Raw genomic sequence first — 221,076 nt, forward strand, 5'->3', positions numbered from 1 at the left:
TAGCCATTTAAGTGCACACTTTACTCTGGAAAAGAATGGGTTTAAACAGCGCAAGTCTTTCTTTGGTACACGTCGGAACTGGAATACAAAACTTGATTGCAGAATATACTGTGTCTTCGTGTAAAAAAACCCTTAGCATTGTATTTGTCCTGTTCCAGCAAGGAAAGTGCCCTTTCCTTGCAGTTGATGCTCATGGACGCATCTCTCATGTCAACCTGCACGTTTACTGAGATCCACAGATGAGGGCCTCCTAATTGTCCAGTCACCTGCTGCATGGGTACATCAGCATCTGAGGGTGGCTGGACCTTGTCTGGGTGACTGGACCCTGTCTGTGTGCGGGGGCCCTCTCTGTATTGGCACCTTGCCTTTGGAATTCTCTTCCCCCTGCAGTGCATTGTTGTTTATTCATTCAGTCGCTTCCAACTCTTCGTGACTTCATGGACCAGCCCACGACAGGCACCATATTTGATAATGTTTAAGCGCCTATTGAAAACTTAGCTGTATGCCCAGGCATTTGCTGGTTATAATCACTAGTTTGGTAGATTTCCTTTGTTGTTGTAGCTTTATATTTTATTTTGTTTGTTTAATGTATTTTAAACACCGCCCTGTGATTTGATAATGAAGGACGGCATGTCTTTAAAATAAATAAATAACACCTATGTCTTTGCACATCCATATCATACTGCACTTCCAGACCTTATTGGACTGGCTGAATGCACTAGTGTAGCTTTCCCCAGCCAACACATCTGGAGGGCAGCGGGCTGGAGCAGGCTGCCTGCAGTGGCTGAGACTGGTAGGTTTATCAGACGAGTGTTTTATCGCACACTCTCTACTGCCCACTTACAGATGTGCACACATCCTTTAGACAATGATGTCCTCCTCCCACTCATTTTTCAATTGCAAAATAGACCCCTTTTAATGCAACTTTTTTTAAAAGAATGGAATGTGCCGCGATCTCTGGCTCTGTGCAGAAAAAGCGGCATGATACAAACGGCCCCTGAATGAGCCACGTGGTCTTTGTTTACTTTCTTTTTCCCCTCCGGGAGGAAAGAGGCAGTAATGAGGGTCAAAAGCAGGGGCGGAGAAGCGCCGGTAAGGAAACACGATTCCCCCCGCCCCACGTGATGATGCTCTATAACTAGACGAGGGCCAGTGTGTACTGGTTTAAGTAATATTTTGTAATATGAAAATAGCAATGCAAATGGCTTGTCTTGAGCACAGACAATAACTTAGCGTACCACAGCAGGCTCATTGTTGTTGTCTGGACTGAAATCAAGCAAGCTGTCACAAGTGCAAGAGTCTGAATTGGCCAGGCTGTATTTTTTTTCAGGAGCAGCGATCCTTTACAACTGTGAAATATTTCTGTAACCTGATATTTGGGGAGAATCAGGGTGTTGTTCCCATGCTGGTCTCATAGAGCTAATGTAAGAGAGGTACGAAATAAACTCCCACCCTCCTACGCTGGATGAATTAACTTGGAATAATGAATCCCTCTAGATTTGCCATCAGCAATCACTAGTATAGATTAGAATGTCTTCTAGGCCTATAAACATGTATTAAGAGTGTGGGTGGGGACCCATTTCTTTAATAATGACGAAATAGGCTTGTTAACAATTATGCAACAATACATTTGTTAGAAGTGCTGGGGCTTTTCATTGATTTTGCTGCAACAGATTAATACACAGACTCTGATTATACAAGGGCATCTAGTGCAGTTTTAAACATATCAAACATTTGTATTTCAAGTGGGGTGTGCCAGCCATCTAACAACACAGGAGTGAAGTTCTTCACCCACATTCTGTCTTAAAATCTCATGGCTTTGGCCCTGCCTACAATGGAAAAGCTGGTGTAGCCCAGTTTAAAGGTGCGATCTTATGCTGGCTGGGGCATGCTGCGAGTAATATGATTTTTTTCCTACCTAAACATGCATGAGATTGTGCTTTAAAAAAAAAAAACAAGGTATCAAAATGACTGTTTTGAACCTTGCCTCTGCCATGAACTCATTCACTAGTCAGCCTTAGGCAACGAAGCCACTCTCTCAGCCTCAGGCCCTTTCTACACCTAAGGATTATCCCAGGAAAATGGAGGGATTGTCCCTGCCTGCTCCCCGGATCACGTGTGTGTCATTAGGATGTACAGGGATGATCCCGGGATGATCCTGGGGGGAAAGGCAGGTGTAGAAATGGCCTTAGTCTTCCCCTCCATCTGCAATATGGGGCTCATCTACACCAAGCAGGGTATTCCACTATGAAAGCAGTATGAAAGCGTTATATAAAAGACAGGAGCCACACTACTGGTTTATAGTGGTATTGAAGTGCACTGACAACTGCTGGGGCCCAGGACACATCTACACCAAGCAGTGTATGAAAGCAGTATATGGTATGTGTCATGGGCCCCAACAGTTGTCAGTGCACTTCCGTACCACTATAAAGCAGTAGTGTAGATCCTGCAGTGCACTTCAATACCGCTATAAAGCAGTAGTGTGGCTCCTGCCTTTTACATACCGCTTTCATAATGGAATATCCTGCTTGGTGTAGATGAGCCCATAGAGGCATAATAATAATACCAACTTGTCTTTCAGGCTTGCCCTTAGCCTTACAGCTGGGTAATAAATAAATAATCCGTGTGAAGCACTTTGAGCGTCAGAACCTAAGCAGAGCCCCGCTGGATCAGACCAAGGGTTCATCTCATCCAGCACTCTGTACACAGTGGCCAAATAGCTGTTGACCAGGGACCCACAAACAGGGCATGAGCACCACAGCATCCTCCGGCTTTGAAAGCAGGGATATACAGACCTTACCAGCAGGACTCTGACAAGCGCGTTCGCTTATTTATTTATGCCTTAACACATATATGGGGGGTGGTGTTAGAATATGCGCGTTTCCAACGATGTAGAGGCTTTGGAACCAGTAAGCGCGTCATTGTCCAACAGCCACTCGAGCCGCCCTCCAGCCGCGCCAGGGGCAGCTTGGCCGAGGGCGGCCGTGTGGAAAGCAGTGGGGGGAGAAGCGAAGGGGCGGAGAAGGAGGAGAGACCGAGGCGGACTAGAGAGGCGCTGCGGCGGCGGCGGCTGCTTCTGGTGGGCTGTAACTGGAGAGCGGGAAGTGAGCTCAGGCGCAGAGGAAATCCCGCCCGCGCCCGGCCTGTGTGTTGTGCTCTCCGTCTTCGGCTCCGTGTTGGCGAGGGCGAGCTTGGGAAGGGGCTCCTTGGCGCTTCACCGGGGCGGCGGCGGCGGAGGGGGCCAGCTGAGCCTGTGAGGGGGAGACATGTCGGACCAGGTAAGAGGCCTTCGCTCGCCTGGCCCGGGGCCTCCTCCCCGACTTCGCAGGAGGCAGCCCCGCGGCCGGCCAAACCAGCCATCCCGCTCCGCCGGCCGAACTGAAAGAGCTTGGAGCGGATAATCCCCTTCGGGCTGGGGGGAGAATTTAAAGAGGGCAGCGCCGTTTGACCGACGGGCAAGCCGCCTCTTTCCCCGGCTTCCCCCTCCTCCCAGGCAGGCAGGAGGGGCCCGAGAGGGGCGCGAAGACAAGCGCCCCCCCGGCCCGAAGAGACCCTTGCGTTTCTTAGGCTGGTGTGTTGGCTTGGCGTCCGGCCTTCGATCTCGCCTCGCCTCTCTCTCCATTCCTTGCTTTTGCCCCCCGTTTTATGTAATGGAGGCAGTTCATTCGCCTTGCTTCTCTCTTTCCCTCTGAAATCCCTGGGTGGGATGAAAAGGAGAAAGAGAGAGAGGGGTAGGCTGGAGTGTTGTGCATTTGCAAGCAACTGTTGTAGGAAGCCCGCCTGGATAAATAAGAAAGACCAAAGTTTCTGGCTTCTGTTTGGTCCCTTTCCTCTCTGGAGGCTGCTTTCGCTTTTATTTCCTGCTCGGCCCTTTTCTAAACCTAAGGATGATCCCAGGAAAATAGAGGGATCGTCCCTGCCTGCTCCCGGGATCCCCTGTGTGTCATTTGGATGCACAGCCATGATGCCGGACGATCCCTGGAAAAAAAAGGCAGGTGTAGAAACGGCCCTCGTGGTCAGGAAGCGAATCGGTTTGTTTTTTAAAACCCAAACATGCTCCTGCTATGTGCAAATAGCTGCTCTTACCCATAAATTCCCAGAATAAACTGGTGTTTTCAGTTATTTCTGGTGGGCTGGAGTGGGAACTCGAAGACAAGATGTTTCCTATTTGTCTTGTGTGAAAGGTTTTTGTGTAGATCTCATTTTCTGTCTTGTGAATATCTGACTGTATGAGGAACATGCCATATAAGGGGGGAGATCCATGCATTAGCAGGATATAATAATAATGCTGAATTTCATTGGTTTGGACCATTAAACCCCAAAAAAATTGTTCAGCAAACCCAGCTATAACGGCACAGAATTTTCATAGTGGTTTGGTTTGGTCTGGTCATAATGCTAAACTGTGGTTTAGCATTACGCATAGAAACATGAGGTTCACACACTGCTCCCTCTTCTCTGATGTAGCTCTGAGAAGTAGATTCTAAGCTTTTGCTTCAGTTTTCAATTATTTGCAGTTTAGTATAATGTTTGACCCCTAAACTGTGGTTGATCTTAACTGTGGTTTGAAACAAGTGGAACTCATACCACAGTTTGAAAGCCATTTGTTTCAGTAACCATAGTTAAGACTAACGACAGTTTATCTAGATTTGTCAGAACAGTGAACTGTGATTAGTGAAAAACTCGCAAAACCTTCCAATCTTTTCACAGTTGCACTGGAGGAGGGGAGCAGGGCAGCACATGAGCCAGAGACTAGTTCATGTAAATACTAAATGATACCATTTTGTCCAGTAGCTCATCTGCCTATATCACATTGCAATGGTTGATTAGTTGGTTTTTTTTAATATATTACTGCAGCTGTTTTATATACATTGAGGATTAAAATTTAATGACTGTATTGTAGTATTGCACAGTATAGCTTTTGCAATTAGAACTTATACGCCACAAAATATGCATTAAATATAGTTAATACTATGGAAACAAGCCATGATGTTTGTTTCAGAGTAGCAGTTCCATTAACTTCCCTTTAGAAATAGCTCCTTTAGAAGTAGCATCAGTATATTGGAGTGAGCTGTAGGCTAATGTGTACGTCTGCAAGTTCTTATTTTGTGTTTGATATCTTCATTTTGGCTCATTTCCTATGGATGAAATGCTAAGGTTCGGTATTAGGTAGGAACATAAATCGAAGTAGGACATTCAGATAAGCAGGTTTTCTGATAGGTAAATAACCAAAGTAATGCCACTTAACTAGTTTAGTTGATTTGCTACATTTCAAGCAATTGAAAATTCTACTTTCTCTACTTCTGTTTTTGGCAATAGTTAACAGATGTTTTAACTTTTTTAAAAAGCCCATTTTATTGTTTCTGTTTTCACTGATCTTACATTTCCTTGACACATTTTCAGTTTCTCTTAAAAAATAGAAACTCTACCTATTAACATTGCTATTTGTGAGCAAAGCAAGCTATAATTTAATCATGCCTATGTTCTTTCATGATTATATTCACTGCTAATACCAACTGCTTTACGGTAAGTCTCTGTGGAGTGCGTTAAATAAGAAGTGTATATAAACATGTTATAACTTTGCCCAAGGTATGAAGAAATATTGATGAATTTTAGGGGTAAGCAAAATTGGTTTTCCTTTTTAATGATGGTTATTGGTTTTCTCAGCTTGCAGATTGTTTACCTCATCAGGGATAAAGATTCCTAAAATGATGAACTTGTTAGAGCTTATTTGAAACTGTCTAAATATCAACTTGGTCAAACTGTTCATTTCTCTTCAAACAGAAATGAATAAAAGTTTTGGAATTTATTTGCAGATTTGGTTTTCTTCCAATATTTTGTGGCATAGCCAATTGGTAGTAAATTGTGATTTGATCTGGGTAACAGATTTGCTTTTATTTTTAATCTTAACACTTAGTAATGGATACAAAGAGATCTGTGATTTCCATACATACAATATAATGTTTAATCTTCTCTTCCAATCTTTCATGACATTCTGTGTGGTGAATTCTACATGTAGAGGAAAGACCACATAGAATACTGTGGTGCTAATTTACTGTAAATATGCAAAAAGGCCCTGTAGAACTGTCCAATGAAATCAGTTTCTCAGAATTTAACACTTCGTTTGTTTGTTTACTACAGGAAGCCAAACCTTCAGCAGAGGACTTGGGAGATAAGAAAGAAGGAGAATACATCAAACTCAAGGTCATTGGGCAGGTGAGCTCTTCTCTATTCCATTGAATATGAGTACTTCATAATTTCCCAGGTAGAAGCCTCCAATTGGATGAACATTAAAATTCACACATGTACAAGTGATGCACGCTAGTTGCAAGCATTAATAGATATTCCTGGCTGCTACTGGAAGTGCCTCTCCCCAATCAAAGGCAGAATTAAGTATGTAAATCTGTTACAGCTCAATATGCCATCCCACATGTAACCTACCTTGGTCTATAATGGAGTGATAGCCTTTATTATGAGGTAAAAGCAATACCTTAAGTCTTGAGCATTCAATATAAAAAGGCCCAATTTTCAAACTTTACTGATAATCAGCACTTCTTAGTTCACATGTCCCTAATTTCCCAATATTTTAGAGCATCTTAACCATGTGGGGTATGTGGCCTTGGGACTGGAGAGCAGAAGGGAAGCACACGCTGGCTTCTGCCAATGCCAGGGGACCAAGAGCCAGTGGGAGGAGGCTGCACCCGCTGCTTCCCAGGAATATCATCAAGCCTAGGGGCAGGGCGGGGGGTGGGGGGAGGCAAAGCTGGACCCATTGATCAGCCAGAGGAGGAGCAGTTGCAGGCGCTCTCTTCCCCCACCCTGCCAGAAAGAACACTCCGCTCCAACTGACAGTTGCCTCCCAGAGCTGAAGAAGGAAGGGGAAAGAACCCCCTGGCCCCATCCATTACCCCCAAAGAATAACATCAGCAAGGGAAGAACAGTGCAACTTATCAAAGTGCATTTAAATACCTGCTTATAGCTCACCACCTGGTTCTACCCTTGATCTCCTTCCTCTTCCCTTCTCGCGATTAGCCTATCGCAAGGCCCCTCTCCTCCCCTGGTGTCGACATGCACTTAGCCTGTACAAATTTCAGCGTTCCAGGTGGTATAGAAGTGGTATATTTTTTTTATTTTTACAGCACCAGCTTACAATGTAAAATAGATGTGGGAGTGGGTGGGCAGAGAGAAGGAAGGGATGAGTGTAAGCAAATGCAATTACATATGGTTACAGCTGATGATGAGTGTTAAGGAGTTAAGTTCATGAGGGGAAAAGGGGTAATAGTTTGAACGATGAGAGCAGAGAAGTAGGAATAAGAAATAAAACAAAGGGCAAGGAATTTATATACCCTATTTGATTAGTGAGGCTCAGGTGTCTTTAGGGAGAGTATGCATATTATGAATATAATTGCACTGGAATTTCTTGTGCCAAAATTACTCTTCCCCATACCAGTTGGCAAGATAATGATGGATGTCTGTGCATATTTAAAATTCTCGTTGGATAACTTCCCAACACTGATGAGATTTAGTTCTTTAGCTCCGTCTTTGTACATGGCACTTTACAGGAACAGGTTTCATGGGTCCCTGCCCCAAGGGTCTTACAATTTAAAAACAGATGGATAGCAGAGAGAAGTGGAATGGAGGCAGGATTAAACAGTGGAAGAGAATATACACTTATTTCAGTTGGTTTTATTACAATAGCATATTTGGGACTAGAGGATTGTTTTAGAGATTTTCCAGAGAAGATTAGTTTCTAGAAGGGTTTAATCTCACGTGAGCTATCCCCTGCTTTGATGGGTAACCGGTTAGTAAAATAGAGGCTCTTTTAACGCTGATTTAAATCAAAGCACCATGTCTGTAACTTCCCAGTCAACTGAAAGAACAAAACTATAATAAAATGCAATGGGTTGGAACTGCAAATGGAAGGGATTGAGATCCAGTGGTGGCTCCCAGTGGAGGAGAAGGGGAGGAGGTTTTTTTTTGGGGGGGGGGCTTTTCTATTTTCCCCTGCAGCCTCTCACACCAGATCCTACATTGTTCCAGAGAGTTCCCGGGGCTTCCAGAACAGCTTTTCAGGGAGAAGCAGGGGGTATTAGGGATTGGCAGAAATCGCCTCTTCTGCCTTGCTCTTGCAGGTGCTTCCCATGAGGAGAGTTCTGCTCATGAGAACTCTGGATCCAGACCATAGTGAGTTGTCCAGCTGCATTCAAGAGGCAGCTGGACAACCCTCTGTCAGGGATGCTTTAGGGTGGATTCCTGCACTGAGTGGGGGGTTGGACTTGATGGTCTTATAGGCCCCTTCCAACTCTACTATTCTATGATTCTATGAGTTTAGAGGTAAGTTAGATTGTGAAGCATCTTTTTTCTCTTAGTTGACAACCCACATATTGCTGGGATGGAATGAATGAGAATCATAAAAGTGCTCCAGAACTGAGTTTTTTTGTATTGAGCTGAAAGGCGGTTCATATGTTACAGAGAAGCAGGGAAAGCAGAAACATGGCTTTGTTTCCCCCCTCTGATTCTGCTCTAATGTGTGAAGTGGGTACTTTTGCATTTCATCTGTGATGGGATGAATCCTGGAGCTCCCGGATCTTGCTTTGGGTGACATGCAGAAGTCTGCGCTCTGTGTTACGTAGGTCATTCCTACGATTGGTTTCGTATACATGTCTACTCAGAAGTAAGATCCATTGAGTTCAGCAGGGCTTGCTTCCTCATAAGTGGCTATAGAATTGCAGTCAGAGTCTTGTAATTTTGGTTAATTTCAAAATGAGCAGGAGCTCAGTGATGGAAACACATGACTTGCATGTGGAAGATCCCAGGTTCAGTCCCTGACCTCTGCAGTTAATATTATCCCTGAGATGTTGTATTATTTTTGCTGTTAGGTGAAGACCTTTTTATTTTCCCAGGCTTTTTAGTTTTTGTACTTTTTAAGTTTCTTTGCACTATTTTTATTTTCTATTGCTGTTTTTTCCCCCTGAGGCTGTTTTAACTGTCCAAGGTTTTATGTCTATGACCCTATTCAGACTATACGCTAAGCCACAATGGTTAAGCATTTTTAGCTAAGCATTATGGCGGGAATCATGACTTAGCATGTCGTATGAACTGTTGTTGTATGAACCATTCCTGGTTTCAACACGCTCACTAACCATTTGCTGCAAACCATGGCTTAGTGAACAGGCCCTTGGTTTTTATTTTGCTTGGTTTTCATTCTTCATGGATTACTTGTGAACTGCGCAGAGAACTTTTTATTGATGGGCAGTATAGGAATGTTGTACTCTCAAAATACTAGAACCCGGGGTCATCTCATGAAGCTGGTGGGAGATTCAGGACAAATAAACAGAAGTACTTCTTCACACAGCACATATTTAAATTATGGAACTCACTACCACAAGATGTAATGATGGCCACCAATTTGGATGGCTTTAAAAGGAGGTTGGATAAATTCCTGGAGGCAAAGGCTATCAATGGCTACTAGCCCTGATGGTTGTGTGCACTATCTCCAGTAATCGAGGCAGTAAGCCTGTGTGCACCAGCTGCTGGGGAACATGGGTGGGAGGGTGCTGTTGCACCATGTCCTGCTTGTTCATCCCTGGCCGATGGCTGATTGGCCACTGTGCGGACAGAGTGCTGGACTAGATGGACCCTTGGTCTGAACCAGCAAGGCACTTCATATGTTCTTAATAGCCATTGCCATTCTGAGTAGACAGCTGGATTAGATGGTCTGACAATATAAGGTTGCTTAATATATTAATACGTAAAATCTGTAAAATTGGAATTCAGAGGTCATATTTGTGTCTGGCATAAGTTGGTGGTGTTAGTACTTTTTTTTACATTATCCAAAGTTGGTGAACATAGGACAATTTCAATAAAGATGTACATACAGATTTAACAATGCAAACCATTTATTCTAAACGGAACTAAATTAAATAGAATTTCTGTGTCAAATTAGGCACTAGCCCCTGGTGTATGCACATTGAAGGAACATGTAGCCAGGCAAATGTAAGACAGACTTGTGAGGATAATTTTCCATTGTGAAATAACTGTTTTGAAGAAAACGGGTTATATGTAATAATATGTAATAGGGACTAATATATTTTGTATTCTGTTTGTAGGACAGCAGCGAAATCCATTTCAAGGTGAAAATGACAACGCATCTAAAAAAACTTAAAGAATCATACTGTCAGAGACAGGTTTGTGAAATTGTGGGATCTTACTATTTCGTAAAAGATTCTAATTGTTCTTAGTTTTAGTTATTTGGATGAAATGAACTCAAGAACCAAAGTACTTTTTCTAGGTGTACAAACACATTTTCAGTAAATGGAGGTAATAACAGTATCCTAAAAAAAAAGTGGCATCCTAAAAAAAAAGATGTTTGTGCTTTGTAAGAGTTGTGTTGCTGTTTTTTAAATTATACCAGGCCCTTCAGAAAAATGCTCTTGCGGTGGCTGATGAGAAACAATTAAAACAGTAAAAATAGTAACGTAATTAAAACTGCAGAAGTAAAAGTTGCCCTTAGAGTGCAGAAGAAATTGGGACAGAGATCCCAAGGGAAAGTATGGGTGCATGGAGCCTAACTTGTAAGCAAGCAGAGTATATTGGACTGTAGAGTGTGTTCAGTGCTTACGTGGCTAAAAAATTAAGTTTGGGTGCCTTAACTTGCAATTTCCATGCTTTTTTGGCCCGTGAATGGATTTGTAAGTGTGTTAACTTTTTCTTAATTCAAATGGTTTTTGTGTGTGTGTGCCTGTAACGACAGTCTTTCAGTTTAAAAACCAGTGATGTTGTGCACAAGTGAATACACCGCCTGCAGCGGCACCTAGACACTTTAACTCTAGACACTTTAACTCTAAAACCCACAATCTGCTCCTTCATAGGTTGTGGAGAATGATGTGCGAACCTGGATTGCTGGGTTGTTTAGGAGCTAAACAACCCAGCGGTTTACCTGTTATGTACAAGCTAGGTATATGTGTGTATAATTGGATACTAGACAGTAATTCGCATCTGCATTTTTTTGTTCAGTATTGTGTTTTTTGTTTTCTTTTTAGCCTTATAAGTTAAAAAAATTGATTTCTCCCCTCTTCTTCCCCCTTTTAGGGAGTTCCAATGAATTCACTCAGGTTCCTCTTTGAGGGTCAGAGAATTACTGATAATCATACTCCAAAGGAGGTAAGTTTCTCGTACTAAGAAATTCCAAATTCTGCTCTCAAACTATTTGGAAGCACAATGTGGAGACTTCTGGGTTGGTTGGATTCTGAAATGAAGATTGGGGGCAGCTTCGGTAACTATCCAAGGGCTTATTCTTGCCAGCAAGACTCAAAACAAGTTTTCTTGAACAGGAGTCCTCTCCCTCTCTCATGCCAAGTTGGGTCCCACAGGGATAAGTATTGGGACCAGTTCTTTTAAATTTGTTCATAAATGATCTGGAATTAGGAGTGAGCAGTGAAGTGGCTAAGTTTTCCGATGACACCAAATTATTTAAGATTGTTAAAACACAAAGGGATTGTGAAGAGCTCCAAAGGGATCTCTCCAAGCTGGGAGAGTGGGCATCGAAATGGCAGATGTATTTCAATGTAAGCAAGTGTAAGGTGATGCACAATGGGGCAAAAAACACCAACTTCAAGTATAACTTGATGGGATCTGAGCTGACGGTGACCGAACAAGAAAGAGATCTTGGGGATGTGGTGGGGATGAAAATGTCCACCCAGTGTGCGGCTGCTGTAAGGAAGGCAAACTCCATGTTAGGCATTATTAGAAAAGGAATTGAGAATAAAACTGCCAGTATCATACTGCCTATATACAAATCTATGGTGCGACCACACTTAGAATGCGGTGTACAGTTCTGGTCACCACACCTAAAAAAGATGTTATAGGGCTGGGAAAAGTGCAGAAAAGTGCAATTAAAATGATCAAGGGGCTGGAGCATCTCCCCTTTGAGGGAAGGTTACAACAGCTGGGATTGTTTAGCTTGGAAAAAGGAGGCTAAGGGGAGACATGATGGATGTCTATAAAATTATGCATGGTGTGGAGAATGTGGATAGGGAGACATATTTCTCCTTCTCCCATAATACTAGAGCCCAGGGGGGGTGGTCATGCCACGAAGCTGATTGGTGGGAGATTCAGGACAAATAAAAGGAAGTACTTCACACAGCGCATAGCTGTGGAATTCACTACCACAAGATGTGGTGAAGGCCACCAATTTGGATGGCTTTGAGAGGGGGTTGGATAAATTCCTGGAGGAGAAGGCTATCAGTGGCTATCAGTTCTGATGCTATGTGCCACCTCCAGTATCTTAAGCCAGCAAGCTTATATGCACCAGTCGCTGGGGACCGTGGGTGTGAGGGTCCTGTTGCACCGTGACCCACTTTGTGGGTTCCTGTTGACAGCTGGTTCGCTACTGTGCAAACAGAGTGCTGGACTAAATGGACCCTTGGTCTGATCCAGCAGGGCAGTTCTTGTGTTCTTATGCCTTTTAAACTCCCCCAAGTTTCAGATATGGGCTTGCCATGTAATGGGGGGGATGCTGTTCAGGGATAAATTTGAAAGCCCTACTGGTACGTGGAATGAGTTGTGCAGTTCTCTGGATTGTGGTATATGATCACAGACAGCAGGCTCAGGGTACAGAGCTATATTTTTCATACATACACTCATCCCCCCCCCCCCCCCGGCCCATCCCTGTCCCTCAACTCATATCTAACTGAAGAATTAGATTTAAAACTTGCATTGTTGTCCTCTGGGAGAAGATATTTACTAGAAGTGCTTGCAACCTTTAACCGTTGCTTTTGAGTATTACTCAAATGTCTGTTGTCATGCACCTGTTTTTTCCCCTCTGGCATATATTATTTATTATTTTATTTATTAAGCAATTGTATTTATTTCATTAATTTGATTGGTACTCCACCTTTCTGCTTAAAAATGGCACTCAAGGCAGCTTACATAGACAATTAAAATTGGTTAAAACAGTACATTAAAATACAATAAAAGCATAACAATGACAGAATAAAAACAGCACCCAACCCAACAGACCCACTTACAGGCTAAATTCTTTCTTGAATAAAGCCATCTTTGTCTGCCGGCAGAAGGATAGCAGAGAGGGAGTGAACCGAGCCTCCCTTGGGAGGGGGGTCCACAGCCTGGGGGCATCCACCGTCACCACCTAATGTGCCTCTGGAGGCGGTGGTCTCAGAAGAAGGGCCTCTCCAGAAGTTCTGAAGGACAGGGCAGGCTCATATGGGAGAAGGCAATCTTGTAAGGAAGCCTGGTCATAACTAGCACTTTGAATTCTGCCTGGAAACAGACCGGTAGCCAGTGAAACTGCTGTAGCAAGGGAGTCACACGCTCCCTGTAACCGACCCCGGTCAATAGTCTGGCCACAGCATTCTGGACCAGCTGAAGTTTCTGAACAGTTTTCAAAGGCAGCTCCACATTGTCCAAACAGGATGTAACTAAGGAGTGAGTGACTGGAGCCAGGTGCAGTTAGCACACTGTCCTCGGCTGTGCAAACTCACTCCTGGCCACCACCAAAACCTGGGCATTCAGTTCAGGGCCAAGTCTAGAAGTACACCCAAACTGCGGGCCTGAACCTTCAGGGGAAATGCAACCCCATCCAGCACAGGTTGAATCGCTATTCCCTGAGCTGCCTTTTGATTGACAAGAAGCACCTCTGTCTTGTCTGGATTAAGCTCCAATTTACTTCTCGTCTAGTCCGTTACCGAGAGCAGATACCAATTTAGAACCGGAAAGGCTTCCTTGGATTTAGAGGGAAAGGAGAGATAGCGTTGAGTGTCATCAGTGTACTAGTGGAACTGAACCAAACACCAGACAATCTCTCCCAGTGGTTTCATCTTAATCTAAATCAGTCCATCCTGACACCTGCTGAGATGGATTATTGCATAACCAGCATTTTCTTATTGGTAAACCTTTCTGCTAGCTGTTGTTGTCGTCCGAATCAGCTTCCTGTGAGTAGGCACGCATCATCGACAAAAGTGGTTTGAAAGAACCTTTACTTTAGGAATAAGCAACTTTCCATCCTAGGGTAGGATGGCTCAGTTCAGCCATGTGGTCAGCAAGCCATGAGGCCGGGAACAACACAACAAGAAGGAGGAAGTAGAGGGAGGAGACAGGAAAGGGAAGAACAAACACCCCAGCAATCCCCTCCCACCTTGTTCAGGTGCACATTAACTCTTTCGCTCCAGGTTCAGTGACCTGTAGCCCGAGTTCTGCTAATAGAAGATCAGATGTACTTCTGTGAATGTGGAGCTTCTAACGATGTGCATATGCGTTTACAAAGTTGCATGTCCTGTTTTACAGCTCGGGATGGAAGAGGAAGATGTGATTGAAGTTTATCAGGAACAGACAGGAGGCCATTCAACAATTTAGATCGTTTGCTCCCCCTTTCCCTTTTATCCTTTTTTATTTTTAAATAATAGTTCTTTTGTAATGTGGTATATAACACTGAATCGAAACCGGCGCCCCACTCCCATATCTGGAGTATTATTTCCAAATGTCTGTTCTGAATTCTTGTGCTCATTATACACTATCTTTTGTTTTCATTGTGCCCTTGTGATCCCACTGCAGTTGTATTTCCCTATTCTTCCTGTTTCCTCTTTAGAAATACACCCCACCCACACATGTGCTGACAAGGCTCATGTATTCAAGCACGTTAACAGGTCTGCCAGGTGGGCAAAGTTTCCCTGTAACTTCCATATTCACCTCCGTGTTATAATGTGTGACTTTTACTTGTGGATTTTAAAATACAAAGGAGATGGAGCTTTTCTGAAATCTAAACAGCAGAAGAATTGTGTCCTCAAATTAAGAACGGTCTTCTGTAGCTTTTGCTGATGGCCCAGGACAGAAATTTCCAGAACTTGATGGCAAATAGTTATCTTTTTCAGGTAATATATTTGAAATGGCTTCACTGGAGGTAGTGGGAAATTCTGATTTTTCAGCAACCCTAGGAAAGTTCCTGTTTTTAATACTTAATACACACCTTCATGTACCAAGAGTTGGTAATGATTTTTACATTGTTGTACCTTTTGGCCGAGGATGTGGTTTTTGAATGGACATAGACTGTACTGACTTCCCTTTAAATAAATTAGGTGAAAGTAATGTTTTAAACCTCTGCATTTTCTTTTGATATATTTGAAACTGGGAGACTATTGGGCAAAAGCAGTGAAGAATATTTTTTTAAAAAGCATTGATTTCACACATCGATACATACTTGAGAATATTATGTTAAAATTGGCTTTTAAAAAGTTTGATACATCTTGCACCCTCTTTGTTGCTTGCTATCAAATTTTAAGTAGCAGTCAGAGTTTATTTTCAAGCAATTAACAGTTGTATGTTGTACATGCAATGTGTGCCTCCTGAATTCTGAATATGCATGATAGCATAATGATGAAAAATAAAGTTTGTAAAAATTGGGTACAAAAACACCCAAAGAATTTGTTAACCTCTTGTGAATAACACTTAAGCACACTTTCTTTAGGTGTAAAAGCTGTCACAGCACACTAGGGTCTCAAATTCAGTGGAAGTTAGTCATAGAAAAAGTTCATTAATGGGACTCAGGTTAGTCTTAACTAACTTTTCCCGTTGATTTAGATGCAACTTCTGCATAACTAAGTTTCTCTCTATTGGGGCCCAAGTGCCTAGTGTTGCTTTGGAAGTCCTAGGTAATCTTGGGGCTCAGTTCATCAGATGCTATGTTCCATGAAAACAAAAACAAGTTGTATGCATGAGCTGTGCTTGATGCTTACTGGAAGTTAGTGTGACTAGGGCCAGAGACACTTGAAAAAGCACAGACCTAAGATCAAGTTCTTCATCCTTCGAAGTCTAAAGGGTTTTGCCATTCGACTTTGGGAGAATCAAGATTGGAGACCTTGCACCAAACCCTGTTTCTATGTATGTAGAAGAAAGCCTAATTGATTTCCAGAGAGCTCATGTGTATGTAAGTGTTCATAGGTTGTAGGTACTTCTGAAAATATTTACCAATCTGATGCTGTTCCAAAGTTAATAGCAAATGGTTAGAGCAACTTTCTGAAATAAAGGCTATTCATTGGTTTTTGTGGAGTTTGTTTTGTGAAGTAGTATTCTGAAATGAGGGCTGTTCCCTTTTAAAAGAAAACCTTGTTTCCTAATTGGTTATCTTAACTCAACACTTACAACCTTCGTACCTATTTCCCCCCCGTAAATTGCAGAACTGTGTCATAGAAACCTGTCATGCTAGAAGGAGTCTTTAGCTCAGGTTTACAGTATGATGATGGCAGGATTAGAAACACATTGCTCTACCTCTGCTTTTTTTTTTCCTTGCAAGGGGAGTGGGAAAAGAACAGAAATTGAGACTGCAATGTTCTTACGCATGTTTTAACAAACCATTTAATTGTGAGTTTAACTTTTTTTTTGAAGCTGGCACTTATTGTAAAGTGTTAAATGGATCTTCTCCAATGCTTGTAGTTTCCATGTCCCACTTCTGATGCCTTTTTGTACACATGCTAAACTTTTTTTAAAAATTAAAATTTGTTTTCAAAAATCAGCATATGGGGTTAAGTCTTATCTATGCCTACAAGAATAAGCAACCTGAGTGAAAAGTGAGTGGAGCCTGGCCTTTGCTTTTCACATCACTGCTGCTACTCCAGTCCACAATGAAACATCCACAGCCATGGATTCATAGCTCTTTGAACTGGTGTGGATCAGGGTATTCCCATGTTCCGTAGGGATGAGGTAGCCAGCTTTTTATATCCTGTTACTATTCAGCTTCCATCGCTTGGTGAATAATAAAAGAGTTTGGAATTAAGTTGGGAATTCTTGCAACACAACCTTCACTCAAGTGTCTAAACTACCACCTTGCCGTTGCTTCTGTGCTGTACGTACCTAAACCAACTAGAGAGCCAGCGTGGTGTAGTGGCTAGAGTGTCGGACTAGGAGTCGGCAGATCTGGGTTCTAATCCCCACTCAGCCATGGAAACCCACTGGGTGACTTTGGGCCAGTCACAGACTCTCAGCCCAACCCACCTCACAGGGTTGTTGTGAAGATAAAGTGGACAGGAGGAGGATTATGTACACCGCCTTGGGTTCCTTGCAGGAAAAAGGTGGGATATAAATGCAATAATAATAATGTGCCTGAAAAGCACCCCTAATGACTAACACCTATTCGAGCAAAAGTTTTTTAAAAAAAATACTGCAGAAATAGAGGTCTTTCAAACGTGATTCCTACTCTTATTCTCTTAAATTTTAAAAAAGCTGCATACCTGTTCCAGGAAAAGCTGAAGCAGGGCACCATTTAGGGAATGAAGGGTAATTCCCTCCTCCTCCACCCTCCCGGTTTCAAACCACATGTGATTATTTCTCAACAGCACCTCTATTTGGAGGGTTATGAAATATTAAAAAGTAGTCCTAACACTTAAAATGCCTTTCTTACAATGATATCCAAGAGTAGATATTTGAAGTGTGCTGTTGATCTTTTATTGTCTACCTCACTCGTGTAAGTCATCTGGAAGAGACACAGCAGGCTCAAAGCTGGAATGTCATTTTTTTAAAAAAGTGAAGGTGGGTGGGTGGGAATCACTTGTAGGCGGAGTTCATTCATGCACTCCAAAAGGAGTGCAGTCATTGTTCTCAGGAGGCTTAAATTTATTTCCCTTTAAAAGCCTACGACTTGATCGCAGAGGATACCTGCCTGCACTCAAAGGAATTATCTATAAGAAAATGACTTTATTAACATGGGAGTAAGACTGCACAGACTCGCATGCCAAAAACCTGCTTTCCTTTATGGAGAATCCCCAAGCTTGTGAAAGTTTCAGTTCTTCTTTCTGACCATTAAACCTGAATGTCTAAAACAATCCAAGGCCCCTAGATGAGGCCATTTCTTCTATTGCTTGTTGCTATAACAGGGCTTGGAAGTTCTCTTACGTTGACAAGAGGATAACAGCTGTTCTCTACTGATACATGGATATAAACAGCAGCTTCTATCAAATTAAGTAAACAAGAATCGGGCAATCATAAGGCACTGACTTGTTGGGGTAGGATTGGAAGCCCACAGCCTCCTGGTTGCACGTTCTTGGGAAAAGTACCCATTGCCGGGTTCTTCAATCATCATCTCCCACCTTTAAAAATGGATGCTGGAAATACGAATATACCCAAGGACGTGAGATTTCCTGCCCTCGTTCCAGTCCACTGGCTTCTGCAAGCAGCTTATATTGGAATTGATGCTGCTTCTCCAACTCTGCCCTTTGTCTGAAAACAGAGAGCGTGATTAATATCAGCAAATAAGTATTCCTGCCTGTGGAATTGGAAGTTTGGCCTTTACTTTGTATAGTAAAACAGTTCGTATTATTTATATAAAGGTCTGCTGTATTTTGCCCTGTGCGTGGGATATTGTATGCCCTGGTTCAGGGGTGTTAAAGCTCAAGCCTGTCAATCAAATCTGGAATTTAAAACATGCCCACCCCACTTTCCCCTGGCCCTACCCCCTTTCCCCTAGCTGCCAATCATGCTCTCCTAAGGCTTCGTTACCGGCAGTAACAGCTTGAAGCTAAAATAGGCTGGTATTTTCGTCTATGGCCCCACCCACCATGGGAACAAAGCCCACCCCCCAAAGACTTCTCCAAATTGAATTAGGCCTTGAGGCTGAAATAGACTCAACTCCCCATCCCCCAACATCCCCAGCCTTATTTGAATGGACTCTTCTTTAGCATGGCCTATTATATATAAGGAAATGTATAACCCAGCCTTCCATGGTAGACACAGTGCTTAAAGCGGCTTACAACCATTTGAAAACTACAAAACAAATCACTAAAATTATCAATAAAATAAAACAGCAGACAATAAAACAGAGACGGGTTAAGAACAGCTTAAAAACAAGGACTTGGTCCATTAAAGTCCAGCAGATCAGATTCCCTGCTAGGGGGAAAAAAGTCTTTGTCGAATGACGGAAAGTAACACGCGCAAGAGAGGAGCTAAACAGACCTCACAGCAAGGCAGGAGCCCCATAATCGAGGCACAGTCACAGTGAAGGCCCTCTCCCATGTGCCTGCCAATTACGCTTTAGGCACCTTTGGTACACAGAGCCTAAAAGATCTTAAGGAACAGGTAGGCTAATATGGGAGGACTAGTCCTTTAGGGATCTTGGGCCCAAGCCATTTAGAGCTTTAAAGGCCATCCACCGGCATCTTGAATTGTGCCCGGAAATGGATCAGAAGCCGGTATAGCTATTGTAAAATGGGCAATACTGGCTCCCAAGGGCAAGCAGCCACCAGCTGTATTCTGGGCAAACTGGCGTCTTGGGAGGCTCTTCAAAGGTAGCCCCACGTAGGGTGCATTGCAGCAATCCAATCTGGATGTAACGAAGGCATTTGGTGCCATGCCTAAAGTGTGTCTGTATCCTGCCATCTTGTGCTGAAGTGCCTCAAGATGGCTCACAGTCGGGTGGCAAAAACATTTAACACACAACATGGCAAACCAGTGCGGCTGGTAAAAACTCACTCTTGCCTGCCACAAGCGCCATGATGGCACAGCCATTGGTGGGGGGCAGGGAGCAGTGGTGGAGCACATGGCTAACTGGGTGGTTCCTGCCTATGATATCAGCGTGTAGCAAATCAAAGGTCCCTCCTGTCTCGCTGTTTGAAATGGCCTTTTCTCCATTTCTTCCCCTTCATTTCCTTTGGAAGTGGTGCGTTCTCCCTCTGCAGGGCTTGAAGGCTTCTTCCCTCCCTCCCAAAAATCTATCCGCCAGCAGGAGGACTTAACATCATCTCCTAGCATTGAGTGGGCACCTTGGGGACATCAGCACAGGTGCCTCTACCGCCATCGGAAGGGACTTCCAACAGGAAGGTGGCACTAGGTGGGACTCCAAAAATGGTTCGTATATTTTCCCAAAAATAGATCTTTACAATTGTTACATTGTAAAGTGGAAACTGGGCCAAGGAGTATAAGTTCTGCTGTATGCAACAAGTGTTTCATTGCTAGAAATGTGGCCTGTTCAGGCTGCATAGGAATCTGCCTTTGGCTGAGTTCACACCACTGGTCCATCTAGCTCAGTATGACCTACACTGACTGGCAGCAGCTGTCCAGGGTTTCAGCCAAGCATTGAGCAGGGGGTTGGACTTGATGGCCTTGTAGGCCCCTTCCAACTCTGTGATTCTATGATTCTATGATTCCCAGTCCTATCAGCTGCAGCAATTCTCTATCAGACTAGCATCCGACACCAAATATCCACTAACGTGCCATAATTCAGTATTAACAATTCATTTCTCTCCTGAAGCTGCGTACCTTGCCAATAACAATGCTTGCTTCCTTGCTTCCTCTAAAGCAATCCTGGCTTCTTCCTCGTCCCTCCTCCTCCTTTCCTCAGCCTCACGCTTCGCTTTCTCCTCTTCTTCCCGTTTCCTTTTCTCGTACTCCAACCGCTGCTCTTCTGCCATCTCGGCTAAGCGCTGCCGTTCTTCCTCTAGCCAGATCTCCCTTTCTTTCTGTTTGCGTTTTTCCGCTTCTAAGGAACAGAGGGTTATTAGCCACTGTGGCAGGAACACAGGAAGCTGCCTTAGACTGAGTCAGGCCAGGGGTCCATCTAGCCCACTGTTGTCGACACTGGCTGGCAGCAATGGCCCTCCAGAATTTCAGGTGGGATTCCTTTTCTTGCCCTACCAGAAGATGTCATGGATTGAACCTGGGACCTTCTACATGGAAAACGGGTGCGCTAACACTGAGCCAAAGTGTGTGACAGAAATTCCATCTGTGAAGGTCTTTTAAAGACAACCATGGAGAGCAAAATAAAACATCCTGGTTGTTCAAAATGCAATCTAGATCTCTGAGAGAATATACAAGCTGTTACTCAAAAATCACTTTCTTCCCCCTTATTCCTTCAGCTCTTCTTCACTCCCTGTTCTGTTCTGTTCTGTTCTCACATTCCCCAATCTCTTGTGTCTTTGCTTGTTTTTGAGCAGGGCTGGTGGGTGGGGAATAGGGGGTGGAAAGCCTGTATATGTAATAACTATATGTCATGGATGTTGATAAACCAATAGGGTTATTTGTTGAGGGTGGAAAAGAGCCTAAGGTGGTTTGAGGACCTTGTTCGGTGTTACGCCTCTATATTAATTAAACAATAAACTTTAAGTTTAAAAAATGGCATCCCAGAGCAATGTGGGACCTTTAAAATGGCAGCCCCACCCCCACCCCAGAGGTGGCTGCCATTTTAATTCACCAACATGACACTATATTGGGCTCTTGATGGCATTGTGGGAAATTTAAAATGGCAGCCCCACCCCAGAGGTGGCTGCCATTTTAATTCACCAACGTGACACTATATTGGGCTCTTGATGGCATTGTGGGAAATTTAAAATGGCAGCCCCACCCCAGAGGAGGCTGCCATTTTAATTCACCAACGTGACACTATATCGGGCTCTTGATGGCATTGTGGGAAATTTAAAATGGCAGCCCCACCCCAGAGGAGGCTGCCATTTTAATTCACCAACGTGACACTATATTGGGCTCTTGATGGCATTGTGGGAAATTTAAAATGGCAGCCCCACCCCAGAGGTGGCTGCCATTTTAATTCACCAACGTGACACTATATTGGGCTCTTGATGGCATTGTGGGAAATTTAAAATGGCAGCCCCACCCCAGAGGTGGCTGCCATTTTAATTCACCAACGTGACACTATATTGGGCTCTTGATGGCATTGTGGGAAATTTAAAATGGCAGCCCCACCCCAGAGGTGGCTGCCATTTTAATTCACCAACGTGACACTATATTGGGCTCTTGATGGCATTGTGGGAAATTTAAAATGGCAGCCCCACCCAGAGGAGGCTGCCATTTTAATTCACCAACGTGACACTATATTGGGCTCTTGATGGCATTGTGGGAAATTTAAAATGGCAGCCCCACCCCAGAGGTGGCTGCCATTTTAATTCACCAACGTGACACTATATTGGGCTCTTGATGGCATTGTGGGAAATTTAAAATGGCAGCCCCACCCCAGAGGTGGCTGCCATTTTAATTCACCAACGTGACACTATATTGGGCTCTTGATGGCATTGTGGGAAATTTAAAATGGCAGCCCCACCCAGAGGAGGCTGCCATTTTAATTCACCAACGTGACACTATATTGGGCTCTTGATGGCATTGTGGGAAATTTAAAATGGCAGCCCCACCCCAGAGGAGGCTGCCATTTTAATTCACCAACGTGACACTATATTGGGCTCTTGATGGCATTGTGGGAAATTTAAAATGGCAGCCCCACCCCAGAGGAGGCTGCCATTTTAATTCACCAACGTGACACTATATTGGGCTCTTGATGGCATTGTGGGAAATTTAAAATGGCAGCCCCACCCCAGAGGAGGCTGCCATTTTAATTCACCAACGTGACACTATATTGGGCTCTTGATGGCATTGTGGGAAATTTAAAATGGCAGCCCCACCCCAGAGGAGGCTGCCATTTTAATTCACCAACGTGACACTATATTGGGCTCTTGATGGCACTGTGGGAAATTTAAAATGGCAGCCCCACCCCAAAGGAGGCTGCCATTTTAATTCACCAACGTGACACTATATTGGGCTCTTGATGGCATTGTGGGAAATTTAAAATGGCAGCCCCACCCCAGAGGAGGCTGCCATTTTAATTCACCAACGTGACACTATATTGGGCTCTTGATGGCATTGTGGGAAATTTAAAATTGCAGCCCAACCCCAGAGGAGGCTGCCATTTTAATTCACCAACGTGACACTATATTGGGCTCTTGATGGCATTGTGGGAAATTTAAAATGGCTGCCCGATAAGCCCATGGCAGGGCACTTTGTCAAGGGCCTGCTCAGATCTGCCCTTGGCCCGATCACCAAGGCCTGCCTCAGAGCACCTGCGCGTTCTCGTTCCTCCTCCTGCTTTTTTTTCTGCATTTCTAGTAGCTTCCTGCGATGTTCCTCCTGCTGCTGCCGTGCACGTTCTTGGGCTGCCTTTTCCGCTTGATGCTTCCTTGCTGCCTCCTCCTCCTGGCGCTGACGCTCTTCTTCTTGCTGCTGTCTTCTTAAACTAAAAGATCGAGGCGTTTGTCAGAAAGGTCCAAGCACATGATTCACAAGTGAAGAAGCAGCAGTGGGGCCCAGAACACGTTTTTTTTCATATAAAAGAGCAAGACAAAAGAGCAGATTTAATCATATTTAGAAGAGGCCCATTAAAATTGGACTACTTTTGTCACTTTTTTTTTAAGGTATAAATTCTGGTGCCTGCTAACCCCACAGTCCTGCAATTTATCCTAGCGGGAGTGGTTTCAAGCTACAGAATTTGTTCAGCAACGTTTCTTCCCACCTTCGCGTTTCACCTTGGTGGTGCGTGGAGGGAGTGGCTCTATAGGGGTCTGTCTTCCGTCTGATGACCACCACCACCACCATCATCATCATCATCAGGGGAACATCGTCGGCCATTTTTTTAAAGCATTATTTGCCAATGTGCACTTACAGAGGTCTGCATCCGCAAACAACACCCTTTTCCTATTAAATTGTCTCTGCGCAGGTACAGAGCTTTGAAAATATTGTTTGAAAAAGTTAAAAGATACACCTTTGCAGTCCGCAAAGCAGCTTTGAAGAGGAGAAAGGCAGCGATCAGCCTTTCTTGACAGCTTTCCCCTGAAGGGCTTCTCACCTTCCACCTTCTCTCTCTCTCTCTGTCTTTGCCTTGCCCAGTGAAACAGATCAATGCTGCTTCCCCTTTCTCCCTGGGCATCTTTACATTAAGGGGAAATTGCATTGCTTACTTGGGCCGTTTGTGCTTCCAGTTTTTTGGCATGATTGTTAAGGGCTTAATCGCATGGTTAAGGGGCAACTACATGGTTTGAATTGAATACTTCCCCTCTGTTCACTTCAATTGAGACAACACCATCTATTAGTGAAAGATCTCTCTCTTTTTAGGATTTTGCCACTTTAAAAGTGGTTCTTTTCATGGAGAAATTTGCAACGGTTGCTGCGGCAGACGTCCTGGTTGTTCACAACATCATTTAAAAGACCCTCAAACTTCCACGAGTGGCCATTCAAATGCATGCTATAAATCACCCATTTAGAGAAGCTCCCTGCCTCCTCTGAAAAAAATATATTGGAAAATCTTTTCAAGCTTTCAGAATTATTCTCCTTTTTTTGTTTCATTTCCTTGCCTCAAAAATTGACAACATGATTATTATGCATGTCTCCTCAGAATTAAATCCCATTGTCTTTAGTGGTGTTGATAATGCAGGCTACAAGCAGGGCAAAAGGAAACTGTACTTGAGGCATCACAATGGGGAAAAGGACATATAGGCTTTTGTGATGGTTTACAGAGGGGTTGGTGGAGGGGAGCATAAGGTGGGCTTTATCCTGCTGTTCTGTTAAAAATCTTTTCTCTGATTAAAGAAATGCAGACCTTTGTGGCTGTGCTTGCATGAAACAATTGTTTTTAAAAAGACCTAAGCCAGCAGGGCTCACCTGACAACTTCTAACGCAATACAAGCGTCATGAAGTGACGAGGCACAAAGTGATACAACTTGGGGAAAAGTCCAGCACAAAAAGGGTTCCACCGTAGACCTCTCTTAAAATTTCTAAATAAGTATACATTACCACTTCTGGTTTTCTGCTATAATTACACTGATATTGATGCCAGAGGTAGACAGAAAGTAGATCTATCCTGATGTTTTGGACTTCAGCTCCCAGCATTCCTGCCATTTGGCTACATTGGCAGGGGCTTCTGGAAGATGAAGTCCAAAACATCTGGGGGCCGTTGTCTATACGTCTTCTAAGCCCCGTGGTGGCTGAAAATTGGCGCTGTGTCAGTTATACAATGCAGCCGCCAATTTGCAGCCATTGTGGGGCTTTCCCGCGAAGCTGTGTATTTTAAAAAGTCAGACACTTACCCTGACTTTTACCGTGGAAATGAGGTTGCAATGGCCCTTCTGCCATCTTACCTGCCTCCAGTGTAGAGGCAGGGTGTTCCATGGCGGATGGCGACCCCTGATCGGTCACCGGAAGCCGGGGAGAGGGCAGGAGGCAGGCCTGGCGAACTGAACGGCTACCGGAAAGCCCACGTTGCCTCCAGCTGTTGGGATTACCCGCCGCCACTCCGCAACAGTGAAACATCTGGTGTTGAAGTCCAAAACACGTACCTTCTGCCCACTCCTGCTCTACGCAAACTGTACAGTGACCTTATTATTATTATTATTATTATTATTATTATTATTAATTTATTTATTTATATAGCACCATCAATGTACATGGTGCTGTACAGAGTAAAACAATAAAATAGCAAGACCCTGCCGCATAGGCTTACATTCTAATAAAATCATAATAAAACAATAAGGAGGGGAAGAGAATGCACCAAACAGGCACAGGGTAGGGTAAAACTAACAGTATAACAGTATAAAGGAGGGAACAGACCTTCCCTCCTTTAATCATGGACATCTCTTGACATCAGCTTGGTGAGAAAGAGAACGGTGTGAAAGCATCACACACACAAAATTACTTCCGTTTCAGTTCTCTCCTTTGTCAAGCAAGCTGGGCGATTGCAAGCTGGGCGATTATTTATTGCTACCAACCGCATCTCCTCAATTCTCCGCTGGTGTTCGTGTCCCATTTCTTCCTTCATTCTCTCCATGCGCTCCTGCTGCTCTTGCTCCTTCCGTTTTTGCTCCTCCTGCTCCCTTCGTTTCCTCTCCACCGCCAGCCGCCTTTTCTCTGCCCTCTCTGCTATCATCCTGCCCCGCGATAGTTTCTCCTCTTCTTTGTTCACAGGGAGATCCTGGATGGTTAAAAGGAGAAGAGGGTCAGGACTGAAAACAGCAGCGTGCTCTGCCCTGGCAATGTAATCTGATGGATTGTGGGCATTCCTCCAAATGGCTGTGGCGTAGCGGCTAGAGTGTCGGGCTGGGAGTCGGGAGATCCGGGTTCTAATCCCCACTCAGCCATGGAAGCTCACTCGGCGACTTTGGGCCGGTCGCAGACTCTCAGCCCAACCTACATCACAGGGTTGTTGTTGTGAGGATAAAAATGGAGAGGAGGAGGATTATGTACACCGTCTTGGGTTCTTTGGAGGAAAAAAGGCGGGATATAAATGTAATACATAAATAAATAAAAGAAAGGTGGGGTTTACCTTAGCTGAAAGTCCTTCTCCATGCCAAAGTGGTAGAGCTGTTGCTGAATTGATAGCGCATGGTGTGATTATACAGCAGGGAGCTATCGTGTGGCAAAAAGACCCTCCTAGAGAGGAAGGGTGTGTCCATGGGTGTCAATTTCCTGCATGTCTTGGCTCTACACACCGCCAGATCCACACACCTGTGCAGGTTTCCTCAGGCATCAATGCACCCCTTCACCTCAAAAATGGTGGCCCATCACTGCCTTAGACCAGTGTTTCATTATTTCTCTCCACAGAATTAGAGGCATACTTGGGGAGTGTCAGTTTGCGGCTCGTTCCTTCAAAACACCCGTAGCCTTGCAGCTGCGGGGTGGGAGTGGCAAATCCCCATGGCAGGAAGGAGTACAGGCTCTCCTGGCCAGCGACCATCCAGTGCATTGAGCCCTCCCCCTGCCTGGCCTTCCTGTGCATCCCCCTGACCTACTGCGGGCCTCGATTTGCCCCCGGAATGCCCCCATCCTCAATGCGAAGCGAGGTCACCACCGACAAGCAGGCAAAGAAGGTGGTGACCTCAGAGTAAATGAAAAAGTCGTGGTAAGTCAGCGACTGTTTAATTGCGCAGTTTCAGGAAAATAAACCTGTGAGTTGGTGGCTGCATTGTATAAACTACGCAGTGCCACTCTGCAGCCACCACAGGGTATACGGGGCATATAGACAGCCCCATAGTGTATACTTTACACATCATACGTAAAGTCTACAAGTTCACAGTTTATCTTTAAAAAAAGATAAAAGCAGGCCTGAACCAGCCCTATCCACTTGGTGATAAGCTTCATTGTACATAAATTGTTCAAGAACGAGGCCTTTAAATATGGGTCTGACTGAACATGGTGAGTCTTACCTCTGGAAGCCCACTGCTCTGAACTGCATCAGTTTGGGAGCCATTTGCAGTGGAAACGGCTGGACAGGTATCAAGAGGTGTCTCACTAGCAGGCCCTGCAGGAGACCCAGGAGTTTGGCCAACATCTTCAGTCAAAGGATGGCTGTCCTTCAGCAGTGAGGGCTGCTCTTCATTCAGAGGGGTGGAGGAACCGAGGCTTTGTTCAGAAGGGCCTCTCAAATCTTCTTTTTCATCATCATCTCCTCCTCCTTCTGCAAGAGAACCAATCTGCTCCAATTCAACATCCCCTCCTTCCTTTTCTTCTTCTTGGTTTTCTTCCTCAGCAGTTTCTGATCTCTTGACACCTGCTGGTTTCTGCTTGGAAGAAGTAACTGTTTCTCCAACAGCTTTTTTCTGTCTTGGTTTCCCTGTAAAAAGAAGCATTTTGTTCAGTTATAACACAATCAATACCTCTAGATGTGCCTGAGATTTTTTTGGTGCAACTCTTGCACAAAGTCTTCTGGGTGTCACAGATATGCCATCTTTTTTTTCTGTCACGGCCAAACTACAAGCAGGCGTAATGGTTTTAAAAGATGAAAATTTAAAAATGAAAATGAAATTTAAATTTCATTTTAAAAATGAAAAGCTCCTTTGGGAGGGTGCAACGGAGAGCAAAGAAGCAGTAAGAAAAACATATTAACCCTTTCTCTGCCCGAAATCCATGCTCTAATAATTCCATCCTCCAAATTGCCTCCTCCTAGCACTTATCACCCAACATGAAAATCATTTTTTCACAAACCTATGTTTTTCCCTGCAAACTTCTGTTTGGGAAACTATGGGTGTGGGGGGAGGCTAGGAAGCGGTGGGGGGAATATTTATTTATTTATTTAAAACATTTGTATCCCGCCCTATATCATTAAGATCTCAGGGCGGCGTACAGATAAAAGCATACAGTATAAAACAATAAATATACACAGCTAAAAACAAATTAAACCACGAATTCCTCCATGATGCGTGGAGGAAACGTTAAGCAGTCCTTCTGCTGCTTGTCTGATCTTTAGCCTCTCAAAGGAGCTTTTAATTTAAAATAGGCCACTGGGCAACCATTGCATGTGCTTGTGCGTAATGTTTAGATTAGCCCTTACAGTAATTCCCAAAATGTACGTCAGGAGTGAATTTCTAGCCCATCACAAGAAATACTTAATGAAATGTCTCCAATAAGCCCAATATATCTGCACACCAGATATAATGCCTGTCTGCTGAGTCTCCTTACAGGCTAGATTTACACTACGGCTTCAGAGCGATACTGAAGTGCACTGATAACTGTTGAGGCACATTGCACACTCCATATAATGCTTTCATGATGTTATTTCCCACTTTTTATCCCACATTATCCAAAATACCTCAACAAATGTCACTGTGTATCCTAAGAATATAAATGCGTGAGAGGGATGTAGCGATACTATGATGAGACCTTAATGATTTGACTCTAGGTGTAGATCTGTGGACAGTCTGCTTAGAGAGAGTAATTCTGATGCTTCTCTGTGTTGGGTGTGACTGGCACCCTGAACATACTAGTGAGAAAGTCCCACTGAACACATAGTGAGATTTTCTTCCCACTGTGAGTCACTCTCATTGCCGAGAGACCCCAGAATTACCTGCCTTCAGAGAGTGAAAATTCACTTGCACGCTGAAAGTACCGTATTTCTTCAATTCTAAGACACACTTTTTCCCCATATAAACATCTCTAAAAACGGGGTACATCTTAGAATCGCGGATGCGTTTATTATTTCTTAGAATCAAAGCTTTTTTTCCTGTTGGTGGTACTGAAATTAGTGTGCGTCTTAGAATCGAAGAAATACAGTATACCTTCTTTTGGATGCAAGGGTGAGCTGCATCTTCCATTTTAATTCGGAAAAGAAGTGTGTTTTGACTCGCCGAAGTCTGGGAAGCACTGCTCTATCGTGAAGGCGTGTCAATGCACAAATAAGAGTATGTTTGTATAATAGTAGGGTGAACATATGGAAAGACGGACAGGGCTCCTGTATCTTTAACAGTTGTATTGAAAAGGGAATTTCAGCCGGTGTCATTTGTAGGCATGCAGCACCTGGTGAAATTCTTACTTCATCACAACAGTTCAAGCTGCAGGAGCCCTGCCCTCTTTGGTATCTGGTTACCCTATATAATAGTGAACAACTATGTCACAAAAATGAGTGTTGTGAGGTTGTGTACAGATGATTCCCTTTTAATGTTCTTGTATATTGTAACATTCTTTGTCTATATGCTATAAAGATTATTCTTTTTTAGCGCAGAATGACAGCATTTCCACAACATGATGTTTGCAGATGGTACAAAGATTTTCCCCTCAGACTTTTCCCTCCATTGCTGTTTTACTAACACACAGCACGGATTTTTACACATTATCTTCCTAATGGGGGCATGCATATATCAGAGTCCCTTTTCCATCTGTTTAAAATCCTGAAGACGTTTCTTATCCCGTGGCCAAGACAGGTAGAGAAAGCTGGAGAGGCTTCAGGCCTGGCTTACCCAGTTGTCTTTTTCTGCACTTCCAGAGAATAGAATAGTCCTCATACTGGCCTATCTTTGTTCTGGTAGCTTTGAAAAACTTTTTTACATTGCTTAATCTGGCAGTAGATCCATTTGCCTGATAGTAAAGGGAGAGTAACTGCTCTCAGAGAAAGTGAGGTACTGGTGCTTTAGAAAAGCTGGGTGGTAGTGATGGTGATGCTACCTTGGACAAAGGAAAATCTTCCTTTCCTTGCCCTAATGTCTTGCCTGCTCCAGTTGGACTCTTCCCTCACCCCCACAGGGCAAACTGTCATCTTGGCCCTGTGGGGGAGACGAAAGAGCAAGGGGACAAGGAGCAGGCCGAGGAAACATCGGGGCCTGCTCCAGTTGGACTCCCTTCCTTCGGGAGCAGGACAATCCCATCAGCCCTGTTGCCGGTCCACTTAATCTCTCTCTCTCTCTTTCTCTTTTCCATCTTCCCTCCTGAACTCCTGTTCCTTGTGTGTCATGTCTTTATTAGACTGTAAGCCTGAGGGCAGGGACTGTCTTTTTTGCTAACTAATGGTAAGCCGCTCCAAGAGCCTTTTTTGACTGAGGAGCAGGGTATAAGTATGATAAATAATAATAACAATAACAACAACAACAACAACAACAATAATAATAAATGTCTCACAAGCTTAAGACACTCAAGTGGCCTTTTCCTTAGACTGTTGTAGGCAGAGTATTAAAGGCACAAATTGGTATCAAGGTATTCCTGAACTCATACCTACAACAAACTCTGTCCGACTTTGGCGTTTATCTTTCTTGGTGCTCTTTTTCTGTGCTTTGGACGTAGCTGAAGTTTTTACCAATTCATGTTTCTTCTGTCTTGACATTGGTTTCTTCTCTAAAACACCTTCAGCCTAGAAGGAAAAGGAAAAAGAAGAAGCAAAGGATGTGTTCAACAAAAGAGATGTCAGTGTAGCCCATTATAGGGCCAGCCCAAGGTATTTTGCTGCCTGAAGAGGAACAGCATGTGGTGCTCCCCACGCACCCATCGAGTTATTTTGGCAGCTGAGGCAGAAGATCTCACAAGTGCCCCTCCCCCTTTTCTGGCAGTAAAAATACAGTCACAATAAATTAAATAGCATTTGCTGCTGTTTTATGGCTCATTGACTATCTACTTCTTAGATCAGCCTTCCTCAACCTGGGGCGCTCCAGGCTGGGGCATTCTGGGAGATGCAGTCCAACACATCTGGAGCGCCCCAGGTTGAGGAAGGCTGTCTTAGATAGTCCTCTCTAGATGTCTCAGAACAGGGGGCTTAGCCTGAAATTGTTCAGAAGAATTCCACAAAGGGGGTTCATTGCAGTTGTATATAAATTCAAGCAACTCCAAGCCTAAGAGCCCACGAACCAGCACCACCAGACCTTAAGGCGGTGAATGATCCAGCAGAGGTGGGTGCCTGAGGCCTACAAATGGGGGAGAGGGAAGGGAGGAGGAGGAGGCGATCCCACTCTGTATAGCTCAAGGGACTGCAAAAAAAGGGGGGGTTGTTGTTGTTTTACCTATGAAGCTTAAATTATTTGATTTAAGTATTACCTATGAAGCTTTAATTATTTGAAGTCCTACATTTAAATAATTAAAACCTCTCATAAAACAAAACAAAAAACCACAAGGAACAGTTCCCCATTTCCATAATACAATAAAATTTGAGAGCAGCATTAAAATAGAAGACCAATAAACAATTACATGGCATTAAAAGCCTGACAAAACAAAACAGTCTTTACTGCCCACCTAAAGGCACTCCAAAGAATTCAGAAGAAGATGAACGTGAGACGTCACATGCAAAGAATGGTGGAGTCAGTCTGGAAGCACCCACAATGGGTTCAGTCAAATGTCCCCAATCCTTTCCTGGGACAAGCTCTGAAAACCGTGGCTTAAATGCCTTACTGTTTGGAAGCTGAGCAGCTTACAATGGCGTGAACATCCCAAACTTTTCTTCCTAGTAGCCCTAGGTTGAGAGTTGAGCAAACTGTGGTTGAGTCTAGTTGCAGAGTCAGTTGACCTGGGACATGGGGAGAGACAGCCTCAGACCGGCTAGGGCCTGCTACTGCTGACACCAAGAAAAAGGGAAGGTGTCGTCTCTATGGCTCATGCAATGAGAGAAAATGGCGGCTTCTCTTTTCCCAGACTGCAAGCTCGTTTCTACCCTCAGAAAAATGAGTTGATAAAAGCCCACGTGAAAATTAGTACTCATTTTTGTACACATTTCCCCAATATACATGCTTTTTCTAGAGTGAGCAGTTTTTGCAAGCGGTTTTTATTAGTATAATGCATTTCTGTGTCTGATTTCCCCTAATATATATGCATTTTTGTGTGCATATTTGAATTGCAAACTGGATTACAAAATTCTAAAAAGTGTGGATTTTGGTGCACAGATTTGCTTACAGGTTCAGCAGGTCTGAAAGTGCTAAGTTTCATTCAAACCTTCATGCAAACATTCAGACTTGATGAATTTCTCATATATTTCTAAACAATGGGTGCTTTTTGGGGGGAGGGTGTCAACTCCTGGCCACTCTCACTCTCATTCTTCTCTCAGGCCTCCTTTTCTGGAAATTCCACCCATGTAAACACAGGCCGTCTTACTTCCAGAACTGCCAAAGGCCTTCAGGGCCCACCTTTTCACAGTCACACTCTCACTAGGAGCTGCACTGTGGGTTATTACTGACTTATAGAATCATAGAATGATATAATAGTTGAGTTGGAAGGGGAGTACAAGGCCATTGAATCCAACCCTCTGCTCAATGCAGGAATCTACCTTAAAGGATGGCTGTCCAGCTGCCTCTTGAATGCCTTCAGTGTGGGAGAGACCACGACCTCCCTAGGTAATTGGTTCCACTGTCGTACTGTTCTTGCAGTCAGGAAGATTTCCTGATGTCCAGCCAGAATCTGGCTTCCTGTACGTTGAGCCCATTAGTCCGTGTCCTGCACTCTGGGAGGATCGAGAAGAGATCCTGGCCCTCCTCTGTGTGACAACCTTTCAAGTATTTGAAGAGTGCTATCATGTCTCCCCTCAATCTTCTCTTCTCCAGGCTAAACATGCCCAGTTCTTTCAGTCTCTCCTCATCGGGCTTTGTTTCCAGACCCCTGATCAGCCTCGTTGCCTTCCTCTGAATCCCCCGGAATCCCCAGTGACTTAAGTGCAATAATTATGGAAAGAAGATCTCAATAAAAGCATGAAAACAGTGTTATATTTAACAACTCCCACTAGGTATTTTATTTTTATGGCTTTCTTGGGGTACATTTGACTCCAATACCACATTCATAGTCAATTTTGTTCTTCTTTTTCTCTTTAATGAACGGAAAAACACAATAACTAATCCACAATACACACATACAAAACATACCTACAGATGCTGCCAGTGTTTCTAACGATGGAAGGTTAATGGTACCCTGAAATTTTGTTCTGTTAAGCACCATGAAAATTGATGGCACTATACAAATGAATGAATAAATAAATAATAATAATAATAATAAATGTGCCACCAGAAGTGGTCCATCTCACCTTGCCTGCTCCCCTCACTCCCGCTCAACAATCTGGACCTATATCAGCTTTGCATGAGTTTCAATAGGAATTTTGTCACCAGGCTCCAGATTTATAACACTTACTCTGTTGACGCTGGTGGCCTGAGCTTGCTTGCTGGTTTTCTCTGGCAAAGTGGTTGTTTCTTCTTCAGTCCCAAACTGCTTTGCAGAAGGATGGGTGCCCACCCTTGGGCTCTCCTTAATTTCCTTGCCGGGCTCAAGAAGGTCCAGGGAAGCACCCTCGGATTCCCAGCCAATCTCCCTTTGAAAAAGGATTTACGCAGCAGCCATACACTGGATAAAGTCTTAGAAAGTTGTCAAACACATAATACTTTTTTCCCCCACTTGGAAAAGCAGCAGCAGCGATAACAAAATGGAAGCTTTGGGCGCTTCCCTCCACACCTCCCACCCCCATTACATTTTGCTGTTGTTTACTTGCAAGCTGTGAGCTCCCTTGATGTACAACTCATGTAATCGTAATGGCCCCAGCAGGTAGCTGCCTTTCTCCTCGTCTCGTTACCAAGACAAGGAAGAAATCTCCTCTGGTGGCTTTAATGGCACTCCCAAGACTCTTCTCCGTGGTTAATAATAAAAGCATGTAGTCCCCAAAATACTCTCTGCCCCTTTCATCTCAAGAGCTCAAAAGTCCTGTTGTGTGCTCCTTCCCCAATTCCCTGAGCAGTAAGAAGTTCCTGGGGCAGAATTGCCAAGTTTTAAGTATCTCCTGGGCGAGAGAGCGCCAGAGACTGATGATGTCTTTGTAGTCTTTGCTTTATTCAAAAATATACAAGGAGAGCACAAGTGGAGGCAAGCAGGCACATCAGTTCCCCAGGGGGAGAGAAGAGATTCTGCACCTGAAGGTGCTTCACCTTCACCTCTCCATCTCCCCATCTCTCTCTTTGCCTGTCTTCAGAAGTACCAAGGGCTCATTCTCATGCAAGTACTAGTCTCAGAATATAAGAACATGAGAAGAGCCATATTGGATCAGTCCAAGGGGCCATCTACTCCACCATTCTGTTCACACACTGGCGAAGCAGATGCCCATGTAAAACCCACAAGCAGGACGTGAATGCAATAGCACCCTCCTGCCCATGTTCCCCAGCAACTGGTGTGTGGCCATCCGAGGAATGTGAAAAAGCTAGATTGGGATGACAGAAGCCCCCCCCCCCCCCAGGCCTGGAGTTCAGTACTCTGCATTAAAGGAATCATAATCTTCTTTTACAAACCCAGATTCTAATCACAGTCTGACTGGGCATGATGGAAGTTGCAGTCCAACACATCTGGACAGCCGGTTTTAAGCTGATCTCTTATTTTAGAAATGCACTTGCTAAGCTGGGCTATAAAAGGCTGGATGTTCCTTAGCTAGAACGTTCTCTCTAGAACAGAAAACTGAATTTTGCTAAGGAGCCCTGCCTTCATGGCGCCGCTTTGGTGCCTTACTGCCCCTAAACCCTGCAGGGTGGTAATCCACATGAAGGGGGCAGCACAGGCTTTCCGATGGTCATGTGGCTCGCTGGCCCAGCCCCCTGCCTGGCTTCCAGTGACCAATCAGAGGTCGCCTTCCACCCAGGAACACCCCTGGTTTGGCGCCGGAGCAAGGACAGATGCTGGAAGAGCCGCGCTGACCTCGCTTCAGCGGGAAATGTCGGGATAAGTCCCCGACATTTTCAATGCGGAGCTTCATCTATTTGTCCTGCAGTGGCTGCGAATTGGCAGCTGCGTTATATAGCTGATGCAGCGCCGATTCACAGCCACCGTGGGGCAGAGATGACATTTAGACAGCCCCAAGGTAAACAAGGCCACCAGAAAACATTTGTCTAGTAGTTTAGACTATGTATTCTTCCTGCGGCCCATTCCCATAAGACATCTCCCATACATCTCTTTTACAAAACACACACACACACAAAAACAAGCTTTCCAGAATTGGAAAATGTTTTCACAGCTCTGCTGATGCAACAGCTCTGTGTGCCTAACTAACGAAACACCTTCGTTTCTCGCACTTGCAAAACATGCGATGTGGCCCAGCCCTTGGGAAAATCAGCGGCTGTTAGTTTTATATACTTACATTTCTGATGCAGCAACCATCAAATGGGCAGGGTGAGGTTCCAGGTGCGAGAGGCTAGAGGTTGGAGACAGGTTATCCAACTGTTCTCCTGTGTCTGCAAAGGGGGCAGAGCGGAGAATTACATCTTGGCAGGTTAGGCTAGAAAAGGCCGTGGCAATCTACCAAGCAGAATGATGACTACCGTCCATGTATGGTGGTCCACCAGTGGTGGATAAAGCTCTTGCTTTTTGGAAGACTACCTGGGGCTACGAACACTATGAGAGGGGAGAGGGCAGAACTGGCAAATAATACATGGCTAGTGGGCTGTGTTTGGACTGGCAGAAGACACAATGCATAAGCCTGGGCCAGAATGAGGTCGTATTGAACCACCTCCACAGCAATATCAGGGGCAGTAAGGCCTATATACACCAGTTGCTGGGGGAACATGGGTGGGAGGGTGCTGTTGCACTGTGTCCTGCTTGTGGGTTCCCGGTCGACAGCTGGTTGGCCACTGTGTGAACAGAGTGCTGGACTAGATGGACCCTTGGTCTGATCCAGCAGGGCTTTTCTTATATTCTTAACCATCAGTACTATCTGCAGACACACACTACCCCTTGCACTGGCAGAATTTGTCCTAGTTTCTTCATCTACACAAGCAAGGTAACTAATGTGTCAGCTGGGAACTCATGGATCCTACCCACAATAACTTCTACTGGATTGGATCTAGGACCTGCCAATTTTGGAGTATCCCCCTGCCCTCCCTCACCCACATGTCACAGCTCACCTTATTCAGCAGGGTCTCCTCACTCACTATGTAGTGCATTTAGGGGCCAGGGGGCTGGAGAGGCTGCCATGGGAATGAAAGGGCAGGGAAGCCCCTTCCATCGACACAGTTGATCCAGCATAAATCTGGATCCAACCCCCTATCACCCAAAATAACCTTGTTTGATACTCTGTTTTAGGAAGGCTCATCTTTTTATAGTTTATATTTATTTTTTAAATTTTTTTATTTAAGGATTTTTATGCCGCCATTCAGCCAAAAAAGACTCTCACGGCAGCTTACAAAAGTATTTCTTGACAGTCTTTGTGTCAAGATTTGTGCTCGTTTTTTTAAAATGTACTACCATCATCTTCCCTGCATCTTCCAGAATAGACAAATTGTCTAAATCAAATTTCTCCCATAAACCCCAGCCAAAATATGTTGGGCGTAATAAAAGTTCTTCTGGGCACCAGAGAATATTTTCTCTTCTGTTTTAGGGCACAGAAGTGCCTTTCCTTTTTGCTGTTTCCTGGACTACAACTCCCAGCTTGGCTGGCTCGGGATGTGTTGTAGTCAAGCACATCTGGAGGGCATCAGCCTGATATAAATAAGGAACATCCTTTAAGACTGAAACATTAGCAGTTACTTCCTACCAACAGAGGGGGCCCTTGTTCCACGAACGCGTGAGACGCGCACCCATGTGAAGTGTCCTCCTGCCCTTGATTTATGCCACTAAGGAAAAAAAGGGAGCAGATACGAAAGGCCTCGGCTTTTGCATTAAGCAAACACTAAGAAATCTATTCTAAGGCAATCCATTTATTGGCCCTCTCCCTACCTCTTCTTCCAAGGATCTTAAGCAGAAAAAAGGGCTGGACAAAATTTCACATGCGAAGCGAACAGATATTGGTAACAATCCAACAGATAGATTTCAATGGACTCCTAAACGCTGTTCAGGATTGCCACTGGTGATGGGGGAGGGGAATCCACTCAACTCACATTTCAATGAAAACTGAAGCTCAGCTATTTGTTGACATTTGCGCTTCTCCAAATTTTACAATGGAGTTCTCTAATTTTTTAAAAAATGCATATACAATAAAGTGTGTGTGTGTGTGTGTGTGTGTATTATGGAAAAGTCCACACAACAATGTGTGTATTAGTGAAGAGAAATTTCAAAAATGCATTTGATTGCTTGTACATGTGCACATTAGGCAGAATTGTCTACATGAATACATGTTTTTGGAGAAATGCATATAAAAATGCCACAATTTTTTGTGCAAACTTCAAAAAAACTCAGTGTTTGGGATGACCCAAATTTAAGATTGGTAAAACAGAAACTGAGAGAAACTAAAATTAACAGATTCACCCATCCCTAATTGTGGCTACTAATAGCACAATCTTATCTACTCAGAAGTAAGTCCCATTGAACTCAATGGTCTTTACTCCCAGGTATGTTTGTATGGGGCTAAAGCCTGAGACCACATTCTTGTGGCCTCTAGACAGTGTCTGAAGAGCCATAAGATGCAGCAGATCTCGCTCTCCATGGCCAGAGAAACTGATCGAGCCTTGAAAGTGATCCAACTGTGGGTCTCTTCTCTACCCCAACTCCTAGGTCCCACTGAAAGTTCTGCAGCAACTTCCTCTCCTATGGCCAACATCACGACCTTGATGGAAATGGGTGGTTTGGATACGGGACAGGGAGGAGACAGGCCATAGACCTGTGATACCGAAAGGCCTCTCTGCTCTCTGCACATAGCAAGGTGAGTGAGCTAGATGGACTCAGAGGCCCATCTCACAAAAAATTGTCAGGGAATTCAGAGGCTAAAATGCCTCTGCTGTTCTTCCTTCCCTGCTAGGTTTTTGCCGGCAGGGGGCTGGATTCTTGGAGCGTCCTGCCATCGAAATGCTCTGCCCTGTGGGCCGGATGCCAACAGGAACACTCTCTGAATGTACTAACGTGAGACCTTTACTGTACAATCCTATTTATATCTGCTCAGAAGGAGAACTTCAATGAGACTTACTCCCAAGGAAGCATGTTTGTGCGGCTTTCAAATAATTCATTAGAAAACAACAATAATAACTCTCGAGAAGATAAGAGACTGCCAACCCAATGCCCCAAACCGCAGTTATTTACAAAAAGGCAAGGGGTGGTACATTTGGGCGGAAAAAAAAAGTTTAACATTCTATATAAATATCACCTATATAACCAGTCTCAAACAGAATAAAACACTTTAAAATAGATTTTAAAAGAAGCAAACTGTACAGTGAACCGTGGCTGGTCATTAAGGAAAGCCTTCCTGGAATAATGACTTTTTCAGGAGGCGCCGAAAGGAATACGAAGTTGGTACCTGCCTGACCTCTAGAGGCAGGGAATTCCATAGGAGGGGGGGGGCTACCACGCTGAAGGCTCTTCTCCTGGTGGACTCCAATCGGAGGATGGGTCTATATGGAACCACTACTCAGATGACCTCAGTGAACAGGCAGGTTTGTAGGGGAGAAGGCACTCTCTCAGGTATCCTAGTCTCAAGTTGTTTAGGGCTTTGTCACAAGTACAAGAACATTAAACCTGGCCCAGTAGCAAATAGGATATAACCTCCTGGATGCACCCTAAATCCAAAGTGGGCCTATACACTAAATGTTCCATGTGGCAGATATAACATTTGAAAGCCCCTTACCTCACACGTTGCGCCTCCTGGTCATTGCTAGTTTCCATCAGGGATATGAGCCCTAGCAGGGAGACACTGGACACAACTGGGCATTCTAGCTGTAGCAGCCCATATTGCGGTTGAGTCTATGATGAAGAAGGTGCATTGATTGCTTTGTCAGGTGCCCAGATCACTATTAAAAAAGGCAAAAGGCCCCTGTGGCAGACATGCCCTGCATGTCGGGATGTACGGATTGTGTAAAATCCGTTCCTTCTGTGTTTTGTGGATTGTCAGGCAAACTTCATTCCATCATACACCCAACGACAGAATTGAATTTTTTTGTTTCTGCATTTGCACAAATTCGCAAATGGGCAAATCCCCCCAAAATGTGCATTTTCAAGCTTTTGCCTATGGGGAAATGCTCGGTTTTTGGCTGTTGTTTTTTTTAAAAAAATCTTGCGTATTTTTCTACAATGAAATTTGCACAAAGTTCCCAAAGGTTAGAAAAATGTCCTGCAAGTCCACAGAATCTGCCTGACAGGGTGGGTGGTGGGTGGGGGGAAGGAGCTGGTCCGCTGTGGAATCCATGAATCGAATTGAAAGAAATCCAAATTCATTTAGGTTTGTTTTGGATTTCTCTGCCATCCCTAGCTGCATGGCAGTGAAGTAATGAGACAGCTAATCCTACATTTGCCTTATTGAAACATATCTGTGAGTTGGTCCTACGCCACCTTAGCTGTATTGTTTACATCTTTTCATGGCTGCATTACATGCTACACTGGTGGCACAGGAAATGGAGAGAGCGAATAGGAAGAGCACATGATGTGGCTATTGCTCACACCAGCATTGATGTGGGGAGAAACCACGTCACGAGGTGTTCCTATGTCCTGCATCTCTGGCGCAGTGTGGAAAGCTGCCACATGGAAGCAGCAATCACATGGTTGAGGGAGTATCCGAAGAACTGGCCTTGAGACACCATACATCCCGGCCTGCCTGAGGAACTGTGTGAATGATAACAAACTAGATAAAATCTAAGTACTCTAGTTTTACTAGACTGGGGGTCATGCTGAGAGCAGCACAGACCTCCGCCTTCAAGGAGTACGCAATGCATGTAATTCACATTAACACAGAATCCTCTAAAGAGAATATTCCATTGTAGATGCCATAGATGAGTTCAACGCAAACGGATACAATTCTACTGTTGATTATTTCCAGGAATGCTGGAGATGAGACCATCATCAATCAAAGCAAGGAAGTTGGCCTCTTTATAACATCCTGACACTTGGCTTTCCTTCACACGTCTCCTTGCACCTTCTCAGCGTGGCGGTGACCCATTTTGCCCACCCACCAAGTGCCAAATCACTGCTAGTTACACTCTTTTCTGTCATTGGCAAGTTATTACATCAGTCTGAGATTCAATTTGCAACCAAAGTCTAGCCTGCTACCACATGGCTTGTCACTGTTTGGAGGCACGGTACTATGGGAATTTCATCCACTCAATCTGAGATGCATTAGGAATCATCTGTCATATCTGTGTCCTTTTTGCACAGCTAAGTCAATTCTCACACCTTCTCTATCTTGGAAATGCTACATGAAACATTTTAGCAGTTACAGAGGGAACAGCAGGCAGGCCTTATGTAACTTGTCTCTGTCTTTAGAATGGTAAGAAATTGGATTGTTATACTGGGAAGAAGGATCCTCTGGAATTTCAAGCAGGAAGCCAGTCAAAAAAAGGACTTCAATAAAGCAATATATAGAACCAAAAAGACACCACTACACTTTGCTTCATATCAGAAGCACTGCAAGCCAGTGGGGGCCAAATGACACAGGGTTCAATCCAGATTTAGTGATACTAAGTACAGAAATCAATGGGACTTTAAGTTAGTCGTGAGTCACATATGTCCCACTGATTTCAGTGGGTCTGCTCTAACGATGATTAAATCTGAATCCACCCAACAGTGTTGAGCTTTAGCTTGGATTCAAATTATGTGATGTAAACATATGGGGGGGGGGGGAAATGTGATGTAAATTTCTGTGAAAAAACCCACTCTGCTGTAGTACTTATATAATACATACACGTTATTTTATTTACAAAGTTGCTAGAGATGGGTACTCTTAAACTGATAAATGCTAGCTTGTTATAAGGCCTTGAATTACTAATTGTTCTGTGGATAAGACAGACATAACATTTAAAACTATGGCCACATCAGATTCTCTGCTAACTGTTGACTCCAGCTTTGCCCCATGCTTAGGAGCACTGATGGCAATAACAATAATAATTTTAAAAATCTAAGCAGCATATGTACATTTATACATTATACATTCATTTATTGATATCTTCATCCTTCACCATTTTTTAAAAAAACCACAAACATTTGGAGAAACTTGCAAAGCTGCTCCAAATACAGGATTTGGGCCGTACGTATAGCTTCAGCTATGGGGCGGTATACAAATGCAATTAATAATAATAATAATAATAATGTTTGTGTAGGAGACTTCCATTTAATTTATTGTATTTATATCATGCTCTTCCTTTGAGGAACTTGGTGTACATGGAATTTCTTCCATTCAAATCAAGCCTCGTGCTAGCTAGTTAGTATTCCCCAGAATTAGCATTTCCCAGGGCCAGCCCAAGACATTGTGCTGCCTGAGGCAAAGGACAAGATGGCCCTCTCCCCATTCCATGGGCAAAATCTGACCAAAATGGCAACAGAAACTCACTTCAACAATGGTGGTGGAACAACATCCTCCACTGTGCCTGAGGGCAGCTGGGTAGCTTTGAGGACTCAGGGGAAACTAAAGGAAACTACTGCTGCCGCCCCTGGCATCTGTTGCCTGAGGCAGCTTCCTCACTCTGCCTAATGGTAGACCAACCCTGGCCTTTCTTTATTCAAACTGAACCACTATGAAACCCCCAGAATGGTTTTTCTGGAGACCCCAGAGAAGAAGGTAGATTTGGAATGAACATGGGAGTGAGGGCACCCCTGAGCTACCCTCCTTGCTCTATAAATTGGGTGTCTGTCTCCACCCGAAGGGCATTTTCACATAGACGTTTGAAGCTACTGTTTCCAGGGCTGGCTGCATTTTAACATAGTGAATTACTGAGGAGACATTAGGCTTCATCCCACGTATCCGTTTCCCTCGAATTATCCCCATAGAATAAAGCTGTTGTTGTTAGCTAAATCACACCCCGGGCGGCAGCGCTCCTAAGATCCTTTGCATACCAGGAAAACGGTTAAAGGGGAGAAATGTAAAAAATCATTAAAAAATAAATGGATGACCCAATCCAATTCAAATTTGGTATGCTTAAAGCCCTCCTTAATATCTATTACTGTGCCAATTTTGATGCCTTTATCTTTAAAACTTAGGCAGATGTAAGCATTCATTTAATTTGTACTTTAAACATATCAAATCATTCTCCTGCGCCCCCAGTGGCCGCTCAGAGAACAACAAAAGATTCGCTCCTACAGAGGTAGTTAAATAGGTCAGTTCTTTTATATATGAAGCACAATTAAAGCAGGATGCATGGGAGCACTTCACAGTCAAAGCAGATTATAAGCTGGAAAACTTTGGAGTCCTTTGCACGCCATTCGCAGTGATTGCACAGTATAACCCTGGTGTGATGAAGCTTATTTACTCAGGGCTTGCTGCTGGGCGCCTCACTCCCCTAACCTCTATTGTACTCTATAGCCATAGCTAACCCAGGATTGTTCTGGGTGTAGCTGGCCAAAGAGCTACCCAGCAGCCAATCAGTGACTAAGTTTACATGACACAGTGTGGCTCGTCACGGTTTATTTAACCCATGACAAACCACAGCATCTGCAGCCGACCCCCCACTTGGGGCTTGTCGTGTCACACAAACCCAGTGAGCGTGGGTTATGTGAGGGTTAAACAATTCTCGCATAAACCCATGGTCTGTTCTATGGTTGTTTAGCTCTCATATAATCCACAATCGCAGTGTTTGTACAAAACCACAAACCCCAACTGGGAGTGGGATATGCAAAATGGCAGTCTCACGCACCACTGCTCCACCATGGCTGACCCACGGCAGGCTGCTGTGTTGCGCAAACTGGCTCAATCTCAACTATGTTGCCCTCGAGCCAAAGTGGAACAGACCAAAATTGGCCACGGCCCTAGAAAACAGGAGAGTATATTGTGCTATGGGACCTGTGTGCGTTTTTAAACCTCCAGCGAAGTCAGCCCTTGCCTTTATATCTGTAGCACTAGAAAAGTCAATTTACTGTGTTAAGATCTTTAGGGTTGCCCCCCCCCCTCGGTGCTTCTTTTGGTGAGCTGTTGTAAGAAGAAAAAAGGAAAGGGGGGGGGGAAATACTAACATAAAATGAGTTCTTTGGATACAACTCTGGAGGGAGTTTTCAGAACTGAAATTGCCTACTTGTTACGGGCTTACTCACAAGGATTTCTATGTGTGTGGAGTTCAGAAGTAGAAATCAACTGGAAGATGAAACCCATGCTGTGCGAAAAGGTGTGCTTTAAGAACTTCCCTGGTGTGAGCAATGGGTAGCTGGGGGAGTTAAGCGGTTTAGCTAACAAATGCCAGAGAATCACAGATTAAGAGAATGAAACTCCCCTGCTAATGCACTGCGCCATTTCTTTCACACTGCCAACAGTAGAAGAAAGCTGTCATTGCTTGGCTGTGGTCTGATACATATACAGAGGTCTTAGCTTAATAAAACTGGAAATCTGTATCGATGTTTTTTTTAATTCAACAAAATCTTAATATTTATTTATTTATTTATTTATTTATTTATTACACTTATATACCAACCCCATAGCCAGAGCTCTCTGGGCGGTTATGTACAATACATGTAATTTATACAGTGCTTTCTTCCTGAGTTGAGACACTGGCCACTTTCAGATGCAACAGAAAACTACAGCTATGGTGAATCCTGGCTTATCATCAATCAGCTGTGTGCTCGTGGGACACCCAGGCTGTCTGCTCCCACCTGTCTCCTTTTGCCAGTGGGAGCAGCTAAACTAACCAGGAATCCAAACCAGGGCTCCTGCCTTGATGTTCCCAAACAAGCCAGGAATCATAAACCAAGAATAAATTCTGGTTTCCAATCCTAACCTGTAAGAAGCACAACAAGCTAGGAACCCCAGTTTGGACTACACAGTAAACTTTCAGTTTGTGGCCATCTATACGTCAACGGGATTGCTCCTCATTGAGTATAAACCTGAATTTGCATAGATTCGAATCTACGCAAAGAGCGTCACACTGCAGCATCAACAGTGATTTATCTCCTGATTTTTTTTGTAGTGCAGTTATTAATGTGCACGTGTGCGTTATCGCATATACAATGCTATATATTATAGACAAGACAAGCTATAAATTTTATCTGCGGAGCTCCACAGATTCATGGAAGAGGAAAAGCGAGTGGGGAAAGGAATGAGGCAGCAGAGGAGGATGCGAGCAGAGGACTGAACAGGTCCCCTCTCTCTCACTGCCCGTTGCCCCACCCTCTTTGTTTTCATTTTAAAAGCTCCATCATAATTCAACATGAAAACGGCAGGAAGGAACGAGGCAGCCAGATGAAGCGATAGGTGGGAAGGCGGGAAATCAGCCAATCACATTGTCCTGCCGTCAAAGTTACGCCCACATGTCAAAATGCGATTTAACTCCCCCAAGGACACATAACTACGATGCGGTGCAAACTCGGATGTTGATCAAAAGTCGCGGTAAATCGTAAATGTAAGTATACGCATTATCGCGTAAAAATCCCGGCGCTGCGGCGAATGGACGGCTGCATCATGTGTCCTGAAACGCGAATCTGCGCATTTACGTCAGGGTAAAGAAGCCGTATAGACATCCCCCTGGTTAGTTTAGCTGCTCCTGCTGGTCGAAGGAACCAAGTGGGAGCAAACAAGCTAAGTGCACCAGAATGCAACTCATTCACGGCAAGCCAGAATTCTGCCCAATTGTGGTTTACCTTGCATCTGAATGTAGCCATCATATATTCTTTTGATTGGTTTACTGGGGCACCCATTAAGCAAATCACTGTCCTTTAGATAAGGCCCCAAGTAGGTGGCTAATTTCTTTAAGCACTGCAATGCTTATAAGAGCTCATTTGGTAGTACTACTCAATTTGAATAAATGGTACAGGATTTCTATGTTTCTTCTGGTTGCTTATTGGTCTTATTTTGTTCAAACTGGTCATAGGATCGGAATAAAAGATCATTCATTCATTCATGGCCCCGGCCATTGGGAAAGCAAGAATCCCTATGCAGCAGGGACTCTTCCCGTGGTAGCTTTCACATAATAGCCACTGAAAAGTGTCTGTGCAGATGCATCCTTCAGCTTTTGATTCCTGATTTACGTGAGTTTGAGCTGATTTGCACATGGGGCTATCCCTTTCATTTAGTTTACACAGGTGTAAAGTAGTGCCCAAGCAGACCATAAAGCAATAAGGGACAATTGCAATCAAAACAAATCGAGCCCAGATTTGCCACGCTTCTCTTAGCAATGACATTTTCCACACATGAGGCTTCATTCGATCTGTACTTCAAAGTCAAAGCCTACATTGGCAAGAATGGATGTTCCATTTCTCTTCCACACATGAATAATGCAAAAACGTGTCAGAAGTGGTGCCAAGGGGCTTCTTAAAATTTCATATGAGAATGCCCACATTTTGGGTTGACAACCACTGGCAACTTGAGTTTTGACTTCCCTTTTGTATATCTCACTTGGACCTATTCTTAGAGCTGATCTGAAAGAAAATCATGGCAACTGGCCATTTTTTGGTAATTTTTTTTAATGTTGGTCAGAATCCTTAAGAAATATACTGAGTAAGTTGGAAGGAAGGGAGCAGCTAATCCAGCCATCTCCAACTTGATGCCCTCCAGATGTATTAGAGCCTTTCTACACAAAGCTTTTATTTGTGCACTTGTGATTGCTCACTCAAAGTAGTTTCTGGGTCCTCTCTTGTGCTTTGTAACCATTATCGCGGTTTATTTTCCTAATGAGGAAAGTGTGGTAGTTTTTTTTGAATGCTGATATAGGAAACACTTGTAATTAGGCAATTCTGCTATACCACAGCACCACCTAGTGGTTGTATATTGGAACATATAGAAAGGCAGAGAAAGAAAAACCTCAGAAAAAAACACGTGTAAAGCAGCTGATCTTAATCCCACAAAGAATCTGGAAGAAGAAGCCTTGGTAAAGCTATGGGTTAAAAGCCTTATGTAGAAAAGCCCTTATACTACAACTCCCAGAACCCCCTAGACTGAGTTTAATCTATATAATCCATTTATAATCCTCAATCTTTGCTCAGAATGAGCGAAGTACCCTTCATGTAGAAATGTTGTAACATGCAAAGTCACCCTGTAGACGTATTTGAGGGTGAGTTCACCTATGTACATCTATCACTTGATGACTACACATCAAATAATAAATTACATGGATGAAGCACGCATCATCAATTGACATCACTTCAAGCACAGTATGTTTTCAATGGAAGCTGCAGCTATGTTCAGCTGCACATTCAGAGATATGCCATCATATAAATCATGTACCCCTCGCTAGGTTAGAATGGTCCCTTCGTTGCTCAATTTTCAGCAAGCGGTAAAGGCATTTTTATGCCACTCAGTTTTTGATGGTTTCATATAAGAGCTTGATAGCAAGTTTTACTCTTTGTTTTATGATTTTTTTGTTTTTAATCCTTGCTATTGTTTAAACTGTTTTTATATTTATTTTGTACACTACCATGAGGCCCTTACAGCTGAAATGCTTTCTATAAATATTTCAAACAAACAAACAAACACAGATTCATCTATGAATTAGATTAACAGAGCAATCCTATACATGTCTATTCTGAAGTATGTCCCATTGAATTCAATGGAAATTATTCTTAGGTAAGTATGTATAAGACTGAAACCTTGGAGTAATTTAAGAGTCACAAATTTCCCCCAAAGAACTTTGGAACTGTAGTGTTTTGAGAAGGTTATAGTGGTACGGCCATCCATTCACTCATGTGGCTCTGTAGGCAATCACTTCACGTTTCCTGTTTCTTCTGCTTCCTAGATAATGGGCTTCATCACACAAGGCTGAAATCCCTGCATCCTTACCGAGGCTTTCTGCTTCTGGTTTCTTTCTGGGATTACAATGGGCTCTTTTACACATCGGACAAGTGTTTTGAGTTGACCTGAACTGAAAACTTCCTTCTTCTATCTTGTCCATTACACAGTACAATCTAGTGGCTGAATTATAGTGCAACGCTGGCATTTCACACAGTTGATCGATTGGAATAGCGCCCCTTATCGCATTATCTCCAAACTTTCGCAAAGTGGGATAAAAGTCATAAACTGTGGGAGGGGCCCTGGAGGTTGATGATGTTGTGTAAAGGACCTGCAAACTTCCATGAGCAGCCAATCTTGAATGCATGATACAAGGGTTCAATATCTTCATGAACTACTGAGAAAGCCAAGTTACACCCTCAGTCTTATGAAGATGGAAAACATCTAATGCCTCCTGGATTTAACTGTCTTTTGGTCTTGTTGATGTGGATATTTTTTATACTAGCAGTTACATACAGGCAGTTTTGCCCCCTTGTGTTTGTCTTGCTGCTTCTCCCAAAGAAAGTTTCCTCGTCATTCCATCTTCGTCATCTCCGGCACCTCAAAGCAGAAACCATCAAGGGCTGTATTTTGATTGATTTCCCTTTGCACAGGCTGCTTAAACTTTCAGCAAATAAGTTATGATCAAAGTAATTACCTAGGGGTACATGCTCACGTCCTTAATTGAGCATCTTTCTTGAAGCCAACTGAAGCGTCTTCTTATGCAAGCAGAACTCACTCCCTCTCTCTCCACTGTCTGTCTATTTTGGGAACATTCCATGGGTAGGTGCTCGAGGATTCCAATTCAAAACCGAAAATAAATTATGTGATTGACAGCAGTGTAGTGAAGCCAGAGGGATGCAGCACCAGCAGCAGCTGACGTCATCTGCTGCTCCTGCCCTCAGACTCCCCTGTTCCCTCCGAGCTTAGCTGCAATCCGCACAGCAGGTGGAGGAAAATAATTTTCCCCAGCAATAACATATTGCTCCCTAATGTAATGCCAAATGTTTTGGGGCGGTCTGGTTTTGATTGGGCCATTAAGACCCATTTGCTTTACCAAAGACCTGCAACCTGGTGGAGATGAAAACCGCAAGAACTGGTTTGTTGATATGGATCAACACAGCTGCCTGCATTTTTGGACTCTCCTTGGGGATGCAGCTATGGACACTGTCACGATGAATACCTGCACTTCAGACTTTACCACTACACCACTGGTGATTGATGGCTATCAGCCTCGGCTGATTATTGTGAATCGGGCCATTTAACCCATGAGATGCAACGAAATCCATGTGCTGCACCAGGTGAACATGTGCTGCGAAGTCATAGCTAACAGTGACTGCTTGGTGCATGCACCTATAGGGTGCATTCAGTTTTTTAAAAAAAACCTACACAATTCCTATGGGCATGTTACACATGGATGTGAACAAGTTCTAGGAAATGATTTTATCCACATAAAATTTGTTAACATGGGGGCAGTCTATACGTCTTCTAAGCCCTGTGGTGGCTGTGCAGTGGAGCTGCATCGGTTATATGACACAGCCCCATTGCGCAGCCACTGTGGGGCTTTCCCCCGAAGCTGCACTTTAAAAAAATTGGGGACTTGGCCCAACCTTTTTCTTCAAAGCGAGGTCAGCATAGCCCTTCCACCAGATGACCTCACTCTGTCGTCGAGCCAAGAGCATTCCAGGGTGGATGGCAACCCCTGATTGGTCACTGGAAGCTGGGCAGAGGGCAGCAAGTGGGCCCAGCAAGCCAAATGGCTGCTGGAAAACCCACGCTGCCTCCCACCATCGGGATTACCTGACGCCACCCCGCAACAGCAAAACCGCAGGGTTTAATGGCAAAGCGGTGGTAACACAGTGCCGTGAAGGCAGGGTCATATAGAACAGCCTGCAGATTTACCACCCATGGAAGGTAGATGGTGCGAATCTCATTGGAGATAAGTCAAAGCAACTTCAATGGCTTCCTGCCTGAATTTTCATCCAGAGAGAGAGAGAGAGAGAGAGAGAGAGAGAGAGGAGGGAGACAGAGAGAGAGAACTAGAGGACACCGCTTTGGAAAGGTCATAAGCAAAGAGAACAAAATTATGCCACATTACTATCCAAGATCTAAAAACTGGGGGTGGAGAGAGGAGGAGGAAATGATTCAGGCATTGTAGCTCTAGTCTCTGCAGACCTGTACAAGCACTATTAAGCTGAAGGGAAAGGATCATCATCACAAGAGCAGAATGACAATTTCTCCCATTGGCATAAAACGACGCCTCTCCAAGCTATTTTAACTCAGCGTTCGCTTGCTCATTTGTGACCCTGTGCTCCAAAAAGTGAGCATCCTCTATGTTCAGAATTCTTTCCAGAATACTTCAAATATGGTGTGTGTGTGTGTTTTGTCAAATTTTAAACATCCTACTAGAACAAGGGTGGGTAACAGATGGGCCACGGGCCACACGAAGCCCCCCTACTGTGGTTCTCGCCACTCCCAAATTCAATAAAAAACATAAAGCTAAGTTTGACCCTTTGGCCATTCCATAGCCCCTATGGATGTTATTCATTTTTTTAAAGGTGGGTGGTGGTGGCTGTGGCGTTACACCCCACAAGTCAGTTCCCAAATGGATGTCTAGAGTTTGTAAGTCTGTGGTTTTTAGAATGTTGGCCTGAGTGGGTGGAGTTAAAATGTCTTGGGAGTGGGGAGGAGTGATATATAAGGGAAGGACTGAGGGGATTGAGGGAGACTTGTTAGGTACTCTTAGGGCTCTCTGTGCATTAGCTCTTGGGGTTTAGAGTACTTGGATCTGGAGAATTTGAGGTTCAGTGTAGAGAATGGTGTCTTTGGAGTGTGGTGTGCACATAGTTGATGTATATTAAACAATACTGATAATAAAGAAAGCTCAAGAGTGATTGTGTGAGAGAAAAGAAAGCGTGTATGTGAATAGGTGAAAGGATTGGATGAAAGGTTTCAAAAAAGTTTTTAAATGTTTTATTTGAAACAAAGCTTGTGAACTTTTAAAAATAAATTTTAATTATTTTGTTTTTAACTACCACAAAAATCCCACGTGTCTGTTTGGCATTTATCAACTGAAGTTTATACATTTAGCACCCACTCTGACAATAATTCACCTCAGCACATGTAATTCGCAGCGTATTATTTTATATATTAAAATCCTTCTCCATTTAAACCCCTTTCTCCACATAGCTTGGAGGAAGGTGGTTTTTATCCCTTGCCTCAGGCGTATCAAGCGGTGGTGCTTGGCTTGAGCAGGGAGTAGCCGCGGCCAGGCCTGGTGTTCAGAGCCTGTGTCGTGGCAGTGGCCCCTGGGGGTGATTGGGGAGGGGGGAAATGCCCCCCCAGACCTCACACAGTTGCCCACCTGTGTGTTAGAGACCATCCAACTGTGATCCCTGCAAGACCTGGACCCTGGTCCTCTTCCACCTAGCCTGGGAGGGCAGGACCCCAACTGACTCCAGCTACATAGGCTGCCCCTGATGCGGAAGAAGGCAGAAGTAACCTTCAGCTTCAGAGGAGCTAAATTATTTTCTATCCCTATTAAAATGGTTCTGTATTTCACTTTTCTTATTAGGGGATTACTTAATTGTGGTGTATATTTACTGTGAGCCTATTTTAACCTGTTTGTATGACTATTTAAATTTTGTTAGTTATTGCTAGTTATCTGGAAATGTTGCTGTATTATGTGTTTTTCTTGATGTTGCTGTAAGCAGCTTTCAGCACGGTTTTATAGTGGAAAAGGGGCATACAAATAAGATGATGATGATAATGGAAGTGAGGATAGAACTTCACTCAGTATTTCCTCTTCAACATTTTTTTAGCAAGGCATCTTGTCTTGGATATTTTAAAAACCTCATGAGTTGCCTCTGAAACTAAACACAGCTTAAAGCAATGCACATATAATCATAAAAACAACAAGACAGAGTCGAAGACAGATAAAATCTAAAACCAACAGCACCAAAGCAGAGCACATAATATTGAAATGTGCGAGCAACTGCATAAAATCAATACAGCAGCAAAGACATTCAAGAAGAGCAAATATTTGCCTGGGAAGAAAAAGAATGTTTATAGCTGGTGAGGGAGGGGGTGGTGGTGGCAGAAAAGGCAGGGACCTCCCTGAGATTCTTCAGAAGAAGGACACGTGGCCCTCCAACTGTAGAGACTCCTCTGCATGCCTTCCGTGCCTCTGCCTGACACACAACAGAGTGGATCTCACTTGATGATTTACCAACCTTAGGGCCAAAACAGGCAGTGGTTTAAAGGTGTGTTTAGAAGCTGTCTTCTTTTCATTCCTACTCTAGAGTAGGTCAAAGGCCTCCAACTAAAAGCTGTCCCCACCCCCACATGCCTACTCTAGAGTCCCAATCCCCTGCATCTACTCTAGAGTAAAAATGATGGAGAAAAAAAGATGTAGCTGCTAGACACACATTTCACGTAATGTCTGTTTTGGCACTTAATATGCTTAGGGGCCTTAGGCATGGCCGGCCCAACACATTTTGATGCTGCAGTGAAGAACAAAATGGCGCCCCCATCCAATTCCATGTACAAAACCTTTTCTTCAAGACTGAACATCTTTCTTCAACACCAACAACGGGGCAGCATCCTCTGCCCCACCTGAAGGCAGCAGGCTAGCTTAGAGGGTGTAGGGAAAGCCAGGGGTCACACAGTTCTCTCATCCTGCTGCCTCCCTGTATTTGCCGCTTGAGGCAACCGCCTCACTTGCCTAATGGTAGGGACGGCCCTAGCCTTAGGCCACTTCCCTAAGTGACGCTTATTTCAGGGATTGAAATGTGCCCCTGTATTACAACTAATCCACACCGTCGCACACCCTGGAGTTTCAAATGGCCAATGGCATGTGGAACATGCTCAGGCAGATGGTAGAAGGTACCAGTTCTTGCTCCAGGGTTTTGAGAGCCTTTGGGCAGAGTCCCCTCAATGGGTCATTTAACCTAGAAGGGGCAGGACAGGAATGCCGAGAATTCTCCTATGCTGCATCTCATCTTCTTGGGAACGTTTCACAAAATGAGAATAGTAATACTGTTAGAGAGGCAGGTATCATTCACTCAGTAACATTCACTTTTTTCTAATGTGAGCATTTTTGCAGAAGGGTTGTTTCAATTATGCCATTTGGCAAAAACTAATTAGGTGTATTTTTTATCCACCAGTCTCTTGAAGACAGGAGGGAATGCCTAGTCCTCCGTCTTTTTTGCTACATTTTTGAAGACCTATAGGACCTCACTTTTTGGTAAATAATTATAATGAGACTAAATTCTTGGGCTCAAAAAAAAAAAAGGGGTGAGCACCAATAGGCATTTGGCAATCATTATTTCTTCCCCCCGCTGCTTTTTAGGTCCTTATGGAAATCCCTGTATCTGGGGCATAAAAAGTGGTTTTAAAATTTGTACAAGTTTTTTAAAATCCGCATATAATTCTTTCCCCACTGATGAAGACCTTTATGGTCGAAACGCGTTTGGGATTGATGTTTGATGTATGTGTACCATTCTGTTTGAATTTTAAGTGTACATATTTGTTTTAAGATTAAATATATTTTCTACGAATACATGATTTTATTTTAACAGGCATAGTTATACCAAAATTTGATATATTGTTTTTACCAGTTTCCTTAAACCTATTTTGCTTTCAGGTTTGTTTTTGGATTAGGAAAGGAAAGGAACCTCTTGTGCAAGCACTGAGTCATTACTGACTCTTGGAGGGACGCCAGCTCTCGCTGACGTTTTCTTGGCAGGCCTTATAGCGGGGTGGTTTGCCGTTGCCTTCCCCGGCCGTTATTACCTTTCCCCCAGCTAACTGGTACTCATTTTACCGACCTCGGGAGGATGGAAGGCTGAGTCGACCCGAGCTGGCTGCCTGAAACCAGCTTCCGCTGGGATTGAACTCAGGCCGTGGGGAAAGTTTCAGCTGCAAAAACTGCTGCTTTACCACTCTGCGCCACACGAGGTTGGTTTAAGACAACACTTTTTATTAGACTTCTATACACTCATACACAAACAGCTGGTGCGGGTATGCTCTTAGCATGAAATTGGGTAATACCTTGGATGAAGTTCTTCTGCTTTGTGCTTTGTGTCTGCGGCAAGGTGGGGCGACCCTTTTCATCCTTACTTAGTTGCAGATGGTGGTTTCTGCTGAAACCATCTAGACCTTGCTGGCTCTCTTTTCTGGATTCAGCAGAAATGCTCTTACTTCCTGGGATGTAAAAGATGAAAGAGGCACTAGTTACAGTTCCTGTACACTGAGAAAGCATTCACACTCGCAGATAAAACCCAGGTAAAGTTACCTGTGTTGTTTTGTACGGTTTCGAAGCCATCCCTGCTCCCTTGTAGTTTTCCAGCTTGTTGCGTTTGGGAGGGGTCCTTTTAAAACACAGAAGCTGCTTTTAGTTTTAAAATCTGTCAGTTTTTACAAGGTCAGCTTATGGCACTCTTCAGTCTCTTTAATAACTATAGTGAGAGACTGCATAGCCAACCATGCCAACATCTGGAAGCTTGAGGCACATAAAGCTGGGGCAGGCAACCTGGTGCCTTCCAGATGTTTTGGATTACAAACCCCAGCCTGCAAGACCAATGGTCAGGGATTATGGGAGTGGAAGTCCAAAACATCTGGAGGGCACCAGGTTGCCTGCCCTGACATAAAGGATCGATATTAATAGGATAACTCATTCCATGTCGTCACCTCTAGGCTATGTTTTGGCCCTCAACTACCATCAGCTCAAGTCTGTATTATTATTATTATTATTATTATTATTATTATTATTATTATTAGCATCTCGCCTTTTGCCCAATACTGGGCCTCAAGGCAGCCTTACAAAGTTTAAAACATACTTTGAAAAGGAAAAATTTCTGTAAACCGCCCAGAGAGCCCTGGCTATGGGAGCGGTATATAAGTGCAAGAAAGAAAGAAAGAAAGAAAGAAAAAAGAAAAAACACGTTTAAAATACACAACAAAATTATAAGTCAATTACGGTAACATAAATGGAGGGACAGATTATTCTCCAAAGAATAATATAGCCAATGATGAGGGATGATTGGAATTATTATTATTATTATTTGGAATTGTAGGCCATCCCAGATATAGAACTACCGTATAAGATGTTTTGATCACCTTGAGTAGTGGAATGGAGGCACCGAGGCTCCTATCTAATAAACGCTGCTATTTCCTTCTGTCATAACACAGCCTTTCCATTTATACCGTTGACCTTTGCGACTTCCTGCATGCTCACTTCATGAGATGTCCTCCCATCCTATTACCATACAACAGGCCGTTCCCTTTTTACCGTACCAATTCACCCTTATCTTTATGTGTGTCAGAGAGGACGATTAAAGTAATACTCATTCTAACTCGTTAGGGTTTTCCTATCAAAGACCACTGTGTTGCGCCCATTTTCACTGCCTTGCTTGCTATAGCAGGGGACCGGGAGAAACCATCCCATCCAGAACTTTCCGTAGAACAAGCTTCTCTAGTTGGGCGCTGCAATGAAAGAAGATATGGCTCCGGGCAGATTGGCCTCTGATTAGATCTCAGGAGTTGTCAGCTCCAAATCTGGAGCCCAAGTCGCTAGACTGTCTCCCTCCTTCAGCTCCTGTTCTCTCAAGATTGCATCACACTTTCTCCCTCGGGTAATAAGCTGCAGTGAAAAGAAAATGAGCAAATGAGGTAGTGATAGATTCGGGAGGGAGAGGCAGATTGAAAAGTGACGAAAGGATCATCTGAGGCCAGCGGCCACTGCAGGGAGGCTTCCATATTCACCGCTCCACAGCAGAATCCTCCTAGCAAGAGACCCGGAAGGGAGGGAAACAATCTGCAGGTGGGCGTGAGCTTCCCTAAAGTGGGTTTCCTTCAGTCTTGTAAGGTCCTGCAGACCCATCCCTCAGCTCTCACTTTGCAGGTTGGATTTTAGGGGCAATGAAGGAACAGGCTCTGCTCCGTGTTCATGCGAAGGGTGGCTTTATGGTGGACAGCCCTCTATTTTGGAGAGTCCTCCAAAACATTTGAAGAGCTGTCCATCCAAGTCTGGCTTAAAATCAAAGAACTATAAGAAGACAGAACTTAGAGAGGCCTTGAACAGTGAGGAACGGGGAATGCTGGGACTTGTCGGACTTTTTTCTGTCTACACATGCATAGGATTGAGCCCTAAGAGGAAATCTGGAATTTAGCTTTCCCGATCCACAGATCCTGACTCTGATGCTGTATTTGTACTACATATATAAACCATTTTTCTTAAACGTTAAGTTTTAATAAAAATTTACAAGAGGAGGAGGGAAATGCCTAAAATATATCAACCTGTACAGCATTCATTCCCTGTAGCGGTCAGTATAAGGCAATACATATGCACCTTTGATAGAATTAGGTGTAACTACAAAAGAGAATTAAGGAATTAAGCAGTCAAGTGGCTTAGTTTGTCATAGTTTACCCATAAGGATTCTTAGAGCTTGAGTTCTGCGAAGGCCCCTATGGATTTTGTAGTAGAGGTCATTGGCTTCTGTGCAGAACTGGGAGACATTCTGGATGGGGTCCATTTCTCTTTTACAGGCTTGAAGCTGCATAATTTGCGTGTGAGTGGTAGTCTAGGCAAAGCCTGCTTTTGTTTTATAAATTTGGGGGGGGGGGGTTTGCAAAAAGCACCACACAGAAGAGTTATTTTCTGGAATGCGGACGTACCTTAAGGCAGGGATGGGGGAACTTCTGGCTGGCCAGTCTTCCCAGTCAGGCCAGTCTTCCCAGTCTGGCCAAACTGGATCTGGCTGGCCAGTCTTCCCAGTCCGGCCAACCAGCATTTCAAAGCCCCTCCCCTTGTAGCCCTATGCAGCAGGAAAACAGTTGAGGGACTGGGAAAAGGGGGACTCATCTTTCTGGCACTGCTCAGCTGTTTTCTAGCAATCAGTTGAGCAGCATGTGTATGAGGGAAGGAGATCGTGGGGAACGTGAGATTGAAACCTCACATTCATCATCCCCCACCCCAGTACACCGCTGAAAGAGAGTGTGTATGTGGGAGGTGCATATGTGAATGTTGTATATTAAATGTAATGTGTGTGTTAGTGTGTGTGTGTGTGTGTGTGTGTGTGTGTGTGTATGTGTGTATACTTTTGGCCTTGGCTCTGCCTACTTTTGTATCTGGCCCTGCCCATCACTGCCTCTGGCTCCACCCACCAATGGTATGCTCTGCCCACCGACTTTCCCCCAAGGGAATGTAACATCTCTGGCCAGTTTTAATAATGCTCTGCAGAGTTTATTATTTCATATCTGCTTCTCTTTATCTGTCTGTGCATTTAAATTGCTGTATAATTATCTCTTGTTTGAACATACCAGCCTTTTAGTGGCGCACGGGGCAGAACCTCCATTCTTTGGTGTAGCAATGAGTTGGATGGCTTCCTAGAACGACAAATATGATCGTAGACATACTCATTGCTCTTTGAGATGTACATAACTTCTATATATGTATTTCAGCATGCTGTAAATTGTTCAATGGGTATCAGTGACTGTATCCTATTTGTTTGCTTATTTAATCAATCTGTTATCATGTTATTGCTCCAAGCAGCTCAAGGCGCACACAGAGTTTATTCTGTCCTCTACCCCTGGGTTCCCCGGCATTTTGGCATTGCATGTATGTGTATCACCAGTTTGTCAGAGGAAACTGTGAAATGGGTATTTTGTTGTACTTTGTGGGAACAAATATAGAATTGGCCATTGGGGCTACAACTCTACCACTGCCTTGGACTGAGTTACTTGATTCTGAACCTCATCAGTTTGCCTTCTGTAAAAAGGGTGATGAAGCCAAAAAAAACCCCACACCTGTGGGTTCCAAGCAGTGTTTCTGTGTTTGAGGGCTGAGATCCCACCTCTGCTTTGTACCTAAGGTCCTTGAGCAAGTTACTTTTCTTGTAGCCTACCTCCTTTAGGGAAACGGGCATTTTGTGTCTGGGCCCGCCACACAGCCAATTTGTAAATGGGTAAGCCCCTCCCCCACAGCAGGCATTTTGTGAGAGCACCCAGAACACTGTCTCAGAATTCCAAAGGTGCCCACCAGCCCAAACGTTTGGGAATCCTTGCTCTACCCCACAGTACTCTATCCTGTCCTGTAATGCTAGAGGTCTCTTTTCATCTCTGAAGAGAGTTTTAAACTTTTATACGGTATTTTATTGTTTGGTAATTGATGGTTTTAATTGTTATAAACCACTCAGAGAGTTTCAGTTAGTGAGGAGTATAGAAAAGAAAGAAAGAAAGAAAGAAAGAAGCTGCTAATGTAAGTGCCAAATCTTCAGGAAGAGGGTTACAATTGTTCATAGTCTTTGTGTAGTGCAGTCCTGCGCTATAGCTAGGTATAGTCCAGGCCTGCTGGATTCATCTTGCACTTGAGTTCACCAAAAGGTATACAAAATGCACTCTATCTCCCTTTTAGAAGTTCAATGGGATTTTCTCTATAAACAAGGACATTTTATTTTGTTACTTTGCTTGGCTCCAGAGATACACTAGCGAAAGAAATTCTGGCAGTGGTGCGGTTCCATGTTCTGCATGAGCTAGTTGTGTGACGTTGTTCAAAGCCTTGTGTGAGCACACATCTGGAGGCCCCATGTAAGAAATTAGGCAATGCCTTGAGCAAACAGATGCACACCTCTGGATTTCAGTTCCCTTTTTCTCTTGCAAAGATCTTCCACTGCAGAGCAAGCCCTTCTACACACAGAAGAGGCCTTCCACTCTTCCACCACAACTGAAATGAATGAATGTGGGATGTTGGGGCGTTTGTGTTTTGTTTTTCAGTTTCTCCAATACAACCCTTCAACCACTTTTGGTGAAACAGTGATTCTAATTCTAAAAGCAGAAGTAATGAGAACTGACCATGCCTTCCCCCACTACAGCCAGTGTGGTGTAGTGGCTAAAGTGCCGGACTGGGAGTTGGGAGATCCGGGTTCTAGTCCCCACTCGGCCATGGAAAACCACCTCACAGGGTTGTTGTTGTGAGGATAAAATATAGAGGATAAATATAGAGGAGGAGGATTATGTATGATACCTTGGGTTCTTGTAGGAAAAAAGGCAGGATATAAATGCAATAATACATACATACGTACATACATTCCATCCAAACAAGCAGGGCTGGCTCCAAGATCCAGGACAAAGAAGCATGAAGTGATCCTGAGAGACTGATAATTGCTGACATTGCATTCTATGCTTACTTTTTGTCAGCACTAGAACAAGATTCATAGGTTCTGGACGTCCGCAATTAAATTACCTTTTTCACAGCTATTTGTCTTTCATCCCTTGGGCGCGACAGCTTTGTTCTTTGTATGCCAGGACTTTCCTGCAAAATTAGTACAATAGCACTATTAATGCAACAGCATGGGCAATCAGATTCAAATGAGAACAGGGCTGTAGTAATGTTCAAAAGTGGAGAGAGACAGAATTCTGGCAGCTTGCAGCTTGCCATAAAGAAGTGAGAGAAGCTAATAAGTCCTCTCTTGCAAAACTACTGAAGATTCCTTTGTATCTAGCCACTACAACAGTCAAAGAAAATTAGGCTTAAGCACTATTCACATTCAGATAACATTAAACCATTTCCTGCCCTTAGGGCACAATCCGATGCAAGGTTAGATAGAAAAAAATCCTTCAATTCCCAGCATCCCTTTAGGTAGTCATGCCGGACTTCTTTCCGTCTAAACATGCATAGGATTAATTGTTCTTTTTAGAAGAACTGTCTTCTTTCATTTTTTAACAAGTTCTGCATTACCCTTACATGGGGGGATCTACACTACTGCTTTAAAGTGCTTTATAACAGTTTTGACAACTGTTGGGGCCCAGGACACACTGCATATACAGGTTTCAAAATGTTTTCAAAGCGCTTTAAAAGCAGTAGTGTAGATCCCCCCTTGGAAGCAACCCTCACTGAACACAGTAGGACTTACTTCTGAGTAAACTTGCATAGGACTGCACTCTCTACCACAGTAGCCAGCGTTGGCTCACTGCTCAGAGTGGGAACCTGGCTTTACCCCAGCTTTGAAATTTGCACGCTAGAAGTACATTCTAAACTCAACAAATACTAGATCAGCCTTCAGCCTTACCCAACGCTTCAGGTGGGTTAACTGGCTTTTATGGGCAGTATCCAATACTGTCACAGCATAAGTGCTAATGGTGAATCTTAGCACAACACCATTACCACTTGCTAGGCAAAGAGAAAAAGCAGCGATTCATCACCAAAATTTGGCAGCAAATCTTTGTTTTCTCCCCATGGTTCATGCTAGTGGTTCATGCTAGTGCTGTGACAACATTGAATACTGCCCTATTTATCCAAAACACTGCATATGCATTCACCCATTTGTAAGTTCTTCCTCTGCCTTAATTTTTTTAAAAACAGGAAACTTTCTGAATACGAAAACTGCTCCATAAGATCATAAGAACATCAGAAGTGCCCTGCTGGATCAGACCAGTCCAGTCCAGCACTCTGTTCACACAGTGGCCAACCAGCTGTCGACCAGGAACCCACAAGCAGGGGGTTGTTTATATGTGGGGAAAGCCCTGTGGTGGCTGCGGATCTGCACTGTGTCAGTTAGACAATTGCAAGCACATGCTCTCAGCCACCACAGGGCACCCCAACGATGCTGAGTTTTGAAAAAGTCCGGGATTTACCCCGACTTTTTTCAAACGGAGTGACGTCAACATGGCACTTCCGCAATGTAACGTTCCGAGGCCAATCCGGGGCCAACCCAGGGGCGGAGCCTGGTGGAAGGTGACTAGCAATTGGTCGCCTTCTACCAGGAAGAGGGCAGAGGCAGCTCTGGAACCTGGATGGCCGCCCAGAAATCCCGCTCTCTCTCCTTGAAGTTGGGATTACCTGCCTCCGCCCAGGGAGAGGGAGGCAGCACCAAGCCGGCACCATGATGACAGCCCCCAGGACATGGGTGCAACAGCACCCTCCTGCCCATGTTCCCAGCATCTGGTGTATATAGGCTTACTGCCTCCAGAGTCTGGGGAAGGAGACACGGACCCTGAGAACTTCTCCAAAATTGAATTCAGTCCTCAGGCTGAAAGAAGTTCAACAGCCCTGCATTAAGGGTACTTCCAAACCAGCCCCACTGATCTAAAATGTTTGCATTTGTCTTCACCGTGAGAGGAATGCCGTTCCCTCCCTGCTACAAATGATGCGTTAAACAGTCAAAAGGAGGACGTGAGGTACAACGGCGAAGGGTATGATTTTAACATGTCTACATCGCTGCTGACTGCAGTGTGTTGCCCGAATCTCTCTGCGTTTCTCTGGCAGCAGGAGTTAGCAAAACTGCTCTCCCTCATGCCGAGATGAAAAAGCCTTGCTCAGAGGGAACCTCTAGCATAGCAACAGAGATATGTCAAAAGTATACAGGGAAGCACTTTAACATCTGTAGATATGAAAAGTATGGATTTGCTTCTCTCTTGGCATATTTCAGGTTCTTCCCCCCCCCCCCCCAGACTGGGTGGGAAGGAAAGTTAAACTCTGGTGCAAAATGTATTCCTTCCTTCTCCTCACCCAGCAAAGGGTCCCCCAACTGCTTCCAAAGAATGAGCCCATGGGTACAACCATTTCACCACAAATTCTTTCTACCACGTATTTTACCACACATCAAATTCTCCTTACCATGTGGCAGGATGATCCAGATAATCAAGCTGTCCCCCTCCCCGCAAGAGGAGAAATCCCTCCCCCACGGGTATTTTGTACATTTGCAGTGGAGGCTGGTGTCTCTGATGTCAGTGGGGAGGTGAGTCCTCTCTAGGTTTCTGTCAGAATCAGTCAGAGCTTCCACACCTTGGGTAGCAACTTCGCCGCCCCACTGACATCAGAGCCACCAGCCTCCTCTGTTCATTTGGTCACTTTCTATCAGGTGTGGACTTCCTGACTGGATTTAAGTGTAGAATTTAGTGGCTAAAAAGTGGGTTTAAGACTGTAGCCTTGAGTGTCTAGCCAAGTATGAGAAACAGCTCCAGAAATAAAAGTGAAATTGAATTAATAATAGTATTCGTATTTTATGTACAATTGTTCCATCACATCTTTGCATGAAACCTATAAAACAGTGTCTTTAGTGTCACCTTCTCTTGCTGTTCTTGAACTTCCGAGGAGATCTTAGATGGATTTACGGAAACAGTTCTTCTCGTTTCAAGGGATACTTCACCATCTCCTGTAATGAGCACCAGAAATATCAATGTAATTAAAACTGACAAATTCATAACATTAATCAATTGCTTCATTTCAGAAATCCCAAAGCCCTTTGCTTAATGAAGTCATGAAACAAGTAAATCCTCCGCTAAGTACTTCAAACTGGAAAGTCTCTACCTAATTCCAAAACCTCACAACACCTAAATCAGAAAATCAGCAAAGCCTTTCATGTGTTCGGCAGAGACATTCGATCGTAGCTAATTCTCATGAATTAGGCAGAGGCACCAATGAGTTCACACATGAAGCAACATTTTCCTTGTTTCATGAATTAACCAAATGTACAAATTTGTTTTAGCATATGAAGTTTGTTTAATCAGAGCAGGATTCATACAAAATGGTTTAACAGACAGCCCTGGAGACTAATGAGGTGAGCCTTTTCCACGAAAATAAGAAGTGTCGTGCTGGATCTGACCGAGGGTCCATCTAGTCCAGCACTCTGTTCACACAGTGGCCAACCAGCTGTCGACCAGGGACCCACAAGCAGGACACAGGCACAACAGCACCCTCCCACCCATGTTCCCCAGCAACTGGTGTACACAGGGCTTACTGCCACTGATACTCGATGGCAGGTGGGGTGGGGAAGCATTTGATTTCTAGTTCTGTCCTAGTGCACTAATTCATACAGGCACAAGCCATTCTGCCTATTTGTAAGGGGGAGAATTGTGCTGCTCATGTGCTGGAGAAGAGAACTGCCCTGCTGTGAAAGAATTGAAGACAAAAATAAAAGGAAAGCAAAGCAAAAGCAAAACTGAACCAAATACAGCAGAGCATTGCTGCCGGGAGGGGGATTTTTACTTTCACCTTTGTTTTAAAATGGCATCACTAATGTTCCAAAGCGGAGTACTCAGCCTCTATACCAAGGAGGCAGAACCTCAAGCTCAGGGGTCGCAATCCAGCCAGGGTTCCCTTGAAAGCCCCACCCCCTTTCTCCCAGCCCCACCCCCTTCCCCCAGCCCCCTATCGCCTGGTGGCCATCTGACTTCTGTGCGGTCCCCCACTCCCATTCTAAAAGACTGAAATGCAGTAAGAGCTTTAAGCTACAATACGTTGGCATTTTGGCCCCACCTCTTTTACCCCTGCCCTGTTTTGCTTTCGTTCTTAACCACAACTGGAATGGGCCCCCCAAGAGCTTCTCCAAAGCTGAATGTGGCCCCCAGGTTGAAAGAGGTTCTGCACCCCTGCTCTATATGCACGCACACTGTAAAAAAAATAACAGATTGCTCAATTGTTGAGTTATGTTCATTGCCAGTGACATCACAGGAACTAGCCAGTAGGGCCCGCAATGCAGTTGTGCAGCACAAATTGTTACAACAGGCATGCCAGCTGGAGGGGCAGCGGGAGGGGAACAGAACGACACTTTCTTGTGCATAGTCCCAGTTGCAAAATGTGGGTGCTGAAAGATGCAGCTTCTCATAACTCTCAAAAGTTGAGTAACCGCTGCATGTTTAGCATGCAGCTGCTTAAACAATATTAACAGCGGTTCCAGATTTTTCTAACCACAATCTGCAGGTGCTTCCAGATGGGGCTTCTATTGCACTATTGCCTTGCCTCGTTCACATAATTTTAGTGGGGAGGGGTCTAGATGGCAACATTTTCTACTTATAATTCTGGTGTGGTTTCCCAGCATGGCTTCCATACTTTTTCTTCCTGCAGATAGTCCGTTAAGGAAAAGAAAAGACAGAATTACTGCGTACCGCCTTCTAATGTTTAGTTTAGGACCCCTCCATCTGGAAGCACCCTGAAAAGAATAGATCCCATCTTTAGTTGTGAATGCATGCAATGGATTTAGGATTAAGTGGTGTTACATTTTAACCTGAATTTGTTCTGATGGAATAGACTAGAGGAATGGTGATGGAAGGTTCAAGACGGACACTTAAAAACCATTTTGGACCATACCTGACAATACCCACTAGCCTCTGCTGCTCTGTGCCTAACTGTCCCTTCCTATAAGGGGGGGAGGAGGAAAAGGGCCCCCCTCTCCAACAATGTGCATCTTAAGAAAGCAACCCTGGAAATATTACTAAGAGAAAGAATCAAAATGGAAAATTATTCTGTTGAAGAATGATTGTAGTATCGCCCAGCCAGAGGAGGGAGCAAAACACCTAATAGCAGAAGAGGTGTCACAATTGATGATGATGATGGATGACAATGATGATGATTCAGATCATTTAAGCAAATGAGTTTAGCCAATTGCTATGGGGGAAGACAACCTGCCTTTAGGTGAACTAGTCAGTCCAACCTGGGGCAGCCATTTACTGCCAAAAAAGGACACCAATTTGCATAACACTTGCATATGCACATTTATATGTATAGGTGCAAATGTGAAATAACAACTACAGTTTAAACAGAAATACAATACATCGCACCGTAGTGGCGAAGACTGGCCAGGTGAGCTGTGTGCCTCCTCAGCCCGCTCACTGTTGATGGGCAAATTTTTCAAGGCCGCTCCCTGCTCTCCCTCCTGATGGTCCTTCGACTTTAAACCAGACTGGAACCGGACAGCCCATCAGACAGAGGTGTCCTCTGCCAGCTCTCCAAAATAGAGGACTATCCTCTGTAAAGTAGGACCGATGGCCTTGTAGGCCCCTTCTACCTCTGCTATTCTATGATTCTATGGTCACGCTAGGACTCTGACTAGAGGAAAAAGGACTTCCAAGTACTGTATAGAGAAAGCCTTTTAGCATTCAAGAAAGCTATCAAGACTGATCTCTTCCAGCAGGCCAATCCAGTAAAATTTTAGGATACTTTTAATATGCTTTTAGGATGCTTTTAAGATGTTTTTAACAGTGCATGCTATGTTTTTAATCAGTATTTTGTGTATTTTATGTTTGTTGTTGTTCCCTGCCTCAATCCAATTGAAGAGGCAGGTAAGAATAATTATTATTATTATTATTATTATTATTATTATTATTCAGCCCCAGCCAGCATGTCCAGTGGTCATGAATGCTGGGAGTTGCAATTGAAGGCATCTAGAAGTCACCAGGGTGGGAAAAGCAATCTGGCCCTGAATATGTAGGGCCCCAGCACCAATCAAGCTCTGGCCCCATCCATCAAGGCTCTGTGTCATGTTTCTGGTGTTCTGACACACCCAAAATTCAATTGTGACTGTCTCTGTTGGCCTAAAGCAGGGGTGGGCAACTTGTGGCCCTCCAGAAGTTTTGGCCTACAACTCGCATCAGCCCTAGCCAGTATAGCCAATGGTGAGGGATGATGGAAATCCCACTCCTACCCTAAAGGGAGGACCTATTGCCGAGTGGTTATGGCCTGCGCTTTGCAGTTAGATCAAGAGGTCTCAGCTTCAGTTCCTGGCATCTCTAGTTAAAAGGCTTTCAGATAACAGGGTTGGGAAAGTGCAGTACTGGAGACCTTGGCTTGGGAAAGGGCTATTCAGAGTGGAGAGCGTTGCCAGGGGTCAGGGCCAGCTCGCAGGAGATGAGAGGACCCTGCTTAGCTTGTTGTGCTTGTAGCAGAGGGCTATACATAGTCCTATGCTCAGTGCTGCCATGCAGCAAAGCATACAAATACCACAAAGCAGACCACATCACGCCAGTCCTTTTCCAGCTTCATTGGCTGCCAGTCCAGGTCCGGGCCCAATTCAAAGTGCTGGTATTAACATTCAAAGCCCTAAACAGCTTGGGGCCAGGCTATCTGAAGGAACGCCTCCTCCCATACGTACCTGCCCAGACCCTAAGGTCATCCTCAGGGGTCCTTCTCTGCGAGCCCCTGCCAAAGGAAGTGAGGCAGGTGGCCACCAGGAGGAGAGCCTTCTCTGCTGTGGCACCCCAGCTGTGGAATGAGCTCCCTAAGGAGGTTCGCTTGGCGCCTACATTATATGCTTTTAGACGCCAGGTGAAGACCTTTTTATTCTCCCAGCATTTTAACAGTCTATAAATAAATTTTAACTCGGCGTTTTAAATTTGTAGTTTTGCATTGCTGCTGTTTTTATCTGATTGAGCTTTTATATTGTATTTTATATTATGGTTTTATACTGTTGTTTTATACTTTGAGTGATTTTAATTTTTGTGAACCGCCCAGAGAGCTCTGGCTATTGGGCGGTATAGAAATGTAATAAATAAATAAATAATTTTTAAAAAATGGATTCTATGTCTCAAAACAATTTAAATTACCCAGAAGAGGAAAAGGCTATCAATCACGAATAACTACTAATCGTGACAGCCATGTGTTCTTATGTTCTTAAATTCACATGTCACGCCAAACAAGCCAGGAATAGGGTCTTTCTGGGTTGTTTTCTAAACCGGATGCAAAACAGACGCAGTGAGTGGGGAAGTGGGCAGAGGCAGCAGGCTCGGTCCCATTTGGGCCGAATCAACCATGCATTAATTAAAGCAGGGGTAGGTAACTTGTGGCCCTTAATTAACCCATGGTCGGTCATTACGTGCGAACCGAGGCATAGAATGGGGCAAGGAGGCTATGAAACACATAATTGCAAAAAGGAAAGATAACGTATCTGAAACATTGTTACGAATCAAGTGACATAGAAACGCCCTGTGAAGTGCCACTGTTGTCTTCAAAGTTGGTAAATAAGTTATCTAAAAAAACAAAGTGTTTCAATACCGACGGTGTCTTCTCTATCAGTCTCGGGATTATATTGTTTAGCCAGCTCCTGTTTATCTCAGTGGAAATATTTGCAACCCCAGGAGTGTGGATAAAGATAACGATGATTAAATAGAAAGAAGCAGCAAAAGAAGGATGTTGTGTAAACATGTTACTACTGGATTTGAAGGAACTAACACCATGCTGTGAAGTCTTAATTAAATGTTAATTGTTTGCCATGAGTTCAAGGGTAGATGCTCTGGAGCATGAAAAATTAGAAGACATTCATTAATGAATATTGAGCTTGAAGTATATTCTGTCTGAAACATGGAGAAAGGGAAAAAGCATAATGGAATTTATTTTTACACTGACAGTTTGCAGAGCAACCCTTCCAAGAGATTCTGGAAATGAAAAGGGGAAAGTCCACATATAGCTGCATAAAAATGGTCTTTAAAATGAAACATTTTAAAAAATGGAATGTAGGGCGCATTCAGTCACATTTGCAACTATGCAGATTAGAGGTGAGGAGCACGGAGAAAGCGTGGGAGAAAAATTGCAGATTAGAACATGGCCCTCTTCGGAAGTTGCATTCCTCTGAAATTGTACAATGTGGTTTGCGGGTTCCTTTTAAAGCTCCATCACACCGGGGGTTAACACGCTCCCTACCTTCGCTTCTCCGCCTGCATTTTCCTTCCTCAAGTTACTTCCTCTTTCAAAAGAGGAAGTACACAAGGAGCACGAGGCCCAATGAGTCCACTGTTCTAATGGCGCTGCTTCTCCTGCACACAGGAGAGAGCAGCGATTCCGAGTTTAAAAAAACCATCGGACTTAAGGAGGGGTTTTTTTGTGGCGCAAGGAAAGCCAGAAAGGGCAGGAGGCGCACTGGAGGCAGACGACGTCATGTGTGGGACCTGAGCAAAGTCCGTGAGTGGCCAGTAATGAGCGTGCAATAAAACGCTCGTCGGATGGAGCTTGTAGTTTTCCCTCTCTCTCTCTCTCTCTCTCTCCACTTTCTAGCTGTTTGGAGTATAGTACATGCTGTACAGGTTGAAAATGCTACGAAAAATGCACCAGATGTGGCCGTATATCATGACATGCTGTCCCTTCCTGGGTAATTGTATGGAAAAAATAGGGCTTCCCTCATTGGTAGATGGAAGCACCCATCTTTCCCCCTGTATGATTACCCAGGAAGGACAGCATGTTCCAGAACCATTTTCAGAACCATTTTCAACCTGCATGGCAGGCACCATGCTTTCTAGCTCACCTAAGCAGCTCGAAACTGATATTGAAGAGACTTGTTGATGAACACCCATGGGACAGACACAAACGGAATAAAAGCCATTTTGTCCACCCCTAATGGGAGGTAGCAATGTCACATCACACATGCACGTTTCTCCCCAAATTTCTATTCCAGCATCAGTGCACCTTGGAAACTGTGGACAGCTTGAAAAAATGCAGGTGAAGCAACTGCAGGAACTGCCACCATCTTAATTTTCCCAGAATGCCTCTATGACAGGGGCCAAGGGGTTCGACTCGATGGCCTTGTAGGCCCCTTCCAACTCTACTATTCTATGATTCTATGGAAACAATTAAGATGGCAGCTGCAGTTGCCTAACCTGGTGCTCCTCTTCAGGCCATTGGACCCTGAAAAAAAGAGCTTTTCTTCGTTTTTAAATTTAGAAAGAGAGAACAGTGTCACCAGAGGGAGGTCATCTCATCTGGAGCCATGAGCCTGGCGTTTGCCCTCCCATGTTGGGTGCTGATGTTGGGCTTGGGAGGGGAGGGGGTTCTTAACCATTCTCCCAATGGCTGATTTTCCTCTGCAGCACTTCCCCTGGGCCGCCCCCCCACCCCCCACCCCCATTCACAGTCTGCTCCAAAGCCCAAAATATGCCTGGCTCAGGGGGAAAGGCCTGGAGAGGATGCGAGAGAATTGGCTATGGAGATAGGAGGAGTGGTAAACACACACGCATACATGCGCACACCCACCCACCCATCCACACCACTCATTGATTCTCACCTGAAAGTGCACTACTCCTGGCCCCATGCATTACTGTGCTACCCGGAAAATGTATTTGCAAATGTACACTTAGTATAACAGGCAGTTCCACTCTCAGAGAGAAGACAGACCTTTTGTACATCACTCTAGTTTGGTAAGGACAGTACAGAAGTCCTTACATAAATAAAATTCCAGCAGTAGTTACAGCTACTTCTTTCCCTGAATGGCTTCATAACTTGCTTTCCTGGGGTGGGCAACTTGCAGTCCTTCAGACGTTCTGGCCTAAAACTCCTTTGATCCATCACCATTGGCTACGCTAGGGCTGATGGGAGTTGTAAGCCAAAATATCTGGAGGGCCTGCTGCTGCTGCTGCTGCTATCCTCTGCTTTACCCACATACATACCAGTGCCCTTGGCGAGGAGGGCTGCTTTTAGTGCTTCCTCCTCCACCACCACCACCACCACCACCACCCTGTGGTCAATTTTGCAGGGCCACCCAGAGGATTTATGGGGCCTGGTGCAGGTGTGATGTCCATCAAGAACGATAACGGGAATATTGCTAAAAACCGGGCCCAGTGGAGGAAGCTCAGGGAACTACTCTGAAGAACAAAAGCCTGTGCACTTCCAGATCAGCACTGGGCAGAAAGGCAGGGCCTGGGGACCCAGCAGAAAACTACCCGCAAAGGACAGAAAGAAGACTACAGTATTGTTTGCATTGTCTGAAGCATACTGCACACCCAGAAGAAGGGGGGAAAGCCTCTATCCAATGCAAACTCTTTCATGAAAAGCAGCAAAGGACAAGACAGGCAGCAGATGAGTGGGTCACAGAATTACACAGCAAAAGGGAGGAAAGCCCAGCATGGAGTAAGTTTTGCCAACTGCAAAGGAGTTTTTTTTTTTTTGCACAAGTCTGAGCCAAGTGAATGAGATACAGGAGAGAAAGAGGAAACTCCAGAAGTAAGAGGCAGCACAATTTCACTCTTTCTTGCATCAGTAACAAGGGCAGACAATGAACAAAAAGAAGCCAGTGGTATAAAAGTAGGCAGAGAGAAGAAAATGATTAAGTTCAAACTAGACACAGGAGCTGATGTCAACTGCACACCAGCACAAATGTATCCTAGAACAGAATCAGTAAAGACAGGCCACAAGCCTCTTGAACATATAATGAAAAGGGCTCGAGCTGAGACACCCGCCAGATTGCAAAGAATGATTTTACGTCTACAGAAATATGAACTGAGAATCACTTACAAACTAGGGAAAGAAATACCTGTGGCAGATACACTATCCAGAACATTCCTACCAGGAAAGAATGGCAAAGAGGAAGAAGGACTGGAGGAGCAAGTACTCATAGTACTCAAGGACTTTTAAGCAACAGAGGAGAAACTAGAGGAAGCAAGACATGAAAAAGAGAAAGATGAAGTTATGCAAAAGTTGCTTAGAATGATAAAAGGTGATTGGCCCAAAACCAAATCTAAGGAAGCATTCAGAAATTAAAGACTTCTGGAATGTCTAAGAAGAATTAACAATAGAAAATGGATGTATGCTTTGATGAGAACAAATTGTTACTCCAAAATCATGAAGATAAAGCAAGCTAGAGAAGATTCACACTGAATATTTTGTGTTATGCAAAAGATAGGCATGAGGTATGTTATATTAGCCAGGAATAAGTGCTCAGATAGAAGACATGGTAACCAAGAGCTCCACATGTTTGGAATGCCAAAAGGGAAACGCCAAAGAACCAATGAGAGTTAGAGCTCCATCACACCAGCGATTTATCGCACACTCGCCATGCCTGGTATGCGGTTTTGCAGCCTGGAACTCACATGACGTCGTCCCTGTCCTGCACTGATTTCACCTCTTCCCCATCATGTTTCGTTTCTTTTTGGAGCGGGGAAAGTCTGTTTATTTTTCCCTCCATGCGAAATAAATGCTCTCCTCCCTCCCGTGTATTATTGTTGTTGCAGTCTATCTGACCATCCCGTTCTTTGTTGGGGGCGAGTGGCTTCGCTAACAAAAAAGGGTGGGGCGATTCTCCATTCAACCGTGAAGGGGGAAGGAGAGAGGTCCCATTTAACTCTATGTTCTTACTCCTGAAGAGGCATGACCAGGGGTACATTTTCACCTTAAAAGAAATGCAGAAGATAGGGTGGGGGTGGTTCATTCTGCGAAGCTTCACAGTTAAAGGCTTAGGTTTTTTAAAAAATGGAGCGAGGCAGTGCACATTCAGTCCTCATCCCCTGTAGTTCGCTGAGTCTGTTCATTGTACTTTTGGTCCTCCAACTCGGTTTATAAGGATCCTAAGGAAAGCATTGTGTGTTCTTTTTCTCCCCCTCCCCTTTCTCCGTTCAAACAAGGATAGGTAGACCAGTCTGTGGACACGCAAGGGGTTGGCTTTCCCTAACCCCTTAGGGACACCATTGCATCATTGCACCATTTCATCCTACCAGAACTGCATTCAATTGCAAAGGCAAACATGCATAAATTTTAGTATGACATAGATGTAAATGCAATTAAAATCAGTGGGATTTACTCTTGAGTAAGGGAACCAGCTGATCTCTATTTTATGTACTGAAGATGCACAGCTTTGCATGATCAAAGTAAAGGAAAATAGATCCTTCACAAATGCAAACAGGTAGACTTTCGCATTGGTGGACTATGGGAAAAGGGTTTCAGGGAGGAATATTTTTTAAAAATCCTTAAAATCAAGGCATGAATGGATCTGATTCAAACTTGACATGGCTAAAGCCCTCCTTAAGAGCTATCACCATGCCAAGTTTGATCTCTTTATCTTTAAAAAGTACACAGATGTAAGCATTTTGCTCCTTGAAGCAAAGGAGGGGACCTGACCACCTTTACAAAAGAAATTAGTTAAAATGATTGTTCATCTGCCCACCCTTTGAAATGAGCAAACGTTCGCTCCTCCTCCCCTGTAAACCTTTCCCATGTGCTCTCTCCTGTTTCCTACAAATGGCCTCCCTTCCTTGGAGTTTGTTTAATATGATCTTAGGGGAAAGTGTAGTGGGTTGATTTACTGTAATTGTGTGGTTTCAGGCTGCTGTACTATTGCATTTGCACAGAAATAAATATTTTTTAAAAAATAAAAAATTAACTGCAGAGGAAAGGAGAATGTAGGGGGCATTGCAGGAGATTTCGCTGGCATAGTAGTGCTCCAGGTGAAAAGTTACATGGGCTGAAAGAGCGTAACAACAGACATGAAAGTTCCCAGCGCCCAACGCACTAAGGAAACAGAGGGGGAATCTGCTGATGAAAACAGGATAAAAAAGTAGGTGTAATGGAGCTCTTAGAAACACATCTAACAGGCAATGGCAGCAAATTGGGACTGATCTATTCATAAGGGAACAAAAGTACTATTTACTCATTGTAGACTATTATAACCAGTATCCAAAGATTGTGCAGTTACAATATCTGGATACCAGATGTATACAGCACTCAATGTTACCAAATGAATTCTAGTAAGATATGGAATATGTGATGAAATTATATCTGACAATGGGCCTCAATATACATCAGCTGAATTTGAAACATTTGCCAAACACACTCACACTCACAAGCTCATGCTACTCAACTTTAAACACACTCACAAGCTCATACTACTCACAGTCGAATGGACTAACAGAGATGTAGGTAGGTACATTACGTTTAAAAAAGCAAAACAGGCCAATCAAGTTATATACTTATTTTTGCTGAGCTACAGAAACACACCAATAGTGGGAGATGCATCTCAAGGCCAGCTATTAATGAGCAGACAGTTGAAACCTAAACTTCCAAGCACAAGTAGACAACTTTCAGCAAATATCCAAAAGAGAGATGAGATCAGAAAAATTATAACTTAAAAACCCCATAACAAACAAAGGCATAAACAGAAAATATATTATGACAGAGGTGCAAAGTTACTCAAACGGCTGAAGATAGGAAATTCTGTAAGGGTTCAATAAGAAGGTGGACATTGGGAAGCGGCCATAGTAGTAACAGGCATCTCAGGAGTACCACATTCATGCATAGTGTAGACGCACACACAAAAAAGGAGCACAGAAGAAACAGAAGACAACGAAGGTATGCGGGAAGAGAACAGCAAAGGAAATATTACATACATACAGGCAGTTTTGGAGACAGATTCCAAGAAAAAAATCCAGGCGCTACAATCTGAACTGATGAATGTTCCAAACAAATCAGAAGACAGAGGGGAAGATACAATAAATGTCAACAAAATTATGGCCGAAAAAAATGCTCAAGGATCAGAAGCAGAATGAAAAGCAAGCGGATCAAAGACAGTATTCCAGATATGGTCGACAATTAAAGCCAATGATTTGGAAGGATTATGTACCTATACGAGAGAGGAAGTTAAACTGTATTATTTATTTTCAGATAAGAAAAGTAGTCTGTTTAAAAAGGGGCTTGCCAAGGGTGCATTCTCTCAGGCTACCAGAGGGGGCAATAGAGTTCACTTCACACTGTTGCAAAAGTAGTACTTGAAGGCAGAATAAAAGTTGTTATTGTTACAAAGACAAGATGGCGTCAGCCTGTTTGCGAGAGACCAGAACAAAAGCATGCATCTCTATAAATCTGCCAGAGAGCACAGCAGATCTTAGTAAGGAGATTCAGGACACTCAAGTACATAGGCCCTGCAGGCAATAACAGACTAGGATATTTCTTTAGCAAAGTCAATGAAAACATTTCACCTGGTTATTTTATGAGTGCTTAAAATTCTATAATGGGTCAGAAATGTAGGCAGATAACTGCTTGCACTTCCTGGAATGTTAGACAAATAAGAGTCGATACCACACAAGTGGATAACATGAATACTCCTTCCCCCCCTCACCCCAGTGTTCTTATAAAACCAAACACTGTTTGTCCAGAGGAGGACATCGTCCCTGGTTAATTAATACCATATGTAAGTCCAGTGCTTTCTTGTACCATAGCTAGAAACTACACAGGGATTAGAGCAGCTACCTTTGTTCTATATAGGCTCCCTCCTGAGCAGTTTTATATTATCTTAGGGCGTTGCTAGACCTACCGGGTGTTCCGTCGTTGAGGAGCGGTGAAAGCGGCTTTTCCCGTTCAGCCGTGACGCCTCATGCTCCACACCTGCCTTCGATTTGTGGCGGAAGTTTGCGCCGGTTGTGCTGCTGCCGCCGCGAGAACGGTTGCGCAGCCACACCGGCCTGATTGCCGCGGCTTTTTTTTCGCTCGCTGCACGGTTTGCGCACGTCCGAAAGACCGCAAACTTGCGCAGCCGTCAGCGATGCCGCCGCCGACCCTGGCGGCGGCAGCGGCGGCAGTGCCAGTGCCAGCTGAAGTGCTGCTGGTGCTGTTGAGGGTCAACATTGATGCGCTCACTTCCTGATGGGGGTCGTGGCGGGTGTCATATGACCCGAGGTCAATCGTCTGCATGGCCACTCTGTGCCTACATCTCCCATCATGCCTCTGAGGTGTCGGCGGCGATGACCGCCTCTGTGCCCTGTGCCCCATCCCAAGGAGCCAACCCACATCTGGCCGTAGCCATGGCAGCAGCCCACAAACAGCTCTGCCCTCTGCCAGCCTGGTACCCACACTAACAGGCAGCGTACAGCACCGCCATTATGCGGCCACGGTAGCTGCCCACCGCAAGGAGTCACCAGCCACTTTTCCGGTCCTCCGGTCCTGCGCAAACTGTCACTGGGGAAATAAAAAAAAAAAGCCGCTCCGCCGCGCTGCCCCAGCTGGCGGACTGCGCGCAAATGGCGGAGGCGGCTTGACCGAAGCCGCTGACCACTCCCCCTTAGCACGCCTTTTCCTGACCAGTGCCGACCGCAGTGACCTCACATCCTCCCACACGTACTCCGAATTACCGCGGGACAGCAGGAAAAGGCGCCCTAAAACTCACTTTTTTAAAGTCGGGAGAAAGAGGCTTCACCGCGGGATAACGGCGGATCCTCGTGAACGTCATCTGGAAGCCTCGACGTGACTGCGGAAGGTAACGCGCGCTAGAACCTCGTCTAGTAACGCCCTTAGTAATCCTTGCAACAACCCTGTAAGGTTGGTCAGAATTATTTACCCACATATAGAAGATAGGGACCTAAAGCGTAAAGTCTTTCCTAAGGCTCCCAAGTGAGATCATGGCAGAAGAAACGCTTGAACTGGAAGCTTCATGGTTCACACAGCCCCCATCTATTACACAGCCAGAAGGTTGCATCAGTTTGTTCTCAGTCTTGCAGAACGCTATGCAACTAGTTTTCTTTCTATGTTTTTCATTTATTATGACCTGTATATCCCTCCTTTTTTCCTCTTGCAAGCCCAAGGCAGCTTACATAGGCCCTGTTCAGAAGACACCTCAAACCATGGCTTTAACCACAGTGGTTAAGCCAGAAAGCCAGGCTGTGTTCAGAAGACACCTTAAACCGTGGCTTTAACCATGGTGAATAAAGCAAAAAGCCTTATTCACTGTGGTTAAAGCCATGGTTCTGAACACGGCCTGGCTTTCTGGCTTAACCACCATGGTTAAAACCATGGTTTAAGGTGTCTTCTGAATGGCCCATAGTCATCCTCTCAATTTTATCCTCACAAGAACCTTATGAGGTAGGTTAAGCTGAGAACCTACTCCTGCTGAGTTCGGACAAGCTGTGGTCATGGCTTGAATATTCAAAATGGCCATCGGCACACGTTGCAACCCACCATGACTTAAATAAGCCATGGCGGGCTGATTGATTGTGGACCAGGCCCAGTGAGTGGCCCAAAGTTGTCTAGTGAGCTTCACAGATGACTTCAGCCTCCTGAGTTCCAGTCCAACACTCTAACCTTTACACCACACTGGGATATCATGGCTTTCCTGTCTTGGGCTAGTGGGTAATATAGTAAGCTGTACAAAAGCACATTATCTAAGAAGAGCACTACAAAGGCAAAGGCAAACATTAATGAGTAAGGCCATTACTATAATCCATCAAACATTGCAAAAGTCTTGACAATTAATTGCTCAAGCTGTGCAATCTCACCACTCAAGCCAGGGAGTATCACAGATCCAAGGCTACAGCATTATGGGCACTGATCAAAGCCCCTAGCTGTCCACCCTCTAATGACTGTGGCTAAGTACTTCTTGAGCAGGGACTTAACAGCTCAAGCTAAAGGGTTGGGGAGGAGAGTAGCAAAAGCTCTGCCCCACGATCCCACTAAATGCAACCCCAAATCCAGGATTGTTTTTTTTAACACCATCCCATTCAGAGTCTGGTCCACACCACTTTCCCTCAAGACTAGCACAGAGACTTTCTTTCGAAAACGTCCAGTATCAAAATCCCAAAGTAGCCTCCTAGTTCTAATCCAAGCAAGGCCCACGGCTTACGATCACCGCTCAATTCCGCTATGCTGTGGCCATGGCACAGGGCTCCGATGTGCATGACTGGAAGGAATTCAACAGGTGAAGCTTTGCCTGGCCTGGAGATGTATTGGTGCAGAAGACTTCATCTGTCAACTTTCTGCTTGTCACAGAAGTGTTGGGTACAGGAGCCCTATTAGGAAAAAAGGAAGCGACCCTAGACTGCTGGGCTCTCCTTGGGCCTAGAGTCCGTGTGTAGTACCCAATGCGACATGAGCGCTAACGTAAATTATGTTGCCTTAGCTGAAGAGACTTCTATGTGCCAATAGCATTAACTGGCACAATGGGGGATCCCATGAAAACCTGTGATGCTCATGTTATTAGCATTGTGCTAGCGCTCCCTTGCGCTAGCGCATCATGAATTATGTTAACACTCATGGCACATTGGATACTACCCTGTGGATGTATATTATTTTTAGCAGCCGGGAGTGGGAGAGAAAAGGGTCATTGACATTTTTGGATTGTGACAGTCCCCACTCCCCCTCGGAAGAAGCCATGCACTCTTTGGTTCCCACCACTTTCTGCAATAACACTTAATTTTTTTCCACCTCATACAATTGATATTGACCTTGAGCTTCTTTACAAGAGCAATTTCGCGTGCTCTTGTGATTGGTCACTCACGGATGTTTGCGGGTCCTCTACACGTCATCATCAACCTCCAGGATTTCTCCCGCACTTTCCCCCCTTTATCCTGCTTTCAGAGATGAACCTGTCATTTTGCCTTATAGTGATGATGCGACTTCCCTATTTTCCATGTTTGTGCTCTTTCCTGCTGGGTTTGGGGCCATGGGAACGAGCTGTTGTGGTTCCTGCTGTTCCCTGTGCTACTGCAATGATGCAACTGTGACCCTGTTCAGACCACATGCTAAGCCACGGTAGACACGCATACGTGTGCCTGCTTGTGCATATATTATATTCCTTACAAGCCAACAGCATGTCAGTCAAATTCTGAACATTGCATCAAAGTGCCTTCTAGAAGCTGGATGACTCATACTGGCTGGGTGAAACACGGTACAAATATCTGACCAGTTTATAAATGAGCTGTCTTCTCCTTCAGAGACTTATTAAAGAAGAGAAATATATCGCTTATATTGGGCGAGTCCCAACAATATATAAGTAGACACATACATACATATATGCACATAAACACACACACACACAAACACACACACATACAGAGAGAAAAATATTAGCTGTTGTGTCTGAGCTAACACAAGTAGTATTGTTTGAGGAAGACACTCTGATCTGGCTAACCTATTTATTCGAGTTTTCTGACATTTGAGTTATATCTTTTTGGACAAGAGAGTACAGTAGGTTTTGTGTCCTTACCTTCTTCATCTGGAATGAATCCAAACTGCTCGGGATCATCAGTAGTTTGGATGGATCCCAAGACTGATGGACAGACGATTTCTCTATCAGGACTCATGCAGAGACTGCTGAGTGAAGTGCCATTATGACATTCTTGAGAACAAGAGTCAAAAAAGGAAAAGCCGGGAACCGAAAAACAAACAATGTTATTAAAAATGTACTGCCTGGAAACAAACTCTCTCTGCACTTTTGTGTGACTAGGGCTTTCTTTATACAAGGCTTTTATCGTGCACTCATGGTCACTCACTTGCTCGTGGAAGTGTGCGGGTCCTTTCCATGACATCGCCAACCTCCGGTGCCTCTCCCTTCATTTTTCAGCTTTATTCTGCCATTTTTTTAACTTGCTGAGATCTTCTTTACCTGAACGAAATCCCGCACCCCTACCTGGGGTTTGTCTTCCAGAGTCTTTGAGGGATAATGGTTGGTGCAATAAAAACGCTTCCTTCTTTTTGTTTTTTGGGCAGTTTCCTGTGTGGGCAAGCGCCATATGCTTCATTTACACAGCCAGTATATGGCTCTGCAATATTGCGTGACATTGCACGATTCCAGAAATTCACTAGGTCTTTGATGGAAGTCTATACACATTATTGCATTTTTAGAGAGTTAAAAAATGGCGGAATAAAGCTGAAAAATAATGGGAGGGGCAGCAGAGGTTGCCAAAGTTGTGAGAAGGACCTGCAAACTTCCATGAGTGACCCCCCAATGAGTGCATGATAAAAGCCTTGTGTAAAGGAACCCAAAAAATGCAGTAATGTATATAAATCACTGTGGCAATACCCACCTTTCTGTCCCTTAGGTATGTCTGGGTTTGTATGTCTAGCAAGTGTGGAATATTTGACTGAGTGAGTGTGGCTTGTGATGCTGTGAGAAAGGGGGAGGGAGGAGCACCGTATTTCTTCAATTCTAAGACACACTTTTTTCCCCATATAAACATCTCTAAAAACAGGGTGCGTCTTAGAATTGGGGGTGTGTCTTAGGTTTTTTTTTTTCTGTTGGTGGTACTGAAATTAGTGTGCATCTTACAATCTAAGAAATGTGGTATAAATAGTTTGGCTGAGGGGATTGTGGTTTGGTCTTGTCTGAGTCTGATTCTGATTATTATTCTTGTGGAGTGTCTGAGGCTTGTGCTTCTTGAGAGTGTTTGGTCTGTGAGTAGTGAGAAGAGATAGGACTTTAAGGGACGTGGGATTGTTGTTTTAAATATAAAAATAACCAGGTTTGATCTCAATTGAAATACCAAAGATCTGTTCAATTTCAATAAACTTTACTTTGTGTTCTGTTACCACAAACCACGTGTCAGCTTGGATTTATTACCTGCTATTTTACACAGTGTAAAAACATCGACCAATACACCTGCAGTTCAGTACCTCAACAATAGAACCTATTTTTCAAAACCCTTTACCTTGTTCCCTCACGTATAGGGGAAAGGTTGTGTTGGTTTTACCCTTTCCTCAGGCTTTTCAAGGGGTGGCGCTTGGCTTGAGAAGGGTGTGCTAGGCAAGGCCTTCTGTGTGAGGTGGGTGTCGTCACAATCACCATCAAAGAAGTGGTGTATTTCTGGAATCACGCAATGCCGTGCAATATTGCAGCAGCATCTACTGGCTGTATAAATGAAAGTATGGCGCTTGCCCACACAGGAAAGTGCCCCCCCCAAATAAAATAATAATGGGAGGAAGTGCATTTATTGTGCTGATTGCTATCCCAAGAAGACTCTAGAAGATGAAGTCATTGTAAGAATGTGGGATTATTGCTTCATATAAAGATTTATATAGCATAATAAAGTGCTCTATAAATAAAATTATTTTTATTATTATTATTATTATTATTATTATTATTATTATTATTATTATTATTATTATTTGACCAATAGCCTGGAGCTGGAGCTTTGCTTAACTCCGAAATGTTTCCCTACCTTCAACTGCTCCTTTCTAATGAGCCTAAATTGTTTGCGTTCACTTAAAGTTTATGTTTACGTTCACTTAAAGTTTAAAGACTAGCCTTTTCCGGAAGGCCTATCCAGATCAATGTAAAATCAATAATTTTTAAAATGTATTGATTCCTGTTCTAATGTTGTTCCTCGCCTCGATCCAAAGGGAGAGGCGGGTAAGAAATAAATTTATGATGATGATGATGTTCATGGCTATCTGCATTCTGTACATCAACGGTTTTGCTATTCAGGAATCCACCATCAGGAGTTGAAGTCAATGTTTTAAGTATCTCTGTATGAGTTAGTTGTTTTTAAAGGCAAGTTTCTAGCTCTTGCAACTGTTGAGAAACTTGCTTGGGCTGCTACTGATTTTCACTGTTGAAATAATATAGAGCCTTGGTGATGCCCAAGGTAAAGCATTCTCCCACTTCTGCCTCTTCATATATTTTTTTATTAGAGAGCATATTTGCACAATTCTGAAGATGTTTCATCTGAATATTGTATAAAATAAATGGTACCACGAAATAAGTGCCTAATATTTCCTCTCTCTTCTCCTCACAGTCACTGTAAATTGGTTGCCAGTGGTAACAAGTGACGAACGTGGTAGTAGCTGAATTTAGGTGTCTGGCATTTTCAGATATGAAATAAAAAGCATGGATTGAGAATTGCTAGGATGTGATTGACACTATAAACCTAAACTGGTTTTAACTATCATGGCTTCCTCTGGGTAATTCTGGGAACTGTAGGGCTTTTTAGCATGCTGACACTAGAGAATCTCGGCCTGTTGACAAAATTATACTTCCCATGGATCCTTGGGGAGAAGGGAGCCATTATTGTGGACCCAGTTTGATGTTTGTAGCATAGTTGCATTTTCTTAAATATAACTAGGGGTGTGCACGGACCCCCCGCTCCGCTTCACTTGCAGATCCGCCATTTTCCGGATCGGGCCGCTCCGCCCCACCCCCGCTCCGCCCACTTCTGCTCCGCTCCGCCCGGAGCTCCGGATCCGGATCCGGAGCTCCGTTTCCCCCCCCCCCCATAGGCTTGCATTGAAAGCTAAAAAATTATACAACTTTTTTTCTGTTCAAGTTAGAAACCTCATGTTTGGCACCATGACACCTCATGGGGATATACACACGCACGCCAAGTTTCAAAGCAATCCCATCATCCCCTGATTTTTGGCGAATTTTTGAAAATCGGGCACCCCACACACAACATCCCTGCGAGGTGGGCAGGGGAGGAGGGAGGGAAGGCAGGCAGGCATGCAGCTGGCATTTCTGGGGGCATAAGGAAGTGAGCCAAGGATAAGCCAGTAATGCATATAAAATGGAATAAATCAATAAATAAACAAAGGAGGGGTGGAATTAAAAGCAGCAGTGTTGCTGAATAAACAGCAAGAAGATTTTTTAAAAAAAGGCTATATCTGTCTTTTACCAGCAATAGGGGGACGTGCCCGGGGGAGGGGGAAGCAGCTGCCAGTTCAACTCAAGACAGCCACCAACAGCTCTGAGATTAAGAAGTAAACGCTCACTTCAACTCATAACAGGCATCGCTCCACCACTAAAAAGTGAACATTCACTTCAACTCATGATAGGCATTGCTCCACCGTTTTACTCTCTTTGGAAGGCTCTAATGGCCTTCCAGTGCAGGAGAGAGTGGGGGCACGTCCACAATGAGATGCCCTAGGGGAGCTCATCCCCTTGCACCACATCTTTTCAGTTGTTCCCCAAAGTTAGGGTGGGGAGCAGTGCTGTGTTTCTATCTCTTATTCTTGGCTTAGTATATGATTTCAGGTTGTGTTTGTGCATTTGGTGGGGCTACTGTGTTAAAAAACACGGGGAAAAGCCCGTTCAGATGAAGAAAGAGAAGTTTCCCAGAATCCCAAGTTACCTGTTTTGCCTATGCCCTCCTCTAACTTTGGGATCATGTGATCATGACCGGGAGCTGACTCTGCCCCTCAGCCCTTTGAAAAAGGTATTTTTCCCGCCGATTTTTAAAAAACTTCTAGCGCGCGACCCGGACAACGCAGAAAGTTGAGAGTAGTCTCAAAATGACCCGCATCCACGACTCTCTGTGCACAAGAATTTTCAGAACGATAGCTTAAAAACCGACCCAGTTATGCCCGAGTCTTTCCCTCAATGCAATCCTATGGGCGAAAAGCCGAAAACGCCGTTTGAGCCGCACGGTTGACCCGATTTTCACAAAAATATAGCACGCGACCCAGACAACGCAGAGAGGTGAGAGTGGTCTCAAAATGACCCCCATCCACGACTCTCTGAGCACAAGAATTTCTAGAACGATAGCTTCAAAAAGAACGTAGTTATACGCGATTATTTGCCGCAATGCAATCCTATGGTGAAATGTTTTCAAGATGGCGACCGGAGCGCTCCGCCTGAACTAGGAGCTCCGAAAAATGGCCGCTTCTCTTCGCCTTGCTTCTAGGGGGTCCGCGGTCCACTCCTACTCCGCCTCTGGGTAAGGCGGAGCAGGCCAATCCGCTACTGCTTCTACGCTCCTAATCGGAGCGGATCACACCCCTAAATATAACTATGTTACCAAACATCTTGGTATCAACTGTGTACATATGGAAAGCATTTCCTGGCTTTGCGATATTCACAGTGTTGTTTACGGCAATTGATTTACATCCCGATAATGAACCCAAGTTAATCGCTCATTCTCAGTTAATAGCTAAAGCTACAACCTCTATTTCAGTTCCTAAAAAATCCAAGTGAACGGTGTTACATTCCCACCATAACCACTTTATATAACCAGGACTCTTTCCTGTTTGCATGAGTGGCTGAGCCCAGAAAGACGTGGCAAAGCAAACTTTACTTGGTTGTAAAAGGCACACAAGAATACAGAACAGAATTGAACTTTTTAATGTACAGCAAGCCCAGGTTAAACAACAAACCTTTTTGACTCCACCTGGCAATTAATCATTGTCCCTCACCCTGTTTGGGCTCTCTGCATGCACCCAGAGGAGTTAATTAGCTGTGCACCATGGGTGCACCTTCCTATGATATTTTTGATGTTCTAACAACAAATAACCCCTTAGGTGAACCTTCTTCTTGGTGTGATCTCCTGCCATCTCTATTCCAACATTCCTCACCTCCCCTAGAATCCAGGGTAGTCTGCACACTCCACCTACCCCATGGATGTCATCTTTAATCTTATGACTATATTTCAGACAGGCACCTTTCCCACCCTTGGAAATTGAACATGGGAGGTTTTGCATGCAAATTATGTCCTCTACCACTGAGCTACGGCTCTTCCCCCAAAGTGGGATTCTTTGAGTTGTTCTATGTGAGGATGTTAATCCACTCTATCTACCTTCAGTTTCATCGCAAAATTGAGATCCGAGCCACGTATAAAGAGCATTTCTTTCCCTGCATTTCCGCTACATAATCTCTAGGTGGCACTGTGGCATAGTGGGATAGCACAAATACACAAGAGGGAATTGTGCTTTTTTTCACTTTCACAATTAAATGCTGCATTTTCTCTGCTCTAAAAAAAACTTGCTGAAGGGCTCTTTAGATAGAGAAGCAAAACTGGAGGGTATTAAGAACCCATAAACAACTGTGAACAGGGAATGATAAGTGTATGATAAATGCCTTGCATAGAAAAGCCCTCTGTGGTGACTGACCTGTTTGAGACTGTCCATTATTTATTGGAGGCAGACAGAAACTACCTTGGGAAGCCTCTGAGATCCCACCATTGATCATCTGCTGCTGCTCCTCATTTCTTCTATGTTCTGTCTCCAAAATGAGATCATTTGGCAAAGAGACCAACTGCTCATTACAGACATCAACCTCATTGGGTACATTACAACAAGCTTCTGGAAGGTAAGAAAGAAAATCACAAACATTTTCTACTGAGCTGAAAATGTTTTGCTCTTATACCCAAAGTGAAAAAGGCCTACAAGAAGAGCTTCAAGAAATGCCACACAAATTCCTGCTAGGGCAGCCTTCCTCAACCTGGGGCGTGTTTGATAAATAACGGCCAACAGAAGCTCCCAATTTTGCCTTCGCTGTTGGTAAGAATGATGATGAGATAGTCATATAATTTGAATATATTTTCTTAAAATGTTTTTCAGTCTCAAAAAAAAGTGTTCACACAAAAATGAAAACCAGAAACAAAACAAAGATGCATAGTAAACAGTGACAAGTGGCAACAAAATGCCCCTGTTTACTGTTCCAGTCAGTCATCCGTGCTCCTCTCCATTTCATTTCTGCCTCCCACCTGGTTTTCCCATTTTAAATCCCAACTGTCTGCATTTTATGGCCTCTGAGCATTCTGAGTCCTTATTGGGCTATTTTGGGGGTTCCCTTGAGTTGTTTTGTTCCCCCCCCCCTCTAAATTTTTTTTGGTTTTGTACTTGCAAACCTGAGGGCTGCCCTAAGCCTGCGGATAATGTCTGTTTGTACATGGATAGCGAAGTTTTGGCAACATATATAATGGCACTCAGCCATGTATATTGGAAATAGAGGGAACAGTGGAACAGGGCGAGGGGGGTGTTATTTAAATTCCATACAGCCAGTTTTAGGGCTGTGGGAACGACTGAGGAAAAGAATCAAATCAGACCCAAAAGATAAAGACTGAGAAAGAACATGTCTTAGGACTATAGTAAACATGTGTCGTCGTCCCCCGCCCTGCATAACATTAAGCCTACTTTTGTTTTACCTCAAGTAGAACACTGTTTGTAGCCTGATTGGGAGGGCAGAACCCTTTGAAGTGAGCACAGAGACTGCCTTTGATGGGAAGACACTGTTCTAACTTAGCTGGGAACAGGCCAATAAAAACAAGCCTATCCAATGCAAGTTATTTCAAGCAGATAACAAGAGCGGATGGTGAATTGGTACTGTCAAGAATGGGGGAGTTTCTTTTTACTGAATCACTGTCAAGCACGTGCCGTCTACCCTTCTCCATCCAGGGGCTGTGGTTGTACCTCTTGGCCGTTTTGCTTTGGTCTGTGGTTCCCTTTCCAAGTGAACGAGCAATGGAAGGATCACAAGCTCTTTTGTGAGCTCACCAGATTTAATCTTTTTCCTATGAGCTCTGGGCCAGTCTTCAGATATCTGAGGTAACCTGAAAATCTCCGGCACCTGGAAGAAAACAAAACGTCAAGACTTTTGTGTGTGTGTGTGACATATTTGACCCCACCCATCTTTGACATGTATGACATCACCCATTTCAAGTCACTCCAGATGAATTAAAGCAGGCCTCATACACCATAGATCAATTCCTAAAAAGTCGCAGCCTGCCCTGGTAGGGATGGGTTCTACAGATGGGCAGAATGCCAAAAAAAAAAAGTTCTGGCTTCAGAGCTATCAGGCTTTTGTCCATGCTACCGATTGTAAACATGGCAGTGTCTTGACGGCGTCATGTCTGCGCCCTGAGGCCTCCAACTCTCGCACTGGCATTCCTTCCTGTTATCTGCACGGGAAGGAGCGCAAATGCGGGTTTTGTGTGAAGGAGCTGCTGTGGGGGGCCCACACTCGTGCACCCATCCTGTACGCACCACGAGACATTGAATGGGTGCTCGGGGGGGGCAGCCTTTTTTGGTTCTTTTTTAAAAAATCTGTAAATGCAAAGCTTCGCATTTACAGATAAAGAAAAAGGAAAAAATGCAAGGGGTAGGAATGGGGCACTCCAGCTGTGCGCCTCCCTGACAGGAAAAGGTCACGGTAAGTAGCCAACTTTTTTAAAGCGGATCTTCAGTTTGCCTCTGGATGGCTTCGCGATGGCGGCTGCGTTATATAGATGTCCTGCTGCCACTGGAGATTCACCCCGGGGAAAACCCCTCATCAAGACATACCCCATGTCACAATAAAGATCAGGAGAACCTGTGGTCTGTGCTTCCAGCATAAACTCATTGCTTCATTTAAAATTATTTTTAGGCCACCTTTTAAGGGTGGAACCCATCCCTAAAGAGAACTTTAGGGATACAATCTAGTGAACAGTTAATCATACTTAATTCCCTTTGATTGCAGTGATTCTATGCATAATTACTCAAGAGGTGATTCCCACTGAGGTTAATAGGACTTCCTTTCAGGTAAATGAGCCTACGATTGCGGCCTTAGGCATATTTAACTACACTGGGCTACGCCCAAGGGTGTTTCCCCTCATTTCACTCTTACTCAAGTATCTTGTTTTGGAATCCTTAGCTGACAGATTATCAGAAGCAGGAGGCCGGGAGGAATGATGCAAAATGACTTTTCTGTAACTGCTATGAAGTTCGACTAAAATGCCACCTAATTGGTGCTACAACAGGACATCATGTACGATCGTGAAAGACAGAGCATTGTTCTTTAGGTTTAAAAATGGCTACATGGATAGCCTCTCCACCTTGGCTGTTCCAGGTTGTGTCCAGGGAAACTCAAGATGGCCTTCATGGGGGTTCCAAGGGGTTCTCCCATCCAGGCAATGACCAGACCTACACCTGCTTAGCTTCAGCAAGCGGGCTGCCCTCAGACCGTTCCCTCCGTATGTATGTGTGTATTTTCTGTCCAGGAATTAATCTTTAGAAAGGGAGCACACCCCACTGGGTGGGTGGTTTTATTGTTATTAGGTGAGGCCATTTATTCTATTGGGAAGTTAAACAAAAATCACTGACCTGATCTCTATGCTCTTTCATGACTCCACCTCTTTCTGCGCTTGTTCCTGGTTGGATAGGAGGAAGTAATCCTGTACCCACTGGAGGTCCTCTTTCTTTGCCTTTGGAATTCTTCAGATGCCTTTGGTTAACTGGAGAAGCCCAGAGGAGAACAGAGATCAAAGAATGTTGTCCTGATCCATATAAAGTTAGTTGCGATCATGCAGACAAGCTGGAGGGAGTTCAGAGGAGGGCAACGAGCGTGATCAGGGGTCTGGAAACAAAGCCCTGAAAGAACTGGGCATGTTTAGCCTTGAGAAGAGAAGACTGAGGGGAGACATGTAAGCACTCTTCAAGTATCTGAAAGATTGTCACACAGAGGAGGGCCACCAGGGGTGGGCAGAAGGTAGAGCTCCAAATATTTGGAACTTCAACTCCCAGAAACCCCTGCTAGCCAATGGTCAGAAATACTGGGACTGCAGACCAAAACATCTGGAGATCTACTTTCTGTCCAGTAGAAACCTGACCTAACCTGAACCCTGCTCAAAATCTGATCCATAGCAGATCTCTGCAACCCAGGCTACAGCACAGGGCTTTGGCAGAATGTACAGCCTGAAACAAGGCTGTACTGCTTTACCTTGGCAGTGGAGCCCACGTGATGGAATGCTCCTACACAACCTTGCATATCGAAAGCTAGCATGTTAGGGGAAAGTGTCTGCTAGAATCCTCTTTTCTGACGTACACATTTTCTATGTGAAGGGGATTTTGTTCTGGTATGGAAGACTATTCAATCACTACCGGCACACTGAGGTGGTATAGCCTAGATACCGGTTGACCAACTCAGTAGGAACAAGGCAACCCTCTACAAAGAATCCCGGGACACATCTCTTTCAAATCATGCAATTTAGCTCCTTCGGGTAGCAAACTCTGAGGCTGCAGATATGCTTGTTTTTGTCTCCGTACCAGATTTTGCAACAGTCGCCTCTAGTTCAGAGATGATATCCAGCATGGCTTTCCCCAACCTGATGCCTTCTAGATGTTTTAGAGTAAAACTTACAAGATTCCTGACCATTGGTTTTGGTTATGCTGTGGTACTTATCTACTACGGTCTTATGGGTGGACATTAGGAGTTGGAATGAATTGCTTTGCCCTTCAGCATGTAATGGAAGGGGGGAAATAAGCTCCCACAAGACCCATATGCTGGCTGGGGCTGATAGGAATTGAAGTCAAAACTTCTGTAGGCTCCAGGTTAGGGATGGCCAACTTAGCATAAGGTTAAACATAATCTGGAAGGAGGTAGACATCCTGCCAGGATTTGCTTCCTGTCCCTCTATGTTCCCCTAATCCAGGGGTAGCAAACTCCAGCAGAAAGAGACAGACAGACTGGTAGAATGTTCTGTCTTCGTCCTGTAACCAACCCCAGTCCTACATTTAATCGTATGCCTGTGTTTCACATGTAGAAACCATTGCTTTCATTAGGGATTCTCAGAATATCACTAATGAATATCCACCACATTAAAATGATCTGCTGAGGCCTTTTATTTGGCTCACATCAGCCTGTGAGCTCCATCAGATGAGTGTTTTATTGTACGCTCGTTACGGGGCCCTCATGGGTTTTCGCATGTCCTATTCACAACGTCGTCTGCGTCCTGTGCCTCCCGCCCCTTCTAGCCTTCTTTGTGTGATCAAAAAAACACCCCAGTAAGTCTGACTCATTTTTTTTAGATGGAACTTGCTGCTATCCCCTGCTGTGTGCAGGAGAAGCATCAGGATCAAAATGGCCCTCTGTTTCCTTCCTCTTTCAAAAGACACAAATGCATGGGTGGAGAAACGATGGTAAGGAAACACGATTTTCCCTGGTGTGATGACACTCTTAGTTTCTTACCGCTGTAGGAGATCTTTCTACCAGGAAAAAACCCGCCATAGAAAGTCACATGGGATTTCTCACACCAAAGCTCAGAAGTCTCATTATTGATGCTTCCCAAAGGTGGATAATCTACAGTTTGTTTTGGTATTTCACTGTGGCCTGGATCCTCCTTTGCAGTCTTCCCATCTTGGTGAACTCCAACCCATCTGTCCTAGAAGATAGCAGAACACCTTACTTAAAAAGCTGCATTTATGAATGTTTCAGCTTCAGCTTTCAGTGAAGAGTCACATTCCTTTCCTCTAGCCATCTCCTACATCGCATAGAAGTGCATAGGGTGGCCACATGTCCCCTTTTACAAAGGACAATCCTCTATTTGGTGGGTGGACAGAGGACCATCCTTTATTTGAAGGCATCCTCTGTTTGAACGGCTGCCCTGTCCAATTCTAATTTAAAGATAGATAATGAACCATAAGAACTGTTCTCCACCAACAGTGAGCACCTGAACAGCAGACTGAACTGAGGTCATCCGGTCACAGTCTTCTCCACTGTGATAAGATCTACTGTAATATATATCTATTTAAATTATAATAAGAATTTCTAAATTTGAATCTATACGTAAACATTAGCATATGCAGATTTTATACAAATAACTGCCCTATTTTGTCCTCTATTTTGGCTTCTCATAAAAGGCTACCTTACAGAGTGAACCCCTGGCTGGCTTTGGTGACTGGGTGACTCCAAGTTAACTGTTTCATGAAGAGGCCTAAAAAGAAACTGCCACCAGCAGCATTGTCAGGAAAGGTGAGGTGTCATACATCAGGTTTTGGTCACCATTCAAAGGCAGAATATTATTAGTAATTTAATCAAATCTATTATATATTTATGGGTGGTGGTGGGCTGTCACCATCTGAATGTTCTACCTCAGGTGTCAGTTTTGCTTTGAACCACTGGGGGCTATCACATTGGGTGAAAAGACAAAGGTTGCACCACCACCACCACTTCTGTTTTATGCCAGTAGGCATATAAACGTCAAGGGCTAAAGGGATCAAACTGAATTAAAAACTGTAGTAGTTGGTTAAAACGATCTCTGCTTTGTCCTGATTACCAGGGAGGACCAGAGAGGATAAAGCAGGGGATCTTAGTTAGAGGCAGCTGAGCGCGACATTCTAAAATGCTGGCAATTCCTTCACATACACACACTGTAGTGAATGTGATTTCACTTTACCTACTCCCATGTGAGGGCAAAGCTATTGCCCTTACGTGAGAAGAAAGAAGTAGCAGAAGGGAGGGAAAGCAATATTTGAAGAGCACCAGGAGTCTGGCTGAAGAGACAGCAGAGAACCAGTCTTGCAGAGCTTTGCAAGTTGTGAAGAAGAGGGAATTTCTGCAAGTACAACTTTTCTCGCCTCTGCAGCAGCAGCTACAGCCTAAAACTTTGGTCTGGTTTACACATGGATTTGGGTCATATGACCTAAACCCCGGAGGATGCACCCATCTACTTACACATGAGGGGAATCTTTGGGGAGAGTATGAAGAAGGCATACTTGGGAAACCCCACTCTTATGATCTATCCACCACAAAAAAAGTGGACATATTGAGGTGTACTGTATAGCAAGGGTGTTAAACCTCTTTCAGCCCAAGGACGGAATTCCATTTTGGAGAAGCTCTTGGGCTTCTTGCCGTCTTTTGTATCCGGTCATGCTAGGCAGGGCTCCTGCAGCTTTAACTGTTGTGCTGAAGAGAGGATTTCACCAGGTGCTGCATGCATACAAATAACATTGTTGTGCTTCACAACTGAGGTAATACAAAGGCTACACAAAGCTACCTAAAGCTCCCCCTACCTCCATCCCCTCCTCCATAAGCTTGTTAAATCAAGGCTCTGAGATTATCAAGCTGCACCCCTGCTTGCTAAACTTCAAAATGCTCTTATTTTTAAATTTTAAACGAGCTAAGAGTTAAGTCACCTTCTATCTGAAGTGTGAGAGAAGTTTCAAAGCTTGCAATTGCAAGCCACTCATATTAGTTTCTTTCGGCCCTCCTTTGTTATATATAAACTTTCAAATCCTGAGGGAATGGACCACCTTATCATCTTTGTCCTCACAATTTATTTCCCAGAAGTAAATGTGGGCACATTTTTACACTTTCAAGCTAAACTGCAAACATGTTAGCTTACCAAACAGACATAAAATGCACTCACGGCTGCAGCAAGTGTATCGTGGCTTCCCTTTTTTCTGTTGAATAACTAAAAGTGCTATTGGAACTCTGAATAGGGTGACCATATGAAAAGGAGGACAGGGCTCCTGTATCTTTAACAGTTGTATTGAAAGGGGAATTTCAGCAGATGTCATTTGTATATATGGAGAACCTGATGAAATTTCCTCTTCATCACAACAGTTAAAGCTGTAAGTACCCTGCCCTCTTTTCCATTAGAAGAAGGAGTTCTTTATTGTGTCTTAGCAAACTGTCAGTTTACACAAACACAGAATAAAACACAGGATTAAACACTATGCAATTTAAAACTCTACCAACAATCCATTAAGAGTTGAATAGTTTTCCATACGGCTTTTTGACTTTGTGGCACGTATTTGTAGAGCACTGACAATAAATTTGGCAGTTCTAAACGATACATACTTCTCAGCATCAGACAATAGGAAACGAAGTCTTCAGCCATTTTGTTGAATTAAAAAAAATATCAATACAGTTTTCCAGCTTTATTAAGCTAAGACTTTAGGGTGCCCATATGAAAAGGAGGACAGGGCTCCTGTATCTTTAACAGTTGCATAGAAAAGGAAATTTCAGCAGGTGTCATTTGTATATATGGGGAACCTTGTGAAATTTCCTCTTCATCACTAAAATTAAAGCTGCAGGTGCCCTTCCTTCTTTTAAATCTGGCCACTCTAGTATAGCTCCTGCAGCTTTGTTGTGATGAAGAGGGAATTTCACCAGGTTCTCCATATATACAAATGACACCTGCTGAAATTCCCTTTTCTATGCAACTGTTAAAGATACAGGAGCCCTGTCCTCCTTTTCATATGGGCACCCTAACTCTGAAGCATTCAAGCCACTCCCAGCAGTTGCCACAAGAAGAATTATTTTGGCTAGTGTTGTATCTGTATTGAATGGAATCAGGAAATCTCTAACTGGTAGAAGGTTAGGGTGGGGTGGGGACTTGTAATACCTCTGGGATTCCTATGTGTGCTGTATTCTGACTCCAGGTGGACTCTTTTGTATGCTGCGGTCTCAGGTGAAAACTCAGTCTCCTTACTGAAATCCTTAAAGGAATTCGTGTTTTCCCTTTGGCATTTCCCCCTTCTTCATAGTCTTCAACTAGCCTGGCTTTATTTTCAGGTTGCTTGTAAAACAAAGGGCTGTGGACTGCAAGATAGGTGAAGAAGTCAGTATCCCAACACAAAATGAAGTGATCACATAACACAAACAAAATCCATCCTTGCTTAGAGAAAAAAGTATAATGCTTACAGCACAAGCCAACATATCTTTACTCAGAAGTAAACCCCACTATGCTCAATGGGGCTTACTCCTAAGTAAGTGTGTATAGGCTGGCATGGTTAGGCAGTTTTCACACGTCATGTATAAATTGGGTTTTTTAAATTACCGTCTTGGTAATTTGCCTGAGGAAAGAATGTGAATTCGATTTAAAATGGGCTCGTTTCCACTTTTCTGTTCTGTATTAACAACATTCGCAAGTGTACACAGATAGCCTGAGAATGTCTTAAAGGTACTTTCACTGTGAAAGCAGGCCATACTGGGTCCTGAAGCAGATTGCTTCCTTCTATTACTATTTATTTATTTTATTAAAACATTTTTATCCCACCCTATGTCATTGGGATCTCAGGGTGGCGTAGAGATAAAGTCAAGCAGTAAAAAACAATAAATAATGTACACAGTTAAAAACGTATTAACACAATAACAAGCTAAAACCAGTAGAAAATTTTAAAGCAATAAAACAATGAATTTTAAAACAATAAAACAACTAATTAATATTGGGCACAATCTGTTGCAGCGGTGTTGAACCTCAGGCCAAATCTGTGCCAACAGGGGTCCCAATCTGGCCCTCTTGGGTTCCCTTCCCCAGGCCCCACCCCTTTCTCCAACCACCAATCAATCCGTGGTCATTGTCCCCCCCCCCCACCATTCTATGAGATTTAGATGCGTTTCTTAAGGCTTAGTTACCAACAATAAGAGCTTTAAGCTAAAATATTCTGGTATTCTCGGAATTTTTGTTTCATCCCTTTTGCCTCCAGCCCTGCCCTTCTGCTGGAATGTGTCCTTCCTGAAATCTTCTGCCCTTAGGCTGAAAGAAGTTTGACACTGCTGATCTATTGGGATAATCTAGGGTGACCATATGGAAAGGGAAACAGGGCTCTTGTATCTTTAACAGTTGTATAGAAAAGGGAATTTCAGCAGGTGACATTGTGAGTTGCCTCTGACCGTGCCTCAGAAGGCAACTGCACACACAGGAGGGCACAACTGCTGATCTTAATGGACACACAATTCCACATGGGAGGAGATAGTCCTTCAAGTAGCCTAGCCTCAAGCTGCTTAGGGCTGTAAAGCTGATAACCAGCATCTTCAACTGCACTCAGAAATGAGGCTGGCCCAAGACATTTTGCTGCCTGAGGTAAACGACAAAATGGTGCCTCCTTCTATTCTATGTGCAAAAACCAAATGGACTGGTAGTTTTATCTTCCTTCAGCACTGGCAATGGGAGTGCATCCTTCACCACACCTGAAGGCAGCAGGATAGCTTAGGGAGTGCAGGGCAGCCCACATGACCCACAGCTCTCTCTTATAGCACCTCACTGCCACCTCCCATCATCTATGGTCTGAGGCAACTGCTTCACTCTGCCCTTTCAGAAATTAACTGGCAGTCAGCACAGCTGACGCAATAAAGGAGTCACATGATCTCAGCACATCCCACCCCCAGTCAAAAATTTAGCAGCTAAAACGTTTTCAAGAGGTTTTTGAGGGCAGCCCCACATAGGGCATGTTCAAACGCGATGTAACTAATGCATGTCAGACTCTTGCCACTTCACACTGTAGTAGGAACAGTTACAGTTGACACTTTAGCTGAAGCAGGGCACTCCCTGTACAGACACTAAAATCAAATCATAAATATCTCTGTCATGTTAAAATGTATTCATTTCCTACTGTACCTGGATTAGTCGCTTGTTCTTCTAACTCAGTCTGTAAGTATGAACAAGGTGAGCAGAAAATATGCAGAAGATTATATTTTGGTGGAACAGCTGATAGATCCTGTAGTTTCTTTCTGTGATCTGGTAAGTTTTCCTCAAGCAACAAGGGGTCCTTGATGTATCCTGGAATGTATATTACATACAGATGTCATTTGAAACGAAAAGGAAGACAGGAAGCTGTATTTCGGCAGGGCCTAAGGCAAAAGGGAACTGGTTCCAAAGGCAAAAGGGGTCAGGCCCAAATACCAAAAAACTGTATATTTTTTGCTTAAAGCTCTTACTGTCAATAACTAAGCTTTAGTAGAGGCATCTACCTCCTAAAGGTAACCTCCTAAAGGTAACTAAGCCTTTAGGAGAGGTAGGCCTATGTACACCAGGTGCTGGGGGACATGGTGGGAGGTTGCTGTTTCACTCGTGTCCTGCTGGTGGGTTCCTGGTCAACAGCTATTTGGCCACTGTGTGAACAGAGTACTGGACTAGATGGACCCTCAGTCTGATCCAGCAGGGCTCTGCTTAGGTTCTTAGGTTCTTATTTCAACCTTTTTGAATGGGGAACAGGTCCATGCACAGAAGCTGGGAAACCACCAGACGATGGGTGGTTGGAGGGATGGAGCATGGGCATCTACATAAGCCCAGAGGAAAGCCCAAGAGCATTTGGCCCGAGGGCCAGAGGTTCAACTCCCCTGGTCTATAGTACGCTGACTGGTAGAGACTCTCATGGCTTTCAGACAACAGTCTTTCCAACTCATAGTACATCATCCAGAAATGTAGCAATTTGTTTCCTATCAAGTTATGCTTGAAATCAATGGAACTGTTCTCCATTTATTTTAATTAATACTGCATCAGTTCTTTGGAAGGAGCATTTTTTATTTTGAAAACACGCTTCCTAAAATTGCATTTTCTGTCTGAGCAATTTACAATGCTTTTCTTTCTACATCTCCCAAAGTACTACCTTATGATATATCTGCACTGATCTTGGCTTATTGATAGTTTTTTTTAGTAAAACTGACCTGCACACTGAAGCTTTCGTAAAATGCTTGGATCCCAGGTCTGTGAGAGTTTGAGGAGGTACCTCTTGGCTGAATAGCCTGGTCTCATCTGTCTCTCGGTCTGGATGTCTGGATCACTTAGGAAGTGAAGATACGGCTGCCAAGTCATCCTTTTCTTATCCCTCCATAGCTATACGACGGACAACATGATGTCAACAACTTAAAATGTCCATCCCCATAAAATGGATGATGACTTACAGACTTTAATCAAGTTTCCCCAAAAGATCTTTGAAGGCATCTCCAACCAGAAGAGTTGAAGAAGAAAATAATGTGATGGCTGATGCAGAGAGATAAGTGTTTTGAGACTCACAAAGGACCTAAAAACTCCTCAAATTCATTTGAACAATGAGGGTGATGACAGATATAGCATATTAAGAACAGTAGAGCATTTAGAAACCAACCTGACATCATTTAATACATTTTTTTTCTTGTCCAGGACAAGCTCTAAAAAAAGAAGAAGTTCTGTGTGTTTGCAGTGTAGTTAAGTTCGAACTGGTAAAAGCAAATCCTAAAGGGTCCCCTATTGACTAGCACTTGTGAAATCACCAACATACCTTCTCCTAAATCCCTTGAGCAGTTTCTTTTTTTAAAAAAAAATGCAATTTTTTAATAAGGTGAAAGATGGACATACATAATTTATAAATTGCTTTAATTTTATTTTATTTTTAAAGTGGGCACTCTGCCTGAAAAATGCAGTGGTGTAACACTGATGACTAAATCTCATTTGAATTGATTGCATGGTGGGTCTCATTCTAGTTCTAGTAGAGCATAAAACACGTGTTAAACCTCAACTAACAGTAGGAGAATTTTGATGTACATGTCCGTCAAAATGCACATCCCACTGCAGTTGGACAGCATTCTGACTTGGATGAAATCTTCATCTGTATCCAGTTTATGTCCATAGTGCCCAATCCAGCAAATGATGTGTGCATAAACCAATTTACACACAGAGATCGCCTTTGCTAGGTTGGGGTATACACAACTAAATAAGTTTTACTTGTTGTCATAAAACACAACAAAATTAACATGCCAATACAAAATTCAAGAATAGTACTCACATAAGGTCACGCCATGAACCACGATGACAAGAACCATACATGTTTTCATGATATCCACAGTTAATTGCTAAAAGCGATTTATCACAGATGCAGAACATATCTTTTGGCACAGACACTCCATTACATTGCCAGTTAATACACAGAAATCTCCTTAGCTAGATTGGGAATTGGGATGCAAATGTGTAAGGCCACCTTTGCCCAACCTGCAGCCGGCGGTGGTGGTGTCTGCTCCACTAATTTTCTCTACCACACCTAACATTTTTTCCACAAAGAAATAATTAAAAAACACTTTACAATTTTGCCTTTAAAAGGCCTGAAAACCAGGTAAACTGCCCCCCACTCCCCATATTGCTTTGGCATCTTCCCAGATCATTTAGGCTCACTACAGGCCTGCAACCTGGTGCCCTTGAGCAGTATTGGATTACAACTCCCATAATTCTCAGTCAGCATGGCCATGCTCGCTGGGAATTATGGTTGTAGTCCAACGCATCTGGAGAACACCAGATTGGGGAAGGCTGATGTAAAGCATACTGTGAAGCTTTACATTTTGAAGCTGGGATCACCCTTCAGGTGAATCATTGGGATCACTTTTAAAATATGACGTCTAATCCGACTCAAAGATGAATAAAGATGAGAAGCTTCCTGGCAACAAGGAGCATCATCACACGGGGGGAAATCACGTTTCCTTACCATCGCTTCTCCACCCCGCATATGTCCCTCATTACTTCCACTTTCTACCTGGAGGGGAAAGAGGAAGTAATAAACAAAGACCACGTGGCCCATTCAGGGACCGTTTGTAGCGTGCCGCTTTTCCTGCACACAGCAGGAGATCGCAGCACATTCCGTGTTTTTTTTTAAAAAAGTCGGATTAAAAGGGGTCTATTTTGCGACAGAAAATGAGAGGAAGAAGCGGGAGGCGCTCAGGAGGCAGATGACATCATCTAAAGGACGCGTGCATATCTGTAAGTGGACAGTAGCAAGTATGTGATAAAACGCTTGTCTGATGGACCTCAAGATCAATCTTACAATGGAGATCTAAGACTTAGGGCACAATCCTATGCAGTCTTAGACGGTATAAAGTCCTTCAACTTTATGATGGGTAGAGAATGCTGGGAGTTGTAGGACTTTTTTTCTTTCTAAACCTGCATAGGATTGCACCCTTAATCTTTCCAATATGGAAGCTGACGACTTTCTTAAAAAGATTTGATGGTAAACAAGATTCTACTAAATAAACATGAATATAAACTTAAACCAGACTCTGAATCAACTTTTTAAAGTATTCAGTGAATCACTCTACTTTGCTGAGTTTTTTAAAAATCTTTTTTTTTTTGACATCCTGGGTTGGGTTTCATCTACGAGTAGAAAAAAACGCCAGAGGCCTTAATAATGCAGAATAAACAACCCATGTAGACAAAATGGCTCCTATCGTACTGAGAAAAACAAACCAACCTGTTGTCACTTGATTTCTTGCACTGTCCTATTTATGAGATTGCTTCATTGTAAGTAGAAGCCAGTTTTGGGACTGGAATAGCATGTTATACTTACCGTGTTAGTGAGATAATAATATGCAAATGCACTATTGACAGATGTTATACCTGGAGACCCAGACAGTCTTTCTGGTTTTACATTACTACAATGATGGTTGTACCTATTGCAAAAAAATACCCCCAGAAGACAACCTGGAAAGTTCATCCACAAAAACAATGCAACATGCAATAATAATAACAATAACAATAATAATAATAATAATAATAAGAAGAAGAAGAAGAAGAAGAAGAAGAAGAAGAAGAAGAAGAAGAAGAAGTAGTGAGGAAGATCACCAGATTGCTAGAGCTCCAGAAGAGAACATGCAAACATATATACACAGGCTTCTGCATATGTATCCGTAGCTGGAGTAGGAGCAGAACACAGTAAGAGGTGGTGAAGTGCTATGAGTCTGGTTCCTTCCCATTGTTAGAAATGTTGGAGTGTTTTCAATCAATTTTAGTAGTTAGCCTTTGGCTGATTGATACCCATCAAATAGCGGATATACCGACAATTGTTTTAGGTGGGTTCCATCTGTGATTTTATACTAACAAGAATTAATAAGAGAAAAATCTTTTGATGCAGTTTTCATTATTATAAACTATACTTCTTATAGCATCACGTCAAAATATAACATATTATGCAAGATAAGACACATTTCTTCTTATTATAAAGGAGAGCAGTGCTAAGGATTTTGAGATCCTAATAGTTCAACAGGAAATAGTATTTCTTGAACGTTTCTTTATTTCATCTAAAAGGATCTGCAGAGCACTTTTCTGTGCAGCTCTGAACAGGTTGTACCTGGCCGGTACACAGACCTGATGAGCTTCTAGGTGCTAAGACACTGCCTCGTTACAAAATCAGAACAAACTCACACAGTTTGTGTAGTGATTATCTCATAGCTATTAGCATCTACTGTCTCGTAAATTAAGGCTCACAGTTTTCAACTTCTAAAACATTCCCAGAAAATTAAAACACACACATAAGAGGTGTATACATACACCTTTCAGGCTAAATATAATTAATTTTGAATTATAACTTTGAGAAAACAACTCATGACTCCACATTAGCTAATTAAACCTAAATATACAAATACTTCTAGACAACTATATAGCAAGCTTTTTGATGTTTGCACCTCATGCAATATTTCTTGCTCGTTAGTTGACAAGCGAAAGTACACTTTTGACCTTAAATAACAGAGGCTGACATGACACTTCATGACTCAAATAATTCTTTGACCCAAGTGAGAGGGCTTTATAACCCACCTCTCCTTTTCTTCTGATACTATCAAGGTCATCTTTCCAATTAATTTTCATAAGTCATCCGGAATTAACTGTGAACTTGTAGCTTTGGGGCTGTATTTTCATGGGGAAAGCCCTGCGGTGCCTGCGCAGCTGCATGGTGTCAGTTAGACGATGCAGGCTCAGCTTCACAGCCACTGTAGGGCTTAACTGCGAAGCTGCGGATAGGAAAAGTCAGGGACTTACCCCAGCTTTTTCAATCGGAGTGACATCAGTACGGCTCTTCCACCATCTGACGTTGCTCCGGAGCCAATCCGGGGGCAATCCCTGGTGGAAGGCGACCAGTAATCGGTCGCCTTCCACCAAGAAGAGGACAGGGGGCAGCTCTGGTACCCAGATGGCCTCTGGAAACCCCACGCTCCCTCCTTGATGTCGGGATTACCTGTTGCCACCCTGGGAGAGGAAAACCACAGGGATTCGGAGGGAGGCGATGCCAAAACAGCCCCCTGGTGTGTCTTCCTTTTAATACAATCACCACTTCCTACTTATTTAAATGTTTAAAATGTTAATTATTTCTTATTAAGCAGTTGCTCTTCATTTTATTTTATTTTTATTATTTATTATTATTACATTTATATCCTGCCTTTTTTCCTTTTGCAAGGAACCCAAAGTCCTCTTCTTCTCCATTTTATCCTCACAACAACCCTGTGAGGTAGGTTAGTCTGAGAGTCATTGACTGGCCCAAAGTCACCTAGAGAGCTTCATCACCAAGGGGGGGGGGACTAGAACCTGGGACTCCCAAGTCCCAATCCAACACTCTAATCACCACACCACACGGTCTTTATAAAAAGACATATCGCTGCAAAAGAGGTGAGTTAACAATTTCTCAATAGCCTTCCTAGCAATTGCAATTGAGTTGTTCTTTAAAATCCTTGACATTTCTGTTCAAAACTCTCCCATGTTTTCCAACACACCTTCCCTCTTTTTTTTGTAATGCAGAAAATCCATTGATTAAGGGAGGGAAACCCAAATAGTTGTGCAATACCTTAGCTCCGGCTCCCCCTGGAAGCACCTCCAGTTGGAACATTGGTGATAACCAGTGTACACTCAATATTCTATTTTTTATTTATTTATTTATTACATTTTTATACCGCCCAATAGCCGAAGCTCTCTGGGCGGTTCACAAAAATTCTATTGAGATTTTTGGAGGAGGGCACGAGAAAATCATGCATGGCCATCAGCAGTTGCATGCCCTGCACTGGAATAAATATACCTGGCGGTGGGGGGAGGCTTTCTCTGCCACAAATGGGTGGTAGAGAGGCAGAGGGTCACCGCCCCATTCGCCCCACAACCATAATTGATGACAGCGCTGAAATACCAAAAGCAGGGATTTATTTCCTCTCTGCTCTCCACTCCGGCTAGCACAATTGTCGCTTTTCTAACTGGACTCCATTCGTATTGTAACAGTATGAAAGAACTGCTGGATTTGGGCTGGATGAGGTGTAGTTTGTGGGAGGAGCCAGGAAGTAGCTGACTGCAACACCCACTGCTTCTGGCCTGAGGAGAGCGAGGCCACAGGCTTAGGGGGCGTTTGTTTAAATAAAATGTGGAGGTTCGGTCATAAAGCAGAGTCTGTTTGGTTCTGTGGGGTGCAATGCTGCACCAACTTTGAAACACATGGCCCTGTCAGCTGTGAGTGTTTAGTTGCATCAGGGCCAATGCTAGACAGCTTCCTAGATTCCTAAGGCTGGAGACTGATTTATTAGTGATCCTCCCTTCACACACATGTAGTAACCTTGGTTACTTTAGCCTGAATAACTTGGATATCAAGCCAGATTTCATGAATTTGATTGAAAGCTTTTCTTGGAGGGTGAATGTTACTGTAAAAAAGTTTAAAGACAAGGAAACATTAACTGTAGTGCTTGAGGGAAGAGAATACTCAGTTTGCATGATCACAGGGGGAGAAACAAACCACAGTGGTGTATATCCCCCGCTGTGCATGCTGGGGGAGGGGGAATTTTCATAATTACCCTCCTTTGGGCAGCTTGCCATGTTGTGTCTCCTGAAGCAGGTCTCCTGAAGCTTTAACTGTTGTGATGAATTTATTTATTTATTTATTTATTACATTTTTATACCGCCCAATAGCCGAAGTTCTCTGGGCGGTTCACAAAAATTAAAACCATAATAAAACAACCAACAGGTTAAAAGCACAAATACAAATTACAGTATAAAAAGCACAAATGACACCTGCTGAAATTCCCTTTTCTATGCAGCAGTTAAAGATACAGGAGCCCTGTCCTCCTTTCCATTTAGTCATCCTAGCCAGTATGGCCAGTTATAAGGGATAATGGGAGTTGTAGGCCAAAACATCTGGAGGGCTACAAGTTGCCCACCCCTGCTTCATAGCATGGTAGTGCCGTGGGCTGTCCCTTTCCTTTCCTTTCTTTTTAACTGCTGGAAAGATCAGCTGAATTCCTCTGGCCTGATATCTATCATTTTATTTTTCCCATCATGTCCCAAAAGTTGCATCAATCTGGGGGCCTTGTGGAAAAAGTAAAATGATGGATGATGCTACAAAAACATGGTGACACCACCATCCCATTGGTGGCTGCCATTCCTCCGCCACCAAAACACACACACACACACACACACACACCATTTGTGACAGTTAGGCTCTTTTGTCAACACACAACCCAGCAAATTCGTTAATAGGATATAGATTAGAATGAACAAGCAAGGAAAAGGGTCATTACTGGACAAACTGCCTTTTATCGGAGTATACACACCTAAGTGGCAGTGTGATACTATAGTTAAATTGCAACATTTGAAAAAGTTTCATCAAACCAATTGCTGGAGCAAACATTAGAGACAACAGGCATTGGTTATAATTCACTATATTTTTTGTACTTCTGCTTGGCTCAATTAAAAATATTTCAGTGCACTGACATGCGTCACCTATCCGAAGCTTAGGATATAGGGGAATACAAATTGAACAAATAGCTTTAAAACACAGCTGGAGAGGTGAAAAATGTTATACGAGGACTTCAATTCATGTGCCTCATTAGTGACTTATTGGTGGTAAAAAGGTTTTTTTTCCTCCTCTCTCTGCAATTTTATAGCTCTCCTTCTTTTTCAGCTGAAGCAAGTCTTGAAATTTAGGGGAACTGACAAAACCTAAATTGGTCTTGGTTTCTAGCTGAGCTGAATGACATTGTATTGTATTATTGGCATGTATTATTGTTATGAAAACTATTGAAGAGCTTTGACTAATCGCAGGCATGCTGAGACCTGTTCATTTTCTTTGATACTACAGCTAGTTTCTCTGTACATTCACTCTGTCCCAAGGTTCCAATTTACACACTTTTGCTCAAGGGTATTTGTGTAGGAATTTATGGTTTCAGGATTTATTTATTTTTCACTAGTAAATATTCAATAAACACAGTAGGTGTTGACTTACTATAGAGGGGACTTTGGCATTGTGTCCAGATACAAATACTTACTCCTACCAACGATGGGCTCATTTCTTTACCAGCTACTACAGAGACTTTGGGGTGCTTCCAAGCAAGACTTGAAATATACAGTTGCCAGAATTTTAAGGAGGGTCCAGACATCATTACCTTCCATTTGTAACCCTTCCATGGATTCCCACCTGTTTCTGTCTTTTTTCTAACCACAAAAAATCCATTGAGGTGGGAAAGATGGAAAAGCACAATGCCTTTAATATTATTTATGTATTATTACATTTATATCCCACTTTTTTCTTCTTGCAAGGAACCCAAGGCAGTGTACATAATCCTCCTCTTCATTTTATCCTCACAACAAGCCTGTGAGGTAGTTCAGGCTGAGAGTCATCGATTGGCCCAAAGTCACCCAGTGGGCAAGTGTGGACTAGAACCTGGGTCTTCGGAGTCCCACAGCCTTTTTACAAAAGAGATTTCTTGTGCTCTCAGGATTCTGTACTCATGGTAGCTTGCACGTTCTTTACATGATGCTGTCATCCTCCAGGGCCTCTTCCATGCTTTGTAATCATTATAGCGGAAGTTTTTCTAATGAGGAATGTCTGGTATTTTTGTGAATGGCAGCATGAAACCCTGGTGTATTTGTACAATTGTGCTATACCAGAGCGTCACCTGGTGATTGAGTAATGGAACATATAGAAATGCAGAGAAAGAAAAACCCCAGTAAAAAAGCAAATGGACAGAAAAATACTCAGGGGGAAAAAGCACATGATCTTAAGCGCACAAAGAATCCGGAAACAGAAGCCTTAGGAAAGTGGCAGATAAAAAAATCTCATGTAGAAAAGTGCCCAGTCCAGCACTCTAACTACTCCAGTCCACCACGTTGTTTAGTGCTAGGAACTATCCATGCAGAAGCACTGTTCAACTAACCCTGCCTCTTGTAAGGTCAGTAACTAGATCAACAGGCCACCTCTAAATGAGCGTTTATTTTGAAAATCTCCACCTTTCCTTATGCTTAGTCCCTATGCTTATCAAAAGGAGTCCAATTTAAGACCCTTCTAAAGGGAAGAGTTTGCTTTAGTAGTCTTCATTCTTTCCAGCTGCCAGCCCTGCTGTAGTGTGTTTTGTATAAGGCACTGGTGGGGCAACAAAGCAGGCTAGGGTAGGGTGACCTATGAAAAGAAGGACAGGCCTCCTGTATCTTTATTAACAGTTGTATTGAAAAGGGAACTTCAGCAGGTGTCATTTGTATATACAGATAACCTGGTGAAATTTCCCCTTCATCACAACAGTTAAAGGTGCAGGAGCTATACTAGAGTGACCAGATTTAAAAGAGGGCAGGGCACCTGCAGCTTCAACTGTTGTAATGAAGAGGGAATTTCACCAGGTTCCCCATATATACAAATGACACCTGCTGAAATTCCCTTTTCTATGCAACTGTTAAAGATACAGGAGCCCTGTCCTCCTTTTCATATGGTCACCCTAGCTAGGGAATGGTAGCATTAGCATTTGCCCATCTGGAAGCACCCTTCAGGCCAAGGTTCTCTCCTTCCGAGGGGCTAGGAACTTTCTTTGCCTCCTGTTTATCCTCCTAAGGAAGATCCTCACAACCATCTCTGTTGTAGAGACGACAAACGACTGCACCTCCCTTGGGGGATGTTCTCTGAGGCCTAGGCGGCTAGGCCTCAAGCCCAACCCAAGGCATTTTGCTACTTGAGGCAGAACAGCAATTGGTGTCCTTCCTCTGAAGTCAAGAGTTCATGATATCCCTTGAACATTCATAGAATCAGTTTTAAAGGAACATTAGAGCCCCCAAATCCCAGAGATATAAATATTTAGCAGCTATAAATATTTGCTAAAAAGGAGCAGTCTATCCTATCGGTTTACGCACATCCCCCCTCATTTTTTGCTGCATTTACTCATGAGGAATTAGTTGCGCCACCTGATCCTATCCATGTTGAGGGGGCGCCCAAAGGTTTTCTGGTCTAGTGGTGTTCCCTAATGTTTCTTCAGACCCCTTCCACCCCCCACCTCTGCCTCCTGTGGGCAGGGTCATTGCAACCCCTGTTAACAATAACAACTAGCTTCCCATGTCTTTAGGAATGCTATTAATGTCATTGCTCCAGAATTTCTCAGCCTTGTATCACTCCAGGTGGTAAGAGCCAGTAAAATCCTCACAGGAGCCCTTCCTGTCCTGGGTCCCAAAGCTTTTCACTAGATTTGTGAAAAGCTTTCCTGCAAAAACACACAGGAGCCATTTCTCCTAGAATCTGCCTTCGTTGGTCCTCCACCCACCCTGGCTTTCTGCTTCCTTGTGGACTTAAACTTGTGAACTTACATCCCATATTGGGATGGGGGTGGTTATCCGTCATCTTGCTTCAGTGGGAAAGCGACTTGCACAAGTAATAAATACATAAATGCGTGCACACCTACAATGAAAAGACTACCTCCTTTGTAACTTTAATATGGAAAACAATTAGGTTGTATCCAATGTATACCCACTGGAATGAATGAGATGTTAGTGAGGCTAACATTGAATGCAACCCAATATCTTGAATGAAGGATTATTTTTTAAATAAACACACACACACAAACACACACACACACACGCACACACTATTTGCCACTCTTCCACTAAGAAAAACATCAATGTGCCTGATTGGATGGTATGATGGGTTAATTCCATCTTCATTTTCCGCCATCTCTTACGGCAGCGTGATTTGCAAGTGCCTGAGAATATCCCTGCTGGATTCTAATTGTTTGTGGCAGTCGGCACATGATTTCATGTGTTTGGTCACAGCAGTACCCTTTTTCTGCTCCTTTAATCTTTGATGGATGTCGTGCTTGGCTACACTGATGTGGCTCGTAGCACAGGCAGCGATTTCAGAGGGCCCTTTTGTCTTTGCTCTTGCGGCATGGAGTCCTTATTGGGCCGGACAGTATTTATTAATGGGTTCCCTTCCCTGGGATGTTAAACAGGGAATTTTGTTGTTGACTATAATGGCTAGTTTAATCTATTCAGAGATGCCAGATGCTTCTTGCAACAGCTACTTTACATATATGGAGGTATTCCACACAAGCCAGAATTCCCATTTAGAATACCTCTTGAAGGGCATTTCTTTAAAATTAGCAAATGCACGTTACAGGTTTGAGTTGGCTTAACTTCATTATCACTTCTTCTCAAGAAACCCTGAGAACTGCAGTTCTGTGCAGAGGAACTAAGGATCTATGCAGGGGAACTACTAGTAGGGTGACCATATGAAAAGGAGGACAGGGCTCCTGTATCTTTAACAGTTGCATAGAAAAGGGAATTTCAGCAGGTGTCATATGTATTGAGAACGTGGTGAAATTCCCCCTTCATCACAACAGTTAAAGCTGCAGGAGCTATACTAGAGTGACCAGATTTAAAAGAGGGCAGGGCACCTGCAGCTTTAACTGTTGTGATGAAGAGGAAATTTCACCAGGTTCTCCATATATACAAATGACACCTGTTGAAATTCCCTTTTCTATGCAACTGTTAAAGATACAGGAGCCCTGTCCTCCTTTTCATATGGTCACTCTAACTACTAGGATCTCTCAGAGAAAAATCTCAAAGCATCTTCCCAAACTACACTTCCCAGGATTCTTTGGGGGAAGCCATGACACTTAAAGTGATATAAAACTTACATACCACATGTAGCATAGGCAAGGCCAAAGCGCCCACACATTACCCCCAAAAGTAATCCCTGTTAGATGTGAAGCTGACTGTTTCCCCCCTCCAAGTATAGGTATTGCTTGATATTGAAAAAAAAGTATATATTAGAAATGTATAAACCACCCTCCCCCGAGCTGGTGACACTGTGCCATTTCCAGGTCTTTGAGGGCCCTTCGCCAAGACACCCTCAATGAATCCCCTCCCCTCAGTGAGCCTACCTTCTCACCGCCATGGTCACCAGCTGCTATTACTCCTTCTCCTCTTTCTCATCATTGACAAGCAGAGAGACAACAAGCAAGGCGGCCGTGGCATCTCCTGCTTCTCCTCACCACCACCATTATGTGGGCCAGAATGAGAGGCGGGTAAACAAGTGGATCGCAATGTCGAAGAGGAGAAGCAACTCTAGAGGGCTCGTCAGCTAGGAATCATGGGGACCGAAGCCCCTACACATCTAGAGACCATCAAGTTGGAGAAGGCTGGCGTAAACTATTGGTTCCTGAATATGAATGAGCTCTGATCTCTCACCTGTTTGCCTCCATATGCCAAGATGGCTCGGACCAAATCCTGGAGGGTGCGAAGTTCTATGTGCAGCGTCCGGCTTTTGTTTCTAAGTCTTCGCTGGGACTTCCTGCATCTTTTCAGTTTCAGGGACGGTTTGGCTAAATCTTCTGAATAGAGAACCAGGGCCCCTGTTCTTGTGCTGTAAGTTTTAGGAAGACACAGTCTCCAGAATCCCTCCACGACCTGACTATCATCCAGTAGTCTGCTGACATGGTAACCGGTTTCAGGTGGCTTCCAGTTCAAGTAATCCTAACATGATTTAAAAAAAATTAATCATATTAAAAAGCAGGAATAGGATGGATGGTAGGAAGGAAGGAAAATTCAATAACTTGCCCACTGTGCATATATTTACAGTGAAAGCATTTATTTGAGACCTGTCAGCTGAGGGGTCACAGGATTTGGGTCTAACCTCAACTGTGGTGCTCTAACTCTCTTCCCCCACAACCACAGAGAAGAGTGCCTCCTACACAGAGATGAGGCCCTTATCCCCACACTGAGATAAATCTTCTATTGGCAAAGGCCAGGCAGTGCACTCCAGCCATTGCCACTGCTCACCAAACACTTGTGGAGCTGAAGGAACATCTACTGCACGTACAGGGTTCCAGTGCAGGCCCCAATGGAGAAATATACACACAGTCACTGCAGTCTTCTCCTCAGGGTAAACTGACTGAGACATGAGCACTGGCTGAGCATCCACAACCTTCTCCTCTCACACACCTATGGTGCATCCAGGTTGAGGGACTATGCGCTTCAGCCAATTCCTATTGCTCATTATTAGGGTGACCATATGAAAAGGAGGACAGGGCTCCTGTATCTTTAACAGTAATGTAGGAAAGGGAATTGCAACAGGTGTCAGTTGAAGTGGATGAAATTCCCTCTTCATCACAACAGTTAAAGCTACACTAGCTATAGTAGAGTGGCCAGATACAAAAGAGGGAAGGGCTTCTGCAGCTTTAACTGTGTTGATGAAGAGAGAATTTCACCCTCTTCTATTGACACCTGCTGAAATTCCCTTTTCTACATTACAGTTAAAGATACAGGAGCCCTGTCCTCCTTTTCATATGGTCACCCTACCTGTCCTCTTATAGCTGCAGTATAGCTCCTGCAGCTTTAACTGTTGTGATGAAGAGGAAATTTCACCAGGTGTGACATGCATACAAATGACACCTGCTGAAATTCCCTTTTCTGTGCAACTGTTAAAGATACAGGAGCACTGTCCTCCTTTTCATATGGTCACCCTATCATTATTCACTCACCGACAGCAAGGGGAAATTATAGGAGTTGCAGTCTAACATGTCTGGAAGGCATCAGGTTGGGGAAGGCTGGTGTAAACTAGGTGGGGGCAGAAAGGAGATCTCCAGATGTTTTGGACTTGCATTCCCAGCATTCCTAACCATTGGCTATGCTGATGGGGACATCTGGGAATTGAAGCCCCAAAACATCTGGAGATCTACCTTCTGCCCTGATATAAACTCTCTTTTCCTGAACATGAATAGGCTGTGATCTCTCGTGCTCAGGCCGAAGCCTGGAAGGTGTTCTGTGCAGCTTTTATTTCCATGCCTGCATCCTTTCAGTGTCAGGGATGGTTTGGACAGATCCCTTGTTTCTGCTTGCTCTCTACAAGCTGCTGACCCACAATCACAGGATTCATCCCACAGCCCATTTTGGGCTGACCAGGAGAGGGCCTACACGATGACCAGAAGCAGTGACCAGGATGAATGCTCCTCTGTGGGGTCATTAACCTACTTGCTCCCTGTACTCTTCTTGTACTCTTGCGAGCTCCATGACAGACAGTTATGCAACAGGTGAAGGTGTTTCTAGCATGGCGCTAGCGGTGTAAGGGACACTGCACCTTCCACCTTGCTGTCTGTTGAACTACTGTCTGAGGCACAGGAGCCCTCTTGGGTGATTGGTTGGCAAACCCGCACGTGTGTCTCTCCCTTTCAGGATCTCTTTCATCTTGGGTGCCAATCAACAAAGGCTTTGGTGTTGCCACATGTGTTCTTTGTTGCTAGGAGACATGGCCCCTAGTAGGGTCTGGCTTCAGCGCGCCTCAGGATGTGACTGACCTAATTTACACAGAATGGGTGAATTTCCCTGCAGGGACTGTTATTGCTGTGGTGGTGGCCATTTTGGGCCTGTGACTTCTCATTACGTGCAAACCAGGCGAGGGTGGATTGTTGGAGTGGGCGACAAGTCACCCAGAATCCATGGGCTGTTTCAGGGTTTGTCAGTCACCCAAACAATCCACCCTTGCTGGGTTCTACATGTACTGAGTAGCTATTTATTTATTTATTACATTTATATACTGCCCCATAGCTGAAGCTCTCTGGGTGGTTTACAAAAGTTAAAAACAGTGAACATTAAAAACTGATATATAAAATTTAAAACCACCAAAAGTTTTAAAACCACCCTCACCACGTCCCAAATACTGAAAGTGGCGATGGCTGCCACAAGAAGTATCCCCACAAGGAAATTCTCCCAGTGGCAAACTGGGCTACTGTAAGCAAGGAGTGGGCAACATGCTAGGGCCCACGATTCGCTATGGCCCACAATGTGCCCACAATAACACAATACGTTATCTTGTGCTATCAGTTTATTTCTATGCCCTCGTTCTACAAAACGGCCCCCAAAGCAGCTTACAAAAGTATATAAATACAACATCCAAACAATATGATAAAATACAAGTTTAAAGCAATGATATCCAAATGACTATATTAAACTAATAAAAAAACAAAACCCTAAAGCCTGAGCACAGGTCGAAAAGCAAAAACCAATCAGAAGAAATGTCAAAGGAGAGTCAGGGTAACCCCCGTCTCCTTATAAGGTTTCCCAGGGAGGGAGGTGCGGCAGAGAACATGGAATAGCTCCCTCCCCCCCTTGATGGAACAGCAGTCTCTCCCTCCCCTTGGGCTATGCTGCCTAGGGCTAATGGGAGTTGTAGGTCAAAACATGGGGGGGGTATAGTTGTCCACCCCTGCTGTAAGGGGTGGGGAGGCAGGTTGCTTGGTGCTCATTCAAGTTCCCTGGACTATGTGGGGGAAAGCTTCTCAGGCTGGATACTGCTGCAAGGCGCCATGAGACAGTCTCTGCTGTGCTGACTTTCAGCAGCTGCCAGAGTCCACAAAGCGGGTTGCACACACTCCCACATATTGTATTTCTCTTTTGGCAGACCACCACGACCCCGTTGGAGAGTGGCAGGGGATTTCTGTGACGGTCTCAGCATGCCCTGGTAGCACCTGGAAGTCAGCAAGGGCCTTCCCCTGTGACTTCCACATGATGAGCCAGTCATAAGACCAACGCTTTGGAAATATGCCTTGGATTTCGGCACTGACAGGACGCTACTGTAGTCCTCCAGTGTGAAGTGAGTAGACTGCAGAGGAAGTCTTGAGGCACACACACAGCCATGTGACGAGTCGTTCGCCAGTGAAGGCTATGGCATCTGAAGACTTCGCCAGATCATGCGCATGTGTGTTATGAATATGCTCTTGTTACGTGTGGGATTCCAGTAGTTTCAGTTCCAAGGAGTGGTCTGTTTTGTTGCAGGGTTATTGTCTTCACTCTGTACTCAAGCTGCAACGGTTTTCCACGTGGTCAAATGTGACCCTTACCCTAACTGGTATGCCCATCATTATCGGAAGCATTGTATGGATTGTGAATCCCTCACCCAGGACGTGTCACATTTACCTCAGCTGAGGCCTCCCTGTCAGGTCCTGGGGGGGTCCTGGCTGATGGGATGGCCTCTAGATATTGGCCCTCTGGGGTAGACCCATGGAAAAAGGCCTGAAACTAGGGCACTTCACAAAGACGAGGGCACATATTTGCATAAAATTTGCATATGCTAGGTGCACATTTAGAAATGATTACTACAATTTAAATAGAAATACAATACCTCTAACCATGGTAAGGAAGACTGTGACCCTATGACATGGCCTGTGGGGCTTGCTCAGCCTGCTGTCTGAGTACTGTTGATGGGCAACTTCAGGCTTCCTGCTTTCTTTTCTTGTGGTTCTTTATTTTTAAAGCAGACTTGAACTACCAAATAGAAGACACCTTCAAATAGAGGACTGTCCTCTATCATGTAGGGCATATGGCCACGCTCCCTGAAACACAGCACTATACAGGCCTGGGTCTTTTCTGCTCCCACCAGCAAGTCCCAAGTTTGGTCACATCACTCATCTCTTGCAGGAAAGCGCATATGAGGCCCGAAGCCATTGGGGATCATTGATGGGTTAATGGCAATTCTCCTCTGTTGCTCCTGGTATATAGATCAGCTCTCCTGCTCTGATTTCTGACTTCACCCTTGGATGAACTTTGATCTATTCTCCTGCTTGGCAACTCTCTTCAGTCTCAGCTTCTGGTTTTCTAGCTTGACCCTCTGGTTGACTCTGACATGTTCTGTTTCATCTTCCCAACTCATCCTGCCTCTGTTGTTAGCCACAATTCAATGCCACCCATGGCCGAGCGTGATACCACATCTCCTCCAACAACAGCCTGCAAGTGGTTTTTCAGAATGGGGGCTTCTACTCTGTGGACTCCTTGGTGACAGCAGAGGCATACGTGAGAGTGTACAGGACAGTGGCGTTCAAGAAGCCGCAAAAACTACCGTCGCTGCTATAGATTTTACATTGGTTTTCCTCCTCCTGGCTCTTTCTCATTTCTGTTACACCCAGTTCTCCCCATCCTAAATAAATGATTGCCTGTAACAAATGAGGCTTGTAATCAAAGTCCTTGAGATTCAGAAGACAACCAGACTTGGCATTGATAGAGATGTAAGATTTCAGGACATGGTGAGTCCATCCAGGGCAGGATCCAGGTTTTCCTTCCATTTGTGGGGGCGATAGGGAGGGAGGAGAATTTGGAGGGGAAATTGAAATATGCTAATTTTCTTATCAAACGTTTGACAATTTTAAGAACACACAAAAAAGACATAGAACTGCAAGTGCTGCACACTTGTTTCAATTCCAGTTCAATTCCATTTATCTAACCAGAGCCAGTGTTTCATACATTTCTCATACTAAATGTATGATCGCAAATATGTGATTGTAAAGTGCCACGATGCTAGAAATGGTGAGGTGGCGCTATAAAAATGTTTGAAATAAATAAAATAAATACATTTTATTGCTTTTCTGCTCTGCATGGCTGGTGAATTAGTGATTAATTGTCCCTTATTGAGTTGGCTTTACCACCCCCCCCCCCCAAGGTGTGTGTGTTAAACATTTGGTTTGTTTCCATTATTTTTTACCCTCTTTCCTTTCCTTTAGAGCCAAAACACTATTTCACTTTAAGGGGAAATGGAAAGAATCCAAAAATTTAATATCATCCCACCCACCCCAAAACAGGGAAACAAAACTGGAAGCTTTCAATTAAAAGAACAGTGGCTCTGAAAAGCCTGAATAGCACATTGTCTACATAAGTCTTGCAATTGCATTTCGTAGCAGTAACAAAAAGTCACCAAAAAAGTCTGAATTTTTTTTGGAGGATAACAAAGGAAACACTGGAATAAAATGTTTTGACAAGGGGAAAGCACACATTTCCTGTTCTAAAGCAAAGAAAGCTAGTGTGGATGGAAGCAGACATTTCAGAAAATTAAGGATTTGCTTGAATTGCAACAAGCTTTTCAACTCTTTCTGCATGCTAGTTTGTTCTTTAGGTTTTTGCGTTTTTAAACATTCACTGGTTTATTTCTCTTGATGCAAAAGTTGGAGGAATCTGAGAAAAATCGGAAGCAAGAGAGGCCATCAGCTAGGGTGGACACTTACGCTTTGCCAAAACCCAGGAATTGGACCACCAAGAAAGAGGACAACAGACATAAATAATAATATTAATAACAATAATAAAAAAAAATCTTTAAATTTGCATATGCAAATTTATATGTAAATTTATATGCAAATATAGAAATAATAACTATAGTTTAAATAAAAATACAATACATCTCACCATAGTGGTGAAGACTGACCAGGTGAGCTGTGTGCCTGTTCAGGTTGCTATCAAGGTGTTCAATGTGATGGGGAAAAAATTCAAGGCCCCACCCTGCTCTCCCTCCTGATGATCCTTCGACTTTAAACCAGACTGGGACTGGACAGCCCATCAGATAGAGGTGTCCTCTACCAGCTCTCCAAAATAGAGGACTATCCTCTATAAAGTAGGACACTAGACCACCTATCAGAGGTTATGTTGTACAACGGCCTTTGCTACCATGCTGAGGTATGCCCCCTAATAATTATAGAGGAATTTCATGGCTCCTAAACATATTAAACTGTATAGCTCAGCTAGTGGTTCAATATCACTAGCCTTAGAGTTTTTCTATACAAGGCTGTTAATCTGTTGTATCTACTTTGTTTCGTCGCAGAATGAAACTACACAAGGAGTGTTTCGTTTCCTGCTTTTCCGCTACATAACCTCTAGGTGGCAATGTGATATAGCAGAATAGCACAAATACACAAGAGGAAATTGCGCTTTTTTCGCTTTCACAATTAAATGCCACATTTTCCCTGTTCTAAAACAGCTCGCTGAAAGTGCTATTTAGACACAGAAGTGAAACTGGAGAATCATGACAGCTGTGAGTAGGGCATGCCAAGTGCATGACAAATGCCTTGTGTAAAAAGTCCTATGTTGAGAAGCATAGATTTCTGATGCCCATGCGTATTCCTACTACTGTGGTTGCAATGGCTAACTCCGATGCTCCAAGTATGTAGCTCTGTGGACCAAATAAAATCAAGTCCATTTCTCCAGAGCCTGATCCAGTCTCATATACTATAAATCGACAGCAACTCTGCTATTCTGGCATCCTCTTCCCAACATTTGCACTGATTTACTAGCCTGCTAAACTAGCCTAGAATCCTCACCACTCTATATGCAATATCATGTTTTGCGTCATTGCATCAGTGGTGCAAATGTTGCATGCTAAAACATTTATTTGCCTGTACAAAAAAATGCAGAACTAAGCCTTAAGCAGAGCTCACCCAGGGCTTGTCCACATGGGCGCTTTGCCCCTGGATTGCTTCGGAGTGGCGGCAGGTGATCTACATGACGCAGCTGCCACTCTGAAGCAATCCAGGGGCAAAGCCCCAAAGCTCTGCACTAAAGAAGTCAGGGATTTACCCCGACTTTTTTAGATTGGAGCAACGCTCTGCTCTGCACCTCTGCGGAGCCTTGTTTAGAAAAAATAAATAAAATTTAAAGGGGGGTTGGAAATCCCACCAGGGAGTGTAATGGTTACTTGACATAAGAACAGCCACATGCACAGCCATACACCATTTTGATCAATCTAATCAATCCAAATAGAAAAGACAGACGTTGGACACCGAGAAAAGTCTGAACAACAGTTTAAACTGTCTGTGTCCCACCCACACATACAGAAACTGTTAGCTCGCTTCTATGAAAAGGGTCTGTGGTAAGGCAGAATTTCCTCTTTCACCCAGTTGGTAACTGGTAACAAGTCAATAGCAGGAAAGTTGCGTTTAGCTAGAGATTTCCACTGTTGCAAACAGCTTTCTGCATATGCTCTATTTTCTTGTTGAATTGACTAATAAAAAGCTGACACACCCAGAAATCCTCAGAGAGGAATTTCCTTGGCAAAGGTAACGTCTTCTCCCATTGCAATGTAAATGCCGCCCTTTCTGTCAGTAAACGTGTGTTGGACCGTAAGAAGCGTCTTCATAATGTTTGGGCCACAACAGGAGGGATCACCCCATTCCTCCCCCCTTGTTAAATGTGATTCTTCCCACTTACAGCTAAACAAACAAACAAACAAAACACGTCAGCCCCATTTCCCCATTAAAACCCCCCACTAACCAGAGAAGAGGGGACGTGGATGCTCCCAGGCACCCCTGGACCAGCCTCATGGGTGCTTGGGTGGGCGGGTGCAGCGTCTGCGGTGCTGGAAAGCCCTCAACTGCACTCCTTCCCATGTAGACGCTAGGAAGGCGCATCAATGCAGCTGTGCCCCGGCTCACGCCACCGGGCGCAGCATTACCAAAGTCATATAGACGAGGGCCCTATGTCAGTAAAATCAGACAACCTCCTGTGATCTTTAAGAAATGGCTACAATTACAGGACTATTGGACTGTGCTAATCTTTAATCTGGATAAAATATTGAAACTGGTTTTAAGATGGAGAAGGATGGATTGGGTTCACAAGAATTCTTAAGAAATTCCAGGACTGATATGGACATGAACCTCTTTTGTCAAACGTTAAAACAGGCAAAAAGGGGGGGGGGAAGAAAAGAAAGAGAGAGAGATCAGTGTTTAATAAACCTTTCCTTAATTTTGGAATGATTTTCTAAACTGTATTCTTGTTTTAAAAATTCCCATTATACATCTGAAAATAGACGTCTTTAAGATTCTTATGCAATATTATCTTAGAATTGCAACAACTTCTGCACATACCAGAGAGGGGGAAGGCAGAGATTGCTTAATAGCTACTTTAGCATTGATTAGGAGAGACGGGCAGAAAATAACTTCTACATTAGCAACTAAACTTCTACATTAATTTATTTAAACTAGAACTCACCTCTGGATCGAAATGCACTTCCAACTTCTCCTGTTTCTTTCTAACCACCTGCCCAGTACCACGACTTAATAGAGACAGATTGGACATTTCAACAATAGTGCATATACAATTTCTGAGGCCTTTCCCTTTGCTTCTAAGAGTATAACTTTACTCCATTTTAGGACATCTTCAACTGACCATAAAGCTAAACAACACCGTGAAGTGTGGCTCTATTTAATAGCAGACATGAATCCTTTCATGGATTAATAGCAGACATTAAACCTGCTCTGTATTAAGAGGATGGATCGAAATAACAGAAAAGCCCATAGAGAAAGCTCATCCACTGTTGTGTTCTGTCCTGAATGTTACTTTTCCTATCAGCGGTCCTGTTGTTGTTGTTTCTTCTGTTCCGGTTGGTCCAAGGATTTGTGAACCGCCGCCATCCTCTTGATTGTGCTCTGAGGTTGTTTCTGTGTTGCTATGGCAGCAAAAGGAAATTAAGTTGTTTAAACCAGCAAGAGGGAAGGTCCGGAAGAAAGAGAGAGAGAGAGAGAGAGAGAGAAGATTTTGAAAGGACCAGGATCAGATTTCAAGAATGAGTTATCCTGCAAATGCTCCCTAAATGGAAGAGTGACATTATCTTTCATGTAGCCAGCAACTTTCAACATTCGAGAAATATTATTATTCAATTAAAAGGAGCACAGAGCAGAATTTTTATAATCTGCAGCTGTTCGAAAGAGTTCCACCCTAAATCCCAGGTGGTCCAGTTCCTAGTGGGACTTCTTTTTTTCCTTCAAATTGTGCAAAACGTTTTGCTCCATGAAAGAACTTCAATTTGTTTGTGATTAGTCTGGACTGAAGTCTTTTACTATTCCTCTTTCTGATTATTACTCCACCCTTCCTCCTTAATTTTGGAGACTTTTTAAAAGTCCCCAAACAGCATTTGCCAAGAGGATCTTCTGATCCTCTCCAGCATATGCCTCCCTCACCCCACCTCCGCACAGCTAATTTCCATTTTTGGATTAAAAATTGTGAGGTGTGGGGGAAGAATTAAGCATTGCCCTCTTGTTTGTGTCATTTGCCTTTGAAGAGTGTCTGGAAACTTTAGGTGGTCCTGAATGCGGCAACCAGACTGTTGACTGGAGCCGGTCCATGGGACTTCCTTATTACAACAGCTGCATTGGCTTCTGCAAGGCTGGCCCTCCTATGAGGTGGAGTGAATCCTTTGCCTCAGGCAGCTTATGAGGAGAAGCCACGTACGGGTCGTGTGCTCCACACTGCCAGCAGAGCCGCTTGCCACTGCCTCGGAAGTTCCTTGCTCCGTCTCTTATGACCTTCCACTCTTTTGTACATACCTTTCTTTTGCAACAAACCTTTGGCTCACTGAACTGAAGTTATTCTGTTCAACCACTGAATGTTCTGTTTATCCGCAGTGCCTTTCTGTTTAACATGTTTTTTAAAACTGTGATGTTTTTGTTTTTAAAATATGGCATGAGTCACATTGAGCATCGGAGAAGAAACTGAATGGCGGGGAATAGATATTTTAAATAAATAAACAGTTTTGCTGTTATATCTGAGTAGGATCACACTGACCTGGTTTACACATAATGCTAACCTATGTTTATTTAACCCATAGTTAACCTAGGGTTTGTTGTCCTACCCAAGATTTGTCTAGAAGACAATTGAATAAATTGTGGTTTGTTTTCTCATTCCCTGGGTTATTTCCCTCGCCCTTTGCCCACTGCCTCACTCTATCCCACTGCAGCCCGGTAGTGCTGTTTTTATTTTATTTTTTTCTTGCCTGACGTCTCTGCAGCTTGGTAAAACAACCCATGAGCAAGCCATCATTCTGGGTCCACACATAATGACAACCCAGACTTTAATCAAACCAGAGTTCACAACCCAACAACAAACCAATGGGGTCTCTTTCTGGATTGTTTGTGAATAGCAAAATCATGATTTGTTAACGCAGTCAGATTCACACATCACGACAACCCAGAATCCCACAACCCAAACCATGAGTTAACACTGTACAAACCAGGCTGGGATCTTAGTTGTTTTCCTTTTTTTTTTCTTCTTTTTTTTTTTTAAGATGCTACAATCAACTACTTCATGTTTCTGGAAATCAGCTACTTCATAATCCCATCCAAATGTTCCTATCTCCTTCTTCCACTTCCCCAATAAACTGGCTCAACATTTTTAGAGGTGCAATGTGGCAAAGCCCAGTGCTTAAGAAGGACAAAGCAGATAGATCCAAGGAACGTATGTCTGGAAATAGGTTCTTCCACCACCACCCTTTTTTTTTACAAACTTCTTTTATTGATTTACAATATTAAAACAATTTTACAAATAATTTTAATACAACTTCATGGGTAAATATACCAAACCGTACACGACATTTTGTTATGATGTTCTTTAACCTCAGTTAAAGAACCCGCAAACCTTGGCCCATAAGCTCAAGAGACTCTGATAGGGGACAGAAAATCCAGACACCATGTTGAAGGGCCTTATTAAAGGCAAGCTCATGGATCCACATGCACCCTTCTATGCTTCATGCATGTTGCTGTGCTTATAATCCCCCCATCCCCGACGCCCACTTATAATTTCTGCTTTTGCCTTACACAGTGAAGGCTGGTGGCTCCATTATCAGTGGGGCAATGAATCCGCTCTGGGTTTCAGTCAGAACTCTAAAGGAACTATCCAAACTACCTGGACAGCTCCTTTAAAGTTCTGATTGGTTCTGATTGAAACCCAGAGCGGATTCACCAGCTCACTGACATTGGAGCCACCAGCCTCCACTGTGTTTACTTGTTAACTCATCCAAATGATTGGAAGATATCTTTTTCCTTTAATACTCCACCATGGGTTGTTCTGGAGTCAACTTATAAGACACATCTTTCTGGCTGGCATTAGGACCTAGGTGTGTTAAAGGAAGGAATGGTTCCACCTGCAGTTTCAGCGGCTAGAGACACCTGGCAAATAATGTCTCGTCAGCTGCAGTTGGATTCATATCCGCATGTGAAATTAACGTTATGGGGATTCCTGATTTGAAAAAAGAGAGGTGGAATTTTTGTGGAAGAATTGAGTTGATAGTGGAATTTATACTTTAGATCATTTAATAGGATTGAATTAAAGAGTTTTTGGCTTAGAGTTAGGATCCAGATGCGTCGGAAATGGTCGTCCGGCTGCCCTCCGAGGCAACACTTCTTCAGGATAGTGGCAGAGCAGCTGGCAGCAGGAGCGAAAAGGAATTGCTCTTCTGGAAGCTGCACCCCCTTGGTCACTAGGCCTCTGCTGGAGCAGCTGCACTGACAGACCTCGCACCAACAGAGGCACGTGTAAATGAAACTGGGCACACGCTGTGCCAAAATGTCGGCCGCACAGTGGAAACGGCCCTCCGGCTGCTCTGCTGCCTCCGTCCCCAACAGCACGCCATTGCTCCTGGCAGCGCTTCTGGGAGCCTCTCTGCCGGGAGCCACGCTTCAAAGAGGCCAGGAGGAGCCCCCGACTCCGGAAGGCTAATAGCATCCCATAAGCCCTTCCTCCGGCCATTGACACCACAAAGCTCCACTAATGCTGGGGCTTGAGGAGGTTCTCCTCATTCCCCTCCTCCCTTGCAACAGCCTTCCCGCAGTCAGGCAAGCTAAATGTGTAGAAGGGCACCAGTGTCCGCAGTGTTTAATAAATAAGTGAATGAAAATAATGCTCTTTATGATTGAATATTCAATAAATGTTCACCTTTAAAAAAAATATTCCCTGGGAGCACAGCCTCATGAAATGTGCTGCACATGCCTATGCTCGGACTCCTGGGTCCAAAGTTAGAGCACTGTCAGGTCTATAGGCCTTGTACCTAGTGGGTAGATTTATTTGGAAATAGTTTGAGAACGTCAGATGTTTGAGAATGTCAGAGCCAGCATGGTGTAGTGGCTAAAGTGTTGGACTGGGAGTCGTGAAATCCAGGTTCTAGTCCCCACTCGGCCATGGAAACCCACTGGGTGACTTTGGGCCAGTCACAGACTCTCAGCCCAACCTACCTCACAGGGTTGTTGTTGTGAGGATAAAATGGAGAGGAGGAGGAGGATTATGTACGCCGCCTTGGGTTCCTTGCAGAAAAAAAGGCGGGATATAAATGCAATAAATAAATAAATAAGCTTGCAGAGAACATCTGACATTCTCAAACTATTTCCTAATAAATCTAAAGAAGAGGGCAACCAGGATGATCAGGGGTCTGGAAACAGAGCCCTATGAAGAGAGACTGAAACAACTGGGCATGTTTAGCCTGGAGAAGAGGAGATTGAGGGGAGACATGACAGCACGCTTCAAATACTTAAAAGGTTGTCACTCAGAGGAGGGCCGGGGGCGGGGGATCTACACTACTGCTTTAAAGCACTTTAGAACAGTTTTGACAACTGTTGGGGCCCAGGACACACTGCATATACAGTTTTCAAAACGTTTTCAAAGTGCTTTAAAGCGCTTTAAAAGCAATAGTGTAGATCCCCACCCACCCCCAGGATCTGTTCTCTATCCTCCCAGAGTGCAGGACATGGAATAATGGGCTCAAGTTACAGGAAGCCAGATTCCAGCTGGACATCAGGAAAAACTTCCTGACTGTTAGAGCAGTACGACAATGGAATCAGTTACCTAGGGAGGTTGTGGGCTCTCCCACACTAGAGGCATTCAAGAGGCAGCAGGACAACCATCTGTCAGGGATGCTTTAGGGTGGATTCCTGCATTGAGCAGGGGGTTGGACTCGATGGCCTTTTAGGCCCCTTCCAACTATGCTATTCTATGATTCTATGATACCCACTAGGTACAAGGCCTATACCTGACAAGCACTGTCTTCGACCTCGGATCAAGGAATCTAAACTATCCTATGGGCTTCCCTGAGTCTGCGGGGTCAAAGTATTGTTCTCTAAAAGGATCTGCATGTTTTTAACCAGAGATGCAGTTTTCATTTTGTTTTGCTGTGATTTTATTATTCCCTTTTTCCCTTAAAAGCAGTGATGTTGGAAATCTTCATTTTAAGACAGGATCATATAGGACCCTTTCCTCCTGAACTTGCTTTGAAAGCTAATTTGTCTTGAGAATTCAGTTCAGCAGGCAGGGAAAGGAAGTATTCATCTTGCTTTATGGGGGGAAAGTGTTCTGCTTATACCACGAGGCTGGCATTCACTGCAGAAGCCGGTATAGTCTGTCAAGTGCACTTGAGCATCAATCTTCTAAAAGTGCCCCCCTGCTGCCATGTACAAAGTTGTACAGCAGGCTACTTTCAGCTGGATTTTGTAGAGTGCCTTTCACGCAACGTGTCCTCAAAGTGCTTTACAAAATACAAACAGCAATAGAAAACGTACAAAACAAATAAGCCTTCAAATAGGAGATCTGGTTTCCCAAGCAAGACAGAAACAGCTTTTAAAGCCAAGCATTTAGAGCTCCCAAGTTTGATGCACTCAAAGACGAAAATAAAAATAAAAATGGATCTAGAGCCCCACTGGTTTCCTATATGCAGAGACTGAGAAGTCACTAATGTGGTCCCGGATCAGCAAAATCAGGGACGATTCTGTAGTGTGTGTGTGTTCACTAACAGCATAATTAGGCCTTGTTACACTTTTCCAACTCACATTTATATAGGGTGGCCAGGTGTCCTACTTTACAGAGGACACTCTTTGGGGCTGTCGAGGACAATTCTCCACTTGATGATGTCATTTCTTTGAAGGCCTGTCCAGTTCCAGTCTGGTTCAAAGACAAAGAACCTTACAAAGGGAGAGCCTTGAAGGGGCCCATCACCAGTTAGTACTCAGAGAGCAGCAGATTGAGCAGACCCACAAAGTCTTACCCATTCAAAGTCTTACCCATTCTGGGGAGACTTCTTCTTCTTCTTCTTCTTCTTCTTCTTCTTCTTCTTCTTCTTCTTCTTATTATTATTATTATTATTATTATTATTATTATTGCATTTATATCCATGCATAAGTGGCCTGGACAGGATCAGGCCCCTTCTGGCGGTCCAGACAGTTTGGAAGTGTTTCTGGACCCAGCTCTGCTCCACGATGGTCAGGTTGCCACTGCGTCCAGGAAGGCTTTTTCATAACTTGATTTCTGCTGTGGCCTTCACAGAGAAGGCAGTTCTGGCCACTGTCATACATGCTTTGATCACAACCAGACTGGAGGGTGGCATCATCCTCTACGTGAGCCTACTTTGAAGAATATGTGGGAACTGCCTTCAGCTGGGGCAGAGTGTTGGTGCTTGGATGCTACTGGAGGCCCTATGTTCAGAGCATGTGACTCTATTTCCCCACACACACACCGTTTGGCTGGCTTCCATCTGCAGAGGTCCTGTTCAAAGTGCTGGTTATCGCTTTTGTAATCCTAATTGGTTTGGGCCCAGGTTATCTATGGGACTGCTTGCTCTTGCATTATTCTGCCCACTCACTGAAATTGTCAGGGGAGGCTCTGTTCTGTGTCTCACTGCTGTCTGAGGGTAGGCTGCTGGGTAAGCAGGACAAGGCCTTTTCCTGGTGGGAGTGCTGAGGTTCTGGAACTCCCAGGTCTATCCAGCCCAGGCGTGCAGCAGATCCATCCAAGTGCTGAATTCCAAGCTGGAAAAGGTCTTGGAGGCCACATTCCATTTGTGGCAGAGTGGGTGGGGCCAAATGTGGTGGTGGTGGTGGTTTTGACCGATGTTAAGCCTAGACAGAAGTAAGCAGGCCGAGTCTCTGCATGTGTGCTCAGGAATAAGCAGAAGAGAATCACTCTGCACTACTTTCAAATAGCACCCCAAATAGCCTCTTGTATGCCTACTCAGAAGCAAGCATGACTCAGCATCAGGGGTCAGCAACGCTGGGCAGCAGCAGCCAAGGGCCCACGGTGAAAAGGGCCCATGCCTGCCAATCCCTAAGACCTTCCACTCACCAGCACCTCCACCATCCATCCTCTGGAAAACCGTGTCATCAAGAAGAAGTGGCTGGTGTGGATCTTCAGAGAGCTGGCCAGACTCAAATGCCTGGCTCGTATGGGGTCCCTCTTGAGAGCCAGGCATTGTGGAGATAGGAGAGATATTCCAGGAGATCAAGCAGAGAGGGCAGGCAAGGCAAATGAGTGGAAGGGACCACCTCTTTCTGATGGGCTATGGAGTGATCGTTTATCCTAAGCATTATTATATTATTGTTGACGTGCACTGCCATTTTGGTTTTTACTGCTGCTCTTTACAATTGATAAATTGTCATTGAATTTGCTTGTTTTATTTTGTAACCCACTTTGAGAGCCTTTCTGGTCAGAAAGCAGCCTGTATATTTTGAGGTTAACAAACTAAAGAAATAAAATGCACCTTTAGTCCATGATTTGCATTCATTTCATTTGGAGTTCATCTCCCTCTAAACATGGATGGTCAAGGCTGTTTCTAAACCTGCCTTTTCCCCCAGGATCGTCCTGGGATCATCCCTGTGCATCCAAATGACACACAGGGGATCCCGGGAGCAGGCAGGAACGATCCCTCCATTTGCCTGGGATAATCCTTAGGTGTAGAAAGGGCCCAAGATGGAATTCCTTATTCCAAATAAGGCTTGATTGTGGTGCCTCGTACGCTGGTATTGATGCTTCTCTGTCTTTATTATTTTAGAAAAAACGAAAAAGTTTACCTAGTATATTTTAAAACTTCCATTTGCATTGTGTATAAACAATGAATGCATAATTCTGAGACGATATTCAACAGATGCTCTGTTCACCTTGGCAGTGGCTGCAGAATAATGCAGGGCTTGTCTGTAGCGACTTAAGTAAATAGTAAAGGTTAAAAATCCCATGTGGTAAGAAAGTAAATATTGCAAATGCACGTCTGTGCTCCACCTCTGAACTTCTGCACTTGGGCACCTTGAGACACTGCCGCGTAAATTGCTTCTCTTTCAACAGATCTTTTCTTTCAAGTGAATATGAGTTCTTGTGAAAGTTGCTGAGTTGATATCCTCAGAGCCGATGGCTCCAGCTCTGTACACAAATTAGGTTTAGCAAAACGCAGTCACGGTGCAGCGTTTCCAGCCGATGTGTCTGAACCACTGACAAAGGGGCGGCTGGGGGGGGGGGATGGAGAGAAGGTAGATGAATCGCTTTGCTCACGTCAAAGGACTTCTTCTGAGGCTGTCAATGTGGAAGCCAATTAGCGCCAGTTACGGCAGTATGGGATTGTTTTCTTTTGGGGGGGTTATGCTGTGGGGACACATGGTTCTTGATACTGTGATCCCACCTATCAGGTTAAGCAGGCACGGGTGATGGGTTTTAAACTATTTCTAGAGTGGCCAAGTGGCCACATTTACAGAGGGCAGACCTCTGCTTGAAGGTAACTTCTATTTGAAGGGCAGCACTGCCCAATTCCAGTTTAAAGATAAAGAACCACTAAGAACTCTTGCTCATCAATGGTTCGTACCTAGACAGTAGGCTGAACAGGTAGGTATAGAGGTACCCTGGTCACAGTCTTCCACACTATGGTGAGATGTACTACATTTATATTTCAATTATAATAATTATTTCTAGATTTGCATCTATACATATACATTAGCACATGCAAAGAATATGCAAATTGCTGTCCTCTCTTGGCCTTTTCTTGGTGATGCATTTCTTGTTCTTTGGTTGGCAGTTCGTAAGTGGGCACCCTATTTCCTAACATCCATGCGAAATGGAGGGGGAAAGATGCTCATAACTTAAGAGTGGAATCAAACATTCATATCGATGCTATGAATTTAAGATTCGCTCTGTACCATTTTAATTGGCAAGGCTTCTGCTGAGAAGGAACCCTGGGAGCTGTAGTCGTCTTGAGTAGTTGATCCGGAGAGAAACCTCACAGAACTGCAAACCTCAGGATCCCTAAGTGGTACCAAAGGCCTATCTAGTCTAACATCGTGCTTCTCATGGTGCCCAACCAGACGATGTGAAAAGCCCACAAGCAGGACATGACTGGAGAAGCACCATCTTGCTCAAGTTCCCCAATAATTGGTGTCGAGAAGTACACCGACCCTGATAATGGAGGTAATATATAGCCAATGATAGCTTTATCCTCTATGAATTTATCTTATCCCCTTTTAAAGTCATCTAAGCTAGTGGCTCAGCCTGGCTATCTCATAGTAGCTATCTCTGTTTGTTTGTCTGTCTGTTTGCTTGCTTGTTTTCCAGATTCCTGAGTCCATACTTGTGCTCACAGTCTATGGGAGAAGAGGAAGAGATGCCAGGAATTTATTAGAATGAAATAGATGTGTAGCAGCGTGGTAACTCTTTCTGGCCTGGAGAACTGGAACTCAGCACATGCAGTCCTCATGATGCATGTTTGGGGCGGTTCTCCAAACAGCAGTATCAACACTGTTGCAGATGGTGACTGACACAGGTATATTCTGAAGGTGAACTTCCACCAATCTGCGCAGTTGCCTATGGAGTTTTTCAAAGTGTTTCGAACATTTCACCTACATTATTATGTGAAACACACACAGACGCTATAAGGAAGGCAGGTATTATAATATAGACAGGAGCGTAGTCGGGATCAAGGCTGATAGAAAAATGCCTAGTCTAAGTAAACGCACCATGACTGACATAAGTTTTGAACTAGGGGCTACTTGATTCTACGCTCTTATAAAGGCGAATTCAAAGGAAGAGACAAAGAGCTCCATCACACTGGGGGTTAACACGCTCCCTACCTTTGCTTCTCCACCCGTGTTTTCCTTCCTCAAGTTACTTTCTCTTTCAAAAGAGGAAGTACACAAGGAGCACGAGGCCCAATGAGTCCGCTATTCTAATGGTGCTGCTTTTCCCACACACAGCAGGAGAGAGCAGCCATTCCGAGTTTAAAAAAAAAACAGGACTTAATGAGGAGTTTTTTTGTGGCACAAGGAAGGCCAGAAGGGGCGGAAGGTAGGGTGACCAACTGTCAGGATTTCCCCGGATTTGTCCTGGTTTTTGTTCTTTCCATGTTGTCAGGGGGGATTTTCTATAATTTTCAATAATGTCCTGGAATGACACACCTTCCTCTTTAAGGCTGCCATTAGCATGGCAGAAGGGAGTGACATGCTTTCTTGAGGCACATCATTCCCCCACCCCGAGCTCCAATTGAGGTCTTAAAGGGGAAAGTGGGTCATTTGTGGACATTATAGAAAAGGCCCCAATTGGAGTGGATGGTGGTGGTGCAGAATGAAATCCTTTCCCCTCCTCCACTCCAATCGGGTTCTTTAAGGTGGCGGGGGAATAACGTACTTTCTGCAGGACTCAGAAAGCTGCTTCCCCACACACACACTAGGTGTCCTCTTTTTTGGTTTCCCAAATATGGTCACCCTAGCGGAAGGCAGATGATGTCATGTGAGGGACCTGAGCAAACTCCGTAAGTGCCCAGTAACGAGTGTGCAACAAAACGCTTATTGGATGGAGCTTTTAGAACTAAAATGTTTGGATTTGCGTTGTCCATGCTGAGATTGCATGCCGAGCTTATTTGTCTCAGGATATTCGGGGTGCATTCTTTTGCATAATTGTGGTGTTTAAATAAGAATGTGGAGGGATTTCAATTCAAATCAAGAGGATTTTTAGGTTCCCCTGTGAGAATTCCCAACTAATTCTGACAACACTGACTTGAGAGTTATACTGGCTTCCACTTGTAACGTTGGATTAATATCTGTTGGGTTTAACTAACTTCAAAAGCCTGAATGCAGAAGTCCTCTGTCTTTCCAAGACATTGTTGCTCTTGGCCTTTGCAAGAGGAGACGGCTGAATTTTTATTCAAAACAACTGATGAAGGCTAGATCCACATTCCAAACATTCTTATTGGCTGAAACAATCATTGAGTCAAATCGTGAGAGAGCCATAATTGTTCAGAAAATCAATGGAAACCAATGGGGCAGGGGACAAATGAATTAAAGAAAAATCACAACAGAATTGAACAGAAATGGATGGATTTTTGAAAATATGATTATTTGGCACATGGAAAAAGCTCATAATAGAGCTCTCTGATTATTTAATGTTCATTTGGATTATTGCAACCAGACTTTGGTTTTTCGGATCCAGCACATAAGGATTAAAGAAATGCATTATATTATTATTATTATTATTATTATTATTATTATTATTATTATTATTATTATTATTCCCCCCCAATAACTGGGGTGTAGGAGAAAAGTGAAGTAGAGTGGACATGCACCAACATTTTGCAAAGTTTGATTTAAGATCAAAAACTTCATAGATTCACAAACATACTGTTTGAACAGGCCATTACAATCTACTAAATAAAAATTAAAAACCCATAAGCAGATGATTTCATGTAAGATAGTGTAACTGTTATGCATTTGCCCAGGATACACTGCCCATTTCTTATTTGATTTTAACAAGCTAATCTCTTTTAATGGCCTTTAAACACACCCTCCAATTACATATACCAAAGACACAACTGCATTTATAAAATGCACATTTATCATCTTTTATCTAATTATTTTCTTTCCCACCTTTCTGCCAAAGAATGGTGCTTAAGGCGGCTAATGATAAAATCCTTATTAAAAAATAAATCTTAGATTAGGACGTAACATTAAAAATAATAATTAAAAACGCTAAAAGGAATAAGCAATTTAAAAAACCAATTTAAAAAACCTCTTTAACAACATACCAGTTTGTATGCCAAAGGCCTGCCTGAATAAAAATGTCTTTGCCTGCTAGCAGAAGGACAACAGAGAGGGGACCAAGCCAGCCTCCCTTGGCCTGGAATTCCAGAGCATGTGAGCGACCACTGAGTTGGCCCTTTTTCAGGTCCACACCAATGGTTCTTCTGATGGTGGAAGGACCGAGAGAAGGGCCTCCCTTGAAGAACTTGAAACCCGGGCAAGCTTGTAAGGGAGAAAGTGGTTTTTCAGGTAGCCTTCTTCCTCATAAAACCCCATCATTATACTAATTTATTACACTTAATATATCCCATTATTATACAAATAACGTCGATCTAGTCATAGCTCTTATTAGCAGTAAAAGAAAAATTATTTACTGATATATATATATATATATATATATATAGTTGCCATTCTACAGACAGCTTTGAATGCTTATCATAAATATAAAAAAGAGGACACGTTAGTGACGTCTACATCCCCATTTTGTACGTCCAAGTAACATCCTTGTATATCTCCTTGTATAATCCTGCTTTATACAGAGCCGGATTGATCCATCTAAGCCAAAACTGCTTGTTATGACCGGCTTCAGCTGTCTAAGGTCTGAGGGAAATGTCTCACACAGCTCTGCTACAGCAAGGGCCGGCCCTACCATTAGGCAGAGAGAGGCGGACACCTCAGGAGGCAGCAAGGTGTTGGAAGAGAGAGCTGTGGGACACAGCCTGCCCTGTGCCCCCTAAGCTAGCCTGCTGCCTTCAGGTTGGATGGAGGATGCCGCCCCACTGCCAGTGTTGAAGAAAGATTCAACTGCCAGCCCAGTCAGCTTTTGTAGGTAGCATGGAGGGGGCACAATCTTGTCCTTTGCCTCAGGCAGCACAAATCTTGGGCCGGCCCAAGGTACAGTGCTGCAGGTTAAGCCTGGGAGTTTCTGCATACTACAAAGTAGTGCTCTACTGACTCTGAGCGAGAGCCTGGAGGAAAGTTTTCAACACAAATAGCAAGGGGTGGGGGTGATTTTCCTTGGGATCATTATTATTATTTTATTATTATTTATGACATATTTATACTGCCCAACAGCCTAAGCTCTCTGGGCAGTTTACAACTAAAACCATAAAATCCAGATTAAAATTTTAAAAACACATAAATCCGGAATAAACTACAGTCCAGGGAAGGCTTGTTTAAAAAGATATGTTTTCAGGTGGCGTTTAAAAGTTATTACATTTTCCGCCTCCTGAACCACACGAGGGAGGGTTCTCCAGAGGGTGGGTGCCGCTACAGAGAAGGCCCTCCGTCGAGGTTCTTCATGGCGACATTCTTTCGTGCTGGGATCATAGCAGGGGGAAAGGTTAAATATCACCATGTTCCCAATCCTGCTCAGCTCTTCCCCCTCACCACTACAGCTATCTCAGTTTTTAAAACTGCATATTAAATGCAATTAACACATTTAACAGAAGGTGTAGTTTGGTCCTTAAATTGAGTTCAGTAAAATGTAAATTGTACATGTGTTTCTGAAAGCATTGGGTGTATTTAGACATCTTCGTCCTCACTGCAGTGAATTGATTTAGAAAGAAGCCATCAGGCTCCTTTGTCTTGACAGAAAACCAAGGCTTTTAAAAGCATAATTAGATTAGTCAGGGATGGGATAAGGATCGTGAAGCATTTTGGAGAGTAAACCAGTGTTATAAAGACGGTGAAGAATAAGATTCTTGTTCATAATTTCATAGATGGATGACAAACAACATGTTACAACTTTAGCCTGTGAAGCTAAATATTTTTTTTTAAGTCAGTGTCCTTGCTGGGAATTATTTATGAGTAGCCATGCTTATGATTTGTGGCGCAATATGTTCTACTGCAGAACTTTATGAGATGTATATTAAATAAAAGTATCTCAAGAGAAGCAAGAATGCTATCTCGTTGTTTTTTAAAAAGGGTTAATTACATCAATTATAAATGTGAGAAGTAGGGCTGTGCTCTGCTCTGTTTCGGATCCCTGAATCCGAAGCGGAGCGGGCCAATCCGTACCTCTGAAGCCCGGTTCTGAAGCGGATCAGGGGAGGTCCAGATCAGCGCGAAGCGATTCGGACCGGTCCGAAGCTCTGGACGCAGGTAAGTGGGGGGGAGGGGGACTTACCTGGCTCCGCCGCTGCCGCTGCAGTCCGTACGGCAACGGCGACAGAGCCAGGTAAGGGGGCAGGGGGGAGTGGGGCTTACCTGCATCCGTCATGGTCTGGGCGGCAGCTTCAACTGCGGCCCAGGCCTCAATGTGGAAACAGGCCTGTTTCCGTCTTGAGGCCTGGGCCGCAGGTGAAACCACCGCCTGGACCGCGATGGACGCAGGTAAGTGGGGGGGGAGGGATGCTTACCTGCCGCTGCCACTGACCGTGCGGCAACAGCGGCGACAGAGCCAGGTAAGTGGGAGCGGAGGGGGGCTTACCTGGCTCTGCTGCTGTCCATGTGGCGACGGTGTCAGGTAAGTGGGGGAAGGGGACCTATTCAGCCCCCATTTTGTCCCCCCTTCCCCACTTACTTGCCTCCGCCATCTGCCGCAGAGGCAAGTAAGTGGGGAGGGGGGGCAAAATTATTATTATTATTATTTATTTATATAGCACCATCAATGTACATGGTGCTGTGCAGATAACACAATAAATAGCAGGACCCTGCCGCGTAGGCTTACAATCTAATAAGTTGTAGTAAACAATAAAGAGGGAAGGAGAATGTGAACAGGCACAGGGAAGTGTAAACAGGCACCGGGTAGGGTGAAGCTAAACAGTATAGAGTCAGAACAAACTCAATATTTGAAGGCTATAGGGAAAAGAAAAGTTTTTAGCTGAGTTTTAAAAGCAGTGATTGAGTTGGTAGTTCTCAAGTGTTCTGGAAGAGCGTTCCAGGCGTAAGGGGCAGCAGAAGAAAAAGGACGAAGCCAAGTAAGGGAAGTGGAGGTCCTTGGGCAGGCGAGAAGCATGGCATCAGAGGAGCGGAGAGCACGAGCGGGGCGATAGTGTGAGATGAGAGAGGAGAGATAGGCAGGAGCTAGACCGTGAAGAGCTTTGAAGGTCAGCAGGAGAAGTTTATATTGGATTCTGGAGTGAGTTGGAAGCCAATGAAGAGATTTCAGAAGTGGAGTGACATGGTCAGAGCGGCGGGCCAAGAAGATGATCTTAGCGGCAGAGTGGTGGACAGAGACCAGCGGACTGATGTGAGACGAAGGAAGGCCAGAGAGAAGGTTGCAGTAGTCCAACCGAGAGATAACCAGTGCGTGAACGAGAGTCTTGGCAGAAGAGACAGACAAAAATGGTCGAATCCTGGCAATATTATACAGGAAGAAACGTTCCGGAGCGGATTGGAGGAGGGTCAGATCGACCCTGAAGCGGTTCGGAGGGGGTGCACAGCCCTAGTGAGAAGCATATAAAACAGGGGTAGGCAACTTAAAGCCCTCCAGATGTTTTACAACTTCCATCAGCCCCAGCCAACATGGCCAATGTTCAGGGATGATGGGAGTTGCAATCCAAAACTTCTGCACAGCTTTAAGTTGTCTACCCTGGAATAAAGCATTCTCAATACTAAATGGGTACCATGTATGGATGTGTAAAATAGGACCAGGGTTGGTGGGTGGAGAGTTAATGTACAACTTATTCATATTTTTAAATGAGAATGGAGGGAATGTGTGGAAACAGTGTCCATTAATTGATCTGTGAAGATCTATGAGGCTTTCAGACTGTTATCCTGACTAGGCTTCAGATGTTTTCATAGGTGGGGGGTGTTTTGTGACATACATCATTACTGTTGAGCGTATACATTTATATACCGCCCAATAGCCAAAGCTCTCTGGGCGGTTTACAAAGATTAACTGCTTGGAAATCCTGAGATATCAAGCGGTATAGAAGCAGCTGAAAGAAATAAAATAAAGAAAAGAAGTAACATCAGAACATGAGAAGAGCCCTGCTGGATCCGACCAAGGGTCCATCTAGTCCAGCATCACACATTGCCCTAGTTCAGACAACACGCTACACCATGCTGCTTAACCACAAAATGGTTAAGGAAATGCATTATTCTGTTAACCATTTTGTGGTTAAGCAGCATGGTGTAGCGTGTTGTCTGAATCAGGCCATTGACTAACATAGGCCTAATCTACACCAAGCAGGATATAGCACTATGAAAGTGGTATATAAAAGGCAGGAGCCACACCAAGCAGGATATAGCGGTATGAAAGCGGTATATGGCATGTATCAGTGGGCCCCAACAGTTGTCAGTGCATTTTAATAGTGCTATAAAACAGTAGTGTGGCTCCTGCCTCTTACATACTGCTTTCATAGTGCAATATCCTGCTTGGTGTAGATTAGGCCTAACTGTTGACCAGGATCCCACAAGCAGGACACAGGTGCAGCAGCACCCTCCCACCCATGTCCCCCAGCTGCATATTGCCTGTGATACTGGTGGTAGCACATAGCCGTTAGTAGCCACTGATAGCCTTCTTCTCCAGGAAATGAGACTAGAGCCCTTTTGGGGGGCGTTTTAGAATTCTCTGGGGAGCTGAAAGAGTTAATGTTTCGATTTAACGCCCCCTCCCCTCCGTCCAGCAGCACTCCCGTGGTTTGTATTCTTACGCTCCCGGAGTGGCGCGTTCATAGCATCTGGTTCCCTGGCAACAGCTTTCATTGGCTCGTTCGGAGCCTTTTCTTCTTCACAAGGCCCCTGCTGCGCCACCCCGCCACCACCACTAATCACCATCTTAACGGAGTGTTTAAGATGCAGCTGGTATGAAAAATAATGCCAGTGAAGGGGGGTGGGAGAGGGGGAGGCGCTACTGTAGGACCTACACCTGCCCTGCGCTACTCAAGCACACTGGTGAAAGGGGGGCGGGGGGAGGTAAGTGGCCGTCTGGATCGTCAAGATAAATCCAAAATCCATATTAGTGCAATGCAGCCTTCTCCAACCTGTTAACCTCCAGGTGTGTTGGGCTGAAATTCCCATCATCCCCAGCCAGCATGGCCAGGCAGTCCAACACACCTGGAGGGCACCAGGTTGTAGAGAAACCTGATGCAGTACCTTTGGTTAAGATCGCCCCCAAATGCGCAAAATCCCCAGATTTTTTTTTAATCCGGCAAGATGTTGCAGTAAAAGGAGCGTGGTCGTGGTGGTAGAGAGAAGAAAAAAACCCTGCTTGATACTGGTTCATAGTGGGCATGCTGGGAAATGCTGCTGATGTTTATTTATTGGTACAGATGTTTGGAGCCGGCCAAGAAAGGGGAAGGAGGGGGAGAAAAATGACTCCCTTCAGAAACGATCTTTTGTGGGGCTCAAATCCATGCGCCTTTGTGTTTTCATGAATAGTAATTTCCTGTTTCTAGCCGGGGTGGCGAGGAGGGCCTCTCTCGTTTTGACAAGGGCCAGGAGCGGGATGCAGATTGGGGGTGTTGGGGCGGGGGAGTGTACAACGAAATCCATATTGCCGAAGTCTTGTCCCCTGACAAGAGGGGAGGAAGAGGGGAGGGGGGTTGGAGGGAAATCTCTCAACAACATCTGAATTGGAAAAGAATGGGAGTAAAGTGGTCCCAGTAAGCTGCTTCAAGGGCATGCTTACAAAAGAAATGTTGCAGGTTGCAAAGCGGCAGAGAGAGAGGGAGAAAGAGGAAAAGAACGAACGAACGAACGAAAGACCTCTGTCTCGGGTCTCCAAAAAGGATAAATCCCTCCTTCCTGCATTGTGCCTAGTAGAGGACCCCGATTAATAATAAACATGGTAATGGAGCCCTCCCAGCGCACTGCTGCCGTTGGAAGTCTGATTTCATCCGTCTGCCTGACTTCCAAAGTGTGAAAGGTCTCCCGATTTCATGTTTTATTTTTCCACTGGGCGGGAGCTGACGGAGCGAGATGGGCCTGCTTCCTACGTGACACTAGAAAGCGTGTGCATTCCAGGAGCATGAGGCAACCCGGGAAGAGAAACAGCTTGAGAGAGGCAAGCAGCCGGCGTGGGGGAAGGGTGGGCATAGGGGCCCGAGGAGAGTGAGGAAAGAAACCTCACAGGATGTGACTCTCCTACCTGGGGCCTAGTTTGATCCCGTTTAGCAAGGAGGAGAAACCCAAAACTTTCCACTAAAGTCGTGAAAAGTAGCTTTTGCCTCTCAGTGCATATGGTATTACTGACAGATTAGATTTGCGGCATAAGAAATCATGATTCAAGCCATAGAAACTTCAGGAGCCCTTCCTATAGGCTTTGGAAATTTTTATTTATTATTAGCTGTCAATGGTTGAAAATTTCCACCTGCCTTTTAACCAATTAAAGGCGTAATCCTATGCATGCTCAGACAGAAGAAAGTCCTGCAACTTCCATGCTGGCTGGGGAATGCTGGGAGTTGTAGGACCTTTTTTCTGTCTAAACATGCATAGGATTGCATGTTTATGTGGCAGAAATTACTTCTGAGTAGACATGCCTAAGATTGCGCTGTCTGGCTACGATCCTAAACACACTCGCTAATGAATAAGACACTTTGAACGTAATGGGACTTACTTCTCAATAAACGTGGATAGGATTCCGTTGCACTTTATTAAACATGCATGCCACAAAAAACACAATATAAAGCTTTTATCACACCAGCATTATGCTGTGCAATCACTGCGAATTGCATGCAAAGGACTCAGAAGTTTTCCACCTTATAATCTGCTTTGATTGTGAAGTACTCCCATGCATCCTGCCTTAATTGTGCAATAAAGCAAAAAGATTCGCCATATTAAGCGCATTTACATTTTGAGTATATCTTCCGAGCCGCCGCTGGGGCGCAGGAGCAGGATTTTAAAGAAATGCTTACATCTGCATAAACTTTAAAGATACCAAAATTGGCACAGTAATAGATATTAGGGAGAGCTTTAAGCATACCAAATTTGAATTGAATTGGGTCATCTGCTGATTTTTTATGATTTTTTACATTTCCCCCCTTAAACTCACTTCCTGGTATGCAAAGGATCACTGTCTACCGGCAGAAAAAACAACAACAACAACCGTGAAAGCTTAGTGCTACGGGGATAATCCGAGGGAAGCAGGTACGTGGGATGAAGTTTATAAATATCAAAGGAACTGTAAGTTCATTTACAATTTAATAAGCAGAAAGCTACCACTAACAGGTTGCAAGGGGAGGGACATTATTGTGTCATTTCCTGGCAAACCTTCCACCTCCGGACTACATAAACTCTATAGGCAAGCATGACAAAAATACACCCCAGTAAGTCCGACTTATTTTTAAAGATGGAAGTTGCCGCTATCTCCTTCTGTGTGGAGAAGCAGCGGGATCAAAACAGCCCACTGAATGGGCCACGTTGTTTACTTCCACTTTCAAAGGAGGAAGTCATAATGAGGGACAAACACGCGTGCAGAGAAGCGACAGCAAGCAAACGTGATTTTCCCCTGTGTGATGACACTCTAGGACACATTTAAAAGAACAGCCCTAAAATCAAATGTTTTACCCGGTAGCGTAAGGGTTTATAGCTATAACATTTTCACTTTTTGCCCACTTCGGGCCTCCGAAGGTTCACAATGGCTGAAAGAGATCCACAAAATGTACGGAAATAATTTGTAGGAGCATCATGGAGAAGGGGTCACAAAATGTGTAGAACCTGCGTGAAATGAATTGTGTTTTTTTGGATTTCACTTAAGGAAAACCGAGGCTTCTAAAAACTCCAAGCTTGGGTCTTTCAACTGCAACCTGGAGCCTGCATGTCCTAAGGCAATGTATGCCCTGCCAGTTTCGGGGGTGGGAGTGGGAGGTGAGCAGGCAAAGAAGACAGAATGCTTGAAAGGGCAAATTTCTTGCAGATTCACAGTTTCAAGGGGCGTACCTGTCTGAGCAGGGCAAGAGTATCCCCCAGCCCACCTAAGCATGGAGAGAAGAATGCTGGAAAAAGTTTAATAGGTGGGGGTGGGGGGTGTAGTATAGCTGCTCGTAGTACATAGCCTCATCCCATTTTACTGTATTAAACAGGGATGGCAGGCTTTTGTTGTCCCCCACCCCCATCAAAAACAGTAGGACAAAAGAGATGTCTGTCTGCACCATGGAATGCAATACCTCTCTCAGATCACTTTTTCAGTTCTAAATATGTAGTCTCTAGTCTTCTCTGTCATTTTTAGTGTGTTTTTATCATTTAATTTAGATTACTACTCGCCTCGTGTAGGATCACAGAATTGGAAGGAACCACAAAGGTCATCTAGTCCAACCCACTGTCGAGGTAGGAAGTACACTGCTACAGCATCCCTGTTAGGTTCCTACCGTCCGTCCAACCAATCAAAAAAAGAAAGAAATCTGCCTTCAGCTCTCCGGCTTCTAGCATTAGTCTGCACCCCTTTCCTGAAGGACCTCTTTCAGAGGTTTTCTTGTTCTGCTGGACTTGAGTGGAAGCTGAGAGTCCACCTTCAGCTTACCCATCACACTAACCTGCCCACTTGACTGTCATTTCCCCCCTCCCCCACCCCAGAATTCAACTGTATTGAAGCCAGCATTCAAGAGCAGCTACCATCTGCACACAAAAAAAGTCTGCCTGTTAAATGCAGGCACTTGCCATTTTTCTAAATACTGCCAACAAAATCAATGATCCTTTGGTAATAATTTAGATTGTTTTGATGATGACAGAAGATTCGGTCCTGTATTGCACTGCCATTGCTTTTCCCTTTTCTTGTACAAGATGTCTTAACTAACTTTTAGATTTTTTTACGTTACGACATTAAATATTGGCCATACATTGAAATGAAAATAGTGGAAGGCTTCTAATTTCTGGATGAATAGATGCTGTGGGGTGTGTGTATGTTTTCTTTGTTTTTACTACTTTTCAGTTCCCCCTGAGGAACAACATTTATGTGTGAAATAGTTAAGCTGTTTTGCATCCACTTGTTTTGCCTTGCCTTCCTTCTGCTGTGTGGTATATTCCCCTTTCTAGCTGTTGCAATCCCAAATCGGGGTTCAAACTTCTCCCATTCATCCTCTACTTTAGACAGTGGTACAATTAGGTAATTTTGGACTCTGGCCTTCATGGTCTTACCAGGGCAGGATCTACAATACTGCTTTAAAGCGCTTTAAAGTGCTTTATAACAGTTTTGACAACGGTTGGGGCCCAGGGGCCCTTCCACATGTCGTCCCCAGAGCGCATCTATTCGACCCCAGTGCACTCTGAGGACGATCGTGAAACTTCCCTGTAAAAGAAACGACGAAAAGACGTCCTCGGACACCGGAAAGATGTCCTCGGTGCCGCTGCCGCTGCCGCCGCCGCCACCCAGCTTCCTGCTCCCCGGCCGGCTCGGAGAGCTTTTTTTGAAGACGTTGGGAGAGAGAGCTTCTTCCGCTCTCTCCTCCGCCTTCTTCCGCCGAGCTATCGTCCCGGGCGGGAAGCAGGAAGCTGGGTAGCGGCGCCAGCGGCGCCAGCGCGGAGGACGTCTTTTCGTCGTTTCTTTTACAGGGAAGTTTCACGATCGTCCTCAGAGTGCACTGGGGTCGAATAGATGCGCTCTGGGGACGACGTGTGGACACACTCAACATACAGTTTTCAAAACGTTTTCAAGGTGCTTTAAAGTGCTTTAAAGCACTAGTGTAGCCCCCCCCCATATGGGGTGTCTTTAGAAGGGGGTGTCACTTCCAAATGTGGTAAGTCAGCTCCGTCATCTTTGGGGGCTACCTGCCAATTCTGCTGAATGGGACCCTAGACATTGCTCAAGTCTTGCCCTGACAGCACCCCTGACTTTATAACTCTGGGGTTTACTTCAGAGGGATACAAGAAATCCCACTGCACATCCTCCAAACAGAGCCCAAATGCTAATCAGAAAACTGTTAAATAAAAACCATGGTAGTTCCACTTAGATACTTTATCATGCATGTTGTTTGACCTCCATGCCACAGAAGTTCTGGTGGTGCTCTCATTTGAACAAGCATTATAACTTGTTTCTGTAAGATAAAATTCAGAGGTAAGAGTCCCTGATCTCTCTTTTTTTTTTTAAAAAAAGTGCTCATTAATTTCCTCTTTCTAGATACCGCATCATGTTTTTGCTGAATCAGTTTGTGAGGGCTTCAAGTACTGCACCAATTAGCAATCAGTAGAAGAGGGAATTCTACTTCTCTCAGCTTTTGCAAGGTCCTTATGGAGAAAGGAATTTAATTTCCATACCTCACCCTGGGCAAAATAAAATAAAATGGAGAAGTCATTGCTGGTACGTTAAAAGCAATATTTTCCCCACTCCTCCAAATGTTCTGAGCGCTGCAGATCTTCCATCTCCAGAGATCATTCAGCTGCTTGTGTTTATCTTGTTTAAAAATATCTCCAGTCCCAAGGTCCAATTAGTTCGGTCTCCCTGTACTGTGGAATAACACATATAACTTTCAAAAACCAGCCAGCATAACTTAAGAGAATATAATTAACACTGCACTGGAATACTTAATAAACCTGCTGGCTGAGCACATGTGTGGCATTGCTGCACATCTACATGCATTGTGCACATGCATGCAAACACACACACACACACATACATATACACACAACAGTTGGGCCTGGGAAATTGACACAGAACTGAAATTAACTTCCCACCTCCAAGGCAAGCAGGCTGTAGCTGGAGATGGACTTCGGCCCCGTTATCTGAATGGTTGCTGGAACTTTTCCATCCCACTTTTTAGAAAACAGCAGTAATCATTTTTCTCTCTCCCTAGGAGTTAATTAAAGAAACCCAAATTATTACCATTTGAATAAACAATAATTTCTTTGCCTCCCCTCACAGAAGCTCATTACTAGTAACTAAAAGCCAGAACTAATTAAGTGATCTGATAGTGTAAATCCTATTAAGAATGTTTTTTTATCAGCCTTAATTAATTCTCCCCTGAAATTATAGCTACTTTTAGTAAATGCCAACTGATTTTATTTATTCATTTTTAAAATCCTTCAATCTCCCCTTCTCTCTCCCACCACCTCAAGTATGCTAAGATTTTTGTTCTTCTGAACAGAACACACATGGAGAACCTCTGGCTCTTCAGACATTGTTGGATTCCGATTCCCATCATCCCCACCCAGCATGGCAAATAGGAGAGTTGTAGTTTAATTTGTTTTTAACTGTGTATATTTATTGTTTTATACTGTTATGTTTTTATCTGTACACCACTCTGAGATCTTAATGATATAGCATTGAATATAAATGTTTTAAATAAATAAAAAAATAAAAAAATAAATAATAGTCTTAACACATCTAATAGCATCTGAGCGGGAGGGGTCATCCCTACTTTACCGACCTCTCTATTTGTGTAACAAATGTTCTCACCAGAAATATTCTTTCTTTCTTTCTTTCTTTCTTTCTTTCTTTCTTTCTTATGCTGGGGGACCTCACAGGTAAAGAATCAGTCTTTAAGACAATCAAAAGTGGATAAATGGCCACATTTGTATTAAGCCAGAAAGGCTGCTGAATAAACCAGCATGTGAGGTGAGACCAAATAAAACAATCCAGGAAGGGATAGCTTGGATGCTGTCCAAACCAGGGATTATGGTTTAAGTGTGCCTGTGAAACAAACCTCTATATTCTGATGATGTAACTCAACATTGCCCCCTAGAGCCTCTGGTAAATTGGAACCCTGCCAAGAAAGCCTGAATAGACATCTTTGTCTCTGAATATATACATCCAGAAGTTAATCTCTTTTTCATAATGACCCATCTGGTTGGAACCAGCCAGTTCTTTTGAGATGTAAGTTTAGAGTTGCTAAGAAGCTGGGTCCAGGTGCCAAGTAATTTTCTGATTTGCTGGCTAGACCACTAACATCAGAAATGGGAGGGTATATCACACTATTGGATAAAACAACTGTCAGTTTCTGTTAAGAGGCCAACTTTCACTGATCTCAGATTCCCATAAATATGTGAGACTCCATTCTCAGTTTGGCTCTTGAAACTACCTGAATAAATAATTCAGAGATGCTCTCTCTCATACCATCCTCTCTGCAAGGAACTCTGCATATGCTCTGAAATGCCAGATTCTAGTCAAGTAGGTAACATGTTATTAACTAAATTAGATTGACTTTACTTATATTTGGAATTCTGTGCGTGATTGTGGCCTTCCCCTGTTCTTCAACATTTCGTTGCAGGAAGGAAAGGAAAGGAACCTCTCGTGCAAGCACTGAGTCATTACTGACTCTTGGAGGGACGCCAGCTTTCGCTGACGTTTTCTTGGCAGGCCTTATAGCAGGGTGGTTTGCCGTTGCCTTCCCTGGCTGTTATTACCTTTCCCCCAGCTAACTGGGTACTCACTGGGTACTCATTTTACCGACCTCGGGAGGATGGAAGGCTGAGTCAACCTGAGCCAGCTGCCTGAAACCAGCTTCCGCTGGGATTGAACTCAGGCCGTGGGGAGAGTTTCAGCTGAGAAACTTCATCAGGGAAACCATTTGCAATGTTCAGGTGGTGCCGGGGTACATATAAATATGATGGAATAAAATGTCTTTCCCCTGCTGAGCCAAAGCTTCCACAGCTCTGATGTGCAGCCAAGATCAAAAAAATGTCTGCTGGTTTCCTAAATGTACTTCCCAGTTCATATTAACCTGTGTTGCTATACTCTCATAATAGAATACTGAAAAGCAATATTCTTTTTATAGTGTGCATTTATTATTATTATTAATAATAATATTTATAAAGTGCCATCAATTTTCATGGCGCTGTACAGAAATCATTTGCTCAAAGGCCTGAGTGGTTCCCAACAGGTATGTCAGTATAGCATGACCACCAGATAACTATGCTAATGGTGACATTACTAGAACATTACGACTGCACTGCAGACAGATGTATGCTGGTGAAACATTTAGGACCAGGGCACAGAACGTCATTCAACTGCAATATTTTGAAAACATTTCCATTTCCAAGAAATCAATAAGTTTATTCATGCATTTCAAAGTCACTCGCAAGATCACTGGTTTATCGCCCCATACCTCACAAAGCTGAGTCTTTAGTTACCAGTTCTAAGTATATTTAAAGAAGAGATTACCTTTATGTCTCACCTCAAAGGGCTATAACATTGCTTACGGCTGACCACTCTTGCGTTGTTCATCTTCATTTTGGGGGTTGAAGAAGTTCCAAAGGTTGTAGCACTAAACTTTTTATTTTTTAAAGGAAACCCCCCCCCCCTCATATTTTCATGTTCAAGAGAGGTCTGAAAGGGCTGGTAGACACTCAGTAACAAAGGAGGAAAGCAAACCACAGAGGCTGCAATCGATGTAGGGTTTACTATTGGAGGAACAGGATTGCACCCTGAAAATATAATAGTAGAGACCTGACAAAAATAGCATGTGCTACGAATAACATAATGTTGCAGCAGCTCTGAATAGTGTAGCACAGAGCTAATGGTACAGAAATGCTAAACGTAATTTAGTATGTTTTTATAACTCAACTGGCCATTTCATTGTAAAATGTTTCTCCTGCCCATTACTTGCTTTTCATATGCTTTTGTGGATATCTTGACTTTCCGACTGACTCATGGTTCCCCTACCCAAGATATGTTAGGATATGGCGAGACAACCAGAAGTCTTGGGAGAGAGAGAGTCACCACTTAGGCATTCTGTAAGCTTGAAAGTAATTTGCCTCACCCCCACAGTGGGCGACTGTGTAGCAAGGAACACAGCAAGGAAAATAAACAGTCGGGAGAGACCATTTGACAGATCTACCATTTGAAGAAGTCCCCACAGCCAAAAGGGACTTCCTGTCTTTCCAAGGTAGACACACAAGTTCCAGTGCTCTTATGATCATTTTAATTGGGCCCTGTGTTGGAGAAATTTCTGGAAGACTGAGCATGGTTTCTTTCAGGCTGTTGGGTTTTCTTTTTTGCTAGTTTCTTTTTGTTCTAGAAAGCATGTAGTTTCTAGTTTTTGTATATGGAGATTTTATTTGGGCTTACATGTGCTCATTCAACACACCTTAAATTCACAAGCAAATCAGCTCTGTGCTAGGAGTCTGACTTCACAGAGAAAATTCCTGTATTTGAAAGGCTATCAGAGGATTGTCCTCTATTCAAAAGTGCCCTCTATTTGAAGAGATCTCCAGTGCAAGATCCAAAGATACCCAGTGAGCTTCATGGCCAAGTGGGAACTTGAATCTGGGTCTCCCCATTCCCAGTCCAACACTCTAAACGCTACATCACACTGGTCTTGTAGTTGCCCATCAATAGTGACCACCTAGACAGCAGACTGAACAGGCACACAGGTCACCCGGACACAGTCTTTCCACCTATGGTGATATGAACTGTATTTCTGCTTAAGAGAACAATCCTATGGTCTGTGGAGAGTATCCCAGGGACCGTAGGACTTTTTGGAGTCCCCTTCCTGAAGCCATAGAGTTCAGGAGACACCTTAAACCATGGCTTTAACCACAGTGGTTAAGCCAGAAAACCAGGCTGTGTTCAGAAGGCACCTTAAACCATGGTGAATAAAGCAAAAAAGCCTTATTTGCTGTGGTTAAAGCCATGGTTTAAGGTGTCTTCTGAGCACAGCCTAGCTTTCTGGCTTAACCACTGTGGTTAAAGCCATGGTTTAAGGTGTCTTCTGAACGGGCCCAGATACTGCTACAACTCCAGTAGAGGAACTCCAAAATCTCATCTCTCCCCACTCTACCTCACAGCCATAGCAAGAACTCTGGCGCCTACTTTCCGAGGCCACAAATGTGGCCTTGGAGGACATCATAGAGTTCCGAAAGGGGGCATTCTGGTAGGTGGAGGGGGGTGGGGAGGGGAAAGGAGAGGCCGGATTATGAAGAATCCTAGGGCGTTTCGTGACCCTGCCCCACCTCTGCCAGCATCCCTTCTCTAGATGATCTTAGAGTCCTGTCTGGAAGAAAAAGAAACAACCTGAGGACGGAGAGGCGAAAATGGCCTCTATCGCTCCTCCCGTCCTGACAGCAGCAGCAGCAGCAGCCTGGCCGGGCAATGGATACTCAGAAGCTTCCAAGTTTGGAGGCTTCCATCTAACGGGATGCAGCCCATAGGACTGTGCCCTAATTTAGTTATTATTCCCAAATTTGTATCGATACACATGAATGAACATTGGCATATTTTATGCAAATCCTGTCCCTGTTTTGATGATGTATCTCATCTTTTTTTGATGATGCATAAGTGGCTACCATAAGTCCTGTACAAAGCATACCCAGATCACCATTTGCTTCACAACCAAATGTGGACAAGTCAGGATGGTGCTGTCTATGCAGGCCTGCAGTTTTGGGTGGATTAAAAACAGAACTCAGTGGTGAACACAGAGCTTGGAGGGGCCCACCTAGAAACTTCAGTGTCTCTTGAAAAAAATGGAGGAGGCTTTGAGTGAAAATTCTGTGTGGTCTCCAGCTTATTGAAGGCCCTAAATTTGTGTGGTAGCACCTTAGAGGTCAGCTCACTGTTGCCAGTTGTGGAAGAAGGATCATACACATGAGATAGTAAGTAAGTAAATAAGTTTTGTTTGTTTGGACATAAGTCGTAACATACCAATGCAAAATAAAATCTCAAAAAAGAATCACAAGACCTGGTGAGAACATGATTTGATAAGCAGGATACAAAATATACACACGTGCAGTACAACCATTTGCAAGTTCACTTAGAAGCAAGGAACTTGTGCATGAGATTGCAGCTTTACAATGCAGTCCTCTGCATATTTACTCAGAAATGTCCCACACTATGTTCAGTGGGTCTTACTACCCATGTAGTAGAATTTAGAATTGTAGCCGAAGGGTGCAATCCTATACCTGTTTAGACAGAAAAAAAAGTCCTACAACTCCTAGTATTTCCTATGGCTGTGTTCTTTTGTGAATGTGTCCTGCTGCAAGGGCAATAAAGCCACGTTTGCAGGTATAAATCTCTTTATGTTGGCTATTAGAAATTCAATTTTTCTTGATTAAAAAATTGTAAAAAGCTGTTCTAGATGTCTATACGAAAAACGGTGGCCCTATTTAGTTATTAATTCTGAACAGAAATGAATGTGTGGAGGAGGGACTGGAGCCATGCAGCCCATCTCCATGCCTTAATGCTGTTTTTTGTACAAGAAGCTATGTCTTTCCCCCAAATGTGTGTAGGCTTCCTACCTGTGATTTATACCTGAGGTACCTCAGGAACTCCGTGCCCATCGGGGGTGGGGTGGAGGGAGCGGGAGGGTTGTTGTTGTTTTTAAAAGAACACCTCACTGTTTGTGCTGGAGCGCTCACCTTGAAGAAAATTTAAAAAACCCAAAATGGCGGGCACGATGTCCTCCATCCTCCTGGGATGTCGCGCGCCGCGGGTAGACTGGGGTGAGTATATTGCGATCACCATATCGTGAGATCTTCCCTCCTCCACGCCCTGGTCTAGCCATGGCCCAGGAGACTGGCCAGCCCAGACTACAGTTGTCTGCCATTTTCCTTCGTATTTTCCTTCGTATGCGAGGTGACATCTTGCTAACTTTGCCGGGGTGGGTGGGACGACAACACTGATGCCACTGGAAGTCCCATGAACCCATTTTATGCTGTTCAGGAACTAATAGTGTTAGCATTGGGGGTGGTGCAGGAGGGTAAAATTGTACCTCGCCTAGGGCATCAAAATATCTTGAGACAAGGGCCTGTTCCTAACGCTGACTACTTTGGCAAAGGAGAATATTGTTTAGGTATCCTCTCCCCGCCCACCGCCATGCCCGATACCATCATTTATAGCAGTAGAGTTGGGAGGGGAAGGAGCTCCCTACCCTTTCCCTTCTGTTTGGCTGTGGGGAAGTGGCGTGGAAAAGGGTGAGGGTTTTTGTATGTGTGCAAGAGAGCAGACGGAAGGACAAGAGAGCAGACAAAGGAACTGTACGATAGACTGAATGAATGAATTTCTATGCCGCCTTTCCGGGAACAACCATGGTGGTTGACAGGGAGTTCAGAGCATAGAAACCGTAGTCAAAGGAAAACACTAAAAACAACACTAAAAAACCGTTTAAATTAGGTTGGGCGTGAGGGGCAGCTGATGTGTCTGGGGGTTGCTGGGGCGTGAGGTGAGAAGGGGAAATTGCTGAGGAGGATGTACTGCTCCTAGGCCCCTTCCTGAGGCTGCTGTGAGAGAAAGAGCAAAAGCTGAAATAAGAGACTAGTTTCTCCTGCCCCCACCGGAGTTCTGAGCAAAAAACGGAGAAATGCCAAGGCTCTGGGAGAGAGATTCCAGACGGAGACTCTGGAATGTCTGAAGGCATTTTTGTTCCAGCAGGAACCTGACTGAAGTTTGGCTATTCCTGGCTATCTCCCTGTTGTTTTAGTTTTTTCTTTTCTGTATGTTTTTTTTTAAATTCCCCCCCCGCCCCTGGCCAAGCTGATTATTGTAAGAACATGGTTGTTAGCTGCTTTCTCTTACTCGCCATTCTTGCAGCCCTTCTAGCCTGCCTGTTTTAATAAAATCCCCACGACGCCCTGCTACAATCTGGTGCCCTCCCAGGGCTTGCCTATACACGCCGAAAGCCTCGGGTTGGCTGCGTTGTGGCGTTGCGTCGATTCTAGGACACAGCAGCCACCTCGAAGTCATCGCAGGGCTTTCCCGCAAAACTCCGAAGAAAAAAAGCCAGAGACTTAGCCCGACTTTTTTCTCTGGAGCAAGGGAAGTATGGCTGTTCCGCCATCTAGCCTCACTAGTCATGGTAGAGGCGTGGCCAGGCGGACGGCAACCCCTGATTGGTCACTATCTGCCCGGGCAGAGGATGGACGGTGGGCCCGGCACCAGAAACCCCATGCTTTCACTGCAGTGTTGGGATCAGGCACAACCGCCTCCCTCCCACAGCAGCAAAAGTGTGGGGATTGAGCTCATTGTGGCAGCAACCCACCGCCATATAGACAGCCCATCATGGACTACAACTCCCATCAGCTTGTCAATTGGGGCTGATGGGAGTTGTAAACTGGCTTGCTAGATTCATCAAGGATCTGCTACATCAAATCTAGGCCCTCGTCTTGATGACGTCGGGAAGGCAGTGTGGGGCGCTTGCTGCCGCTTTGATGCTCCTTCCGACCATCTACATCGGAAGAGGTACAGTTGCGGGCTTTCCAGCCACCACCTCTGCGCCCACCCACACGAGCACACACACAGCAGGTCCGGGGCACCTGGGAGCATCCGCGCCCTTTCTCTAAGGTTAGGGTTTTTTTCTAAAAAATAATAATGCACTGACTTGTTCTTTTTCTTTTTTTTAAAGCTGTAAATGCAAAGGATCACATTTACAGCTAAAGGGGGTGGAGGAACAGGGTGATTCCCTCCCTGGCAGAATATCCAAACCCTCCTTTAATTTTTTTTTTCTTAACAAGGCTCAGCGGAGGCGCAGACCCTCGCTCCAATCTAAAAAAGTCAGGGGGTTTCGAGCAAAGCTTTGGGGCTTTGCCCCTGCACCTGCCGCCACTCCGAAGCTATCGCAGGGGGAAAGCGCCCGTGTAGACAAGCCCCAGATTGCAGTCAGATCAGCTTTTGTGAGCTAAACGTATTCCAAGGCGGGAAATCCCAGAGGCTGCTCAGCTGTGTTCCGCCATTCTACATGAGCTGTTCAATGTGCAACCATACTGGGGAAAGGAACATGGTGGGAAGCCAGCCTTCCCCAGCCTGATACCTTCCAGATGTTTTGGGCTACAACTCCCAGCTTTCCTGACCATTAACCATGCTGTCTGGGGATGATGGGGGGAGTTGAAGTCTAGAATATCTGGAAGGCACCAGATTAGGGAAGGCTGCAGGCTGCTTTAAGGGTTGCACATAAGGGAACATTTCACAAAGCACACAATTTATCCATTATTACAGCACAGTGATGAGAAAAGCTACATCTGGGAGATTCCTCCTCCCCTCCACATTCATTCATTCAATTTCTATACCACCCCATAGCCAAACCTCTCTGGGCAGTTCACAAAAGTTAAAAACCATTAAAATACCTTACACAATTTTTTTTAAAAAAACTATTTACATAAAAATATATAAACAGATAGTACACAGAGAGACAACATATATCTAAAAACGATTTTAAAACACTCAGCCAAAGACAATCCAAGACCTGATGAAAAACTCACTGTATACTGCCAGATGCCTGAAATGAGGGCAGTTTTAACCTGGCACCAGAAAGATAACAATGTTGGCGCCAGGTGGGCCTCGTTGGGGAGATCATTCCACAAGTGGGGGGCCATCACCAAGAAAGCCCTCTCCCTTGTTGTCACCCTCCGTCCGAGCACCCTTCAGAGGAGGCACCTGGAGGAGGGCCTTAGATGCTGAACATAGTGTATTTTATACAAACACTTAAAACAGGAAGCAGGAGCCCTTCCAGTTTGGAGCTCTGTCACCTAGTTGATTGCATGGTTTTTATGTTGCAGTTCTTTGCTGAAGCTATTTGGAACTGTTTGCATTGACTGGAGTTGGGATTGTCCCAACACATGATGCAATTGTGGCTCACCGTATCTTGGAAATGTCTGCTGAGAGCCGGGAAGGGACGAGTCATTACCTTGATACATGGCAAAGGGTTTAAAAGGCTGATTCCCAGCACCAAAAAAGGGGAAGAAAACAGATCATGTTGTTGGTGCTTCACCACATTCAAACAACAATAGTGATGAAACATCTCTCAGCTGTGTTCAGAAAGGCACAAGCCAGTAGAGGCTGGTGGCTCCACTTTTGGTGGGGCTGTGAATCCATTCTCGGTTTCAGTCAGAAGCAGCCAGAACTCTAAAGGTGCATAGCTTGGGAGTACTCCTAGATCCATCCTTGTCCCTGGAGGCCCAGGTGGACTCCGTAGCCTGGAGTACTTGGGGTCAGCTTTGGCTGATCCGACAGTTACGGACTTTTCTGCACAGGGTTAACCTAGCCACAGTAATACATGCACTGGTAACTTCCTGATTAGACTACTGCAATGCACTCTGCGTGGGGCTGCCCTTGAAGACGACTCGGAAGTTACAGCTAGTGCAAAATGCAGCAGCTAGACTGCTGACTGGAACATCTCACAGAGAACATATAACACCTATCTTAAAGGAATTGTACTGGCAGCCAATACGTTTCTGATCAGAATTCAAGGTGTTGGTAATGGCGTTTAAAGCCCTAAACGGCTTGGGACCTTAATATTTGAGGGAGCGCCTCTCCCTATATCTGCCTATATCTGTCTGCCCTAGACCTGAGATCTGTCAGAGGAGCTTTTCTCCGTGCCCCACCAATGTGAGATATACGCTATGGTGGGACATGGGAGAGGGTTTTCTCTGTTGGGGCACCCCGGCTGTGGAATGCCCTCCACCTGGAGGCCTGAGTGGTACCGGCACTGGCTTCATTTCGGAGCCAGGTTAAGCCATGGCTTTTTAACAAAGCCTTTGATGGCTAAATCCACCAGCCTGCACACTGCCTTGTTTTAATTGGCTTTTACTGTTTTTAACATATTGGTTTTAACATATTAATGGTTTAATTTGTTTTAGAATTGTATATTTATTCTATTTTATATGTATGAATTTATCTGTATGACGCCCTGAGATCCTTGTGATAAAGGGCGGGATAGAAATATTTTAATTAATAAATAAAATAAATAAAGGTGTTATTCAAGATGCTGAACCCATTTGGATAGATCCTTTAAAGGTCTGTCGGTTTCTGACTGAAACCCAGAAACCATTCACAGCCCCACTAAAATGGAAGCCACCAGCCTCCACCGGCACAAACATTTATTTCCTCACTGAGGAGGCTCAATAGGTTAAAGTTCAAGAATTTCTGGTCCAGAATCTGTTTGCTGATCAGCATCGGACTGATGGGGCAATTATCTGCCCTGTTCCACCCACAAGACAGCGGTGAAAGGCTGTAGTGGCCTTTTCATTAAAACAGAGGCAGGATAGAAGGACTGAAATGAAATAAAATGAATGAAAATGAATGAAATAAAACAAACACTGGATTGGCTTCAGTGAGCAAAGGCCAGAAAGGGGTGGCCCTGTTAGCTTGTTGCAGCAAAAAGAGCAAATCATCTTCTTGTGGCATCTTAAAGACGAACAGCATACGCTTTTAGGTACCCTGTTCACTTCAATCATGTGATGAAGACGTGGACAATGTCCATGATTATTATTATTATTTGCCAGAATAAGGATGGAATCCTATGCATGTTTAGCCAGAAAAAAGTCCTACAACTCCCAGCATGCCGAGCCAGCGTGGAATTGTAGGACTTTTTTTTCTGGCTAAACATGCATAGGATTGCACCCTAAATGTGTTAGTCTCTAAGGTGCCACAACACAACAAGACTCTTTCTTGTTTTTGTGATCAAAGTGTGCTCCAAGGTGGGAAATCCCAGAAGATGATAAGCTGAATTCCACAAGTGCTCATCTTTAGACCTTTCTGCATGAGCTCTTAAATCCTACTGGGAAAAGTAACATGGCTTTATGCTTTCCCCAACCTGGTGCCCTCCAGATGTTATGGGCGAGAACTCTCAGCATTCCTGACCGTGCTGTCTGGGGATTATGGGAACTGCAATGGCACACATCTGGAAGGCACCAGGTTGGGAGAAGTCCAACAGAGGCGTTCTCATGTTGTTGGCTTGTGTGCTGAATTTTAACTTTGTGCTTATTCTTCGTTCTTGCAGCCACCTTGGAATCAGTTTTTTTAAAAATGAAGGGTGGTATATCAATATTTAATGATGCTGATAATAATAAATACATAAATAATGAGTTTTAATTTGCTCCTGGATTTGTTTTATGGTGGGTTGCTTAAAGTTATTTTTTAAATATATGTTTTCTTCCTGTGTCTGCTGTCTAGTTGCGTGTTTTATGTAAATGTTTTTCAAACCGCGCATATTGTATTTTTAGTGGCTTTTCATCTTTTTAAACTGCCCAGAGAGCTTCAGCTGTGGGAGCGATGTAGAAATGTAATCAATAATAATAATAAACGTTAAGAATAAAAATGTGGAGAAAAAACAGCAGCAAACTTGGCCATGTGCACCAGGCCTTACAACCACAGTCTTATGCTCCAGTTATGCTGGCTGGAGGGCTTGAGGATTTGGGATAGAGGATGTGGTGCATCTTGGAATCACACTGCTACTGGAGGCTCCACACCAGTCACCAGTGGAACATTCCTCTAGCAGGACTCCAGTACCAGCAGAGGAACCAGCATCATCTTACACCACCACTGAAGGAGGTGGTAGAAGTTAAAACACTTTAATTAAACTCAAAGGACTTTTTTAAAAAAGGAAACACTGCCCACCCCCCCTTTCCACCCTGGCCACACAGCCACCACGACACATAGGATTCTTATTGGGCCTGCACCCCATCACAACACTCCCTTCTGGGGAGCTGATATCTCAAATCACGGGGCACACAGGAGGCTGTTGGATCGCTCTGGCCTAGCACACTTAGGGCATGCAAGGAGGAACCTGTGGTGATGGGGGGAAAAGCGCACGTGATGCAAAAAGCCTAGCCTCAGAATATGTGCGGGAAGAACACATGGCTAGCGTTTCTCTCCTCAGAACTCCCTCAGGACTCTACACAGATCAAACACCCAACAGGAACTTTTGCTCCGTTCCTGAAATTGGAGATGCACAGACAGTTCACCCCATCCAGGATAGCAAATTTTTTTTTGGGGGGGGGAAGCAGTGGCACTGCCAGAGTTGAGCCCCCGCCCTGGGCAAGATGGTCTCCAGACCCACCCACCCCCACTGCACGGTCCTGAGTGTTCTGCTATCCCACTTTTCCCGACCCCACCCTGGCCTGCTTGCTCACTCTCTTTTACCTGCCCCTTGCCAGGCAAAAATGAGGGAACAAATGGGGCGGCCCCCTTTTGCTTTCTTTTTTTAAAAAAAATGTTTTTACAGAGGTTGTCTGGAGTACTGAGCAGCCCAATGATCTCTGTGAGGTGTTTTGTGAAACAACCAGAAAGCCTTGATTATTGGGCAGTATAGAAATGTTGATGATAGAAAGCAAGAAAAGAAAGAAAGAAAATTAGACTGAGGCCTTAGCTAGACCTAAGGTTTATCCCAGGGTCATCCCTGCCTGCTCCCAGGATCCCCTGTGTGTCATTTACATGAACAGGGATGACCCCGGGACGATCCTGGGATAAACCTTAGTTCTAGCTAAGGCCTGAGTCATTTCTTTCCCACCACCTGGGCCAGATCTATACCTCGTGTCATATCGACATGATCCCATCTCTCTTTTGTGCATTTATACCTCACAGCACACAATGACATCTGTAGTGTTGTTTTGGATAATATGGAATAAAAAGTGAAAAATAACCTTAGGAAAGCAGTATTTGGAATGTGTAATTTGCCCCAAGAGTTAGGTGCACTTCATCACGGATAAAAAGCACTACTGCAGATCTAGCCCTGGTCACGGACCCTCCCCGCTTGCTTTTCCGCCTACGGGTAGCAGTAACGGCAATAGTGACACCTCTTCCCTTTCCTTTTTTTTTTACAAAGTAAACTTTTCACAGCAGACGTCCTACAGAGTGAAGCCCTGGTCACCCCAGCTATCTTTATTGCCCCACAGTCACTCTGGGCCAATGAAGGTGGTGGTCGTGACTGGTAGTTCACTCCACGCTGCGTTCCGTTTGAAAAAAAGATTCAAGAAAAGGAAAAGGGTGACAATTTTTGCTAGCGCTTTCATTTGCCTCATTACCAGGCAGTAAAGAGACCCATCACTGCCCCAGTGTCTCAACTTGCTCTCCACAGGCAGCAGGAGGTACAGAGGCAAGGATGTTCAGCACTCTCAGTATCATGCAGGCCACAAGTGAGGCCTACAGCAAGACCAGCAGCAGTAGTGATAGGGTGAGCCTAGCTGTTCTTCTGTGAGGTTGCCAACCTTCTTCCAGTGGGTGTCTCTACTTCGGCAAGCTGCTTACCAAGACAATTATGTGCCATGAAGCCATAGCTAGGGTGACTATATGAAAAGGAGGACACAGCTCCTGTATCTTTAACAGTTGTATCGAAAAGGAAATTTCAGCAAATTTCACAACAGTTAAAGCTACAGGTGCCCTGCCCTCTTTTAAATCTGGTCACTCTAGTATAGCTCCTGCAGCTTTAACTGTTGTGATGAAGAGGGAATTTCACCAGGTTCTCCATATATACAAATTACATCTGCTGAAATTCCCTTTTCTATGCAACTGTTAAAGATACAGGAGCCCTGTCCTCCTTTTCATATGGTCACCCTAGCCATAGCCAGAATGGCTGGAGTGGGAATCCTGTGGCCTCTAGAAGTTGTCAGAATCCAACTCCCACTTCTCCAAATTCTGCCATGGTTCAGCCACTAACCCTTTTGCAGCAAATTGCTAGTGACCATAGGGTGTGCAAGGGGTGTCCCTGGTCTGCCCAGGCACACCCTATATCTCAAGCAATAAGCGCCAAATTGAGGGGGCCTTTGAGGAGGGATCAAGAGGGGGATCCGGGCACAGCAGGAATGATATTCCAGCTGCCCTGCCACTGCGCTGAAAAAACAATGCTTCCAAGAGAACACCGTTGCTCGCAGCAGCAGCAGCAGCAGAAAGGAATCACTCTGCAGGGAGCCTCTCTGCCAGAAGCCACACTTCAAAGAGGCCAGGAGGAGGAGCGCTGAAGGCTAATATTGCCTTGTAAGCCCCTCCTCCAGCCAGTGTCATCACAACGCCCCACCAATGCTGGGGTTGAGGAGCATATCCTAATCCCCCCCCCCAACTGCAACAGCCCTCCCATGGTCAGGCAAGCCTAACGCAGAACAGGGCATCAGTGTCTACAGTGTTTAATAAATAAAGGAATACAACTAATGTCCTTTATGATTGAGTATTCAATAAAAAAATATTCCCTGGGTGCACACCCTCATGAAATATGCTGTGCACGCCTATGCTAGTGACCATGTTTAAACCACAGTTATGTAGCCACCATGGTTCGGAGTGGTTCAGAAGGCATGCGAAGTCATGGTTCACGCAACACGTTAAGCGATAATGTTTAGCTCAAAATGCTTAACCACAGGGTCACTCTCGGCCTAACCTATTTCACAGGGTGGTTGCGAAGAGAAAAGTGGAGATTTATTTTAGTGTGCTATTCTATACTATTTGGATGAAGGTGAAATAAACAAATACATGAACTGGTTTGTTGTTGTTTTCAATCCCACAGATCAGCCCAGGGGCTTGGGACAAGATATAGTTTTGGCAGGCTAGTAAAATGTTTTTTCAAAGAGGTGGCCCAGCAAATGTGGCAAAGCTTTGAGAGGCAAATGGTACGTGCTCATCCGAACGTCAGTCCTCTTGAAATAAATCCAGGAATTCGACTAACGCAGATGGAAAGTAGCTGTGGACTTCAGAGATGCCTTACCCATTCCCACTGCTGAGTTGATCCCTGTATTTCTTTTATTTCTTTATTTCTCTCTTCATTATATTTTTTTTAATCCACCCAATATCCAATGTTTTCTACTTCTATTCTCTGCTTCTGACTATATCCCCTGTATGAAAATGAAGGAATATATTTTATTTACTAACCTTAGGGAGAATTCTGTGTGTATGGTAAAATGAGAAGCGCCATGAAGGGAAAAAAAGAGCACTCCAACGTTTTTTTTCCACCCACCCACCCACATAATGTTGCTCAGTTCCAGACTGCTCTGTGGACACGCTGAAGGGTGTCAAATGACATGCACTTTACTGGCTGCCAGCTCCGATGGAACGCTGCTATGCACAGCTCATAAAACAAGGACAGGAAATGCTGGTTGAAACTTCTGCATTTTTTAAAAAAAGGAAAGAAGCAAGTATAGCATAATCAGGCTTTTAAAAAATGCATATTAAAATTAAAAAATCCCTTTTCATCATGCCTTCCATAAAAAAGATTCTGACTTTACATTTAGGAGGGTTTGCCTTTCTAGAGACTGAATTTTGCTTCAGATAATCAAAGCAAGCTTTGAACTTGTGTGTGTGCGCCCAGACACACAGACACACTTTTTTCTTTTTAAAAATAGCCCTATACAGACACACATACGCGCATACATATATCACTGCCTTTCATTCCTTCCAGAGAGTTTCTTTTTCCGCGAGAATGTGAATAGTTCTGAGGAAAGCAATGCGTTCATCAGGGTCTCAAAACAGAGCGAGATCCAGACTAACTAACTATGGCAATTAGCACCAATTCTTAATTAGCAACCAGCTTCACTAAGAGGGCATTTTAATTCTATCTTTTCACTGAGTTCTTGATTTTTGTTTTAAAAAAAAATTTTTTTTTTTACCTGTACTGGAACTTTGGCAACTGCTACGTTTGCGGGGGGGGGGGGGGGGAATCGGGTGTGCAAGAAATTCTTGGAAAGGGGCCCATGAAAGACACTTGATCTGGTTCATAGTTTAGATAAACATTTGGGAAGCCGTTCAATTTGACTGTCTCCAGTACAGACTCTATTAAAAACAAGATGATGATTTTGGGCCAGGAACATGCTTTGATGTGTATGGAAAAAGAAAAGAAAAAAACACTATTGACAATTAGAAGTCTAGAGAAATGTGGGTGGCATAAACTTCAAAAAGAATGTGCACATTTTTACCATGGACAGCCTAGTCATATTTGTTTTATTATGATATGTCGCAAGCTTCAAGTTTCTTGGTCTCATCCTAACAGATTTGAGGATAACCTCAGATTTAAAAAATGTGTTAAGTAGGCATTCTCATGGTAAGCCTTCGTAAATAATAGTAATAAAAAGAAAACTCTTTGATCCTCCACAGAGGCTAAATGAAGACTGGTGGCTTAGCTGGTAACATACGCATTTGTTGATTAAAAAAACAAACAAATAGGAGAGGAATCAGGGCCCTGCGAGTTTGTGGTGCACATTAAGTGGGTGATAAGTGGAGCTGGAGTTTGAACTTACGTTACACGAGATGTCGTAGAATATCTGATTGGAGACCAAGAATTGAAGTCAGTCATGTTTAGAGTAGGCCTGCAGAAATCAATGACACCGAGTGTAGTCACAACTGAACTCCCATTGATGTTAATAGATGGATTCTAAGGATAACTTGAGTCCAGATCCAACCCAGTGAGTTGGAGTTGATGAAATGTTGGTCTGAACATGTTTGTTTTGATTTTAAACGTATTGTTACGTAGTTGTTTGGCTTGCTCCACTTCTTTTTCAGAGAAGACAGTGATCCAGTTTGGGAACACAATAGATACTTCATTTGTGGTTCTCCTGGTTATACAAACTAGCCTTCTCTCTCCCTAATTCTCTCAGGTATCTTTTCTGGAAAGCTACACACACTCAAGGCCTTCTCACGTCTAGAATATTTCCCTTGGCTTTCCACAGACAGATCTCCCTAGGGTGACCATATGAAAAGGAGGACAGGGCTCCTGTATCTTTAACAGTTGTATTGAAAAGGAAATTTCAGTAGGTGTCATTTGTATATATGGAGAACCTGCTGAAATTCCCTCTTCATCACAACAGTTAAAGCTGCAGGAGCTATACTAGAGTGACCAGATTTAAAAGAGGACAGGGCACCTGCAGCTTTAACTGTTGTGATGAAGAGGGAATTTCACCAGGTTCCCCATATATACAAATGACACCTGCTGAAATTCCCTTTTCTATGCAACTGTTAAAGATACAGGAGCCCTGTCCTCCTTTTCATATGGTCACCCTACACTAGGGGCTCTCCTTAGACACATAAAGCATACACTGACTTTGACTGGGTTCAGATGACACAGTTGTACGTATTATTCAGTGATCTGTATTGCTTCCAGGAGAAGTCATAAATAAATTCATGGGAGTCAGTAGGTGTGGATCCCGAGCCAGGCATTGTGGACAAAGCGTTACTATGCTTAATGCTTTATAACGGATGCAGCACTGTGAGATGGCCTGCTACAAACAAAATCCAATTCATAAAGAGAATGGGTGAATTGCTCAGTCTGCTTCATTTCATTTCACACCTTTCAAAGGAACCTATCACGGTATTATGATCTTAAAAGATTAACTATGATAATGAAGATGATAGCAGGCACTTTCATGAACTAGAGTACACTTCATGTGATGCAAGCTTAAGCCATAATAAATTGGTTAATCGTTAAGGTGCCACAAAACACCCTGTTGTATTTGTCTACAAAACGGACTCACCCTACTTATGATCAAGGCCTTCCATATGGTACATGCACCTGTGTATAATATTAGCATATTGCATGAAATATTTCACCAATATTTATATAAGTATAATCTATTACAATTGACAATTTGGGGTTTGGCATTCCCTACTTCCGTCACCGTGTGATACTGTTTAGTGTACTTTTGTTCATTATTTGACTTTTGTAACATTCTTTTGTAACATCTTGCCTGATGGAGAGATCTGGAGATCTCGAAACCTTTCATATTTTGATGCTCTTTTGATTGACCTAATAAAGGTGTTAAATGAATATGGATTTTGGAATTTTACTTATAGTCAATACGGCTACGTTTAGGGGTTTGTTTTGTATCACTTTTATATCTGAGGTCACCTATGGCATGATTCCTCTTACTACTATCTAAATGATGTTGGGCCCAGCTTCTGGGCTGTTTCCTGTACATACTTAATGGAAATGAACAGGGCTTCTGCAAGAGCCAGGTGCTGCTCTATGCTCAGCTCTCATTCAATTCAATACAGTCTGTGCAGGAAAGGTTTCTACTACTTTGGGTCCAATGTGTGTTACAGAAATTCGAAATCAGTGCCATTTTAAAATGGAAAATTTAAATTTTAAAAATGGAAAAAATGGAAATATGCCACTATTTGAAAAAGGGTTGTGTTACATAAGGCACCTTGCTCTTTGATGGACAGAAGTGATAATTAATTTCTGCCCAATGAAGAATCCTGTGTCACTCAAGCGATTAGTACACTTTTAGACCACCAAAACTGGTCCAAGAAAATAGAGAGATCACCTTACCTATCTGTAGGCTTCTTGTTTAGGTTCAGAAAATTCCACAGAATGAGGTGTGAAGCCCATTGTTGACACACAAATAGGTTAAACGTATTTATTTTGGCAAGCTGTACTGCATTCACCAACATTACGTGTCTTGCATCCTCAGATTTTCTTTTTAAGGCCATGCTTATACCAAATAAAAAATCACTTGTAATCAAACCAAGTTGTGACATGGCTGAGGCACTCTGTGTGAACAAGCTGTTACAAGTCAGAGTTTCCTAATACCAAGAGGGGTTGGTTCATGTTTGTCAAAAGCCAAGCTCTGAGTTCTTCCTACTACAGGTTTCTATCTATGTGTAAATTAATGAAATCAGTTCTCTGATATGGTTTGAATTGGAGGAAGGGAAACAAGCTGGATTTCTATAGTGGATTTGGCATGTCCAGGGTAAATGAGGAGTTGTGAGGCAGACAGTGGGCTTCAGAGATGAAAAGCCCGTCTGTCACCTGACTTTATAGTGGGGGTGTTGAACCTCAGGGCTGTGGGCCAAATCTGGCCCACCTGAGGCCCCATCCACTGAGGGCCGCCATAGGTGTGCACAAAGGGTGTGCCTGGTGTGCCCAGGCACACCCTAATATCTCAAGCAATAAGCGTTGGATTGGGGAGGGTCTTTGAGTAGGGATCCAGAAACAGCGGGAATGATATTCCGGCTGCTCCACCACTGTGCTGAAAAAACACTTCCTCCAAGAGAGCCCTGTCGCACTGCTGGGAGCCTCTCTGCCGGGAGCCACACTTCAAAGAGACCAGGAGGAGGGGCCCTGAAGGCTAATATCGCCTTGTAAGCCCCTCCTCCAGCCAGTGTCATCACAAAGCCCCACCAATGCTGGGGTTGAGGAGCATCTCCTCATCCATCCCCCCCAACTGCAACAGCCCTCCCATGGTCAGGCAAGCCAAACGCAGAGCAGGGCATTGGTGTCTACAGTGTTTAATAAATAAATGAATACAAGTAATGTCCTTTATGATTGAGTATCCAATAAGTATCACCTTTTAAAAAAATATTCCCTGAGTTCACACTTTCATGAAATATGTTGCACCCTGTGAGGGCCACGCTCCCTTTCCTTGGCCTCACCCTTTCTCCCAACTCCTTATCATTAGGTGATTTCCCAACTTTCAGATTATCCCCCATTCTAAAAAGTTGACACACCTCTCCTAAAGCTTAGCTACTAGCAAGAAGAGCTTTAAGATAAAATATACTGGTTGGTTGGGTTTTTTAAAAACATTTTGGCCCCACCCACCACTGGAATCCAGCCCCCTTGGGCTGAAAAAGTCTGTACGGTCCACCGAGTCTATTCCAAATGCAACATCTTCTTTTGGTTAGGAAACGGTCTCGCACCACCAAGAATTCCTGGGCAGTAGGAATGCTTGGTGGTGCAAGGGAGTCCATAATCCAGAACACACAGACACATGTGTGATGACATTGGCAGTGAGACATTGGCTGAGCTGCCTGAGCTACTTCCATTGAAGCCACAGATGTGAGCCTCGTGGAATATTTCTCTTCCAACAGCTGTGCCCTCAAGCAAAAAAAAAGGTGCGCTCCATAAAATGCGCAATGCAACCCAATCCTAAGTATATTTAGTCAGAGGTCAGTAGGACATTTCCTTAGAATTGTTCATAGTCACTGCAGCTGTGCAGTCCAGTCCAACGTGTGTGCCTAAGTCGATTGAGTTGAAGCACATTTAGTTGCATTGAACTGCAGCCTTAATATCTCCATAGAGCTTTTTTTTCATTGCTCAAAGCAATGGGGAGATGCCTGGAAGTTGCAATCCAACACCATCTAGAGAGCACCAAATAGAAGAAGACTGCTATATTTATTTATTTATTACACTTATATACCGCTCCCATAGCCAGGGCTCTCTGGGCGGTTTACAGAAATTCTAAAATTGAGATAAAAACAAGTATACAAAATTTAAAACTCTAAAACACAGAACATACACAGAACTCTAAAACACAGAACATAGAGCAATAGCTGCCCTTAAAAATTAATACACCCATGAGGTATTCAGGTTGAAGCAAGATACAGGATCCCTGTGGAATATATTCTTAATTCAAACAGATGGACCCTTCCCTGAGTTTTCCCCACTATCTGAAGTGTGGTGGGTGGTTGCTGAGCAGAGGGCCTTTGCAGTGGTGGCACCCAGCTTTGGAATGTCTCCCCAGAGAGGCTTGCCTGGTGCTCACTCTGATGTCTTTCCAGCACCAGGCGAAGGCCTTCCACAGGCTACTGCTGTTGCTGCTTTTCCTTACCTCTTTTATTTGGATGCTCCTTTTACAGAATAGCTGTTTTTAGCTTACTTGAACATATTCATTATTTTATGGTGTTTTCAATACTTTATGGTAAGCTACCCTGAGTGGAGAGCCAGTGTGGTGTAGTGGCTAAAGTGTTGGCCTGGGAGTCAGGAGATCCGGGTTCTAGTCCCCACTAGATCATGGAAGCCCACCGGGTGACTTTGGGCCAGTCACATACTCTCAGCCCAACCCACCTCACAGGGCTGTTGTTGTGAGGATGAAATGGAGAGGAGGAGGAGGATTATGTACGCCACCTTGTGTTCCTTACAGGAAAAAACGTGGGATATAAATGCAATAATAAATAAACATAAATAAAAATAAAATAATGCATTTGAAACACAGAGCATAAACCTAATAAATATAATACCCAAAGAACACCCTACCCTACCCTGAGCCCACTGGAGGAAGGGAAGTATACAAATGTAATATAGATGGACAGATCCCAGAGGGAAGGAAATTGCTGGTGGATACAATTCGATGAGCCTCCCCCAGCCTGGTGCCCTTCAGCTACGTTGGGCGACTACTCCCTCATCCCCAGCCAGTGTGGGAGTTGTACTCCAAAACACATGGAGGGCACCTGGTTGGGGAAGGAGGAATCAGTGCGATGAAAGTTACTACTCTTTTTGCCAATATTTAAAGATAACTACTGCCTTGCTTGTAAAGATTTGCACTGAACCAGTCAGTAACAGCAGCAGAAATATCAGGTTTCCATGTTATGTCTGTTACTGAACAAAAATAAAGTTTTATAACTTCTTGGATAAAATTGGCTAAGTGTATAAAACTGAGTGGAATTCCAATAAAACAGGGTTTTTTTACATGAAGATAACATTCGATGGCAAGCATCCTGTGCGTAGTGCTTTAAAGGAAGTTACGGAACACTGCCACAGGACCTCTTATTTTCATGAAAAATATTTATTTGAAATGTCAGCTTTAATTAGGTGTGCAGCCCAAACTGATGCCTGCTTGCTGAAAAACTAGGCCTATTGGATTCAGTGGGATTTATAATGCAACTAAACCCACCCACCCGCACCTATTCTGAAGTATGTTGCATTGTTTTCAATGGGGATTTTCTCCCAGGGAAGCAGGTATAAGGTTACACACTTATTGGGGAATGTCCCATTGAACTCAGTGGGAATTGCTTCAGAGTAAACCCCCTTCATATTGCCCTGCAGTCACAGAACTGCAGCCTTTGCCAAAGCAAATCCAGGAGGGCCTTCTCTGCTGTGGCACCCCGGCTGTGGAATGAGCTCCCGAAGGAGGTTCGCTTGGCATCTACATTATATGCTTTTAGACGCCAGGTGAAGACCTTTTTATTCTCCCAGCATTTTAACCGTCTATAAATAATTTTTAACTCAGTGTTTTAAATTTGTAATTTTGCATTGCTGCTGTTTTTATCTGGTTGAGCTTTTATATTGTATTTTATATTATGGTTTTATACTGTTGTTTTATACTTTGAATGGTTTTAATTTTTGTGAACCGCCCAGAGAGCTCCGGCTATTGGGAGGTATAGAAATGTAATAAATAAATAAATAAATAATTCCAGAGTAAAATAGATACAAGCAACTGAATAACTACATGAACCATACATTTTCATTGACAGAAGTGATCACCATGGCTTGTTTTTCAGTTTTTACTCCTGAGAAACGGCCCCAGCAAATAGCCACATTTTAATCCTATGTGCTAAAGTTACTTGCAGGCATAGCCAGGATGGAATAACTTGACCATCTCTGCATTTCACAGCAGTGAGGAGGAACTGTGCATTGAGCAACTTCCTGAAAGGCAAGGGAGTAAAGCAAGGAAGAAGTGATGAAAGACAGACCACAATATCCTCAAATTGTTTCTGGAGAATTGCTTCCTTTATAGGGAACTCTGTAATGGCAGACAAGCTTCTCTGAATGGCGACTGGCCCACGATTGCGCAATTGTGTTGGAAATGTTCTAAGTCACACTCTCAGTTCAGGCAGGGTGACAGTAAGGCCCAACAGGCCAGCACCCCACATAAAATTAGTGTGTATCCCAGAATCCTCTGCAGCTTGCAGGATTCCAGCAGCAGACACAATTGAGTTCTTCAGCAAATGACTTGATGCGGAAAGGATTCACTGAAGGGAGACTGTTCAGAAGCCACTGATGAAAGTGAATGACGCTGCTGTGAAGTGTGTCGTGTTTTGCTCCCTCAGCTGAGAAAGAAATTTCCATGGAGCAGTGGAGCTCACTTTGGGCTGGTCGCTCTCTCTCTCGGCCCAACCTGCCTCACAGAATTGTTTTGAGGATGAAGGAGGGGGGAGATCTCGTACACCACCTTAAGCTCCATGGAACAGGATTAGACAAATTCATGGGAGGATCAGGCTAACAATGGCTGCTTGTCATGATGGCTATATATTACATCTGGTAGCGGAGGCAGTGTGCCTATGGACACCGGTTCCTAGAGAACTGGAGTGGGAGGGTGCTGTTGTGCTCGTGTCTTGTGGGCTTCCCATGGGCAGCTGGCTGGCCTCTGTAGGTATTCAATGCTCCACACATGCTAGCAGGACCCACCACTGGCACAACACGAAGCTAGTGGATCCTACTGTGATCAGAAACAAGTGAAATACCCGTTTCCACAACGGGGCAGGGCAGTGAACCTTTCAGAAGGGAACTTCACTGACCTATCCCATTCCGAAAACAAGTGTTTCCAGGATTACTGTCACAAGCTCTACTTCCTCTTGCTTAAATGCTGGGCCCCGCTAACGCAACAGAAATGGCAGGAGCACAGCAGCAGGGTTAGATACGGCCCAGAATCCTGGGCCAGATCTACACCAAGCAGGATATGACACTTTGAAAACGGTTTGAAAACTCTCTATGGAGTGTGTCCTGGGCCCCAACAGTTCTCACTACTGTTATAAACCATTTTAAAGCAGTAGTGTAGATCCTGCCCTGGACAAGAAAGGGCTTTGGCCTGATCCAGCATGGCTCTTCTTGTGGGGGGAATATTAACGTACTAAATAAATGCAAACATAAATAGAAAGGCAGCCATGAAATCCTAAGCATGGAGGAAGTCCTTACTCATTTCAGCAAGACCTAATTCTAGTAAACAGCCTAGGACTGCTGTGCTCTAATCCAGCCTTCCTCAATTTGAGGCCTTCCAGATGTGACTGAATGGCAACTCCAGTTATCCCCACTCAGTGGGAAGGCTTCTCTAGCATACTATCTTGGAAGCAGGCCCTCTTGGAAATCAATTGGACTTCCTGAGATCAGGCCTGAACATGCCGTACTGTGCAGCCCAATCCACTGCCTATTTATTCCAAAGTTCTGCTTAGTTCAAGAGAACAGCCTTCACAATAATGCTTGTTTTAAGATTTAACAAAATGAGGTAGAAAAAAAGATTATTATACAGTTAGCATCATGCATTGTATTAAAAATCCATTTATTTTTGTGTTCTGTACATAAGAAATGAGTCTTACACAGACCTTTTGAAAACGAAACAAAAAAGTAAGTAAAAACATAAATACATATATATATTTTCTTACAAAATGTCAGATTTACAAAATATACATACTGCACTTTCAGGTTGTCTTGTGCATTTTTTTTGAAAAAAACTCCCAAACAAACTAGGATCTTGGAACTTAGGGAGATCAACTATACTGAAGAATTGGTGGGATGTTTCTTGCACTGCTTCATCCCTAAACACAACCACCCGGCACGCCCCTTTGATGGCATTTCTTCCCCTCAATGATGCTCCTATGTGAAAAGGTGGTAGGTTTTTTTTAAAAAAAAAGGGGGGGTGAGGAGAACTCAGATCTCCATTCATTAAAAAAGGGAAATGATTACAGTCTTGGGAAGGAAGGAGAAATAGAAGAAAGGCTTGTTAAAGGCCACAGATCTCCAATTAGTCTTTTAGGCAAAAATAATGTCACCCTCCTTAGGTTTACAGCTTTTTCTTCCCCCAAAACTAAAAAAAAAAGTTAAATTTTAACATGATTTTATGAGACTGAGAGAAATGGAATCTCTTAACATTTCAGAAAGGAATGCAAAATGCTTCTGCGGTGAAACTTAATTTCCTTTAATCAGTGATCCTCTTTGAGGATATTCCATACACGTTTGCACTTTTATTTCAGAAGTATAAGACTCGTATTTAATAAGGTGACTGTTCAAGAAAGAGAGGCAGAACACTGTTATTTTTTTTTCAAAATAAGAACAAACCAGTCACTGCAGTCTATCATACTGTTGTATACTCATCTGGGAGTTAAATTCCCTTGAAATCTATGGGGTTCACCCCCACATAAAGTTGTTTCGGTCTGCACTGCACAATACTTTCGGCACAATCCAGAAAAAAGTCAGTATGGACTTTTTGAAGAATGCCATCCCATTGACTTCACGGAGACATGTAGCCAGATACTATGCATTCGAAAGTACCACTGAGTGGATCTTACTTCCAAGTATGTCTTCATAGGATCACAGCCTCAGTCGCGTGACAACCTTTCACCAGATTGTGTCAAGAACACAAAATTAAGGCTGAAGTTTTGTGTGCCAAACTTAAAAACACTTAGTACTGAATAAGTCCCATTGTGCACAACAGCACTGACATCTGAGTAAACATGACAATAGCATTGTGCTGCAAACCTGGTTGTTTCCGCTAGACTGATGGCCACAATCCAGCACAGAAACACTTCAGAAACCCATTGATTTCAAATGGATTTAAAAAGAGGGAAAGAGAACATGGGATTGTCACCAATATAGGGCTGGACTGCTAAATATGTATGTTTTTGGGTTGTTGAAAATATTTCTCTCCCCTTTTTAAAGTATCAAAACATACATCAGCCTTTCCCAACCTGATATGCTCCAGATGTGCTGGACTACAACACCTATTATCCCCAGCCAGCATGGCTACATGTAAAAAAATTCCGCTGGTGAAACTACTGCCTTGTGAAAAGAAAGGAGATATTATATGTGCCTGTTTTACATATTTCAGTGCTGGCTGTTTTGTCAGGTGTTCTGAATTAAAACTCCATTTAAAAAAAAAGAGGGGGGGTAAAGGGGAGGGGGAGAGAGGGAGTCTCAGATTTCTTCGAGTTAAACAGGAGACCTTACTGAGACTTCCTTTCCCTCCGTTTTCATAAAAGGAATGTGGAGCTGCGTGAGCTAGCAACTCCATCGCTGGACCTCGACAAATTCTTTGTTAAGTTTCCCCATAAAAACGGATCCCATGCTTTTGCTTGGCTGCAAAGAAACACACTTTTGTTTCTCTTTTGTCTCCGGCAACAAAAGGGAAGAGAGTAAAAAGCATTCTACCGAAAATCAACATGTCACTTCTTTTTCAGAGTCCCATACAACAGCTCCTCTGACCCTCTCCCCTTCCCTCCCCAAACCCCCAGCAAGACTCTTTGGCCAAAACAGGATTCAGCCGGAAAACCGAAGTGGAGGAAACTCCCCCCCCCCCATCTACAGCCAAAGCCTATGCGTGTACACTCAGAGGTTTAAGCCCCATCGAGTTCAACATGTCTTACACCCCAAGAAAAGCACGCATAGGCTGCGATCCCTGGGCGGTAGTCCCACTTAACTCAAGAGGGCTTACTTCTAAGTAAACATTAATAGGATTGCACTGCTAGAGTAACACAATTTATTGGAAGACTTTACTTGGCATCATCCTTTTGGGGGGGGGGGAGAACACACCCCAAAATTACTTAGTACCTGCCTGGATGTGATCAGAAAGACAATTGAGTTAGGACTCTGGAGATTTCTTTGTCTGTGTGTGGCGGTGGCATGGCCTAGCAGAGTTTCAATTTGACACCACTGGAATACATGGATGTAATCACAGTTTTGTAAAAAGAAATGATACATTTGCTTTTCTCTCCTTTCTCCCTCCCCTATAAAAGAACTTCCATCCTTGCCACAATTCCAGCATTTCCCTTTGAACAGATACTGCAGTACTTATTAAAGGGGGGGGGGGGGGGAGAAAAGTAAAGAAATGTTCACGAGGGTGCGGGAGGGAGAAGAAAGACATTGACTGTCCTGAAGAGCAGTCTTAAAAAGAAGGACACTTATTTTGCACTCTTCAACTTGGCAAGCAAGGGGAACCCCCAAGTCAGAAGGTCCATTGAGTGTCAATGGTTCTCTCTTGGAAAGAAGAAAAGGCAGAGCTTGAAGGAGCAACCCTCTTCCTTCCCCACAACCCCCCACACTTTCCTTGGGGGATGTGACCCTCATACTGCAGTCTCCCCTTTGCTTCCCGTGCTGAGTCTGTGGTAAAAGCGCCGCCAGGACTGGAGGGTTTTGCCAGTCCAGATCCAGAAGCCGGTGGTGATGCCCACAATCATGGTCATGAGGTACTTGATCAGGAAGACGGTGAAGTCGGGGCTCATGGGGGCAAAGTTGGTGGGGCAAGTGATGGCGTAGCTCTTGCAACTCTGCAGGAGCCAGGTTTTCTCCCACGTGTCCCGGAAGGCCTGCTCGTAGAAGTAGCAGGCCAGGACGATGGTAGCCGGCACTGTGTAGAGGACGCTGAAGACCCCAATCCGCACCATGAGCTTCTCCAGCTTCTCGGTCTTGGTGCCGTCGTGCTTCATGATGGTCCTGATGCGGAAGAGGGACACGAAGCCGGCCAGGAGGAAGGAGGTGCCGATGAAGAGGTAGACGAAGAGTGGGGCCAGGACAAAGCCACGCAAGGCATCCACGCTGTAGATGCCCACGTAGCAGACGCCGCTGAGGACGTCACCGTCCACCTGCCCCATGGCCAGGATGGTGATGGTCTTGATGGCGGGCACGGCCCAGGCGGCTAGGTGGAAGTACTGGGAGTTGGCCTCAATGGCCTCGTGGCCCCACTTCATGCCGGCCGCCAGGAACCAGGTGAGCGAAAGGATGACCCACCAGATGGAGCTGGCCATGCCAAAGAAGTAGAGGATCATGAAGAGGATGGTGCAGCCTTCCTTCTTGGTGCCCTGCACCACGGTGCGGTAGCCGTCCTCAGAGAAACGCTCCACGCACACCACCTTGTCCTCCAGCAGGAAGCCTGCCACGTAGGCCACGGCCACCATGAAGTAGCACCCCGAGAGGAAGATGATGGGCCGCTCCGGGTAGCTGAAGCGCCTCATGTCCACCAGGTAGGTCAGGACGGTGAAGAGGGTGGAGGCACAGCACAGCACCGACCAGATGCCCACCAGGAGGCGGGCAAAGCGCACCTCGGCCTCCTTGAAGTACATCAGCCCGTTGGGCAAATCTGGCTCGCAAGGGGCCCCGCAGTCCCGCTCGCCCAGGAAGCGGTAGCCCAAGTAGGGGGGCACTTTGAGCTGCCGGGGGCAAGAGAAGGCGTAGCTGGTAGGGGGCAAGGGGTGGGCGGGGGGATCCGGCAGGTGGGCGGTGGGGTAGGCCGTGGCCCCTCCGCCGGGGCGCCCGGTGCCCCCTCCGCCGGGGCCTCCCCCTGCCGCCCCTCCCCCGGAGGTGTCCGAGGTGTTTTGGCCCACGCAGATCTCGCCAGCGCCGTGCACGGGGAAGTTCTCGCAGCGGAGCCGCTCGGGCCACTGGAAGCCGAACTTGTTCATGAGGGCCTCGCAGCCCTGGCGCGCGCGCTCGCACAGGGAGCGGCAGGGCGGGATGGCCTGCTCCAGGACGGTGCAGACGGGCGCGTACATGGAGCACAGGAAGAAGCGCAGCTCGGGCGAGCACTGCACCTTCACCAGCGGGTAGAACTGGTGCACCTCCAGCCCGGCGTCCTCCTGGTTGGTGTGGCCCAGCAGGTTGGGCAGGATGGTCTGGTTGTAGGCGATGTCGGTGCACAGCGGGATGGAGATGGGCTGGCAGAAGCCGTGGTCCGGCACCGAGATGCCTTTCTCGCCGTGGTAGGGCTGGGCCGCGCTGCCCGACGGCAGCCCCCACCACACCGCCGCCAGCACCGCCGCCAGCAGGCCCGAGCGAGCCGGAGCGCCGCCGCCGCCGCCCCTCCTCGCCGCCGCCGCCGCCGCTCCCTGGCCCATGATCCGGCGCAGCAGGCAGCTAGAGCAACAAAACAGGCACACACGACGGACGGGCGAGGGCAAGGCGAGCGAGCAAGGGAAGGAGGAGGGAGGTCTTCACAGCCCGGAGGCGCTTTCCTCCAAAGGCATCGGGAGCGAGCCAGGGAGGGAAGGAGGGAGGGAGGGAGGGAAGGAAGGAAGGAGGGGCCCCCCGAAGGGCGAGCCGCGGAAGGGGTCACACGGCAGCGGCAGGGCTGCCTCTGCTCTCGGGTGGGGGAGGCGAAAGGGGGCGGATCGCTCGCTCAACCGGCTCCCTCGCTCCCTCGCGCCTTGATCACTCGCCAAGGGCTGGGGAATAATCCTCCTCTCGAGCGGCGAGCCCCAATTCGATCGCAAGCCGCCCCAGAGCGAGCCTCGGTTCTCCTCCTCCTCTCTCACACACGCACCCCGTTGGTTCTGAAGAGTCCGTCAAATCGCAGCCGGGGAGGTGGGGGCGGATCTCTCTTCTGGCGGTTGGGGGGAAAAAAGTTTCCGAGGGGCGGAGAATCAACAGCCAAACGAAATCCTTCGCCAAGACCCTCCGTGGTAACTTCGGCGGGCTCCGCTTCCCGGCCTGGCTGCTCAGTTCCTTACAGCCTGGTTGACGAGTTCAACGGAGAGTTAGGACCCCCGCCCCCGCTTGATCCGGTGTGGTTGATTCGACAGGCTATCAATAAGATTCCCACCACCTAAAAATCCAGTTTCACTGCGTGGTTCTCTTCTCCTTCGCCAGCGCTGACTCCCCCCAGTCCTTCACGCCCCAGACCCGGTTTAAGAGGCAGCCCAAATATCCTGTTGGCGCCCGTCTACACTGGGTAGACCCAACCCGTCTCCTCTCCGCCGTTTACGCCAGGGACTTGCAGCGGCCGATGGAACACGCACTATCAAGGGGGGGGCGGGAAAGAAGAGAGAGAAAAAGCAACATATATGTCTGAGTATTCCACCGGGCTCCGCCCCTTCCCCATTCACAAACCAAACAGTGGGCGGAGCCTAGAATCCCAGCTCCTGCCAATTGCACGCTCTGTTGTCTCCACAACTCTGTGTGGGATTGGATAGAAGGATAAAAGGCTCTAAGGGGAAGGGAGGAATGTGGGCGGATTCTGTAAACGGTGGGATTTCTTCTGCTCAAAAGTTGAAAGAAACTTTCTCTCCGACTGTTGAATGGGGGGTGCGGGGGAGAGATGGAGAGCGAGCACCCAGGGCAACGTTAGATCAGATCGGATTTACCCATGCTCCCAAGTTTTTCTCTTTCTTCCCAGAAATGAATTTTCTACAACACCGGTGCCCCATTCCTCCTGGCCTAACGCCCTGTAAGACCGGAGTTTTACATTCAGGGTGATCTAAAATAGTTCACCCTGATTTTATAATTCACATTTAACTCCTCCTGGTGAAATGAATGAGATCCCCTCCCCCAGTTCAGTATATTTTAAGATGGGGGTGTTAAAAATCACAGTATGCCCTTTGAGCATGTTAATAAAAAGAGTATGTTGCATAGTAAATTGGTTTAGGTTTAAAATTGTTTTATATTTATAAATTGGATTTTACTTCTGTGATTAGTCTTTGAAAAATAAATTGACCTGTGGTATAGACCTGCGCTCTAATCTCATAACCACCACCTTTTGAGTAGGCCCATCAAACTAAATGGAAATACGGTTGTGGAAATAATCCTGCAAGAAGTCTCATTCTTTTGCTAGGAGTTTTACATACTGTTTTGTTTATTCGTTCAGTCGTTTCCGACTCTTCGTGACTTCATGGACCAGCCCACGCCAGAGCTTTCTGTCGGCCGTTGCCACCCCTAGCTCCCCCAAGGTCAAGTCTGTCACCTCCAGAATATCATCCATCCATCTTGCCCTTGGTCGGCCCCTCTTCCTTTTGCCTTCCACTCTCCCTAGCATCAGCCTCTTCTCCAGGGTATCCTGTCTTCTCATTATGTGGCCAAAGTACTTCAGTTTTGCCTTTAATACCATTCCCTCAAGTGAGCAGTCTGGCTTTATTTCCTGGAGTATGGACTGGTTTGATCTTCTTGCAGTCCAAGGCACTCTCATAACGCACTTGTTCGTTATACAGATTCCTCCGGAGGCAGACAAGATGACTTGGTATCCCCATACCACCAAGAACTTTCCACAGTTTGTTATGATCCACTTAGTCAAAGGCTTTAGAATAGTCAATAAAACAGAAATAGATGTTTTTCTGGAACTCCCTGACTTTCTCCATTATCCAGCGGATATTGGCAATTTGGTCCCTAGTTCCTCTGCCTTTTCTAAACCCAGCTTGTACATCTGGCAATTCTCGCTCCATGAATTGCTGGAGTCTACCTTGCAGGATCTTGAGCATTACCTTGCTGGCATGTGAAATAAGTGCCACTGTCCGATAGTTTGAACATTCTTTAGCGTTTCCCTTTTTTGGTATGGGGATATAAGTTGAATTTTTCCAGTCTGATGGCCATTCTTGTGTTTTCCAAATTTGCTGACATATGGCATGCATAACCTTGACAGCATCATCTTGCAATATTTTAAACAGTTCAGCTGGGATACCGTCGTCTCCTGCTGCCTTGTTATTAGCAATGCTTCTTAAGGCCCATCAACCTCACTCTTCAGGATGTCTGGCTCTAACTCACTGACCACACCGTCTGAGCTATCCCCGATATTATTATCTTTCCTATACTGATCTTCCGTATATTCTTGCCACCTTTTCTTGATCTCTTCTGTTTCTGTTAGGTCCTTGCCATCTTTGTTTTTGATCATACCCATTTTTGCCTGGAATTTACCTCCGATGTTTCTAATTTTCTGGAAGAGGTCTCTTGTCCTTCCTATTCTATTGTCTTCTTCCAGTTCCGCACATTGCTTGTTTAAAAATAATTCCTTATCTCTTCTGGCTAACTCTGGAATTTTGCATTTAATTGGGCATATCTCCCCCTATCACTGTTGCCTTTTGCTTTCCTTCTTTCTTGGGCTACTTCCAGTGTCTCAGCAGACAGCCATCTTGCCTTCTTGGTCTTCTTTTTCTTTGGGACGTTTTTGTTGCCACCTCTTGGACAATGTCGCGAACTTCTGTCCATAGTTCTTCCGGGACCCTATTTACTAACTCTAGTCCCTTAAATCTATTCTTCACTTCCACTGCATATTCATTAGGAATATTAGTGAGCTCATATCTAACTGATCTGTGGGTCTTCCCTATTCTCTTTAGTTTGATTCTAAATTGTGCAATAAGAAGTTTGTGATCTGAACTACAGTCAGCTCCAGGTCTTGTTTTTACTGTCTGTATAGATGTCCGCCAACTTTGGCTGCAAAGGATGTAGTCAATCTGATTTCAGTGTTGGCCATCTGGTGAAGTCCATGTATAAAGCCGTCTTTTCGGTTGTTGGAAGAGAGTGTTCATTATGCACAGTGAGTTGTCCTGGCAGAATTCTATCAGCCTATGTCCCGCTTCATTTTGTTCTCCTAGACCTTGCTTACCTGTAATTCCAGATGTCATTTGACTGTCCACCTTAGCGTTCCAGTCTCCTGTAACGAAAATAACATCTCTTTTTGGTGTATTATCCAGTAGGTGCTGCAGATCCTCATAGAACTGATCTACTTCTGCTTCTTCAGCATCTGTGGTTGGGGCATATATTTGGATCACCGTGATGTTAAATGGCTTACCCTGAATTCGAATTGAGATGCTTTAGCCACTTTATTATTAATTATGAAGGCTACTCCGTTTCTTCTGTGATCCTCTTGTCCACAGTAATAGATCTGGTGCTGATCTGATGTGAAGTGGCCCATTCCGGTCCATTTCAGTTCGCTGACACCCAATATATCTATATTTAATCTTGACATCTCGCCAATAACCACGTCCAATCTGCCCTGGCTCATAGATCTTACATTCCAGGTTCCTATGGTGTGTTGACCTTTAGAACATCGGATTCGTCGTTTACCACCAGCACCGTCGGCCGCTAGCCGTCCTTTCGGCTTTGAGCTAGCTGCGTCATCACATCTGGGGCTAGTTGAACTTATCCTCTGTTCCTCCCCAGTAGCATTTTGACCATCTTCCAACCTGGGGGTCCCATCTTCCGATGGTACACCGACATATCTCTGGTTGTACTGATCCATTTAGTTTTCACGGCAAGAGTACTGGGGTGGGTTGCCCTTACCTTCCCCAGGGATCGTATTGAGTCTGACCTCTCTGCCATGACCTTCCCGTCTTGGGTGTCCCTTCACGGTTTAGCTCATGGCATCCTTGAGGTGCTCCAGCTCCAGCACCACGACAAGGTAACGATCTCCTTTGCTGAAGGTTTTACGTACAAGACATGTTATTTTAAAGGCTCCAGACCATATATAAGGAATTCAATTTAGTACCTTAAGAACAGTACAGAAGGTTTAAATCGAAATGCTCTGGTTTCTGTCTTGGCCTCATAGTCTTCAATAGGACTCCAGTAATCCTAATCTGGATTTGATGGTGTGTTTTTAATACATTTTGTGCTGAGGCCATTTCTTCTTCTCATAATTTAACCTTTAATAGGCAGTAAAGAATCTTGAGGAAACTTTCTCCTGATGTCTAAGCCTGGGTTGGGTGACCCTATGGAAAGGAGGACAGGGTTTATGTATCTTTAACAGTTGTATAGAAAAGGGGATTTCTGCAGGTGCCATTTGTATGCATGCAGCACCTGGTGAAATTCCCTTTTCTTCACAACAGTTAAAGCTGCAAGAGCCCTGCCCTCTTTTGTATATGGTCATGCTGAAATTCCCTTTACAATACAACTGTTAAAGATACAGGAATCCTGTCTTGCTTTTCATATGGTCACCCTAAGCCTGGGGGCGGCAGGGGGTGGGGATGGGGGCGAGAAGCAGAGCTCAAAGAATGGAGCAGACAGAACTAGAACAAGACCCATAAACCTAAGAATATTTATTGAGAAATAAATGTATTCCTCCTACAAAATTTATTCCTCCTACAGAAAGTGGAGGAAGGAACTAGAGGTTCGGCTATCCTTGGCTTGATACTGACCAATAGGGAAGACTTAGGCCTTAGCTAGACCTAAGGTTTATCCCAGGATCGTCCGGAGGTCGTCCCTGCCTGCTCCCGGGATGCCTTGTGTGTCATTTACATGAACAGGGATGACCCTGGGACGATCCTGGGATAAACCTTAGGTCTAGCTAAGGCCTTAGTGGATAAAGTGGCAGTTATGGGAACTCTGGGGGAAAGTGACCACGTCATACTTGAATTCTTGATTTTAAAGGAAGCAAAAGCTGAGTGTAGCCATACACGTACTCTGGATTTTAGGAAAGGTGATTTTAATAAACTCAGAACTATCATAAGTAAAGTCCTATGGCAAGTGACCCTAATGAGAAAAGGAGTCCAAGATAGGTGGGAGTTTTTTAAAAAGGAAATTTTAAAGGCACATTTACAAACAATTCCAGCAAGGATAAGAGGTAAAAGACAACAGAAGAAATCAATGTGGCTCCACAAAAAGCTTAGAGATGACCTGAAAACCTGAAAAAGACACATATAGGAAGTGGAAGGAAGGCCAGGCTACAAAGGAAGAGTACAGACAGGTAGCACAGAAGTGCAGGAATGGTGTCAGAAGGCTAAAGTTGAGAATGAGCTGAGTCTAGCGAGGGATGCTAAAAGCAACAAGAAGGCTTTCTTTGGGTATGTACATAGTAAAAGACAGGAAAGAAATGGTGGTTCAACTGCTTAATGAGGATTTCAAATTGATAACAAATGACTAAGAAAAAGCCAAAATTCTCAATTCCTACTTTGCCTCAGTCTTCTCCCAAAAGTGGGTCTATGACCCTTCCCCCCTGGGCTTGAGATTGAAAAACAAATGGTCAAGGAACGCCTAATTTCTCTGAAGGAGTTCAAATCTCCAGGGCCCAATGAACTGCATCCTAGAGTAAAAAACGAGCTGGCAGAAGAATTCTCAGGACCTCTGTCTATTATCTTTGCAAAATCATGGAAGACGGGTGAAGTGCAAGACGACTTGAGGAGGGCTAATGTTGTCCCTATATTCAAAAAGGAGGCACCTGGGAACTATAGACCAGTTAGACTGACATCAATCCCTGGGAAAAATTTGGAGCAGATTATAAAGAAGTCAATCTGTAAGCACCTTGAAAACAATGCAGTGATTACAAGAAGCCAGCATGGATTTGTCAAGAATAAATCTTGCCAGACTAATCTGACCTCATTCTTTGATCAGGTAACCTCCCTTGTGGACTGTGGGAATGCTGTGGGCATAATATGTCTTGACTTCAACAAAGCTTTTGACAAAGTACCACATGACATTCTGATCAGCAAACTAGTTAAAAGTGGGCTAGATGGAACAAGTATTAGGTGGATCCACAGTTGGCTACAGAATCGTGATGTGGCTGCAAAAAAAGCAAATGCTATCTGGGGATGCATTAATAGAAGTACAACTTCCAAATTGTGTGAAGTACTGGTTCCCCTCTATTCAACACTGGTTAGGCCTCATCTTGAGTATTGTGTCCAGTTCTGAGCATCACACTTCAAAAAGGATGCAGACAAGCTGGGAGGCGGGCAACCAGGATGATCAGGGGTCTGGAAACAAAGCCCTATGAGGAGAGACTGAAAGAACTGGGCATGTTTAGCCTGGAGAAGAGAAGATTGAAGGGAGACATGATAGCACTCTTCAAATACTTGAAAAGTTGTCACACAAAAGAAGACCAAGACCTTTTCTCGATTATGCCAGAGTGCAGGACACGGACAAATGGGCTCAAGTTACAGGAAGCCAGATTCTGGCTGGACATCAGGAAAAAAACTTCCTGAGTGTTAGAGCAGTACGACAATGGAACCAATTTCCTAGGGAGGTCGTGAGCTCTCCCACCCTAGAGGCCTTCAAGAGGCAGCTGGACAACCATCTGTCAGGGATGCTTTAGGGTGGATTCTTGCATTGAGCAGGGGGTTGGACTCGATGGCCTTATAGGCCCCTTCCAACTCTACTATTCTGTGATTCTATAATTACCCAACAAGTGTGTTTAGGATTGCAAATTTAGACTGCAATCCTATATCCACTTACCTGGGAGTAAACCCCATTGAACTCAGTGGGAGTTACTTCTGAGAAGATAGGGATTGTCCTATTAATCTCAAGTAGGCCTGTCCCAATAGGCAGTACAGGCAGTGGACTAGGATGACAATTTCAAGGACTCCAAACAATGCAACATTTCTCCCCTTGTTCCATGTAAGTGTACTGAGTGATAGGCTTTCCTCTATACCCCATTCACTGCTATGGGGCAGGTGGAAAGGGAAGCCATCAGGAAAACAATTGGTGGCAGGGAGTTGTATATATCTTTCATATACAACAAAATGCAGGAAGCAAATTGCCCAGGAAGGAAAATAACAACAGGCCTTGAAAAGTGTAGATGGGTTTGATTTTGTTTTAAAGCTGCAGCCCTAACCATATTTCTTGAGTCCGTGTTAAGAAACAAGACTCCTTGAATTCAGTAGGGTTTATGAGCATGCATGTTTAAGAAGAGTGATTTTGGAGATCTGAAGATCTTCATAGGTTTGCCCTTTCGGTGTGCACAACACCAACTTATTTATTACATTTATATTCCATCGTATATGACCCTCCTCCTCTCCATTATAGCCTCACAAAACCTCTGTTTTTAGTTTTTATTTATTATTACATTTGTATTCCACCTTTCCCCACCCCACCCCCCATGCAAGAAAACCAAGGTGGCTTACATGGTTCCTTCTCTTCTCCATGTTATTCTCACAACGACCTTGTGAGGTAGGTTAGGCTGAGGGTCTGTGACTGGTCCAAAGTCACCCAGGCCACTGCTAGACCTAAGGTTTATCCTGGGATCATCCAGGGCTCGCCCCTGCCTGAGCACTGGATCCCCTGTGTGTCACCTAGATGAACAGGTTTGACCCCTGGACGATCCAGGGATAAACCTTAGGTCTAGCTATGGCCCCAGTGAGCTTCATGGCCGAGTGGGATTAGAACTGGGGGCTTTACTAGACGAGGCCTTAGCATGCCTTCTGACCCAGCTTCCCTGCTGTGCGTCCAGATGACGCACAGGGGAATCCGGAGGCAGGCCGCGCTGAGGCCTCCTCCAACGCGCCATAAGCCAATGCGCTTATGTTGCGCTTTTTCCCCAGCTCCGGCCTCAGGCCGGGGCTGGGGGAAGTGTGGAGACTTCCGCGGCTTTTTGCGGCTCCTCGCTCGCGAGGAGCCGCGAAAAGCCACGGACCTGGCACAGCGCTCATAGGAGCGCTGTGCCCATCGGCGGGGGGGGAAGAGAAGGGACGGGCAAGGATGGCAGGGTGGGTGGCACGGGGGGAGGGGGGGAGATCCCCCCGCGCGCCGCCCGAGCAAGCAGCTGAGCGGCGCTTGCCCGGGCGGTGCGCGGCGCGATCTCACCCCCCCTCCCCCCGTGCCACCCACCCTGCCATCCTTCGCCCCCCCCCCCGTACAAAAACTTAAACAAAAAACACTCACCGTCTCCGGAGTCTTCGGGCCGCACCCGGCCCCTTTAAACAACAACAAAAAAATGGCGGACGCCGCAGGGACGTGACGTCCCTGCGCGTCGTGTGTGTGGAAGCCTGGGGGAGGCGCGCTAACGGTAGCGCGCCTCGGCCCCGCCTCCCTGCCGGCGTAAGCTGGCAGGTCTAGCAAGGCCCATGGTCTCCTGAATCCCAGTACAACACTCCAACCACCACACCACACTGTCTGTCTGCCATGCTGGAGGCACTCTGGTTATGGAGTATAGAAGTAGAAAATTGGCTTGGAGGTGCCAATGTGGGTGTGCTTAAGAAACTTCATTTTTATGTGTTCACATCTTCACCATCACCACTTTGCGCCCAGAAAAGTGGCTTCAGCCACAGCGTTGTTTCTTGGTCCATAGGGCAAGAACAGCCTTCCCCAACATGATGCTCTCTCCAGATGTTTTGGATGACAATTTCCAGCGTTCCTGACCATTGGCCATGCTGGTTGGAGCTGATGTAAGTTGAAGTCCAACATCTGGAGGACACCAGGCTGGGGAAGGCTGATTTAAAATCACACACAGAGAGAATAAAAAATGCTATATATTATAATAGATACCAGCTTAAACTGAGACACTAAAACTAGCCACCACAATAGCGACAGGAATGGTTTCTATGAAATGATCAGTCTCGGGCTTTCATATGCCTTCAGGAGAAGGATGTTATGTCTGGGGATACTGCTGTGGGAGGCACCAAGTGATCCAGGGTATTTTAGCAACATGGTATTGTGAAGAAGTGTTTGCCAGAGACTCTGCCATGTTTTCAATCCGATCTTTATTTTTTCTTCCAAGACCCTGCCCCCCAGAGCAATGTTTTTTAGCTTCACAACAACCCTGCAAAGTAGGCTAGGCTAAAAAGTGGTGACTAGCCTGTGGGTAGTCCAGAAACGTCATGGCACATCCAAACCCAACCATTGTCTAAGTCCATGGAATAAATACATAAATCAGTATGTTACACTGCTTCATCCCACGTACCTGCTTCCTTCGGATTATCCCCGTAGCGCTAAGCTTTTGCGGTTGTTGTTTTTGCTACCGGGCGACAGCGATCCTTTGCATACCAGGAAGTGAGTTTAAGGGGGGAAATGTAAAAAATCATAGAAAATCAATTCAAATTTGGTATGCTTAAAGCACTCCCTAATATCTATTACTGTGCCAATTTTGGTGCCTTTATCTTTAAAGTTTACACAGATGTAAGCATTTATTTTAAATCCTGCTCCTGCGCCCCAGCGGCGGCTTGGAAGATACGCTCAAAATGTAGGGGCTAAATACAGCGAATCTTTTTGCTTTATTGCACCATTAAGGCAGGATGCATGGGAGTACTTCACAATCAAAGCAGATTATAAGGTGGAAAACTTCTGAGTCCTTTGCATGCAATTCACAGAGATTGTGCAGTATAACGCTGGTGTGATAAAGCTCTAGCTGAGAACATACGTTTCGGTATTATTATTTTTAAGTTTGGGGTGAGGCCTAGCATCAATGCAGGAGATTTTTCATGCAAAGAATTACAAAAGTGTTGTGGTCTTACCACCCACACAGTTCTATTTTTGTATGTACCCAGCTGACATGTTGCAATGTATTTTTTAATGTGTCAGGATTTGACTTGCTTTTGGGAAGATTTTAGAGAGAAATCAGTCTTGTCCTTTATTTGGAATTGCAAAACTCTGAGACTGAACCCTTTGTCTGTGGTTGAACAGGGCTCTTTTCCTTTCTCAAAACATTTTTTTCCCTTTTAGCCACGTAGAGCTTAGTCATGTATAGATATTTTACAAGTGTTACCGCCAGTGACATATCAACGGTGAGGTCTTCAACGCAAACAATTGTGTTTAACTTCATTAAATCCCTGTTAGTGTTTGCTTCAGCTTAAGCAGGGTTGGGCTTAACCCAGAATGTTTGTCATCCATGCCTACATGGATTCCTTATCTTTACCGCAGGTTTGCATTTCTCTTAAAATATTCAAATACTTTCTTAATGCTGTAATATTTGTTTTGAAAGGGATGGTTTTTAAACAAAGCCCTGAGGGTCAGATCCCTTTGTTTTCTCAGGACTTCAGCAATTTCACTCTTTTTAAATGGGTTTTTGAAGAATTTTTGAAGATTTTCAGCTAGCTTGATAAGTAAGAGAAAACAGATGGTTTGACTAGAACATTCTTACAACTTTATTTAGGCCATACACACTTACCTAACCGTAAGGCTCATTGAACTGCACTGTGTGGCATTTTACTGATTAATTTTATAGTGTGTGTTTTAATGTTATATTTAATTGTTTAGATGCTGTTTATGTTCTCTGCAGCTAGAAAAATAAGTCTTTTGAAAAGATAGAAAATACTTTTATGCTATACAAATTTGCATTGTATATATGATAACATATTATCATATACCTTGCTAGCTTTTGGCTTTACCTTTGAGATAGTCTGCATGCAACTTCAGTTTTATAGCACATTCCTTAGTATGTTTTCTTGAAAGTAAGTTCCACTGGATTTAGTGGCATTCGAGTGTGCCTAGGATTGCTGTGTTTCTGTATTTCTACAATGCTTCTCTTAAGGGTTCAAAGCGTGTCACATCATCCACTCAGCAATGGTTGCAATGGCCTTGCAAGGTAGGCCAGTATTATTACTCCTGGCATTAACCAATGCCTTACCATTGTGTTTAACGTGAGGCCGAGAGAATAAGACTGTTTTGAAACTCCAGGAAGAAAAGAAGAAATGGCAAAGCTGGATTGATAAGTTCAAGAAAAGTCGTAAAAGTTCACCGTTCACGAGGAGCACAGGATGCTTTTCCTCCCAAGAAAGCTCACTCCCCCCACACACTAGGGACTTCTGCTTGAACGATAGAACTGGTTTGCATTCTGGAGGCTCCAGATGGCCACCATATTAGGTTAGGAAAATATTTCCTGTGTCAGATGGGCTGTTGATTCTGGAAAGTGTTCACTTTCTATTTTTCCTTCCAGTTAATTTGTGATATAATTTGTTTGAGCCATCTTGGGGAGGCTTTCCTTGGCCTCCAGTTAAATTTGGTTTCCCTCCTCCTTCAGTTTGGTACCTTTTAAGTATCATGACTGATATCCTTGGCAATGGAGAATCTTTCGTTAATGGAAGGATGTGTGAGCTGGGAGAACCATTCCGTTCCTCCTGACTAGGTTCTTTACCTTACCTGAACAGGTGTGTCTGTGAGTCACCTGACCTAGAGAGAAAACAGTGGATACATGGACAGACGCCACACACAGCAACATATTTATAAGTCCCAGCTGTGTGTTTGGGGCTTCAAGGAATAATTTATGGGTTGTGGTCTCTGAAGCACCCCTCAAGTCAGTAACACAAAGTGGTATCGCAACAAAACTTTGCAACGATGGAACAAGTAAGATGCATCACCAAACAGAATATAAACAGAATGACTAGAAACATAACAGGAATAGTGGCTAGCATTTTTCTTATTAAAATTGCAGTTGTATACATACACTTCACCAAAAGTGGATCAGATATCTAAATAAGTATCCATTTGAAGGTGCCACATGTTCAAATATGTGCCACCCATTCAAATATTGAAAGCCTTGTAAGATTTTCAATCCATTGCATTAAGGGTGAGTGTTTATCCTTCCAATGTTGTATCCTTTTAACTGTCAAAATTACACAGAGAATCCATTTACATTGACCATTTGTTAATGGAGGTAAATAATTTAAAAGAGTGTGTACATCAGTGAATATAAAAGACTGTTCCAGTACAAATTTTACCTGTGTAATAGCCTCCTCCCCAAAAGAAACAACTATTGGACATTGCCAAAACATATGGTTAAAAGAAGTATTAGAAGTATTGCATCACCAGCAATTAGCCAAATTAGACAATCTCTTATTAAACAGACATTGCAGTGTCCAATAGACACGAAACAAACATTTTTTGTTGAATAAGACACAGCCTAAGATACGCAGACAAGACAGGAAGAGGCCAAAGCAGCAATCCACTGATTAGGTATTTTGTGGTGGCTCCCACAGCAGCTTCTCAAATTCCAAAATGTTCCCACAGGTCCAGAAAGTTTGGGGAACCCTAGTTTAGGTAATTGTGTTTGGTAGGCCTCTCGTTCTCCCAGGACCTCCGTACTAAACCATGTCAAAACCTTACTGGCTAGGTTCAGACAATCAGTAGGGAAACAAGGCAGTGTTGGTTGTTTTCCCCACCCCTGTGCATGCCGGTCACGTGACGGAGATGACCCTAATTACCCGTGTCATGGGTTGCCATGTTGTCTGAACCTGGCATCTGTAGTGACTTTTCGCCCACCCTATAACCCCCTACTGTAAGCCATGGGTTGTAGGGTGGGTGAAAAGGAACAATAGCCATGCCGTGCACTGGGTTCAAATGACATGGTATCCTGGGACATGGTATAGGTAATTAGGGTCATACCAGTCGTGTTACCAGCACATGTGGGAGCAGGGGAAACAACCAATGATGCATTTATTCCCCCCAATAATCGCTCAAATTTGGCCACTATTTATAATATTCTGCCTACCATGAAGCTCCCTTCGTGACATTGGACCAATCATTATCTCTTATCCTAACCTCACAGGGCCCCTGTCTATATGACAACGGGATTGCTCCTCATTGAATATAAACCCAATTTTTCGTTGATTCAAATCTACGCAAAGAGCGTCACACTGCAGCATCAACAGCGATTTATCTCCTGATTTTTTTTTGTAGTGCAGTTTTTAATGCGCACAAGTGCACATACGATGCTATGGAGTATAGACGAGCGAAGCTATACATTTTATCTGCACAGATTCATAGAAGAGAAAAACCGAGGGCGGAAAGGAACGAGGCAGCAGACGAGGATGCTAGCGGGGGACTGAACACGTCTCCTCCCTCTCGCTGCCTATTCCCCCCTCTTTGTTTTAATTTTAAAAGCTCCATCTGCAGACCTCCGCAGATTCATATAATTCAACATTAAAATGATGGGAAGGAACGAGGCAGCCAGAGCACGCGATAGGTGAGAAGGCACAAAATCGGCCAATCACTTTGTCCTGCCCTCAAAGCTACGCCCACATGTCAAAATGCGATTTAACTTCCCCAAGGACACATAACTATAATGCGGTACAAATTCAGATGTTGATCCAAAAGTCACGGTAAATTGCAACTACAAATATGTGCATTATCGTGTTAAAAACTTGTGGCGGCGGCGAATGGATGGCTGTGTCATCTGTCCTGAAACGCGAATCTGCGCATTTACGTTGGGGTAAAGAACCCGTATAGACATCCCCAGGGTTGTTATGAGGTAAAATAGGGCTGGTGGGAAACTATATATGCTGCCTTGTGCTTCTTGGAGGAAAGGTGGAATATGATTTTTTTTAACGTGTGTGTTTAGTGCTCCAAAATACCACCAAATGCAGAGTGGTATTACCGTTTGCAGATGTTTGGTCCAGTAAACTGAAATACCATATCTACTGTATGTAAAATTTCAAAACCGGAGGTTTCTGTTTTGGCGGTTCTTAATCCTGTTTGAATCACATTTCTTTCTGTAGGAAAGGAAACCCAGGGCCCAACAGTCACTCTGCTAGCCCTCAGGTGATGTTTTGAGATTAACTGCTTCAGGAGGATTTCCAGTCTTCAGTGGCTTTTAAAATAACAAAGGCCTTTTTATTTCTGGGTTTCCTCTGCATACTAAGTCTTGCAAGCAGTTGCTGTGATCATCCTGGTTTATGGCTGCACTTAAGCTCCGAACTTTTCTCTCTCTTCAGATTTATCTGAAATTTATCCCTAATGGGTTTACATTGAGCTAAACCTCCCCCTCTGATATCTAGCCGCCTGCCAATATTTCAGGAGTCACGTCCTTTCATACAGGGGTAGCGTCGAAAGTACAAACCCAATCTTGTGTGACTCTCTGGGTGTCACCTCGGTCATTTTAGTCGTGTGAGGGTATCGCTGGCCTCGCCTATCAGCGTCCCTGGCTTGGAGATATAACACATGGCTCTAATGTTTGAGATCGCCCTGTTATTGCACTTTGAGACAGGAGTAAACAGGGCCCATTGTTTGAATTCTCCAACTTTAGGGGGAGCATTGATACTTCATAGGCCGAAAGATAACAAAGGTCAGCTTCCCTGTCCCCCGCTCCCTCCAGTAAGAACAGACACAGTAAACTGATTGACAGAGATCATATGGGGAAGACATGGGAGACAAAAGGAAAGCAGTGCGCGGCTCTAAAGGGAGCCATTCCACACAGCGAGGGGCCTGCATACACTGGCTGAATTGTGAATTACTTAAAATGACTGCTGGCCTGTGGAGTAATCTGCCAAGAGACTGAGGCATGGCGAGGGGGTGGCGGGACAGCAGCACAGGCTCCGCTCGGAATGCTTAGTTAAGCCGAGGCCGCTGTTGTAAATGCTCGACACAAAACCATCCCGCAGTAGCGGGAAGGCGGATGGCATGACTAACAGAGGATTTCTGTCTCGGGAATCCAGAAACTAAGCTGGAGGAAATCCATTTGCATTGTCGGCACTAAGTGTAGAAGTAGGGATCGTTCGCAGCAGGGCTGCAGAACCCCAGGCTCCCAATGTGGCCCTTTGGAGTTCTCCAGATGGCCCCACCCCTTTCCCCCTGACCAATGATCATTTGGGGGGTTTCCCGGCTCCCCCCCCTTTTTAAAAAGTTGAGATGCCCCACCTAAGGTTCAGTCTTTGGAAGTGGGAACTTAAAGCCAAATTTTCTGGTATATTTGGCATTTTGGCCCCTCCCCCTTTCCCCTTGGCCCCCGCCCACCATTGGGATGCACCCCCCTCCCCCCAGCTTCTCTGAAATGGAATCCAGCTCTCAGGCTGAAAGTGGTTCAACACCCCCTTACCTGTTTTAAGGCAATTAACGGAGCCAGCCCAATAGATTTTGCTGCCTGAGGCAAAGGGCAAAATTACTCCCACTCCATTTCCAAGCACAGAAGCTGACCAGCTTGGATGCTGAATTGTATTTCAACACTAGTGATAGAAGGACGTCCTCAATCGCCAGGCTAATTTTAGGGCGTGCAGGGCAGGCCACAGGGCACATACAGCTCTGTCCTCCAAGACCTCGCTGTCGCTCCTCCCACCCCAGCGTTTGCTGCATGAAGCATCTACTTCATTTTGCCTAATGTTAGGGCCGGTTACAAGAAAGTGCTTGTCTCCAGCTTAAAATGGAAATATATCAAATGGACATTATTTATTAAAAGTATATATATATATATATATATATATATATATATATATATATATTCCTCAAGTTTGGATTACTGCAATGCACTTTATGTGGGGCTGCCGCAGAAGCTGGAGCTAGTGCAGAATGCTGCAGCTTGGCTGTTGTTGGGAGCTGCCCTTTCTCAGCATGTAATTCCTTTGCTGAGGGAACTGCACTCGCTGCCTATAGGCTACTAGGTCAGGTTTAAGGCATCAGTACTAGAGTACAAAGCCCTAAACAACTTGGGACCAGGATACCTGAGAGAGCGCCTTCTCCTTTATCAACCTGCCCAGTCACTGAGGTCATCAGAGGCCATGCTCCTGGTGGTTCCACATGGTCCTATGGCCCAATTTGAATCCACCAAGAGAAAAGCCTTCAGCGTGATGGCCCCCTTTCTGTGGAACTCCTTGCCCCTGGAGGTCAGGCAGGCGGCAACACTGTCATTTTTGGTGCCTCCTAAAACCACTCTTATTCCAGCATTCCTTGACTGACAGCCACGGTTTTTATTGGTGTTCTGTGTTTTTAGTAACATAATGGTGTTTTAATTTTTGTATCTTGTACTGTTTCCTTATGTCCACCACTCTGGAATCTGTTTCAGATATAGAGCAGTATATAAATTTTGTAAATAAATTAATAAAAAGGGTCCCAGGGACAATTAAAAATATCAGCAATAAGGGAGTTCCTGCCCTCAGGCTTATGATGATACCCAAGGGAAAAGTTCTGAGGAAGAAGAAGGAATAAAATAAGTTTGGGCACCAGTTGTTACAGTTCTTATCCTTTCATCTAGCTGAGATGGAAACAGTTTAGGTAGCCTAAATGGCTGTTACTAGGTGATATGGAGGGAAGGCCAAAGGCACCTGGTATCTCAACAGAAGTTCTGTTTCTCTTCTCTGTGCTGCAGCTTGGTTTAGGAAATTGCAAGGAAATTGCTCACACGGATACCAAAGTCTCCCACTGCAGAAGTTCACCATCAACACACAGAGGCCCGTGAGGCTAGTAAGAGTGGGGTGGGACGGGATTTCAGGGCTAGTGCGCTCATCCTCATTCTCCCATTAAGTATTGCAAGGTGCTCTATCCATTGCATTATAGGAGGTGAATGTTTATCCTTCCAGTGTTGTGATACCCAAAAATGTGCAGAGCCATTGACACTGACCATTTGTTAATTTCCATGACACAGACAAATAATTTCAAAACCCTTGTACATCAATGAATATTAAAGACTGTTCCAGTGCAAAATGTATTTGTGTAATTACTGCCTCTCCCAAAAAGCAACTCCTGGAAATTGTCAAAACATACTTTAAACGAAGCATTAGCTGCGTCGCACTGCCAGCAATTAGCTGAATTAGACAATCCCTTATTAAAGAGACGTTGCAGTGCTCATTTTCTCAAATTCCCAATTGTACCCACAGGTTCAAAAAGGTTGGGTAGCCCTGATCGAAGAGTACAGGCCTTTGAAGCTAGACCTAAGGTTTATCCCTGGATCGTCCAGGGCTCAAACCTGTTCATCTAGGTGACACCCAGGGGATCCAGTGCTCAGGCAGGGGCGAACCCTGGATAATCCCAGGATAAACCTTAGGTCTAGCTGTGGCCTGACACTCCAGTTCAGGTAAGCCTGAAAAGTACTTTAGCTCAAATCTAAGACCATTGGTTCTACAAAGTGTTGCAAGCATGAAATGCTAAGCTTGCTCCTGGGTTGGTGGAAGGTTTTGGTGATCAGTAGCTTAGTCTATGAATTACACTCATGTCCTCTGCTCCTCTTCCACTAAAGGGATCAGGTCGGCTTGCATATGTTTCACAGGCTGTCTCTCAACCGTATCAGCAGTAGAAGCTGGATCTGGATCTGGATCTGACCTGGAGCTCATTTATACGCGGTATTTCCTCTGTGGTGGCTGCACGATGGCGCTGTGTCGGTTGCACGATGCAGCCGCCAATTTCCCCCGAAGCTGCGCATTTAAAAAGTCGGGGACTTACACTGACTTATTCCTTCGAAGCGAGGTCACTACGGTTCTTCCACTATGCGCTGGTATCTTTGAGGCTCAACTTCTGCAATGCGCTCTACATAGGGCTACCTTTGTGCCTAATCATGAAACTTCAATTAGTTCAAAATATGGCAGCCGGGCTGTTCACCAGTATACCTAGGGGTGACCACATTACACCAGTTTTAAAGTCTCCACTGGCTGCCAATTAGTTTCCAGGTGAAGTATAAAGTGTTGGTTATTACCTTTAAAGCCCTACATGGTTTGGGTCCAGGCTACCTGCGGGATCGCCTTCTCCCATACAATCCGCCCTGCACACTCAGGTCCTCTGGGAAGAATCTACTTCAGTCAGCACAGACTAGGATGACAACCATTACCCAGAGGACCTTCTCTTCTGCTGCTCCCAGACCGTGGAATAGCCTGCCGGAGGAGACTTGTCAGCTTGACAGTCTTCTAGCATTCAAGAAAGCTATCAAGACTGATCTCTTCTGGCAGGCCTATCCAGTAGAATTTTAGGATGCTTTTAGGATGTTTTTAGATGTTTTTAACAGTGTATGCTATGTTTTTAATCAGTATTTTGTGTATTTTGTGCTTGCTGTTGTTCCCCGCCTTGATCCAATCGGAGAGGCGGGTAAGAAATTTATGATGATGATGATGATGATGATGATGATGATGATGTGACCTCACTCTGGCGTCAAGCTGGGGGCATTCCTGGGCAGATGGCGATCACTGATAGGTCGCTGGAAGCTGGGCAGAGGGCTGAATGGGCACCCGAAAACCCTTGCTCCCTCTTGGCAGGGGGAATTTCCCGCCATCACACCATAGAAGCGAAACTGCAGGGTTTCTTTGAGAGGCAAGGCGGCACTGTGAAGACAGGGCCCTGCTGATGATATACTCCAACTGTGGGTCAAAGGATGGCAAGGGGGAGGCTGGTGGCTCCGAATTTGGGGGGGTTGTGAATCCATTCTGGGTTTCAGTCAGGACCGGCCAAAATTCTAAAGAAGCTATCCAACGTGCTGCCACATTTTCCTTTCTCCATAGGGTTGTATCCAATGGCATTCTTCCCATTCCCCCACCCCTGCAGTCCTCTGTGTGCCCTTCAAATTTGCGCTGGGCAAATGTTTCTCTGCAAATGATTTCTTCGTTTATTTTATTACATTTTTAAAATGTGCCAAATAACCGCAGTTCTCTAGTCAGTGTACGAATTAAAAACATAAAGTAGAAAATAACAGTAAAACAATGATAATGAAACAAGTCAGATCAAAACAGGATAAAAAAACATCAATAGAACAAAAGTGCTAAAAGTGCTAAAAGTACTAAAGCCCCTAAAATGCCAGAGAAAATAAAAAGAAAGACCACATTGTAGGTGCCAGGTGAGCCTCTTTGGAGAGAAAGTGCCACTGCTAAGGCCCTCTCTCTTGTAGCCACCTACCTCGTCTCATCTGGTGGAGGCATTTGGAAAATGTCCTCAGATCTGGATAGAATTTAGGGTCTGGGTAGGTTAATAATTGTAATTTTTCCAAAATACATATAGTGCAATATATTTATTAAGCCATCTCAAAGTTCGTTAAAAATGTGCAAGCTTTCAGGATTTCCAGATCTCTTCATCATGCAAGACGTTGCTAAAAAATAGGTTGTGGGGGAGAAATAGGGCGGGGAACCTGACTGAATGTTGTAATCAGGATGTTTGTATAGGAGTCTCCCTTCCTTTTATCTCCTATTTCCCCCCAGCCAGCCTGGTTTTCGTAACACCTTGCCTGATGAGGAGTTCTGACGATCTCGCAAGCTTGCACCTATTTTGTGATCTTTGAGGTGGCCTAATGAAAATATGACGCTATATGGATTTTGGACTTTTTCTTATGGCCAACAGGCTGCCTTGGTTTATTGTGATTTGTATAGCCTTTAGTTATGGAGAGAGAGAAAGAGAGACCGAAGTTGCGATGACTTCCTCTTGGAAAGTGTTCTCTCACCTAAGAGATCCTTGTTCAAACCTTTTCGCTGCCATTTGAAGAAATAGTTTATCAATGCTCGATTAAAATTCATAGGCAAATCAGGGAAGAACATACAATCTGTTGAAATACTTGGGGCTCTGAGGAGCTGTCATTTGATAGGGTATTTTCCCCCAGTGCCTTTGAAGGGGCCTAAGGAATTCGTTCGCTTATGTTTACCAAATCTCTCCTCAACCCTTCACCCCACCCCCACTCCAGCGCTAAAGAATTGCTTGGATTTCCATGGACGAGGCTACAGTTTCAGTTTAGAGGGTGGAGGGAATAAACCTCTTAAAGAGACTGCATTTCAAAATCTTACCTTAAAGAAAAAGAAAACAAATAGCTTTAAATTGCTTTGATTTCCTCTTTCCTGGCTAGCTGCTGGAAAGTTTTGTAGAAAAGCTCTGCTTTGGGAACTTTGCAGTTCGATTTCACTATTAAACTCTTTGCAACCAAATAAACAATACATTCTTTTAACGAGAGACACTCTTCTTCTTTTTTATAATATTTTTATTATTGTTTCAAAACATAACATACCAACAAACACGAAATACGCAAAGTAAGACAGATAAAACAAAAAACATTTTAAAAAACCATACAAAATTGAGATGGGCTTCCGATGTTCTCCACAGCAAAAATATGTAACAATATTTTCCTCTTGCTCTATAATTACAAAAGTCAAAATTCCCCCCTTTTATCTTAAAGTTTTCTTCTTATTCACTGAATTCATTGACACTCTTCTTAAGGTAGATTGTTTCTTTCAACCTTACAGTGCGATCCTATGCGTGACTATATGGAATATCTATATTTAGAATGTAAGCCTATGTGGCAGGGTGTTGCTGTTTTATTCTTTTACTATGTACAGCACCATGTACATTGATGGTGCTATATAAATGATAATGATGATGATGATGATGATGATGATGATGATGATGACGACGACTGGGAAGTAACTGTACTGAAGTTCACTGGGTCTTACTCCCAGGTAAGTGTGAATCAGATGGCAGCCTTAATGAAGGTCTTCTACTTTGCTCTATTCAGGACGGACTCATGGTCCTTTTCTAATATACCAGAGGTGGGCAACTTTTGGCTCTGCAGATGTTTTGGCTTAGAACTCCCATCAGCCCCTAGCCAGTATAGCCAGTGGTGAGGGATTCTGGGAGTTGTGTGCCAAAACCTTCTAAAGAGCCACCAGTTGCCCACATCTGCATGAATAGCTAACTCATTCTCCAAATGCTGATCTTGATGTAGGCAAAACAGTTCCATCCACAGAGAAGGAGTCATGAGCAGTCTTGAGGGAGGCTCAGAAGACAGCAGCAAAGGGCAAGGCCTTCTCTGTGGTGCCCCCACCCCCAATTATGGAATGATCTCTCCCTGGCAAGGCCTTCCTGGGGTCAACATTGTTATGTTTTCGGTGCCCAGTTAAGATCTTTCTCTTTTCTCAGCATGTGATGAGTTATAACCAGGTCCTGGATTTGTCTTATGGTTGATAGCTTGAAGTTGTTATTAAGCTAAACAACAACAACAACAGTTATTATTATTGTTATTGAGGGGAAACCCCAAGTTTTGAAGAAGTACAAATAACTGTAGGGAAAAAAAACCTGGGTGGGGGTAGAAGGTGGACCCAATAGAAGCCAAATTATTACTGTAGGTACTTGGCTACGGCATTACACTATGGTTGCTTCCAGACAGAGGGATAGAAGGGGTTTGTTGTCGAATCTCTTTCAGCCCAAGAGAGCTGAATGCCATTTTGGAGAAGATCTTGTGCGGGGGACGGGGACATTCTTCTGGTGGATAGGTCCAAAAGATAAAGGGGAGGGGCCAAAAATACCAGCCTATTTTAACTTCAAGCTGTCTAAACCACCAAGTGATTGGTGATCAGGTGGAAAGGGGTGTGGCCAGGAGAATGGGTGTGGCCATTTGGAGTACCCTGGAGGGCCAGATTTGGCCCAGAGGTCTGGGGTTCAGCACCCCTGGTATTAGAACGTAATAACTGTTTCTCAACCACAGCAGAGTTCCATGTATCAACTCTAGGCATGGAAAGCGAGAGGATTGTTGTGTTATATGGAAGAACTGTGGACATGAGTGGAAGATTTCATCTGTGCAATTTGGCAGGGTGTGCTTGTGGGCCGTTTGCCCTCCCCAGCGACTAGTAATGTAATTAACATTTGTATAGTACTTTTCAGTGTTCAAGGCACTTCACATGTGTTATCTAGTTGTAATCCTTACATCAAGCCTATAGAGTGAGTCAGTACATGGAATTGTCCTTTGCCTTCGACAACAAAATGTCTTGGGCTGGCCCTGTACTCAACCCACATACAGATGCCCAAATGTGGAATTCCTCCATGCAAGGGGATGCATAGATATGTGCACAGTGTAGTGTAGTATTTATTTATTTATTTATTTATTTATTTATTTATTTATTTATTATTGCATTTATATCCTGCCTTTTTTCCTCCAAGGAACCTGAGGCAGCATACATAATCCTCCTCCTCTCCATTTTATCCTCACAACAACAACCCTGTGAGGTTGGGCTGAGAGTCTGTGACTGGTCCAAAGTCACCCAGTGAGCTTCCATGGCTGAGTGGGGACTAGAACCCAGATCTCCCGACTCCCAGTCCAACACTTTAGTCACTACACCACACTAGACTCGGGAGATCCGGGTTCTAGTCTCCACTCAGCCATGGAAACCCACTGGGTGACTTTGGGCCAGCCACTGACTCTCAGCCCAACTTATCTCACAGGGTTGTTGTTGTGAGGATAAAATGGAGGGGAGGAGGGTTATGTAGGCCATCTTCGGCTTCTTACATGAGGGGGGAAAGTGGGATATAATGTAATAATCAGTCAACCAATCCCAAACCAATCATTGTTCCCCTCTACATGGCCACATGTGTTGGGGGGGGATGGGCGGAGCTATGCAGCATGAACCCACAAGCCACTCACAAGGTTTCCCCCCCTCTTTCCCAGTGCATGTGGGAGTTCAAGCTGTGACTGCTTTTGGTTCCTCTGTTGTACCTTCCCTTCATAACGGGCCTGCCTTCAGCATAGGATCAAAAACCAGGAGGGACGACGGGCTCCAACCTAGGGAGGCGCTGCCTGAAATATTAATAGCGCCGTCAAATGTGAATTTCAGCAGGAGTACGCGAAGGATGGATGAGGGGCATTTGGAGTCAGCATGCCAATTCCTGTCACCCCTGTTTGTGCTCTGCCACGAGAAATCATTACGAAAATACTATTCTGGTCTCCCCTGTCAGTCTCTCTTTACAGCTGCCAATAACAGGCTTCATAGAGTGACTGGAATAGCTGGGCTTATTTCCCTTGTGGGTACGAGAAAGCAACATTTCCAAGCCTCCTTTGCTCCCTATATCGATACCCTGGTGGGAACGAGGGCTTAATTACGTGGCTTACATTTAATGTCCTCCTCCTCCTTTTCCCCTCCGGCTTATTTGCCTGGCAGCGTGTCGTGTCTGATGCTAATTGTAAAACTGCGGAGGTTTATTCAGATCCCATGTAGACGGCTCCACGTAGACAGGTGGTGTGATGTACAGTCATGTCACTTCCATTCCCGAACGGGTTTTTTTTTTTAATGCTTTGTGTGCTTCGCTGCTTGCCTAAAAAGAAAAGGCTCCTATGAATAGGTACTGGAATACTTCCCCCACCCCTCTTTTTTTCTTTTTGCCAGGAACAATAATTGGAAGCATGTGTGGAACCATGCGCTGCTTCAGAGAAAGAATGCGCAGGGGCTGCCAGGGGTGCACTGTGGAAACAGTTTGCTGTATCTCAAATAGGTTTCAGCTGCAAATAAAGTTCTCTTGCATCAGCTCAAAATGGAAACAGCCTTACATTTTTATTTATTTTATTGCGGGGGGGAGTTGAGACCTGCAGCTGCAATCGAGACAATTAAAAGTTAAGGCTGGAATTTCATTCTTGACTTCCCTCCTGCCAACACTGCTCCTACCCCAAATGTGAATAAGTAAAAAACTAGCTGCGTAGACCTTAGAATACCCTCCTGTTGCACAAAGGACGGTGGAAGAACTTTGGGCAATCTTCCCTAACTTGTCCCCCCCCCCATGTTTTGGACTTCAACTCCCATCAGCCCCAGCCAGCACGGTCAAGAATAGTGGGAGTTATCATCCAAAACATCTGGAGAGCATCAGCGTTGAGGGAGGCTGGCATAGGGCTTAGCCTTGGCTCGTCAAATGGCTTCAAAGGCAACCTTCACATGATTTACCGGAAGTGAGGCATGGCCAAAGCATCTCTTGACATAACGCACATTAGCACTCTTGGTTTTCATTTTTAGGACATTTGGGTTTAAATCCCCACTCGTCGAGGGAGCCTTGGCAAGATGGTATCTCTCAGGCCGACCTCCCTTACAGGTTTATTGTAAGACTGAACGGCTGTTGTTCTGAGGAAGTGAGCTGGGGAGCAAATGTGGGATATATATATATATATATATATATATATATATATATATATATCAGATGAAGCATGTGACTCTTAATTTTAATTAATTAATTAATTAATTTGTTACATTTTTATACCGCCCAATAGCCGAAGCTCTCTGGGCGGTTCACAAAAATTAAAACCATAATAAAACAACCAACAGGTTAAAAGCACAAATACAAAATACAGTATAAAAAGCACAACCAGGATAAAACCACGCAACAAAATTGATATAAGATTAAAATACAGAGTTAGAACAGTAAAAATTAAATTTAAGTTAAAATTAAGTGTTAAAATACTGAGAGAATAAAAAGGTCTTCAGCTGGCGACGAAAAGAGTACAATGTAGGCGCCAGGCGGACCTCTCTGGGAAGCTCATTCCACAGCCGGGGTGCTACAGTGGATTGACTAATACAGCCTCCCCAAAATGATGCCCTCTAGATGTCAAATGGGAGTTGTAGTCAGATACAACTGGACGGTACGAGATTGGGGAAGGCTGTACTAAGCATATAAAATAATGAAAGGATGTCACTGTACTTGGGCAGTGATCCAGTGCTGCCGCTTTTTCTATTGTGCCACCGGGACCCACCACTAGCATAGCAGGAAGCAAGGGCTTCCTAGATCAACCCCAGCAATGAGCTGAAATGCTCATTTTTGGAATAGGACATGTCAGCAGAGCCCCCTTCGGACAGTCCTGCTGTCCTGTGCCATTCCAGAAACGAATGCTTCAGCTCATTTCTAGTTGATTTAGGAAATGATAACTTTTAGCTAAAGATTGTTGTTGTTTATTCGTTCAGTCGTTTCCGACTCTTCGTGACAAAACATAATGGTTCCATAATCTATTGTCAACCGTTCAAGCAATAAAACCACATCAGCTGCAGGTGTGAAATATCAAACCGTGCATTATGTGATACTTTAGTGCTCGTGCACATATATTTCTATGCATATACAGTAGCCAGGCCAGTGTCAGGGGTTAATATTGTTGGGCGTAGGCGAAGGCCCGCTCCTCAGTTGGCAGCCCACTACCAGTCCCGGGAAGAGAGAGAAATTGCACGCTCACCTGTGTGCTCCGAATGAGTGAGCTGTGAGAGGAGCATGGAAAAGCAGCGACTTCCACATGCTTTGTCTTCTCCTTCTAGGACTTGGCAGGAATGGGGCTCAGAGTGCACAGGCAGCAGTGAGGGGAAATAGAGAGTGGCAACACTCAGGACATGGCTAGACGGGGCGATATCCCAGGGATTGCCCCAGGATCTTCCCTGTGCGCCTACATGATGCACAGGGGATCCCGGGGGCAAGGAGGGATGATCCCTCTCTTGCCCTGGGATATCACCCTACCCTTTAATCCCATTTTTTCCCACGATCCTGGGCTGATCCTGAGACCGCGGGACGTGTGGCTGGGTGTCCCGTTTTTGTCCCGGCTCCTCGCAACTAACCGTGAGGACCTGGGCATGGGGCACGGAGCTCCTCGGGAGCTCTGTGCCCATCGGGGGTGAGGTGGGGTGAGCGGGAGTGTTTTTTAAGCGCTCCTGTGCTCTTTTCTGATTAAAAAACAAAACAAAATGGCGGGTGTGCCGTCCTCCGTCCTCCTGGGACGTTGTGCACCGCATGTAGACTGAGGGGGTGGATCTTGCAAGCATAATACCGTGAGATCCTCCCCCTCCCTTCCTCCCTACCAGTATGGTGTAGACATGCCGTCAGGGAGGGGGCAAGTTTCTCTCAGGGAAACCTGGGGTTGGCACTGCGCATTACACACAAAATGATATCCACTTTCGAGCGTGTGGTACAATGTGGCCAAGCTGCCACAGTGCCCTAAACGTCAACGCTCAATTTATCGGAGGGACTCAAGGGAAAGGGGCAAAGACTTGAAAAAGAGCGCCTAAATGTTCAAAGGCAGGAAAAGAGGAGGCAATGAAGGAAAATGTCCTCTCCTTTCTCCTCACCAGCAGCGCTACTGTCGGTGAAGTGACAATGCCAAGGGCCCCAGAAACTAGTGTAAATCTCAAACAGGTTTACATACCCTGGCCTACGCCTGCCCCCCCCCCAAACGCTATGCCACTGTACCTTTTAAACTGTACCTTGTGGCAAAATGTGGGGTCCCTCAGGTGCATTCCAGAGCTAGGCGAAGCCAAAGACAAAAGGGGCAGGGCCTTAAATATCAAAAACTCCCCGATACCAGCATATTTTAGCTTAAATCTCTTGCTGCCGGTAATTAAGTCTTAGGAGAGGCATTTCAGGCTTTTAGAATAGGCGGGGGTGGGGGAGCCATGCAAAAGCCGTGATAATGAGATCACCAGTAACGGTGGCTAACACTGACTTACCCACTACTAACCATCTTTCCCAACACTGTGAAGCCTCAGGGAAGGAGAGTTGGGTAAATTTAGGCCATGCTTCAATTGCCAGGAAGTACCGTTTAGTGCCTCTTATGAACTATGTGTGCACTCTAGGACATGCTCCAGAAACCTCTGAAATGTTCTGGAGTTCCACTCGAGGGTTCCGAGCACATTCGTGAGTATGGAAAGTCCTCCCTGAAGGCACAAGGCTTGAAAACTCCTGGCAGGAGTGAATGAATTCCCTTCACATTCCCAGTGTGAATGTGGGGAGTGGTAGGCCTTTTTCCTGTCTCAACATGCATAGGATTGTGCCCGAAGACATACTTTTTTTATTGATTTAATATTTCTTTCTTTGTGGGGGAGATAGGAAAGCAGAGATCGTCAAAGCTGAAAAGACAAGGGAGTGGGGGAAAGACACGGTGACACGGATGCCTGCATCTCTATGACAAATCAGGCCAGGATATCATTGGGAAAAGATCTCCTGATAGGAAATTTGAAACCATGCTCCTTCCTTCCTGACTCGCCAGCTGTGACTGATAGGTGAGCTTTGAGCAGCCATATGGCCAGAAATCTTGAAGGGACAGATCTAAAAGGAGGCCAAGGCCAGCACAGAAGGGGAGCGGAAATGGGGTGACGATGTGAAACCAGATCTCTCTGAGGAAGAAACTGGTAGGGGTGGGGGGATGAACGACTGGAGCCAACTCTTATTTGGTTCCCAATTTGGTTTCATGTCTTCCTTGTCTATTTTCACGATGACTCGGAGAACACGGGGGGGGGGGGGGAGAAGGTTTGGTTTCTCCTCCCAGATGCTCGTAGCAGTTCTCAATGAACTGTGGCCAAAAGCGTGCTGGGTTGTGGCTGAATGGGAAGTCCATGTGAGCAGAACAGCAAGGACCTGACGAGGCTGAGCTGTGTGAAATCCTGGCTACAGGAGGACGCTTTAGCCTGGATAAATTATGTTGGTGACTCTCGGTCAAAGGACTAAGAAAGCTTGCATTTTACTGCAGGAAATATGTGATGGATAGCAGAGGCCCCAGTGCAAGATGGAGAGAGAGCCAAAAGGATGTCTTCCCTCTGAGAGGCAAGAGCATGAAGAAGGAGACAGGAGGGTCAGAGTACCAATCTAGCAATAGAAGGAAGGTCGACCCAGATTAGAGGACAGTCTAGGAAGCTTGAAGGTCCTCTATCTATTAGGGTGACCATATGAAAAGGAGGACAGGGCTCCTGTATCTTTAACAGGTGTATTGAAAAGGGAATTTCAGCAGGTGCCATTTGTATGCATGCAGCACCTGGTGAAATTCTGCCTTCATCGCAACAGTTAAAGCTGCAGGAGCCCTGCTCCCTTCAGCTAGAGTGACCAGATACGGAAGAGGACCAGATTCCTACAACTTTAAATGTTGTGATGAAGAGGGAATTTCACCAGGTGCTGCTTGCATACAAAATAACACCTGCTGAAATTCCTTTTCAGCGCAACTGTTAAAGCTACAGGAGCCCTGTCCTCTTTTTCATATGGTCACCCTACTATCTATTCTCTTTGTTTTCCTTTCGACATTAGCTAAGTTGCACCCAGACTTCAACAGTCCATGGGTTCAATCTTCATATATGCTAGGGTGACCATATGGAAAGGAGGACAGGGCTCCTGTATCTTTAACAGTTGCACAGAAAAGGGAATTTCAGCAGGTGTCATTTGTATGCATGCAGTACCTGGTGAAATTCCCTCTTCATCGCCACAGTTAAAGCTGCAGGAGTCCTGCCCTCTTTTGTAGAGTGACCAGATACCCTCCTTGGCATCGGGATTACCCAACGCCACCCTGGGGGAGGGAAGCTGCAGGTTTTCTGAGGGACACGGTGCCAGACAACGGAGGAGAGGAGGAATAGTAGACACCACTCCCTGCTTCCTCGCTGGCTGTTAAACAAGCAAGTAGTAGCAATGCTAAGAAAGAAGGTGAGTAGTGAGAGCAGTTGGTGACAATGGAGGTAAGAAAGTAGACTCACCAAGGGAGGAGATCCATTGAAGGTGTCTTGTCCACGGGTCCTCCAAACACTGGAGTTCACACTGTGTGACTGTATGGTATCATAAGGTTAAAAGTGGCTTTCCAGGATGCAAAAACAACAACATGGACACACCCTGCACTCTTGTTAACTCCAGATGTATTTGTGCAACTTTATGGGGTCCAAAATTGATTGAATGATGTTGTAATAATGGGCATGCACTGTCAATTGTAGCCTTTATCATGAACGGTTGTCGGCTTTTAAAGCATAGCGTAATAAGCAGCGTGCAGGAAACAGGTATGCCTGGTATTCATGGAAGTTGCTTTGGAAATTCTTGATTAAGGGCTTGTCAGTCACCAGACAGAAATAGCAACATCAGTGGTATTTCTCCAGAGTTAGTAATGTGAGGATCATAGCTGTAATGATACAGAAAAAGATCAGACAGTTATTATTGGATAGGAAGCAGTTTATTTCCGATTTTTAATCCATCATATACTGGAAGCTATATTGCAAATATGGTTGCCAGGTTGTTGTCCCCCTCCACCCCCCACCCCCCTGGTTTGGCTCTTGTGCCTTTGCCTTGTGGAAATTCAGCAGCTGAAGCTTTTAATTCTCTTCATTCGTTTTTCTGACACCCTCAAAAGCTTCTCCTGCTGAATTTCTTCATCTGTACAGCTGTTCAGGTCTCAGGAAGCCTGCCAGGAAAAAAAAACACAACCCTGGTAAATTAGGGTGGCCAAATATTAAAGAGAATGGGGTCTCTGGCACTTTTAATAGTTGCGTAGAAAAAAGAATTTTACGGACAAATGACACTCACTGCTATTCCCTCTTCTCCACAACTATTAAAGTTAGCAACAGTAATGTTTTTTGCAGGTCCCACTTAAATGGTGATGTGTAAAGTGGGCCATATCATCAGTATGCATACCAAGAGCTTTAATACACAAGGCATCCATTGTGCACTCATGGTTGTTTATGGGACTTTTAAACCATATCATGACCCTCCAGTTTCACTTCCGTTTTTAAAGAACACTTCTAGTAAGGTGTTTTTGTCTTGTTTTTAAGAGCATGGGAAATGCCATATTATTTGTGAAGGCAAAAGAAAATGCTTTCCCTACTGGTATAATTGTGCTTACACTATACCACAGTGCCATCTAGAGATTATGTAGCAGAACAGCAGGAAAGGAAATGCTCTTCATGTGGTGCTAGTATCTCAATTCTGTGACGAAACCGAAAGTAAATATGGTAGGTAAATAGCCTTCTGTAGCAAAGCCACCAGGGAATTCAACAATCTGAGTGTTACAGGTTTTAGTGTCGCAAGTAACATTATATCCTGTGGTGTTGCTTCTGAATGTTTGAAGGAGACATTCCTTATGATCAGACAAAACATCTGATCATAAGCCACGGTGGATGGCTTGTCTAGTTGCTCTTGACAGACAATCACCCACCTGGTGGCTTGCCCTGGTTTGTTTCTCCCTCAGTCCCTCTCAGTCTTTCCAGCCGCTGCTGGCATGTATCTCGTGAGCCTTTGCAGCAGAAATCTTTGCTTTCCTCCTTCCTCACGTCCACATCCTTTTTGCAATTGTTCTGTTAGGGTTACTCGGGGCCGGTGCTACCATAGAGGCCACTCAGGCGGCCGCCTAGAGCGCCAAGCTAAGAGGGGCGCAGGGCACAGCACAGCACTCACGCGCGTTGGCTGTGAGCCGGCCCGGCCCGAGGATTCATCTGGGCCTGGGCGGGCGAGATGGTGCCCCACGCCTGGCCGGCCGAGGCGAAGACAGGGACGCTGGGGTGGGGGTGGGGCGGCTCCATGTTTGGACTTCCGGAACACGCCCAGAAGAGAGAGAGAGAGAATGTATGGGTGAATGGGGTGCATGGGGTCTTTGGGTGAATGCATGTGTTCATGCGTGTGTTTGTTTGGAGTGAGTGATGCTGAGTGTGTGTGTGCGTGCGCGTGTGTGTGTGTGAGTTGGGGGGGATGATTTGGAGGTGATATTCCTATTAAATAATGCATTTTAGACCCATAGACGTTCCTTTCCAATTTGTTTGCTATAATTGGCATGACGTATTTCTTGCACTTTAAAATAAATTTAGCACTTTCAAGTTTTGTGCTTCTTATTTTTTTCCAGGAAACATATTTTCTTAAAAATCAAAGTTGGCATTTTTTGGGGGTGGTGGTGAAAGTAGCTCACCTTGCCTAGGGTGCAAAATAGTCTGGCACCGTCCCTGGGGTTACTGGCTAACAAGGGAAACTCCCCTCCCCTCCCCTCCCCCCCTCTCTCAGATAACTAAGTGGATTTAAGTTTCTGCAGCCTTATGAATATGGGATCATGTCTGCAAACGTATTATTTATTTTAGGGGTCTTATGCTAGTGTGTGCAGGACCGCACGACCGCCTGTCTGCTGTTGAGCCCAGCATAGACGTATCCCCCTCTTGTCAATGTCATTGTCGACCTCCGCTTCGGCCCTTCCCAAGCGAAACTCCCCAACTTCCGCCATCAGATTCCAAAATGGAAACAATTTTCGGAGCCCTTTTGAAGGCAGTGACGTGTTCACATTTTTTATTCCTTTGGGGTCTTGCACAAGTGCAGGAGAGGGGAGAGTTTCGCTTGGGAAGCTCCGAAGTGGAGGACGAAATTGACAAGGACATTGCCGAGACGGGGATACGTCAAGTGCGCAAGAGGGCAAGACTGTGCCTGTCCAGTATTTAGCCAAGCAAACCGAAACCCTCTTGTCAATGCCTTTGTCAGTTTTATCCTCCGCTTTGGCGTATCCTTTGCTGGCGAAAACTTTTTTTTTTAAAGGCTATTTCACATTCTACTGAAGTAATAACCCCTACCTCTAAAGCGCCTTCTCTTCTGTATTGCCAGCCGCTTTTTGCTCCCCTGCTCCTTGCTACCTGTCAGATGGACACAAGAGTTACAGAGCAGTGAGTAGGATTGCTAAACATACCCATATTTCAATCAAGCTGGCTGATGGTGCTGGGAGTTGTAGGGCTTTTTTTCTGTCTAAACATGCATAGGATTGCACCATTAGGTTGCAATCCTATACCCATTTATCTGGGAGTAAGCACCATCAAACTCATTACTTCTAAGTAAACACACAAAGGAGCGTGCTGTTAATTTCATATCACTGAAAACTGTGGCACAAAGGAGTTGTTACGTGTGTTAGGGCGTGGAAACCCTCTCCCCCACCCTACACACACACTTCTGCCTACTACTCAGTCTCTTGGGTGGGTAACTTGTCCTTTGTGAATAGCCATGTCTCCCATGGCAGCCATTTTGTGGTAGTGCTGGGAAATTTCTGAAATTGCCAAATGGGCCCATGAGCCCAAAACGGTTTGCTTGCCCTGCTCTAGACTGCCCCTGCATATGTTTGGGGAATAAAGTATGGCATTCTAATTCAGTAAGGCCTTTCTTAATCGTTGTTAACTTAACGACCATCCCCTTGATGGCTTTTTAGCAAATAAAGAGGCATATCGTTTATGTTTTTAGTTTTGGTTTTAAATATTTTACACATTTTAACGCATGAGTTTTTAAATATTTTACACATTTTAACGGATGAGTTTTAAAATACTTTCCACAGTTTAATTGAGCTTTTATATTCATTATGACGCCTTTAATTTTTGATTTTGTAACCCACTTATAGAGATTTTTTTAGATCTGGTAAACAGTCTATAAATTGACTGAATAAATTATACATGTCAATATAAATGATGATACTAATAATGATACTACTACTATTAATAATAATAATCTAACTTTTATATAAATTTGATAGTTAATTTCTATCAAATTAAGTATCAGATTTGATAGAAATTAAATCCCCGGCTGTGGCACCCCGGCTGTGGAATGACCTCCCCAGAGAGGTCCGCCTGGCGCCTACACTGTACTCCTTTCGTCGCCAGCTGAAGACCTTTTTATTCTCTCAGTGTTTTAACACTTAATTTTAACTTAACTTTAATTTTTACTGTTCTAACTTTGTATTTTAATCTTATATCAATTTTGCTGCGTGGTTTTATCCTGGTTGTGCTTTTTATACTGTATTTTGTATTTGTGTTTTTATCCTGTTGGTTGTTTTATTATGGTTTTAATTTTTGTGAACCGCCCAGAGAGCTTCGGCTATTGGGCGGTATAAAAATGTAATAAATAAATAAGTAAATAGTGACTGGGTTTCATTCAGAACCAGCCAGAACTCTAAAGGGTCTATCCAAGCTGCTGAACCCAATCATCAAAATAGGCTCAACATGAAAACGGTTTGCATTTTGCATGATTGTGAGTTGTATGATTGTTACTGTTTATGATAAAATATTGTTTTCCTGAGTAGTGCACTACTTTTAATACCCTCTAATTATAGGGAGGGAAGGCAGCTGCAATTGAACACAAGCTCGATAGATTTTTCTAAAAGTTTCACTGTCATTCAAGGACAAAATTAGCGACTGTAGGAGAGAAAGTGAGGGGGAGGCATACGGATATACCGGAAAAGGAGGAGAGAAAAACTACAAGAGGAACAGAGCAAGCTAATAAATAAAACAAGAGCCTAGCGGAAAGAGATGCTTTGTCAGAATATAAACATTTCCCTTCCCTTTTTATCTTTAATGTAGCGAGGGGAGCTTATTAAAGGCAAGTATCCCTCCATCCCCAGAGTTCATCCCTATAGACGTGCAGGGAGTTGAATCCAATACTGCTTCGCGTTGCACGGCCAGCGTGCTGTACATTTACAGCGCCGGCTTCTCTGTTGGAGCCGAGCCTAATGTAGCAAATAATAAAAGAGAAAAAGGGAAATCCGTTGTGGCCATTAGGGTTTCTTATCTTGATGGATCTGGTGCCACAGGACGAGGGCTAAATAAGAGAACCCTCTGCTCTGATTAAGTCTGGATTGCCGTGGAGGCTGCTGCTGGAAATGGATTTTATGCCTTTTATTAGGAGGGAATTCTGCCGGGTTAGGACAAAGCCCGTTTAAAAAAAATTCTTATAAGAGGCAAGAATCATGGATTGGATGGGAGATGGCTGGAAGGCTCTGTGTGCAGCCTTGGATTTAAGAACCCAAGAGCCCTGGGTGGAATTGCAGCCCTGAACTCCACATCACTCTGACCCCAGCCTGGGAAAATAACCCCACAAAAGTGACTAGCTTGCAAAAATGTTTTCTAGCCTGCTGGGGGCTGGCAGAGGTGGGACGGAAAGCTCTGCATCTCCTTCAGCAATCCACTGCCTTTTGGTGCTGGGCGTAGAGGAACTCTTAGGCCACAGCTAGACCTAAGGTTTATCCTGGGATCATCCAGGGTTCACTCCTGCCTGAGCACTGGATCCCCTGTGTGTCACCTAGATGAACAGGTTTGACCCCTGGATGATCCAGGGATAAACCTTAGGTCTAGCTATGGCCTTGGTTTCTATGAGGGAACAAGTGCTCTGTCTTGCCCTCCAACTGCCTGCTTGCTCGCCTACACGCTATTCTTTGTCACCTATGGTGACCAGGGCCGGATCTACACTACTGTTTTAAAGCGCTTTATAACAGTTTTGAAAACGATATATGGAGGAGTGTCCTGGGCCCCAACAGTTGTCAAAACTGTTATAAAGCCCTTTAAAGCAGTAGTATAGATCCGGCCCAGGCAAATGCTTAAATACAAGACTGTTTTGTGCTGTGAATGGTCAAAATGATAGTGGTAGAAACGGGATATGCACTGGGGACAATGCTTAATTTCTAAAATGAGAGGGTATAGGGTTCTGCACATTCTCACACATGATGTTCTTTACTACATTATGGACACAGTAAACAATCTATTGTTTATATTAGGTAGAATGATACCAGCTGATAACAGTGTTTGTAATAAAAATAGAATCCATGGCTGAGATTGTTATTTTCCTCTCTTTGGCAAGGTCATAGTGGCTAAGTTTTGATGTCACAACACTTTTTAAAAAACAACAACAACCCTGGGTGGTTGTGGATGAAGTGGGACTGAGCTGAGTGTGTTGGCTTTGTTCTACTCGATCATTCCCGCTGGGGCGAAATTTCCATAATGTCCAAAAAGGAAGTTCTGGGTTATTTCTCCACAAACAACACATAATTACCAGTTCGAACCTCGTGCTAAACAACCCTGGGGTGGCATGCCCTTGGGTTGTATAGTTCCTCTTGCTTGCAGCAGGAGCGATCAGGCAGCCGGAGCCAGTATGTCACTCACTCCCACTTCATTCGTAACAACCCAGCATTAAAAACACACACGCTTGGGTTGTTGTGAGGTTCAAACAAGGCCTGTGTCTTTCATTACTGCATTACAGGTAGAATTCTTGCCAGCATAAGATACAGCAACAGGTGAAGCTTCACCTGCTGGATTACTGCCTATTGCAATCTGATTTTTTTTAAAGGTGGGGGAGAGTGAGGGCAGCTGAGTGGCCTTGGACCAGAGCCCTGAATTCTAATCACTACTCAGCAATGAAAAATCCTTGGACCAGTCCCTCATTTTATTTAATTATTGATTAAATGTATATGTCTACCCATCAACAAATATTCTCTGGGCAACTTACAGAGCAAAAAACAAACAGATACAATATTTAAAAAGTACAGTATACAATAATTAAAAGAAACAGAAAACAATAAAAATGCAGCATAAAGCTGTTCTTCCAGCAGAGACAGAATAAAATGATTAGCAGCTCAGATTTTAAAAGAAACAAAGACATTGGAATGAGAACCGAAGACTTACTTAAAACTGAAGTTTATTTAAAAGACTGAGGGAGCCAGCCTAGCCTCCCTGGGAAGAGAGTTCCAGAGCCTTGGAGCAGCCACTGAGAAGGCCCTCTCCCGCAAACCCATCAGGCGTGCTTGGGATGTTGGTGGGACTGAGAGAAAAGCCTCCCCAGAAGATCTCAGAGCATGGGCAGGCTCATATGGGAGAATTCAGTCTTTCAGATAACCAGGGCCCGAGCCATAGAGGGCTTTATAGATGATGACCAGCACTTTGAATTGTGCTTGGAAACTGACTGGAAGCAAGTGAAGCTGTCCATTCTGGGTTTCAGTCAGAACCAGCCAGAACTCCAAAGGGTCTATCCATGGTGCTGAACCCAATCTCCAAAATAGGTTCAGCATGTTGGACAGCTCATTTAGAGTTTTGACTGAATCCCAGAGTGGCTTCACAGCCCCACTGACATCAGAGCCACCAGCTTCCACTGGCTCAGGTGCTGTAGCCATGGTGAATTGAATTGGAACCATCTAGACAGAGGACATGTTCAGTTTCAGCCAGGTAAAGGGAGTTCAAAACCTCTGGTTGTTTATTCGCTTCTGTGTTCAACATAGTTATTCATGGCCCCTCCCCAAATTACAAGTTATGTCTAGGGAGCTTTGTGAGATCCATCAACAGCAGCAAACATCATCAAATGGCAGCAGGCTGTTGTGAAGCTGATAAGGGAGGCAAAGTCAGAGTCAAACCACGGGCCTGTCTTGAAGACAACGCACTGGTGCCGTGAGCCCCCAAAACCCCACGGTTTTGCCCCTATGCCGAGTGAGCACGGGATTTACATCCATCGGAGGAGAGGGTGCCACCGTCACCTGTGCTACCGCCTGTCCCTCCCTGGCCTGCCTCCTCCCCCGTGCTTGAATGGACGGCGACCTATAATGGGCCACCTGCCATACCTCCACCGCAACTCCAGAGCAGCGATAAATGGCAGAAGCGATGTCCTCGCCTCGCTTCAGAGAAAAAAATCAGGGTAAGTCCCTGACTTTTTTACTTCGTAGCTTCAGGGGAAAGCTTATACGATACTGCGGAGCCAACGCGGGGCTTTCCCCACAAATAGACAGCCCCCATGGATCTTTCAAAGGGATGGGGAGACATACAATACAAAAAAAGTAGTCCAAAATGGCAGGGCATTGTTGCAGAAGAGGAATTAGAGTTGCTTGAGATCATCACATGGTGGGGGTGCCGGTGCAGGTGGAAGAAATGCTAAGTAGTGAAATTTGACTGTCCTAAACTAAGGATGCTCTGAAGTTGCATAAGCTAGCCAAGAAAACATAAAAGAACCCAGTTAGTTCCTTCCTCTTCCCCAGAGGTTAATGTTGCACTATCTCCTGAATTCATCATCATTTACATTTCTCCTCCTCCAAACATTTCCTTCCCCTGCAATCAGCCACCCATTCCAGCTCCTTCCTAGGAACTGCTGTTATGTGAAATGGTTATGGAAATAAGGGCCTTTTGCTTACCGGATTGTCCTCTGTGCAAGTTGATGGAGATGTCAGCATGGACCTGTAATTGGGCGGTGGGGCCAGGGCTTATTAGAGCCATTCTCTACCCATCAGAAAGCAGAAGTATGCAACTTAAATAGAATCTGGTGTGTGTGTGCGTGTAGATGGATGGGTGTAGAGCTGACCAAGAGTATGTCTGTATTTATTAAAAAAAGGAGGAGGAGGAGGAGGAACTGGGACAGAGCCAAGTTTCTATTTTTTCCATCTTGGTGCAGAACAGATAACAAATAATTATCTTAATTACTTTTGATGGAGAGAGGGAAACAGCAGGGGTTAAGGCTGCCCTGCAAACCCTAAAGCTTGTTTTTGTAGGTGCTGCAAGCTAATGAATTTTCCTGCTGTATCTTAATCATCCACGCTACAGCTTTGGAGCCTTTTGGATTTGCTTAGGCAGTGTTTGCTAAGGTAAAATCCTAATACAAACATGTGCTTTATCAGGTTCATTCTTCCCTGGGGTTCAGGCTGAACAGCCCATGACTCAGAAAGACTGTTCTGCATCATTCACTATCTATTGGCATTTATGTCGGCAGAGCATATCAGTTAGGAAGAGATGCTTGGTGTAAAACGGCTTATTTAATATTATTATTATTATTATTATTATTATTATTATTATTATTATTATATTTATTTGTATCCCGCCTTTTGCCCAATGCTGGGCCTCAAGGCAGCCTTACAAAGTTTAAAACATACATTGGGGAGGGGGAACCATAAACATTTAAAATACACAACAAAATTATAAGACATTAACATAGATTGAGGGCCAGATTATTCTCCAAAGGCCTGCTGGAACAAACAAGTTTTAGCCTGCTTCCGAAAGCCCATCAAGGAGGGAACCAGCCTAGCTTCCCGGGGAAGAGAGTTCCAGAGCACCGGAGCAGCCACCGAGAAGGCCCTCTCCCGCGTTCCCACCAAGCGCCTGTGAAGATGGCGGGACTGAAGGAAGGGCTTCTCCAGAAGATCTCAAAGCACGGGCAGGCTCATAAGGGAAAATAGGTTCTTTCAAATAACCTGGACCTGAGCCATATAGGGCTTTATAGGTCATAACCAACACTTTGAATTGAGCCCAGAAACAGACTGGAAGCCAGTGGAGCTGTTTTAACAAGGGAGTTGTGTGCTCCCTGTAACCAGCCCCGGTCAACAATCTGGCTGCAGCTCTTTGAACCAGCTGGAGTTTCTGAACACTCTTCAAAGGCAGCCCCATGTAGAGTGTGTTACAGTAATCCAATTGGGATGTAACTAAGGCATGTGTCACCGTGGCCAGGTCAAACATCTCTAGGAACGGGCGCAGCTGGCGCACTAGCTTTAACTGTGCAAATGCACTCCTGGCCACCGCCAAAACCTGGGCATCCAGGCTCAGGGCTGAATCCAGAAGTACACCCAAGCTGCAGACCTGCGTCTTCAGGGGGAGTGTAACCCCATCCAACACAAGCTGAATCCCTATTCCCTGATCTGCCTTTCGATTGACCAGGAGCACCTCTGTCTTATCTGGATTAAGCTTCAATTTGTTCGCCCTCATCCAATCCATTACTGCCAACAAGCACTGGTTTGTATTATAACACTTTTATCCTGCCCTTTAGCCAAAAAAGGCTCTCAGGGCTGCTTACAAAAATACTTTTTAAGACAGTCTCTGCCCACAGTCTTACAGTCTAAAAAAAAATAACACAAAAGGAAAGGGAATTGGGAGGGAGGAGGAACACACACACACCAGCAAATTCAGGCACTAGATCTTAGTTGCAAAGTTCAGCAGGTGCTTCCTTTCCCTCTCCCTCTAATAACCTCATACAGATCAAGGCACAACGGAGGGATGCATGGCTGCTGCTTCTTTTCCCTCTGAATATATATTATTGAATAATATACACAACAATTGAATGCCTCCTAATAGATTGGCTGGTACAAGCTCACTAAAATCTAATGGAAAATTCTGATATACACCACATGTGTGTATACACACACACACACACACACACACACTTTTAATACAAAGTTTACTTTTAGTACTAACACCCTTTACAACACTGGTAGAGCTGTTAAAATTTAATACAAACCTATAGCTTAATATAGCTCCATCTACAGAGCAAAACCTAATAACTTGGTTCGCATGTTGGGAATAACCCAAGGATAATAAACCGTGGGTTGTTGAAAATGCAATAAGAGCAAGTGTGCATGCTGGTTCCTGCATGCCCGCTAGCTTCCACTGTTATGAACACTCCAGGGATATGATATCTGAACCCAGAACCCTGAATTCAAACTCTGGGTTGTTTATCCCCCAACAACCCGGAGTTCAGAGTTTGGACATCACAATAAACAACCTGGGGAGGGGGCATCCTAGGTTGTTTACTGCAGTGGGAAAGGGCAGGCACAAAGGATCCAGCATGCACACTCGCTCCCACTGTATTTTCAACAGCCCTCAGTTTGTTAATTGTGGGTTATCCCAAACATGGAAACTGGGTTGTGGGAGTGAGCTTCTACTTGTGCATTGGTTTCCCCCCCCCATCCTCTTCCCCCCTCCCTTTGCAGTCCCCATGCTTCTAGATCTGTTCTGAAGTGTCCCCTAATTCCACAGAGCAGATTGTGAAGGCACCTTCGGAGGTTGCAGTAGGGATAATTGCCTCACTTTTCATTCCATTTACAGAAGCCATTCTGTTGGAAGGAGGGGTCAATTGGATGCCACCCCCTCCCCAGAATGACTTCCCAGAATAGATGTGCTGTGGGCAGATCTACATTACAATTGTATATTTATCTTATACCAGTTCAACAGTCATGATTTCTCTCAAAGCATCCTGGAGATCGTAAAGCTCCATCACACGGGTGTATGTATGTGTTAACATGCTCCCTACATTCACTTCTCCACCTGTGTTTTCATTCCTCTTTCAAAAGAGGAAGTACACAAGGAGCACGAGGCCCATTGAGTCTGCTATTCTAATGGCGCTGCAGAGGTGGAAGCCGAGCTCTCCGACCCGGGTCGCTCTTACCCCGGCAGCAGGAGGCCGGCGGCAGCGGCAGCGGCAGACACGCCTGGATTCCCCCGCCGCCGCCGCCTCCGTCTCTTCAGGCTACAGGTACACACTATCGTTTTGGGGCTGTAGTTGGGGCGCATGCAGGCGCCTTCACTACGGCGTGTGGAAGGGCCCCAGATGTTTTGACTACAACTCCTATTATCCCTGAACATTGGCCATGCTGGCTGGGGCCGATGGGAGTTGTTGTCCAAAGATCTGGAGGGCACCACATTGGGGAAGGCTGTTCTTATGGTCTGCTGCCATTTCACATGCAAGGTTATTTTCAAAGGTGATACATATTTTGACCAGAATGTCTTTTTAAAAACAATATGGATAATAGAAGACGTGAAGCATGGTGCATATTGGACATTGCCCTCTCACTTCCCTAGCAGTGAGATGTTCAACCTTTGTTTCCTCAGGGAAGGAGGGCAGCTTTTATTCTCATAAAAACAAAAGGCACCTTTTGTCATCCTTGCGATATTGGTGACAGTTGCCATTATGTGAACAGAACTCCATGGAGCAGCCTCTTGTGCCGTTCCCAACAGCTGGCTTGCTGTTACACCTGAAGAAGTAATTAGAAAGAGAGGTCAGAACACTAATTTGCTACATGCAAGTGTTCCCTGAGAAGGTATCGCCAACACAAAGGGAGATAATAGGACCCTTAATCCAAGCGAAGGGGCGCTGTCCACAATTTTTCACCCCATTTGCTGGCAGCTCAAGGGTGACCTTTAACCTGTTCCCACCAGCCTCTTAAAAGCAGCTACAAGATTCAGATGAGGAAAAGAGAAGACTGTCCGTATACAAAATGTTGAACACACACGTTCTTACAAAAGTGGCCATTATTCTAATTCCCAAGCTTTGAAGGTCTTCCGGGAGCTTTAAGAAGGCAACAAATTGCATTGCCATATAACCACTGTAACCCAATATATTTCGATTACCCCCAAAATCAAAGGGGGACTTGAATGGGAAGCGAACTAAGCACTAGGATCACAGAGATAATATTTTTTTTACGGTAGACACCAAACTAGCTGCATAAATACGAATAAGCGTACAGCACAACCCTATACACAGCTACTCAGAAGTAAATCCTGTTGAGCTGAGGGGAACTTGCTCCTAGGTAAAAAGAATGCAGCCTGATCCTCTGAAAATCCACTTGAGAAACAGATTTGATGTGTTGGAATCTCAGTTTTCATGGAGAGTAGGAAAGCTAATTACAAGTGCATGAATTTAAGGAGTGCCGTTTTTAAAAATTGATCCTAAAAGAATTTTGTTTTGTTTTGTTTGTAGAAAAACTGGAACGCTCTGCTGATAGCTTGGCTTAGGAATCGAACAGTTTTTATTAAGATTCTTCTTACTCCTCCTCCTAATATTTTAGACTGTCAAAAGGCAGTATTAATAAGCCAGTATGATTGACATTCTTCCCTGTCTCAGAGTTCCATTCTTAACAGTAAGGTTATCAGTAATGATAATTGTCAGTTAATTGACAGGAAATAGCTTGACCTCAGCTCTTTCACCAGGGAGAGTTTCTTCCTTTTATTCTGCATCATGAACACATACATGTGATGGATTTGAGGCGTTAGAGGAATTCCAGGAACAGCATAAGACAACCACAATAACGCCATCACAGGGGCTGGCCAGCAGCAGCCATTTTCAAAGAGATCTTTGTTTATAAAATGGCATTTGAATTGGAAACTTGTTTCACTAGCTTCTTGTGTAACAATTACTTAATTCACTGAGGTAGAGGGCAGATACAGTTTCAATTAAAAATACATTTCCAAAGCAAAATCTATCTACTTCCAAATAGAAAAACCCTGAAATTATATGTGTTGGAACTGATACGCGCTGATGTGCAAGTCTGGACCTACCATTAAGCAGAGTGAGGCAGCAGCCTTAAGTGGCAAATGCTGCAAGTGGGAGATTGGTCTCTCCATCCTGACATTCCCACTGACCTGGTTCACACGATCCAGGTCACCCTACAACAAACCGTGAGTTATTTGAGGGTTGTTTAACCTGCAGACAACCCTGCTGCCTGGGTACAGATGACCACTAGTATGCACTGCTGTATCTATTCTCAGTTTTGTCACAGAATCAAGATCCGAGCACTACATGAGGAACGATTCCTTTCCTGTTTTTCTGCTACATAAACTCTAGGTGGCACTGTGGTGTAGCAGAATAGCGCAAATACACAAGAGGAAATCCCGCTGCCTTTCATTTTCACAATTAAAAACTGCATTTTCCCTGCTCTAAAAAAACTCACTGAAAGTGCTGGCTGGATTCAGAACATCATGTAAAGAATCTGTAAACAATCCTGAGTAAGGAATGATGAATGTATGACAAATGCCTCATGTAGAAAAGCCCTTAAGTAAGCCATGGTGGGCTGTGGTGATCATGTGAACTGGTCCATTGAGTCCACTATGCTAGCTTACCCTCCATCACCAAAAATAGGCTGCTGCCCTCAGGTGTGGTGGAAGATGCTGTCCTGTCACCAGTACTAAAGAAACAACCAGCCTCTTCATGTGGTTGGAATGTGTGTCTATTCATGGGGGGAGGGGAGGAATTGTTGTCTTGTTGTTTGTGTTGAGATTCAGAAAGGCTGTTTGCATGCCATGACTATGGGTTACATCCAATGCTGTGTGGGCAGACTTCCATTTGTTCTATGGAACTTTCCTTTCCTCTTCAGTCCCCTGTGCCCCCTAAATCTACTCTGGAAGGGGTGCCCAATCTTCTGGATAAGGTTTTGAGAGACACCGGGAGCTGTGGGGGTGGGGTGGGGTGGGGAATCCGATGGCTGCCTCTCCAGCAGCAGGAGCTACTAGTTGGATACAACTGTATAAATACGCTTTTACACAGAAAGAATGAATGGGGCCAACATTCTATCCACGGCAGAGGGCTGATACACAGAATCTCCCAGTCACAATTCACCAGATCGGAATTAGACATGCCACTGTTTGTTCCACTTGAGGAAGGTTTCAGTTGCATCCAAGGCAGTCTAGGTCCATGGCAAATTACAAGCAATCTGCAAGTGAGCTAAAAACGACCGGGTCTTCCCTGGTTGGGTGGATTGACCTTCGGTTAGCAAAGGATGATTCCTTAAATCAGCGGTTCTCAACCTGTGGGTCGGGACCCCTTTGGGGGTCGAACGACCCTTTCACAGGGGTCGCCTAAGACCATCGGAAAACACATATTTCTGATGGTCTTAGGAACGGAGACATTTCATTTATTTGTAATTAGAAATAAATATTTCACAATATATAATTACATATTGTTTTTGTGATCACTATGCTTTAATTATGTTCAATTTGTAACAATGAAACTACATCCTGCATATCAGATATTTACATTACGATTCATAACAGTAGCAAAATTACAGTTATGAAGTAGCAACAAAAATAATTTTATGGTTGGGGGTCACCACAACATGAGGAACTGTATTAAAGGGTCACGGCATTAGGAAGGTTGAGAACCACTGCCTTAAATGAAAATAGTGTGCTGCTTCTAGAGACAGGTATTAGGTAGTGTAACATGATTAGTGGAACTGAAGTCAAGGACAACAGGCTTCCTGGGGGAAACTATTCAAGGGAACACCACTTAGGCTCATGAGGGCTTCTACTTTCAGTTTCAATAAAGCATGAGTTACAGGCCTAGCTGTTGTTGCAGCCTTCTATTTACCAGTTAAACAGGTAGGGCCCTTTTTTATTATTATGCAGTGATTTACTTGTTGTTATCCAGGAGGATATTTGTACATTGTCGCTAATGGGGGAAATAGCTCTGGGTAGGGTGATTTACAATGGGAAAATAAGAATATGAGAACATGAGAAGAGCCCAGCTGGGTCAGACCAAAGGCTTATCTACATCCAACATCCTGTTGCCACAGTGGCCGATCAGCTACCAATGGGAAGCCCACGAGCAGAATGGCTGTGCTATAGCATCCTCCTGCTCATGTTCCCCAGCGTACTGCCTCTGATACTGGAGGGACTATATAGCCATTATGACCAGTAGTCATTGATAGCCTTCTTCTCCATGAAAATGGCACAGGAAGGGTTAAAAAGCCCTCCTCCTGTGCAGTACTCATGATCCAGCTCACTTACACGTGTGTACATTCGGCAAACGCACGCACACATGCAAACAGCATAGAGGTTGCTTTAAAAAATAGTAGTGACATGATGGGAGAACCGAGCATTGATCTCCAGTATCTCATTTAGTTTGGCCCTCAGTTGCAGCAGAAGATCCAGGCAGCTTTTTCAAGTTGTGCTTCTGATGCAGAGGTGGATAATAATAATAATAATAATAATAATAATAATAATAATAATAATAATAATTCCCCAGAGTGAGATTTCAGTATTTTGTCTCTGGTCAATGTGATTTAAAACCAAACAAACTAAGCCTGAGTTTGAAGCCACAAACATCGCATTATTAACTGTATGGAAAGGCTTGCGGTCCCTTTCATATGAGAAAGTTCCATACCTTTTTGTATTTCTCCCCTCTCTGTATAACATATATATCCACCACGAGTGCAAATTCTAATGTTACTCCCCTCCCCACCATTTTCTAGTGAGAGGGGAGAGAACTGCAAGAGGAAAGCTGGAGGCGGGGGGTGGGGGTGCGACGGGAGGGGACACTTTCTTTCATGCCAGGTCTGTTCACAGGAACATAGGCGTCTACCAGATCATTTGAATTAAATAGTTACATTTCGAGGTACTGCCTCCTGAATTAATGTAAGGCTGTTTCCCACGTTACATGCTACATTAACCACAATTCCAATCATTTGTGAAAGAACCCATGAAATGGTAACATGAGAAACTGCCTTCAGTTTGAGTAGGGACTTCTGTATTTCCTTGCACCTGCATGTTATTTATATAGCTCATTGCCTCAGATCTAAACAGTCCAAATTATCCTCTCTGTGCCAGATATTGTTGGGTATGAGGCCCAGTTCACATACTCCCAAAAGGCTCTTCATCATGTGCCCTGATCATCCCTGAGGTGACACATTCATGTTGAGGACTAAGCCATATATAGCCAACATAATTTTATGTATACACTCTTCAGCTGAAAAGCCTCCTAGAGCAGCTTACATAAAATCAATAAAAAGAAGATAGTCCTTGCCTGTGGGCTTACAGTGGGCCTGTTCAGATGACATGCTAAGCCATGGTTGGGCGGCTAACCCTTTTGCAGCAAATGGTTAGTGAACTTGTTTAAACCGTGGTTCTGTAGGCACCATGGTTAGAAATTGTGGTAAGAGGCACAAGGAACCTCGTCCCGGGGGTGGGGTGGGACATTCGTCCAGCCGAAGGGCCAAAGTATCGAGCTGATGCGGGTAAGTCTTTGAATTCTCAAAAGCAAGCTTTTATTGCAGTGCACGCAAGGCGCTCAGACGAAACCGAGAGCCCCGAACAATGGTTACAACTTCCTTTATACAGTAGCACAAACAAGTGGGAAGTTATTCCCAGCTATTCCTGCTACACACTTCCCTGCAGACACAGGCGAGGGAAGCAGACAGCCGGGTCATTTTTCGGTTACTTCTGCAAAAGTTTATTGGTCACATCAGCAAAAAGATCAAAGTGGATGTTACAGAACCGGACCTTCAAAGTGGCTGAGATCTGGTTCACCTGATTTTACTTCAGAATGATTCACACAACACGCTAAGTCATGGTTCACATGATACACTAAGCCATAATGTTTAGTTCAAAATGCTTAACCACTGTGGCTTAGCGTGTCATCTGAACAGGGTCAATCTGAAAGACATGACACAAAAGGGAAAATTGATGGGGAGGGAAGAGGAAAACAAGCAAATTCAGACACAAATTCTTACAGCGCAATCCTCTAAATGTCTTCTCAGAAGTAAGTCTTACTGAGCTCAGTGAAACTTACTCTTAGGTAAATGTGTATAGGATTGCAGCCTTAAAGTTACATAGCAGTTCTTGTAACACCCTTTTGGAATTGAAACAGTTCAGGGAAAAGCAGAGCCAAATGGAGTTGGTCTCGTCCTGTTTCTCTTCTCCGTTGATCTCAATATTGCTGCTATCGTAGGAATAGCAAGAAGCTGCGGAGTATCCCAAGGTGAGTCTGATAACATTCTATGGTTCTCCATACTCGTATCCCTGCTGAAAATCAGGGTGCATCATATGTAGCCCTTTTGTATGTGTGGACAGATATTAGAGTTTTCACTAAAATTTCCTAGAATCTATAAGTGTGTGTGTGAGTGCCTGTGCATGCATGTGTGTGTGTGAGAGAGAAATAATTTGTTCCGTGTTTGATCCCGCTAGTAATTGTAGGAACTGGATGGAGACCGAAAAATTAAATAAATCTTGACCAGTCGGCATGTGACCTTTGGCAACTCATTCTTATAATAATGGTAGTATAGATCAGTAGTGGGCAGACTTCAGATTTGTGGCATCAACTTTGTGGCATCAGCTCTCAGATCCATCTATCGGAGCCTGATGCAAATGACTTACACTTAGAATGAAAGAATTCTGAGCCCAGGAATTGCTTTTAAGTATGAGAACTGAATGGATTTCACAGTCCTTCTATAATATATATATATATATATATATATATATATATATATACACATACACACACACACACACACACACACACACACACACACACTTCTAGTTACTCCACCCCCCCAAAAAACATTCTTCATTTTAGCAGTATAATTTGTTTTTGGAGGGAGGATTTATTTTTATTGTAGCCATTGTTAAACAATTGGGAGTCAGAAAGCTTGGCGGATCTATTTCAAACCATCCAGAGATCTACCAATAAATAGATACCAATCTACCTTCTGCCCGCCCCCCACCCTCAGATACAGATGACAAAGAATATAATTATAAGCCTGCCAGAGCAAATGGTAATACCAGTGGAACAGAGTTTACTCTTGTGTGCTATTGGGGATTTTTATTCTCTTCATGTTTCAGTATGTATTTATTAATATGTATGTACAGATCCTTTTTTAAAATCCCTTGCACATAACAATCCATTTTTACAGAATTTAAATAGCTGGAAGGTATTGTACCTTCTGCTACTCAGAACATGTTATTGACTCATTTTTATAAAAAATATAAAATCCACTTCCACATCACATAGCTTTTTAAACTATATATAGAGACAGACAGACAGATAGATAGATAGATAGATAGACATACACACACTTACTTTCAAGGCTTCTCTTCCCACCCGCCTTCTCAAAATGGTATTCAGAATAAGCACTCCAGTATGGAAAGTGAAATGTCTGAATGAATTGATCTTAGTCAATTTAGAAAAACTAGAACAAATCAATGAACCACCCAGGAATCGAATGCTCTCAGTATTCCCTCCGATGGTTCCACAACTTCAAACAGTATGGAAAATATTTTCAAGGTAAGCCCTCTGTATTTGGAAACTGGCCCCTAAAGGCAGAAAGATATAACTTTCTTGGCCTACCTGTTTCAAAGGAGGGCTGTGGTCTGCATTCACAATAGGATCAGGCTCATGCGTAGCTCATGAAAATGTATCTTGAAAAATGCTGGATTGGCCACAGTTTCCTAAATGAACTGGTTGGTTGGTAGGGACGGCCTGAGTATTGGCTTCATGGGGCATTTGTTCCACCTGGGAGGCCTGCAGAGAAGACTATTCCACAGGCGGCTGAACTTCCCCCATTGCTCTGTACTGCTCTGGCAGTCCTGCTGTGTCCTTTTCGCACATTTGGGGATTTGAGAAACTGCCGTGGGCACCATCACAAAATGGCTCTTATGGAAAATGTGGCTAGTCACACAATGGCTACCATGGGGCCCTCGTTAATCAAAAGAGGTGGAAGAGAGAGAAATTGCCAGAGAAAAGTCTGGGAGGGGGAAATAGCAAGGCCCAGGGGTAGAGGGGAGAGAAAGGGCAAGGCGGGGAGCGGGAGCGAAAGAGGAAGGCTAGGGGCTACAGGCTAGGAAAGGATAGAAGTCTAGGGAGGGAGAAACCAGAGAAAAAGCGCCTATCCCATCAGCCATTGCGAGTTCCGCCAGCTGTACAGAAGCAGCAGGGGTGTTTTCAGCCACTCCTGCCGGAGAACTCTATCATCTATGGAATAGTGCACTCGACGGGGGGGGGGGGGGAGATTATACAATGGAGCCCTCCACACAACATTTTAATCAGTTGATTATTTGATAAGCAACGGAGCGGCCCGTTGTTTTTCAGCGTTGTTTAAATGAACAAAATAACATACTGTGCGTTGTGTGTCCGTTGTGTCATTGTCGTCCCCCGACACAATGGTCAACAGTTGCCTCTCTCCCCACCCACCCCTGGTTAACGTGTCATCTGAACCAGGCCAGAGGCTGAGTTCGGACGACACAACAGTCAACAGGGAGTGTGTGTGTTAATAGGAACAGAATGGGAAACAACCGTTGATTAGCGTGTCGTCCGAACTGTGGATGGAAGAAGATGGGGTTGGGGGGCCAGGAAGCCACTCTTTCCTTCTCTTCCTGCCCACTGAACAGCTGATCAGTGACAGGTAGGAACAAGAACCTGGGCACCCTAACATTTTCCAAGCTTTTTATTAAAAATATTTTTTTTGAAGGGAGCAGGGAGTAGAGAGCTTTGCGAGTACTGTTGCAGACTCCTGCCTTAGCTGGTTGTTGTTTTGTTTATTTACTGTTCTTGGGCAGGCAGCAGTGTTTGAAATTAGTATTGGAAACTCTACTGCAGGCGGCAGGGCTCTCTTTCAGCTTGTGGACTAAATTCCATTTGAGAGAAGCTCCCGGGGGTGAGTGTGAGCCAAGGCAAAAAAGATGGAGCCAAAGCACCAAAAATAACAGCCTATTTTAGATGGTGAACGTTCTTACTGCCAATAACTGAGACTTAGGAGAGGCATTTCAATTTTTTTTAGAACATGTGTGTGTTGGGGGAGGAGCTTGCAAAACTGGAAAACCACCAAAGATCAGTGGTCAGGGGAAAGAGGTTCTCCACCCTTTTCCAATGGGCAAGGGAAGTTGCTTGGGTGGAGCCATTTGAAACAGATAAATGGGGGCTGGACCTGTTTAAAAATGGGCCACTGAGCTAATAGGTAATTTAGCCAACAGTGGTCATATCAGTGGGCCAATCCTCTTACATCAAATACTGAATTCTGGATAATTCTAATCGCATGTCAAGAATTTTGCCAAAACAGGCTAGCAGAAGAAGTACAAGAGGTGTCATTGTTTCACAAGTGGTTGTTGCGTGTTCTGCTAGTGGTTGCACAAGTGTCAGTGGAACAACTACCGCAAACAAATGCCTCATGTCATGAAGTTGGAAAGCTTGTGCAGCGACTTGTGCAAGTGGAATCAAAGTACTGGGTTTGACTCTTGCGTAAGGATGAAAACATGACTTGCTTTCACCAGAATAAGATACTCTCTACTTATTTTCCAGCATGGAAAGTAGGCTGGTCATTGCACCTTTCTATGTAATAGAGCTGCAACTAAGCATTACCTACTACGTCACTACGCCTGCAGATGAAAGTTCAGATCTCAAGCTGGGATAGCTGAACAAGGTTTGAGCTGGGAAACGGAGCCCATCCCAGGTTTGTACCCTCCCTATAACAGAGGAACTTAGGCCTCAGCTAGACCTACTGGTCTGGCGCGACGGAGGGGTGAAGATCTCGCGATATTTTTCTATCTTTTCAACCTTCTTCTCTCTGGCCTTCCTTCTTCTCACATCAGTCCGTTGGTTTCTGTTCACCACTCTGCCGGAAAGATCATCTTCTTGGCTCGCCGCTCCGACCATGTTACTCCGCTTCTGAAATCTCTTCATTGGCTTCCAATTCACTTCAGAATCCAATATAAACTTCTCCTGTTAACCTTCAAAGCTTTTCACGGTCTAGCTCCTTCCCATCTCTCCTCTCTCATCTCACACTATTGCCCCGCTCGTGCTCTTCGCTCCTCTGATGCCATGTTTCTCGCATGCCCAAGGGCCTCTACTTCCCTTGCTCGGCTTCGTCCATTTTCGTCTGCTGCCCCTTACGCCTGCAACGCTCTTCCAGAACATTTGAGAACTACAAGTTCAACCGCAGCTTTTAAAGCTCAACTAAAAACTTTTCTTTTTCCTAAAGCTTTTAAAACTTGATGTTGTGCAGACTTCTACTGTTACTTTCTACTGTTAGTTTTACCCTACCCTGTGCCTGCTTACCCTACCCTGTACCTGTTGGCATTCTCTTCCCCTCCTTATTGTTTTACTATGATTTTATTAGATTGTAAGCCTATGCGGCAGGGTCTTGCTATTTACTGTTTTACTCTGTACAGCACCATGTACATTGATGGTGCTATATAAATAAATAATAATAATAATAATAATAATTTTTATCGCGAGATCTCCCCCTCTGTTTACACGTGGCGCCCAACGACCTCAGAGGGAGAAGTTGTCACGGCTGCCATTTTGTTTTGTTTTTCTTAAAGGGGCAGGGTGCACAAACGCTCCCCCCTGCTCCCCCCACCCTTCCCCCTGAGGAGCTCTGCACCCTGTGCGTGGGTCCCGGCTCCTCGCAAGTAACCGCCAGAAGCCTGCACAAACCGTGACGCCAGTCCCCACGTTCCGTGGTCTCGGGATCAGCCTGAGACCGCGGAAACAGCAGGCCTAAAGTGTAGGGCGAGATCCTGGGGCAAGGGAGGGATCATCCTTCCCTGATCTTGGGATCCCCTGTGCGTCATGTGGACGCACAGGGACGACCCCGGGGATCGCCCCAGGATAAAGCCTCATCTAGCTATGGCCTTAGTAGTGCAGGAAATTCCGTTGGCTGCTGCACTATAACAGTTTGGAACAGTCTGCCTCAGTTTTGCTCATTGCTCCTTGAAATGGTAGTTTATGCAGAAGCCTTCCCTGAGTGAAGAACACTGCTTATGGCTGTAAGACTACTGTGGGGAATTCGCATGGTTGATTGATGCTCTACATCAGGGGTGTTGAACTTCTTTCATCCCTGAAAGCTGAATTCAACTTCGGAGAAGTTCTTGGGAGCTGCATTCCAGTAGTGTTGCGGGGGGAGGGGGTGAAGAAGGCAAAAAAAGGACATGGCCAAAATCCCACAAAATGCCAGCAGATTTTATTTTATTTCTTTATTTGCAACATCTGTATACCATTCCTTATCTGAAGGGATTCAGGAGCGGTGAACACTAAGAGATAAAAGAATAAAAAGAGTAAAATAAATTATTGTTGTTAAAAACTATAAAAACTGTGGCTGGTCCATCAAGGAGGGCTTCCTGGAATAGAGCTGTTTTCAGAAGGTGCTGGAAACAACACCGTTGGGTGCCTGCCTGACCTCCAGAGAAGGGGGGCTACCACATTGGAGGCCCTTCTCCAGGTGGACGCCACTGGGGCTATAGGTCCATGAGGAACAACCGGGAGCGTGCCCTCTGATGACCTCAGCACCCGTGCAGGTTAGTAAGGGAGAAGGCACTCTCTCAAGTTTTAGGTTAAGGCTCCTATTGCCAGTAACTTAGGAGAGGCATTTCACCTTTTTAGAATGAGGGAAAAGATAATTTGGAAACTGCCAAATGATCAGAAAGTTGGGGGAAAGGGGGTGGGGCCTTCTGGGGAACCCAAGAGGGCCAGATTGGGCCCCTGGTCCTGAGGTTTAATATCCCTGCTTTACACCAAAAGCTCCCTGAAGCTCCCTACATGTAGAAAACAAGAACTGGAGAAGTCCAGCCACCTAGGTTAGTTCCAGTTTCCATGACGTACTACCTTTCTGTTGCATGTGAAGCAATGCATTTGGATATTCACATCCCCCCACATCTGCAGTCCAAAGTGGTTCAGTCTAGCTGAAGCTGAACCACCCACCATTTTTCATCCTTTACCTTGGTCCCGGGTGGTGTTACATGTCGTGTGTGATGAGAGAATGCGCGGGGTACAAGCCAAATTGTATCGGCTAAACAAAATGCACCCCTCCAACTCAACAGAATATCTCATTATAACTTATTCGCAGACTTCTAGAGAGCCTTGGTGGTGAAAATTAATAGTTCTTACTGCTTACTAAACATCACTATTTTGAAATCCAGCCCTGACTTTACTTCAGAGGTACTAAGCGCTTATCAATACCTGTAGAATTAAAGGAAAATATACAAGCTCTCGATGCCTCCGAAAATCAAATGCAAGCCATCTCTAGCTGTATGTCTCCAGAGCTGTCACTTTTGAAAACCTTGGCTTTTATTCATTCAGCTGCCACCCATATTTTATACTAAGCTGTTCTGAGCTAAAGGCAGAAACTCCTGATTTACACCCACCTTGGTTAGAGATCACGCCTCAAGTTTTGTCTCTGGGCAAACTCAAGGGCCCTGTTTCCTAGCTACCACGGAGAATGTGCGGTTGTGACTTAAAAAAAAAAAGCACAACACCCCCAAAACAAGCCAAACAAAGGCGAGCAATCAATTGTGTTACCAGTTGAAAAGATGTGTGTGTCTGTGTATATATACCATCCTTCCTATATCCAGACCTTCTGTGATGCTGGGTATTTTGGAAACACAGTCCCGTTGTTTAAAAACGAAGTAATGAGATTAATATATACAGCAAATGAGAAGAAAGCCAGGAGAATTTGTGTGTGTGGCGAGGGGGGGTGGGAGTGTAAGAGAGAAAAGGAAGCAAGTTCTTTGCCTGTTAAATATTTACCATTTGCGTTCTCCTTTGGCTCTTGCCTTTCGGTAACTCTAGAGATAGTTACTCGTGACAGTAGGGATGTGTGTGTTTAATGTATTCCTCCCTCTAAACCCACCTTGCATGGGAAAAGGCAACGGTAACAAAAAGCAGACTGTTCCTTGTTCATGAATATTAATCAGTTAACTCCCCCCCCCCCCTGGTATTTTAAATCGGAGGCGCAAGCCCTGCCGCCCGCCCGCTCCCCACTCGAGCCGGTCCAGAGGAGGAAAACCTTAAAAAGTCCTGGGAAAGCCATAGACAGAGGTTGCCCTGACTAGAGGCCTTCCAGGCAGTGACATATAAAACTCTCGGGGTCAGGGGCCAGAGAAAGCGGAGGCTCGCCTTTGTTTCCGCTGTGTGTTGCTGAAAGCTAAACCTTTATGGAACATTCTGAGCTGCATTTTTGGCTATTTAACCTTGAAAACAAAAGACTTATTTATTCCTTCCCCCCTCCACCACCACCCCACACACTCCCCTTCATCTAGGTTTTTTTTTTAAATTATTATTATTATTTTGTTTGGTTTTTTTGTCCCGAGTTGACGTTGCTGACATATGAAGGGAGCCTCCTTCTCGAAAGCTCAGCCGTGGCTAGGCTGCATTAGCCAAAATTTGCCTCAAGGAATCACAAGTGTTATTTAGCACTCCGGGTGGAGATCAGATCTACTGGTAAGCTTTCCATCCCCCAGTTGTTTAATACTAATAACCACCCCCACCGCCAATTAGGGTGCTGAAATGAAGGAAGTTTTGGGGTCTGGTAGGGAGGGGGACAGCAGACATGGATTTTGGCGTAAAAATAGTTTGGGCGGCTAACCCTTTTGCAGCAAATGGTTAGTGAACATGTTTAAACCGTGGTTATGTAGGCACCATGGTTAGAAATTGTGGTAAGAGGCACAAGGAGCCTCATTCATCCAGCCAAAGGGCCAAAGTATCGAGCCGACGCGGGTAAGTCTTTGAATTCTCAAAAGCAAGCTTTTATTGCAGTGCACGCAAGGCGCTCAGACGAAACCGAGAGCCCCGAACAATGGTTACAACTTCCTTTATACAGTAGCACAAACAAGTGGGAAGTTATTCCCAGCTATTCCTGCTACACACTTCCCTGCAGACACAGGCGGGGGAAGCAGACAGCCGGGTCATTTTTCGGTTACAAAAGTTAAATTGGTTACATCAGCAAAAAGAGCAAAGTGGATGTTACAGAACCGGACCTTCAAAATGGCTGAGGTCTGGTTCACTTGATTTAGGGTGACCATATGAAAAGGAGGACAGGGCTCCTGCATCTTTAACAGTTGTATTGAAAAGGAAATTTCAGCAGGTGTCAGCTGTATATATGAGGAACCTAGTGAAATTTCCTCTTCATCACAACAGTGAAAGCTGCAGGTGCCCTGCCCTCTTTTAAAGCTGGTCACTCTGGTATAGCTCCTGCACCTTTAACTGTTGTGATGAAGAGGGAATTTCACCAGGTTCCACATATATACATATGACACCTGCTGAAATTCCCTTTTCTATGCAACTGTTAAAGATACAGGAGCCCTGTCCTCCTTTTCATATGGTCACCCTAGTAAAAAGACTGTGAGCTCAGTTTCTTGGGCTGAGGTGCACTCAGAGGTACACTGTTCCTTAATTCTAAATCTATGCCTTTCCTCCCTTCTAAACCTCAATTTTGTCTCCAGCTGATGAACCTCGGGGTTTTAGGAAAAAACAGTGTTGATCCCTCAAGTTTGAAGTCTGCCGACTCTTGTAACCAGGGATAGGGGTGGAGATCGTAGAAAGCCAGGGTAAAGGAACATGAAACAACTGCTAAGCAGTTTTTCTGTTTAAAAAAAGTATCAAGGAAACAGTTTAAGAAATCCTAACAGCCACACCTAAACAACTTTAGATTTTTTTTCGGCGCCAGGTGAAGACGTTTTTATTTGCTCAGGAATTTTAATTTATATAATCCCTTGGCCTGCCTTGAAATTTTTATATTTTTTTATGGTTGTCACTCTTACTCTTTTTTCTTGTATTAGGATTTTAAGAATTTCTTGTCTATATGTGTTGGGCACCGCCCTGAATACGGTGTGATATACCAGGAATGGGCACAAGGCAGATCTGGAACTAATGGTATATGCCTGGGTCATTAGCAGCAGCTTGGCAAGAGTTTCTGATTCCCAAAAACTTGCCAATAAAACAAACAAACAAAAAATGAATTCCTTCTTCCCTACTGCCTGAAATTTTATTGCTGAAAGGAACATGGGCTATAACTTTGGTTGTTTCTCCCTCAACAACTCAGAGTTGTGTGTTCGCATGTCTTGGAAAACAATCTAGGGACGGGGCACCCCTGGGTTGTTTGGTGCAGTGGTTCCCAAACTTTTTCTGGTAACCGCCCCCTTGGTTCCACAAACTCATGCTCAGTGCCCGCTGCACGTGGCCCCTTTAAATGGGAAGCACCCACCACAGGCTTGCCAAGGGAGAGAGGGAAAAGAGAGCGAACACCTCTGTTTTGCAGCCGGCGTGGCAGGGCACACCAAGCAGAGTATGTCTCTTCATTAGCATTTTGGTGCTTTTGAAACATTTCAATTCACCATTAAAAGGACTCTTCTTAAACTGTATTAATACATGTGTGGATTCTTCCCCTATATGGCTTGGGACCAAACTACCTTCTCCCATAAAAATGTCCCTGGGTTTTAAGACCTTCTGGAGAGGCGCTTCTCAGAAAAGGCCAACTTGCGCGCCCCCTGCCGCCCCCTTGCCTCTTAACGCCCCCCTATGCAATCCCGCCACCCCCAAGGGGGCAGTACCGCCCACTTTGGGAACCACTGGTTTAGTGCAATGGAGGCGGGCAAATGATCAAGTGTGTACATGCTCACTCGCTTCCACATGCTCCCAAAGAACCCACACTTTGTTAACAATGGGTGTTTGTTGTGTGTGAACTGAGGTACAGTGAAGGTACACCAGCAGTGGCATGTTAATCAGTATTTTTTTTTCTTCTCCTTCAGATGATGAATAGGTACATGAGAAGCTGCCTCATACTTCGTAAGACTATTGGTCCATCTAGCCCCGTATAGTTGACAGTGATTGGCAGAAGGTCTCCAGGGTTTCAGGTAGGAGTTTTCCAAGCCCTAGCTGGACATGCTGGGGCTTGAACCGGGGACGTTCTACATGCAAAGCAGGTGTTCTACCATTGAGCTATGAGCTGATCGCACGCTACAGCCTGATCACAAATATTAGGTCATGTTCTACAGCTAAAGTAGGGTGAGCATAGGAAAAGGAGGGCAGGGCTCCTTATCTTTTAACAGTTGTCTTGAGAAGCTAATGTCAGCAGGTGTCATTTGTATGCATACAGCACCTGGTGAAATTCCCTCTTCATCACAACAGTTAAAACTGCAGGAGCCCTGCCCCCTTTTGTATCTGGTCACTCTAGCTAAAGGGAAAGTTGTATTTATTTTACCTGTGACCCTGTTAAGCCACAGTGGTTAAACATTTTGAGCTAAACGCTATGGCTTAGCATGTCGTGGGAACCATTCCTAACCATGGTGGCTACATAACCATGGTTTAAACACGCTCACTAACCATTTGCTGCAAAAGGGTTAGCGGCCTAACCCTGACTTAGTGTGTCATCTAAACAGGGGCTGTGTTAATTAATTAGCCAGCTTTTTTTCTGTCCAGGCTCCTGTGCTTTTTGAGAACTGGGTGCTTGGTAGAAATTCAGAAGTTTGACATTTTCTCTGTTACTGCACTTCTATGCTAGGGGATGCTGCACCTGTTGCATTTTTGCCTGTCACACAGCCATTAAAGACACAGGAGCCCTGACAGAAAAGAAAATGGAAACCCTAGAATTGGGAAATGGGCAACTATTTCTTTTCTCGCAAACACTGTGATGGGGGACACTGGAAAGACTCAAAGTATCTAAACAAGCTGTTGTGTGTCTTGCTTTCATTGACTGTGCAATGGGGAAGGGAATGAGAGCACAAAGCCAAGCCTGCACACTTGGTTTAGGGATGTGCCATTGATTCCTGCTTTCCCAGGAAAACATTTGTGACAATACTGACGTCATGTCTGCCGTGAAAGTAAACAAAATCAACTGGTCCTTTGAAGTAAATATAGGACTGACAAAACCGCATGGAGACCTGTCAAGTAAGTATTCAAAGACACATTGGATATAATTTTTCCCCCCATACATTTTGCTATACAACAGCAAAGATGTATGTTAATTAACTTTTAATTCATTAAAAGCTTTGTACACCATTTCAAAACATGTTATGTGAAGATGCATGCCTAAAGAAAACAAAAAACTACCTTCACCCTTGGAGGTTTCTGTGTTTTAGCAGAACCTTTTGTGTATTGCAGATGCAAGAACAAATCTTCAGTTTGTAAGATTTTTGCATGTGCTGAAGGAAGGAAAACACACCAAGGCCAGATTTTCTGTTATCCAGTAATTTTTATATGGCTTCATTGGGTCTTGCATAAAATGTTTGCCTATTATATGAAACATAATAACAGAATGATTGTTGGGGGGAAATGCATCGAACATCATCTTTTACATATTTCTTACGGATGGGCCTTTAGTGTTACCAGTTTTTGATTTGAAAAGAATTAGCGATCTGCTTGGCAGGGGCAAGGAAGCAGAGCTCAGTCAAGTATGGAGAATCTGACGGGTCAGACCCAAAGGCTGAACAGTTAAATGTTCTGCAGTGTGATTTTACAGGTTGACCAGGGGGCTGGCTTGACCTTGTATTTGCCCCAGGGTTGCTCCGAATCTGCGCTGCATCAGTTAGATCAGGGGTCCCCAACCCCTGGGCCACAGACTGGTCCCGGTCCATGGCCTGTTAGGAACCGGGCCGCGCAGGTGAGCTGCTTTCACCCACACCCACCCCTGCGTACCTGGGTGCGGGGCGCCATCTTGCCTGCCCAGCCAAAGCGAAGCCAGGACGCTGGAGTGGGGGGCCGGGGGGGGCTTCCCCAAACCATCCCCTCAACCCCCACCCCCAGGTCCATGGAAAAATTGTCTTCCACGAAACCAGTCCCTGGTGCCAAAAAAGGTTGGGGACCGCTGGAATGACACAGCCGCAGATTCGAAGCCAACCTGGGGCAAAGAGGCAAAAATGCATAGCTGAAAAGTCGGGGACTTATCCCGATTTTTCCAGCCAGAGCAAGGGCAGTCCAGCTCTTCTGCTGGTCTGTCCTTCCTTGCAGCCACTCTGGGGGCATTCCAGGGCAAAAGGCAACCTCCTATTGGTTGCAAGAAGCCACGGGAGGGGGAGGGGGAAGGCGAGCCAAGCCGAGCCTAATGGCTGTTGGAAACCCCACGCTTCCTCCTCCGTTAGGACAAGTTGCCACCACCGCACACCAGCGAGAGGGTGGGTTTGGCCACGGAGCAGCACCAACCTCATGCCGTAAAGAAGTAATAGCTGCCAATTGAGCAGTATTATGAGATGACTACAGCACGGGATAGGCAGCACTGGGATCATGGCCTTCTCTTCAGTAACTATATGGATTG

General features: G+C 44.4%; 3 protein-coding genes across 3 annotated transcripts; 1 reads left to right on the forward strand and 2 right to left on the reverse strand.

Annotated features, from left to right (window-relative positions):
* Positions 1-3,083: 3,083 nt before the first annotated feature.
* SUMO1 (small ubiquitin like modifier 1) lies at positions 3,084-16,522 on the forward strand. The gene is made up of 5 exons (XM_063116156.1): positions 3,084-3,278; positions 6,139-6,213; positions 10,107-10,184; positions 11,089-11,160; positions 14,302-16,522. The coding sequence occupies exons 1-5, from the start codon at positions 3,267-3,269 to the stop codon at positions 14,368-14,370; spliced, it is 306 nt and encodes a 101-aa protein (XP_062972226.1). The 5' UTR covers positions 3,084-3,266; the 3' UTR covers positions 14,371-16,522.
* A 1,383-nt stretch (positions 16,523-17,905) lies between these two features.
* On the reverse strand, positions 17,906-113,172 carry KIAA2012 (KIAA2012 ortholog). The gene is made up of 23 exons (XM_063115882.1): positions 112,736-113,172; positions 104,186-104,470; positions 92,647-92,815; positions 91,598-91,759; positions 89,603-89,799; positions 86,443-86,635; positions 84,579-84,709; positions 82,911-83,067; positions 81,654-81,800; positions 76,000-76,131; positions 60,626-60,714; positions 57,804-57,872; positions 55,883-55,948; positions 54,990-55,116; positions 52,613-52,765; positions 35,108-35,201; positions 33,127-33,304; positions 30,244-30,379; positions 26,970-27,376; positions 25,536-25,738; positions 22,839-23,011; positions 20,257-20,476; positions 17,906-18,222 (listed from the first exon to the last, which is right to left on the reverse strand). The coding sequence occupies exons 1-23, from the start codon at positions 112,820-112,822 to the stop codon at positions 18,075-18,077; spliced, it is 3,723 nt and encodes a 1,240-aa protein (XP_062971952.1). The 5' UTR covers positions 112,823-113,172; the 3' UTR covers positions 17,906-18,074.
* Positions 113,173-160,819: 47,647 nt separating this feature from the next.
* Positions 160,820-163,483, reverse strand: FZD7 (frizzled class receptor 7). Its single transcript, XM_063115883.1, has 2 exons — positions 163,455-163,483; positions 160,820-163,319 (listed from the first exon to the last, which is right to left on the reverse strand). The coding sequence occupies exons 1-2, from the start codon at positions 163,481-163,483 to the stop codon at positions 161,588-161,590; spliced, it is 1,761 nt and encodes a 586-aa protein (XP_062971953.1). The 3' UTR covers positions 160,820-161,587.
* Between the last annotated feature and the right edge of the window lie 57,593 nt (positions 163,484-221,076).

The sequence above is a fragment of the Elgaria multicarinata genome, chromosome 2 (assembly GCF_023053635.1).
Source record: "Elgaria multicarinata webbii isolate HBS135686 ecotype San Diego chromosome 2, rElgMul1.1.pri, whole genome shotgun sequence".
NCBI classification, from domain to species: Eukaryota; Metazoa; Chordata; class Lepidosauria; order Squamata; family Anguidae; genus Elgaria; species Elgaria multicarinata.

Bases quoted from the DNA above. Each gene is read 5' to 3' on its own strand.
- SUMO1 (XM_063116156.1), top strand. The intron at 6,214-10,106 runs GTGAGCTCTTCT...TTCTGTTTGTAG, and splicing joins AACTCAAGGTCATTGGGCAG to GACAGCAGCGAAATCCATTT. The intron at 10,185-11,088 runs GTTTGTGAAATT...TCCCCCTTTTAG, and splicing joins AATCATACTGTCAGAGACAG to GGAGTTCCAATGAATTCACT.
- KIAA2012 (XM_063115882.1), bottom strand. From the start codon at position 112,822: ATGTCCAATCTGTCTCTATTAAGTCGTGGTACTGGGCAGGTGGTTAGA. The intron at 81,801-82,910 runs GTACAACCACAG...CTTACCTTCCAG, and splicing joins CAAAGCAAAACGGCCAAGAG to AAGCTTGTTGTAATGTACCC. The intron at 60,715-75,999 runs GTAAGGACACAA...TGCTCATTACAG, and splicing joins ATTCATTCCAGATGAAGAAG to GAGATGGTGAAGTATCCCTT.
- FZD7 (XM_063115883.1), bottom strand. From the start codon at position 163,483: ATGCCTTTGGAGGAAAGCGCCTCCGGGCT. The intron at 163,320-163,454 runs GTGAAGACCTCC...GGCGGCGAGGAG, and splicing joins GAGGAAAGCGCCTCCGGGCT to GGGCGGCGGCGGCGGCGCTC.